General features: G+C 36.5%; 22 protein-coding genes across 54 annotated transcripts in view; 8 read left to right on the top strand and 14 right to left on the bottom strand.

The window, feature by feature from the left end:
• The window catches only part of CAHbeta (carbonic anhydrase beta), a 4326-nt gene extending 3809 nt beyond the window's left edge, over nt 1-517 (bottom strand). Inside the window, exon 1 of the mRNA XM_046620467.2 lies at nt 222-517. Coding sequence (XP_046476423.1) covers nt 222-314 — 93 coding nt within the window. The 5' untranslated portion in view covers nt 315-517. The remainder of the gene's footprint in view (nt 1-221) is intronic.
• A 311-nt stretch (nt 518-828) lies between these two features.
• Nucleotides 829-4920, bottom strand: RagA-B (Ras-related GTP binding A/B). Its single transcript, XM_046620466.2, has 6 exons — nt 4501-4920; nt 4254-4353; nt 2852-3236; nt 2572-2787; nt 2368-2483; nt 829-1910 (listed from the first exon to the last, which is right to left on the bottom strand). Exons 1-6 carry the CDS (start codon nt 4510-4512, stop codon nt 1819-1821), a joined length of 921 nt encoding a protein of 306 aa, XP_046476422.1. The 5' UTR covers nt 4513-4920; the 3' UTR covers nt 829-1818.
• A 1962-nt stretch (nt 4921-6882) lies between these two features.
• On the top strand, nt 6883-17951 carry LOC124216212 (MFS-type transporter SLC18B1). The gene is made up of 8 exons (XM_046620463.2): nt 6883-7097; nt 8302-8397; nt 9827-10117; nt 12525-12645; nt 14325-14548; nt 14623-14798; nt 15123-15291; nt 16719-17951. Exons 1-8 carry the CDS (start codon nt 6987-6989, stop codon nt 17022-17024), a joined length of 1494 nt encoding a protein of 497 aa, XP_046476419.1. The 5' UTR covers nt 6883-6986; the 3' UTR covers nt 17025-17951.
• A 5866-nt stretch (nt 17952-23817) lies between these two features.
• On the top strand, nt 23818-69537 carry LOC124216682 (uncharacterized). 4 transcript variants are annotated; one of them, XM_046621494.2, is made up of 11 exons: nt 23818-24060; nt 55353-55847; nt 57058-57220; nt 58268-58405; nt 58750-58874; nt 59059-65958; nt 66140-66554; nt 66645-67064; nt 67228-67429; nt 67525-67719; nt 67974-69537. In XM_046621494.2, the coding sequence occupies exons 2-11, from the start codon at nt 55445-55447 to the stop codon at nt 68145-68147; spliced, it is 9135 nt and encodes a 3044-aa protein (XP_046477450.1). In that variant the 5' UTR covers nt 23818-24060; nt 55353-55444; the 3' UTR covers nt 68148-69537. The 4 variants fall into 4 exon arrangements, with proteins under 4 accessions (XP_046477450.1, XP_046477447.1, XP_046477451.1 ...); XM_046621491.2 differs by having other exon boundaries at nt 58265-58405; XM_046621492.2 differs by lacking the exon at nt 23818-24060 and adding an exon at nt 45066-45463 and having other exon boundaries at nt 58265-58405.
• Nucleotides 69538-69649: 112 nt separating this feature from the next.
• LOC124216687 (dynactin subunit 3) lies at nt 69650-71272 on the bottom strand. The gene is made up of 2 exons (XM_046621510.2): nt 71071-71272; nt 69650-70584 (listed from the first exon to the last, which is right to left on the bottom strand). Exon 2 carries the CDS (start codon nt 70581-70583, stop codon nt 70017-70019), a length of 567 nt encoding a protein of 188 aa, XP_046477466.1. The 5' UTR covers nt 70584; nt 71071-71272; the 3' UTR covers nt 69650-70016.
• A 453-nt stretch (nt 71273-71725) lies between these two features.
• Nucleotides 71726-122745, top strand: Hs6st (heparan sulfate 6-O-sulfotransferase). Of its 8 annotated transcripts, none has more exons than XR_011176870.1 (12): nt 71726-72603; nt 75121-75524; nt 75948-76127; nt 84684-84782; nt 95291-95418; nt 105690-105924; nt 106915-107180; nt 119873-120136; nt 120420-120521; nt 120761-120884; nt 121113-121209; nt 121647-122745. XR_011176870.1 is itself a non-coding variant. In XM_046621505.2 (6 exons), exons 1-5 carry the CDS (start codon nt 72204-72206, stop codon nt 95414-95416), a joined length of 1209 nt encoding a protein of 402 aa, XP_046477461.1. In that variant the 5' UTR covers nt 71726-72203; the 3' UTR covers nt 95417-95418; nt 95682-96497. The 8 variants fall into 8 exon arrangements, 3 of the variants coding, with proteins under 3 accessions (XP_046477461.1, XP_046477462.1, XP_046477456.1); XR_011176869.1 differs by having other exon boundaries at nt 106915-107312; nt 119896-120136; XR_006882663.2 differs by lacking the exon at nt 105690-105924 and having other exon boundaries at nt 71727-72603; nt 106915-107312.
• LOC124216686 (SPRY domain-containing protein 7) lies at nt 81385-84722 on the bottom strand. Of its 2 annotated transcripts, XR_006882672.2 has the most exons (5): nt 84406-84722; nt 83487-83764; nt 83281-83383; nt 82932-83147; nt 81385-81826 (listed from the first exon to the last, which is right to left on the bottom strand). XR_006882672.2 is itself a non-coding variant. In XM_046621509.2 (4 exons), the coding sequence occupies exons 1-4, from the start codon at nt 84506-84508 to the stop codon at nt 83050-83052; spliced, it is 582 nt and encodes a 193-aa protein (XP_046477465.1). In that variant the 5' UTR covers nt 84509-84721; the 3' UTR covers nt 81385-83049. The 2 variants fall into 2 exon arrangements, 1 of the variants encoding a protein (XP_046477465.1); XM_046621509.2 differs by having other exon boundaries at nt 81385-83147; nt 84406-84721.
• RpL35A (ribosomal protein L35A) lies at nt 85535-87757 on the bottom strand. 2 transcript variants are annotated; one of them, XM_046621513.2, is made up of 4 exons: nt 87666-87757; nt 86827-87080; nt 85951-86109; nt 85535-85610 (listed from the first exon to the last, which is right to left on the bottom strand). In XM_046621513.2, the coding sequence occupies exons 2-4, from the start codon at nt 87076-87078 to the stop codon at nt 85587-85589; spliced, it is 435 nt and encodes a 144-aa protein (XP_046477469.1). In that variant the 5' UTR covers nt 87079-87080; nt 87666-87757; the 3' UTR covers nt 85535-85586. The 2 variants fall into 2 exon arrangements, with proteins under 2 accessions (XP_046477469.1, XP_046477468.1); XM_046621512.2 differs by having other exon boundaries at nt 87593-87679.
• LOC124216684 (Type III alcohol dehydrogenase) lies at nt 88454-93665 on the bottom strand. Its single transcript, XM_046621499.2, has 5 exons — nt 93396-93665; nt 91474-91585; nt 90017-90910; nt 88946-89227; nt 88454-88646 (listed from the first exon to the last, which is right to left on the bottom strand). Exons 1-5 carry the CDS (start codon nt 93446-93448, stop codon nt 88563-88565), a joined length of 1425 nt encoding a protein of 474 aa, XP_046477455.1. The 5' UTR covers nt 93449-93665; the 3' UTR covers nt 88454-88562.
• Gp150 (glycoprotein 150) lies at nt 96289-113056 on the bottom strand. Of its 3 annotated transcripts, XM_046621498.2 has the most exons (9): nt 112906-113056; nt 100127-100496; nt 100009-100045; nt 99705-99921; nt 99017-99606; nt 98584-98917; nt 98134-98499; nt 97670-98039; nt 96289-97473 (listed from the first exon to the last, which is right to left on the bottom strand). In XM_046621498.2, the coding sequence occupies exons 2-9, from the start codon at nt 100481-100483 to the stop codon at nt 97081-97083; spliced, it is 2664 nt and encodes an 887-aa protein (XP_046477454.1). In that variant the 5' UTR covers nt 100484-100496; nt 112906-113056; the 3' UTR covers nt 96289-97080. The 3 variants fall into 3 exon arrangements, with proteins under 3 accessions (XP_046477454.1, XP_046477452.1, XP_046477453.1); XM_046621496.2 differs by having other exon boundaries at nt 99705-100045; XM_046621497.2 differs by having other exon boundaries at nt 99714-100045.
• A 5500-nt stretch (nt 122746-128245) lies between the features above and the next one.
• On the bottom strand, nt 128246-142812 carry LOC124216327 (proton-coupled zinc antiporter SLC30A2). Of its 2 annotated transcripts, none has more exons than XM_046620720.2 (10): nt 142578-142812; nt 134639-134832; nt 134399-134509; nt 134173-134321; nt 133752-133903; nt 132776-132977; nt 132382-132622; nt 130107-132242; nt 129782-129878; nt 128246-129344 (listed from the first exon to the last, which is right to left on the bottom strand). In XM_046620720.2, the coding sequence occupies exons 1-8, from the start codon at nt 142607-142609 to the stop codon at nt 132097-132099; spliced, it is 1227 nt and encodes a 408-aa protein (XP_046476676.1). In that variant the 5' UTR covers nt 142610-142812; the 3' UTR covers nt 128246-129344; nt 129782-129878; nt 130107-132096. The 2 variants fall into 2 exon arrangements, with proteins under 2 accessions (XP_046476676.1, XP_046476677.1); XM_046620721.2 differs by lacking the exon at nt 142578-142812 and adding an exon at nt 137885-138465.
• Nucleotides 142813-144312: 1500 nt separating this feature from the next.
• Nucleotides 144313-156338, bottom strand: Uggt (UDP-glucose-glycoprotein glucosyltransferase). 2 transcript variants are annotated; one of them, XM_046620717.2, is made up of 25 exons: nt 156050-156338; nt 155206-155425; nt 154550-154785; nt 154063-154245; nt 153821-153993; nt 152979-153174; nt 152668-152881; nt 152325-152545; nt 152026-152247; nt 151589-151947; nt 150943-151186; nt 150661-150855; nt 150263-150524; nt 150038-150146; nt 149733-149918; nt 149427-149633; nt 148220-148612; nt 147768-147945; nt 147423-147605; nt 147235-147338; nt 146971-147142; nt 146686-146802; nt 146335-146476; nt 145542-145614; nt 144313-144402 (listed from the first exon to the last, which is right to left on the bottom strand). In XM_046620717.2, the coding sequence occupies exons 2-24, from the start codon at nt 155423-155425 to the stop codon at nt 145577-145579; spliced, it is 4554 nt and encodes a 1517-aa protein (XP_046476673.1). In that variant the 5' UTR covers nt 156050-156338; the 3' UTR covers nt 144313-144402; nt 145542-145576. The 2 variants fall into 2 exon arrangements, with proteins under 2 accessions (XP_046476673.1, XP_046476672.1); XM_046620716.2 differs by having other exon boundaries at nt 144313-145614.
• Nucleotides 156339-156811: 473 nt separating this feature from the next.
• Cand1 (Cullin-associated and neddylation-dissociated 1) lies at nt 156812-167731 on the top strand. The gene is made up of 17 exons (XM_046619520.2): nt 156812-157155; nt 158330-158499; nt 158787-159000; nt 159108-159400; nt 159511-159673; nt 160303-160576; nt 161385-161891; nt 162050-162333; nt 162743-162874; nt 162993-163161; nt 163226-163523; nt 163907-164105; nt 164204-164461; nt 164520-164708; nt 165782-166025; nt 166585-166731; nt 167404-167731. The coding sequence occupies exons 1-17, from the start codon at nt 157114-157116 to the stop codon at nt 167535-167537; spliced, it is 3717 nt and encodes a 1238-aa protein (XP_046475476.1). The 5' UTR covers nt 156812-157113; the 3' UTR covers nt 167538-167731.
• wap (DDB1 and CUL4 associated factor wap) lies at nt 163857-210779 on the bottom strand. The gene is made up of 4 exons (XM_046619521.2): nt 209926-210779; nt 208531-209083; nt 207418-207652; nt 163857-164691 (listed from the first exon to the last, which is right to left on the bottom strand). Exons 1-3 carry the CDS (start codon nt 210176-210178, stop codon nt 207418-207420), a joined length of 1041 nt encoding a protein of 346 aa, XP_046475477.1. The 5' UTR covers nt 210179-210779; the 3' UTR covers nt 163857-164691.
• LOC124215795 (transmembrane protein 205) lies at nt 185342-201825 on the top strand. The gene is made up of 4 exons (XM_046619523.2): nt 185342-185919; nt 197997-198190; nt 198382-198545; nt 198653-201825. Exons 1-4 carry the CDS (start codon nt 185606-185608, stop codon nt 198938-198940), a joined length of 960 nt encoding a protein of 319 aa, XP_046475479.1. The 5' UTR covers nt 185342-185605; the 3' UTR covers nt 198941-201825.
• A 1178-nt stretch (nt 210780-211957) lies between the features above and the next one.
• On the top strand, nt 211958-216451 carry bys (Bystin). Its single transcript, XM_046622456.1, has 3 exons — nt 211958-212222; nt 213725-214650; nt 215031-216451. The coding sequence occupies exons 1-3, from the start codon at nt 212079-212081 to the stop codon at nt 215260-215262; spliced, it is 1302 nt and encodes a 433-aa protein (XP_046478412.1). The 5' UTR covers nt 211958-212078; the 3' UTR covers nt 215263-216451.
• LOC124217141 (ribonuclease H2 subunit B) lies at nt 215631-220828 on the bottom strand. Of its 4 annotated transcripts, none has more exons than XM_046622463.1 (6): nt 220565-220828; nt 219836-220074; nt 219425-219710; nt 219065-219285; nt 218818-218900; nt 215631-217469 (listed from the first exon to the last, which is right to left on the bottom strand). In XM_046622463.1, exons 1-6 carry the CDS (start codon nt 220650-220652, stop codon nt 217454-217456), a joined length of 933 nt encoding a protein of 310 aa, XP_046478419.1. In that variant the 5' UTR covers nt 220653-220828; the 3' UTR covers nt 215631-217453. The 4 variants fall into 4 exon arrangements, with proteins under 4 accessions (XP_046478419.1, XP_046478421.1, XP_046478420.1 ...); XM_046622465.2 differs by having other exon boundaries at nt 218818-218867; XM_046622464.1 differs by lacking the exon at nt 218818-218900 and having other exon boundaries at nt 220565-220826.
• Nucleotides 220829-221550: 722 nt separating this feature from the next.
• On the top strand, nt 221551-225841 carry LOC124217139 (replication factor C subunit 4). Its single transcript, XM_046622457.2, has 6 exons — nt 221551-221846; nt 222696-222971; nt 223801-224194; nt 224709-224822; nt 225469-225552; nt 225659-225841. Exons 1-6 carry the CDS (start codon nt 221734-221736, stop codon nt 225749-225751), a joined length of 1074 nt encoding a protein of 357 aa, XP_046478413.1. The 5' UTR covers nt 221551-221733; the 3' UTR covers nt 225752-225841.
• A 1742-nt stretch (nt 225842-227583) lies between these two features.
• kto (kohtalo) lies at nt 227584-245256 on the bottom strand. Of its 9 annotated transcripts, none has more exons than XR_011176988.1 (13): nt 244225-245255; nt 242881-243539; nt 241403-242183; nt 240972-241294; nt 240364-240895; nt 239662-240258; nt 237857-239532; nt 237165-237545; nt 235043-235502; nt 233701-233969; nt 232986-233150; nt 228979-229358; nt 227584-227992 (listed from the first exon to the last, which is right to left on the bottom strand). XR_011176988.1 is itself a non-coding variant. In XM_069135597.1 (13 exons), the coding sequence occupies exons 1-12, from the start codon at nt 244766-244768 to the stop codon at nt 229188-229190; spliced, it is 6558 nt and encodes a 2185-aa protein (XP_068991698.1). In that variant the 5' UTR covers nt 244769-245255; the 3' UTR covers nt 227584-229088; nt 229187. The 9 variants fall into 9 exon arrangements, 6 of the variants coding, with proteins under 6 accessions (XP_068991698.1, XP_046478409.1, XP_068991700.1 ...); XR_006882782.2 differs by having other exon boundaries at nt 227584-227852; XM_069135597.1 differs by having other exon boundaries at nt 227584-229088; nt 229187-229358.
• A 137-nt stretch (nt 245257-245393) lies between these two features.
• Nucleotides 245394-250421, top strand: rho-7 (rhomboid family intramembrane serine protease rho-7). Of its 3 annotated transcripts, none has more exons than XM_046622461.2 (8): nt 245394-245877; nt 245947-246133; nt 247606-247707; nt 247922-248087; nt 249213-249433; nt 249522-249623; nt 249768-249865; nt 249930-250421. In XM_046622461.2, exons 1-8 carry the CDS (start codon nt 245846-245848, stop codon nt 250027-250029), a joined length of 1008 nt encoding a protein of 335 aa, XP_046478417.1. In that variant the 5' UTR covers nt 245394-245845; the 3' UTR covers nt 250030-250421. The 3 variants fall into 3 exon arrangements, with proteins under 3 accessions (XP_046478417.1, XP_046478418.1, XP_046478416.1); XM_046622462.2 differs by having other exon boundaries at nt 245398-245692; XM_046622460.2 differs by having other exon boundaries at nt 245398-245848.
• A 423-nt stretch (nt 250422-250844) lies between these two features.
• On the bottom strand, nt 250845-255195 carry LOC124217142 (S-formylglutathione hydrolase). Its single transcript, XM_046622467.2, has 5 exons — nt 254923-255195; nt 254317-254387; nt 252692-253069; nt 251360-251585; nt 250845-251092 (listed from the first exon to the last, which is right to left on the bottom strand). Exons 2-5 carry the CDS (start codon nt 254385-254387, stop codon nt 250910-250912), a joined length of 858 nt encoding a protein of 285 aa, XP_046478423.1. The 5' UTR covers nt 254923-255195; the 3' UTR covers nt 250845-250909.
• Nucleotides 255196-262943: 7748 nt separating this feature from the next.
• On the bottom strand, nt 262944-282125 carry Smox (Smad on X). 4 transcript variants are annotated; one of them, XM_069135602.1, is made up of 6 exons: nt 281363-282124; nt 278378-278586; nt 277911-278113; nt 276334-276557; nt 275818-276131; nt 262944-264290 (listed from the first exon to the last, which is right to left on the bottom strand). In XM_069135602.1, the coding sequence occupies exons 1-6, from the start codon at nt 281563-281565 to the stop codon at nt 264265-264267; spliced, it is 1179 nt and encodes a 392-aa protein (XP_068991703.1). In that variant the 5' UTR covers nt 281566-282124; the 3' UTR covers nt 262944-264264. The 4 variants fall into 4 exon arrangements, with proteins under 4 accessions (XP_068991703.1, XP_068991701.1, XP_046478411.1 ...); XM_069135600.1 differs by lacking the exon at nt 262944-264290 and adding an exon at nt 265473-272673 and having other exon boundaries at nt 281363-282117; XM_046622455.2 differs by lacking the exon at nt 262944-264290 and adding an exon at nt 273700-273948.
• Between the last annotated feature and the right edge of the window lie 6233 nt (nt 282126-288358).

Below are 288358 nucleotides of genomic sequence, written 5' to 3'. Positions count from 1 at the left end.
GGTCAACGATTTAGTTTTAAATGTAATTATGGAGTAGCAATTAAATTCGAGAATCGTGATTTCTGTCTCATTGTCAGTGACGAGTCTTCTTATTATAGATGAGTAAATAATGGTAAATAATCCGTCGGAATAGGTCGGGAGAAATGTGAGATGGTCGAAATCGTGTAAGCCAAGTCTACTTTCACTATGACTGGGCGAATAATCAACTTCTTTCAACTTACTTCGGGATGGTCCTTAACCTGCTTGAATTGCTTTACCATTCCCTCTCTGTGACATTTTCTGTACTTCATCACACCTTTCAGTATCCTGTCCATTTATGATACGTATTCACGCGCCACACGATGTCGCTCGATTTTGTTGACTTCGCGTAAAGTAGAAATTCTAAAGATTTCACGCACCACCGCAGTTGAGTAAAAAAAATTGAGTGTACTTTGAATAGACCTCGACCACATGAGCTACGACTTTATGTTGAAATTGTAAGAATGCAAAAACTTATCAGCCACTCATACAGACTTTGTACAACGATGTCTACATCTTTAGCGGGAAATTCAAAATCAACGTAGTAAATATTCATCCACATTGCATTGACTGGTATTACGTTTACGTAGTTATCGCAAAAGATACGCGATAGCAAACTAGAATTACATATCTGCCTTTGCTATATACATGCTCGAATGTAAAAGGGATACGTGTTGAAAAAAAGTATACTTTTAGCAAACTGCGAACTTCATCTGGTCCTTCATTGGTCATGAATCTGATTTGGTAGCGATAAATCCCAAAAACTTGGATAACTGCAAATCAGTGCTTTCAAAAAAGTTCACGAAATGATCCTTAGTGTTTTATTTAATAAATGTTATTTCCTTATTTTTTCTTTTAAATTCACGAGTAGTAGCACACATTTATCAAACTCATTTTATAAACTTAATACCATGGTATGATGACAATAATAATAAGAATAATAATGATAGCAAATTGAGATAAAAATAATAATTGTAGTAATAATATTATACAGAATATTTATAAGATAATGATGTATAATACAAATATAGTCTATTATACAATTGATCTACGCGAAATCATCAGTTATCAAGCCAGATGTTACATGAATCTATGGAGCTGAGTTTTTTTTCGAAACATCTTGCGAACAATGATGAGAACGCATGCACAAATTTACCCTAAGAATAGAATAATAGAGAACGAGTGCTAGAAACCATAGAATAGGACATGGAAAGCTGTGTATACTCTTAACGGCTTCTTCCAAGATTACCGATTGATGAAAAGAACGAGTTTACTTGTTTTTAAATTGAGAAATTACATGAGCTAACGCATCTGAATATGCATTTAGAATTTCTGCAATATTGAACTGTTTTAATTATGATTTTAGCACTCTTTCCCTCGATATAATCAAGTTCAGTGTAGTAGTATTAATAGTAGTAGTAACATATGGGCAGCACATGTACGTATATATACGTGTTTGCATCTTACAGCATATCATTTATAATCGATTGGGGGACAGTGATTAATACTTCCTTCTTCATCATTCGCACAACAAAACGTATCATTACAGAGAGAATGGGTATCTTTTCAGAACACGAATGGCTTCATAGTGAGCTTAAATTAAGAGAAACAGAGTGGATATAAAAAGAAACTGAGAATATTGACTCTACATCTCATGCTCACATTAGCCATGGCATGAATCGGAGATAAGTTACAATTTTCATGCTAATAGTGGTCACTGCTCATTTTAATTATCGAATTATCTCAACAGTGGTGAATTGACTGGACCCGGGTGATGCTGCGCCTGGGTCGAGGTAACTTCTATCTGCTCAATGCTGAACTCTGACTGGCACGCTCCAATTTTTCAAAGTGCTTTCGTGCATTCCGAATATTTATAAGTGTTGCTGCTGACGCTGAAAATTAAAAAATCAAACTTTGAACTTCGGTATTAATTGTGTAAGTAGTAGTTAGTGTTATTTTTGTCAAGAAGCCAAAAGCGGAAGAAGCACTTATCATGATCATTTACGGTTTTAAAAACGTATTCAAGATGCGGACCATGTTGGTGACAATCATATTTTAAGTGTGCAACAAGTATGGAACTACGAAAATTATACATCTTTCAATTGCCTTCTGTTCGTCGATTGACGATAAAAACCGTAGATTACAATAATATCAAAAATTAAAATCGATCTCTTTATATGACTTCAAAAGTCCCTGAATTTTTGCGCCAAATTATAATCACTCGTGTACAATAGATATGGGACTACAGAGATAAGTAATAATGGTTTTGATATTTTGCACCGTGTCCGTTAAACTCGTGTTAATTGGATAAAGATAAATCCTTCATTAAATCGCAGTCTGTGAACTTACGTATGGCTGGGTCGGACATGATAACCATGACGTATGTATTTGACGTAAAGATATCAATGAAGGCTGCAAAATTTGTATTTCTCACTTCCATGCTTTGAAATTGTGCCGCCAATTTGCTGAAAAACACAGAATATAAGTAAATATTAATACGGATATTTTACTCAAGTCACAAAGTAGAAGTTTTTTAAATGTCTGAAAAATTACCTGCAGCTAAGTTTGAACTGCTTGATTATGTTCGAGACTTTTTCAAATCTGTGAACATCTCTGTGCACTCGTCTTTGACAATGACTGATTACTAAAAACGTTGCACGTTCAAAAAGTAGAACTTCATCCGCATCTATGATATTCGCAAATTGGTTTAGGCTTAGTTCTAGCTCTTTAACATTTGGGATCAACATATAAACAATTGATGACCATGCTCTGTAAAAGTAGAAAAATGTATACATATTAATATCTGCCAAAAATGTGATACGTTTTGTGTTACCTGTATAGTGTTTCGTCCCATATGCTAGTTCTGAAACACGTGCATTCCAATGGCAAGCTTAATCTCTTCAGATCTTCTTCACGCTCTCTGAATATCAAATCTCTTTTGTCTTCCTGAACCAAATCCATTTTGTGGACCAAGCAGAATATCTTGGCATCAGGACTATTCTGCAGAATGGCTTCCAGGCAGCTTTGATAATAGTGCATGTCTTTATCTAACTCTCGAGACTCGACGTCAAACACATAGATCAATACTTCAACATTTCTAAAAATGTTATCCCTTTGGGAAGCAAAATAGTTTTCCATAAATGCTTCTTGACCACCGCAATCCCATAAATTCAACACCAAGTTGCCGAGAAATCTAACATGGCTGTGCTCCACGTCAACTGTTGAAGAAAAACGGTAAACATACAATAAATAAATATGTACAAAACTTAAGTCAATCTTACAATCATCTTATTTTAAATTCTTTGAGCACATTCTATTGGTGTTTGAGATGTATCAGACCTTCGCAAGTTGGCAAATCCAGGTTTGTCATACAGTAATGAAACTCCAAAATAAAATGGTAAGGCATTCATTCTCACAGAGAGCATAAATTGGGTGCTCTCGTGAGGAGAAAACTACAGAACATCTTTTGAAAAGATGAACACGGAAAGTTAGTTACAAAATAGAAAAAGGTTTCTTTAAAGGAATGACAAGCATGTCATGGTTTACAGTACAATAAACTCAAAATATTCCATGAGTTTTTGGGACTGAAGACTTGATCTTTCAGTAACATTATTGGAATAGTAATTTCCTTTGGTGAATAGGCTAGAAAAAGGCGACTATTTTCAACAAAAGTGATTGCATGTACTTTTATATGAACTAATTAAAATTATAAACAATCAAGTTTTATCAACAAAGAAACATATAAGTAATTCGCTTTAATAAATCGTTATCGGCTGTTCTCAAAACAAAATCAAAGAATATTGACAAGTGGAAAAGTACAAAAGACGGACATTGATGAAAAGCGGAGACATTCCCAAAAGCTAAGAAAAGCTCAAACATATTTCTCCAATTTTTTAAATTGATTATTAGCGTAAGTTTCTAGGATATTTCAGACATTCAAAATCCCAGGATTCTGTGACTGACATATCTCTTGTCACCAATTCATAAGCTAATAACCAAATACGAGGGGATTGACGAATGTCACGTGAGTAATAATTAAACGAAGTATCACACTATCAGAGAATTATTTCTGGTTGATAGCTTTTAACGCATATATGTCCTTGTCCCATTGCCCCTTCTCCATCTTTTCCCTCTCCCTAATTAAACTGAGTCCAAAGGTCAAGCTCAATCAATCTTGTTGGAACAAAGATGAACAGAGTTGAAACCGAATGTATTGTAGGGCGCAAAATCCTTACTGGTTGCTCCAAGACGCCTTGTATCCCGAGCGATGTAGTTGGCAAATATGATGCTGCGCATACTGGTCTTGCCAGAGCCACTTTTGCCCATTAATAGAACCTGCGAAGGAGCGAAGAATTGTGTTATTGAAGATGAAAACAGGCGATAACTGCGAGGGTAAATCGTCACGCAGAGAGCATCGCAGATGCTGCCGAATTGTGATAAATGAGCTGCGTATTCAAGTACATTCTGGTATCGTTGACGAACCTTTTTCTTCATCGTGGAAATTTTGATGTTCGTCAGGAACGTGTGTCAGGTGGAAAAACTTGCTCCGAGTTAAGCAAAATGAGAAGGCCCAATTCGCGAAAAGTGAAAACACCCACTGAGCACCGTCAATCTCTTGTCAAAGTACTGCTAAGTGTGGTGCTGCTGTCTGCTATCAAATAGTGGCTGTGATTAATACTTGTTGATAGACCTCTGGGGCGGCTGGTGCAGCAAATGTGCCGTTTATCAAGCGCTGGAAACGAGTCTCGCTCGCCGTACGGAACAGGATTGAATCTTGTTGCTGCTCATTTCTTCATGAATTTTCAATTTACACAATAAATGTCACCAGTCTTTATTCTTACGACAATCGTGCGTAACCACATTCTACCCTGCCATTCAGCAAGTACTGTTAAACGTCTCAGAATTTGCCCTAGCCATCTACAAAATATAGGTAGTACTCGCTTCGCGCAACGTCGTGCGACAGAATTCTCTGAACCATCGGTGGGAACAAAGCTCATTGGATCAACTCCGACTTTAGGTAAGGTTCCGTCATCGTGGAATGGGAGAATGAGCGGAAATCTGTTCCGTCGGCAAATTATCGAGTGAGCCAAGCAGCGGTTGTTAGGAATGTGTTCGTAGTAAGTAAGGCGTTGATCAGTAACGACTTAGAATCTAGGGTTTTCTTACAAAATATTCATTGCATGAAAAGATTTCCAATATCTTGACGATAAAAATGTCAAAGAAATCAAATGTATCTGCGAAAAGTTAAATTATTTCTGGCTATTTTTATATCTGGTCACGCGAATTGATCGCTTATTCGACGACTGTGATGCAGGATGAATACTGAAAAACATTGATTTGATGTATAAAATACTTCCGAAATCCTGTTGAAATATTGCTAAGCTTTATGAAATAATCTGCAAATTATTGGTCATGCAGTACGGATAAAAGTTTAATATTTTCTAACCAGTGATTGAAAGCAACATGAAGTATTCCTTTTTTTAGAGCAGTGTTTGCTCTTCAAATCATTATACATGTAGAATTTAGTTGAGCAATCTGAAAAAAGTAATGTTGAGTCAATGCGAATTTCTTTACGTTCTAAAATATAAGGCTAGATACATTGATTCAAAAATGAATCGATAATATACTAATTCATGTAGTTTCAGCATGAAGTGTGATCATCAAGTATAGCCCATTTTGATGATTTGTAATAATGAAATTTCTCAGTCATCACGTATATACAATACCTATGTAGTGCGGCTAATAGTAATATCGCCTAGATGAAAAAAGGAAATTGAGTAAACACAAAAAACAAATAGCGATATCTACAGAGAGGTCAAAATACAATTTGTAACACTACGTGATAGCATAATAAATAATCCAGTCAATATTAAACAATTCGATAGTGAAAAGACTTCATTGAATTGCATTTGGACCGAGCAATTCCAACCGACTATTACGTTATCCCACTTCCCAGACTTGTCGCTTTTTCTCATTTGTGAATCTTAAATCCAGCCATCAAGTGGCGGACCGAAACGTCAAGACGCCCGATATCAATGTCAAAAGACTTTGCCTGATGGCAAAAGATATACTATATAAAGAGTCCCATATGTTTTTTATATATAAGTTATTTTTTGACAAATATTTATTTCTGCACCAATTCGATGTACCAAAACTGAAGTCCTACTGCTGTCAGGAAATATTTCATATACCTCAATATTCGCGTGATATATTTTCACAAAAACATTCTCGTCACTACAGCGCCATATTGCTCACCCATGCCTCACAAGACAGACTCCGATATATTTAATTAGCAGACGAGATATGCCGGTTTGTCGACGCTGCTTCTTTTCCTGTACCTCTCAAGCCTTGGGACCATCCATAAATTAAGCAGGGACAGATTGTTGGATACCCCCCTCCATGAAAGTCCTTACGTAATTAACGGACGGCTCCCTATTCACGGTGTTACTTTGGTAAACTCGGATGACCCAAGGATAGAAAAGCTACCATAAGTCTGATGCAAAGATTTTGCGTGGTAGATTATAAAATTTCGCACTTCTTCCGACCGCGGGAATCTGCGTAAATTAGAATGGAAGCGGCGATCCCGAATCTCCGGAGTATAAGCTATACAGTATCCTCATGATGTTCGATCGATAAAAAACGAACTGCGACAATATTAAACGCTGTTTATAGATCGTCGGCCCCGGTCGGCGCACACTGACCGCGTGTTGTAAGGCAATGTTGTGATAATGAATCAGAGTCGCACTGAGACATATCTTGCGACTTTTGACCCAAGCCGTTACAATTAGACGCACGATGTTTTCACATACACGGAGATCTGTCGGTATACGTTTATATTTACTAGATTTACTACCCCTATCGGCGGTCGCGGACGTAGTCGGCATTCAGTGCTTAGCGTGCCACGTGCCCAGGACCAAGATCGTACAGCTCGAGACCACGGTGTTCCTGGCTTTGAGAAATTGCTCGCGATGGTCGGACAATTCACAAGGAGACAATGGCTGACCCTTATCGTCATAAGCATTGCCGATTTTGCAAACGCGATCTGCGTTTCTCTCCAAGCACCCTTTTACCCCCAGGAGGTGAGTTAACGAAATTGACGATCTGCCTGAAAATCGAATTTTCTTACTCTCATGGCATACGGGTATAACTGTTTTCAAGCGCTTTAGTAAGATTTTTTTCGAACTCTGATTTTTTTATCTCCGAATTTCATGATCTTTGACTAGAACTTAATTGGTGCTATAGTGCTATCTTAATTATTATCATTCATTATCACAAACGAAGACCGTAGATTTAGGTACGAAATGAAAATTAGTTTTCAAGCTGTAAACAGAAAGTCTATTACGCGTGACTAGTCGTTTTGAATATGGTCACTCGTAATCTATTTTCTTGTAACTGTTGTGACAATTTGATGTTGGTACAATAGTAATTATAATTGGGGCTCCATTTATGTGACACAATGTAGTAGATCCAGATAAACAGATTTAATGTCTCTCATTCTCTTGTAATTCCAGCAATATTTAAACCATTATTGTCACGATAACTGTTATACTAGAATTATATAGCAATTGTAACGTAAACTACATTTTCATCAGTGGCCACAAAAAATCGTGTTTATTGTCAATCAGAAATTACCATTATTTCGATCAAATCGATCAAATATCTCACACGCTCGATACTTTAAAAAACAGAAACAAAAATTCAACCTTGAATCTTTGGCGTTTGATTTTCACCAGAATAAATGCTTAGATCAATCGAGAACTCGGTGCATGTGAAGGAAGTTGGAAAGTATGTAATAATCTTTTATCGTGTAGGAAAGTTCCAGGGGTATGTAATAAAAACTACGTAACTGCGCGATAAAAATTTAATTTATTCACCATGTATCGTATGGTTTTGAATAGAGTGGCCACTTTTTGTTCGTGTAGGAAAAATGTGTAACTATCGTACACAGCCCATTTCCTCGCATCATTAACACCGGAATATGGGGTATCATTTGTCACGAAAATAATTCTTGATCCAGCGATGAGTTCATTCCGTTCAAATTTATCAGAAATTTATATCCTACGAAGCTGCTTAATAACGATATAATATTTACGATTACGTGACAAACTAATTGCGTCTCACATTCGATGTTCCGTTCTTTTTATTCTCGCGTTTGTAAATACTAATTTTTTATATCAGTTTAATCGTATTAAATTGCGATAAGCAATTAACGTACACACTTTAATGACATTTTAATACGTGGTTCAATGTTATATCACCTCATGAAATTGTTTTATTTTGCAGGCAGAGAAAAAAGGTGCCTCAGCTTCGGAGTACGGACTTGTTTTCGGAATATTTGAATTGGTCGTATTTTTCATCAGTCCAGTATACGGTCAACACGTGAGTAATATTCTTTCATTAATGATTTATTGAAACTACCTAACTAATTATCCGCTTGAATTCATCTCACACTTGTTATTTCAATCTCCAATTCGACGAATTCCATTAGAAATGTATGTGTACGTATTATAACACTACCATCTATCTTATCGTCAATAATTTAATAACGTATGCTATCAATACACAGTTTATGATTAGATGCTTGCTATTTTTGGGGAATCGTTATAAAATTGAAATGATAGCTTGTAATTAAATTTCGACGACAAAAAACGATTGTGAATATTCAGAAGCTGGAACATTTGCGGATCTGAATGTACAGTAGAGCCTCTAGTACGGGTGAAATTTTGGCAATCATTTCAGGATGATTAAGTTATATTTGCTCTGAGAAGGAAAAAGGCACTTTCCGCACTATCGTTTTTTTTTTTTTTTTCTCGAAACAATTAGAATCTGCGTGTGGGATAAGCTGAGGCAGGATATTTAATTAATCACAAAATTTTTCGTTCCTTTGGACCCGTGCCGTGACTAAGTAAAGATACGCGCATGAAGTATTTCTAAAGTCCACAGCACCAGCAATATTTGAACCCGGATCAAGATCTGTCTCATTTACTTATTTAAACTATTTATTGTTGTATTCAATATGTCTATACGTGAAATCTACGTTCAGCATAATGTCCGCTCAATCGTCGCTGCGCAGTAAAATTCTCCTTGACAATTAACCTTTGACAGTTGATCTCAACTTCCGCTTGAAATCAGTTGCAGGATACGTATATTATAGGCGTCAGTCAGTCACGAGTCACCGATCTATCAAAGAAACCGCGACAGCTGTATCATTTTTCATTTGATATTCTAATCCCACCCTGGTTGTATAGTCTTTAGGTTTTGTGCACACTGGGTTAAAGTGCGATAACCGACGCGAGTTTACAACAGATCCTGAAGCAATGCTCGAGGTTGGAAAAAATTGAACTACACGTATATTATTACACAAATATTTTCATCGTCTTCAACAACAATAGTCAGTGGGCAATCTTTGAAACTGTGATTCGAATACTTATAGAAATACGAAAACCAACAATAAAGAAATTCCATTTTTCATGGAGAAATAAAGAAATCTCTCATGAGAGTTAAAAAACTTGTAAATATTGCATTGAAATATGAAAAAAAAAGAATCAAGATTATGCTGAAAATAGCGTCGGTATTACAGAGTTTTGAGACATAACGCAGATTCTGCGTGAGTTTCTAGTTGTGTTCAGCTATACGTACTAACGATGATTTCTTGCGAATCCCGAGTTGTGCTTGATCACGTTTCAATTAAGAGAACTAGTCGAAGCGTCGTGATTAACTGGCGTTATCAAAAAATTCCCGTCACGCATCGGGGTTTTGGAAAGCTGATACCGAATAAGCAAAGTATATATTATTCTTTGCTTCGCAGTTAAATCGAATAGGTCCAAAGCTGCTTTTCAACGGTGGAATATTGACCACTGGGACCTGCGCTATATTCTTCGGTCTCCTGGACAGAGTCGCGGGTCACTATCCATTCATAATTCTCTCCTTCGTGATTCGGATAGTAGAAGCCTTGGGCAACGCGGCATTTCTGACGGCTAGCTTCGCCATAATTGCCAAGGAATTTCCCGACAACGTCGCCACAACATTCGCCAGTCTTGAGACCTTCTTTGGCTTGGGCCTTATCGTGGGACCCACCGTTGGCGGAGCCTTGTATCAGGTAAATCGAATGAGTGCTTAAATCAAGGGTAAAATCTGCCAACAATTGAGCATTGATTTTCCCCTCACTGCGTTTCGGAATCAGATTCTTCTGACTTTCGAAAATACGCGGACTTCGGCGGCGCCTGTAAGCAGCCAACCCGTGTTACTTTAGTGCGATGCGTTACTCGGCTGATCTTCACGCGCTAACGAAATTTGAACGGTTAAACAAGAAGTAAAGACCCGGATGAAAGACAGCGAGAGAGTTGAACTCGTTCTCAAGGTTATCGTATGTTTTTCTTTTTCATGCCATCTTCTACCACGCAGTACCGTTTTCAGAATTTTTTCTGCTTGCCTGCACACGTTCGAACACGAATAGTATATTGTGTCACAAGTGCGGAAAGTGGGTAATTGCCAAAGAATATGGAGTTGGAAAAACTAATTTTCGTACAATGCATCGCTATTCTGTAAGCAACTTTTTTTTGCATCCATGTTTCGTTGCGCTATTGTATATTATACATGTATATATGCATACAGAATAATAATATATACATGTGTAAGTATTTTAAGTGCGTGGGTACGATTACGAGAAATTAATTGATTATTAAAATACAGTCTCCTCTCATCGCGAGATTCGCACTCTGTTTTCAAAACATTATTTTGCAATAAGTTTAATCACGGCGGATTTCAAAACAGTTTTTCATCATCGAATAGACGATTCGTTGTGAATTTAAGTGAAGTAAAACTTCAGAGAATTTTAAATGCTTGATTCACTTAATTTAGAACAACTTATTTATTTCAGACTGAAAGATAATCTTTATTCTTGTTTAATCCAGAAGATTCCAATTATAATCAGATAAACGGTTCAAATTGATTATAATTATATTCTTTTCTTGCCTAGCTTATGCAGAATAACCTATGGAGTAATTGCAACTCGATTATTGTAATTAACTGCGCTGTTTATAACAATTATACCTTATCAATCTTATACACTATCGCGGTAAAAAGCGTAGACTCATATTCCAATCTGTGAATACGGATACAAAATACTTACGCATAGAATGTACAGTTGAGCTCATTAAGAATCTCGTGACTGGAGACAATAAAGGGTGTCATGATAGTCGAGAGGCAATAAGGCTGCGTGTATTTTAACTAACTGTATATTTTCCCTAATTACTAGGTTTTCGAAAACTGAATCTTAGAACGAAAACCCACAGCATGAGCGTTATTTACCACACTTAGAAAGGCTTGTAATCTCGAGTATCGAGAGAAAGAAACGATATGCACCTCACTTGATTTGCATAAACCAGAAATCTTTATGCGACAAATCTAATCCCACCGATGCATAACACGTTTTTTTATTTATTTATTATTTGAATCAATCGAAGTGATCCGGGTCGCTGGAAGTGAAGGTGAATTTTTATTAACTCCGAGGTAGCTTATACCTAATACCAACTATCGCCGGAGTGACTGTATTTTTGCACTGCCTACGTCACGTTTCATTTTTGTGTACCTCCCGTCATGCCGCGGAGATTAGCGAACGTGACACAAAGGTATAAAATCTCCACGATCTTTCGTTATCTAGAAGCGATCACTGCACTATGAGATTTTTTTAGAAAGTATATACCTAAGTACTTATACACATAATTGCCGGGTTACTTCCGGTACTTTATGTTATTGTTGTTGGCATCCAATAAATGAATAATAGTCACCGCTCGTGATGCCAAGTATAGATAGATACACTTGCTTGTATTCACAGTATTCGACAAGGCCAATTTCTACGTTCAGCCTCACGAAATGTTTCCTCGGAATGAAAGTTACTTGTATCGCTTGTGCATTCCACTTTCAAACTGTCATTCCTTTCTCAAATTCTTTGATTTTTCACATGGTCTGAGGCTGCAATCGATACCCGTACGGTTACCAGGATTTCACCTTCACTTTTGCGGTGTGAAACAATTTTAGTCGAGTGAACAAGACCAAACGCATTGTGTCTTTATTGTAAACAAAATAAAAAAAAGTAAATAAATATTATTTATTGCGTCAATTCTAAAGGAATTAATTGTAAGATAATTTCGGCAGACGGATTCAATCTCGCGTAGTCATTATTTTCTGGAAAATAATACTGAAACTGTATTATCCGCTTCAGACAAAATGTCTATACATGTCGAAAACACTGGAGTAAAAAATATGCTACGCAAAGATTCGATTCTTTCGTATTCTTCACTAATTACGAAAAATACCGTGTACCGTTTCCTGGTCACTAAAAGATATATTCAACAGGCAATTATCTTAGGAAAAAATCCTGTTTTTCATACGTTCATATAGTAGAAATTTTTCAAATAATTGGTTTCTATTTTCTCATTCCCTTTGAAAACGATATTTGCACAAATTTCTATTGGTGAGATGTTAGTGAAAATATGTTTCCGTAGATCGGAGGTTACACAACGCCGTTCGCTGTTCTGGGCTCGGCGCTTTTCCTGGCCGCAGTGATGACATCATTTGTGCTGCCAACTCACGAGCAAAACGCAGAGGATACCCAGCTGGTCGGAGGTAGAGGATTGTTCAAAATTACCGCGTCCACTTGTCATTGGGCATTATCTTCGTAATTTCTGAAAGAGTTGTGAGTCAACTTGACGTTAGGTTATTACAATCATCGAATTACCGCATAACAACGTCATCTGCCTAGAATGGATAGGCTCGCAGTGGCGTACATAATGTAGGTAGAAACAAAGTAAACGCAGTTATTCGCGTTGTGTGAGTACAAATGTCATTACTCTCGGTTTCTTCGCCTGGCTGAACCGAAACAATCGGTAATTACGATTACCTTGCGTTAGAAAAGGTCACGTGTTTCACCGGAAATACGTTACCTTGAATTGTCATTTGGTATCCTGATCTGTCAGCCTGTTTTTTGGCGGAGTCAACGACACTTTTCGGATCCAGCTGCGTTTGGAATTATCGAAAAATCGAGGAGCGGTTGGAACCGGGAGATGAGTTGGAAGTATCGCAGTTTTGCAGTAGAGGAGAACTCCGTGACATGTTGGAATTTGAGAAACTAATGAATGCTTACTATTATGAAGAGAGTGTTTCACCAATCTCGGAATACGCGACAATGATAGATTTAGTGTACTTTTCGGCTTGCAGCATCAGAATTTTTAATAGTACTACAACGTTCAGATATTTGCGCTGAATCAAGAATCGTAAATGTTATTGGTATTTCAAAAATTTAGCCGGTTGAAGCTTCACCAAATATGCAATTTTGAGATCACATTTTATCTAAATCGGTTGAGTTACTCTGCAATAATTTAAAATCTGGAATTTGTTTCGTTTATATGGGTCACAAGACTTGGATAATTTTTTCGAAACTAAACCTTGCATGATCGGAATTAACTCGTACGATACCTCATTCATCGATCGCGTTCAAAAACAGGATCTCATATGAGCAAAAAAAAAAAACCTCTTCATCCAATTCGATACTTAAGTTCCAAGATCAATGAGCCAAACCGTCTTTATCGAAATTTTGAAAAATCGTCTGCAAGGTTATTCGTGCTCGTGATGGTAAACACGAATAAAAAATATCCTGAAGCTAAAATATCAACAATTTAAGAAAAAGTTTTACAATTAGAACATTCAAAATGGTTAACCTAAGTGTTTTTGATCCGAACCTTAAATTTTAGTCTCATTTTGATCGCTATAGAAATTTCCAGAGATCGCATGAAAAAAAATCTTACAAATAGTTGCTTACAGAATGGATAAAAATAACTTTGTGTAAGTACAGCACAAGAGATATTTGTCAACAGTTGCATTTATGCGTTATAATTATAGATAATGATATAAGATTTCTCAGATGGTTTTCCAGCAATTTGTGGAGATCTGGCCACTGAGCAAAATTTGTGATGAAGATCAACACAGAGTATAATAACTTTAAACGTACTAAATATAAAGCTTTTACGACATTGTTGGTATTTTAGCTTGTGATTATGAAAGGATTCACTCAGATTTATTTCTACCACATAGCAGTGATATTAAATCATTCATATTCACCTCCGCCGGCACTCGTAACATTGCTGGAGATTCAATAAACGGTTCTTTTTCTCTTCCTAACTTACGATTAAACCGATACGGTCCTTCACATTCGTCTCGAAAACTGAATTTGTTGCTCCACAGAGTACTTTTGAATCATCGCTACGCTAGCACCGCTGAAAAAACCGAATTGTCATAAAATCTTGCAGGTTTCCTGAGAGTCCTAAAAATTCCGGGTGTAATGGTCGCCTCAGCATCGATTATCGCGACCAGCATGAGTATCGGGTTTCTACAGGCGACCTTGGAGCCCCACTTGCGCCAGTTCAACCTCAGCCCGGTAGTCCTGGGTCTGATGTTCGTCATCAATGGTGGCTTTTACGCCATGACGGCGCCAGCCTGGGGATGGATATGCGACAAGTACTCGAAGCCACAGGTCGGTTTGCCTCGCCGCGCTGAACCTCGGTAAGCCAACCAAAGAAACGGTTCCATCAAGGCGTTTCTTTTCAGATCCCGACTATAGCCGGCTGCGTCCTGGTCATGGTGGGATTCGGGCTTGTGGGTCCAGCGCCATTTATCCCTTGCGAGACGCTGATCTGGCTGACTGTGCTGGGCCTGGTAATTCACGGTTTCGGAATGGCCGCGCAGCTGGTAGCCAGCTTCACCCACGCCTTGACAGAGGCGATGTAAGTTGATCTCGAAGCGCAAATGGATCTGCGGCTTGTCCGTAGAAACATGGCGTCTTGCATGGTGGTAACTGCGGTAACCCGACCCGCCACGCCGCGCGGTGCTTCCCAAAGTCCAAACCCCGAGCCGAAGAACTATCGAGTAGCCGGAACTACTTAACGGCGAAAGGAGGACTCTGAGTTATTCGACATTAATTCACAGGGCGATGCTATGCGACAACTCTGAGTGGGAGTAAACGTGCGAGCTCGGCGGGATAACATTCGATCTGTAAACATGATCCCACCAGCTCCAATTTAGTATTGATTTCAATTGCGTTATTGCAGAGCCCATGGCTTCTCTAACAACCTGGAGACCTACGGTCTGATAAGCGGACTGTGGACGAGTACTTTCGCTTTGGGAGCTTTCATCGGGCCCAGTATTGCCGGCATTCTACTGGACACCATCGGCTTCAGGAATGCATCGATGTTCATAGTCATACTCCATCTTCTTGTGGTAAGTTTCATCGCCATTAATAAAATTCTCGAGTTGTTTGTATTGGTGAAAATTTGGTGAAAGACTTTGGTGAAAATTCGACTATGGTAATCGTATAATTCCATGCACATCCTAAGAACCAATTGATTCTTGATTCGGGCCGGACACTTTGGTAAGTATAGAATGAACATGATCATTGCATCCACATTAAATCGACCTAATGTGCAAGTGTACCCTTTACACGGTGGTAATGCGAACTTGATCTGACCAATGTACAATTAGGTACCGTATTCACAGCCTTTTCCTATTGTAACAGCTAGCACTTCAAGTTACGTTTCGAAAAGATTTAGGGTATGCGTGAATCGTATCTACAGTTTACGATACCTGGGTACATTACCCAGTATGTTTTTTCAATTGAAACCGTTAAGATACTCATTTACAGGATAAGATTCATCACGTACTAGGTAAGTTCGTTTGATCGCCCAATTATACACGTCGGGCTATGAGAAGATGAAAATATTTCGTATTGAAGTAGTATGTAACAATAATGAACAATTCAAAGGTCACAATTTTGATAATTCGATTATCTTGCTTGATATTTTTGTTTTCACATTTTTTACTGTAAAGTCGCCAACAACAAATGCTGATTATTTGAAAAAAAAAGTATTCTTGGAATGAAATGTGCAAAGAAAAAGTATGAAATACCTACCATAACAATAACTAGTTATTGGAAGACGCACAAGTCTTTTACCCAGATTTAACAACTTTATATATTACGCACATTTATACCCCTCCCCCCCGTGGAATTTAGTTGATATTCGAAATTTATTGCTGCTAAGGTGGTTAGTGTTATAGTACTAACTATCAATTAAAGCGATACTTTTGTTGTTTCATTGTCAACTAATGATAATTCCAGACCTTCACGGAAGGAGTAAAAATATTGAAAGTCCTTTCGATTTGGAGAAAATTGTGTATAATGGTACTTTTTTGCTTCCGCGGATTGGTATTTACCGTAGAGGCTTAACTTGAGATATGCAACCTCGACTTTTATTTGACCCAGATTGATGAGCAACATCCTGCATGTTTCGGGGCACCTGTTCTTGTGAATCTTTCACACTTTGACCCGGATTTTCTGTTATAAAATGTATTTACTGAGTCAATTCATGGCGCGCTATGACCAGCATATTCAAAAGAGTGATTGAAACGAGAAATAAACCTCCTCGAATATTGTTGTGTAATCATTACAAAGTCAACTAACAGATGCCCTTACAGAAATGGGATTCCCCAGTATTTCGTTAATAACAGATAACGTTACGTTGACCTCACATGGTGTTACATTTACATTGGATAATGTCGTATTGACATCGGATAGCGTAATCGGAAATTCTTCTCACGGTGCATCCTTACTCATCCTTTTAATATCTCGAAATGTTCTATCCACGGTTTAGGCGATCGTCGCCAGCATTTCGTTGAGCTGTTGCACGGGTGGTCCTAAGCCTTACACGGAGATAGGTTCGAGGGATGACATAAGGGAGCCTCTATCGTACAGCGGAAGGCACGACAGTTCGAGTTTGCCGCTCGGCGGCCGAGCCCAGGGTGTTCCGATAGACAGACCGAGTGGGATGAACTCTCTGATCGCGTGCAACAGTTATTCGAACAAGGCCAACGCCTGGTCCCGAGCTTCGGGCAGTGGAAGGTGTTCGTACAGTTACGGTTCGGTCGAGCGCAAACGATACTTGGAGAGCACGACGTGATATTCGCGGGGCAGAAAACGAGGAGTAGTTCAGTCAATTGTCGTCACATCTGGAAACCGAACCCGGACGAATAGGTACGATCAACCTTGCCGATGTTCTTCGACACTGTCCTTGATGGTCATCCACAACCGGTTCGACCGTAATAAAACCCTCAACGATTTTCCATAAGTCGATGCTTCTTTTTATCCGTGTAACAGAATCCAGTATTTCTCTCGAAATGCATACGTACCTATACATTTACCTATGTATAATTGTACATACAGGGGAAATAGTTGACGTACGACAATTTCCACTATCTATCCGCACTCGTGTCTCGGCTGAATGCGTTATATTATACTAATAATTAGCTAGTTAATATATTGTTAGGCCACGCTCCGTAATTCATTATAATTGTTATTTTAGATTATTGTAATTATTGTTGTTATGTTTAAATGGAAGAATTTATCAATTTTTATCGTTGTTTTGCGGAGTACGTGTCATATGGCAGTACATACTGCGATGACGTTTACGTACCCTGGTTTTAGTAATCTTGTTGAAATCCTCTGACAATCAAGCTGATCAAACCTGAAATATGTTTTAACCAACTGCGTCGTACGTTGGATGCATGTATAGTAAAATTTTAGTGTAAAAATATATTCACGTTGTTCAGAGAACGGGACTCCCCGTTTGTTTTAACCAAATGCATAATAAGTTGAATGCACGTATACTGAAATTCTGTTTTAAAAATAAATTCACGTTGTTCAGAGAACGAGACCGTACGTTTCTCAAAATCTTGGCTATTTCAAGAGGCCGTTGTTTCGTTATTTATTCCCTTACCGAGCCGCACACACTCTTGTGAATATTTGCGACAGAAGGTTTTGAGAACATCAATGAGTCACAGGTTGTATGTCTTGAAATAAAAATGATAATTTATGATAATTAAGACAAGGAAGGAGTTCTTATAACGTGAAACATTCGAAGCTTTCTTTATTCTAAAATATCATGTCCAAAATATGCACAGATATTTCCTCTGTACCTACCCTCATTTGTGATAATTATAGAACGCAGTGTTTATTATGCTCAAACTTAGGTTGGTAAGTATTTACAACTATTTTCCTTTGTCCTTATTCAAATCTAAACAGGTAATTGACAATAAGATGAGGCTGGTCAGGTAATTTTTATACCAGCTGCGAATCGAATCGCCAAATGAAAATATAAGATCGTAGAATTGTTATTGATTTTTGGCTCTTGTATAAAAAATATAGTTACACTGTTTTACATTAAACTTCCGGTGTAAGAAATTTTTAGTGATTCAACTTTAGTCAACCGGTAGACGGTTTGCAAAAATCCTACGGTCAAGATCGAGGTCAGCATATGCTTATATGACTCCAGTTTTCAATTTTTGGAGACATAAATCACAATTCGCGTGTTTCGGCGACTATTATACCGTAAATTTCAAAAGCAACTGTTTTGTCTCCTTCCTTTGTTAATCACTTTGACAATGGTTCGAGGATTAAATTTTCTCGAGTGCTGCAACATTAACAACGAAAATGAATGAAAAAACTTACAATTATAATTAAAGATCGTACGTGACAACGATAAAACAACTAGCGCAAACTTATTATTGCTACCACGCTATAGCTATTAAAATAATTAATCAAGACACTTGTGCCTTGTATTTTTTTCTCGTCTCGCAATCAGTTACGATACCTATGTCATTCATGTAATACCAATCTGGTTGATTACTATTATAATTTTTGCACTATATTATTGTACTGTGGATATCTTTGTTTTTGAAAAGTAACCCTGAACTGGAAAAGACCTGAGTGAATAGATCTCTTTTCACGCTGGATGTACGTTAAACATCTTACGTATAGGTCTAGGTTAATCAACGTCAAAGTCCCTCAGGCGTCGAGGAAAAATATCGTGACTCAGAGATAAAACGTCTATAAGGTAAATTGGTTCATATCGCGAGCAAGTATAACATTCAACACCGTAAATTTCATACATATATCCAACAATAATGGCTGTCAATGATATGCCTAGATTTTATTGTAATTTAAATTTCTTAACACATACATACCCGGGCACATGAAAACAAAATTCGAAACTCACTGGTGATGAGAGAAATTGACGACAACAGAGTCAGGACGGCTAGGTGGTCTAGTGGAGTAAGTCTCCGGTAAAGCATCTCTAGTCGCCAGGTTCGATTCCTGGCTCCGTCGTTAATTTTTCGAAATCAGCAAATTTTCGAATTTTACATTCTTTCATTTTATTGTACCCGTTGTAGCTGCTTGCAATCTCGTCATTGAAGTTAATTATTATCAATCACCTACATAATATATCTTTTATACTATACTACGGGATTTATTCCAAGTTATGTTCGATGAAATTTTTACATGGCATGGTAAGGCGGACGAAATCCATGCTGCAATTTAAAGTACACCAATTATCGGCAAAGATCATGCGTATTTTTACTGATATTTTAATCCCGCATTGCATATTATGAGTATAGTTATAGGTATCATAACAATTCTGTTGCATGCGCATAGCGTTCGTCCAATCCGTACATCCAGAGGCGCCTAAAGCGACGTGGAAGAATTTCAATTAAGGAGCAACTATCTGTAGCCGCTGCATACATACGCATGAAAAATTTATCGACGCGTGGAATTAGTTTTGTGGAATTCATACTTATCGGAACCTCAAGTTCAATTTCAATGCCATTTGATTCATCCGCGTCTGTGTCAACGATGATCTATCCTTCTCGGATCTTCCATAACAACTTGGAAAAACAAGACTGAAATACCTCTGGAATAATCGTTGTGAGCCGGTATCTCGACGTCACGAAAAAATGCACGTCTTTTCCCAGCTCAAACAGCTTTGCACTTCTCATTCAATTCTGTGTTAAAGTAAATATACGCTTGCGGATTTATAGCGTTCAATTTGTCATAATTTCACAGAAGTTATCAATTAGAATGTCATCATTTTCTTTGTTTTTACATATCAATCGTCGTCAATACAATTTATCGTATTATACAATATCGTATTATACAACATCGCGTCGTGCTATTGTTGGAATTGTTCGAAAATATTTCTTAAAATTGTCTGGAGCACAAAGACTCTGCTAATACAAAAACCCGCTCAACTCATATTTGGTTTATTTTTACTTAGAAAAATATTCTCTTTGAGAAACCACATGTCGAAATGTTTGCTTTTTACAAAAGGACCCAAAAACGAAACACGAGTGTGACACGATCGACGAATTTTGTCGAGAAGAAAATTGTTTTCCCTATACCGATCATTTTGACAAACTTAAACGCCTTAGAATTTCTAAAAAATTGTATTCTCACCTGCAAGTAAACTAAAAGAACGCTCCAGCTTTATAATTGATGTAAGGTTTTTTTTTTTATTGCAGTACAAAATACGATTGAATGAAGTGACAGAATGCAATAAAATTGGATAGTGGTTGCAATATTTGTCAAGTTCATATTTGTTTTTTGATGAAAAATGAATGCGGTAAGAGAGTTTCTGCGTATAAAAGAATTGAAAACTTATTCCACCAGACTACCACATATAAGGTTTCGGTATTTGTGAAAATTCGATTGAGAGTATTATTGCAAATTCAATACCATTTGTAATTTTGCACCGGAATGATCTGAGCTGTAGATTGAAACCTCGCGTCTATTTCCGAGAAATCGTGGGTACATAGGTAGATCGATAAAATTGGCAACGCAAATCAAGGAGCTTGCGCATTGCAGCTGGTATTAACGATCGTGAATGCACTATACTGGACTGGCAGTACGCAATGCTGGAATTTAGAGAATTCACTTTCAAAGGAAACTAGTCTGATGTCGATTTTCACTTTCGATCGCGTCGCTTATAAAACCGCCTCGCCTCATTCACAATATCACAATTGGCATTCTGTTGCATCCCACATTTGTCCAAGCAGCTGAATTTTGATTTCATTGTCAGTATGTGTTAATAAGCTTCAGGTGAGTTACATAAGATGGAATCTGAACACCAGATCATCCCCAAGAAACTTGCCACCATAAAACCGTTGTTATGAACGCAGACCCTTGAATCATGTAGAACGTGATTATTAATTTTATCGGTATAATATTTTGGCCTGAATAGCCTGGTCATATTCCGATCGTATTCTGATCGAGATTTCAGTGATAATTTACTAAGTTATTAGAATGTACTCGGTTGTAATAAACACGTCAACGCCCAGGATATCACCTGTAGGGACAATACTTGAATCGTCGTCTCTATTCCTGCCTGAACTTTTGAATCGACGACTAAACTTCTGTTATGAAAATATAATCGACGCCTGCGCCATGTACGGCAAGGCGATGCATCCGTTTCCACGAACGTTGTCCGGCAGCACGCCGTGACCAGACTTGCTCAAATAGCATCTGACTAACCGATGCGACGGTCTGCACGCACCGGCCGTCTATTTATTCGCCTGGGAGATTCTTCGGCCGATAGTTACCAGAGTTTACAGCGACGCTCGGTTTCCGCCAAACGTCCGCCCACTTCGGCCCTTACGACACCAATCGTCGGGGGCACCATGTGCGGCGCATGCGCAGACCTCGGATTAGACGAGATGGCGTAACACTGACGCATCGCGATGCGCAGGTGTCCGTGTTTCGCCTCGGCCATTCTTCTACGCGCGGGACGATCACTGATGTGCGTCCGAACATCCGGAAGCTTATCCATTCACCTGTGTTACACACATGCTTCCCCGCTAAACAGGCACATCGTGCCTATGGCGAATCGCCTTGGCTAGCACACACGTAATATAGGTATTGGGTACGTATATTTATATTGTGTTGCGGGTTCTTTATTTCCACGGATGTGTAACTTCCATCTAACATTTCAGCCCGCTGTGCCGAAGCGTATATTTTTATAACGCGCTACAGTATTTCAATACATTCACCTGATCTTCATGCACATTTTAAATCTCTTGCGCCGTTCGCCTCACGTGACTCATGAGGCTGTTAATTGTACAGTTAGGTACATGCGCTGTATCGGTACTACGAATGGTTTCTACTGGCTACAGTTTACAGTCTTCGACCCGGGGTATCTGACCCCTGACAGGGTGGAAAATTTCCTTTTTCATAATTCATGGGGTGGGCGTGAAATAGGGATAGACTGACAGTGAACTGAACAAAAAGAGTGGAACAGCTTCGAAAATGTTCGATATCAATGCAGAGAAGGTTGGGCATCGCTGTAACGTCAAACTAAATCGATCAAGATTTTGACTGTAATGTCATTCCAGCGAAATAGAGCGTCTGGAATAACTTAACATACATGATTTTGTTTATCAGAGAATTTTATTATCATATGTCGATACGTGCGAACCCTACTTTCGATCAAAAAATTACAATACTTGCAGTAATCTATTAACGGATGTCAAAGAAAAGAAACAAAACAGAAAAGATTAAGTTTTTACGAACATTTGTAACTTGCAATTCGTTGTGCCTGAGAAAGGATCGCAATATTAAAGCGTTAAGTATCTTGTAATTTTATCAAACGTATAATCAACATGTAAAATATCCTATTAGACAAATGAGCAGAAGCAATCACTAGAAGTGTGCAGTCACGACATGTCAAACTGTCAAGGACTCGATCTTTGAATTCGCACACACATTTTCTTATTTCCTTGTCACGTCCGCTTCCTTTGCCAAAACCTTGTATCCCAGTTTCACTTACAACTCGTATGTATTCTGACCATTTAATCACGGAGACTAACTCACTCAAGATAGTCTCCTCACCAATTGTTTATCGCAATTCATGCATATGCATTATTTGCCTTCGGCCGAGGCACAGAGCGTAATAAATCCATCTCTAATTCTCTCTTTGTCTGGACCCAAGTAGGTAAAACGTAATCCGTACAACGCGCTACTTAATTCCGTATAATTATGATCATCATTATCATCGACGCGATGATGTCAACGCAGCAGAGTGTAGAGTCTCGAGACGAAATGAACGGGTGAATTCGACGGTTCATCAACGGCTTACGCTCTTCGTCTTCTTTCGTTAAACGGTACTCGCGGACATTAGAGCTTCCAATTATTTTTTCCGCATACAATCCGTATCATCTATCAGGAGTCTTCTGTCAAACTCGCCATTCAACGCCAGCAAACTGGCAATCGAAGCTACGTTTTAAACATCCGCGTATAGAAAGGAATACGAAACAGGTCGAGTAGCGAGTTTAACAGAAAACTCCCCGTAAAATCTGTGCGACGCGATGATCGAAGCGATGATCATCTTTGGCCCAAAGAATGAATATTATCTGACCGCGTTTAACCGCCGGCTCTAAAGTGTGACAGGGCTTTGTGGGTCAGCACGTCCTTTCAAAATTCTGCACCGTCTGTTGCGATGATCGTCGATTCCTTGCGCGACGTTCGCCTAGCTGGAAGTAGCAATACTAGCAATATCAACAATAACAACAGCAGGAAGAAGAAGAATGGGAATTGTGAATGAAATAGTCGAGGGTGATGCGACCGGACTAATCGGGGCTCAAGACGCATGGTTCAACTGCGGATTTCATGCATGTGGAATAATTTCCGGCGAGGCGACGGGTGCCACCTGAGAGTCTCGACACGGCAACGCCACAGGTGAACGGAACAGGTCGGAGAACCTGACTCGTCACGGGGGTTGGGATAGGAATAAACTCCCACCTCGTCTCGCGGCGCAACTCCGGGCGAGCTGTAGGCACAATTCACCCGTTTTGCGCAGGCGCGTATCGTGCGCCGCCGACGAATCTCCGGGCGAAGCGAAACGCGGCCCCTTACCAAGGCCCAAAGCCGAAGTCCCAAAGTCCGCTTTCCATCGGAAAGGCTGATCGACGCTCGACGAGCCGCGCTCAGGACGATTTCAGTTCACCCGAGACACCGGAAGGTCCCTTTGCTCGTCTCTCGAGTCACGTTTTACTCTTGTGGATACGTTCGAATAGGATTTTTACTAACCGATTCATCCGCTCGACCACGGACCCAAGTTTTATTGTGATATACAGTGTGATACAGTGTCATGGGGATCTAGGGATTTTAAGGTGAGTTTTTACCCTGTGAAATATCATACGCAACACGATCGATCATTCGCTCGGCTAATTCTAGTCCCTGGCAATGGTTGGAATCATTGTGATGCAGAAATTAGTCGTGTATAATTCATACAAGGCATTGTGCGAGGCGGATGATGAATGAATGATTTTTGAATCGCCTTGCAAGTCGGAAGGGCAGACGGTTAGGATCGGTTTAAAATCGGTGAACGAAGCGTGACGATGAAAGGCCCACGATCGCGACTTGACTCGACTCTTGACTCTTGAGAGAAACCGAGCTGAAAGCTCGCAGGATGCTTACGATACGTGGATATGTTACATTATCCTTTGAGGAATCTCGAGTGTCCTCGAGTGCCTCAAGTCCTTTCCGTACCGAGAATCAAGGAACCTGATTCGAGGCTTCTCACGCGTTACGTTATAATTCAAGATTCCTTGTTCTCGTTAGATTTTATCCTCAAGTATGATGTACAAACATCCAACGGCCATGAAAGAGAACTCGCGAAGTCGGGGATAATTTTTATATCACGAGTATCTTTAGTTTTTTAATCCGATTTTTCGTGATTGCGCATCGATAGAACGCATTTTCAACATTTACGACAAAAATCATATATTCTAATCTAAATCAGAGCCATTATTGAATCGCCCGTGAAGCATATTGTATTACAAAACTATGCATATATACAGTATACGACGTATATATCCGCACACTCACCGTTGGCTAAAATGTTAAAAATCATACGAACCGGTTTGTCGTATGAAAAAACACAAACTGGCCTCTGCTCCTCATTCCCTCAGACGAAAGATTCGGAGCAAAGCGACAATGCTTACAGCACTTTTAAATATTAATTATATCATCGGTCACAGGATCTCTGAGACATCTGAAAGTCGGTACAAATATACAACGCCCAACCTGGTCCTCCATACTTTTTTTTCCCTCTACTTTACGCAATCTGAAGAAAATTGAATCTCAATATAATAATATCGACGCTGAGCGGGAATATTTAGTAGCTTTGGTATAAACTCGGAGCATGAGGTAGCAGGAAAAGGTTAACCGGCAGTAACTGTGAATTTTCTGCTGTATTGTGTTTTCAGACAAATCAAGTTTTCGGTAAATTCTACAGAAGTTAATCTGAAAAAAGTAGTCCCTTATATTATTTTTCTGATCCTAGATGACTCTACGCCAGGAATTTTTATACCGAAAAAATATTTGACCATTTTTTTACTTCCGTTCATTGTACGTAAAACATATTGAACCCTGACAATTTTACATCGAAGGATACGGTCGCTGTTCTGTTTAAATAAAACTCGGCTTCACAAGTGTCTGTTTATAAATTAGTTTCTTCATTGCTTTCGTCAATTTGGGTTTCCCAAATTCCACATCCTAATTCACAGACAGTGACTTAACGAGAATAAATTGAATAACGAGCTGCCCGAAACGATACGCATATACACTGCGATCGGTAATCGATCCACAACCGATCCTATCGAAACCGATCCGATCGAAACCGATCCGTGTACCTACACCGCCATTCATGCAGGACTATAATATTCCATTGGCAATCAGCGTTGACGGTAAGACACACTCTGGGTGCAAACTGAGAGCCGTGAACGGGTCGTCGCTGCAAGTTTGAAAAAGAACCAACCAACCAATTTTCCATGTGTTTTGCACATGTGTCACTGCGCACACACGTACCTAATTCATATGAGGGTTCTTTCGCTGGCTCGAGGACTGCAAAAAAATGTGTGCCCGAGTCTCGACACTCGGGCGTCTCTGCGCGGTGAGAAGAATTTCGTTTCTTAAAGTTTGACTATAAAAAATGGGTATCGGTACGGTAGCGGTTTAAATATTGTGGGACTTACCAGAGAATGAAGTACAAGTAACTATTTAATCTGATTATGGTTGCCAATGCCACATTTTCTGGTCACTGCAGCGTTCAATCTGTTTCCCTAGTCATTTATATATTTATTCATTGTCAGCCAAACAAGGTCTTAACGTCTAATTTATTGTTGCAACAGCATCAACTTCTCGAAATATGTTGTAAGAAAGTATAATTGGAGCGATATATTATAGAGAGTGATCGAATAGAATGGTAATGCGTATCGGATATTCTAGTTATAGTTAAAAACCTAATTTTAATTTTCTACCCAGAACCATATTATTCGGTTATGGTATAAAAATGAAAACAGTCACAGAGCGCATACTGTTAAAAATTTCCGACTGGAACTTCCTACGCTTTATTAGAAGTTTTATTCGGATACGAAACGATGAATTCACAATTAATTTACTGTTTATTCAATTTAAAAATACAACAAATTTAATAAATTCGAAGTAAATTGAAAAATTTTCACAGCTTTAAGACAAATACATAGTAACATACTTCGCTGCACCGAATTTGTAAACTTGCAGCCTGATTCCGGAAACTGCCAACTCTTTTGTTAAATAAATATCTAGTAAATTCCCCAATAATTTTCAACAGTGCATGCGGTACAACCACAACCAAAAATCTCTCTCCGGCAGAATATGCCTATTTCCACACGTCTTGTCGCGTCCGTGTATTCCCACGTGAAATGTAATCCGACCCACGCAAGCTGCGTCTGACTGACTCCGAGGGCCCCATGGGCACGGGGCCCGAAGTTGGAGGCGACTGCCGTCCGCCAGGATCTCTTCGTCCCGGCCTCTGGGCCCCTCGGGTTCCGTCGATGATGCCGCGAGGATCGTTAAACTCGCGCTAGACTCCACGAAGTGCGGCAGAACAATGCTCCACCGGCAGTGACGTCATCGTCCGCAGCATATTCTCGCTCCGTGCACTGCCGATGTCTGTACTGCTGCACCGCTGCAAGTCGTGGGCGCAGTGTGAGCTCGTCGTTGGGTTGGGTTAGGGTTATAATGCCATCGCTGTGTACAGGGTGGCTCAGAGTATCAATTTCCTCTGGAGATCACGCACGGATTTACAAAATTCAGCGGCGAGGATTCAAATTTTAACGACCGAAGAAAGGAACTCGATTACCGTCGTCTCGTTGATTAGATTTTCGCGAAATTATGCAATGGACGGTTAATTGCCTGATGAATTATGTTTTCGTGTATGGGATAGTTTGAATTTATGCCAATCATTAGGAATGAAATGGGATCGATGGGATGTCTGAGCTTGATTATTCGAAATCGCTGTTAAACGTGAATGAGAAAAATACAGGTTCAGGTTAGTCTGTAATCGTTTCTGAAAATAATTAGCTGAAAATCGAAAAGCTAAAAAGTTCAATCTTTATGAACCTCATTTCGATCTATAGATTAACAACAATCGATCTAGTTGTTATATTTGACGTATTTGAGAATCGAGAGAATTTCTCATCAGAACGACTATCTTCCTTCATTCGAAATAGGAATCGTACAAATCATACAGCAAGTTCAAAGCCTGCCAAAAAATGTTTAGAATATCTTTAAATTTGACCTGCCAAATTTCCTCTTACGATAATACGACAAACCGTTTTATTTATGAAAAAGTTGAAGACCCTAATAACTAAACTAAACTGAATCAAAAAATTCGGCTCAAAATTCGTGGACTTTAAAAGTTTCCACCACAATCGAGTGGATTTTTTAAAATCATTTTATTCGTTGATATTTCCATAACTAAATTCAATAAATCACAACGAGTCACACATGGTCCGAACCTTGAATAACAAGTATCTGATTTTTCTCCGTTGTGATGTGACAAGTTCAGTGTGCCGGGAATAAATAGCGACTCGATGGAACCTGTATTCTCCTCCGAGAAGCTGGACCACCCTGTACAAATCCGGATACTTGTACGTGTGTTTATCTACCCGCCTCCGCTATAACGTACAGAACCGTATACTCAGAGCGTGGTGGAACGGAGGCAGCGTTAGTTTGCGACCAGAGACTGAGAAGCCGAAGGTTGGCTTCGTGTTCCAAAGGAGGAAACGATCCTTAAGCCCGTTGCGCAACGAGAGGTGAACAATAGAATCATGAGAGACGTTCGACAAAACTGCACAATGTTTATAACACGAACGCTTACAGCAAAAGAAGGAATAAAGAGTTTTGTATAATTTCCTGCAGCCATTTTGAAATGACCGAGTAAGCAAGCGTTTGCGCGTCTCCAAGGATGTTCGATACGAAATTGTGCGAAGTGGTCAGCTGCGAAAGGCAAATATTTATCTGTTTGCCACTTGACCGATACATTCCGAGTTTTCTTGGCCGAAGCGGCTCTCCGATTCTTCCCGATACGTTTAAGAAATCGGTCAATATCGGAAGCATCGGACTTTCAGACAGGCTGCTTGGTGCATTTACATTTCCGCCCGAAGCTCTCTGCTCGAGTTCATTGCCTCGGATCTTGCTGACTGAGCTCAAACTCTATGTTTTTAACGTGTAGAAGCGCGTTCCCGAGCGGTATGAATGATTTTTGTGAAACTAATTCACGAGTCATCGCCAAACGGCGAGCAAACTTCTTTCAACGCGTAGATTTCTCTTCGATATTCATTTTGAGGACGGGCACAATTACGTCGCGTTGTTTCGTTCGTTTTTTTCAAATATTCGTTTGCATTCGTTACAGACATCGGTGTAAAAAATTGTCGCAGAATGATTTTATACTATCGCGTATCTGAATCGACGAATCTTCGCAATGGTTCGAGTATTTTGTACCGAGAAACTTTATACCTTACGGTATATACCTAAAGACAGGTACATAATGGCAGTAAATTCCATGCCTCTAGTCTGAGATTTTTTTTTTTTACCCTGATCGAGTTTGATTCAGGTGGTTTATAATCTAAAGACTTCTATTACAAACCGGTGTGGATACCGATTGAAAGTTAACTTGTTTCAGGAAAGTTGCCTGCAATTCTCGTGTATAATGCTCTGATCTCGTTAGAAAGTCCAAATATAAATTGCTCGCTGATTTGTCGCAGTGTTTAACGAAATCCCTTGTTATAGATGGGAAAAGTATGCTATACGTTACATTTTTAACGTACGGAAAATCAGATTATTGTCATAAAAAAAATAAATAAAACTTGATCTTCTCATTTTTTAAATTCAAAAAGCAACTTTTCCCGATTCATTTCTACGCATGCAGATCGACTTTCTAAACGTCAGCAACTCTTACGATTCCTCGCATCACATTATACCCGCGTAACATGATTTATTATGCAACAGGTGCAGTAATTAACATGCTGCACATTTTCAACCAAATAGCGTGGCATTTTTGTAAGTGAAATGTCGTCGACAAATTGCAAGCGTCAGCGAAAGAGACCCGCAACACGATTTTCATACGCGTAAGAATCAAATGAAACTCGAATGCAGGTTGCGCGGTTATTCGGTGTATTTTACATCGGAGAAATTAGTTTAGTGTAACGAGCGGTAGTTCAGGCAGGCGTTAAACTGCGGTTCGAGCCATAAAACCTAGTGCCGTGGCGTTAATTTATGCGAATTGGTCTAAAACCCAATTTTTTTTTCCCGAAAAGGAATCTAAACGGGCATTTATACCCTTTTTGTAAAGTTATATACACACGTATTAATCACCGCATACGACGTAAGTAATATCCTTGTCTCTTTTCTATAGTAATGAATAGTCGAATCGTCTTTTTATCCTTTGCTTGACCCTGTAATATCATAATACAACGGTGCGAGCCAGAATTAGGAGACCTAGTAAAGCCGCGGGTCTTCAACAAACAACGAGTAGTCTCACGACTGCGATTACAATCCATGATTGTTAAAGTGGTACAGGTATAATTGGGCATAGACGGTGTAGTTAACGATTCATTAAAATCAAAGACGCCGCGCGTCTAGTGAACCGAACGAATTTTTGTGGTTTTCACCGCTGCTGTCGCCGCAATAAGGTAGACGGAATAAGCGTTAATAACAGTCTTTTTACGAGCACCGCAAAAATATCCGGGTGGCTACTTTTGTCGCGCATGCATCTTGTGATCGAACATTTGGTAATTAATACGCAAATCGTACACCGATAGTCGTTGTAAAGTAATGAACAACCGTACTCTACGATTTGCTTGAAGATTTTGAGAGAAGAGAAACGGAATTTCTAAACGATCATTAGTCACCCGAACACGGTGATTTAGGCAGCTTATGTGTGCATTAATAATTTGTACATTTACCGGTCATAAAAACTCTCCCACTTATCGCGTCGCGTTCTACATTTAATTATCAAATTAGTTGTAATTTATACACACCTATGTAATCTGAATACGTAACGCGGGAGTATAACTGATTTTTATGAAACTGTCGAAGGTGGGAAGCGTTTAGACAAAAGTACGTAAGTCTTATTACGATGCGAAGAATAACGGACGCTTAGATTGATTTTTCATCTGCGAACTCGACTTGACAATTTGAATTTATTTAAGCAGTGCAATTTCAGGTCGATCTCGTTATTTCGCAGCTTTAAAATTACCTGAAATGCAGTAAACCTTAATAGAGGATCAAAAAACTCATATTTTGCAAATTTAGTGCACTGAGAAAAATTTCATTTGTTATAGTAACTAGAAAAATTCAGTAAAACAGGTATCGTTAAGAAAATTATTTGAATACTAATTGAATTACGAAAAACCAGGTACACTTAACCATTTTGCGCTATTTTCGATCCTTTTTTGGTAATTGCAACGCAAAATCAGTTTCTGAGGTTTACTCTACTTTTTTAGTTAAACCAGGCTTTAAAATCAATTTATTGTTGCGCAAGCATTAAATTTTCGCAACCGTTACAAGAAAATATAGCAACAGTGATCGTAATGAGAAAGAATAGCAACGGATGCTAGACTTTCCGGTAACAGCTAGAAAACTAATTTTCATTTTCTACCTAGAACTATATTTTCCGATTGTGGTAAAAAATGAAAATAGTTAAGGAGGAAATGAGCGGTAACCGGAAATAAGAATTTCTCTGAGTGTACCTTGAAAGTTAAAAAAAATTCTGAATCTGCATAACGGTGATTTTTATTTCAACGTGATTCATACTCATTGTAAAGCTGATTGCGAGTCGCAGTAATTACCGAAAATTTGAAATTCTTTAGCGCGATTCGCGGGCAATATTGTCCGCCTTTTAACGACACTGAGATGAAAAGATGGCGGTTCGAGTACCCGATTCATACGGGGACGAGCGACGATCGAGTTGCCTCATCCCGTCTTTCAGCTTTCCTTTAAGTTTCTACGGCTCCGATACCTACTGACTGCATTTTAAAGAGGTCGCCGAATATAAAACTCCATGCAGCTCGTCTCTTCTTCGTTCTTTTTTTTCTTTCGACTGGGCGGGCGGGCGTTTCGAACAGGTTCGGCTTCTTCGCGCCCTGAGCGATTGCCTTCGTCCAAAAGAGCCTGCGCAGCCAGCAATTCTATCGACTCGCTCGACTCGCGGGATGGAGAGTATTAAAATTGTTCCGAGAAAAAGGACCTACCTACCAAATACCAAGGAGATATAATAATCGGATCTCGTTTACCCGGGAACCTATAATCGCAATAATCATAATAATCGGTGCTCGAACCGCCTCCGGTTTAATTTTCTCAATGGGGGAAAAACGTTGACCTTGAGATTACTTCAGTCATAATCATATCGCCACTTGGTTTTCTCAGACTGCAGACTTCGATCAACCGCATTTTCCAATTGATCGATTAATCGGTTAATCGAAGAAAAAAGAAACAGAAAATCGATAAGGCCGTTGAATTGACTGATCGAAACACCGATTGATTGGTAGAATAATTAAACCATGAGTCTGCGAATTATATATTAATCGCCCAGCCCTTGTTCAGTCTTCAATTTTCAAAATATATGTATGCCGTTCTTGTATTTCCGTCGAGCAAAAGTCCTCTCACGTCACAAGGTCCGGAAAGATTTTCCTGCTGTGCAGAGAAACGGGTTTCCTTATAATACTGGTCGTAAATTTTCACCTCATTCCTTCTGTGACTAGGTATATTTTTATATTTTTACAAAAATTTTCCACGAAACAACAAGTGCACGGTCGTTTTCATATTGTATAAATATTTGGTTCGGGGAAAAAAAAAAAAAAAAAAAAAAATTCGAAGAAAAAACGAAATTATCATTCAGATTTCCGTAGCGATTCGTCAAACCCGATAAGGTTAAAAATAATTTGTCATACTTATCGCGTATGCGCGGCGCGTGTACGTCACATTTATGCAATGAACAAATACATTTAAGTACATAGCGTTGAATGTAACGGTGTGCCCGATTCAAAACGAGCGATTGCTTTTAACTCAAGTAGCGCGAATTCCAGTGCCATTCGACCGTATAACCCATGCATCGAACGACTCGACTCGACTACAGTAATCACACGACTCTCACGCAAGCTGCGCACATCTTAATACGACTTGGCTCATCGGCCGTTTCCAGACACCCGCAATATACGTGGACCGATGACGTCCCATATTTACGCCTCGTACGAATTTGAGGTCCACATTTTTTTGTGAAAGTTGAATAAATTTCGTCTCTCGTTACTGCACTCGCCGTTCACAGTTTCTCGCCACTTTGCAAATCGCCCTCATACGCTGCAAGTTTCCGAATCGTTGTACCTACTCTTTATCGCATTAATTCTTGTATATTTTTTATAAACATTTTATGAAAACTGTTAACGACATCAAATTTCTGTGGCACGTTGAGAATTTGTTGAAAAATCAGCTTTGTTGGCGATGACGCAATTAACTCACAAACAAAATCAGAAAAATTTAAAGAGTACCAGAATTCAATTAACAGAGTTTTCTATCTTCGTTCATACGTATGTATAATACGTAGACCTTGGCTTTCTCCTCGTTATTCTGAAAAGTGCACGCTTGCTTATAAATATTTGTCAAATTCTGGTTCGATGAAAGTGATTGGTGCATAAAGTTTTCACAATTGCACATATCTCGACTGACGAAATCGTTGTTACCTTACTTAGCATATATATACCCATAAATCGATTGTTTGTACCATTGGCAAATCTTACTGGAATACCGATGTTATCAATGTGCCGTAGAAGAGTTAAATGGAAAATTTGGGCCATTGGGGTGCCCAAGGCGTGCAGAGAAATTCGTGGAAATAAATATGGTTTGAAAAATAACAGGCGTGTATTAAACCGAAGCAGAAAATACCGGCAGGATTTGTGGTACCTTAAAACGGATAGTGGACAGTTAGATGTTTATGACGTCACCGTTAAGACACGAGGCCGATGTACGGGAATCGACGCGGCGTGCTCGCCATTTTGCTTTTATTACACACCCGGTTTCGGTGCGCGTTTCTTTGCAACAAAAAATTAACCGCCAATCAATTTTCCAACCAACGAAGCGTGCATTAGCTCCGATCATTCGGCATACGCCGCCTACCGATGTAAAGGATCTTTTTTTCTTCCCGGTATATACGTGCTTCGATACACGCTGATGTACGTACGTAGATCGTGCGGTGTATTAATAGCCTCGCGATCTGTGACGTCTAGACTTATTTACCGCGAATAACGTTAGACGAGTCAACTTTGTCATGACTGATCGAGCCTTTTCGACCGCCTTGGAGCTTAGATTACACGAGGCTTGGCCTTGATCCCATTCCTCACACTCGACTTGTGCGTTATGTAGGATAATTATTTTCACATCGATCTACACGCACAATCGCGAGATCGTTAGAGAAAAATCCGGGCACGGCCAATTGGACGGCATGTCTGATCTGAATAAAAGGTCGATGAAAGGCGAAGACCGGGCGAGTATAACGTAAGCGAGTGGTCCACGAGCGTATGTATATAATAATCGGTTTAAGAAGCGATTTCTCCTGCACAGCACGTCGAGGAATTACCGTTTCGACAACGATAATAAATAATAACTGTTTTCGGGCTCGGAATGTTTCACGAAAATTGACACGAATTCGCAAAACTTGCGTAGGTAGGTACACGGTCATGTTGTAAGACGAGTTTTTTCGGGAAATGAAATGACATTTACTCGGCAGTCGTATCGTATTCCTGAAAAAGGAAGCCGATTTTTTTTATAGCGTCCAACGATCGCTATCGGCACTTGCTTTTTGAAACGCCGAAAGAATGATAGCCTGAACGATTGCACGCGATGCAATCTGACTTGATCGAAACGAAGTTAGACGAAACGATGTTGAGATTTAAAGAAGCGGTTCTTTGCGCCGAACGAGCCATCGTGTAATTTATATGAGTGTCACTCAATGCCGACCGCCGGTGGCTGCATGGACGTTCCTTGACTCGATATAATCCTGCGAGATTAATGGAGGCGAGGTTACAAAGGCGGATTCGGTCCTCGAGGAACGGTGTAAATAAATTCCAGGGTTAAAGGCTTTGCTCTACCGCGTGAATTTGGATCCCCTTTAAGGATGGATCCACCGGACCGTTTGAATCAAGCGTTAGGGAAATAGAAAAAACTTTTTCAAAAATCCCAATTAACTTTTATGCACTCCGGAGATGACTGTAAAATTTTTTCTATCGGGAACTTCACGGTAAACAAAATAAGTCTAAAAACTTCAGATTCAGATCAAACACGCCAGTGTTCAAGCATTTGTAATTTCCTGATTACCAAAACCTTTTCTCAAATTGTTGATATTTTAGCTTGTCTTATTCGATAATTTGTTGAAATAATTCATTTTTCTCACATATAGTAAGATTGAATTGTTCTAATCTCGTTCACTATCATTCGCGTTAACAACATCTCTAGAGATTTTTCAAACGGTGGTTTCTCTTTTCCTAACTTTTGATCCAGACGGTCCCGCCGATTCATTCATTCACATAATCGTTTCCCCGGAGCCCGTTGCTGCAGGAATGACGCACCCTATTTTCACCGTATGCCCCAAACCAATGAATACTCGTATTGACTGATAAATGTGCACGTTGTTTTGCAGAGATTCGTTCAGTCTGTGAAATCCTGACACGTATCATCCTGAAACACGCTTTACGAGGAATTTCGAAAAAAAAAAAACACTTGCCTCGTTGACTAGGAGACATGTGCACCGGACGCTTCTACACATTTATTTTTTATCGCGTATCGCTGTACGCGTTCATTGTCTACGTGTAAATTATACGAGTGTAAACCCGCATGTTTGATATACGTGCCTCACGATTTCACGACCGGTTCCTCGAGTTTAGACAATTTTCAATACTGTTAAACAACGCCGTTGACACGGGTCCTGAGGCAAGATGACGCATTCTGAGGGAATAATTTTAACGCGTACACTCGATCGGAGTGATGGTACCATTATAATGCTGAATTGAAAAAGCGGCGTTCTAATTCGGTAGTGTAAAATACGTAGCGTTCCGCTTCGCCTGCTGTTGGATTCAATTTAAACATCGTTTAATGGAAATTGACAACTAATAAGACCGGGAAAAGTCTTATAATTCTTCCTCAACTGTCGTCTTTTACACCCGAAAGAAACTTATTCAACGACAACTCGAATCAATCAACGACGTTGAACTCAGCGTGATAAGCTGTTTGGACATTGTCCATTTATGTAATACGGAACTTGGACGATGTGTCAAATCAGCACCGGAAATCGCGCACATACTATAATCAATTCCATTAAATCTGGTATTATATAACAGAAGTGGAAGTGTCAATTTATTCGCAAATAGTATTATAGCCGAAGCGAACGAGCGTGTATCGACTGCCATTCTGCTTCGTAGGTATTGCATTGATTGCCTTCGACCGCAGTCAACGATATACGTATAAAATTATATTTCCAACGTAGCTCATGGCTTCACGTTTTTATCATCGATCGACGTTTCACTTGCATTAACCTCGAGGATTGTGCGAGAAGAGTTTGCACGAGTGTATGAAAAACCAGCTGAACACGTACAGTTTTATAAAGTTATTCTGCACAGTACATTCAGAATTTATTCAAAATTTGTATTGCGAAAGAGAGAGAGAAACAGAATCTTGCGGATGAAAGCCAGACTGGATCTTTAAAAATCAGAGTACCCGCACTGCTATTAACAGACTTTAAAATCAACTCGTCGTATATTCTTAAACAAGTGTCGCCAACTTTTTGAGAATAATAATCTCGACACCTTGGCATAAAAACGTAACTCATTTAAGCTATGCGGTATGGAGCGTTAAACCACATGTAAATTAAATCGCGTTCTTTATGCCTACGTGTTACAGTTCAACCGAACAGGTAGAATTGTCAATTTATCCTTTTGCTCGGAGTATGAGTAATAAACCGCAGCGTTTACGCAGAGATCGGAACGGCGGACTTTATACTTGTAAAGCGATCAAGCGATACTTTCACTTACTGCCAACGTCCGATCAGATCGTGTTGACCATTGCGGCTTATCGAGAGTCCAGATGGCCGCCACCGATCGGCGCATGCATGCGGCAAAATAAAAGGCTTCGCAAGCTCGTTCAAACACGCTGCATGTGCCAGACTGCGAGGCTGAGATCGGATCAGGGATCGTCGCGATCGAGAAGCCGCAAGAATTTGCCAATTTTTTACTGCGGTCGTAACGAGCGTAACGTCAGGGATGAACCTACGTTACAATTCTCAGCAATGTAAATAATTTTTCCAACGTATCCGGAACCCATTTCCCGAACGGATCGGTGATGGTTCCTTGAAGAATACCTCACTGGAACGACAGAAGTAATTACATCCCATCGGCGGGAACGAAGCGTTGCCGAAACGTCCTCGATTGCATAATTCGTTCAACATTGACTGCAACAAAAACAACAACAATTACCTCTCGGTGTCTGAATTGCGAACCATCTTGATCACAGCCAGCTGTTGCTAATCTGTAAAAAAAGCCCAGGAACTTGAGAGTATAATAAACGATTCGACTGTTCGCCACTATTCGTCGAACCGGTTCTACACCTGCAATTCGAGCAGAATGAAACAGGTACGTACGTCTGCATTCGCGCTGATTGTGAGTGGGCGCGATGCATACGGTGCATGTGATACAAAATGTGAAACTGCACGAGGAACGGAAAGTTTTCACCTGTAGGCGATAGTTGGATGCACCATGCTTGGACACTGCAATACCACTAGTGGCCACCTTCAAAAAACGCAGTATTCATGAACGTGACATCTAACTTCTTGTATAACTCGGTTAATCGTGACTTATACAACCCGTCTCCGAGTAACTTTTTGCCACAAGTTTTTAGCACTTGGTAAACGGATCATTGTTAGTAATTTAGTACGATCTTTGGTGTCGTTTGTGGTCATAACATCGTACAACACGATAAGAATGTGGCGACGACGGATGAGAAACGTTTTTCGAATCTACTCTGTTTTTCGTTTCAATGACACCGTAGACAGAGCCTGGTCGTCAAGTGGTTACAGAAGGAATTGTCCCCGCAGGACATGTAAAAGGACCCCCCAAGTCCCGGGCCCGTTTACCATTCCACACGCCATATACCGAGAAATAAGAAACGGAAAGCAGAAAGCAGGTACGCCATGCCTTCTCAGTAAGTCCTGGCACGAAGCCATATGGTTACTATCGCCAGGACGTGAGGCGGTAGGCTGGGCCCCATGAAAGTAAAGGTGCAGGCGGCGAGCAGGCCCGTTGCGTACGAACAACACTCGGTGAATAGACGTGTAGGCGGCGTCTGCACATGTCGTTCATGGACGGATGCCAGCTATTTCCTGAATCTCCGATCTGTCATAAAGCAGAACGCGAACTCGTCCCAGGCCAGCGAACATCCCGAGTCTCACGGCAAACGATCCGTTTTACGACTGCGGTGTATATCAGGTTTATACGTACGATTTCGCATCCTGAAAGGAGAGCAGTTTGAAATGCAAAGTTGCCCACTTCAGGATCGGCCGTTTCCCTTTTTGCATCTACTTTTCGTATCGAAACTCAGGAGACGTGCAGTTTCGTCGACCTTTTAAACATTGGCACAGGCTTTAACGGGACTTGCCGTATCTAATCAGCTTATGGCCAGGCCGAAGGGGTAATTGGACTCGGGTGTTCCGTTTTAGATACACTTTTGTGCCACGTCAGGCGCCAACACTTAACGCTTTAAAAGTGCATTTTATGATTTTAACCTGTTCGTGCTGCGGCCTTACTTGTGAACTGAACAAGCGGACTTTATTGAGTGAACCGTTCAATTCTGTTACGTAACTTGGAGATCAATGGTTTTATAGACTTGACCGTCTGGAACGGTTCATTGATCGGGAGAGTTGTTCAAAGAATATTATTTGTACTAAGAATTAGTTCGCGAATCGAGATTTTTGTTGTAATCACATACTTTTTGTGTGCAATCTCTTAAAGGTCGGTGAGACATGAATTTCGCTATGAATTGGGAAAGTTTGTTTCAAAAATATCTTCAACTCATACAAATTAAAAACATCTCAAAAATTTATCGAGGGTATTTTTTAATTTTTGTCATCTAAGACTGAAAGTTGCGAAAGTTCTTTAATCAACCAGCACCGTTCTTTAAAAACAGAAAACCGTTCGATACTTTATGATAAATTTCGTTACACCTTGGAGGAGTGATCTGATTTAAAGTTGGAAAACTTGACTTGCGACATTTTTCGTTTTAATTCCTTCTTTAATTATTCCTTGAATTTCAATCTAATTGTCAGTCTTATACTGAAATTAGCGATGCTTCAAAGCGGTGAAAATAAGTCTCAGAATGTTGTTTTGTAAAAATTGTACGAAAATGTCTTCACTCATCAAATGACGCGTCGGTATCAATTATTTTTTTTTTTTTTTTATCTTCGTTTCTTTCAAGTACCCGAGAATTGTCGCTTCACGAATGACGAAGAAGGTCTTTGGTCTGGACATGAATTTTGTAACCCCTGTAATCAGAAGCTCATCAGCTTAATAATGTTTATTATTATCATTAAAATAATTAATGTTGACCCGCATTAAGAATTTCGAGTAATTACTCGCCCACGCAATCTTACCGCCTGCTTAACACCCGAGTTACGTCGTCGCTTAATTAATCATACACATTTCCATCAGGCGCTCACAATTTTCAGCAAGGTCACACCGTCGCAACACACGATCGTCATCGTCATCGTCGTCGTCGTCGTCACCGTCACACGATTGCAATTCCGCAACTGTGCGAATCGAACACATTTGCAGGCTGCTCCGCAGCGTGAAGGACGCCATTAAAAATCACCCAACGACCGAAGGCGCATCGCCATTCATCTCCTCAACCACTCATGGAGAGTTCCGGTGTTTCCATATCCCGATGCCCGTTTGCAAATTCGTACGTGACGCGCCGATTCCTGGAGGCCTCGACGACTTCCGCTTATCCTCACCTGCTGCAATCAACGAAACCGAAATCGGCACTCTCTTACCTGACTTCCTACCTTCTCGCCCCTGTGAAACATCCTTAGATCAACACGTTAACGTTTGCCTGTAAACGTGCCGCTCGCACAGCACCGGGTACGATTCTAGCTCGGCAACTAATCCGGACAGCTTCATTGCGGCAAGGTCGTTCTATGGTAACCACTTTCCTTTCGTTTTGCGCTGCTTCGGTAGCTTCGTGCCTCCGCGTCTCGGTAGCTTGCTCCAACTCTTGCTGCACTGGCATGCCATTCCACCGGACTCGTTGGTACGAATTAGTTCTGGCAAACGGAGGGAATGTTTGTTCGGTATCGTTGCAATCGGTGCTTTCTTTTGTAGGGAGCATCGATCGACCGTTCTTGAAAGCATCGCTGAAATCAAATTCATTCCTAAACGAACTCGAAATCATGTGAACTCACATGACTGAGCATTTGGTATCATTCGGTGTCAAACAACTTTCTAAATGAACTCGTATTCACGTAGACCCACGTCACTGAACACTTGGAATCATTTGGCGTATGTGGGCGATCGCTTCTGAAACTTCATGTGTCGAAGTAGATAGTCTGTTTCCACGGTAAATAAACCTCGTTTGTAGAAAAGAAGCCGCAGGCCACGTCGAGTGAATATTTCTTGCCAAATACATCAAGAAAACTGAAATGTTCTCATCGATAACCATTGAAGTTAACTGCAGCTATCGGTAAACGAAACTGTCTTTCTCGAAGCCTGAAGTTTCTGACGTTGTGGCCTTTTCGCTTTGGTCGCAGAAAGTGTAATTAACACCTCCACCAAATCTATACTTCGTCATAGTCCCCTCGAATAGTTCCAAGTCTTTGACTTGGCCGGGTCTAGCCGTCGGTTAGCTTACCCAAAACTGCGCAAGAACATTATCATCGTCGGTTTACGTCAGGCTAACTCAACGAGACTTAGGAGAGGCTGACGAAACGCCGGGATGAATACTAACCATAAGCCATGTGCATCATCCTCAGCCTCATCGTCTTCGTAGCTCATCAAGAAGGGGCGTTCGAGTCCTGTTGTAGCCTCCGGTGCGTGTTGCACGAGGCATTAGTGTGGAACGGAAACGAAGGTGCATCTAGGTGCACTATGCTGCTGCATACTCGGAATCTTGGCGAAGTAACGGAGAGGAATGCAACCCAATGAAGGAGACCGAGAAGTCGCCATCGGCCGATTAACTCGCCCCGACAAAAAGGTGAAAGGATCGAGATCCACTTTTTGCTGGAATTATTTAGTCCGGCACCATCGGTGGTTATGGCGAAGCTTATAATTATTCCGCCAAGTCGACACACCGCAAGTGCTGAACTGACGTAAAGCTGCGGTATAAAGAGTTTCGGATAATATACCTGTGCGGATGCAGGAAATGCAGTACCGTTTGAAAATATATGTAGGTACATATCTCGTGCGAAAACTGGACTTGCCATATTATTCAGGGTTACGTGATCTCTGGATCTCAAGTGTTCAGAAACTGGCCACGGATGAAAAACACGTGGAACTCACTCGCACTACGCGCAGTATTTTTAATTCGACAAAATTTTTTGTCTTCCTTAATGACGGCATACGCGTGATTTATTCGATCTCTTCTTTTATTTCTGTCAGTTTTGAGACACGCACAAGAAAGTCGAGCAAAAATTTTTACCGCGACACGTGCTGTCTGCAATCGAGATCGAATAAAAATCTCCGCACGATTAAAATATATGTCCTGCCCACCTGCCCACCTGCGCTTCAAATACACACTCACGGTTTTTGGATTGGGGAAAGCGATTCATAATTCGTTGATCTACATACGTCTATAATATTATACTCAAGTTGACGTAATAATTAAAGTTCGGATCAGTTCTCTGTGGCGGCGGTGAAGCCGTTTTATAAAAAATTTGTTTCGCAATTCATCGATCCGTTTGATTGATTAATGTCGGTTGTACAGTTGTGTTCGGAATACATTAGAGATCGCGCGGTGAGCTAATAATGATTCAAGACGCGGGACGAGGTCCTTTTACAATGCGAAACGCAGCCCGAGCGGTTAATGTTAGGAATCAAAATTCGTCGGGACACGGAGGTCACAAAATTCTTCGCAAATTACGTATATCGTGTTTGGTTCCTTTTTATATTCTACGTCTTTCGCCGTTTCAAGGCCGTCGTCGTTTATAAATCTTCTCCGGTCGTCAGTTTTTAACCGATTCCGATCGGGGAGACAGAAAAGCAGTCGCGTTAAGTGTAAATATTGTAATTTGCAGCCAGTCATTATTGCAGTGGCGCAATATTAATTATTTAAATAAATAATAATATCTCACTTTAACTACCAACTTACACGTCGGCGCATCAGCCAGTCAACCAGGAATTGCGCCAATTCAGAAAACGAGTCCTTGAAGACAGGTTCACTTAGTGATAAGGATCGCTTCAAAAACGCATTAACACAGACTACCCTGCATTACGAAACTGTATGCAACTAAGTACTCTTCAGACTGACTCGTTACGTAGGTTAATACAAAGTAAAGAAATAATAGCCCGTAATAATTGTTTAATTACAGTTATTTCAAGTCCGAAAGATGCAATTAGTAAAATAAGGAAGAAAAAAACTCATTGGCATGAGTCTGTTGTGCACGGTAAAATATCCGGACGATATTAGCTAGTCGTTATTGACAAAATTCGTGTCCTCAAATATCTTTCTAGAAATTACGAAAAGTGTTACATTTTCACCCGCGATAACTTTGGACTTTTTCATATACATGCGAAACGATGAGGCTTAAGTCAGGACTTAACGAAGCAATTAAAAAAGAACAAGAATCGCGAATCGGATACCTGGACACGACATTAAAATGATTCGAAGGAGGTAAAAATTTATGAAGTTAGATGTCACATCATTCATTGCAATCCGTAAAAACAAAATCGAAAAAAGGTAATGAGGTTTATACATATTCGTAAGACAAATTTTATAATGATACGGTCTTTATTTTTTTACCTAAAATCAATGTTTTACAGCTACAGAATTGTCTAAAATTCAGTAACCCGTGCATATCCATGTATTAAAGCAAACGTATTCGTATTATGGAAACTAATAACTCTTTCAAAGTAATTCTCAAATTAAAAAACAATGGTTTCTTGTTGCAATTACGTTTCGTTACGTTAACGCGTTGTACCTACTAATTTGAACCTCGTGCGAAACGAAAGTGTGTTTTTGTTCAGACTAAGCGGGGACTCTTTCTTCCGTCAGATTCTTCGTACACTACTTTATACCCACCGCCGCTAGACTCAATTTCAGTATTACCGAGTATCTAGATTCGATGGCTCATCAAATTCTCGGACATTTCCCCACTTTTACGTCGAAAATATTGATTTTTTACAGAATATATTTCAACTGTCTATCCTTACCAAAGAAATTCACTATTTTCATGCAAATTGGTAAAATTATGCGTAATGTCTTCATTGCAACTTGAAATAGTCAACCTTACTTGAATTTAATCTAATTTTTCTCAATCTGAGTTACTCAACATTTCAATAAACATTCGTCATTCTTACTTGAAGACAATAGGCAATGATAGGTACATGTAGGTAGGGAAGGGTGGAGCATGACGGGGACATTAAGCTTGGAACATAAATAAAACACATTATTTTTACAATTTTAGTATTATATTAATAAGATATGTGCAGCTCTTTGGCAATCAGTCTTACAATTGACGTTCAAGTTTAATCAATTTTTATCATAAAAATTAAAAAATCGAAACTAGTAGGGCCTGTGGGGCAAGACGGGAAACGCTAGTGGGGATAGTTTCTCATCATCCTAAAACAAGAGGTATTCGATTTTAGTACCTACAGTGAGATACAGACAAATGGGTAAAAATGCACGGTACCTCTGTATTTGGCCTACGAATATGGCATGGTTCAAGATGGGTTACAGTTCATAGCATTGTCCCGTCTTGCCCCGGTAGCTAATTTATAACGAAAACAAAAATTGTGACAGAAATATAAGCGCTAATTGAAAAATTCTCTTCTCACCTGCCGATGCACTAATTTCTGCTGACATTAACACCTGTATTCGAATTATTAGGTTCAAATATTATATCAGTGTCACATAAACTATTTAGAGGGAACATTATAAGGAAAACGATAAATTCGTTGAAAGACACCAAACGTCGCTTACTCCTACGTCATACGTGCCCCCACCCCCGTCTTACCCACGTCCGCCCCTTCGAGGATGAAACAAATCATACCCAAACAACTAGTTCAATTCGAGAATGTAACACGCATTGAACAGAGTGAATTACTCTGAGTTTTCGGTTATTGGCAAGATTTGAAATTTTTCGTGAAATTCACAAAGGCTGGGAATTCAATTTATACACATAGACTTTTTCACACCAATATGTTTCCTACAAATTTAATTTATAATATTTGCCTTCGAGGTATAACGAAACAAAATCGTAAAAATTCCAAGGAACTATCCAGGAATTCACCGACATAAGCTCCCTGATTTATCCAGACTGCATGGTAAGATTTCTTAAAACTATCCGGTTCCCCAAAAATTCTCTGACGCTACACATCCTGAGTCCGTTAACGAGTATATTCTGCATAGAGCAAAATCCACAGGATTATTGACACAGGCGGCGCAGGCAGCGTCAGTTTGCGTCTCTAAACTCAAGAGAATCGCCGCGGTAGCCGGATGAGGAATGTCGCCGGCTCGTGTCTGTATGCATGGAATAAAAGAGTGTGTGGGCAAACGAGGCTTGCGCGACGCGTAGGTGTTGGCCGTAATGCGATTTGCCCGCATGTGCGGCGCCGTGCGCACGCGCAGAGCCCGCGGCTGTTGGTCCAGCGCGCTGCGCACGAACCTAATCCGCAAGCGTTTGCTCGCCTGCGCGCACCTCGAGCGAACCCGGCGACAGTCGAGACTTCGCAAGTACGCGCGCAGGGCTTTATGTAAGCCTGGGCTAACCCCGGGGGCTGTGGCACGAGCTGCTACTGCAGTCCGACTGGCTGTCCCACTTTCTAATCAAACCGATCCGGCGTGATGTGGAACCCGAGTCTCGGCTGCCCCTGTATTCGATGGTATCCTCGATGGGTGGAGGCCGAAAAGTCGAATGAACGGGCAAGACGACGAATGTTCAGAAATCCCGTAACTCGATCCTTGTTATTTTAAAATACGGTCAAAAGTAGAAAAATGCGAGAATCAAGATACCTAGAGAATTGACGGAAAATATATGATATAGCACCGTCGTCAAAATTTGTTCCAACATTTATTCTACAGGTATTTAAAGAATTTATGTTTTAACTAATTTCATCGTACATATTTACCTGAAATTGTACATAAACTGGTGTTTTTTTTTTCTTTTTTTTTTGAGCCCGTGTCAAAAAAAAAAAAGTTAATTCTGTTCTTCTAGACAGACGTAATGTAACTATATACATAATATGCGATAAGGTAGTAAAAGAACGGGACTGTGAAAAAATTCTAAAAGGTAAAATAGTGCGATTTTGTATCTGATATCCTGATAAAATGATTAATTTTATACCGAACTTTGACACATGGAAATATTACGGCAGCTGTAATAACACATCTTCTCTTGCGAATAATTTTAACGCTGTGAAGCGTGAATCAATGGTCAAAGCGTCATATTACACAGGTCTGCAACGAAATCTGGCAAAAAAAAAAAAAATTATACATATAAAAGTTTTAATGTGCCGAATCTATATCTGTTTCCATTTTTTGCTGTCACGTATATATATTACATGACATGATTGTTATTTTTTTTATACTAGCTTTTTACGGTGCAAGCTCAAAATATAAAATCCAAGCAACAAATCCTAAGCCACCCAGCGGCCATTATGTACTTTTTGACCATCACCTACGAATATCGCCAGATCCCTGTCGGTTAATTTTGATATGTACGACGCAGCTCCGAATGCGCCGTACATTTTGATCAGCGAAAGATGATCCTGCGGTTCCGCAAGGACGAAATGTCCAAGGACGTTTCTGCAGCTTTCAACTGCGAATGTACGCTCGGAATCGCTCGGAGACGGTTGTTCGAGCTCTTCGAAAACACATCGCATCGCGGCCGACCGCTAATTGAACATTGGGAAAAACAAATGTACGGTGAAAGGCTGCAGCCGACATTCTCCAGATGCGGTGTATAACGTTCGCGCCAACCAGAGCCGGTATTTATTTAGGAACCAGGTTAGTCCTGTTTTTTTATTACCTTGCGAAATTACGACGAGCAGAAATAAGAAGGCTTTTAGACTGATGCGCACATGAAATCGGACTCTAATTACAACTTATGCTCATAATTTGCGACTACATTTAGAGTACATTTAGTTTGACATAGATAGTCATCACCAAAGTCTTCTTAGTTGAAATGTTTTTGTTCCATCAGATACGAAATTTTGACAAAAAGTCTTTTAACGATGCCAGTTTTTTCTTTATCTTTGAAACAGATGTTGTTTTAGAAAGTATCCCGCTCGAATATATCATCAATGCTTATATGTTTCCAACTTAATTGATTTTCCAATCATAAATACGAGAATATTGAAAGCAAAATTAGCTCCGCATATCAATAGAAGTTAGGTTATATTAGGCTGTAAAACAGTAGATAATAGTGTGGTAATAAAGAAATGATTTTTCAAATATTGCTAATGAAAAACTCATCATTATAAATCAACACTGTTCCAAGCATCGATATTTCGATGATGGACGTATGTCGAAAGATGAAATGAAAAAATAATTTAAAACTTTGTTCGATATTCATCACTGTTGAGAATTGTCTCGTTCATTCGAATATGAAGCCGCAGTTGTAAAGACGGTATTTTTTAAACTATTTTGCATACATTAAAAAATTATGAGATACAGTTTTCAGTTCATCGACCCGGCCGTAACACCGATAAAGAAAATCATCAAATCGTCAGTTAATTATACCGATTGGAAAAGTTTATATCGTCACGATTGGCTGCTTTGCTTAATCGCACGTATCTGTATTTGAATAAAGTCACGATTCCAGCAATATTGAAATAACAATTTCGAGAGTGTTCGACGTGATGCGAAGATGTATTAATTAGACGTACAAAACTCGGCTGAACATTGAACGTTTCAAAACGCAAGCGAATCGCACGACAAGACTACGTCAAGTATGCTCTCTCTCTCTCTCTCTTTCTCTCTCTCTCTTAGATTTAAGTTTATTTTAAGTTTAAAATTTGTATTTCTATGCTATTGGGCTGTTAATTTATACTTCTGGGTTTGCTACCCTAGTATAATCAAATTTGTTCTATTCTATCCTATTCTCTCTCTCTCTCTCTCTCTCTCTCTCTCTCGATGATATCATAATGAAGAAAAATAAGGAAAAGAAAAAAATGCAATACAAAGAAGAAGAAGAACAAGTGATGCAGAGATTTCCTCTGCGAGTACCCAATGAATTAAATTTATTATGACGCATGGGATAAAACGATATAAAATGCGTAATGGCCGAGACGCGGATGCTCTTCTCCGGTGCTGAGCACGTGCCATTCATTCTATCCCGAATGACACTACATACAATATTAATGAAGAACGAACAACGCCGGTCGCAAGAAAAACCGCACGCGGTGAATTACCCGTTTTAAGTTTGTAATGGTTCAGTTAATTATCGTCGTCGGCTTCAACAGACGCGCTTGGCATAATAACCGGATTATTTGTATTTCCCTTAACCCGTCGTGTTACATACCTATATATGTATGTACTGCTCCAAGATCTGCACAATTCTCGGCTACACGCTCGTTAGCGGAAAATACATTAATAATAGCTCTACACTCTGCAGATGGATGTGTCCCATTATTATACACGTTGTAGGTATTCTAAGCGCCGTTTGTAGATAAATTGGACGATAAAAACAAAAATTTGGTCAATCTGTCAGCTTGAAAATCATTTATTTGATCAATTTTGTCAAATAGCGAAGTTTTATTTTTCGCAATTATGGCTACTGTACAGTCCTGAATTATTTTCATGGTGACAATTTGATGTTGTCGTAACAATAAATTCACGTCAAGGACTTATTTAACTGAACAAACGTAGTAAACTAAAGAAACAGATCTAATTTTGCAATAACCATAAAGTAAATCGTTGTTGTAAACAGTGCAAATTTGAATATAATTTTTTAACAACCATACAGCAAATTAAATTTCCCTCAGTGTGTAAATACAATCATATATTCTCGGCCCAATCGAAGCTTTTCAAGCGAGTATCAAAACTTCCAAGCCAAGCTGACGATAGTGGGCGGTAAAATATTATATATAAATGTACGGAAGATGTGTAATAAAATACTTATACTTAGCTACATGCATATTCGAGAAACGGTGACACGCCCTGCAGCAATTCTGCGGTGTCTCCTGGAGAAAGGGAGCCATGCCTGTATAAATCTACGATATAAATAGTATGCGGGCATAAGAATACCTGTATCCAGCTATAATAGACAAGGACATAGATCGTTTTTACGCGAATCATTTCCTTCGATAATAGGAATTCGCTTTTTTAACCCGAGGTGACGCATAAGTCGAGAGTGTTACAGCTGTAGGCGCACCCTGTTCTTGAATGTTTCACGATTACATATGTATGTATATTTTGCGCGCGTGTGTGTGTGTGTACAAGCACGCGACATACCCTTGGGTATGTAACCCGCATGCACGCCTATGTGCCTTATACCGCATTGTTCGAATGATTAAAAGAGGCGATTTTTATTAATAATTCATCTCGCGTTAGATAACCTCGTATATACCTTGCACCCAAAGGTGCCCATATTATACCACGGCTGAAATTGAACGCTCATCGCGTCTTTTTTCCCCATTATATGATGCATATCTCATACCCATGATCACACCTCGTCCGAGACACGTATATCGTGTGGCTGTAGCATGCATATATGCATCGGGGGGATATCAACGACTGGTCAGGATAGGTATTCCTCCTCGGTGACACGTATTTTATTTATTTTCCCCACTCGCTACGCGGTGATTTCAACGTCCGCATAAGCGGCATTCTTCTCTTCTCGCTTATCGGACCGCATATGCCACATTCTCCGGTGAATTATAATACCTACATAACGTATTTAAATACGAGTATACGTAGAAACTGGCGTCTGTGGGTGTCTGGCAATACCTGCATACTTGCGCTTGACGTGCATGACTGCACAACTATTTTGTTTACAGAGCCGAAAGAAACCGGTCACGGAAATCTTTAAAATGTCACAACTCCCCTTCCAGCGTGTTATTGCAGCGATCGGACCGTTTTATATTTCGATATAGGAAGTCGAAGGTGACCAATCGACCGCTGGTTGTTGAAATATTTCTATACAAATTGTACATGCATGGCGATACACAGACATGTGCGTACATATTTATATGTATGCGTAGTGAAAAGTTGATCAGCCATGGCGCCTGGCGGCCACGTCCTCGCACCGAATTTCATTGTTATTGTTCCAAGTTACAGGACCGAAAGGAAAAGGGAATTAAAATAGTTGCACGATATGTCCGTGTTATTTTTTTCACAAAAATTCTTGTCGAACCAGAAGAATCGTAGTTAAAATACATGTATAATTATTCATCATAATTATATCGTTTTTTTATTTTTCCGTGTAGGCACGTGTAAATTATACTGCAAACGTATTTATTAATATGTACCTGTTAGAGATATTTAGTTAAAATTACAATTCAATTTGGATGTACGGTAATTACAATATTTTCTTCCATTGTTGCGACTCCGATTTGAATTAATTTGACAGAATTTGGAGTAAGCTTTTTTTCAATACCTTTTCTTCTTTCCAATGTGATTCCGTAAGAAATTGGAACCAGAGCAATATTTTCAATTCACACAGAAAATTTTTCTCGCCACATCTTTCTACGACAAAGACGACAATTCAAAGAATGCGTTAACAGAAAAAAAAGAAACATAATATTTCAACTCTAAAAAAATAATGACCGGAATGAAAGTGATTGAAAAAATGTTCTCCCGTTTTCAAATACATGCGAACCACAGTGCACGATTTGAAAATTCGAATCTTACTGCCCATTCGCATCGTGCAAAATTTCAATCACGTTCAATATCGACATCTGCACTCAAGTTACACCGTGCAGCAGATATAGAAGTGTGCGATCACCAATACCCGTGAACACAATCCGTGGAGGTAGGTAATATTGTCTCGCGCGGAATGTCTAGAAAGTAACTTAGGTAATCCGGTCGAGTAAGCAACACCGAGCAACCGGTGTAAGGACGGCTTCTTGTACAAAATATAGGTATAACACCTATACTATGCATTCTTAAAACCGTGAAGATGCTCCCCCACATTTGCCGGCGTCATAGGTCATTCAAGTATATAATAGGCAATATACACAGAGAAATACGGCTACGCAATAACAGCGCGTTGTAAGTCAAGCCCGTGTGTCGGTTATAATCGCGTTGTTCGTGCATTATCTTCTCATCCACGCGATGTATCTCACAACCAGCGGGAGAAGTAATCCTCGTCACTGTAGGTATTTAATTCGGCCATGATGCATGCCGCCGTGCCGGCTATTATTCCATAACCGGGTGTGCGTTATGCAATCACGTAACACGTGTATTATGCAGGTTAGAAAATATGTGTAACAATGACTTGTAACCTGCGGTTATTGGAAATTCTTTGTTGTGTGTAAATGCTATGAAATCTTTTTCAGGCGAACCGCGCGATGAATTAAACGCAATTTTTATCATTTTCACACAATTTCAAGTTTGGAATAGGCATGGATTTTTACACGGATAAGAAAGTGTCGGTTTTCCCAATTCTTAACAGATATATTTCATTTTTATTGCCAGATATTAGTATCGGACGAATTTTATCTGTACTTATAAGCAGACCTCGACACCTTCGATTTCTTTACCGTGAGGGATTTTTATAAACCACATTGTGAAGTATCACCCCTGATTTTTTCGACATTAGGCGAGTTCCCGTTCCGCATTTTTCAGCAGATAAACTTTGCCAATTCTTGAAATTATAGAATTTTCATTCGATCATATTTCGGGACTGAAAAGTCGTATTAACAAAAACCACGTAATCATCGGATTTCTATTGAAGCCATCTTTTCAGATGAAAAGTATTGAATCACCCTTTCATCGTCAAAAACTGTTTGGAAAAAAAAAAATCGATGTTACGGCAGCCTGGACGTTTTTAATTGAAGAAAATTTTCATTTTACAATACTCGTTGAAGAGAGCAAAAAATTTCACGCTCTTACGCATTATGGTATAATCGTTAATGATTTAGATGTTGTAAACATTGTCAAAGACTAAGAACGTAATTATTTTTTGCTGAAAATTTTAGAAGATGAATGCTTTGTCCTTTTTCTTTGCATATTTTACAATTAGTACAAAACAGTTTTTTGGCTGGCAAGTAAATTCGATTTCGATTCGTCATAAATGGGGCTATACAACGAAGAGAATGAAAATTCACGGAATCATGTAATGATGTGCATGCATGCACCATTTTCTTTCAACTTGAAGGTAAAACATGAAAATAGTCAAGAACTGTATGCAACACACCAAAGCAGTAACCTGTATAATTCAAAATTTCTTTTGCTGCAGAATTCTATTGAAGGATTTGAAAATTTTGAAAATCAACACAATCAATCTCCGTCGATATGTGTAACGGATGTAAAGCAAAGAAAACTGCCCACCAAATCGTGCGTCATCTCATATCCATTATCCTACCTTATCACACCGATATAAATATAATTTGTATAATCTGCGGGGTGACAAAAATATCGGAAAATTCGATAATTTCTCAAGTCGGCGCGTTATTTTTAGAATAAAGTATCAGGGTACGTAAGGGTACCGATGAAAGTGTAAAGGCGGCGATTTTTGCGTACATCACACGCTCACACGTCTCTGTATACGTAGCGTATTACACTCGGACGCTTGATATACTTATATTACCGATAAGTTAGGCACACAACGTTATATAACTGACGGAGTACCGGATAACAGCCACTACACGTTCTCTCAGCGTATATATTAGATCTCAAGGACGGAGAACCGATTTTAAAAGCACTCGATTTGGCGATTTTTACCCGTCATTCAGGTTTTCTATAGTGCATGCAGCCGACCATTATAAAACACATTCCTAGCAATTAATCTGCGATGTGTGTGTTACCGATTCACCCGCATAATCTTCACGTTAACATATGCGTAAAATATAAGTTTTTTAGTCGTTTTCCAATTCGTTATTTATATTATCATTATTTGATATGAATTGAAAACACTGATCCGTTTCAAAATTGAATGTAACGTAACACGCCTGATTTGTCATTTATCACAGACTGGTCAGATCCTGGAATGAGAAATATGTTAAATCCAAAAACCAAAAATATGCTGCCTCGCTAGAAAAATTTCGGACTTTAATTATATTGTTAACTGTGCTATGCGACGGTAAAACAAAATTAAACAAAATTTTAATGTTCGTTAATGTTATTTTCATATTTGGTTCCGCAAGAGACACTGCAGAGCATCTATCTTATCACTTTTAAAATTTTTTATGCCTGGTAAATTTTCTTTCCTTATCTTCCGATCAATTAGGAAATATATAATCTCTATGCACTCAGACATAAAAAAAAATATTGACAAATTAAAAGTTACGAATTTAGTAAAGCGGAAGACAGAAATTGACTTGCAGTACCCGAAAAACAAACTGCTCAATTAACACGCTCGTTTTTACAGTATCGAAGCGTAATGTATGACGTATTCGAATTCAAACTTATACATGGATGTAATTACTGACATATTTATACAATTGGTATCTGCAATGTGTATTATTATAGTATATTATTATTATAATAAGTATATCTTTGGCGAATATTTGTGGGTTTTAGATAATTTTTCCAAGTTCTGGTAAACACGCTGACTGGCATTGATTTTCAAGAATATCTGTAATTCAAACTCGTTTGCGTAACGAAATATTCGTAACTTAAAAGGTCCACCTACTCCAACGCTGTAATATTCCGCTAATTGAAAAACAGGCATACATGATTCCTCGTCCAAAAAAAAAAAAACAACTCATCGGTAAAATCTCCACAAACAAAATCGTCATCAAAATTTTTAAATTAAACATCTCTGGTGATCATTTTCACTAAAAATCTTATATCCAAGCCGACGTTACATTTTGAAAGTTTTAATCACAGCGTTCAGTGAATTTATCTAAAAAAAAAATGTCTCCGGGGATGCGTGAAATCACGCTTACGATTAGTTTCTTTCTTTTTTTGTTACTCGGTATACGCACGCAGATTGGTTTTGGGAAAACCAAATATGATTTTGCGCACTATCTATTCCTACAGCATATTCGAAATTCTTCAAAACTGTCAGGCATAGATCTTGATCTTCGCTTTTTTCTTAACGATATCAAATAAAAAATAGAATATAAAAATCAGAATATTTTCTGCACACTGATTGGAACGTAGAAGTCCGCAAGCATAAAACAATAATCATAGATAAATGACGCAAAACTCTTAAGGATAAAAGCGATTTATTGTGATGTCGTCGATGGTAAATTTAACATAGCTTTTTTTCAAAAAAAAAAAAGCTGACGCGAGTGCTGAAAAATTGAATATTTATCGATACCAATGTGATGAAAAAAAAGTGGCCGAGCAGAATCGTAGAAACTACTTTTTCCTAACGAGTATCACCGTGAAATTAAATTCAGCCGAATCTATTCAATTCTTAACCATGATTTTAAGGTGATTTGAAATGACGAGTCGATATCTGGGTTCGTGTTTATGATTTTTTCTAGCATTTCTTTGTTTTTGAATTTTTATAAAAATTTTCGTAGCTTACGAATGTAGGAACTTAATGAATTCCTGAATGTTAACAACTATCTCATGGTATTTCTACATAAATATAAGACGCACAGTCAAAGTCTTTCTGAAGTACGTTCGTTTACAAATCCAGAACTACTGAAACGATTTTGATTTTTTTTTTTTACACCTGTAAATAGCTACAACGTTTGGCCAGATTTTATGCTACATTTCGTTAAAAACAGATCATTAGTGTCGGGGATATAAAGATATTTGCAAGCTAATTCGGATCAGGATCAACACTTATGCGAACGCTGACTAAACTCTTACAGATAAGAAGGTGAGTTGTGTGAGGAGTTAAGTTCGGTGAGATACTATGAATGTTCATTCAAATAATTCTCAACCGTATGCAAGATTGTTTAATCCAAACAGAATTTTCATTTCATTTCATTAAATTTAAATGCCGGCGAAACCGTGACGGGCTTCCAGTATAAACAATAATCCAAAGATAATTGATTCTTGACTCATCGAAGCACGTCAAACTATTTACACGCGTATAACATGAACCGGATACGTAATTGTCCGGACTCAAACAATTCCCGCGAGAGAGGCAACGACTCCAAGTATGCAATATACGCGATACACGGGCAACGAAGCGAAGCGTTGCTCCTCGCTGCATGAATTTCTCATTCCTCTCGACACTCGGTCCGGGTATAAGTATAACCGAGTATAACAGCATCGCAAACTCTCGGTGATTTCGCCGCACGCCACAGGATCGTTTTATCAAGATCGATGCAGCGGCACGTTACACCCTGACCTTTGCCAAGCTGGGACGCGGAGGAATTGTCCGAGAGTAAAAAATGCCTGGATGAGAGGTCGAAGAATCGCATGCCCGAAGGTGGTAGATGATCCTATTTATCGCAGGGACGTTTTTCTGCCGCATGGAAATCGCGAAACTTGGGGCTGTGGCGTAAACAGCGGTTCCGATGATCCGGGGTTAGAAAATCGGGGCCTAAATTACGCTCGGTAATAATACGAACCCAGTCTCGAGTCGAGACCAACAGGGGCCAGCCAGAACCCCGGTGAATCAGTCCTTTGTGGTCGTCGTCTCAGGGTCAGCCGGTTTTAGTACCGCTTGAGCTTGCCGCGGCGTTTCGAGACTCGCGCCGCGCCGAGTTGCTCGCGTGAATTCGTTTTTTCACCCTTTTTTCATCTTTTTTTACTTCTACCTCTCGTCCGTTTTGCTGTTCTGAAGCCCCGGTTTATCGCCTCCGAGGTACGACCTGAGGGGGGAAAAAATTGCCAGGAAGAAGTAATATTCAGTGGACAAAATACCCGTCTGTAATCGGTGTGTGATATTATGACGATACGGTGATGCTGGATCGGCAATTCTCACCGATCCGATGATTGTAGAACGGAATATCTCACAATCCTGTCATTGACTTTTGAATACGCAATTTATCCACTTTAGTACAGATATAGTACTGCATAAATTATTATACGGTGTTTTATACTTTTGTTGACATTTACATCTGCATGCTAGGGAGGATACGAATATCTTCATACTTCGAGTCACAGAATTACTGATCTGTAAATGTTTGAGGTATACGATTTAACTGCAATCGACTCTGACATTTTTGCTTGTTCCATAAATATTTCACCTTACAATATGATTATTTATGAATTTCGTAACTATGTGCTAATTGCTCATCTAAGATCTATTCATTTTTTTTTTTTTAGGGAATATTTTGTTACAGTTTTATTGACGCGCGTTCGGTTCTGTTTTTACTGTTTTCGTTCTTCCTATTCTCTCTCTGCATTCTCTGTCTTTGAACGATCTCAATACTGGCTTTAAAATTGAATAAATTATTTTATAAGTATTAAATTTAAAAATTGTTGAGAAAAAATACAGATTCACTGATGTTGTAATTGTTGTCGGCAGAAAATACCATCTCTCAGGCACAATAGAAAGACCGGTCGATGAAAATGCAGATATTAACTTCTTGGAACTCATTTTACATTATGAAGTCAAAGGCTAGGTATACATAAATGATGAAATTATTATACCATTTTTTCATTAAGTGATTGGGTTTTCCTGAATATCCAAATTGATCGTTGGCGTGATTTTTGTGTATGTGAAACGACGCGTCGCAGTCGTATCGGTAGAGAGTATCGTTATTAAGACATTCTTTTTAAATTGAATAGTTATTAAAAAAGTTGGTTCCTGCTTCGCTGCAAAGGATTTCCAATTGCACCCTGGATCTAAACCCACGCTTCCAACATTCTGTTTCAGAAAAGACCGCATGACAGAGGAAAAAGGGGAAAGATCTCACCGGTCTGGACTCTGGACTTAGGTATAAAAAGGAAGGGCGAAATCCGTGAAAAATGTCAGACGGAGGAACGGACAACCCGGCGTTTTCGAACGACGAAGGCCATCACGGCTCCGACAACTCGAACTCGACGCTGGAGAACAGCCACACGGAGAGCTTGCAGAACAGTCAGATAACCGTGGAGAGCGATTACAGGACGCCGATCGACGAAGCGTCTTCAGCAGCAACGAGTCAGAAGGTCGATAACGGCCACCGACAGTCCTTCGTGTCGCAGCACTACGTTGAACCGGTAAGAACGAGTCCGGAACCACAGTACAAGACTGAGACAAGGATAGAATTGCCCGCCGATAATCAAGAGAAACTGCCGAGCGCCACAAAGTCCAACGGTGTTCATGGAAACGGGAACAACAATGACGCCAGTTTCCTCAACACGAGTGCTGCCAGCATACAGAGCAATGGTATGTTTTCGATTGGTCATTCGGGTATTGAGGGTGATTTCATATGAAGGTGTAATCACTCGTTGAAATTGCAAGCCACTTTGGAAAGTAGTCACTTTGAAATAGCTTGAAATAGCTTGAAATCAGTTGAAGTCGCACAACGTCGCCTGGAGTCGCGTGAAATCACTTGAAATCACATGTGATCATTTAAAATCTCTTGAATTCGTTCACAGTCATACGTGTATTCACTTTTTAAAATCGCAAACCACTTTGGAAAGCGGTAACTTTAAAGTTACTTGAAATCATTTGAAATCGATTAAAATCGCATGAAATTATATGTCATCACTCAATCTATGTATAGTTGATCCGGATAGTTGCGCGAGTTTGGAAACCGAGGAATGTGACTTTAGACTTCATGTCAGCAAACCTTGATCTTTTCGCCAAAAGTTATCTTTCACAGATTGACAAATATTCATAGCCCACTCGTAAGCGTTCGATTTCATTATTGGAAGGCCGTTTGACCTTGCAGGCCATTATTATAATGAATGTAAGAATCTGTTCAAACAATGTGACGCTAACTCTTTTTCTACGACTCTTGTCTTCCTTTTCTTTGGATAGAATATAAAACCAACGATTCACATATGACGGTTACATTTTGTCTCTTACACTTGAGAACATCGGTTGACATTTAAATGTGACCGCGGTTGAGGAATTTTTGCTCCGAGGTGTTCAACGTACTCAACGGTCGTAAAAGTTTAGGCCCACAAGGTAATTTAATTCGGAGATATTCTTAGTCATGCCATGTTTGCGTACATGGATGTCTATCATTGCCACTGCTGAATCGCTTCATCTTAGAGTTTCTGCTGAAATTTGCGATATATGTATAAAACCGCCAGTAACGTAATCGTTGTGACTAATTTTTTAAAAATACTATGTCACATAGATTGTACATTCGCAATGTCCTTGACAGACTTTCATCGCACTTTAATTGTATAGTTGATCTGCGCATTACACTTATACGTCACGCCAATCGATCAAAGTAGAGTATATATATGAGTAGCTAATAATGGAATGGAAGGAAAAAAATTAACAAAGAATTTTAACAAAGTGTTTCTTTTAATGTTGTATGAGGGTCAGTTGTAGCAACTGCAAAAACGATACAGAATTCATTTTTTTACATGCTTTGAGATCGTAATTGGAAAATTAACTCAATCTCTGGTGATATTTTTAGATGGAAAGAAGGAACAGGTCGAAGCCGTTAACTTAGAATTGGTGTCTATGAGGCCTTACAACGGTGCAAATGCACAAAGTAAAGGCCAGGAAGCCTGCGAGGTACCCGCAGACCCTTACGAGGAATACTTCGTGCCCGTAAACGAGCACAGAAAGTACATCAGGTAACATTAATTTTTAATTTCCACACTTAACTATGTACATCGATACGCGTCTTCACCTAATTTTGCTACAGGTTTTGGATTGTTAATCCTTCGTAGAAAAAGTTTGCACAAGGAAAATAGAAATTTAAAGGTTGAAACCTACGTTAATGAAACTAAATTTCGTAAAAACAATTATGTTCGTAAGAAATAAATAGAAATACCAAGTTCTTTTATTAATCCTTATTTTAAAACACATTAGCGTCTATCTATTGCCAATGTATTGAACAAGCATAACTTTCTTTAATCGTAAAAAATTGTACACTGATCATAATCAAGATATGTATTTTTTGTTCAGGTTCTCATTCGTTCGTAAAACCATTGTATATAATAATGTTATGCACTTAGAAATAGACATATGCTTTCTTAAAATTAGCGCTACACAAAATCTGTCGCAGAAATTTAGATCAAACAAGACTTCGCTAACGCCAGTTTCGTTACTTCACTCGTAGTTTAGACTGATTTTATTTCGTCAAAACTATTTGCACAGGCGAAAGTAGATCGTCTGAGTTCTCTCTGTAGTTGTTCTGTGACTCGAAAATACGTAACTTGACTTGAAAGATCAAAGCTTACGTATACATGCCTGATCGCTATTCTAATTGTGTAACACACGATCGGCTTTTTTCAATATAATAAAAATGCACATTCCATCCTCCTTCAACTGTCAACAGATTCGTTTCGAAAAGCAACCAACTATATAAAAAATAAATATAGTTCTGACCAGCATATAAGCAGTTTGCCAGAATTAAATACTGCGCGAGCTCCACGACAACATCGTACATCATAAAAATCGAATTTAATAGGTTAAAAACGGTCTATGGTTTCCATTAATATAAAATCTATCCTCTTCTCGTCCCATTAGGAAATGACTCGCCGTCATGCTTGCTCGACGATATTACAATTATCTATTGCAGAATATGGCGTACATTAGAGCGTTTATAGAGTTGTGATAGATAGCTAGCTTAGAGCTGAAACTAGTTAGAACGAATTTTTTGGTTCTGAACATAGCAGAAGTCCTGATGCTGAAGTTGAAACGACTGTGGCTGGGGTTCGTTTCGATTTGGGCCCAGGACTGGGGCGCGAAGGACTTAGCCTGAGAGACCCGACTGCTGGACTGGTCGACTATTCCCACTGGCGGAATGCCCTCAGGTACTCAGGGGTTTCACGGAGTTGGAGGATGGAAATCGCGTGGGCACGTCAAGACACTAACAGCTTGGGGAGCAAAACATGTTATGGGGATTCAGACATCGCACTAAAGATTTACTTATATTATACCCATGTCTAGGTTTTAGATTATAGAGACTCCTTAGTTTATAGAAAACATATAATTTTACTACATAGGTGCTTCTTATAACTTCGTGGCTGGTCGCAGATGATTATGATGGTACGATTGCTGCTGTACAAAATGCTTCCCATACAGATAGAAAACAAAAAAAAAACATTGCTCCCTTATCGATTGCCAAACGTTCACTTCTAACTTTTTTATGTTGCAGAGGAGAAAAATTGTACGTCACTAAGGACAAAAGGTCTCGAAGTTCGTACTGGAGACGAATAGTTTGCTGGGGATGCGGTCTTTTGGTTCTGGCCATTGCTATTATTATTGCCATATTGGCCGCAAGTACGTATAACATTCGAACTAATGATCATTACTGAAATTGTCAAGCGTTGAAAGTATTTAATTGTACACGCAAATGTATTCTGCGTGCGTGACTTTTTGCGAAAGTCAAAGTATTTCGGAAGTTTGTTCATTGACAGCTCGATCATGTTCGCACAGTAAATAAATTCAGCTTATTCATTTTCAGCTGGTGTAATTCTTACGCAAGAGGAGACGCAGCCTTTGGAAAGTGACGGACACACAAGTTCACGCCAATTTGGCGACATCAAAACATCCGGCAGTCAAGAATATATGAGAAACCCGCCCGCTAGTCCCCCTCCTGAAGCCTCAACTCTACCACTGTGGCAAACAACCGACGAAACTTTATATGAAACGGTTCCAAAGGCCTTCGACGGATTATTGACATTGGACAATTTCAACTGGACGGAAGGCATGGACAATCCAAAATCGAGGGTTTACAGAGACGTTTCGCAAGAGATTGAAGAAAATTTGAAAGAAAAGTTGCACTTGGTGGCGAACTTGTCCGTTGTCAAAGTCTACAACATCAGCAGGAATGGAGAAGTCAAATTCAGGATCAGTTACCCTCCGGTACCAGCGCCCGAGCAGATGAGGAACGAAGTTGAAAAGACGTTGCAGGAGACTGGCAGTATGGTCGGTAAATACCATTTGTCGAAGTTGGACATCAATCGTCTGATCGACGATTGTAAACACGGTGAAATGAATTGCAGTGATAGTTGCCGGTACGATTATTCCGAGGGTGTGTTCGTTTGCTCTTGTTTGAACGGGAAAGTGCTGGAAGCGGACGGGACGAGTTGCCGCGACGAGAACGATCTGAGTAACGTCGACATGAATGAAGACATTTCTCACGTTCACGGCACCGAAGGATACGCGCAAGACGGCGTTCAAGGAAGAAGCCGAGGACACGAGACAACCTTCAGTCCCATACACCAGGAATTAGACAACTCGCAAGCCGTACCCGTAGAGATGGACGAACCCCATATTACTTCCGAGATGCCTACGATGCACGAACACCATCATGAAACGATGTATGAACCTGATACGGTATCCAAGCCTGAGCCCACCGGCGAACCGAAGTCAGAGCCTGAACCTACTCTGGAGTCCGAACCGAAGGTCGAACCAATTATTACACCCAAATCAGAACCTGAACCGACTTCTGAACCCAAAGCAGAACCTGAGCCAACCTCCGAACCCAAAGCAGAACCTGTGCCGTCTGTTGAACCCGAACCTGTATTCCAACCCAAGGCAGAACCTGAACCTTCCGTCGAACCCGAACCATCATCCGAACCCAACGCAGAGCCTGAACCTTCGGTCGAACCGGAACCGTCATCCGAACCCAATGCAGAGCCTGTACCATCCGTTGAACCAGTGCCAGTATCTGAACCCAAAGTAGAAACTGAATCATCTGTTCAATTGGAACCAACATCCGAACCTTCTGTCGAACGCGAATCAATGTTCGAACCAAAAGTTGAACTTGAACCTTCTGTTGAACCGGAACCAACGTCCGAACCAAAGGCAGAACCTGAGCCTTCTGTTGAATCGGAGCCAAAATTCGAACCAAAAGCAGAGCCTGAACCCACTGTTGAGCCTGAACCAGCAACTGAGCCTAAATCCGAACCCCAAGCGAAGTCTGAACCTGCGCCTGAACCAAAAGTGACGGTTGCTGAACATGAGCCTGATACAACGACAGCTGCGAATTCAACAACAAAACTCGTCGAACCAGTGGAGCCAGTATCCGAACCGCAACCATCTGTTGAACCAGAACCTGAGAACACACTAATGGCTGAACCGAAAGTTGAACCGGTCGCGAATGATGAAATTCAAACCGAGTCCACTTTGGTGACACATTCCAGACCTGAGTCTGATTCACCAAGTGTTTCTTCGGATCATTACAATACTGTCCTGCATACAAATGTAGAATCTGAAGAAGGTACACCATCGTCTACTGAATATTCGCAGGTTTCTGGAGACTCTGCGGGAGCGAAAAGTCAGTCTACCATTGACGGGAATTCCAACGCTGATGAAAAATGGAACACACTTGCACCCACATCTATGCCAGAAGCTGAGAAGGAGTTTGAGGGACAAACGGAACATAATCTTACATCAGGAAAAACTCTTCAGGCCGAAGAAAATTCTGAATCGATGAAAAGTGATAATCAAACAGAGCCGATATTACCGTTTTCGAATATCACACCAATTCATGAATCGCAACCTAGCCAAAATGAGCCTGAACATAATATCGTACCGTCCGTTGATTCTATTTATCATCTTGAAGGCCGCCAAGGCATGAACAATGAAACTTCTGTTATGGTGCCACAGAATCCAGCACAATTCGAAAACGTCACTGCTTCCGGAGCAGATGTCGAACACAACTTGCGGTCCGAGAATAACCCTGAAGTTACTCAGGCTGAATCCTCTACTGCACCAGTGAATGATCTCGCATTGCAAGATGATCTGGTACAACATTTCGTACTTCCATCCGAATCGCAAAGTGAAGCAGCTCCGGTTACAGAGTCGAGAGAAAATTCGACCGTTTCACATGCACCTGCGACTCAAACTGTACAGTCAGGCGAATCCGAGAATAAAACGGAGACCGTCGAAAAATTCGAACAGCCTCAAGGAGTATCAGGAGCAACGATTGGAGAATCTAGGAGTAAGGCTATTCCTGATTATGACTCGTTTTTGGACTCAGTGATTCAACCTACAAGTACACCAACGCCTATTCGAGAGAGCATTCCAGTGATTGAACTAGCGGAAGAACCGGAATCAGAATCAGACTCCGCGCCATTCTTTACAGCTACAATCAAACCGTCAGCTTCCGTAGAGCCTGAAAGAGTAAATACGTCGGAGAAAATGCCTGAAACAATGGTTGAAGCGAAATCTGGCTTTGCCAGTGAAGATTCAAATTCAAAATCTAATTCCAGCATGGTCGAACCATCTTTGACGACAATGAATGATACTGGAAGTAACGGAATTGACGGCATCCCGAGTACATCGAGTAATGAGCAAACACTACCGGAAACAACAGAATACAACGTTATAGAAAACATGCCGAAAACTGTATATCAAATACTGCCAAAGCTCTTAAGTGAAAATGTCGAACCGTTAATAGAGGCTAATAAAAATGTAACGTCATCTGACGACCAGCACATCATGGTCATCGCTAACACAGAGTCTTCTACTGAACACTCCGCGCATAGTATAATTCCGGAGTTATCGCCCGAGCAAATTGCAAGCGTTCACTCAACGGAAAACTCAATTCACAATGATTCTAAGCTTGATGATGTAGCAAAAATTAACGAATATCATCCAACCGAAAACATTGATCACACTGAAACGCTACAAAACAGTCCGAAGCAACCATCTCTCCTACCGGAGAATTCCATGGTCACTGAACATCCATCATATCCGGTAGTTTTTGCTGAGAATTCCGTTGAACATTCTGCAGACAAAGGTGAGTTCTCTGATGAGAAGCACGTCGAAAACATGTCACCATACTTACCAGACATCCAACACGAGAAAGAGATATCTAAAAAGGCTCCAAGATTGGATAAAGATGAACAAGATGAACCGAACCCGTTCGATGCTCACATACCAGACGTCATTGCGCATCATTCTGAGGAAAGCGGTAACAAATCCAAATTGCAGAGTGATTCGAGTAACATCTACTTTAACGGTGCCTTAAATGAAGTTCGTGAACACCTGAATGATACTGACTTTGAACTATCTGTTCCTACTGAAATTAACAATGAAACACAAATGCACCAAGAAGGTTACTCTGTAGAAGATGTAAGAAATCAAGAACCAGTAATTATATCGGGTGTTGCTGTTGAAAATGCGGAAAGTTCAACGCAAGTTCATTTGGAAAATAATCCCGATGACACATCTTCGGAAGATTCAAATAATCTTCAGAATACAGACAACACCGAGGAAGTATCACTGCAAGATCTTAGTAACAGGAATGGTCACAATCAGTCGGTAAGCGTAATTGATAATGGCTTGAACGAACATCATCTACATGTGACTAATGAATCGTCGGTCGAAGATAAAGCTGGGCAGGCCTCGAAGGATGAAGTTCACACCGATGCTGAACGTGGAAATGAACCTGCTGTAAATTCTTCTATCCACTCGGAGGGAACAAACGATTCGGAAGAGATTTTGAGCGTTATACCGTTAGAGGATGACGATGAAACATCCGACAACCGTCAAGCTGTACCAGACAGTGAAAACGAAAGCTCGTCGCCGCAAAATAGCGAAAAGAAAATTATAGAAGGTACCACTGAAACTGCAAACATTTCAACATCTAGTAAGGAAATAAGTAATACATCGTCAGACACACAGAAACCCGCACATTCGGAGAAAGTTGTAGTTGATTATACCGAGAGAATTTTTGAAGATCACTATAACGATATTGTGGACGAAAATGAATCGAATCTAGCTAAACATTTCGGAGAAGAAAATAAGGGGCAAAACATAAACGATGTAGTCGATAGAAGTAATACTAGCGCATCGTCAAATGCTCAAAACACGACGGTGGTACCGGTTCAAAGTGATGTAGATATAGTAAAGAATAATCAAACTTTAACCGAACAATCTACGGAACACAACGAAATTTCACACTCTTCTTATACCGACTTAAACGAACGAACACCGGTACAAAATACTCGAGAACAAGTCTCAACCATTCCTAACAATACCAATGTTGAAGCTGATGCAAATACTCTTACCGATCACACAGAAATAACTACTGTTGAATCGATCTCTGATACTCAAACGACGATATTACCGGAAATAATTAACGGGCATTCTAACGAGGCTAAGCTTACTACCGAAATCCCCATTCTTCCGTTGGAATTAGAACGAATGATTCCTGTAACCGAAACTGTTCTTCAGAATGACGAGACAACAACCACTGAAAAGCACCATGACCAGCAAACCAACGACACAAACACCGTGTCAGCTGTTTTAGGCGAAGGTGAAAAGAGTGCTACAGTCCTACCACCGCCAATGTTTATCCACGGATCCAGTTTAGAAGGCAATGCTACTACCCAAGTACCCATTATGCCTGATGAGTTACAGACAACCGAAAATGAGATTTTTACCACTTCAGCTCCCGCAAAAATACTACAGAGTGAAGAGAAGCTGATGGATCATAGTATTAACTATGAACGTGGTCAACATGAGCACTTGATCAACAACAATAGCCAAGTGAACCAAGAAGAAATGGGCAACGATCATTTACGAAATATTCAAAATACATCCATTCCCGTTCTACATCTCACCACCGAATCACAGACACTTCCTTCTGTTCAAGATGGAATGGTGCTAATTAATGTTGAAAATACTAATGCTACTGAAAACGGCAATCTCTATCCGCAAGAGCGCACTGAAACCGTTGAGGATTCAACGCAAAAATTAAAACCACACAACGAGACAGAAATTCCACAACCTGATCTCACAGGAATTGAAAATGTAAAATCAACCAACTCGGAATACAAGACAACCATTTTGAAAAAGCTCACGCCTTCAATTCCGGAAGAGACAGAAATGCAGCAGGACAAAGAGACGAAGGTTACAACACAAAGTCCGATGATAACAACGGACGATATCAGACCCGTGTCAGAAGCAGTGGTAGATGATGTAATGCCGTATAAATTTGATTACAAGCAACTTTTCACCCCGACTGGAAAACCTAAATTTGTTGAAGAAGATGAACTGTCCGAAGACGAATTACGAGTAATTCCGTTAGAGAAGCAAGATGTTAAGAAAAAGGCAGTTGAAAAGAAGACACTCGATAAGTACAAGTACAAGAAGGAAAAGGAGTTGAGCTTTCAAAATATAGGAAACCTGGCTACTGCAGTTGCCGAAGATCGCGAAACACCTACAACAACAATGCTTTCTGTTGAAATTCCTCCAGCAATTATCACAGAAATAATGATTAATGAACCGTCTGTTCAGCAAGAAGAAAATTCGACCAGACAGACGTTGGTTAATACCTCGGGTTCTCCTAGAACAATCGTAGACAATATTGAGCCTAATATACCAACGATATCAGAAGCGGTAGTTCATGAGATGACTTTAGGAAATAATAAGAGTGAAACTTTACTTCCTCGCACTGACTCTGAGATTCATGTTATGGACAACGAAAATAACACTCACGTAGAATCATTGAGTGATATCATCTCGCCTGAGGCTAAGGACATCTCCAAGAATTTCGCAAACATTCCTGCTGAAGAAACAATTCAAAACAGCTCAACGAGTTCCAATATTCCATCTATCGAAACAAAGATTGGAACTGACAGTGAAAATAGGCCAGAAATAGAGTCAAACCAGAATGCAAGTGATACAGTTGTGCTAATACAAAATAATCCAAGCAGTACAACTACTCGCAGTGTCATCGATCAATATATTACGAAAATAAATGACGCTGTACCCGAGGCAGTACAAATTGAAGAAAATCTTAAGCAACATAATAGTACAGACACCTTGCCAGTAGCAGAAACAACGGTAGCTGCACCTAATCCAACATCCGATGTTCAAAATAATGACAATACTTCAAAGATCGAAACAACTGATAACGTTTCGAGTAATCACGAGACTTTTTTAGCTCAAAGCACTAGTTCCTCCGAGGCAAGCATTGATTCTGTTACCAAAGGAGAAAACACTTATGAAGTAACTGAAAAACTCACGACAACGACAGGATCAATTGAAATTCCTGTTTCAATCATCGAAAGCGTTAAGCTGTCCACAGGTGGTCCCATTGAACTGCCGAACCCTCTTTTCTCAAAGTGCGCTGCTGGACAATTTCAATGCGTCAATGGCACATCTAAGGATAGTGCTTACTGCGTTAGCTTAGCCGCGAAATGCGATTCGGAAAATGATTGCTCAGACGGATCCGACGAATTCAATTGCGAAAAAGAAGGTTGTCCAGGAAATTTCCAATGCTCAAGTGGCCAGTGTCTTAAGCGAAACCTCGTTTGCAATGGAATTGAAGACTGCGATGACGGTAGTGACGAGAAAAGCTGCCAGGAATGGAAATGCCAGTTCGACGAATTCCAATGTCCTAACGGTGAGTCAGTATGTTGCAAACCCTGCATCCTTTAACAACATCTCTTCTTCGTCATTATTTTTTTTTTTTTTCAAAACACTATTTATTTTACGTTTTCGAGTACCAGTGCTATCAGTTTTGGATGAAAAAATTGTGGGTTATACCGTTCTTTGTTATATTCAATTCGATGCTCGCATTTCAGGAAGGTGTATCCCGATTTTGTGGCAATGCAATGGTCGTCCAGACTGTGAAGATCATCGTGACGAGTACTCCTGCGCAGAGAGCTGTGGAAACGACGAGTATCTATGCCCGACTGAAAAATGGTGCATTCCACTAACGTGGCACTGCAATGGAATACCAGAATGCGCCCACGGAGAGGATGAAAAACTGTGCGATTGTGCTTTGGATCAATTCAAGTGTCAGACTGGAGGCTGCGTCCCGGTGAACCTGGTTTGCGACGGTGTTGAACACTGTCCGGATCATTCGGACGAGTGGGATTGTTTGACGGCGAATTTGACCGTGGGTCTAAGCGCTGTGGAAATCCAAAAGGAAGAAGACGACCGCGAGAATCACGGAGACAGTGACCTCATCGGGCGAGCAACCATACTGAAGATAAAGTAATTCGTGCGATTTATCTACCATCACAAAACTGTGCAACGTAGTCTGACGATAAGAGGAATTTTAATCATCTAACGCATATTTTCCAGGCAACCAAATGGTGAACGTCGCGTCGTGTGCGCTGACAATTGGACTACCGAGCTCAGTGACGCTTTCTGTAGAACACAGGGATACTTCTCATCCGAAGCCACAGACATGATAGCATCGGACGAAGGTCTGAAGCTACTGAAACTGAAGTCTACGGCTGATCTGAAGGCACCGTTCGTCACGAATTTCGAACAGACCGACATCTGCGAAACGGGAAAGATCGTTCAGATCTCTTGCGAGGAATTCTCATGCGGTTCGCATTATCCAGAAGGACCAACTGCGAGATTGGCCGGCGGTACGCCCGCTGGTGAGGGACAATGGTCAAGTGTGGCTCTGTTGAAGGAACGAAAACACGGTATTGCTTGCACTGCTAGTGTTCTCAGTCCTATGTACGCACTGGCGAGCTACTCCTGTGTTCACAAGTGAGTCTAACTACACGCTATACTTTGTTACATATGTATATTAGAAAGATATGTAATGACAATTTTGGATACTAGCACTTGCAACACTTCCAATTATAGGTATCGATTACGAGTTTGAACCACTTTTGGATGATCTATAAAAATGATACAATGTTCTTTCCAGATACAGACAGAGCAATGGCTGGCAGTTGTTCACAGGTAGTGATATGCTCATTCCGCATGCAGTTAAAAGTATCGTGCCATATCCACAAGTGAAGTATAATCAATTTTTGTACAATAACGACATGACCTTGGTTGAGCTCGAAGAGCCTTTGGTCTTTTCTCGTAACGTCAGCGCCGTTTGTCTTCCGCAACATCCGATTCAGGTAAATCGCAATATCACGTTTCTATGCATAGCAAATTGAATATGTCATCGGTATCTTCGAATCCTTATAACTTTTGTGTCTTGTTATGCTTCCAGCCAAGACAATTGTGCGTTACGGCGGGCTGGGGCTTCCCGATGAACGGTGAAGTCAACCTGCAACAGTACTTGAAATTCTTACCCGTGCCTACCTACGACTCTGAAGAATGTAACGCGACGAGTCATTACGCCGGTTTCATCACCAAGGATAATATTTGTGCTGGGTTTACCGACACGGACAAGGGACCTTGTTACGTAAGTATCGTAAGGTTGCATCATAGTGAAAATCAATTTCAGAATCTTAATATTTAGCAGCAAATTTCTCTAACGTTCTGTAAAAATCCCTGACGGAATGTTGAAACTGCTTTCACCGAGAATCTATCAAAAAAATTGTTCGACCTGTACCTTCCATTATTTAATTTGTCAAGTTTTCTTGGAAACGTATAGACTTTGTTATGAAAATCGAAAAATTAGTAGACAAATTATGAACGTGTTAACTTAATCTTCAGAACGACGAAGGTGCACCATTGATGTGCGCAAGCGAAACTGGCAGATGGGAACTTCAGGGATTGTTGAGCCATCACAGTCGGTGTTCGCGAGGTCATCCAGCTATTTACTCGAGCCTTGCCCCTGCGGTGTCCTGGTTGCATCATTCGGTACCAGCCCTGCAAACTCGACCATAGACCAAGATATTGCTCTTTTTACGCATATATATAAATGTGTACGTAGAACTCAATGCGGTGATATTTGGGTGACAAAAATTATTGTCATAAGACAGATAATTATATGGATAGCTGCCCATATTATATGAGACACGGTGCGTAGAAGTCCCTTGATGATGCATTTAAATGCGTGCTGAATGAATAGTTGCCGATGGTATTCGGCAAAAGATTATATACGTATACGTGTTTAAAATGACGAAGGTACTCTTCCGCATAATCAGTCTAGTACTCTAAATATTTTATTTTTATTTTTACTTTTATTTTTTCGTGGAATATACATATATGTGTGTGTGTATTCTATTATACATGCGACGATCAGGAGGACTATTAAAACGCGTCAATGAATATTATCTCTGTGAAGAAATGCTTCGATGAGTACTGAGAACTGGAAACTTGGTAGATTATAAACGGAATCGGGCGAACAGTATATCTGCATAGACTAAGGAACCACATTGTACATATTGTATAAAGAAACTGTTTGATACGGTAAATGATTTATTTTGTTTAATTTTTTTTTTTTTTTTTTAACATACTTTAGGTGATAGGGTCCCTTAACTGTTTATTACGTAAGACAGAGATTGATTATTCACGAAAATGAAAGGACCGAATAATAATTGATACGGTGCTTCATCAAATTCTCAATGATAAAATCGGAATTTTGATGAAGTAATTGGGCGTATTAACCAGTCAAAGATTGTAGTGCTATATACAAAATTTGTAAGTTTGAAAATCAAGTAAAATATCGTTATTATTTTTCGGCATGGATGTAACCGACGTATGATGATTGAACTTATAATTGTTTCATTTAAGAGACCCTTAACCACCTCTAATACGAACCGTATGTAACGATAAATTTGTGTCAGAAATTCTGTTGCAGAATTCCTGGAACGAATGTCGGCAGTAGTTAGAACTGAAGTATATCTATATTATATATATAATCTATATATATAGATAGAATAAATGTACATAATATATAATTATATTTTAAATTACATTGTTACATGGAATATTAACAGTATATAAAAGTAAACAAAAAAAAAAAGGAAAAGAAAGAAACATGTTTATATATGCGCATAGTCAGTGATGAGTGCCTAAATATTTTTATATCGTAAGCGAAGAAAATCAGTAAATGTAATTATAACAATCCATACAGTTCGAGATTTTTTTTCTATAATATTTGAAACCAGTTTTATACGAATATCGAGTTCTTGAAAAATGAAAGTTCCTGTAATTCATTCAGTGACTCGTTAAAACTTTAATATTAATTCGGTAACAACTTGATATAACGCTAATTAGTGAATATATAAGGAGACCACCAAGATAAGAGGGTACGTACATAAAATGTAGCGCTCACATCATTGCAAAAATGTGTGTTTTCGAGAAGGCTTTTCATTCTTGGGAACCAGACATTAGGTAAAAACTGTACATAAAGTATTTACAAGTGATAAAGTGATGAAAAAATACGTTGATAATCTCTTGTTCTGTATTTACGTGTTGGTCGTGTGTACAATTTATTACAGTAGCTTACAATTTCAATTGCTGCTTATTTAATAGTGCAATAAGAATCTGGCCATTCATTAATCATTACTCTTTCATCCAAGACATAATTGAGAGCCGTATTAAAATTTAAAAAAAAATCGTATGACATTTTGGATGGTTAATGAATAAAATTAGACTCAAAAATCGTAAAATGGATCAACAGTATTGAGGAACGGTAGTACGCAAATAAATGTTGCTTAAATCAGTAATAATTGATCTGAATTAAGTTACTTTCAGCTTCGTAAGCTGGGGCTGCATAAAAAACTTTTTGAGGTAAAACAAGAAATAAATCTAATCCAGTTGCTTGACCGGTATCGCCGCATTTTCAGCAGCTGTTACCGTAGCATCTAAAATGATAAGTGATCTAGAAATATTATTTATAACAGAATTATATTTAGCGATAACATCACAAATTTCACTTGTAAGTTCTTCCGATTCATCGTGCAGTTTTGTGTATGCCAGTGTCAAGTTATTCAACTTGTGCGTTGCCTCGGGCACGCTGCGAAACCGCTCTGATTCCAATACCGGTAGAAGTTCCTCCAGTTTGGTTAACAGATGAGCATTGCCCCTCAGTTCAGGTTCCAAGGTAAGTATAAGTTCCGCTCTTGCTTCCATTTGAAGATCCGAATTCTCAAAATTAGGATCTAAGTAAGAATCTAACTCCCCAATTCGTTTCACGACTGCATTTGCTTTTTCTCGCCCAGAATACGACGATGAGATCAAAGTATAAGCATGAAGAAGACTGTCGACGACCGAATTTTCTGTCGGTGGATCATCGATCTGTGGCTTATTTCCATGACTAAAAACTTGATTCTCCAATTCTGCAACTCTCTCCTCCAGTAGTTCTATGTTGGACATTCTGCAACCAGCGGAACAGCAAATACGATAGCAAAATTAAATACCTTAAAGGTAAATGTGAATATATATAAAAATTTTTATACACTAATACTCTTGACTTTGAATTTTGAAACACATTTACTTAGTTACCATAAAAATGTGGCGACACAAGGCAGTGTGCTCTTATAGTATCAGTCTAACGACTAGAATAATATTCTCATGATTGAAAAGTGACAACATAAAAATCACAAATGATAGAAACGTTCAATAGTATAACTTGAACAAGGACTTTATTTGAAATCGCTGAATAGAACCACGTGTGTGCACCGCCAACGACTTTGATGGGATAATTTATATACTATGCAAAATAAATTTGAACGAGATCGTAACGAGATCCATAACCTAGTGATATAATCAGTGATAAATAACAAACTCTAGAACGGTGGCACGATCAATTTTTACTAAATTGAGGTTATGTCGACCGTTACACGATTTGATTTCTACTCACGTTGGACGTTCTCTACGGAAATTGACTACTTTGAGTTTTGAAATAACAGCCTAACAACGCTCGGCGAACCGTAAAATCAGTATGAGAAACGTTTCACACTCTGAACGTGAACGATAGCCAATTTTGCGCCAACTTGACACCTGTCATTCGCCCTTCTGACAGATCATGCGAAACTGAGATCAAAGATGGCGAGCAAGAGACTAGCGCTCAAGAAGTAACTTCCTGTCCTCCCCCTGCACCTATCGTCTTACTTGCTATAGCACACTGAAATATAATAATACTGGCCCGCATGGTGAAAAAGAAAGGATTTTCTTTTATGGAGCGGCAGAATGCTTTTGTAACGCTTCTTAGGGATGTTGTTGGCCAGAATTAGCTAGGTTATTTTTCCATCGTAGATAAAATCGCGGTCTGTCAATATAGCAAAACCTCGACTGCACATATTCCGCGAGAAATTCGAATAACCCACCGGGCGAAGATAAATATAATACAAGCGCAACGTTCGGCGTATTCTATTTTTGAATCGTATAATGTTATTCCCAGATCAGCGAAGAACGTAGGAAAATTCTTGAGCATGAATATACGCGTATATAAATCGCGTGAAAAGTCTGCAACCCGGCAAAGTTTTTCTCGCGCGTTACGGTAGCTCTTGAACACATAAACATCGTTGCGAATACACGCGTCTTCTCATCAGGGTGCAGAATGTGTTTGTATAAAGTTCGGTGCCGCATATAAACATGCATATCAGTACAGTGGTTTGAACAACGAAATCGATATCTCGAGCCCTGATAAGTCCCGTAAGTTATCGGATAATAGGGGGGGGTTTGTTTCCAATATCCGTCCAACCACGAGGCTGGCGAATGTGACGGGGAATTGCGGGGATTCGCATCGCGTCGCAATGGTTAAATAATTGTAAACAGTCCTTGCCTTATCCACAGAGCGCTCGCAGCTCGGTGGGGGCGACGAGGAGCGCGAAGCGGACTAGCAGAGTAAGGAATCAAATAGTGGAGGGGGAAACGCCGTCATGGCTGACATGTGTGGATTGTGTGGCCCGCAGGCGACGAAGTGAACAGGCGCGAGTGTTCCAGGTCCGTCCGCGTTGAAAACGCGCGTTTGTTAAGTGAATATGGAGAAAAATGGGCCGGGGATTGAACGTGGAAGTCGCTAGCGACCGACCGGCTGCCAGCCAGGGAGACAGATGGGCGAAATCTAACAGGATGGAGCCCAGGGTGTGGAGAACTCGGCTCCGCGGCGTCGCGGGCATCTGCCTGGTCTTGGCATTGACGGGTATCGTGTATTTGGGATACTTCTGCCCAGACCACGTTTGTGCCCTGACCAACCGTGACCTCAAGGAGTCCACGCGTCTCTCTGAGGGTTTCACATCCGGGGTTGTCGACAGGAACTTCCAGGGTCACCCTTCCTTCAGACTTCAGAGCATACAGGGCAGTCTCGCCTACGAGGATGTCATCAACAACACCTTTCAATTCGACATCAATGCCCACGATGTTATGGTCTTTTTACACATACAGAAAACTGGTGAGAAACATTTTGCATTTATACCCACTCGTTACTCAATCGTCAATTGTTTCTCGATCCCGCTGGCTTGTGTCAATTGGTTTCGACGTGAAAACAAATCTGCCAACAAAAACACTCCATCCCATCTTTTTCGTTTGAAAATTCAATTTGAATCACGGATAAAATTCACCTTTTAACTATCGTCAGATTCGATTTGCTCAAAAGTTAACTCTGTCAAGGTCAATAAATTCATTGTTTACTCAAGTAGAGAATGCTCTCAATGTTGCGTTATTTTAATAACGTTACCAACTTCAACCTCGTAAAAATTCATTTCATTCCTTGTCAAGATTTCATTCAGTTGCATCTCAAAAGTGGCTCTAATGGGGAGAAATGTTTTTGTAAACATTAAAAATCAATTTTCTGGAAAAATGTGACATTACATTAAGATTACCAAACCAGCTTCGCCTTTGGCATCAACAAAATCTTTGTAAGAAACTCGGTCCAGATAACATTTTCGTATATAACAGTAATCAGTTTATTTTGGAAAAACTGACATCTCAGTGATTCACTGCTGTAAGGGTAATGTTTTTCAAGTAGAATTTTGTTATGACAATACAGAAAATGTAATTAATAATAGAATGATGACTAGTGTGTATCACATTTTCCTTTATTCTTTAATACTATACATTGACCACGTGATTCACAATTGTTTTTATCTAATGCTTTATTATTGAAGTATATAAATAATCACATCCGCAGAGCACAGTAATACGTGACGCAAGTTGTTTATAGTGAGATATATTCATACCCAGCTTTGCACTTTGGATTTGCAACAGTTGACTAGTGGCCTGTGGCTACTACTGGGTCGTGCTCAGAAATAGCAATTGCTTATTTTCCTGTTAGCCGATTTGTTGCGTCATTCAATTTGATAATTTACCACTTGGCTATTTGAGATTTGAAAAATTATAGCCAACTTTTGAGAAATTGTTATCAATAAATTGACTGACGTTTTGCAGCATCTCTTCGAGAAAATAAAGCAATACCCAACTTGTTACGTAACTCCCACTGTGATCCTCAGTAAGATGCAAAAGAAAGAAAGAGAGAAACATACAGACAGAGAGAGAGAGAGAGAGATTACGTAATCAGCTACACGTGCAAAAATTTCCGTCTTTATTTCCCTTTCCACTTTCTCTAAATTTAAATGGCAAGTCTTCAACGTCAAAGAGTTTACCTTGAGACTTATTTATGTTATAGAACCTCATGGAATAAGAAATCTCACAAAAATACAAGAATAGAAATTCAGGTGTGGTTTTACAATTATTCTGGTAAAGTTTGACCTTGTTCCAATCAAAAAACTAATGATTTCAATTTGCACATATAAAGCGAATTTACAGCCTGAAGGATCTCAAAAAAGTGGGAAACTTAAAAGATTGTATATATATACTCTTTAAATCCTTCAACACAAAACAGATCCTGACACGTTTTACCACATTATCATTGTAGCAAAATTTTCAGAAGCTTTGCAAGTGGTTTTAATATTATCCAGAAATCGGTATTTAAATATGCATCTTTGCATGAAAGATAGGTGAAGCAAAATTTATGAAGAGACAGATTCCTATCTTCCTTACTTGACTAATCGTTATTTATTCTAGTATCGAATCACTAAACCTACGCTAAGACAAATTCAAGAAACGTGCTAATACTGATGCAAGTTCACCATATAATTGAGCATAAAACTGGTAACATTCGACTGATATAACCTAGGAAAAAATTTGATGACAAAGAACCAATCTATCTGTTATCAGCAAATAGTAAACCAATTTTGTATAAATTCAAAAAATCAGAAAATTACTGAATATTTTTCATATTTGCAACACTGATTTAAGAAGGAGGGAACTTCACAACTTTAATGTAACTATTCATTTTGAGGAAAAGTAATTATTTTACAACTGTAGGATCATCTCAAATTCAGTATTCTACTTTCGAAAAGCAAAGTGTATTCAGATTTTGGTAACTAATTGTCTAAAGTCGTTTTAAATTTTCAAAACAATGATTTCAGTTTCAATATTTTGTTACCTTAACGTTACTTCAATCTTCCCAATATTTGGGAAATGGTTGACTCTGAATCCTAGAGTTGTAGTCTTACAAAACGTGATAAACAGGTATTGAATTTCAGTACCGATTCTTTGAACAAGTTCTGCACATTCTCTAGAAAAATTTTTGCAGAATTATGTATCGAGGGTTAAATATAATTTGAAAGTTCAATTCTGTAACTCATACAATGCGATTGAAATACAAATTTCTCATATATCAAAGTTTTGTGATGCTATTTTTGCGTTTGCATATGTTTTCGCATTTAAACAATTTGAAAATAATTATTGATTCATATTTATAAAGTATAATTTAAATTAAATTTAAAATTATATTTCTGAGGTAAACAATATTTTTTACCTAGTTTTTTGCCATAGATTAGTTTAATTGTAAATTTCCTCCAAAAGTCGGCCATTCAAATGAAACCTTTGTATTCGCTGATTGCAGGCGGTACATTATTTGGTAAACACCTGGTGCGCGATTTGGACCTGCAAAGACCGTGCTCGTGTCATAGGAGGCGAAAACGTTGCTCCTGTTTTCGTCCAAACCGGAACGAGAATTGGTTATTTTCCCGGTATTCAACAGGCTGGAAGTGCGGCCTGCATGCTGATTGGACGGAATTGACGAATTGCGTTGATTCAGAATTAAATAAGATAGAACCAGAGGGAGTGAAGAGAAGATATTTTTACATAACAATCATCAGAGATCCGGTAGCGAGATATTTGTCGGAGTTCAGACATGTGCAACGAGGTGCCACGTGGCGAGGAGCAAGACATTGGTGCGGCGGCATTCAGGCTAACATACCTCAATGTTATTCCGAGCCAAATTGGCAAGGAGTTACGTTAGAAGAGGTCAGTCTGATAAAAATAAAACTAACCAATTTTTTTCTGGAATTCCGGAAAGTAACGGGATTCGGAAATTGATTGCATGATTCCAGAAACCTACCGATGTTCGTTATTGGTGCACTTATCTAACTAATTGGCTCATAATTAAGGGGTCTTAATTTTTTTCCAGTAACGATTAGCAGATAAAGGGCTTATCTTTAGCATTTCATAGACTCGCTTTGGAAACTCATTATGCTTCCTCTTATCAATTCATTCCTCTGCTAAGCGTTTGAGCCTGAGGTTCTGTTTTCCTCGTTATACTTGTAATGAGATATGCACTGACATACAGAAAGCGAGCACATTTTAGAGTTTGGATTTCCTCCTCAACTGTTCCACGAATAACAATTTCACATATTCTAATCGATGCATTTTTTTCCTATCTCATTAAAGTTCATGCAGTGTCCTCACAACTTGGCAAGTAATCGTCAGACTCGGATGCTGGCTGACCTATCCATCATAGGATGCTACAACTCGACGCTAAATCGAACTGAGAGAGATCGTCTCATGCTTGAAAGTGCCCAGCGTAATTTATTATCCATGCCGTTCTTCATGCTTACTGAGTACCAAAAGGTGAGTAGACCATTTTATGGTATTTTAATTCTTACATTTCTGAAGTGGTTGTGATTTATTTCGGGTTGTCATATTCCTACAATATCACTTTCCTCTATGACCGTTGAATGTTATCTTTGTTAATTGCTGATAGAGCAAAGCAAGCTTCAGTTGCATGTGGTAACCCAATCACTCGCTTCCTATTCTCCAATTTCTATGCATCGCGAGTTTGACGTATCCCAGCCTTGAAGGTCGCTTGATATCGCACAGATTACTGAATATTCAAAACTCATTAATTATATCTGCAATATACATCTTTCTACAAGTTGAAAGGATGTCCAGTGCTTCGGGAGAATTCTCAAAATATCCTTGTATACGACTGTTCGAAGTAATTCCAGAAATGTCCTGGAAAATTTACTCACCGTTTACACATTTTGTTGATCTTATTTCCATGATCTTAACCTTCCGATTTTCTGCAATCTACTTTGATATTATTCTTCTAATCTATGTTGTTCCATATTCAGGGATGCCACAGTTCTTCAAGTTATCATGTTTCCGCGTTATCAGGATTCATTAGGCGTATAATATCTCTTTGATACCATGTCGCGCGTTTTGTAGAGTACAAATTGTCTCGTGAAAAAACGTGGACAATCATTAAAAAAAAAAGATACTGATAAAATAGAAGTCTTAAATTTTTAAAGCAATCCCTTGTGTAAATGCTTTTACAACTTTTTCTCACTTTTCCGTTTTGATACTCTGTGTAATTATCCATTCCACAAATTGAAGCTACAATTAATAATGAATTAAGAGTGAAGTATAAGCGATTCGTTTTTTTATCGCGAATTTAGTCAGATAAATTCGAAAATTGTAGGATCTAGTTTATTCGGCAATCATATTTCGGTTACTTTTGCGGTTCGTTTATTTCGCGTGAAATACTGCTTTTGGTAGCTACCAAGTACTGAAATACATCGTTGAGCTGACATGAAATTACAACTGTTTCAACAACAGTTGTCTATGAAATTCATTGACGAATATCTTGAAATTGTGTCTTCTCCAAATAGAGACATGTCTGAAATTCTCTTTCATTAATTCATGCCAACAGTTTTATTCTAGTGATAATTTATGCACTAATGGTTTTAAAAATATCTTACCGTTTCCTAGAATTCAGGCCATGAAAACATCTTGTACTTGTGTCGGTGAAAAGGAGCAAAGATGATCGATTGTTTATGTTTGACCACTAAGAACAAATCTGATCAATAACCGAGTTTCAATCGGACCGAAATTTGAGCTTATACTGTTGTGTTAAACGGTTTCCCGAGTGAAATCATTAAAATATTATGAAACTGAAATCGGTTTTATTATCTTCTGGCATCTATTTAGAATTTCGGTAATTTCTGTTCACTTTCATAGTCCCTTAACTTTAGTAAATAGCGGCATAACAGCTTGAGTAATTATTACAAGAGACACATTATCTTGCAAACTACCCACGGTGCCAGACTTCAAATTGATGTTTATCTATTCTTGTCCCTGTTCAAGAATAATGGCCGTAATATAAATATTTATGAGAAACCTTCTGACGCCATGTGTGTCCCATTCCTGCCTTATTCCTCTTATCCAGCCTACCATTCAATTGTTTATTTGGCTTTTTGGTCCACGTTTTCACCCGTTTCTCTTCAACCCGGTAAAACTTATGGTCTTTGTATACTTGGATACTTCAATATCAATGTGCACTTGACTTCTAATTCCCACTTGATCTTAGCGAAATAAATTCTAATTCTGAAGTGACAAGTGTATGATAGTGAATTACCAAGAGCACACTCGAAGAACAAGTAACAGATACACTTCCTCGGCGCAATTTAATAATACAGAAGCAATAAAGATTTCGTATTTGTGTTTTAATTGTACGTATAATACACGCATGCACGCGCGCACACACACACACAACCACGATAGATGTGAATCCATTTTGTAAAATGGAATGCAGAGACGGTTTCCGTTTAACTCGTAATGAATTTTGCAAATATTCGATATTGGCTTTTATCGTTCTTTAGGTTGGCCAGTATTCATTTGAGGAAACATTTGGCATGCGATTTGCAGTAGCGTTTAAACAACACAACGCAACACTAAGTGCGGCGACAAGGGCGACGCTAAGTAAAGAACAGCTTGATGCTGTGGAACGGCTTAACGGGCTGGACCTGAAGCTGTATAAATTTGCAGAGACTCATATGTTCCAACGTTTCGCAATGATTAGGGAACGTGATCCACATTTCGTTGAAAGGTTTCAACATTTGGGCGAGTTGTTGTCGCGACCAAGTGTTACAGAGTTCAACTGGGATTCTGTTATTGAAGATACAACAGATAACGACTAGTATTAATGTAAATAAGATAACATTTCAATATGTTTCCCTATCATTGTCTGAGCAATTTATGCTGTTCGGTTGATTATCCAGTGATTACGAAATAGTGCACTTAATTACACTAAATGAAGAGTGCTAATTAATCTGAAGAGTAACTGGCGAAATTATGAGCGCAGAATTGGTTTACTGACAGGAATATCTGTGATTTTACCAGGTGCACACATTTCTTTTGTTTTCTAAATTTTACCTCTACCGTATTAGAGAGTTCTTTATAAAGCTTATCTTTATAATCAAGACTCAAAGGAATGTGCATTGAGTGCCACTGATAAAGCTACCAACACTCTGCTTTTTTTTTTTTTAAAGCTTTCGTTACAGCTTATGTTCGACAATACTGTGTTCATAAACCATATAATATTCTTTTATGCAGCTATTTTGAACTTGACATAATTAACTAGTGTCAAATGATTATAAAAACACTTTATGCGGTGTAAATTTCACGACTGTTTAATTTGTTCCGCATTGACGAGCCTTAACGGGTGGGAAGTTAGTATATTTAAATAAGGCCGGTATACACTTGCAAGTAAAAATACGAGTTGTTTTTCATTTGGTCAATTAGTAAGTACAATGAAGCATTCGAAAATCGTAAAAATACACGATACAAATAATAAGAAAAGGTTCTACCGAAATTTCGTGCAATTTTCTTTACCTTCGAACAAACTGTAAAAGCAATTATTTGATGTCCTTAAAATTAGGTTTTCGTCAAATCTTTATCTGAGGCTTGGAATATGAAAGAGAAAAGAACATTTCAAATATTAGATTTTCACAATCAGCTTATTTAGTTATATGCAAGGATCGGAGATTCGATGCCGGTAGGAAGTCATTTGTACAGTTTTATGGAGATCTCAAATTAGTATGCAACCCACAGTGACTAACAGGAAGGTTGAAACATAAAAACTTGAGCCTGACTAGATTTCAGGATCATTGTATTCAATGTGATCATCATATCCTTTTTTTTCTTTTTGTTTCTTTCTTCAACATGTTAAATAGAAATCATATATAGAGATGACATTTTATTTTGTAAATATATATTAAGATTGTATATTTTTAAATAAATAAGTTGCATTACTGTTTCGAACAAGGCAGTATTAGGTTTAATAGAGAGGGTCTTGAGCGCTCAGGCTATCTATGATAAGTTTTTCATGCTTTATCGCATTTTCAGAAATGTTCACTAGTTTTATTTTCTATCTTTTATTACTTTTTCTATGGTACGATTTAATACCGAAAACTTGCACACGCGTTTCTCCATATCAAATTCAGCACAGTTACGAAAGTATAAATTTTCTACCACAGAGTAGAAAGCACAAGTGAAATTCATATATAATATGTATTTAAGTTTTATTATTCCAAAGAGATTGTACATATTGATATCTTCATATGTGAGTGTTCTAAAATGCGATAACACGATGTAAGATTTATGCACATATGTATTTAGGTTCAACATTTTTCTGTGTAGATTATTATTTGCTGATAAATTCTTCACAATACGGACTACTATTATTAAAATATCAGTCACCGTTCATCCGAGATAATTGGATGTAGATTAAACTTTGAAAAGGAATGCAAAAATCAGTTTAAAGCGAATGTCCACAGATTGGAGGTAATACTATATATAGCGTTACGTCGGAATTCGCGTATCGTTCATATCATTACGCTTTCATTTTAGGTAAGGGTAAGCCGAAATAGTGATAAATGTAACTAAAAACTGAGTAATTAATTTGTATCATGCGTACGCATTTTGTCTTGTGTTGTATATAAGAATTAACGACCTGTGAATTGTCAGTATCCTTAAAATATGTAGATAAAAACGGTTGATTATTATAGTTTCGAGGATTGTTTCATTTCAATCAATTTTATAATAATTCGCATGTATAGGCTAGTACATTACGTAAAAATGTTGAACTTTCAAACAGTATTTAATTTCAAGATATTTTCCGCTCGTATCTATTGAATTTGAATGCAAATCAAAAATGAAAGTGAGTTGTCTAGAATAGTAGTAACGAACGTTGTAAGTGCAATAAGACTCGCTGGGTTACCACAATAATAGTTATCTCATATGCCAACCAGTCATGAAACATATAATATGTAATATAATTAATAAGATAATGTCCTAAGGAAATTGTTTCTCAAAAATACTTTAGGCTTTTACTATTATGCGTTATTTAAAGAACAAACAAAAATATATATATATATATATATATATATATATATATATATATATATATATACATATACATATATATATATATATATATTTTCTATAATAGAAAAGTTGTTATTAAAGTCAAGTACTTTTATGTTGCAGCTATATTCTAATTAAATATGTTAGCCAAGTCTTTATTTTATTTCAATTTATACGTAATAAGTTGAGTTTTTTTTTTATTTACCTTATGTACGTGTGATATTAAACTTGTCTTCGTATGTCTTCCAAATAACGTTTCAATTTATACCTATAACTTGGCTATACCTATTACGAAACTTTATCAGAGTAATACCATAATACGAAGTTTAATAACTACTTTTCTAACAAAAATCCGAAAGTAAAGTAAACAGAAATACGAAGGTATGGTAGACATTTTTAGTTTAAATAATTTCATATGGAAATTGTATAGCGCACCATAAATAACAATAAGCAAATGTAATATTAAGGACCAAAGATACACACTTACGTCTTTGCAAGCTTTATCAAAGGAAAAGCTTTCTCAAAGCTTGCAACACCAGCAATAATAAGAGACGGAGTTTTTATACCTATATCATCACAAAGTAAATTTTGCATACGATTTGGGTTAAGAAGGGAAAGGAAAATCACCAGAAGAACAATAGGAAAAGAAAATAGGTATCGTAAAGAGTTTTTTCATATGTCAGATGTGTCGTTTTAATCGGCTAGAATCAAGGGTCTTGTACAGAATATATACAGCTTGTGATCAAAATTTATTTTACACTAATTCAAGTGGAATATTTTCCAAGTAAAATTTTTTTCAATTATGTACTGTTTCGTTACATTCGCTACACTGAATATCATTTTCAACTTAGCTATCAGCAAAGGCAAAACATTGATTTGCTCTTTTACAAGTATTTTTAGTAATTTTTAAAACAAAATGTTCGGAGCCTCGACATCTGGGTAATAATTAAACAGTGTCAGTATTGACTGGACACGAAAGTGAAGTTGTAAATTGTAAAAACACCATCCGTAACTGCACAGCGTCGTTCAATGATATCTATTCAAAATCGTGCCATATCATTCTGTGTTTTGTATGTACGTTGCATAATACCTGTAGCTTGCGAAAAAGCATTTGGGTAGTCGAGCTAGAAGTATATCACAAAAAAAAAATCGGTTTGTACCAGTGTTTAAATAAGCAAATATCAGTTGTCCTGTAATAATTGAAGCTTTCAATTATAATCGTTACAACTTTGTGATGAATTGAAAAAAATTTTTTTACATATTTTGTAAATGAGGCAAATTTCTAAAACAATTCTTAAAACTGCATAACATTTATGAAACACATGAAAAAGAATATCAAAATCAAAATATTTTTTTCTAAATGTTTTACTTCTTATTGTGAATACAAAGAAAATAATAATAATTAATTAAATAACAAATGAAATGCATCATTAACATAAGCTAGATACTTGAATGAAATAATTATCTGAATATAATTTGAATAATTCTATTTTGTTCAACTCTAGGTTTATGATACGATAAAAAGTGTTCCTAGTGCATTTGTCGACGTAACGCTTCGAACATTATCATCATTATCGAGCATTGTAGAACGTAATAACGACGCATAATTATCTATATCATAAATCAGATCATCACTACAAGAGATTTAGTCAACGAATAAACCATGACGTTCGTCTAATGGAGCGAATAACAGGCCTAATGCCTTTCGTACCTTGTTTCAGCCAGTGTACATATTATACCATTAGTCATTAAGGATTCGAAGAAATATATAATAATAAGGATTGAACGATACTATATAATTATATATAAACAAAACTAGGCTCATAAATGATCTAATCAATTATTAATTATGTAAACCTTCTAATAAAACCTGAAAATTCTGTTAACCATTTTTATAGCATTTACGGGGCTCGGACTAAATTTTCCATAATCCGTTTTACTGAGATTTATAATTAAACGGGCATCGTTTATTCCGTGACATCATCTCATCAGGTTTTTTTCTTGTTTTTATGTACAATACAAAAAACAAACATTATCATATTTGCTATCTCAAAAACTGCAGCTTCCAGATCAAAGATGGATTTCAATAAACTCTTCCTTCTTTTAACGATTATTGAAAGTAAATATTTAATCACTGTATTCAGATATAATTTTAACTCATATTATTATGCTAATTGTTTATTATATTACATCGATAAATGCAGTATCATTAAAATATTTCACACTCACAGCCGTTGTGTGTCAACTTTGATCAGAAAATACTGTGTGAGCGTAGTTGGGTTAGTTTCTCTTCTTATTATTGAAATGCTTTCTGTGTGTTTTTTTAATAGCCCGCTGAATACATATGCTAGAGCAATGATTGCTCCAGCATTATTTTTTCAAACCCATTTGGTGGCGGGTATATGAAATCATCCAATATTATATCTAAAATAGCTCCGTCGTCGACTGAAAAGGAAAATTTTCAATAATCATTACAGTTCACAATAGAAAATCTAGAATAAGAAATTGCGATTTTAGATTATCCATGTCCTCAAATCATTCAAATATTAACATAAGAGACCCAAACTTGATTTCGTACCATAGAGGATGGGATATGTGGTTACTTTTATTCCTGTAATAGGAACATCCAGGAGCTTTCCATTCAAATAGAAGTTCAATTCTATATGATCATAGGAAATGCCCTGTAAATAAAATATGAACAATTATTAACATTTCGAATTTGAAGTTACCGTGGTAACTAATACTAATTTCATACAACAACGGTAGGTGAAACATATAACTAACAATTATGTCGCCCTCCTGAGCGATGTTCTGGACCTTGTGCAATTCCTCTGAATTATGACGTATTATGCCATCTGAATTCAAGGCCCAACTTTCCTGATCACTTCCCCCTACGGTAGTATTCAGTTCCGTAGAACGCGTTGCTAAACCAACCGCCCAAACTCCGCCTTGCTGGATTTTCACCTCGAAGTAACTTTTGCTCTGTGCCAAAGGTGCATTCGTCAGAGCTGCGCCTCGCCCACATACTCTCAGACCATTCTTTACAATCACAACCTCGTGACCTGTAAAGTATAGATATAATTTCTTGATACAATTAATTAGAGAGGCATGTAGAACAAATTTTTTTGTGTAATTTTCCAACATTTGCTGGAAATTTAGTTGTGCTTCTAGATATTTTATTAGATTGAGGTCTTGCAAAGAAATTAATATCATCTTTATCACCCTTCAAGTCTTCTGATTCTAACATAAAATTAAATACTCTAGAAATTGAATCAAATTGAGCATTTCTAAAATTCCAGCATTGCAGTTTCAAATGCATTCGTTTTGAAGGAAAATTAATGTTTGCCAATTTGTAAATTTCAGATTATTCTGTTAAAATCAGTTCATTTCAAGTTACTTATACAACTTGAAGTAATGCATTACTTTCAACATTTCCTATTACATTCTAATATTATACAAAACTCTCGTATGGAATCAAAGTATGAATTACAAAATTTTCTCCGTCAACATGTTTTCTCTGAGATATATCAAAATTTTAAACGAACTTATATTATAGAAAAATATTGATGCCATTGTGAAATCTTGAGGTTAGGGTTATCGTAAGATACAGTTAATTGTTATGAGAACGAAGGACAGTCGAGGTGAATTTGTCGGCAGAATTTGAAAGAGATAATCAATTGAGAAGAAAGGAAAAGCAAATTACCCATATGAGAAGTGTCTAGGGTGATAGGGTTCGGTTCCCTTTTTGGCATTTGCGTTGTCGACAGGCCGAGGCCGTCGAAGCAGTTTCTCAAGCAGCAAAACATCGTCTCATTCGGTTACAGTTACCCTATCTAAACTTCAAAATTCATTATCTCACCGCGCCACACTTTCGTCAACAAATGGCAATCAAAACGAAAATAGCTCACACCACGCACAAACTGTTCGTAATTGTCCGGCAACACACAATTTTACATGTATCTTTTGATTTAACTGTCACGGAGCAGACGGCATCTCGGCCGTATTACAATGATGACAGATCGTAAAATTGGACGCGCCGCCGCTTCGCTTTATGGAGGTACATGGATAGGAGTACAAAAGGTATAGGTGCTCATACATTCATACATGCGTACATGCATAAGTACGTACAAAGAGCGTACGTACATACTAGAGGACTGCTACTGAAAAACGAAAGATATAAAAGTTTTTCTTTCTCTGTCTAATGACGTATTTGGTTTAATTCGGTTACTGCGCATGCGCTAGTAGAGCGAGTAAGACGGTGGTCCTACTTATATTTCAGTGAGTTGCACACACGGCGTTGACTGAGAATCACTCGGAGCCTATTTTCATTTCTACGGGCAAGTCGCTTTCACAGAACCGCCTAAGCCATACTTAGATTCTTTTTCGCTAGAGGCGCTGATCGTCACCGAAACTGACAATGACTGAACGCTTGCGTTGGATTTGAAAACGGATTTCTGGTGTGTGCGTATCGATTCATTTCTCCGTAAGGCACCGTTGACTGGTGTTAAATAAATACTTGTTACGGTAATAACCACAAATTCTTTACGGATTCGCGGCAACGTGTAAACAATTAAAATCATTCATCTGTTCAAACAATTGCTAGGTTATCGGCTTGACGAAATATTATTTCTAATGTTGTTTTTATACTCATCCCAAATACTCATCCCAATTTCAATAATGATCTGTTAATCAGTTTTTTACAATATTTGAGAAAGACGAATCTAACGTTCGATAACATCATCATAAGAGATAGTAGAAATCAATTTCCCAGAATGACTTTTTGTGCTATGCTTACATGCATTAGAATTTGTTGGAAGGATGTAAAATTCACATTTTGGTACCAAAATGGATTTTATTTAATTGTTTATATTGTACAGAAGATTTTTACACTCGACTCGGGTACAGCATCTGAAAAGAAATTAAAGAGCTCAATTTACAGGTATGTCAATGAAGAAAAGCTTATTGATTTATGAATATTAAGTTTCGGCTCACATATGTTTTATATAAAACAATAATTTTATAGATTAAAAACACAAGACACATTATTAAGATGTGCAGAATTGCTTGTTTGTAAATTGCATTTGAAAATGAGCCTCATATTTTTTAGAAAAATCGGCCACAAATTGTCAGCATTTTTTCAACTATTGCCAAGTAATCTATTTTGATTATTGGTATTTAAATGTTGTCGACGGATCGAAAATTCAATTCATTGTTGGAACTTTTGCGATATTACAGTACATGTACGTACAATCCTAATGCGGTGTCCCATAGCCTTGGCAGGTAAATTCCTCTTGAACTTGGCGCGAACAGATCCGCTAGTTCCATGGGGACGGGTAACCTTTCCCCAAATAGCACGCACCTTAGACTTCTTAGTAGTTTTACCGGGAACAGGGGTCTTGTTCTTGGCCTGAAAACAATCGTGATTCGTGATAAGTTAAATTTATCTACTACTATTGTGTCAAATTAAATAATGTGACTGTGCCGGAAGAATATATACGGTGGTGTAAAAAAGTAATTCATTGTGAAATGAAGCTCATTTGGAAGATGTACTTGGGGATCTTAGAAGGAGGTAAGAGTAATTTTACAAGCTACATAAAGTGTTTTTCTTTTGTAATTGCCGTGCCGATTAGAATCAAAATGTCTTAAAGATTTTATTGCAACAAATCAAGTTTTTGGAGTAATATTGTTAAACCAGATTGAACTCAAGTTTCTAATTTGAAGTTATGCTAGAGTTGAATTACTTATGCATCACAAGATACATTGTGTATCATTAATGTGTCGAACCGGAATAGATAATTAGCACAATACAAAAAGTTCGATCAATTATTTCAATTAAGTTTTTCCAATGCAAAATATGGATCTGAATTTAAAGAATTGGAACTTTTCAGCAGATCTTGAAACAGCGTAGTGATGATATCACTTTCTCTTAGTGTTTTCATAATTGAATTTACTTTTAGTATAAGACACGGTTTGATTAAAACTGATCATATTATCAACATTATGGGGTATAAAGCTTCAAGCATATAAATTCGTTTTGTTCACAAATGTACATAAGGTGCTGGTTTCATACTCCAAATACGCAAAATTCCTAAAGAATAAAGTAACAATCAACGAGTCAATTTACCTTGTATACATAGACGCAGCGTTTACCAATGTAAAAGTCTGAATCAGGCTTGACACGAGCGCCTTCGATTCTCAGTAGAGCCGTGTGTTCATGTTGGTTACGGAGTCCACGCCTGTAGCCAGTGAAGATAGCTTTAGCATAGAGACGTCCATGCCTCTTAAAAGGTCGCTTTTTAAGAGGGACTGGTTCAGCAGCCTTCTCTTTTGGCTTTTTTGCCACTTTGGGCTTTGCTTTTGCTGCTGCGTCTGCCATATCTGTAAAAATGTAACAATGTTATCCACTAAAAGCAGGACTACGACTTTGTACTCGGACTTATTCCCTACACAATTAATATTGTATGAAAGACTTTCAACAGCTGTATTTTGCCAAGTGATCAGATATGGTCAACCTCGAATTATCGAAGCAGAGTCGACGTGAAGTTGTATTATATCTCTTAAAACCGAGGATCTAACAAGTGCAAAGTGAAAATTTTGAGGTTAGGCGACCAGCCTCGGTTTCTAAATACGTGTAAGTACAAGTTTTAGGTTTGTCGCAATGAATTTTCTCGAAAAGTGAACTTAGTCGAATACAAAAGACCATGTCACTCTCAGTTATCGACGGTATTTATTGTTAAAATCAGCAACATGCTTTTGTTGTCAACTGTGGCGTTTGATCATACAAGACAGCCCGGAAATATCCGTTTCAATCCACCCGAAATACGTGAAATCTAAACCCGCTTATAATCGAAAGAAATCACGAAGGGGTTTATTCACGAATCTTCACTTACATTTAAACTATTTTACAGTTAGTTAAGATTATTTTTAACGTTAAATACGGGAATCAGAAGGTGCGGAACGTACCGGATGTGTAACGCGGATAAAAAGAAACAGGAAGTCAGATCCCTCTGGTGGAGAACTCTTGCAATGTATCCAGCTACGTGAAACCACTCTCTTTCTTACCGACAGTTCAGAAATATTTTTCACGCGGCTATTCGAACTAGTGACGCGAATACGGTGCTGGATTTGATTGCGATTCTATTTCCGACTTATTCTCAACTTGACAAACTTTCGCTTATCATGCTATTCAATTACACCAGACGTGAAAAATATCTTATCATTATCACAACAATGAAACCATGTAAGGCTTGGTTAAAAGCGAATGAATCAGAGAAGTTGTAGAGCGCTGTGATAGGGCGCGTTAAATATAGTGTTATAAACATAGATTGGAGGTGAAAAAAGAATTATTGAGAAATATTTGAAGAATAATGAGAAATATTTTATCAAATGTAATTTTTCCAATTTTCTTGATTTTATCTTTAACGTTTAGTCAAACTGATTCTTCGAAAATTTATTAGTCAGACTTTATTGTAAATTTATAGGATGAGTTATAATTATTGTTGAATTTTCATGGTTCAGCATTTAGCTTATCCACTAGTTTTTTTAACATTCATTTTCATTTTACATTTTTCTGAACACAATCCTAAGGCTCGTTTCAACATACATTTGAAATGATTTAGACAAATTTCACAGAGGGTTTATCCTTGACAGTTACTAAATTTTTTAAAAACGACAGTAACGAAGTATAATCCATCTTTCATGATGACATGCGACAAAATCAATTGATGAGAACATAAATTCAGTAATCGATGTTTGAAAATATAAAATATTTTATTTATTCACAAAACATAACAGTCAAATGATTCCATTTTAACAATTTATACATCGTATTATTTACAAGTATCAGCGAAGAATTTGTGATTAATATATCTTGAACGAATTTTCGAATAGTTGAGCCAAGTCTTCTTCTGATTGTTCACGTGGTGCCAATTTCGTGATGCGATGCTACAACGAAAAAAATCAGCCGTGTTATACTCATTGTTTCGCTGCTACATTGCATTATCGTAAAATACTAAACCCGTTTTATAACTTCTAGGTATTGTACCTGGGAGTGGACATATATATTACCTCAGAGATAAAAGTAATTCATGCAAATTGTTCAATAAAGTTTCTTTCAGGTATAACATCGAAATTATTCAAAAGTGAATTTCACTGTTTACAATTTTCACGTCTTTTGTTTAAAAATGTGTTTCGCAAAAATTCTAGCCAGTAATGGATTTATATAATTTTTTTGCAATGATTACCTGGGGTAGTGTGCCTTGCACCATTCTCGGTATATCGTCTTTGAGAAAACCGAGTTCTTCGAGTCCGTTTTCGACTTTCATGACTCGCATATACTCTCGCACCGTGTCTGCGAGTATTTGCCCAGCATCCTCCTTCTTCGCGTTTGTCACGTCAGTTCCCAAGAGTTGCGCGGCCTCCAAGTGCCTGTCTGGACAAGATTGTCCGGTGAACGCGAATACTGCTGGGGCCGAAATTACGACAGAAAGACCGTGCGGGATGATCGGATGATCTTTGGTGTATCCCTGTGAATAATATAATAAATTAATAAGAACGTTTGTGCACCTTGGCAACTAATTTTCCTCGATTTGAATCAATGATTTGAAGAAGAAAGAAACATAATTGTTAGTTTTTCAAATGAAACCAACAATTAACTTGAAACGCTGTGACAATCTAATCATTTTAACGTGAGAAGATTATTATCTCTTTAATTAAAGCATTCAATAAGTATAATAATTAGTTGGTAATCTGTACAATTGAAAATAAGGTCGGTAATTCATTGTATTAAAATCCTCATTCATACCTCTGATACTGTTCAAGAGTTTTGAAAATTGGGTTGTTATTTTAGATAGAGAAAAGAATGGTAAGATAATTGAATGACTTGAAATTTTTACTGCGATTAGAGAATGTTGCGGATAGGAAACGAAAGCGTAGTACTTGTATCAAAATTAGTGTTTCGATAAAATTATAAAAGATGAATATGATAATACGGAAACTTTTGGAAGGCATATGATGGAAACTTTTGCAAAAGCCTTTCGCAGTTTAGCGCGAAATTATTTTCACAATGAGTGGAATGGGAACAACATATTCTTTGTTAGAACAAAAAATTCGTTAGAGCGAAGCCCTTTGCTATAATTCGACATATATAATATAATATCGACAATATTTGCCATCGACAAAAATACGTTACGTGAGACTTGGTAGAAATTTTTTTTTCACCTGCACCTTGATTCGTATAACCGACCACTAAAATTGACCAAAATCATCAACCGCTATAAAACTTTGACCAAAAATGCAAATGTCGGTCGGCTTACCTCTGGCTGAAATTTTCGAACATTGCCACTGATGGCGTATGACAATCCATGGCAAAGGTGAACCCCGGCATTGCCGAACCCTACGCCAGCCATGGTACTAGCCAAGTGCATACTGCTCCGGGCTTCGACGTCATCCGGGTTGTAAACGGCCCTTTTGAAGAACTTCTGCATGACCTGAAGGGCGTAGCGAGCCCAGACGTCACTGACGGGATTCTGGCCCTGATAAGCGGGCCTGAGAATGGGATTCGTGGGGCAGGGCGTTCGTTCGGTGTAATGGATCGCGGTGAAGGACTCGAGAGCGTGGCAGAGCACATCGAATCCGGAGTAGGCGCAGACCCGTTCGGGCAAGGTCAGGGTGTGCAGGGGGTCGATCATCCCCATGGTCGGCCTTATGGCCCTGTTCGCAATTCCCGTCTTGGCCTTGAGCGGTCTGTAATCAAAGATGGAGACGCCGGTGGTCTCGGACCCGGTGCCGGATGTCGTCGGTACTGCAATCAGGGGCTTCAGGGTAACCCGAACCGGGTTCCCCTTGCCGATCGGCGCGTTCACGTAGTCCAGAAACTCGGCCTCTGGGTCCGAGGCGTAGAGATTGGCGGCCTTGCACGTATCGATCACCGATCCACCACCGACCGCGATGTACGCGTCGTACTTCCCCGCCTTAGCGAACTTCGTCGCGTCCTGGATACTCTCCTCGGTTGGTTCCACTCTGACCTTGTCATAGAGGTCAAAACTTACACCGTGTTTCGCCAGACTGTCCAGCGCAGCTTTTACTGGCGACAGGCTGATCAAGTTCGAGTCCGTCATCAGGCACACCCGCTTTGCACCTAGGTTTTGCATGTCCATTCCGAGCTCTCGCGTCACTCCGAGACCGTATCTTATCGTCGAGCAGGCCATCTGTAAGCATGTTCAAATTTTCTCAAGATTCTAGTATTGCTATCTGGAGATCATAGCGTGACCAAAAGTGACATAGGATGTGAAAATTTCACGACTAAGGTAAAATGGAAAGTCAATTTCTTGAAATGGTGTATAACAGGTGAAAATGTGAAACGATCTTCCTGAAGAGTATCATGCATGCAAATCCAAGAGAACATCTGAAGCCTGACCAGTTTAAAACAAACAACGAAATGATCGATATTGATACTTGCTACTTATGTAGCGGTAGATCGATCTTCTGGAGCAACCAATTGAGAATCTAGATTGACACGAGATACAAAATTGCTTTCATAAATTTTCTTGATCGTATTGCGTCGAGTAATAATAATCTTCAAGGTATATCCATTAAAATCTTAACTAGTTAGTGTTTCTGTTTTTCCCTGTCTTATTGATTATTAGTGCACTATGTATTATCGGTGCGATAGCCTGATCGACGTATTACGCGGCACTATTCTATATGCGTGGACTCTCGAGTTTGCAGCACCAATCGGTGATTGGTTGCTATTGGGGATCTGCATACGCACCTCAAATGCGTATTCCTTCGAAGGAGCAGTAGTGGAAGTCGTGCTCTGGAGACTTCCAAGGTTGTGTTGTACTCCATATCCTCCTGGGTTTGCGTGAGCGGGGCACTTGCATCTGTGCGAAACATTTGACAATTATCAGAACTATGATCAAATACTCTAATGGGAATCAGTGTTTTTCTCAGCACACATCCTTTAAACTCTATACGTACATAAAGTATATGATATATGCATGACCATTCAAAGTTGGTTAATACATATGTATTATCCGATGACTCGCGCACTTGCGTAACTCATGTACATTTCACATTACATCATTACAGTCAGTAACCAGCCGTATCTGTTTATTATACGGCAGTAACTCGCCTTATGCGCTACTCAGCTAATTATGGAACTTTATTCTCACGATTGGTAACACCAGCTGTTGAACTACATAATCGTTAGGTGGATAGTAATCTCAGCCCTGTAATATATTGGAAATTCGTTTGATGATTACTATTTTCGAAACAGGTAATCGCAGTTGCAAAGGCAATCGTAGTCCCGAATTTTGCAGCATGCAGAATGCATATTGGACTCGGTAGGAATGGATGTAGGTATTGAGAATTACTGGGACAATGCCATCTTATTCCTAAACAAGTAGGGGGTCATTACCAAAATACCCTTGGAAGATGTTAGCATTACTCAAACTGAAGCGTTACCAAAATTTTCAGACGTTCCAACCGATACGTAATTCTGCCATCGTCGAATTCTAATTTATAAACGATATCTCTGAGTACTACATAGTACAATCATACGTAATTTTTTTACTCTTTACCTTATCAGGCATTCATATTTATCAGAGCATATCAAGCCAATTCATCAACAATTCCGTATACTTGGAACTCCGTGTGCAATACTGATTGGTGATCTGGTATGGCTAGTATCGAAGTATTATAAGCGTGACGCACATGCCTGTGTACGTTCAATAACAATCATGACCTGAAATAGGCCCGTTCTGGCATTTGAATATGATATGTACCGCGGCTCAAGTGTTGGTCAAGCCACCGCAACAACGATGAAGTGCTGATGACACAAACAGAAATAGGCTTCAATTCTAAAGGTTCAATGTTTGGATCGCTCAGATTTTGTTCCAGTATTCCAAACATGTTATCTAGGAAGAAAAAATTTTGTCTAATACCGCATGGCTTTCGTATAGTTTCAGATACTATTGCGTAGCAGTTTTGTTGTTGGATAATCTCTTCGTTGTTATTTATCCTCGCGAAGAAATGATGTGAATTTAGAAAACGAAAAGAGACAATCTGTTAAAACCTTCTTTGTGCAAAAAGCTTAATTACAAAGGAAAGAAATTCGCTTGGACTACGTGATTGGTGGTCACTCATGGGTGAAAGAAATGTGTAATATTGAAAAAAAAAATTTAATCACGTTCGGAAATTGTTCAATTAATCGGTTCGTGAGAGAAATGATCCAAGATGCCATGGTTATGGTCACACAGGTCTATTCTTCAAAGCATGTAGGCTTAAAGCAGTATTAAAGTTCCTATTCGAATCAATCAGAGTGCATTATTTGACTACAATCGAGTGTGAACTAAAATAACCAATGATGTGAATAAAGTCCGGTCTGTTTCAATTTTGTCAAACTAAGTATAATCCCAAGCTTGGTCCATAACAAATATTCGACGCCGCGACTCATTGTCAGTGTGAAGTGGGGGATGAACATGGAAGGAGTTAAGAAATAGCACGATGCGCAGCCGTTGGTACCGGGCAGTTTACACCGTGAGCCTTTACTGTATCTCGAATACGTTTGACATGTATGCGTGGCGTACAAGATGCGATTGACCATTGGACAAGTGGTACAAGATAAAATGACCACCGTCAACTTGTCAGAGGTTCGAGACTTCTCAGGTACGATTTTATACGATCACTTACGATTGAGAAGAGATGACTTGCAATAGATCCACGACGCGCCTTCTTCGCAGCATTTTATCCGTATTTAAACTAGCAAGTCTAATAGCTCGTAAGTACCTCGATCAGGTCGGATGTAACTTCCGTGAAAACCGGAAATGGGCAGGAGGCGACACCGGGTAAACGTACTGCGGGTACTTGGAAACGAGGGCAAGATCTAACCGACTCCAACTTCGAGGTTACTAAACCAGTTGGCTAAAGAAACTTTTGTCACCGAGCCTAGTATGAACTGGAGGGAGCACCGCGGCAATGGCGCCATGCGGATAGAGGTTTGTCCTTGAAAGAGCGAGAGAGATAATGGCCATTGGTATTTTTGTCACTCTCTAACGGGGTCGCGACGTACGTGATAAGCGGTGTTTGTGTTGGTATCAACGCAGAAAGAGGTACCTAACATCTAACTCTCTCATTCTCTACGCTGATAGGGCACTCCCACTCTGCCAATACACCAGATGCCACTGTCTATCGGTGCAGCCGGTTGTTTCGCCAGATTTGCCATCTCCGCGAGTTCGCCATGTTACACGACGATGGGAGCGACGAGCACCTGTGGGGCCTGGTAAAACCAGTTTCATGATTGTACAATGCGAGATACATGCAACTGTTTTTCGTTAAGGGACAAAAAAAAACAGGTATAATTATTCCATCGCGCCCAGGTTCTGGGTCTCACATCTGTAGCCCTATCATTACCGCATCGCCAACTCGTATAATGCCATCTCATATACTTATTTTTAATCTCTTGAGACGATAGCACGCGGAATCTTGTTTACGGCAATAGCTTCTACGGTACGGCGCTGATGTTGAGATAACGTATCCGAAAAATTCTCTTATACCATGTTTTGGCATGATGACGTACTGATCGTATCTTACATGTGTTCGCGCTACGCGTTCTTCTTGGCATTTATGAATTTTTTTCACCGTTTATCAAGAGGGAATTACGAAATTTTCATTCTACCGGATAACAGTATAATAAGTTGCACAGAGTTTATAAATGTATACATTATAATCGTAACTATCTATAAAAGTCGTTAGTTTTTTTTCGTCTTTTTATTCAATCGTCGCAGCTGACGTTGAATGCAATCAAAGAATACCGCTGACTTGTGATATATGCTGCAACGTCGCAGAGATCAGACAGTGTTAGGAAAGAGTTACAACTACTTTGCCTTTGCGGGTAATTGTTTACTGAATTTATACCCTAGAGTCAGCACAGTCGTACTAGGATTTTCGAAACACATGTGCATGACTGACTGACATGCAGGTGCAATCTTGAGTAGGTTCTATCAAACTTGGTTTCAAAATCGTTTCCACAAATTCTCCGAAACTTATGCAAGATTACACGTGACGTATACCTAATGGAGACACCTTTAAAATCTATGTTGACTGCACTTCGAAAAGCGATTCCGTGTATTTTCCGTTATCGTTATAGAGACTGTTATATTTTTCTGAGCGTTACAGCTGGCTTCATGTTTTCTTGACGTCGTGTTATTGTAGGTGTGTAGAATGTTGATCTAAAATTAATTAAAGAACACATTTTCGTTAGTCCTTGAGTTTGCTAGGTTCTTTCGATGTGTGACTTGTTTGCACCTTATCTGATAATTTTAATTCAATTTGAGGTAAACTATCATCAATTTTGTCGAGGACGTATGTATTTGTGTTACTTGTCATTCTCGAGCAAAAGTGGTTTGCCGTTGTAATTCTAAATTCCATATCATATTTAAGTTTGTTAAACAAAAATTATAATTATATTTGGACAAGTGTTACGTGTAGAGTAGGTGCGTTGCACATTTGTTTTGTCTTATATTTTTGTAATATACAAAAGTGAATCATGATAAAAGTAAATAACTAATCCAAAAATGACATTGCAGCTCAAATTTCATGCCTCTCTGGAAACTGCCCTACTTTTGAAGGAACGTCTTATCGCACCCATCTGTATGGAGAGTGAATCGATGAAACCGTCATACGAATCCGTCACACGAGTTCAATGCAATTAGAGGTATGAAAATTTTTTATTATTTCACTCAACCATTAGCATCCATCGATGTATTCCACTTGACATAAATTAAATATAATAATATAAAAACGGCCAAGAAGTTCGGTCTACCTTGCGTCCCGCGACGGCCACACACGTTTTTTATATTATAACAGCAGTTAACATTATTTCCAATTTTTTTTTTCACGTCCCAATTAGCATGACATATTTAGTCAGTTGCATTGAAATATTACTGGAAAAATTAATACAATATTTTACTTATGCAGCCATATATCGGGTATCGAAATATTTGTTTTAACAACACTGAACAACAAGAAATAACAAGAAGGGGGTAAATAAATATTTGGCAAGAATATTTCTTCCATTGAGTCTTTGAGGATAGACTTTCCAATTATAATTTTTTAGGGAAGCACTAAATTGGCAGGGTAATTAAAATCATCACTGATGCTTCACTAAATTAATACTTTATTAATATATTATGTAATATTTACAGCAAGTAGAAAGTATGTATATTGTATAATCTACTAAATATTAAGGGTATCAATTCTTAGTCCTTATTAATACATATTATAGTAAACAAAATAATTAATGAAATATGCATAATTCATAATAATTGCATGGTCTCTAGTAAAATAGAATTACTACGTTCAGACAGCTCCATACTGTTACTACTTTCAACACTACCACCATTTCAGGTTAAATTCATGTATGCCGTCGGAATTCATTCTAGATCGTTAGTGTTATCTTTTTAGTGTTTGCATGTAGCTGGCTATATTGACTACGCGAGAATTCATAACAGAATTAGTCGAAACGGGTATATTTCGAAAATTAGCATTTGACAATTGGTAAATATGGATAATAATAAAGACGACGTAACATTTTACGAATTTATTCATATATCCATCTATCGCATAGTAAATTTAAATACCTTTACCTTGTTCTGTAAAATTAGTACTCGATGTGGCGAAATTAGTCGAAATAATTCGGGAATAAGTGTTCGAAAAATTTCATTGCTTAAAACTCGTTGGCTCTAGCTAGTCTTTGTTCGTCATCACGCGTTATTAACACTGGAACTACAGAAACTCGTCTTCAAAAAATAACTAATAATAAAAAAATTACATATCATATTGGCATAAACATATTCTATTATTACATATTTTTAAAGACCAGTCAGTCTGACTGGTGTAGCAGTTCTAGTGGTCACAAGGATCCAAAGCAAATAGTCATAAATTTATTTATCATCAATAAGTTGCCATTACCGCGCACGTGCGTTGTGCGTGTGTATTTGTGGAAGTTATTTTTGTTATTTATTTTTTTTTGCCTTGTTATACATAAAAAAATAATGAAGAGAGATCGAAACGGTAAATTTTTTGGTGCAGTCCAATTCAAAAAAGTATCACTTTCATAATTGCTTCTCTTGTTGTCTTCTCATTTTCTCTCTGGTGAGCAGCCGAGAAGCTGACATTGTTCCAGCTGTACGCAAGTTTCAAAATCAATAGTTAGGACGTCACTTTATAAGTCGTTGCTGTAAATCTCAAAAAGGGTATTTTTGTTCGAGCATATTACTGCCCTGTGAAAAGTGGCCTTCGTGTTGTCCGGAGCCGTTTGCTCTTGAAACCTCAGCTAGCTCAAGGTGTTGGATAGTGAAAACGTCCTTGGGATTGTCTAGACGCTCTCGGGGACAATCTTGTCGTAATGGAAGGTGCTGCTCGAGTAGAAGCTTCCCCGCTTCGGCATATGCGGGGTCGGAATCTCCTCTTGAAGTGGCTTGTAGACCAGACCACAGTTCTTGTTGTCGATCAGTCCGGGGCGCAGAATCATCGGGGCCCGAATCACGGGACCACGACCTCTGCGCTTCGAAAGACACATGGCGAGGTTCGCCACCAAAAGCACGACTGCGAGAGTCACCAGGATGACGGTAAGCACGGGCCACACGACTCCCGCGTACCAAGGCTGATAGTGCTCACCGACTGCGCCATATTCCTCATATTCCGATTCCTGGGATAACCAGGCATCCTCCAGCTGCTCGTCCTTCTGTGCGCGACCTTGATCGAACGCCTGAAAAAAATGGTTTTGTAACTACAGGAACTGTTTTTGCTTACGGGTGATGGACGCTTGTACAAGGTAAAAGAACGCGAATAATATCCATTCACTCTCTCTTTCTTTTCTGTTACACGTTCCAAATGACATTTTTTCATCTGCGCACTGATGCGAAAATTGGTGAAGCACCTCAATGTAGAAAGTGGAAACTGACCTGGCCAGCTAATTCATCTAGGTCATCGATTGGTGGCTTGAAATCATTAACGTTATTCGGCGTGTTTGGTCTACGCGGGAGAGGTCTCAGAGGAGGTCCACCCTCCATGCTGTCGCAGACCACCTTCGCTATGTCTTTCCACTCGCCCAGATCGCTGGCATCGGTGTAGTCGTCGAGAGCGTAATTGCTTACGTAGCGCAGGGTGTCACTGGGATCGACACCGTGGTCAATCAGCCATTGAATAGCGGCATTGAACTCCTGGTCACAAGCGAGAGGATTGTTGGAGATATCGAGGCCGGAGAGATGAGGGGTCGCCTGCAAGTCACCGACGCTGATTTGCTCGATTCGGTTGCCACGAGCCAACAGGTACCTGTTGCGAAACAAGATTATCAGTCGGCGTGACGAGTATCCAAATACGGAATACGGTTCAAGGAAATCCGACAAGGCCTACCGAATTAACTCACCTCAGGTGTGGAAGCGGCACGACATTTTCGCTCCAGATTCTGTCCAAACCGCACCTGCTAACGTCTAATCGTTCCAAGTTTGGAATGAGCAGGAATGGCGCAACTTGAAGAGTGATCAGTGGGTTTCCAGCGAGGTTCAATTTCGTCAGAGACCTTGCTCCTTGGAACGTGTCGACTTCCAGAGCGTTGAACAGGTTGTCAGAAAGGTCCAAGTCTTTTAGTGCTGACATGCTTCTGAGGAGCCCTCTCGGCAAACGGCTTAGTCGGTTTCTTGCTAGATTGAGGTGACGCAACGCAATCATAGGGTCAAAGGTTCCTGGCTCCAGGTCCAAAAGTCCACAGTCAGCACACTCGAATTTTTCGAGGCTGTAATACCGAATAAAAATATTATTGTCAATTGTTTGACACGCGATAAACAGACAAGAAACATGGGTATGTGAAAAAGTATACCTGAAGGTGCCCGCCTGTGATTTGAATACCGGTAAAGTTTCCAAACCGGGATTGTCATTCATGATAAGAGATTCGAGGCGAATATTGGTCCTCAAATGATGTTCCGTCAGTGTATTCAGTTTGTTGTCGCTGATATCAAGGCGTCTCAGATTAACCAAGTCCGCAAACGCATGTTGGTGAATCCTCTTGAGACCGTTCGACCTGATGTAGAGTTCTTCGAGTTCGGTAAGGGCGCTAAGGTCGGACTTGCCGATAGTTTTGATCCTGTTTTTGGACGCGTCGAGTATGCTTATTGTTGAAGTCTTGATGCTCGCCAGACTCGTGAAATTGTTTCCTGAATTAAAATTCATTATGAAAATTTACGTATCAAGTCGAAAAGGCTAAAGTGTCAAGCAGTGAGAAGAAGAAAAAGAGTAACAGCATGAACACTAACCGGCAATTCTCAGTACTTCAAGATATTCGTTGTCGTCGAACACATCGGACGGAAAACCGCTGAGTTGGTTGTGGGAGAGGTCAATTTCATCCAATTCAATCAGAGGGGTGAAAATCGCTCGTTCAACAGCCCTGAGCCTATTCGCTCTGAGGCTAAGATAGACCAGTTGCGGCATCCTTACAAAAGTAGTCGGCAAGATACGGGGGAGATAATTGTTGGAGAAATCGAATTCAGTTACGCTGGGCGCGTCCAAGAAGTACTTGGCGAAGGGATTGTCTTTTCCCTGAGTGTACTGCAGGGGATTCCCGGATATAGTCAAAAGATTGAGCTGTGTGTTGTTCTCGAAAGCGTCGGGAGGTATGTCCATTAATCCGTTTCCAGTCAGGTTAACGGAGAACAAGTCCACGAGGCCGTCAAATGCGCTCCTGTGAAATTCGGCAATGGTGGTATTGACAACCGAGAAAGCCGACAACTGTTGCAGATCCTTTTCGCGCAGGTCGTGTGGGCCCAGTTTAAGCTCCGGTCCATTTTCGATTTTAAGAAGAGCAACGTCCATACCGAAAGACTGTTCTTTGTTGAACTTGGTACATCTGTAATATCAAAGTAACAACGACGGGTCAGTGATTGTTCGGAGAAAGGTACGTGTAATGTATAAAAATCATTCTTCCTCCTTCGAGGATAGGTTTACCTAACTGACTTTACGGTCATGTGTCCAGTAGAGCACGAACAATCCGTGGGGCAGTCTTGGTCGAACAGAATCTCTTCGTCTTCGTCAAGCTCATCGTCAAGAGCGTCCTCATCCTCAAGGTCCCACTCCATGTCGTCGGCCATCAGAATATCCTCTGTCTCGTTGTACTTCAAGTCCTCATCCTCCATCAGCTCCTTCACGGCATTCTTCTCGGGATCTGGCTTACCGACAGGTTCCGATGGAATGACAACGTTTGATTCCTCGTCTACAAGCTCGGGTAATACTGGTATCTTATCACTCTTACCGTTAACTTTCAATGTTTCGATATTTTCCTCCTGGACCTGTGAACGTCACAAATAACAGTCGTCATCACTTAATCATATAACTACGAGAAACAGGCGCCTCAAAAATTTCTCACTGACCTTGTCGACAAGCGTTTCCTCGTCCAACGAACGGATCTCCTGCAGGAGCATCTCCTGTGGGTTTAGCAGACTCTCAACGCGCCATGGTGCGCCCTTCTTCATCATGGATAGTGCGGGTAGAGACGCTGACGAAGGTGGTGAGCTACCATTATTCGGGGGTGGGGGCGGTGGAGGTGGATTTCCCGTTGGCGGTGGAGGTGGACTTCCGGTCGGTGGTGGAGGTGGCCTTCCGGTCGGTGGTGGAGGTGGAGTTCCGGTGGGTGGTGGAGGCGGACTTCCAGTCGGTACCAAAGTTGGCATGACTCCGGCGGTGATCGTGAAGATCACCACCAGCAGCAAAGCTGCTCCTTGCTTCATCTTTACGCAGGATCTGAACATAAGTTTTTTTCAAGTTATAGACGTTTGCTGGTTGAATATTCGGTAAATCAAATTATACGTCAATTGTCTTTTCTTATAAAGTCATTTTCACGCACATTCTTCGAGAGCACTGACTAGGAAAGTATATCCAAGATGTACCTCGCCGATTTTCATTATTCTGTGATGTGTTGTAGTACGTCAAAAAGCGTCAGACATGCATACTCTTGCGTGTACTAATTCGACTGTTTCAGAAGTAAAACCACCCTCTAAAGTTTGACACCAAAATTCCATTTTTTAGGGTTTCTTGATAACGACGTCAATTTTTTTTAATCAACCAAATGGATATCAGTCACTATCAACAGACGTAGAAAGTTCTGGCATTCCTTATTTCTCGAGGGTGAAGTTTAGGTTTTCAGTTCATAGATATTGCTAAATAGCTTTAAAGTTATCTCGAATCATCTGGTCGAACAATATTTCAAGACTTTGCAGTCAGTAACGAGGAGAAGCATTCGCACGACAATTTGGAGCACGATTTTGTTTCGATTCAGTATATTGACACGAATTTCATTTGCGATCCAGTTGATAACTTGATAAAATAAAAAACTTAACAACATTTCGCACGTAATTCCTTCAAGCGAAGCGCAGTTTTGTTATAACTAATTGTGATACAAAATGACTAGTATATGCCGATATTGCGAATATTTTTTTAATCTTCGTACAATAGCTGTGTGTCAATTACTTATGCAAACATTCGTTCATGGCGGTGTACTTATTTTATTTGGTTGTTCGCGAAACGTTATCTCTCCAATTCACGTGAGTTTTATAATTCCAACTGCTGAGAACGAGATATACCTAGGAATTAGAAGTTTCCTCATGGTCATGTGGCTATAATAGTTCGACAGACGTTGCAGGGAACTCGGCAGAACGCGTGACACGTTCCTGTATAATGTTCCTGGCAAAGCAGCCAGACCGTTGCAAATCTTTTATTCAAATACAAGCGTGGGACGTATGTTTCCTCGTATTATATTTGCCCTAACCATTTTAGTCTGATTAGTCTCCTCGCGACTGAAATGACTGCCTGAAATGATTATCCTTGTAATATTTTTCACGGAACCTTATTGCGGCTCTTAAAACATTAATTTCTCACCCTCCAGGCTATAATTGTGACTCACATATCAGCTGTATCTAAACAAACACACAAGTCTATTGTAAACATTTTCTGTCGTTATCGTGATCTACAGATCGATTGCTCAATATCTTGAAAATTCTAATCGGTTTGATCAGTCTGCAGTATACCTATGCATGTAATATGTATTTACGTCTCATCGCAAAGAGAAAGAGTTTGATGATATTAAGGAGCGAGTGCCGACTAGTGTTGATGAAATAAACTCATCCGAATACATCGACGATTTATTGAATATTTTCACTTTATATATCCACGTTAGCGTTAAAGCGAAATTCCAATCGGTATTTTTCTTTTCTATGTTTGCAGTTACTAACGATTCGAAATTCCTCGATCAGCATAATAACGCGCATAATATCCTGCTTGCGAAATACATATTCTAGTCTGCAAAGATAATTCACGTGGGTTAATCATCACACACTCCACATTCGCATAACCGGTTGAGTCTATTGCCTGTGGAATAGCTTAAAATTCACCGGTACTATCCGACCAGTGAATAGTAAAACGAAGCATCAAACGATGCTTGCAGGTGCTCGTTGTAAAATTCAATCTATGCGTATAGTGCGACATATATTTGAGGCATTCCACCTCAAATCAACATATATCTGACCCTCGCCATCGGCGATGTTATTCATTTTTAAGTATGGCGTAGAGTGTACACAAAATAAAAATTTTCACTGAGTTTAAAAAATTTTTTAAACCACGGATATAGAAAGATCTAAAACTCAGTGATAGATGATTTTTTATTTTTGTACACTTCGATGGTGAGGGTCACGCGTAGGTCAGTTTGGTGTGGATGTCTCATTTATAAGTTGATTTTACTTCACCTAAGATGGCGGTTAATACATACATATGACTCGCCAATAGCGCGATAATACGCAATTCTATAAACGTTCAATTTGACGTAGCAACTGCGCATCGATATGTGTGACCTGAGTCAGTGGAACACATATTCACGCAATTATCAAGCATTCGTTTTATCAGCCAGATGACTAGGCCTTGGGATATCGGTATCAAGATTACCAATTTATCACTTACACGACTTGTACCGTTTCAAACTTTGCCCGCGTGTCCGTTTAAAACGAATATTATTAATTTATAATACAGATTTTCGTGTGCAAACGAGTCATTGTATCTTGGCACGGATTTCAACTTCCTCGAACTTCGGACCCTGATTCGATGATTCGACATCTCCTCCCCTGGGCAGAGGTTATTTGATACTCGAGTCTTCGTGCCTTCTCCTAAGAGCCACGGAACGCTCATCTTCATCACGTATTATATACATAACTTGTCAATCACTTAAACCAGGAAAGCTAACAAAGTGCCATATTGCGCGAGATGAATTCTCTGCATCGAGGTCATTTTTTTTTTTCCTCACAGCTAGTGTTCAAGGTGATCAACGACATGTGCGGTGTCATTATAACAGGAACACAACGAATTCGAACCATTCATTCATCCGTTCATCGGAATAAACTTGCGTAAACAGGTTCTAAAAGAAACAGCGTCACGTTCGTGTTATCTTAAAAATCGCCGAGTACAATTTCGAAGTCGGAAATCGTCTCGCCCCGCAATTTTAATACCTAGTACGGATATATGAATGATGCAAGCACGCTCTTGCCACGAAGATGATGACGGCTACGGATTCGCGGTACCTGATGTTTCCTCCTTATCTCCTACGCAGGTCTCACGTGAGTGGCAAGATTTGTGTTTCTTTCCACAGCAGCTCTAGGTATGTACCTATATAAGCTGCGGAGATCAGCGATTCGATTCAAGGATGTATAAACACCCGCGGCAATCGCGTCGTTGACGAGAAAAGAAAGCCGAAGGAGAAAAAAAAAATGAGTCAGTCGCATTCTCGGTTCTCTATCATTATAATCACCAAGCGAATGACTGTAACAATTATCTTTTTATTCGATAAGTAAAAGTATCAGAGGGTATTTCATCCGCTGTTCTTAACGGGTATTAATATATTATACCGACGACAAATAAACCCTGCAGCGACCGTAAAAAGAGTTTCGGTTAAACCAATGAAATATATATGTATATTTGTTACAAATCATACTTCCATCGAGCCGAATAAAAGTATCGACTGAAAATTCACATCAATCAAATTGAAATCAAGTCGACTAAATGTGAAGTTGTAGGTGCTTGGGTTTTCTCGTTCTCTTGAATTGCAACACATTTTGTTTACTTCGCCAATATCACATCACAGTTCAAAGCAATCCGTCCGTAGATTTGGAAAATTTAGACTATTCTGTTTCTCGCTGTATAAAGAGGAAATGAATTACGAGTGTAATTGGTGTAATGTATAGAATTATAGAGTGGAACGCGAAGTTGCGTAAGAGATTCGTATGTGGGTGCATGTGTCTCGGTATCGTTAGCAACAATAGGTATTTTTTTCGTAGCAGGTTGCACATTATTTAGCGGATCCTGCTTCGCGGTTATCCGACACCTTTGCTTTGCGCAATGTGCAGGTGTGACAACGCTCCGTACTGTTTTCACATCTGCAACGATGCATGTTTTTATTAATTCCAGTGCAAGGTAACGGCCATAGAGTTTGATACCCATTACTGGTCACAAAGGTCTCTAATAAGTCACCAGTCATTTCTGAATATCTAATAAGCAGTCTCGAATAGCAAACTTGAATTTCTAGAAATTCTTCGAGACGGCTAATTTTTCACCCTAGTTTGTTTTTGCGATTACGTTTGTGGAAATAATTGTGATTGTTTTTTTTTTTTTTTTTTTTTTGGAATATTGGTGCATGATATATATTCCAAGGATTTTTACCATATCGATGAGTACGCTTAATTTTCTAAAGAACTCGATTTTCTACTCGAATAATACCAGCTCAATTACACATACATGCGAGTGACTCTTGCCTTTATAAGATTGAAAAATCATGTTTTCCAGAATATTATCATGTAATATGCGACATTAATTTTCAGTGTAATTTCAGAGTAATTACGGTCACAATGTATCAACGTTGATACCAATCTTCAAGTCGTTCTGTTATCTCGTAGAGTGTAATCTACTACAAGAAAATTGACTTAATATGATTCAATTTGAAGGAAATAAGAAGTCGAGTAATCAATTTTAAATCTTCAGAATTATTATACACAGACAACAAGGTGTATGAAGTGTAACAGTAACAAAGCAACACTTGAAGTCGATAAAAAAGTTGATTCAAAAATCTCGGATTCTAATTGAATTTGTTGTCAAATAATCAAGCCCCGAAAAAAAGGTGGAAATTGTAACGGAACGGAAGTGACGTCGAGCATGAAGCCATCCTTTTATATTTTTGGAATTTGTGTTTTCGTGAATTCTTACACAGAGTTCAAAGAGTTCGCACTGCGTGGCAAGACACAAACGATCATTATTCATTCGAATCCTCTGAGAAGATAAAATATACACGTTATACCGCAAACTTTATACTTTTCACAGACTGTGTACGTTAAAGTGCATTTGTAGGTTCTGCAGGGTAGAAAATTCTTTGAAGATAATCGTTTCGGCGAAACGATCACCGACACCGCAAAAACCGCTGCGGATTGTATATCGAAGGTTGAAAAGTTGAAAGTTTGCTTGGCTGTACAAAAAGAAAGAAATTTTAACATCGACGAAACGAAAAACTTGAACCCTTCGTTGGAAGAATATCTTAAACCGCAATCTCCGGACATACGTAAATTCCATTTCTTGTGATAAGATTTTGAGTTAACGTATACCAAGGCGTTTTATGGCAAAATAAATCGACTTGGGAAATCTTTTTTTGTTGGAAAACAATTTTAAAGTCAATATTTCACAGCCTGATTTAGCGAATTTGCGAATACGAACCTGTGCGAGGCTCCGACAGCTGTGTCACGAGATTAGAAGCGCGACACGGCGACGCTGCAGTGACGTAATTATCAGGTTCCAGTGAGCCAGCGACGCGTACTTATCGCGAAACTCAATTCCGGCGAACGTATTTTTGCACGAGTTGCGAGCACTCGACATCTCAATGCCCGCACGTTACAGTTAAAGGTTTCTTAGAATTTAGTGGAAAACGCAGGGTTTGGACGAAGAGGCCGCTTCTACGACCGTGGTAAGGGATGCCAGGTAACTTCGTTTCTGGGGAAACGCGCCAGGTGGATCGGGCAGCCCTTTGTCCAGGGAATTGTACCGCAAATGCACACCGTTTCAGGTAAAGTTACCTGCACCAGCACCATTCTAGGCAGGTGGTCCCGATGCAAACGCGGTCCGAAGAAGGAGCGGGACTTACGCTTCGGTAAATCTTACAGAAATTATTCGTATCGTCGCCATAGTCCAGTCAATATAGGCAAAAAATCGAGCTAACTTTGCATTAATTCCGTTTTCGTTTTTTCTTGGTTCAATCGTTGGGGGGTTCACTGGGAGTACTCCAACCAAACCTATATTGACTCGACTACCAAGAATTTTCACCAACAACCAGACATACACGCGCAATCCTCGTCGATGTTTTACACCGGCAAGGAAAATTCCTGCCCGAAGTATATACGACCGATTTTCTTCGTTCCGTGTTATGTCGTAGTTAAACGTTAAAAAATATTCCATCTTATTTCGTTTACCCTCAAATTTCACATCATCTGAAACGAACAAGTTGCTTGTCGAATGATGCGAATCAAGGATAAAAAGTCACTGTATTCGATACTGTAAAGTATTGAGTAAATTTTTCACCGAATGTAGTTATTCAGCCTTGAAGTTGCTTACAGTTTATTTTTTCTCCAATATTTTTACGCTTCTTATTTTATTTTTTAATTTATTTATTTTTTTCCTCTATCGTTTACGATCAGTTTCAAACCAGACATTTTTTCGAATGCAAACAAGTGTACACATATGACTATGCAAGTTGAGAAGTGGGAGCGACGAACGAGGACGAGGTCGTACAGATTTCTATACACGGAAACGGATATAGAAACAGCTGCAGGTCGCGATTCTGATGCCGATCACAGTTTATTTTAACCGGAAGAAATTCTTTCACTCCATTTCAGATCACGTGGTGTATTAATTTAACTAATAACTAGTGAAGACATTTAGATATTTAGTCAAGTTAGATTTCTGAAGTGGTATCTGTGAAAGATGTCAAAAATTTGACAGAACTGAAGCTTTTTAGAAAAAGCGCTGAAACAAAGAGTTCGGAATACATTCAGAGTGTGCATTCGGATCGTTGATTTTTCTGTCATAAACACATTTTCATAGTAAAATGTATTTTCAACAGTTTCTTTGTAAACATTTTCAGAATGCGCCATGGAAATGATTCAGCTGGAGGGATTGGATGGGGATTGGAAATGCCTGCAACGAGGCGATGATCCCACAGTGGTTTTGTCGGGTCGGCTCAGATTGAACCCTACCAACAACCATGAATCCGAAGATCGTAAAGCCCGACAACGGAATGCGATACTATCGCGTCAAGATCCGCCCGAGAAACGAGCCGCGTTCCGTATGCCGCACGTCATGTCAGTCTCAACGCACTAAACGCTTCGATTTCGTTCCAACATCAACGACGTAAGCACTCATCTTCGCTCCTGGATTAATGAAGGATCCCGTCAACTGATGCCAGGATTTTGGCTTAATGGCCGATGGATGACGCCGGATTTAAAATCGTCGCTTACGGATTATGCCGACGATTTTAAGCAGGTTAGTTGGTCCAGCATCGATACCTTTTATCACTTCTGTTGCGAAACAATCGTACATCGAGTATTTATCAAGTTGTCACATTCGTGAACTGGGAAGTTCTATCTTAATATAAAAAATGGAAAATAAATGCAATTTTGAACAAAAGTTCAGGTGTAATCGAAACGAAGCAACTGTTACACGGGAGGATGATCGATTTTTCACAAATCAGTTTTACAAGGTAAATCTTTTATAGAATATGTTCTACAGACTCCTAACTACAGAAATTTTTGTACGGAATAGTTTTCTAGTTTCATATATCCAACACAACACACATTCAGCACACACATAAATTATACGAAAGTAATTTAAATTAAATTAAATTAAATTGAATCGAAACGTACGAAATTGACGGTTAAATGTATGATTTTCAACGATTTGATGATTACTCTGAATGTGTCTTGTGTAAACACAATCTGTAAAAAATATTTTGTAGAAAAACATTCTGTAGGAAAATCCTCCCGTAGCATAATTCATGCAGAATTATTATTTCTGATGTGAATCTCGAATTCCTTTCTGTAGAAACGATTCCTGTAGAATCAAACCGCAATCTAATAATTTGATAAATACTCAATGCACGGCTATCTCGTGATAAAATTGATAAAGTGTATCGATTTTTCGGTAGTCAACCTCCGTCATTCATGGGTTAATTTTTGAAACTGCTCATATGTACCCTGGCAATTTTTTTTCCTTTCATATTCGCAGCAACAAGAATAATGTCATTAATTTTTAAATAGATTTATTCATCTTTTCTAACGAGCACGTTCTCAAAAAGGGACCGAAGGCGAAATGATAACAGCTCCTAAGGTCGAAGATATTATTTTTTAGCCATCATACAGTTACTCCTAATTCAGATTATAATTCGACCGTGGTGTTAACGTTATTTCATGCATAATAGTTATTTAAATAAAACCAAACGGCATATTTTGAGTCCGTGGAAAAAGAAATATATTGTGTTTCGCTGCAGGTTGATTATATACAAAACATTGAAGAGAAAATAAATGAATAGCAATAATTATTAGCTTTAAATATTAAATACGAAAACAAAGCCGCAAGTGGAAAGATTATTTACTTTTCAACGCTGTAATAGCGTTGAATAATTGATTGATATCGTTGCGAACTCCGATATTCGATAAACATCGAGTTTGATAACCTGAATGCGAGGTGAATTAACTTATTGTGCCTGTGACGAAAAGAAATCAACCGTGCAATAAAAAATAATTAATATACAACATCGAGGGCGGAGATGCGATAAATTTGACGAGTCTTTGAACCTCTTCATTGCGTGCACATATATTTAGGTATATATAATATTTCATCGATAAGTTTAATGATTCCTAGTGTTGCACAGCATGGTCACTGACCAGGCATCGTAATCATTATTTCCTAGCATTAATTGCTGTCCGTTCATCGTTAATCCGTTTCACACCGCAGCCGATACGTATTCAATTCTTCCTTTCTTAAACACACGCGCAAACAGGTCTTAAGCGAAAAATTTCAGGGTTACTCGTAATAAAATCAGCGCAGAAATTTTGGCGTTCTACAAAGAGTTCAGAATTTCCTTCGAGATAATTCGTAAAAGTATGGTTACGCGTTTGAAAGATAAATTCCGCTACACTCGGTGAATCGGCATTTTATTACTTTTTAAACTACAAGTTCAGAAATTTTACAAAAATTATCAATTTCCAATTTTCAGATTTTCCGGGCAAATTTTGAGCGGAAAATTTGAGCTTAAGTATCAGCATTTACTATAATGGGTGAAGTCATTGACACCGAATCAGTGATTTGACGATTTCGAATTATGATATTCCTCGGTCATGCTTCCGGCGTCTTTTGGCCTCGATCTGTGACCTCGATATGTGAGCATTTGAAAAGGCACGCGGTAACGGGTGCTCACTTTATACCTATGACAAGTTTTATGCGTGTATACGGTAGAACGATGTACAGAAGTTATTGGTTATGCAGATAACAATAAAGACGTGGTGAGCAAAGAACATGAACGCACGCGGAAACTTCCACTATATAAGTGCACAAGGAAGTGGATGAAGTACATGGTATGAATTAATTTATTACATATATTTAATACATATATTGAAACCGAATTAGCTGACGCGTCTACAGTAATTTCTGCAGTAACAGGAATCACGCAGTTGCTGAATTGGCGAATTATTCATCGAAATCGCGAAGTCACGCGGAACTTTTTCGTTTTCCTACCTCTATGTATTCTATCTACTTTTTTCTCTTACACTTGAGCATGTGTTGAAATCGCAGCGTTATAAAAGTCATTGGCCAACAATTGCGCGATTTATATTAGTTTCGCGCTTAATGATGCACAAAAATACATATTCTATATATGAGCAAGTAATTTTTGTAAATAGGAAGATAAAATAATTTATCCGCAAAAGCGTTAGGCCTTATCTGAATGTGGTTTCTTTTATCATCACTCTGAATTGCGGTTTTCGACATTTTTCAGAACGATTTTCAATTATCCTTTTCATCTCCGTTTGTACAGTATATCAGCGTAATCTTCTTGCAGTGAATTTTCGATTTAGAACTTCTTTGATTATAATGATTCATCGACGCTGTATGCGCTATAAAATAAAGTCCCGTAAGTTACAAGTAAAAAAGTTGGTTGTAAGTTTATTTGCAAGAACAAAGATGTTTTTCAGAAATAAATAAAAAAAACATCTACCTATGAGAGATCCGCAGCGACGGTATTTATTTATCTACAGATAACGAGTCGCGCGCATGTTCTTATCACTGAAAAAAGAACCCTTATCAAACTTGTGTATCTCTAACAAAAGCACATATTTGTTTAGTCTATGTAGGTAGGACCGCGGTGTTTAAGTCTGGAACATTCTCCATATATTGGTTGGTATATTGTACGGTTAATACAACACGTATTCGTGGACCTAAAACGAACGTATCATGTGCATAGAATATATATAACGCACATATTCATACATAGATATTTATATATACCCGTCTCGCGATCGGTTGCAGCATCGTCTTATATTCAATCAAATTAGCAAATATTTTGCGCTGAAGGTAGACTCGATATGTAAATTCGACTTTAATTAACGCTCCCACGATACGTAGAAAGTACAAGTGCTTATATACGTAGCGTAAACGGGTTTACAACCAGGTTGCAGAAACGCGTGCATCACGGTCCTATTACGTTCCTCATTGGTGGAATGAATTCATTCAAAATTAGCAATAATAAAAAAAAAAAAAATCAAAAGATTAAACGATCGAAAAGAGGGAGTAGCGTATACATATATTAACATCTTGTCGCTGCTGCTATAGAATATTTTGTATGTTTTCATGGTACAAAAATCACAACAATTCGCAAGAGAGCTCGGACATAAGATGCAAAAAATTATGCGATTTTCTTGACGATTTCAGGACTTACTTATATGTATAGAAGAAGAAGGAAAGAGAGGCTTCTCTCTCTACCTTCAGTTTTTGGATATCGATAAAGTGACGCGCGATTAACTATACATACAAGCACCGATTGGCGCCATCGTGCCATAATTAAGATTTGAAGGTCTTCACGCATGCGCGTCGCGTCGAAAATTTGCGACGCCCCGAAAACCTGACGCACGTACAATACGAAATACGGGATGCGACGCTAGCTGCGAGATGATAAAGAAGAAAATAAGACAAATTAAAACATTAAATAAAAAATAAAACAAATTTCGTTAGATTCGTTATCAAATTTGGTGAATCGGAAAGCATGTCACGTTTCGTAGGTATGTACGTATGTACGTACATGCCATGAATATAACGACAGCGATTCGGTACGCATATAGCAGAGCCTAGTTTATAAAAGTGTGTGCCCACAATGTGCGTACGTCACTGATAAACTTGCCGAGACTGACTCATTCTCAGACTGTACGTATATAGCTATGTTTTTTGTTCCACTCTTTGTCCATTTATTGTCAATTCTTATCGAACGTTATAGATTGAATTTTAAACATGGAATGTGGGAGTGTGGATATTGTGAGTATAACGAGACGTATCGTATGACCGGGATCGAGTCGATATGTCCTCGCGATTCTGCCAACTCGGTAAAAAAAAGAGCGAAAAAGAAGCAAATTATTGTTATTGAATTACTCCGCGTAAAGTACAATAGTAAAAATAATATCTCACTGTCTAATAAACGATAAATCGATACCGTACAGCGGATGAAAGACTCGCGCTAAAACTGCAACTTGCTTTTTTTTTCATATATAAAATTTATGCGAAATAAACACGCACGTACGCAATGTAATATGTCCTCAGTTAACTACACCTCGCGATGCTTTCGGACGATTCTTTACAGGTGCGACTAAGTGTTGGCTTATCTAATTTTTTTCGCGAATTAATTTTTTACTTAATTTTTATCGCGAATTAATTTTTTACTTAATTTTTATCGCGAATTAATTTTTTACTTAATTTTTATCGCGTGTTTTCGGACTTCTTAACGGATTTTCTGCTCGAATCGAGGACAGTACAGGAATTCGATCACTGAAATGATATCCGGTGTAATTAACGTTACACTTTCTGATGAAACAGAATCTAGGACGGTATTTGCTTATACTTGACTCGGCAACGTTCTGCAGTTGCAGGAGAATGAATTCAGACAAACACGAGTCAAGTGGTAAAGGACAAATACTAAAAACCTCCCGTGCATCGTTCTAGGATAAATCACAGCCTTGAGTTTCACAGCGTTGAAAGACCTTGTCCAAAACTTCACCAGATCAAAGCAGCGTGACACGTGTGTTACAGGCATTATAATAACGCTGTGCAAAGTTTTTCAACATTTGCGAATGTTATAAAAAGTCGAGGTTTCGCCTTCATTTCTAGCTTGCAGGTTGAGGGTTTGAAAAAAAAGTAATCCTCACGTATCGCCACGTATAATACCGTTCACGAAGCGACGATATCTGCGCTCGAACGCGTGGTTGAAAATATGTGAAGTATGGTTGTGTTTATTCAAGTGGCACAGGCGCGCCGCGTACAAACGACTTTAAAAATAGTTGGAGATAAATGCGCGTTGCTCGGAGGAAATAAAAAAAGAAAAATAATAACAATGAAAATGAAGATGACCATACAATGAGCGAGGTATTACATCAGAGGACACACGTATAACAGCCCGACGAGTTACGAATGCGGTTTGCGGATCGCACGAACACTAGCGGTTATTAGTTATGGGACGAATTCTTTCGTGAGGATACAAGTGTGGATTCCCTCTAGCGAAATCGCGAGCTGTCGTTTCGTCAACGACGCCGGTCTCATCGAGAATAGATTTGAGAGCGTTATATATACGCATGAGAAAAAACTAGAATCATCCTTGAGTCTGAAGATAGTCGACGATCTACAATACCGCTCGATCACTGCAGGTACCGCGGCGACGCGTAGCGGCCATTGAGCTGGATCCTACGCCTCGGCACGAGCCGTAAGATCGTGAAAGAAAGGCGATAAAGCACCGAGGACCAATTCCGATCCCGCAGGGATCTATATCGAAATTCGCGCACCGATCACCGTTAAACTCTTTTAATTGTAACAACTGACTCACCCGACAAATCTAATGAAGGTTCCCGCTCGGAGGTTCGGACCTAATTAAAATCCACTTGGTTTAAAAACTTGGCTCGGCGCAGCACGGTAACTCTCTTCTCGATGGACGTCCACAAAGTACAGTGCGATCTCGGAAATTTAGATCCACCGAGTGGCGGCCAACGCGTTTCGAATACGAGAAGTGGGGTCGCATCGCGGAACCTCAAGAGTCCCCTCGATACCGAAAGTGGGGGAGAAACCGGCGCCATTTTGCGCATCTCGACGAGCTTCGCGGCGCAGGTAATTCAGCTTTTGACGCAGGTAACAGGTTTCGGACAATCGGCCAGGTCGCAACTGCGAGGCCACCTATACAAACGAGACGCCAACCAGTTCGTACCGCCTGCTGCACCTGCGCCTCCTACTTCAGGGGAGTTGTACGATCGGTAAACCGCGCAGCTCGATGCGCTCTGGTGCTTGAAATAGACCGCGAATATGCCACGACGGCCAGACGTCGGATGGTTTTCGAAGAGGCGCCGTTCGTTGGAGGAGGTGATAAATTTCACGGGTGGAAATCGGATTGTCGATTGGCGGAACTTGGATTATTTAAATATGTTCTTTGAACCGGCAGGGTGAATGAAATCATTGCGAATTATTTGGAATCGCGATTCACGCCATGCTGTTGAAGAAGTCATGCGGCTGCAAACGTTGGAAATCATGGATACAGCTGTGAGGCTTGCGGTGAAGGCTTTTCTGTTGACTTCTATTTTATCACGTGGTTTCGTTGATTCACAGGATACCCTGTGGTTTTCAATCACTTGTAATCATTTTTAACGTCCCATCAGGTGGTTTTCAGTGATTCTATCCGATGTGAATAGAAATCAGCAAAAATTACCTAGAACGCTAGGTAATCATTGGCGATCAGAGGTATTAAGCTGGAAATTAATAGAAACCCTATGTAAAGTAGAAATCAATAAAAATCAGCATTAACGAATCGGAATCATTCATTTGATGTCCATGCGAATGGCCCCTCCGTTGTTGACGGATTTATGGTAGTTTTTTTTTTACCGATGTCGACTGTCAAAAAAATTTCTCATCTTCGTATGTGTGGAAGTTGAAGCATCCAGTTTTGCGCGTTATACAAAACTTCAGTCAGTTGACGGTTGTACAAGAGATGAAACGAATGGATTGGAATGATTGACACACAGCCTTATGGTAAAATCACTTCAGAAGTTTTGATTGAATAACTTTCGTACGTAAATATTTAGCCCGAAAGAAGACGCCCAATATAGGTAACTACACAATTATGATGATTCTAAACAATGTGGAAAAACCTTGGTTTGATGGACATGTTAAAAAGACATTTAATGCTAAAGACTTCGAAAGTTGAGATTATGTCGTGTTACAATACAGAATCATTTTTGTGAAAATCAGAGGAGCTGCTCCGTCATTCCAAACAGTCCAATGACCTTTAAATTAGTTTGCCTACCACATGTACTATTTCTTGGTCGCGTTGATAAAATTGTGTACGCATAAACATGGAGGGATGCAAATGAACCCGCACAGAGTACTGATCGTGAGGTGAAGAGCCACCGGTAACAAACTGTAGTGAAAAGCAGGCTTTCTCAGTCAATTCAAATGTCGCCGATTTTTTGAAAACCCTGGATGTTTTATTCGGAGATCGATTTGGATCGCATTGTCAAAGTTCAGATAATAACCAATGGAATATGTATCTTTCATTTCGTTAAAGTTTGTATGCAAATTTTCATCTGCGTTGAGATTTTGATTTGTTGCATTAAATATAATATGGAAATGAAAAATATGATCACGATGTCAGCAATAATTTATTCTCTAATTTCAGATGCGAAATTAGCCCATTGGGTGGTAGGTACTTATACCACGACACGATCTGAATAATATTTCATATTATTTGCATGGCTTAATACCGTGTAAGTTATTATATGTATATTATGTATAATACCGGTTAATACGAGTTTTGAATCTGAGTTCTAAACGTCAAATTCTGGTTTCTCCCACGCAACTAATAAAGAAAAACAGTTTCATTAGATAAAGTTTGTTTTTTACTTCGACCTGCTGGTTATAATATCTATGAAAAAATTCAAGCTTTACGTATCATCGTAAAAAAGACAAAAGCAAACTTTATCAGTAACAAATGAAGATTTTGGTTATTATTCGATGTATAAAATCAAAATTTATTCATTTAATTAATTTTTTTTTTTAATGATCTGTATAATCAATTATGTTGTATAGTATTGTTACACTATTATTTTCACTGCTTAAAAGAATAATTATCGTTTCCCACATGTCAGAATTACTGAAAAATGGAGAGTTAATTTCGCGGTGGAGTTTCTCGTCTCTGTAAGCCTCGAACAAGGACGTCAACTTCACTCTAGTATAAATCTGCGAACTACAACCAGCAAGATAAACAACAGTTTTCTGACTTGACGGTAATGCGATAAAATTCTTGTCTTCACTGTAAACTTAGATATTTCTTGGTATTATTATACGTATAATAAATTTTTTTAATATGTAGGCAGATGCTGTATATCGTGCGCCAATTTTGGAAAATTCTGTTGGATTGTGAATGAGGATTGCTGATACCTTGTTTAAGGCAAATGAAATATATATATATAAAATTTTTTATGCTGTGCGGTTGCGCGAATGAAACTGTTATAATATGTTATTAATTGGGGTGGTAATTTTATTCGTTTATTCCGCAGCAATATTTAATTTGCAACAATAATAACGTTAAAAATGTGTGCAACAATAAATGAATATCGATTCGTGAATCGTTTGCTATTAATGACGATTTTATTCCTTTACTAACGACGTAACATTAAATTGACTTTGAGCCAGATAATTCGCTGTTATATTATAATGCAATGTGATGGAGTATTTGAAGTGTATTCGTTGACAAGATCCTGCATATTTTACTGTGATCGCGCAACTCGTTTAAAAGTTGATCAGAAATTAATGCGGTCATTTCGTTAAAAAATCGAAATAATCACCATCTTATACTATCAGTAAACATTCAATTCTTATTTTTAATTATCAAATGCGATATTATTCGGCAATAAACCCTTTCACTTTGTGCTATCGAGAATCCAGCTAACGATAGTCGCCACCTAGCGAGAAGTAACTGAAACAATCTTTTACAGCATGTGAACATATTCATGCGTCAATTGAGTGTAAATTTTAATTTCTGTCGTGGACGAAGCGATGCCAATAATTAAGTTATCGCCTAACGTTTCACACGGCGCAATATTGCCACACGTGCAAGTCGAATATTTATTTACCCAACTGTGTTTACAGGCTGCAGGCACACTCTGCCGCAAATCTCGATCTGTATCTGGGTTAAATGTGCACAGCTCTTCTCATGACGAACAGGTCGTATTATGATACGAAAACTGAGTGATATGGTGTTCTTAATGAGACGTAAGTTCGGTGCAAAACACAAGTTTAATCATTATCAACGAAACTAATTGAGAAAAATTATTTGTAATTTCAGCACAGTTTTTTATACCGAAACGGTAATGTTTAGATCAAGTTATACTTGCCGTTGTAAATTATTCAGTTGCGACAATTGTGACACTGGGACAAAAGCAAGAAAGATATTTTCTTTTCTGTTTTTTTTTTTTCTTTAACCTATTTACGAGCACATTATTTACAGGAACATTTTATTGCGGTGAAAACTGATTGCTGACTTGATTTGCGGGTCGCAATCTTAGTGGTGTGGTTCTTTCTGATAAGTTTCAATACAAACTTCAGACTGTTGTTCTTTTGCGCGACACTGGTAATACGTTGAATCAAGAATTGTCGGCCAAGGTTTTATCACGTGGGGTTTTATTTGCATGAAAATGGAGAATGCGGTTGAATGATTCCTCGGTATTTTTAGAACAAAAATAAACAGTTGACAACGCGTGAATAGCTCAAACACACGTCGAGAAAACAGTTACTTGCAATTTTTTAATCATATTGTGTTTCGGTCATCTGTGCCTCAATCTTCGTTTCTGCGCATGTACGTTCGAAGATTTCTTTTTGAGAACCGGAAATTTTTTAGTATTTCATCAGATGGGCTGCGACTTGTACCGTATTCTGAAAATCTATTAAAATGGCCTCGGTTGGAAAGCATTATTCACAGAATTGTACACAGCACAGTTAATACAAAGTTGCGTAACGACAGCGCTATTTGATTTCTAGAAAATATATTTTCTCTGTAATACCAAACCGAAGTGATGTGAAAGTTGGCGGATGTTGGGTTTAACCAGAATCCTCTAGACGTGGAATTTGATTAAGGGGGGATTTACTTCTTCTAAACTGAAAATAATGCCTTTTCGGATCATTTTTGCTGACGAAACTATCCGGTCGATTAAATTCGAGCTTTGCACATATATTTGTTATGTATTCAGGTAATTACAAATTTTTTTTCAATCCTTTTCTTGCTGATGGACGCTTGCTACCCATTCTCGACCATGTCGTTGCTCCGTCGCTGGTTCGCATGTTTTCTTCAGTCCAAGCGATCTGAAACAAAGAAATCGTCTTGCCGCAAAAAAATTACTGAAAAAAGTCTGTAATTACCTGAATAACGTCCAAACATTCTTCACATATGCGTAATAGATATCCCAATGGCAAAAAAAAGGCTGATGACTCTGGATTTTTTAGTCAGAAGTTTGCCAATTTTCAATAATAATAGAACAAGTTTTTCGATACCTGATATCGACGTCGCCTTGGAAAAGATATCGATTGCTCATGGTTTCGAGTCGCCGCGAGCAGCGGGTCAAAAGTTAGAGCCTGAAAACGCAAAATTTCCAACGTATTTCCCCAGCCGTTGCTCCAATATAGTTTTAGATGCATTTTATGGTTTCCTTGGCGTTTGATTAGTCTAGAAAGGTTCATTGGAATCGATTCCAATAAAAATAATTTCTTGTTAAAAAATCGTAGAAAAAAGAAAGTTTTTTATTGCATTATTTCAGCTGAAATTAAGTGCGCAGGGTTCCGGGTTAGTGGGAGCAGCTAATCAAAAGTTGAACAAAACATGATACTTACACTAGGGTTTTGAAGAGATGGGGGAAAAATGGCAAGCTCAGAGGTTTAATGTACCCGTTTTATTTTATTCAATGTGTTCTGATTTCGGTACAATTGTTTAGGTGTCAGTGTATAGTATTTGAACATGTGGCCAAATATTACAATAGTCAAGTTCACAAAATAATGTCAACAAATCATCTTTAAAATGTCTAAAACTATGAATCTGATGGTTAATTGAAATAACACAGAAAATGCAGACAACCGGTCTTCAAAATGGGAATACAATACTATGAAAAGTCATCAGCACAATCAATGAAACACACAAATAAGCTTAACTGACATCACACATATCATGTCGAGTAAGACGATCATCTCCTCACCTTCATCTCTAATCCCGTGTTAGCACATCTTCTGTTTTATCCAGGATCACCATGCCTAAGATGGTGAAACAAAAAACAAACTTATCTCATTTAATATACGTAAACATATACAACAATAAATAATTATGGATTATTAATCGTAAAACATCAGTAGACTACAAGAAAACTTAAATGAACGAATCAATTAGCTCAGACTTGTATAGAATAATCGACCTAATTATGCACGTACCCAGCAAAGGGAAGAGTGACGGATACCAAGAAATACGAATAGCTAATTATTGTTCGAAAAACTGTATAAAATTGAGGGAATATTATTACCGTAAAAGCGCGGCCACTCGGGGTAACATATTGTCAGTCACTGTAACGTAGTGATTGCTCGTTGGTAAGCACATAGTACATTGTACTATTGTTATTGACCGTTCCTGCAAAACGCACTGATTTCTGGATCTACATAATGGTCGTAACATTCGACGATCACAACGTCGGTACTGACGATACTCTGTCTTGTCACGTTTTCCTAGAGTCGAAACTTTGCGTCGTACTGGCTGACAATGAGTTACAGCCTGCAAAGCAGCAATATTAATATTAATAGTTATTACAACAACTTTTCATTTGCTCTATCGATCTTGAATTTTCGTAGGCATAGAATAGAAGCGCTGTTTTAGCTAGTCGCAAGTGAAGTATCTACGTTGGGTAGAGAAGCAGAATTTTTATCGAAAAGTGTTCGTATGGAAAAAAATTCAGAGTAACTGTAATACATCACGGATGCGTTAATTTTGATCAAGATGAAATGGATGCTCCGTATATGTGACAGTATTTAACGCAGTGTCCTGATTTAAAGACATAAAAAGGTGACGGTTGGCGATTTTTTTTGATAGGGACACAAAGAACGAAGCTTCTTAAAACTTCGAGTTTATTCAAACACACATTTCAAAAGTACGAGCGAAAATTGTTTGAGTCTGGAATCGGCCGGAAGGATAAAGTGTGTATTTCTTGTCCGAAATGTGAAAACTAGTCATCATACATCATATCATCATACATACATAGTATTAAAGTTCGAAACCAGATAAAATTCCAGATAAAATTGATGCTCCGTATATGCGACAGTATTTAACGCGGTGTCCTGATTTAAAGGCCTAAATAGGTGATTGTCGGCGATTTTTTTTCTGATAGAGAGAGAAAGAACGAAGCTTCTTACAACTTCAAGTGTATTTTAACGCACATTTGAAAGGTAGAAGCAAAAAATTTTATCATCCAACTGTCGCCGAACGGCAGCGTTATTAGCTGACCCGTTAACTGAAGAATCTATCCTAAGTCAGCGGCTGACCTTCGAAGGGCCTAGCGGCTTAAGTCTGGAATCGGCAGCAAGGATAAAGTGCGTATTTCTTGTCTGAAATGTAGAAACTAAAATCGTTATAGATCATATCATCATACATTATATCATCATACATCATACATCATACATCATACACATGGTATAAAAGTTCGAAACCAAAGTTGGGATGTTCAGATGTTCAGAAAATGACGTCGCCTAAATTTTTTTTTCTCTTGACGTCATTGATCAAGAATCAGCTAGTCGAATTCCTCAGTCTGGAAACAACCGCGCAGCAGAGAGGACGTATGAAAATCGCGCTCCGCAGCTTTCGAGTACCATGTTCTTTACTTCCTGGATCCTGCGCTCCAGATGCGCTACCTGGTGAAACTCCACTTCAGGAATGAGCGCTCCATAGTTTCCGCGCTTCAGGTCCGCTACCTGGTGAAACTCGACTCTCGGAGGACAAGGAAGACAAGGAGAACAAGGTGGACGAAGAGAACGAGGATTTCTGCACGGTGAGTATAACATTTTTCTACTATTCAATGGCAATTGTGATTTTATTCTATCCAAAATTTTCGAACTTGTTATGTTTACAATAAATTATTTCAATTCATATTTCGCCCAAGTCGTAATTCAGTAGCTATCATCGTGCTAGTAAAATTTTTATAATTTTTTCTAATTTTCTCATAATCTTTTTGGTAAAATCTGTCCATAAAAAAATGATATTATTCGTTACACAATATTTTTGATGTGTTATAATACTGAAAATATTTATTACTATTCCATGTATAACCCGAGGTCGTTATCGGTGGGTGTTGGAGGTGGTCTGAGGTGAACAAGAAGGAGGACGAGGAAGACGTGGAGAACAAGGTGGGGGAGGAGTACGAGGATTTGTGCTCGGTGAGTGAAACATTTTTATAATATCTGATGGCAATTGTAATTATATTTCATCTAAAATATTTCAAACTTGTCATGTACACAATGAATTATTTCAATTTATTTTTCCCGCAGCACATATTCAGTAGCTTTGAATGCGCTAATAAAATTTATTATATAATTGATGAGTTCATTAATTACATTAATCCTTACACAATATTTTTGATGTGTTCATATACTGAAAATATTTATTACTATTGAAGGTACAACCCAAGGTGGTTATCGGTGGTCGTCGGTGGTCGTTGGAGGTGGTCGGAGGTGGACGAGGAGGAGGAAGAGGAAGACGAGGAGAACAAGGTGGACGAGGAAGACGAGGATTTGTGCTCGGTGAGTAAAACATTTTTATAATATTTGATGGCAATTGTAATTATATTTCATCTAAAATATTTCAAACTTTTCATGTTTACAATAAATTATTTCAATTCATTTTTTGTGCAAGCACATATTTAGTAGCTCATGAAATTTATTACGTATTAATAGATTATTTAATTGTATTAATCCTTACATAATACTTTTGATGTGTTCTTGTACTGAAAATATTTATTACTATTCCAGTTATAACCCGAGGTGGTTAGCAGTGGTCGTCGGGGGTGGTTGGCGGTGGTTGGAGGTGGTCGAGCTGGACGAGGTGGAGGACGAGGATTCGTGCTCGGTGAGTTTAACATTTTTACAATATTTGATGAAGTAGAATCAGCATCAGGAGTAGGATCAGGGGAAGATGTAGAAATAGGAGTAGAAGTAGGAGTAGTGGTAGGAATAGGACTCGGAGTAGGAATATGAGTAGAAGTAGGAATAGTAGGAGTTGGAGTGGGATTAGGAGTAGGAGTAGTCGGAGTAGGAATAGGAGTAGGAGTAGGAGCAGAAGTAGGTAGGGCGGGGTGGGTCGTGTGAGGGGAGCGGAGGGGTGGGAAGGGGATATTATCATATCAAGTTATCAGTAATAAGCAATTGCGGGTAAAATATTAGCTTACTTTTGTAAGTATTTATGAATATAGCCTCTATGAATATTCATTGTTGATATATAAGGTCTGGCAACGTACCTACTTTCTGTAAGAGATGTTGAAGATTTTTAACATAATTATGTTTCAGTTCTGTGCCCCACCTAGTGATCCACTAGTACATATCCTCCGACGTGACATCGCTGTGCTACGTATAAAGAAGAAAAGATTGATTAAGATGCAAATTGCTCCTCTCTTCTTGCCATTGTGCTTTCAGCCATTGTTGTGCCGTGTGTTTAAAATTTAGGACAGTATATAATATAGAATAACAGGTACAGCTACGAATAAAACACTACAATAAATCTCATAGAAATGAGCTCTCATTGAGATTTCTCTGTATTTATAACTCGACGCGAGAAGGCAAAAATCAATGTAATGCCATCTGTAAGGTAATTTGAGTCGTGTTTGCACAACGAGAACTCGTTGGGCATTTTGCGGTGAAATTTGAAAAATTGTTGTACAAGAAATTAAATAACTGTAAAAATGGAGAAATAATATTATCTCTAATAGTGAATGTAGCTAATACAGCTTTAACCGTATATTGATTATCTTAATGATCTATTGTGACAAGATCGGAATTAGATAAGCTCTCTAAATACTCTTTTCTAGACTATTAATTTATATCATGTATATGTAAATGTATATTTCTTCAGTTTATACAATCACTGCACTAGGATTACCCTTGCCACGTTTTATGGTGCGTTTGTGTAATTTGTATATTATTAACCTTACGTTTTACTCTATTTGCGACTAGTTGTGAGTGTTTCTAATTTCTTGGCAATTATTTATGTACATGTATGTGTATATATGTATATGTATACTTATGCATGTGTATATACATATGTACACATATTTAAAACTAGATTTTTACAATAAACACAGAGGTTTTAATATATTCACATACGGATTTCTGTGTATAGGTATGCTTGAACTAAAATATCCTTATCTCTAATACGGAGTTCTTCGTAATTCGCATTTGTTCTTGTAACCCAATGTCCTACATACGATGGCAAAAATCGAGATCCAACTTAACTGAGTCTCAAAGCTCTGTTGACATAAAAGCAGCTATTTGATAGAAATTATAATTTATAGTTTACACAGCCCATTGCATGATATTTCATTACAAATACATATGTTTCAATGTATTTAGGAATAATTTATCAAATATACGATAAAATTGATGCACCGGATCATCGTCGACTTTAACTTTTGAAATGTCCTACCATTTTCGAACACCTCCTACCTCCCCCTGCCACCTCCGACCATCAATGGCCATTTTCGACCACCCCCTATCACCTTCTGCCAGCGCCGACCACCTCCTAACATTTCCGAACACCTCCAACCATCCTATTTAGCTATATTACCAGATTAGCTATGATATGAAAAGAGAAGAATTATTCATTTCGAAATGGGATTCTATTCGACGCGCGCTCAATGTATTCCATAACATTAGTATTCATAATTATTCCAACAACTTTTCATTTGCTCTCTCGATCTTGAATTTTCATAGGCATAGAATCGAAACGTTGTTTTAGCTGGTCGCAAGTGAAGTATCTGCGTTGGGTAGAGGAGCAGAATTGTTTTTCGAAAAGTATTCGGATGGAAAAAAATTCAGAGTAACTGTAATACATCACGGATACGCTAATTTTGAACGAGATGAAATGGATGCTTCGTATATGAGACGGTATTTAACGCTGCGTAGTGGTTTAAAGACCTAGAAAGGTGATAGGGAGAGAAAGAACGACGCTTCTCAACACTTCGAGTGTATTTTAACACACATTTGAAAGATACGAGCGAAATTTTTCATCATCCAACTGTCGCAGAACGGCAGCGTTATTAGCCGACCCGTTCACTGAAGAATATATCTTCAGTCAACGGCTGACCATCGAAGGGCCTGGCCGCTTGAGTCTGGAATCGGCAGGAGAGATGAAGTGCGTATTTCTTGTCTGAAATGTGAAAGCTAAAATCATTATACATCATATCGTATCATCATACCTCATACATCATACATCATACATCGTACATCGTACATCATACATCATCATACATAGTATCAAAGTTCGAAACCATAGTTTGGATGTCGGACGTTCAGAAAGTGACGTCACCAATTCAAAATCAGCTAGCCGAATTCCTCAGTCTGGAAACAACCGCGCAGTAGAGCGGACGGATGAGAGGCGCGCTCCGCAAATTTCGAGTACCGGGTTCTCAACCTCCCGGATCCCGCGCTTCAGTTCGCTACGTATTTCGAGTCCCGGGTTCTCAACCTCCCGGATCTCGCGCTTCGGGTCCGCTACGCGGTGAAACTCGACTTCCAGGAAAAGCGCTCCGTGGTTCCTGGTTCATGTTTACAATAAATTATTTCAATTCGTTTTTCGCGCAAGCCCAAATTCGGTGGCTGTCAGTCCGCTAATAAAATTTCTCGACTTCCAGGATAAGCGCTCCGTGGTTCCTGGTTCATGTTTACAATAAATTATTTCAATTCGTTTTTCGCGCAAGCCCAAATTCGGTGGCTGTCAGTCCGCTAATAAAATTTCTCGACTTCCAGGATAAGCGCTCCGTGGTTCCTGGTTCATGTTTACAATAAATTATTTCAATTCGTTTTTCGCGCAACCCCAAATTCGGTAGCTGTCAGTGCGCTAATAAAATTTCTATAACTTTACAATCTTCTCATAATCTTTTTGGTAAAATATGTCGATAAAAAAATTATATCAAACCTTACACATTATTTTTGATTTGTTCTCACGCTGAAAATATTTATTAGTATTCGAGGTATAACTCGAGGTGGTTGGCGGTTTTCGTTGGAGGTAGTTAGGGGTGGTTGCGGGTAATCTTGGTGATTCAGGACGAGGAGGACGAGGATTTGTGCTGGGTGAGTGAAACACTTTTATAATATTTGATGGCAATTGTAATTATATTTCATCTGAAATATTACAAACTTGTCACGTTTACAATAAATTATTTCAATTCATTTTTCGTGCAAGCACATATTCAGTAGCTATGAATAATCTTATACAATTTATTATATTATTAATTAATTAATTAATATTCTTACAATATTTGATGGCAATTGTAATCATATTTCATCTGAAATATTACAAACTTGTCACGTTTACAACAAGTTATTTCAATTCATTTTTCGTGCAAGCACATATTCAGTAGCTATGAATAATCTTATACAATTTATTATATTATTAATTAATTAATTAATATTCTTACAATATTTGATGGCAATTGTAATCATATTTCATCTGAAATATTACAAACTTGTCACGTTTACAACAAGTTATTTCAATTCATTTTTCGTGCAAGCACATATTCAGTAGCTATGAATAATCTTATACAATTTATTATATTATTAATTAATTAATTAATATTCTTATAATATTTAATGGCAATTGTAATTATATTTCATCTGAAATATTACAAACTTGTCACGTTTACAATAAATTATTTCAATTCATTTTTCGTGCAAGCACATATTCAGTAGCTATGAATAATCTTGTACAATTTATTATATTATTAATTAATTGATTAATTACATTGATCCTTACACAATATTTTTGATGTGTTCCTATACTAAAAATATTCATTACTATTCCAGGTATAACCCGAGGTGGTCGGAGGTGGACGAGGAGGAGGACAAGCTGGACGAGGAGGAGGACCAGGTGGACGAGGAGGAGGACGAGGTGGACGAGGAGGAGGCGGGGTGGGTCGTGGGAGAGGACCTCTCCTCTCCTCAGAGGAGGGGAGGGGGAGGGGCAGGGAAGGGGGAGAGGTGGGCGGGGAGGGGGAAGGGACGGGAAGGGAAGGGAAGGGGAGGGCTGCGGGGAGGGGGAGGGGGAGGGGGCGGGGAGGGGGAGGGAGGGAGGGAGGGAGGGAGGGGGGGAGGGAGGGAGAGGGAGGGAGGGAGGGGCGGGCGGGCGGGCGGGCGTGTGGGGGGTGTGTTTTGCTCTAATCACTCTAACAGGCTCGCGCCGACATCCGTCCCCCTCCCGCCCTCCCTCCCTCCCTCCCTCCCGCCCTCCCTCCCTCCCTCCCTCTCCCACCCTTCCTCCCACCCTCCCTCCCCCTCCCCGCCCCCTCCCCCTCCCCCTCCCCCTCCCCGCCGCCCTCCCCTTCCCTTCCCTTCCCGTCCCTTCCCCCTCCCCGCCCACCTCTCCCCCTTCCCTGCCCCTCCCCCTCCCCTCCTCTGAGGAGAGGAGAGGTCCTCTCCCACGACCCACCCCGCCTCCTCCTCGTCCACCTCGTCCTCCTCCTCGTCCACCTGGTCCTCCTCCTCGTCCAGCTTGTCCTCCTCCTCGTCCACCTCCGACCACCTCGGGTTATACCTGGAATAGTAATGAATATTTTTAGTATAGGAACACATCAAAAATATTGTGTAAGGATCAATGTAATTAATCAATTAATTAATAATATAATAAATTGTACAAGATTATTCATAGCTACTGAATATGTGCTTGCACGAAAAATGAATTGAAATAATTTATTGTAAACGTGACAAGTTTGTAATATTTCAGATGAAATATAATTACAATTGCCATTAAATATTATAAGAATATTAATTAATTAATTAATAATATAATAAATTGTATAAGATTATTCATAGCTACTGAATATGTGCTTGCACGAAAAATGAATTGAAATAACTTGTTGTAAACGTGACAAGTTTGTAATATTTCAGATGAAATATGATTACAATTGCCATCAAATATTGTAAGAATATTAATTAATTAATTAATAATATAATAAATTGTATAAGATTATTCATAGCTACTGAATATGTGCTTGCACGAAAAATGAATTGAAATAATTTATTGTAAACGTGACAAGTTTGTAATATTTCAGATGAAATATAATTACAATTGCCATCAAATATTATAAAAGTGTTTCACTCACCCAGCACAAATCCTCGTCCTCCTCGTCCTGAATCACCAAGATTACCCGCAACCACCCCTAACTACCTCCAACGAAAACCGCCAACCACCTCGAGTTATACCTCGAATACTAATAAATATTTTCAGCGTGAGAACAAATCAAAAATAATGTGTAAGGTTTGATATAATTTTTTTATCGACATATTTTACCAAAAAGATTATGAGAAGATTGTAAAGTTATAGAAATTTTATTAGCGCACTGACAGCTACCGAATTTGGGGTTGCGCGAAAAACGAATTGAAATAATTTATTGTAAACATGAACCAGGAACCACGGAGCGCTTATCCTGGAAGTCGAGAAATTTTATTAGCGGACTGACAGCCACCGAATTCGGGCTTGCGCGAAAAACGAATTGAAATAATTTATTGTAAACATGAACCAGGAACCACGGAGCGCTTATCCTGGAAGTCGAGAAATTTTATTAGCGGACTGACAGCTACCGAATTTGGGGTTGCGCGAAAAACGAATTGAAATAATTTATTGTAAACATGAACCAGGAACCACGGAGCGCTTATCCTGGAAGTCGAGAAATTTTATTAGCGGACTGACAGCCACCGAATTTGGGCTTGCGCGAAAAACGAATTGAAATAATTTATTGTAAACATGAACCAGGAACCACGGAGCGCTTTTCCTGGAAGTCGAGTTTCACCGCGTAGCGGACCCGAAGCGCGAGATCCGGGAGGTTGAGAACCCGGGACTCGAAATACGTAGCGAACTGAAGCGCGGGATCCGGGAGGTTGAGAACCCGGTACTCGAAATTTGCGGAGCGCGCCTCTCATCCGTCCGCTCTACTGCGCGGTTGTTTCCAGACTGAGGAATTCGGCTAGCTGATTTTGAATTGGTGACGTCACTTTCTGAACGTCCGACATCCAAACTATGGTTTCGAACTTTGATACTATGTATGATGATGTATGATGTACGATGTACGATGTATGATGTATGATGTATGAGGTATGATGATACGATATGATGTATAATGATTTTAGCTTTCACATTTCAGACAAGAAATACGCACTTCATCTCTCCTGCCGATTCCAGACTCAAGCGGCCAGGCCCTTCGATGGTCAGCCGTTGACTGAAGATATATTCTTCAGTGAACGGGTCGGCTAATAACGCTGCCGTTCTGCGACAGTTGGATGATGAAAAATTTCGCTCGTATCTTTCAAATGTGTGTTAAAATACACTCGAAGTGTTGAGAAGCGTCGTTCTTTCTCTCCCTATCACCTTTCTAGGTCTTTAAACCACTACGCAGCGTTAAATACCGTCTCATATACGAAGCATCCATTTCATCTCGTTCAAAATTAGCGTATCCGTGATGTATTACAGTTACTCTGAATTTTTTTCCATCCGAATACTTTTCGAAAAACAATTCTGCTCCTCTACCCAACGCAGATACTTCACTTGCGACCAGCTAAAACAACGTTTCGATTCTATGCCTATGAAAATTCAAGATCGAGAGAGCAAATGAAAAGTTGTTGGAATAATTATGAATACTAATGTTATGGAATACATTGAGCGCGCGTCGAATAGAATCCCATTTCGAAATGAATAATTCTTCTCTTTTCATATCATAGCTAATCTGGTAATATAGCTAAATAGGATGGTTGGAGGTGTTCGGAAATGTTAGGAGGTGGTCGGCGCTGGCAGAAGGTGATAGGGGGTGGTCGAAAATGGCCATTGATGGTCGGAGGTGGCAGGGGGAGGTAGGAGGTGTTCGAAAATGGTAGGACATTTCAAAAGTTAAAGTCGACGATGATCCGGTGCATCAATTTTATCGTATATTTGATAAATTATTCCTAAATACATTGAAACATATGTATTTGTAATGAAATATCATGCAATGGGCTGTGTAAACTATAAATTATAATTTCTATCAAATAGCTGCTTTTATGTCAACAGAGCTTTGAGACTCAGTTAAGTTGGATCTCGATTTTTGCCATCGTATGTAGGACATTGGGTTACAAGAACAAATGCGAATTACGAAGAACTCCGTATTAGAGATAAGGATATTTTAGTTCAAGCATACCTATACACAGAAATCCGTATGTGAATATATTAAAACCTCTGTGTTTATTGTAAAAATCTAGTTTTAAATATGTGTACATATGTATATACACATGCATAAGTATACATATACATATATACACATACATGTACATAAATAATTGCCAAGAAATTAGAAACACTCACAACTAGTCGCAAATAGAGTAAAACGTAAGGTTAATAATATACAAATTACACAAACGCACCATAAAACGTGGCAAGGGTAATCCTAGTGCAGTGATTGTATAAACTGAAGAAATATACATTTACATATACATGATATAAATTAATAGTCTAGAAAAGAGTATTTAGAGAGCTTATCTAATTCCGATCTTGTCACAATAGATCATTAAGATAATCAATATACGGTTAAAGCTGTATTAGCTACATTCACTATTAGAGATAATATTATTTCTCCATTTTTACAGTTATTTAATTTCTTGTACAACAATTTTTCAAATTTCACCGCAAAATGCCCAACGAGTTCTCGTTGTGCAAACACGACTCAAATTACCTTACAGATGGCATTACATTGATTTTTGCCTTCTCGCGTCGAGTTATAAATACAGAGAAATCTCAATGAGAGCTCATTTCTATGAGATTTATTGTAGTGTTTTATTCGTAGCTGTACCTGTTATTCTATATTATATACTGTCCTAAATTTTAAACACACGGCACAACAATGGCTGAAAGCACAATGGCAAGAAGAGAGGAGCAATTTGCATCTTAATCAATCTTTTCTTCTTTATACGTAGCACAGCGATGTCACGTCGGAGGATATGTACTAGTGGATCACTAGGTGGGGCACAGAACTGAAACATAATTATGTTAAAAATCTTCAACATCTCTTACAGAAAGTAGGTACGTTGCCAGACCTTATATATCAACAATGAATATTCATAGAGGCTATATTCATAAATACTTACAAAAGTAAGCTAATATTTTACCCGCAATTGCTTATTACTGATAACTTGATATGATAATATCCCCTTCCCACCCCTCCGCTCCCCTCACACGACCCACCCCGCCCTACCTACTTCTGCTCCTACTCCTACTCCTATTCCTACTCCGACTACTCCTACTCCTAATCCCACTCCAACTCCTACTATTCCTACTTCTACTCATATTCCTACTCCGAGTCCTATTCCTACCACTACTCCTACTTCTACTCCTATTTCTACATCTTCCCCTGATCCTACTCCTGATGCTGATTCTACTTCATCAAATATTGTAAAAATGTTAAACTCACCGAGCACGAATCCTCGTCCTCCACCTCGTCCAGCTCGACCACCTCCAACCACCGCCAACCACCCCCGACGACCACTGCTAACCACCTCGGGTTATAACTGGAATAGTAATAAATATTTTCAGTACAAGAACACATCAAAAGTATTATGTAAGGATTAATACAATTAAATAATCTATTAATACGTAATAAATTTCATGAGCTACTAAATATGTGCTTGCACAAAAAATGAATTGAAATAATTTATTGTAAACATGAAAAGTTTGAAATATTTTAGATGAAATATAATTACAATTGCCATCAAATATTATAAAAGTGTTTTATTCACCGTGCAGAAGTCCTTGTCCTCCTCGTCCACCTTGTTCTCCTTGTCCTGCTCCTCCTCGTCTACCTCGATCAGCCGCAACCACCCCTATCCACCTCCGACCACCTCCAAACACCTCCAACGACCACCGCTAACCACCTCGGGTTGTACTTCGAATACTAATAAATGAGCGCTTGTCCCGGAAGTCAAGTTTCACCAGGTAGCGAACCTGGAGCACAGAAACTACGGATCGCTTGTCCTCGAAATAAAGTTTCACCAGGTAGAGCACCTTGAATGCAGAAACTACGGAGCGCTTATTCTGGAAGTCGAGTTTCACCAGGTAGCGGACCTGGAGCATAAAAACTACGGAGCACTTGTCCTGGAAATCAATTTTCACCAGGTAGCGGACCTGGAGCGCAGGATCCAGGAGGTAGAGAACCCGGTACTCAAAATTTGCGGAGCGCGATTCTCATACGTCCGCTCTACTGCACGGTCGTTTCCGGACTGAGAAATTCGGCTAACTGATTTTATTCTATACAGATCAAGAGAGAAAATATTTTTGGTGCCGTCACTTTCTGAACATCCAAAATTTGGTTTCGAACTTTAATACTATGTATGTATGATGATATGATGTATGATGTATGATGTATGATGACTAGTTTTCACATTTCAGACAAGAAATACACACTTTATCCTTCCGGCCGATTCCAGACTCAAACAATTTTCGCTCGTACTTTTCAAATGTGTGTTTGAATAAACTCGAAGTTTTAAGAAGCTTCGTTCTTTGTGTCCCTATCAAAAAAAATCGCCAACCGTCACCTTTTTATGTCTTTAAATCAGGACACTGCGTTAAATACTGTCTCATATACGGAGCATTCATTTCATCTTGATCAAAATTAACGCATCCGTGATGTATTACAGTTACTCTGCATTTTGTTCCATACGAACACTTTTCGATAAAAATTCTGCTTTTCTACCCAACGTAGATACTTCACTTGCGACTAGCTAAAACAGCGCTTCGATTCTATGCCTACGAAAATTCAAGATCGATAGAGCAAATGAAAAGTTGTTGGAATAATTATGAATATTAATGTTATGGAATACGTCGAGAGCGTGTCGAATAGAATCCCATTTCGAAATCAACAATTCTTCTATTTTCATATTATAGACGTATCATTGTAGATAATTTAGTTTGTCTCCTGGAAAATTATCAAATTCATAGTATGCATCACGTATTAATCGTAAATGAATCATATATATTAATAACGCACATGGACCGCATATACATATATACTTTTTGGTCTCTGCATCATTATTACATCTGATACAGACATCGAAACTCCACTACTGAACGAACATACAATAAGATGTCGAATCAATGTCAGGAAATTTTTCAAATGATCACTATCGCTGAGTGTCTAAGCAGAAGCCTGTTCGCTCGTAGCAACATACACGACTATCGGGCATGGCAGTTACGGATCGTGATTATTAATATTATAATACAATGTTTTGAGAATAATTAAATTTTCGTTGTATTTTCAAATTAGTTTGCAGCATTCATTCAATCAAGATATCTCTCGCTCTAAGTCACGTCCGGTGAATCCAGAATTGTAAGGAAGCAATAATTCATGAATACACATTCAACATACATTTCATCTGCCAGTCTTAGCATTTGAATTTAAAGTTGACATGAATAAATTTACTTTCTATGCCTCTCTTCGTGCAGTTTGTATTTTCGCTGCATTTTCAGAACGTGATGCAAATTGCTTTCAGTATACAGTGTGCTATGATCATCTACTGAAGGATATTATCTTATTTCAATCTATGCTATGATTGAGAACGTTACCAGACCTTATAACTAATAATATATATAAATCATCTAAAAAAAAAAAAAAAAATTGTCATCCATCTAAATGTGTAATACTACCTATGGTAGAGTTTATTTTTACAATGATTTAAAATGATCTTTACTCTAATGAAAATTGGTGAACATATAATACACATTCATCATGCATTATATTGGTGGTGACTTGCACTGATGGCAGTTTTCCATTTTTTGGTTAAACTCTTCAATTTGCAACGTCATTTCGAAGAAGTTGTAGCTTTCGTGAATGTTTCTAGTTGCTGTTCGAAGGATTTGTTGCGGCGATATACCAGGCTCTAAAATGAGATAATTCACCATCATTTACTTTTACCAAGTTTTTTTTTACCTTGTAATTCGTAAGGATACATAGCCATTCATGTTTATCCAAGTGAAATTTTTCATAACACAATACAATTGATACAAGGAGGAACTTACTTATTGCAAGGTGAGCAGAAAGAGCAGTTTTATCCAAGGAAAGAGCCCATATGCGTAAATTGTGGACTCTGATGACACCTTCGATTTCCATGAAAGTACTTTCGACCTGAGAATAGTCAACACCAGCTGGAATTCCTTCCATCAGTACGTTTATTGTATCCTTCATTATTGCCATCGTAGTAGCCAAAACAAGAGCCGAGAAGAAGAATGTGCAGATGGGATCTACGATGCTCCATTGTGGCTGAAATATCATTTTTTCTGACTGAACGTGACGAACTGAACCAGATCTTTATAATCATCTAAAATCTAATTATACTAAGTCGAAGTATTTTCAAATAAGAAACATTATAGCCATTATCCATAAGGGATACTTTGAGTAATTGTCAAGCTTTACCTTGAAGTAGATAACAATGGCAGCTATAAAAACGCCAAGACTCTGAATAAAATCACCAATAACGTGAATAAGGGCTGCTCGAACGTTGATATTCACGTCGTGACTATGGCCATGTGCGTCGCCGTTATCACCGTGCGCGTGATTATCCTTTCCACTTGTGCCACCATGAGCATGGCCATGTTGGTGTAGAGTCAATCCCATGCTACAAAATAACAATTATACCCACCAAAAATAAGAGTGATTACTGTCATTTTGATATCTGCAGTTTGTATAGTGCATACAAATATTGAGTATAGGCGGATTTTACTCGAAGCTGCAGCAAAAGAGGGACACGTCAGGTTGTTTGATAAAATACACTTTGTAATATGCAGAATTTATTCTAGAAACAGTGAAAACCACTGTGTGCACAGTAAAATCTACTACATTTATAGTAAAAAATACATTTGACATGGGTATTTTTTACTAGAAAACTTTGATGCGTCTTTCTTTTCCTGCAGTTCCGAGTAAAATCTACTCTTTTTCTTCTCTCCATGTAAGCGATCGGTCCATACAAGCAAATATTATTTTGGCATCCTCATTAATTGCTATTTCATACGGCAGCATTCAAATTTTCAAAAATGTTTTATCGATATTATAACACTCGACACAACCGCACATTATAGTTTCAGCATATTACTGACACGTATCAACAGAGTGCTAAACGAAACATCATATCCCTCCAACGTTTAAGGAAACGGAAAAATTGAACGTCAAATTTTACATAAATTATAACATCTATTGTGCTAGCAACATTTTTCAGTACAATCTGCAGTAATTTTTGATTGTATAAGAATGCTTTTCCCAAGCTGCTGACACTATTATCAATTACTCGAATTTCTAAAACCTCACACTTTTCGATCATTAGTGAAATTTCACGTGCTGCACGGGATCCACTTTATTTGATACTGCTATTGTTATTATGATTGTCAACACTTACATGAGATTTACCCCAACGCCTATGGCAGACGTGATGAGCATGACTGTTGAATCAATTTCAAAATCTTTGTTAATTATTCTTTGCACGGCCAAGTATATTAATACAGCAGTCACAACCCAAATCAGAAGGACAGATGTCAGCGCTCCAATGACCTAAGAGTTTAGATCGATTAATAATAGGAACATTAATAACCGTCATATTTACTCATGATGGCTGGTTAGTGTATCATTAGATGGTGGCTTGACCAGTGAATAATCGTGTACCGAGACCGAAATTAAAATCACTATAAATATAAGTAGACATGTTCGTTGTGCATCAGGTCATTCACTGTCGCCCAATTCACTGCTGTTACACTTCCTCTACATGTAGTTCGGTTTTACGAATCATCGATTAGTCATGAAAATATGAGCGTGAATATTACCTCCGCTCGGTACCATCCAAAGGGCATTTTCCTGGTTGCTGGCCTGCTGGCGACCCATATCGAAAATAGAGATATCATAAAAGACGCAAAATCTGTAAGCAGATGAGCAGCGTCTGTTGCGATGGCGAGACTGCTTGACAATACACCACCTGTAAGACAATTCTCAATAAATCTACAGTTAAAGGAGAAAAATTTCACTATTACGTTCAAGTTATTGAAACCTTACCTATAATCTCAGCAATCATGAAGAGAACGCAGAGAATACTCGCAATGATCAATTTCCTCCTTGCTTTTTTATCTATTTTGTCCTCTCTATCCCGATGACAATGATCTTCAACTGAAACAATTATAATCTTATACATTCATGGCAGCTTAAAGTATGGTACGGCTCTTAATTCGGAATGATGTTCTGAAGAATATATTCAAGCAAAAGGCAAAAATTATTCTTCTGTAATTTGAAACTCACACAAGGATGGGCTACGTTGATAAGACGGGATCGTCACCGTTTCGGAAGCAGAGCCTTTCACAATTGTGCAACATCCGGATAACTTTCCATGGACACAAAATATCACCTTCTTCCCCGAACCATCCGGCCCATCGGAGTCGTTGTTGTTTGGTGGTAAATTCGTTCCATAACCAAATCCAGCGTTTTCATTATTTCTGCCGGAGAAAAAGCGATCACATGTAAAAGAATATTATGCTCAATATTTTAGATACATGCAGCCGTGTTTTCCGACCTGTGTTTTATGTTTTTTTTTTTAGTTTAGTTTAGGTTTTAGTGAACAATTACGAAGGATCTTAAACGTCTTTATTATCTTTACACGAATCTGTTCGGAAAGTTAATTTCACATCATCCACAAAGAGAATTTTTTCTTAGTCTTCCCTGATCTTATAACTTCCCTTATTATGGTCATTAGCTTGAACGTAAATAATTCATGTTAAGCATTCCATGTCAAATTATCGAGATTTCAATCTCACTATTTTTAATTTGGTGGAAAATTTCTCTACTGATAGTAGCATCTTCAAAAGCATCCCTAGTTCAAAGACAAAAATTTTCATGTGAATGTCTTCGAGATACGAAACCCTTTTATGTACTTCGTCCTGTTTGGTTTCACGTCGAAGTACTGAAGTATTAAAATTCCGAATAGTCAAAACTCTGGACGGTACCATACGTTTGCCATGAAACATTGGCCGAGTAAAATGTTTTTTGAGAATTTTTAATAAAGACGCGTATGGGTTGGAATTCGAAATTATCATAGTTCTGACTGACCGTTACATCGAATGACATTTGTTCGAATTATAGAAACTCGGAACAGTCAAAAATTCGAATGATCAAAACTCCAAATGATCAAAATTCCGAACGGTTCAAATAATGTTTAGATAACAGCTTTATGTATATTATGCATAAAGAAGTAATATATGTCATAGATATAATAGGTAAATCATCGCCACTGCTGCCACAGAAAAAGGCGGGGCGTTTTTAAAAAGTTTTTAAACGTTAAATATTAACACGTAATCGCGAACCTTTATTTTCTCGTAGTCAATTATCATTTGTATGTTGGTTTCTCTCAAGATTCGAAAAATCAATGGAACTGTTTATTGAAAATCATTCTCAAGATATAATGATCAAAATTGAAATCATTGTGTGGAACAGAATTTTTCATCAACTTCCACTACACGTACTCCTCAATATTCGTATCACTTTTCAATGCATTCTGATATGAATGAGTTTTAGTTATAATTAGGAAAAATGTGCCTATATATATATATATATATATATATATATATATATATATACATGTATAAAATTACAGCAATTCATACGGATACATTCAATGGGGTTTGAAGGAATTTCATGAATTTTGCGAGATTTTGATACGGTTTGAAGAATGTTTACAGAAATTTCTGTAGAAATTTTTTCGCTACGCTATACTGTATCTTTATCAGACACGAAAAGTTCTAAACAATGTGATGGAGTAAAAACACACTAAAAACGGAATTGTATCGTGCTGATTTCTATCCTAAAATATCTGATCAAAATCTCTCGTTGGTACATACTATCAAACTTTTAATTTAAGTACCTAAGACGTAATATATTATACATTATGTTGATACGTAAAATATTATACAAACAAGGCACGATTTAACGTATGTAATACCTAAGTTGTAAAATCTGTATTTCTATCACTTATGGTTACTTCTTGCATTTTCCAATTCACGTTTTACAACTATTGAGCGCGGAGGAGATACGAATAACTACTTAAATTTCATCCGAAACCCAAGAGGGGCGGAAAAATAATCTCTAATAAATATATGTATGGTGCGTTCCACGTCAATTCGACTACGACCTGACCCTTACCCTCTTAGATTTGGTCCGCTATTTTTTATATCGTTGTTCCAACTGCAAAAATCACTCCAGCTTTTTCAGATTTCTCCTACCCCCCGGCACCCCCTCGAGCTCATTAAACGAATATATTTTGACAATGATTGCGATATTTTTGAATATTATGAAAAAAATTATACATATTCTGTGACCGAAACCAAGAGTATTCTAAGTAGAATTGAAGCGGACAGGCAAAACGGTATTTCTTTTAACAATATTTGAAGTAATTAATAATTTTTTTCATGCATTTTCATTTTATTTATTTTTTTTTTGAATTTTCAGGGTTCAATATAGTATCTTCCCTAACACAACAACAATCTGTGAATTTCGATTGAATTGAGAAACAAAAATTATAATTCAAAATCATTTTTTTAGTTCTTATTATATGATACTTTAAAATTTTTTGAAAAATTGATTTTACATAGTATATAACTGTATACATAGACTTATAACATATACATGTACAGTAGTTTCGATAAGGATACTAAAGTTTACGTACATTGGTGATAAAAAGCAGTAACTGCCCAACGCCTCTATGCAATAATAATTTTAACGTGGCGCTTATTGTAAATTGATTATGATGAAGCCAAAACTTCATTTTGTTAAAATAGCAAGAGCCAGAATAAAAAATACAGGTACCTTTTCTTGCAGTGATATGTTAAGCGTCACGTCTCCGTCTCGCTTCATAATTTTTTATATTGAACGCGAGCGAATATTGTTTTGAAACGATTTATGTGGTAAACGAAAGTGGTCAAGAAAACGGGTCTCATTATACAATCTCAGACTGTGGAAAAGCGTGGGTATTCTTTGTACGCGTTTTTGTAATGAATCGATTGAAGTTTTCAAAATTAATTAAACTTTATCACATCGCGAAACTATTTTTTAACTGTATTCATTTGATGGCATACCAATTTTTACAAAATGGTAACACAAATAAAATCACTGGTAAGTTTTCGCCGTCTTATCGACACATCTCAATCAGCTGTAAACTTTATTCTTTACCCAAAAGTGCAGTAGCTTTCAATTGTTTCTTGAAAACGCGTAAAAAAAACATTCTCAGCAAGTGTACAAAATATCGTCCAATTAACTATACGTGCAATTCAATTCGAAAGTAAATATCTGCGCTTTCGTTATACACGTCCCGATGCCAACATTCCACACTGAATAATTACAACTCCCAATCCTAACTAATCCACATACCGATGTACTTGTGACAGATGTGCAATACCGTGGATGATTATCATATAAGCTATATAAATTTTCGAACAATGTAACGAATATTTGGTGTACATGAAATAAATCGTAGGAAAAAGAACGACTGCAACTCACAGCTTGATGGTCTCTTCGTTAATCATGACTATGACTGGGATTGAATATTTTTTCACTGCTACCGAGACACTAAATTGTAGATAATGATCTATTTGTTGAGATCTATCGGTGACCGTACACACACGTCACTGGTTAAATAAACAAAGTACGGACATCCCTTTTCCCATTCCTTGAGCAGTACTTGGGCAACGTTGAACAAACGCGTTGCTCCTTCTAGCCAGATAACTTGACTCTTCTCAAGATATCGTGCGCGTTTACTGTGTGCCCCTGTAACTCCCTGGTGTTATCACTCCCAAGTTGGAGAGTTTAATCGTAATCCACGTGTATATTTTTATATAAGGTAATACGGCAGCCGAATCCGATTGAATAAACTAAATTCCCTCAACTCTATTCGGATTTTATTCCAGTACTTATCCCGTCCAATATTATTGCGTAATAAGTTTTTCAAAAGTCTCGTATATTCGAATGCCACTGTACTACACCGATTGAGTCATCATTTCTTCTCTGAATCGACACTTACAGATATGATTTTCCGTAAAATCATCAGTATTATTTTCATGTTTCACTTATCAACTCAACTGCGTTGTTCAAGACAATAATATGGCACTGAGATTACTGTAATCAGCGATACAACATAACATGCTGAAGTAATGCGAGGTCATTATACTACACAGAAATCGATATCAATAATTTTTAGCAAGATATCAAAACTGAATATTTATATGCGAAAGAAATGTAGAATGTTGATCCCGAAATTAATAATTTAATCCGTATTAGATCACAAAACGTCAGTTATGTCATTTCGTTCATCCAGAATCTAAATATTTTCTAAAAATACGAATTTGCAGTTCTAAGCACGTTGGATTATTGAGAACTGCTTGTAAGGAACATTAGATTGTTAAGAAATTACGTCCGTTGTTTATCTGTAATTTCCTTACGCTTGCGAATCATTATTGAAGGTCGATAACGATTTTTGATATGGTTAACATGTGATTGCCTATAAATAATCGCAGTTCGCTGATAAGTTAAATCCGAATAGTACGTGGAAGTTGAATTGGCATAGAACTGGATATTGATTGTAAGGTTTCTGTAATACAATAAATATGGAAACTTTTTTGCCAAGTTTCTCCAATTGATTTCACACAGGAAGAAATCGATTAGGTAAAAATTGCTTTGACGACACAATAATCGTCTATCGCTGTCACTTATCTGCGGCGGTTTCGCCAATTAACCACTTTCTGAAATACGATGTCGTTAATAATCGCCTGCGGCAATACCGGAACGGTAGGAACAAACAATCCAGTAACGCCATTTGAAGACGTGTAAAATTCAGTGTCTTGGTCAATTACACTGAGTAAAAAAAGCGTCCTATTAAATTACAAAACCTTGCAATACATCATCGATTTTATAGTCAAGAAGCGAGACAGCCTCGACCTTCACAATTGCAATCTATTAATTCATTGTTATCCAGGGTCACTATAACAATAACTACATATAAATGAAGAATTTAGATACTTAAACCCATCTACCTATGATTCGAAAATTTCAGATTACGTATGGCTTGTATATTTGGATAAACCGCACCTTCGTTACAAAAAAATGACGTTAAAGCAAAAGCAGATTCACGTTTAAATTTTAACATTAGATTCTCTACTAATTATTAAAGCGAATCAATTACGTGTTTTAACACCGAGTTTTGATTTAGTTGCCCCGCAAATGATCGCCCTAAAATACACAAATCTCTAACATCAACTTCTTATTATTGAAACTAATCAGCGACTTTTTTTTTTTGAAACTCTTGATATCATATTCTTTGAAGACGAAAAACTTTCTTAATTATGTTGAATTGTGTTGTAAGCACACATAAATGTTGTTCGGCAGTTTAGTGTTATATCATAATGTGCACGTACGCACACATATTATTATTATTATTATATCATTACCTGCACAACTTATTGACCCGATTTAATTTGTGTTAAATATGTAACTTAAATCAAGTCGACTTCAGTATGCACAGGTGTATGTACAGCTGTACGTTTGGACCTAAGTCGATCACTTTATGACATAAGCACACAAAGAGCTATACATATATGATGTACACATTGTATCGATGTAGTTGCGTTAAAAGATTTACATAATTACAACAGTGTCTCTGTGGCTGATCAGTATTCTTACTGTCTACGGAAGACTAATTACTATACACTGTTAAAAATGTTCGTAAATATGCCAAGAAATTCGATTAGAGTTTGTTAAAATTAAAAATATACTGTGGCAAGTGAAACCAACGTAAACCTCTATTAATTTTACTCTGCAATTTCGAATATCCCATAAGTATAGATTCGAAAATCACGCATGTCGACTTAAAATTCCGTCGTAGGCTGATGACGAATTTCCTAAAACTGAATTCTGATATGTTGAATGTACTGGATTTGAAAAGTTTGGTAACAGTTTTTAGATATTATGGAATTTTCTTCTGAATCTACTCTTGTGCAGGTATAAATTTGATACGAAATCCCTAAGAGTTACAGATTTGTGTAATGCCTAAAAAATTACTATGTAAATTTTGGAATTAGTAATCAGATTTTAAATTTACGACAATTGCACCGTTAATTTACTGACACGTTCTGAAAATTGATTGGATTTCGCTAGTAACTGGGTTTGTAAATTCATTTAAAATTCTATTGTGAGAAGGAATTTTGCAAATATTTATTGAGTGTATTATTTGTCATACCTGTGTGGACCGTCCATTATATTAAGAATGAAATGAAGTCATAATATTGCATAAGACAGTTTGACGTAGTAGGTAATGCGTATGACTAGTAATCCGATCATTGCGAGCGAATAGGATTTACCCGAGCAGGAACAAAAAATAATGCTAAGATTCTTCTATTCGATTTAAAATGAGTTTTCATCGAGTACAGTTACTGAGAAGTTATTAAAACGAAGTCTCTGCTCACAAGAAGGCAATGAAATCAATTATCGAACCGTTTTTTATCGACTTTTTTCACTTCACATTTTTAGTATACATTTGCCATAAAGTTACTAAAGTCGTATGGTAAATTTAACAAACTGTAGTTAAAAATTCGTGTATTGAATTTTCAAATTATAAATCGAATAATAATTTACAAGTTTACGATATTTATCGCACTAATGTTTAGTAATTTTACTAAATTGTGCTATTAATTACTAATGACACAATTACTAATAATAAAATTACTCATTATATGTAGAGTAAATTCACAATACCGAACCCGAATAATGCTTTCTATACATTTTTAGTACATTTCCAACAGAAGTTTTCAACAGTTTAGATGTCTTGCGTCACGTCCAAGGGCAAATATAAAGGCAATCTTTGCAATTTTCACGGCACCAGGTGAATTCATTGAACCGTCCCGGTACTTTATTACTTGATATCTCACCGTCACACACTGAGAAAAATTTCATTTGTTATAGTAACTAGAAAAATTCAGTAAAACAGGTATCGTTAAAAGAACTGTTTGAATATTGTTGGAATTACGAAAAACAAGGTACACGTAACCATTTTGCGCTATTGTGGATCCTTTTTTGGTAATTGCAACGCAAAATCAGTTTATTCGGTTTACTCTACTTTTATAGTTACTTAAATAAGGCTTTAACATTAATTTATTGTTGCACAAGCATTAAATTTTCGCAACAGTTACAAGAAAATCGAATAATAATATTTACTATACAGTCCTTGGCTATTTTCGTTTTTAACGAAACCAAAAAATATGGCTGGTACAAAATAAAAATAAGATTTGTAGCTGTAACCAGAAAATATGTGCTACCATTTCTGTTTATTATGGTCACTCGTACTACATATTACGGTGGTTTAATATTTATATAAATTGATATCAAGGTCTTATTCGAATGAAAAAATGTAGCAAACTTAACAAAGCAGATTTAATCGTTGTAATAACCACAAAATGTACAACAGACGACTATAATCACACTGAATAGTTAATTGTATTAGATTTTATTGAGATTCGAATAATATTTAAAGCGTTGTTCTAACGATACCTATTTTATTACTTTTTTAGTCATTAAAACAAATGAAATTTCTCTCAGTCTGATCCGATGAAACGAATCGAATGTTCTGCCCATAAAATATCAATGCGATTGATCAACGACGTTTTCGCAACAGCAGTCCCTTGTAATCGGAACGATGATTCAACTTGGATTGAGGTGTGATTTATTCTGTGCGATACAGAATTAAACTAGTAGGATATTAGCATCGAGGGTAGACGTCTTAATTGATTTATACGTACACAGTCACGTCCGTCAAACCTTATCTCATGGTCATACACACGAAGACACACGTGGAAAGTAAAAATGAGACGTAAAAAAAATAGCCACACACCGCGTTTGGTTTAAAAATAATTCAAATCAGTATTTTGTTCGAATTGATATCCTCACCGCGGCCGAACGAGAATGCGTTGACGTACAACAATGGTAAGCATAATCCCAACAACACAGAATTGAAGTATAGAAAACTCCTAAAAGACGCCTTATTTTGCAGATCTCGTACTATTGTCTTGAAATTTTCCACGACATATTTCCTTCAGCGTGCAAATTATGTTTTAAGATAGGCGAAACTATTACAATAATTTCTTTCGAAAGTTACGTTCTATTTCACTATCGCCTTATCAGATTACACAGTTAAATGTTTATTTACTTGCTGTATTCGGTATTCGTGGTTCCTTCCATTTCTGAACAGTCACTACTAGGAAATCCTCCCAGAGTTTCATGGGCCAGTCAATATTGGATGATAATAATTGTCGACCGTTTAGCATGAATTTGAGAAGATCGTGAATTCACTTCTGGCAGACGTATGTACAGGCTGACCAAGCAATCTTGCTTTATACTTACGAACACCGTCTGATTCTGACGGCCCAGGAAGTCATTCGATTGTGTTTATAGTCTAGCCCGATGTTTACAAAAATGCGGAAAGATACACGCTTCAAGTACCACTACAAAACCATTGGAAATACTGAATTCCATGACCTACATTATTTCACTCCGTTACACAGCATTTTGTAGTGTACATATCGCGAGATATGAGATTCCACCTTACATTTTGCAGCGATCAGTAGGCAATACAGCATCAAGCTATTATAGATTATCTTTCCAACTGTCAATACAGAATCATTCGAATTACAATGAGGTGCATTTTGCATGCATGCCCACGTAAGACTCATCCTAGAAGCTCATAAAGATACGAAAGAATTAAATCCGAGGACTATATGCTAAAACTGTAGTTGCTTTCATTCATCAACTAGGAAATAAAAACCGGAATTCATACATAGATACTCGATAAATGTATTATAACGATGTAGATTTTCTGTTTAACTGTAAACGAGGAACGGAAACATACGTTCAATGTGTAAGTTTAATTGATGTTATATTCCAACGTAAATACAATCTATTTACGGTATAAAGTATACACGTATAAACTTTATAACTTATATCGGCACCAATTTCGGGGATTCTACACTACCAGAGTTCTCCGTCACACGTGGGAGGTAATCTATGTGTGTGTATTTTTAGACAGTTCCTAGAAACGTTGATCATCCTGCCATTTTCAAGAATTTATCAATAATTCCTTGAAAACAATGACAAATTACAAAGGCAGCTGTATCCCTTTTCCGGGTTCTGTATAACCCAGATAGTCAATTACCTGTGTCCGCGCAAAAAAGTCTACGTCACTCATAGCTGCAATTTTTGCTGCCTCTTAGCCGAATACCTATTTCCTCAGAATAATTTATAGGCAGCAAATCTGCAACAGTAATTTTTGTGTTATTACTTTATAGTATATAGCAAGGCTCGCTTGCGTTTATCTGTTGATAACGTTTGCTCAGGATTTTGTCTGATCTAATTTTAATAACAATTGGAGACATATCTTATTCCAATACTGCTAGCAATACCTTGCAAGCATTGCTGTTATTTTGTTGTCAAGATTGCGGGCAAGTTGTTATCTGAGTACCTACACAATTGACCCTTAAATATAGTTCGAAATGGGGGGGGGTCGTTAAATTAACCCTTCGATGCGAAACTGAGTGTTTCATACCCCGACCTTTTTCCTCCCCCGTGCGATACTTTTGACTCTATCCTTCAAACAACTAATTAGGTCTAATTACGGTCAAGGTTCAGCCATACTTCAAGGCTTTAACCGCGAATCCCCCCTACTTTTCATGCAAATAACGAAAAAAATAAATATACCTCTGTGCAGTCAAAGCTGAAATTGGCATTGTTATTTTTTTTATATCTAATGAGCATGACCCTGAACCTCAGTATCATTTGTAAAGTTGGTGTGATAAATAGAGAAAAAATTGTCTGTATAAAAGTTTCCGTACTACGTACTACCGTTTAAGTAATCGGAAATTATCAAAGTTAATATATCAAATTAATAATTAAATTACAAACGACACGTTTAATGAGAAAGTAATTGTTTACAAAGTATCTGCAGTGTTTACGCAGTGTATCTGGCGGTCAGGGGAAATCTGAAAACAAAAGCGTCTCTGATTACTAGAATTCCAGGTTTTTTTTCAGTTTTTCACAATTATTCACTTTCATTGTTCGATTATGATATAATAAAAATATTTCATCCTGCACGATGTTTTATTTATCACACGAGCCTTATGCGAACTTAATTTATTTTTCCACGTTAAATTCCACTTGCTCAATCAATTTTCCTCACAAGGAACTGAAATCTATCTCTCAAAAACAGAGAAATTGTGTGATTCAACCTCGATAGCCTGATACGGGCTACACGGCAAAACGTGTAACATAACATAATATGTTATGTTTCATAGTTGGTAGAAGAAAATAACAATCGCAGGAACGTAATAATTTAATTTTATAATGCTAAACTGGAAACGAATATTTCTGTGTGAGAACTTGACTGTATATAGAATCATCGTTATGTTTACTGCAAAGATTCATTTCGCATTGCTGTGATTAGGAAATTTCATTCAATAAAGTTATTGTTATTGTTAGTGTAGTGTTATTTTCTGTTGCAAATTTTAATTAATATGACTCTTGTTTTCCATAATCATAACAATATGAAATTACCGCTGAATTTTTTACCATATACATAAAATCCATATGGGTTCTTATAGTATTAAAATTGACCCCATTAAATTGTCACGAAACTGTTTTTAGATTCATATGCTAAAATAGAAATTAAACTTTCATGAGTTAAGATGAGTTCAATTATAAGATGTTAACCCTCGTAAAATGTACAAGTACAATTTTTATGTAAAGTTTAGGTATATTATCTTATTATATCATATTAATTGATGGCTATGTATGAATTCAGGTAGCTATATATAATTTTAACAGACATTTATTCGAATTTTCAGTCCTTGTATTTACAAATAGGAAAAACGAAAATTCAATTGTTACTTACAAATGATACAAATTTACCAGAACGTTGTTACATACATTTGCCAATGTCATACATTCCCGTTCACGTTCAATGTACAATTAAATGTTTTAATAAAATTTGAATGTTCTACATTAATAGTGTTCTTGTCGAGATATTTTTCTATTTTCAACGCTTGTAAAATGGCTTGCTATTATGAAAGTGACATGAAAACTGCAATAAATGAACTTTAATGATAAAATACACCTCACACACCTTACAGTAAAAATGCAATATTCACAATTCCAGGTTTACAACTCTTCATGTGCTGGAGAATCATCCATCATTTCTGAAAAACAAAATTGAGTATATTGATGACAAATGAAAACAGCACGAAGGGTCCCACTGCATATTTCATTTGTGTCATATTCATTTAACAAGGATCGATACCATTTTTTTCAAAAGTCAAGGCTGCATAACGAAATAAACAAAACAACGTTTCATTTTCGGACTCTATTCAAAGTGAATTATGCGTTAATAAAATACCATGAAATCTGCAGCAAACGACTTAGGAAATTTTATAAAATTCTTTGAAATCTCTCAAACCCCATAAAGTCTTTTTAAATAGTTGCTATCTCGTGAAATTTATTGGAACTCTAAAATTCTGAAAAATCCTTTGAATCCCGTGAAATCCGTTAAAATCGTTTGAAAATCTACGACATATTATAAATTCTGACGAAATCACTAGAAATCTCTGCACTCTTTCCTGCATAAAATTTAAAAATTATTTGACATTCTATAAAATCTTTTGTAAAACAAATCTTCTAAAATATGATAAAATCTTATATAATCCTTGAAATCCAAAAAAAAGAAATCTGAAATCTGTTGAAATCCTGCAACCCTGAAATCTCGTGTTTGTGGTTAACCCCGCAGTTTCGTTAATAATTAGTTTTTTACTGAATGATGGAGTCATATCATGGCAATAATGAATAATAATAACAAGTAAATGCAACAGGAGGATATAGTATTATTTTTATAAATCTTTATAATATTGTAAACTTTTACGCACCACCTTCCTCTCTTTCCGTCTGTCGATTCGCGTTTTCTATTTCCTGTTGTAGCCTCTTTATTTCTTCATCGTATCCAACCCATTCCGGTAAGATGCGCATAGCAGCTTGGAGCTTAGCTTCTTTTGTCATTGGGTTATTGCACTGTTATGGAAAGTATATGTTACGTTAGATAGTGATTTCCCATGCAGTATCAGAACCAGGCTTATGAATACTGCATATAGGGACTTATTATTGGACTATTATGTGATCACTATGAAATAATTTGCAATGCATATTACTGATACTACACTTTTCAATGTACTGTGGTTCTTTCGAGGGGTTGTACCATCACCGTGCATCAAAGTACTTACCAAGTCAATAGTTTTGGCATATTGCTTGGAATCATCATCGCACCACGTTTCACACCAAAGCCATTCCTGAGGCAAAGTCTTTATAGCTACTTGGTGTATCATATTATTTGGAAGGTCCTGGAGAATAACAATTCAGTTGGATTTACTGTGAATATTATATGCTATGGTATGAAAATTGACATCTTTGTAATGTGTACTGTTAAAAATATATTTGTAATACATGAGAATTTGATTATTTTCTGCTGATATCTCAAACTTGTTATATGTTATTCAACTTTTATTTACCTGGTCGAGATTTGAGAGGCTGTTAGGGTCTTGACTAAGAGCCTGATATTGACCTCTGAGTCTATCACCAGCAGCTATGCGCCTAAATCGTTTCAAGTCTACGACATATAAAGCACTGATGTGATAACGTCTTCCTTGTAGATGATTTCGCCAGTAACCTTGCTGCCAAAATCTGAGGAAAACAAATGTAAGATTCGAGTTTAGGAAAAATTGAATTTGAAATTTGATATTTCCATTCATTTCTCTCCCTTGTCACATCTTTACCTGAACCCATCCATTTCCCTTCTGCTTTCACAAAATGGCGTGTATGCATACGGTGCCCCACCAAGATCTAAATTGGCTAGTTCCTTCAAATCAGCTCTGACAACCTGTATGCGAAAAAAATCGAGTAATTCATTTATTCTTCGATGACACACTTGGCACTGAATTAAGTACAGTTACTGAATTTTTACCTGGTCTGCATCAACGAAAATGATTTTCTTCACATCTAACGGGAACAACACATCTAAAAAGAGAATTTTGTATCCCCATATGGTTCTTTGCTTTTCAGTCTGTTGGTGGAGCCAACGGGGCCATTTATATTGTACCAATTCGTATTCGAAGCCATATTTATTGGCCATATGTGGCAAGAAATCCTATAAAACATAAATTTGGACTTCACATATTAGATGGTCAATTAACAACATGCACGACAATTTTCTTTCAAACTAGAAAAAAACAACAGGAGGGAATTCCATCGTTAACTTAAAAATGCTGCTGGTAAGTTGTTAACTAATTTGTACGTTACTTTTGCTCACCTTCAAAGTAGGAGAAAGATAATTTTTCAAGAACCAAAACTTGACAGGTGTTTTAGTATGCTTGATTACACTGAGCATCATAATTTTAATAAATCTCTCATACAGATGTCCGGAAGCTAGAGAAAATATATTCAATTTTTCATCTTTATCTTCGCTTTCTTCAGCCGCAGTGAATGTCCTGTAAATTATCAGTTGAAGTAATATGAAACAGCAGTAAAATGTAGTTGTAATATACTAAGAATGAGTGATAGTGTAGACTGTAAATTGATTCTTCGCATGTTTTGCGATGACGTGCTTACTCAGTTCTCGAATTACTGAATAGTCTATCAATGCTTGTGCAAGATGTAAGTGAAATAACGCTAGAATTTGATAACATTCACGTAGATCTCACAAATCAGCTGTTTCGGAGGAAGATTTAATGATAGGAATTGAACACGTATTGATTTGTTTACCTAGATATTGAGTTCCATAGACCAGAGCTTGATTCATCTTCTGATAAAAGATCTACATTTGCTTTATCTGGTTTCTTGGAAACTTTCAGCTTCAAGACATGACTGCGCAATGAACTTATAACAACCTTCACATTGTTTTCACTCTGAATAACATCTTGACCATCAACGCTCGTGATGTCGTATATCTCAGCAGACCTTCCTTGCCTTAGTCGTAAAAGCCACTCACCAGGATTAGCTTTTAGCTGAAAATATCCCAGATTAGCCATAACAATGGTGTCAACTATTACGGGCTCATTTTCAGTGCCCAAAGTTATCTGTAATCCTCTGGGTGGATTCCCCATTACAGCTTCGAAACAGTGCCCTTCAAGAAGAAGGTGCTCCAACTCGAATTCACTGTCAAAAGATGAAGAGAATTCATAAGTAAAAATGATCAAACATAAAAATACCATTTAAAATAGGAAAAGATAGACGACTAAAAAACTGGGTGAATTTCAGAAATCAATAACTCAACAACCAATCATTCAATTCAATTGGGGTTTGTATCAAGCAAAATTATGTAAATTGAGCATCACTCACATTTTTCTAAATAGAATCATTATTTCTGGTGATAACATACATCATTTCACTTGGTACCATGTTTTGCAATGTGGTCTCTCAAAAATAGCTTGACCAATCTACTTTAATTTTGGTGATAGAATTCTTGAACAGTTCATCCGCTTTAATACGGTTCCATTTTTTTCAACTATCATATTTTCTTTTGTTAAATAATTATAAAAGGATTTTGAAGGTTTGAAAAAAATCGGTGTTCAACTTCAACTGGTTGGTACCTCTGGCCTGTGGCTATGTGTGTAACACGGTCTCCATTTAGGCGAATGAGAAAAAAATGTTAATATTTCGGATCGTGGCAAGGGAATAAACTGTTCAAAAATGTCGTCTGCAAATATGAAGTAAATCGATTAAGCTGTTATTTAAATATCCTGAATACCACAAGATATGTTATCAAGTAAAGTAGTTGACAATATTGTTGAAAACAATACCTCCTATAGTTGATTACAATCATATAGACAAAAAAATGTGAAGGCAGCTGGATTTACTTTTTCACGCATCTAATTGTATACCTATACTCCGTTGATAGTGATATAGTAGGAAAAATCTGTACTGCATCACTCCTGTACATGCATACGAAATTAGTACGATAAATATTTACCTTTGCACACCCATCGCTACATTATCTAATTTAATGTTGTCCAAGTCATATACGCTGCGCACAACTTCAACCAGCCAATTTTCTGGTGCATGGATATGCTGAGTAAGTAACGAAGAAGTTGGTAATTTATTAAACCTAGCAATTGCACCAGCGATCTGACCTTCTGGTGTAAATTGTAATTCCGGTTCCAGTACAAATCGGTAGAAACTGAAATAATCGTAAAATTAACATTGAAACGTGTTCAAAAAAGGAAAAATATATTTACTGTGGTTTACACAGATCTGATGGGCACTAAACTAAATATACCTTTTCAATGGCATATCACTGTTTTTGTCCAAACAGTTTAGGAATACTTTTACATGGCAGTTTAGGGTCTGTTGCAGAGTGCTTATAATCGGTCCAAGTTTTTGTGCCCCCCGAGAAACTGGGTCAACAATTGCAGTAAGATCGAATGCTACGCTGTCAGGATCTCCTGCAGGTATTTTGATGGCGCTGGAAATATATGATAACTCGATCAAAAACAATAATTATCATCAAGTCACAGCTGGGCATAGTATAAAAAACATGTGAATTTCAATATGAAGCTTGTCCTTTAGAAATTGCAAAATTACCTGTGTTCGTCACTGTGAAACGGCACATCAACTCGACTCCTCGTCTGTGGTCTTGGTACCAACAGTGCTACGATTTTTACAATCATATCATCTGTGATATCAATTTTCTCTGAGAACAAAGGTCGTACAATTTTTTTATGAGCATTTTTATAAACCTTAAAAATAATTTGATGCTTTTTTATGCATTAAAACAAAGATACCCATTTTTATTACATATCATCTTACCATATTCGTCATCGTCGTCCAAAGAATCTGCTTTCATTACATGTTTAAACAGTTTATTACCATAGGTATTTTGACTGAACCTTTCCAACAGACCAAAGTCTTCACTGGTAAATTCCTCATTTTCATCGAATGGTCCAATTATACGGCCATTACATATGATTGCTCTCATTCCACTTTCCAAATGTAGTGCATTTCTTACATAGTGCTTGTGCACCTCAAGTGTCATTGTTTGTTCATCAAGTTTCTTTTTCACATCTTCATTCTAATAACAGTATTTCTATTATAGAACAACACCCTTGGACATTTTATTCTTATGGGTATGTTAATAGTACGTAAGATTTGTATTTTATAATATTGTAAGTAAGAGTGAAATAGAATTATGGATTGAACGAGCTCACCTCAATTTCATATTTGCCATTAGTGATAAGAGAAATTGCATCATCCTGTGTAACTTGAAGAATGAATCTCATGGCTTCTTCACTTGATAATGCATTTAATGCGGCAAGCACAACTTTGTTTATGTCAATTTCAGGTCTACTATTATTTTCAATGCCATTTACAATAATACTGATCCTTACATCTGCATTCGATTTCTACAAAAATAAAATGATGATGATGATGATGCTGTGAGGAATGATAATCGTAGATACTTCATTTATTTGAAGCTTTTCATTACCTACCACATATTCAAATGCTTCTCGTAATAATTGTCTATCTATAGATAAGTTCAAATCAACTATGATCCAGAAAGTAAATAAGTGGTGTACAGCGCTGCGTCTAGATATATATACGTATTTCATCCGTTCCATGAGCCAGTTGGAAGTATCTTGTGAACTCCACTTTGAGATTTCGTTAGTTTCAGGCATGCTTCCAATCAAGTCAAGCCAATTATGCTTTTCTACTTTCAGAACACGCTCATTCAACCTGTGCAGAAAAATGTTAATTATGTCAAAGCTGTCACAAACTCAAGGTGTGAATAGATTTCCTGTTTCATCAAATACATTATAAAAGTGACTGAGATTTCGAATTAAGTAACAAAATGTTACATAATTAATATTAAACAAATATAAGAATATGTATAATATATATATGTGCCGATCCACCAACTTTTGACTAGATTTTTAGGGTCAAATTTGAATAGATTAAATGGTGTACACTCAAAGTGGGATCGAAGAATTTCCATATCTCAGTATATACTATAACATATCCAAATTGCAGCAAGATCAAAAAATTACTCAACAAAACTGACCAAAACTTAGTGCACATCCAGTACATGCATATAAATGTTAGATGATTAATACTAAAATAAAAATTTAGTAACTTCACCTGGGCATAACATTAGGTTGATTCATGATATAATCAATGACATCGTCGCCTTCGGTGAGCTCACCCCGGTATACAGCTTTTTGAAACGCAGGTGTCTGCGTCATTATGGTGGAAAGAACTGCTTCTTCAAATAATTCTGAGCTAAGCTGGTTAGATGGTAAAGGTATTCCATTCAGTAAGGCTTGAGGGAATTTATGGAATCCAGTACGTTTTACAAAGTCATTAGCTAAATGACGTCCGACATCATACTCTGATTCTTCCCCAAGGATATAATTTACATCAGCAGATGAATCTCTAGCCAGAATAGCTTTTCTTATTTCACCCACATCTGTATCGTCTTCATCGATAAAGTGTCTCAGCTATAACATAAAGACTTTTATCAAAAACACAGCTAATGACGACTCTCTATATAAATTAGGTAAATAAGAGAAACTTGCATCTGAAAGAAAACGCATTGCCTCTTTGTGTCCGAGTGATTCAGCAAAGTAGTGGTATGCATTATTGACTGCAACACTGGCATCCGTTTGACCTGTTACAGAAGTGTTATAATTGGTGATAAAAACGAAGCCAACACGAAGCGGAGCGGAATGTGTGTATAGTGACTCAGCCAAGGAGATTAGTGGTACTGCATCTTTGCTCAGAGGGTCAATGATTATGACCTAAAAGTCGAAATAAAACCACAGTTTGATGAAAATGTCTATAGCGTGTTTGTTATCTATAATCTGACATTACTAACCAAGTTATAAAGATTCCTTCTTATGTTTCTGAGCATGCCAGGAAAAGTTGGTCGTAAAAGCTCAGTTAGTGATGGTGACCATCGTTTGTATCGTGAATCGTTCTCAATATCATTAACCCATATGATTGCTGAATCTCTGATATCTATAGCAAAATCTTGGCTATCTCCGTTCCCTGACAAATCTAAAGCCAGTAGCTTATTCATTTTCTTATTTGCAAACCCTGTAACACAATTGCACCTTGAATAAAATTTGCAAAATGAAAATTGGTTTTCCTTAATGAACTGAACTAGTTTTATATTGACGATAAATCTATGATCTAAAACAGAAGAAATTTAGAATTACCAATTTTATGGAGTAATTCCATTACCCGCAATTCTGCACGTAACGACTCCAAGAGAGTCAAAATGTCGATTGCTTCCAAGTCGAAGAACAGTCCATTAAGAAATAAAGCTGTATCCGTGGGTTGAATATTCAAGTTTGCAGAGAATATCTCTTGGTTCAGTTTCATTTCTTTCTTCATTTCAGAATTCACTTTTGTTCTGATCAAAGATTTAGCCTACATAGTTGATATAAATGTGATAAGTTATTATTATAATTATTAACATTATAATCATTACATAGATGAGCCAATACAAACTAAAGATCATGTTGACCTGCATAGGAAAATTCTGAGCGATATCAGTAAGTGCATCAATTGCTTCACTTGCAGGTGATTTCATAATTCTTTCAGCAGCTTGATGACTTAAGTCTTGAAATTGCCATACTTTTAATGCTCCAATCTCATGGCTATTCTCTAGTAAATGCGTCTGTAACTTATCCAGTTCGGCCTGCTTGTCTGGGTATAAATTCCTGCATAAAACGCATCATATTCAACAAATTACTCTGGGTCATTGTGTGACGAATTTTCAATTTTTCGCAGCCAAAAATATTGTCCTGATTGTGTATAAATATTCGATTCGTTGTTCATACACAGTGGACAGCAGCTGGTTTTTACTGGAGTATTATTTCAAGAAATTATTTACATGTATCGAAATCTAAACATGGTGCATGTAACAAATCATGGGCTGATTTCATTTCACAAATCAATTACCGGAGCTGGTAAGGACCAATGATTTAAATCACGTTGGGATTGATTACATTATTTTCTGGATAATGTATTCATGAATGTCTTCAAACATTTTCATTTTTCAACAATTACATTTTTTCGTTGACTAGCTAATTTTATTCTGAGCAGTCGTCGAAAATTTCGTAAACATATCATAATATATCATTATAACTGCTTCACAAATTAGCAGAAATTGTGAGCACTTGAAAAATTTGCCAACGAAAAAGTTCATAAAAAATAGAAGACTGGTGAAATATCACTACAGGACTTGGAACATGTTTTTGATAAAAATCTGAAAACGCGAATCCCTTTAAATTATCAACTGAATGGGATATTTATTTGCCAAATGATTTAAATTTTTGATTGTTTTGAAATGGAGTCAGCTCATACTTTAAAATCCCAAAATTAAGCCCATCAATTTCTTCAATTCCATCACTTGTTGAGTCGGCCTCTTTGTCTGAATTGTCTTTAATGTCAGAGTCATCAGTAGCCTTGTATTCTGTAGATTTCATTTGAAGTTCAACCCCATATCCTGATAAACGCAACTTCTTTTCTGATCGATTCTAAAATTAATAATGTTCAATAAATAAATTTGGCAGAAAGTAAGATAGCCTTAATTTAATTTTCCTTACGTTTACATAGTGGCGCAAAACATAATCAATTTTCTTTTGTTCAGCCAAAGACTTCAATGTACTATGGAATTCGCTGAATTCCGCTGTTCCCATTTGACCATAAAGAATCACAGTCTTATCAGATTGCTCGCCACCAGGATAATGATGATCCACACTATAAGTGTCTATTTCTACTTCTGCTTGCTGCAAAGCACGAATGTTGAACAGTTTAGTGACAAATAAATTCCAATGAATATATCAGGCAATATAAGAAGAAAACCAACCAAAGAGGAATTCAAACTACAATATCTTACAAGAGTGTGATATCAGGTTTTCAAACATATCTCAATCTGAAAATACACTTTTGATTATAAAGAAATGTTAAGTTCACTGGGCTGCTATGAGATGATTAAATATATATAAATCATGTACGTATCACAATTTTTCAAGACTTTGTGGTGAAAATTGCACTATTTCTTCTTCCTGTATATCTATTAAATATGTCTACCTTGTTCACTAGATCTTCCAAATCTTTTAACGAACAAGTAAGCTTTCCACCAATGTCCATTGCAACGCTGCAGCCCAGATGCGAAATGTTTCTATTCTCTGCCATTTGATTGAACATTTCAACTCGCGATGAATATGTTCTCAGGGAGAGTCCTAGCTTAAGCACAGCTATTTCAGCTGGAGTTAAGAACTTTTTCGTAGCTGTGATAGCGACATTGTATGCATCTCTTTCCATGGCTATAAATATAATGCGATGAAGAGATTTGAATTGTAAATTTGATCATTTTTGCAGCAACAGATTTAACATGCAGGTTGCTTCCAGTTTGAGGGATATTCATGATATTACAGTTCCTTCTCAAGAAAATGACAAGAAAGATGGAGGCTACACGATGATGGGTGTATATAAAAAGTTAATCAGATAATTAAATAATTTGTAAACGTAAAGAAATTCAGGGTGTTTTTTGCAGGAAGTCAAGTTACGGATGTTAATCAGTTTGCTCATGGCTGAGTAGTTGTCTTTAATTACAGAGAACATGTAATTTTTCAATTTTACTATTTACAACCATTACGTCATGTTGTTCTATAATATAGAAATGTTAGAATTATATTTGATAATAAATTTAACATGTAGTTGAAATTACATTTAAATCAACTTACCATTTGGTGGCAGCAAATATGAACTGCTCGATATTTCATCGACAAATCCCCAGAAGTAGTCATGACTTTCATCACTGAGATACTCAGCTACCTCTAGTATCAGAGGCGTCTCTTTCCACTTGGCATCGATTAACGTTGTTACATATTTATTGACTTGTTTATCCGCAGTAATTTGGTTTAAGCATAATACGAATGAGTACCAAAGTATAAAAACCCACATCTGTAAAGATAAAACCTCAGCATTATAAATTATTCAACTAAATACCTAAAATCTGTCTGGCACGATTGCTACAAAATCACAGGAATATTAATTTCATGAAAATTACATGGAAAAGATAATAAGCGAGCTTCTCACAAACGTTATTTCTTTATTTAAGCAATTTCAGTTGCATTGACTGCAGAGACCCGATATATCGCAAATTAAAAGCAATTTAATTAAAAATGCTTAATAGCACATTATTCTGAACCAAAAATTAACATAGAGTTAATTTTATGGGAGATGTATAAGTATTACTCATCACACCTTGCAATATGTAGTCATGACACATTTTCGAATAAATTTGGTCATAGATTAGGTATAAAGAAAGTGCCTGATATAATTAAGCTTATCAAAATTTAAGGAAGCAATAACTTCCGTTTCTTCTTTGGAACATGATAGAGCCATACATCCTCATATTTCTGGATTTTATTATTTATATAAATCACGTTTAAATGAAATAATTGAGAAGTAACTAAGAAAATTTAGCCTGGGAAAATAAAAATACTTTCAAATACTGGCGAAACTTTCAATTTTACATCAAATTGCTAATATGCCAAGATAAGTCTGTTAGAACAAATACGGTACCTTTGAAAATAAGTTTAGTTTTTACGTTATACGTTATGAAGAATTTCTTAATGACAACAGCCAATCCATGCAGCGCACGTGCCACCGGGTACTAGTTACTACTACACAATCGTAACTTTGAACAAAACTAGCCTCATACTAGCCTCGTCAACTAAACCACAATTATAACCTGCACGACCACCTTGCGAATTTTCAACTATTTTTCACTACATAACTGGCATGCTGGCACTTTGGTACAAAAGGCAACAGCTTCACCGGTTTTTGACGGCGGAGTAGGGACAGACCACGACTGAAGCAGAAAAGGAACTGAGAGAGCCTACGCTCGGGTTCTTCTTGTTCCCGATCTAGTAGCGCCCTCTGACACGTAATAAATTTTTGTAACTAATTTTCGTGGCGCGTGGTCGGTAAGCCGGCGGTACATGGGCGGTGCGCATGCATAGAGATCTGTGGATGCAACGCAATGAGCGAACAATACTTTGCGGTTCAGCCATGGAAAGGCTAGAAAATTAGAGAAATTGCATTCAATGCAGACTTTTCCTATGATTTAGGGTGCATTCGTAATGTCTATTTGGTCCGGCGGACCACCGACTAGAGTGTTCGTAAACTTCACTCTGCGGCGGGCAGCTTACAAACCCTGACTGTTGCGTCAGCTACATTCGGATTCACAGTCAAAATTAAGTCTGTGGTCAAACCCTTTGTTGCCTCATAAAAAAAATCACTTCCGAGCTGGCCGTCTATTTACTACAACGTTCTGCCTGATGAGCTTTAGAACACGTATTCAGTATTAACATTTCCTACGTCCGTGGTATTAACCGTCACGTTTCGGCACTTCACAGTACTTCGTACAGAGGGTGGAAATGTTGCTTACCGTGGTATCTCAATAGAAATATTTTTTATGGTGATTTTTGACTCACCACGGAAAGTTAAGAGTAATATAAATCTTGTGTCTTGACGGCACGGTTTAACACACGAGTTGACTATTTCAATACTTGCATTTCATTATCGGTACCGTGCCGCGATATAAACAATAATTCGGCCGGCTGTGGACATTTTTACCCATTACCATGGCTAGCGTTTCGTATCAAATAGCAAATTTGCTGGAAAAGGTGATACATGAATATACTTCTACAAATAATAAACTACTTTTGTTACAATTTATGCAATAATTCGCCAGTAACCAAATCAACTTGTCATGCAATGGAGATAAAACTCTCGTTACTTAACCTATTAATTCATTTGCTATAGTCATTGGAATTTATTATTTCCAGGCTATCAGAGCAATTCGTGAAATCAGTTGCGTCTTTTATCATTAATAAATTATTACATTACGTAGATAATATACATCAAACTTCCTGTTTAAACATGTTATTCTAATTCTCTGTACGTCAAGTTTTCCAAAACAAAGAGGACCAATACCTTATGAGTCAATAATTTTGAAAAATATCGTTATAATACTCAATCGTTTCAGAATTAAATTTCAACTATTTCTTTAATGAATAAATATCATCATTGGATAAGAAGCAACGAACTCTCTCAATCCACTTAAGGTTATTGGTCGACTTTCACACTTCATTTTTAAGCTGACTTCGAATAGTTGTTATTAATACAGGAAGATTCACAAATAACCACTGGTTGTATGGTTGAAGGTATTTTATCTTCATTTTAGGCTCTGAAATCGAACAAATGGTCACTTGCGAACCTTGCCGTAAGAATAGCTGCTACTTGAACTTAATTCGAACATCAAGTACACACACTGAATTGTAAAAACAGGGGATTTGTCTGAAACTCGATATTTTACTTGGGCTATTACAGTTTATACCAGCATACTATCTTTATTAAACCTCAATCATCGATCATTATAGGCTAAAGATTCTAGTCATACTCTTAAAACATTAGTCTGGGAAAGCTGTGGTGGAAAATGTTCTTTATGAAAACAGTAAACTTTAACCAGTTAAAATATTGTGTAATCCATAATGAATTTTACAATTTATTTCTTTGACTCTATTAGTGCACAAGACAAGATATGTATATAACTCAAATTAATTGTCTGTTCACTGTTGAAAATCCGAATGACTTTCTTACATTATCCATTTAGGGGTCTCATACCTGATAAGGCATTTTACATAATTAAATTTATTTATCTAGAATTGTTTTGATTCTTTATACTATACACGAGTGACATTGTAATATGTCAAGTCATGGGTCGTTTCGATATCGGGTCAATTGATATTGATGCTTCCTATTGTGAAATATATAAGTCTATATTAATTTTTGTTTTAGATGACATCCAGCGACAAGGATTTTAGATTTATGGCAACGAACGATCTAATGACTGAATTACAAAAAGATAGTATAAAACTTGATGATGAATCAGAACGAAAAGTTGTCAAAATGCTTCTCAGATTGTTGGAGGATAAAAATGGAGAAGTGCAAAATCTTGCCGTTAAATGGTATGTCTTTGATAATATCAGTCATGGAGTGAATAAAAATCCATTCCACTCAATCGATCTCAATTCACATAAAATTATTATAATTCACAACCAACTAATAAGATAACGAAACAACCGAAATTGATATTTTAATTACAATAGTTTAATTCCGACACAATTTGATAGAAATTTGGCATGAAGACGTTTAAATGAGAAAATAAAGCGATACTGAAATTAAATCAAGTCAAAACTGTAGATTGTAATAATAATAGAAATCTTGTAGAAATTTACATTTTCTTTACTTTCAGTTTGGGTCCTTTGGTCAACAAAGTGAAGGAATATCAAGTGGAGACAATTGTCGACGCTCTCTGTGCCAATATGTTATCTGATAAAGAACAACTCAGGGATATATCGAGTATAGGTTTAAAAACCGTTATTTCGGAGCTGCCGTTAGGATCAAATGCACTCGCAGCTAATGTTTGCAAGAGGATCACAGGTCGCCTTAGTAATGCTATTGAAAAGGTAAATAGTAGTGAAAATATTATTGGATTAGTGATTCGACTAATCCAAGTACAGAAATATTGTCTCTTTGAAATATGTTCCGCTTAATACTCCAAACTTTATTTTAGCAAGAAGATGTACCTGTACAACTCGAGGCTCTTGACATCCTTGCAGACTTGTTATCTCGATTCGGAGCTCTCCTGCTAACTTTTCATCCGACAATTTTAGCAGCTCTGTTACCACAGCTGTCTTCTCCACGACAGGCTGTAAGAAAGCGTACTATTGTAGCTCTCAGTCACCTCGTCACATCGAGCAACAATCATTTGTATAACAAACTTTTGGACCATCTTTTGGATGGACTCACATCTCAAAAAGTTAAGAATGTTATTCGAACTTACATACAATGCATTGCCTCGATCTGGTTAGTACATTTTCACTATTCTAAAGTATACATTTTTTTTACTGTGCCTTTCGGTAAAGATTTAATGTATAACGCAATTTCCATGTTTCAACGTATTCGCATTGTTACAGCCGTCAAGCAGGCCACAGATTTGGAGAACAAATCGAAAGAGTGATGCCATTCATTGTACAGTACAGTAACGAGGATGACGATGAACTAAGAGAGTACTGTCTCCAAGCATTCGAATCTTTTGTATATCGCTGTCCAAATGAGATTACTCCACACATAAACAAGGTATTATAGGTCTTTTTTATATTTGATATCACCAATGACCATCGATATATGTGCACAGAGAATATTTTGTTGAAGTAACTGACCCTGTGTTCAAGAATTTTTGAATCTCATGATCTATCGTAGTTCAAATACGATAGGCGAAATAATCAAATACAATTCATTTTTTGTCAATTATCTTTATCCATGAGCCGATAAACGAGGAAATAGTCATGGAACTTCATTGGATGAAATATTCAGAAAATTCTGGCATCCACAGGGCATTAACACTATTCCTTACTCATTTACTGTCGAATTTTTCATGCTTAAACAGCTTTTGATGAATTTAACGACTAGTAGCAGGAAAGAATTAAGATGAATACGATTTCAAAATGGCAATGGCAATGAAAGAAGTGTAACTTTCGTTTTATATATACCAAATATCCTGATATAAATATTTTACTGAACGGGATAGGGAAAAATAATCCTTTTTATTGTGAAAAGGAAGAGATATTCATTTTAGTTTCAGCTAATTTTCCATCACTTTCAATATGCCATAAAACATTCATTGTCATGTCTATAAACACTGTAATTAATCAAATGACTGCAAAGTGGTTAACTCAGATTTGTTAAAACTTGAAAACCAATTTCAGATCATCGAGATTTGTTTGTCTTATATAACATACGATCCAAATTATAATTATGATGATGATCTGAGTGAACAATCGGATGGAGATTGGGTAGTTATGGAAACTGAGGAGGATGGTGAAGAAGACGGAGAAGATGAGTACTCAGATGATGATGATATGAGCTGGAAAGTACGCAGAGCGGCAGCAAAGTGTCTTGAGGCTGTTGTATCGACCAGGCGTGAATTGCTCCCTGAATTATACAAAGTTGTTTCCCCAGCACTTATCACCAGATTCAAGGGTGCGTTAACTTTGTTCATAATACGTCTTAACTGAATATATTTCGCTTCTGCTTTGCACCTTTTCTCACCCATCAAACGTCAAAGTGTCTAGAGTCGGGAAATGTCCAGGAATTTAAGACAATCTGGTAAAATGATAGAAATGTCAGGGTTTTAATGGCTTAGTTAGCAGAATTTTACTGATTTTTTTCATTGATACAGCTCCAAAGCAAATATTCTAGCCATCATGTACTACATCTGTATAAAGCAAAGACGTACAAAGAAGTACGTATGTTATAATTAGAACTTGCGCTTGTGTTAATTTGATGAAAAATGTAAAATTTTTTCAATAATCAAGTACTAAAACTAGTTCACACTCTTTAATGCTACGTATGCTTTTATTTCATGAAAATAAATATATACCATGAATTATCTTCATGTAAAAATGTCAAATGTTCGTTGAAATATAAAGTCTTGACTATTTCAAGTTAATACAAAAATATTATGCGTATAATTCAATGAATTTATGTGAGAAAAGTAAGTTCCCTTGGTAAGGATAGTTAAAATGAGCTCTAGGATAAAATCAATATTTTTTCCTGGAAAATCAGGAAATTTCAGGGAATGTAATGTGGCATTGACACTGAACATTCTGTTAATGCACATCACTCTCACAAGGGTTTGCCATATTAACTAATTTTCAGTCAACATAATGTTCCGGAGTAACGCAATTGCTGTTTAATCAAGCAAATGTATCATGTTAATATTATACTTGATTCCGAATAATTCAGTGCTGCATCCAATGTGAAGGTAAAGTTCAGATCTGTATTTCAGAGCGAGAAGAAAATGTCAAGTCTGACATCTTTCATGCATACATTGCATTATTGAAGCAAACAAAGCCAACCACGGGTTTAGCACTTGATCCTGATTCTATGGAAGAGGAAGAAGGGCCGCTTTCACTGCTTCAACAGCAGGTGCCACTGATAGTTAAAGCGGTTCACCGACAGATGAAAGAGAAAAGCATTAAAACTCGACAAGATTGTTTTTCCTTACTCAAAGAACTTGTACTGGTCTTGCCTGGCGCTCTGACGAATCATATCCCTGCACTTATTCCTGGTATACAATACTCTCTTGGCGATAAAAATTCTTCGTCAAACATGAAAATTGACACTTTAGCATTTATTCATACTCTGCTGGTAACTCACCACGCTGAAGTTTTTCATACTCACATGGCAGTTTTGGCACCACCTATAATAGCAGCTGTAAGCGACTCTTTCTACAAAATTACAGCTGAAGCTTTGCTGGTATTGCAGCAATTGGTGCAGGTCATCAGGCCCCATGGTAAGTCTTGAATCTCAATTACGGGTTTTACTACCAAAGATAATCACTTTACAGCATGTGATTTTGTTCGTATTTGACTAGAAAAGCAAGTAAAAACATCTTTAATTCATTTTGTCTTATTATGAGTTCTACTCAATTGTCTTGTTTCCGTTTTAAAGGTAAGCCATGCAATCCTGAGTTTGCAGCAATTTCTCATGAGTTATATCTCTCTACACTGATTCGACTTAAAACATCAGATATAGACCAAGAAGTGAAAGAGCGCGCCATAGCATGTATGGGGCAAATTGTAGCACACCTCGGCGATTTTCTTCATCATGAATTGCCTGTGTGCTTGCCCATTTTTCTCGATAGACTGCGCAATGAGATTACACGTCTTACAACAGTCAAAGCACTAACTTGTGTTGCTGCATCACCACTGAGAGTAGACCTGAAACCCATTATTGTAAGTTTTTTGTCTCTTTTAAATAGTTTTATCACTCCATTTTGTAGTTCCATTCAATTGACTTCTGTGAAAGATCAATAATACATAGTTTGAGCAAAACTTGAATCACTCAATTTAAATTTATGTGTAAAAAAATGTAGTAAATTTGTTGAGGCGAAAATGTAAGTTAATTCTATCTCAGATGTAATTTGTGATGGTAATTTCAATGAAGATATTGTACTAGTTATTACACTATACAAAAAATTGCTGAACTATATGAGTAAATGGGTGAAAAAGTGGGTACATTTTTGGAATCGAGTTGTGTACTTTCAAATAATACATTTCCGAAACTACCTCAATAATTTTACTAGCCTTCTACTCCAATAGATATACCCCCTTTTAAAGTTCAGTTTACTTATTGGTGTAATAGGAGGAAGCAATCCCAATTCTTGGTTCATTTTTGAGGAAAAACCAGCGAGCGCTAAAGTTGTGCTCCTTATCTCTTCTGGATACCTTAGTACGTAATTATAGCGCCGCCATGCATACGGACCTCCTGGACAAGGCAAGTCGAAATCTCCAATTAATTGCTATAGTTGAACTTGTCTTTCATTGTCATTTTAAGTAAGGTTGGAAATAGCAATCAAATATTGCAACAACTAATTTTCACTATCTCTCACCAGGTTACAGCTGAATTGCCTCCCTTGCTAAACGAAGCTGATCTGCACATAGCGCAATTGACACTTACTCTCCTGACTTCCATTGCTAAGCTGCATCCTGTTGCTCTGACAAGGGTGTCAGATAATATACTTCCAGAAATACTTGGATTGGTTAAATCTCCGCTTCTCCAAGGTAAAATTGGTTTGACGTGTCTCACAGGGCATCACTTATAAATAAATATTATGGATCAATACAGGTGCGGCGTTAAATTCCTTGTTGGAATTCTTCCAAGCTCTGGTTCAGGCACGTATCCCGGGTTTAGGCTACAGAGAACTTTTGTCAATGCTCATAGCGCTGGTTAGCCAACCTCAGACTTCAGTGCTGCACAAGCAAGCATATCATTCTCTGGCAAAGTGTGCCGCAGCCCTGACCATCACATGGCATCAGGAGGCTCAAGGAGTTGTTGAACAATTTTTAAAAGATGTTCAAAATCCACACAGTGACTCACAACACATCTTTGCATTGCTGGTCATTGGAGAAATAGGCAGACATGTGTATGTTTAAATTAATTCAGAGTTTACCCAAAGTAGATGTGAAGTGCTTTGACTAACTCACATTCAATGCTCTACTCCCTCAATTCGTGTGGTATAAAAGAATAATTTTAAAGATCAAAATCACATCCTATTTTCAAGTTTATATTAAGATCAAACAAAGTCCTTTAATTTTTTGATTTTTTTTTCCAACACTCATATTTCAGTCACGTTTAAAATGTGTTAGACTTGCATTCAATGAACGGTCCTGGAAGAAACACCACTTCTTCTAGATTCATTGACAGCACACTTAAGTATCTGAAAAGGCATTAGTGAAAACAGATTTTCTGGTTACAATAAGGTCAAACTATCAATAACGTGGGCATTGTTGAATAATACTTTTATAGAGACCTGAGCAGAATCAATTCGCTCAAGCACGTAATACTGAATTCATTCTCATCGCATTCTGAAGAAGTCAAATCAGCTGCTAGTTACACATTAGGCAACATAGCTATCGGGAATCTTCCAGAATATCTTCCGTTTATCCTCCAAGAGATTGAGGCGCAACCCAAGCGTCAGTATCTCCTGTTGCACTCCTTGAAAGAGGTACATAGCTTAAATCCATATTTAAAAATTCATCATCGTTTATTTCATATTATAATATAACGATACTTAAACTAATTTCTTTTCCTGCATAATTACAGATCATCACAAGTCAGTCTGCGAGCCCGTCTGGTGTATCTCACCTCCAAAATTTTGTGCCATCGATCTGGTTGCTGCTCTATAGGCATTGCGAGTGTACAGAGGAAGGAACTCGCAATGTGGTAGCCGAATGTCTTGGAAAACTCACTCTTATTGACCCTGCCACTTTGTTACCGAGATTACAGGAATCTTTGAAATCGTTATCAGCTTTAATGCGTACTACGACAGTCACTGCTGTTAAATTTACCATTTCGGATCAGGTACGTATTAGGACTATAAATACGGTATTACGCTACTATAATTTTTGTTATCCAACAGCCTCAGCAGATCGACCCGATGCTGAAGCAATGCATGGGACATTTCTTGGTTGCGTTGGAAGATCCAGACTTGAATGTTCGAAGAGTAGCTCTCGTAGCTTTCAATTCTGCAGCTCACAACAAGCCTAGTCTGATTCGTGATCTTCTTGAAATGGTACTGCCCCAGCTTTATGCTGAAACAAAAATCAAAGTAAGGACAGATGTTGTATTTCGAAACAGTATTAAATTACTTTTATTTTTTTAAATATTCATAACAAGATAAGGCAAACTAGTTTCAGTTTAACAAATTTGTTACAAGCAGAGAAAATTTTAAGTATTTGATTGAAAAACTGGCATGCAATATTATATACGATAGAAATTCGCGTACAGAATAGCATTATTCAAGTCGTGGTTGATTAATGATTTTATGTCATGCTCCAACATATGCAGTGAAAGAGCACAGAAGTTGCCACGAATTGAGGTCAAATTTCGCTTATGGATTTTGGATACAAATGAATTGACATATATTTCAGCTTCGCTTATCCTATTTTTGCGATTTTTGAGATATTTATCGTCAAAGTTGCACATGGACCTCTAGTATATTTCAACGAAAATCGCGCGAAGAATATTTCACGACATTCTATGTCAAATCAACCGATCAGTTTGTTAAAAATTGGACTTCAATGAATCATCTATTTTTCAGAACACTGTAACTTAAAATCTGGATATCCTTTCAAAAAAGTTTGCGGCTTTTTATGAAATCTTTGACATCCATTTTTTTTTAACTTTCTTCATTTCATTGAAATGAGGTATTTACCGAAAATCTACGTAAGCTTTCTGTAGCGCAGAAGTGCTTAATTCCATTCAGTTCAAAATACATGGTGAAATATTATTTTAGACAAAAGTCCAAATTTCATGCGTCTTGTAAATAACAAAACAATAAGTTGACTGAGACTCTTATTGTCAATTTTCGTTCATATTCACATCCTATAATATTTAACTTGAAACTAGAAAAACCAACCAACGTATATTTTGGTGAACAGACCTAAACATGGTATACACATGTGCAAAAATCTCTCAGCAGGTTTAATTTTACATGGAATAATATTTTGTCTGAGGCTACTCGTAGCTGTTCGTTTTTCAATATATTTGTTATTCTAAGATGCTTCAATTCTTGATCAGGAACTCGATTGTATCAGTTAGGCATATCCTTTTTGATCTATGATCATTAATCCAATATTTAGAGATATTAACTATCCAATAATGCTTTTCTATTCAATTCAGAAAGAGTTGATAAGACAAGTTGAGATGGGGCCTTTCAAGCACACTGTAGATGACGGCTTAGATTTGCGGAAGGCAGCATTTGAATGCATGTACACACTGCTCGATTCGTGTCTAGATCGACTTGACGTCTTTGAATTCTTGAATCACGTTGAAAATGGTCTGAGAGATCACTATGACATCAAGATGCTGACGTATCTCATGACTGCACGGCTCGCTCAGCTGTGCCCCACTGCTGTCTTACAGAGTAAGTAACAAATTTTGTCTAACTCTTGCTCGGAAAGTTTGATTTTTAAATCCTGCGAAGCGTGCATAAAATACCGCAATTTGGACAATGCGGTTGAACAACGTTTACGCGTGCGCACAGTTGAACAGTTCACACAATTCAATTTTACACTTTGTATCATTAAGTGTAAATTACCTAATCACAAACTTATGCGCTGTCAGTGTCACCTTCGTTGCTTCTGAAATGAAACTTTCCTTCACAGGTATTGAGGAAAGTAGCATGTGTCACACTTGCGGCTGAGTAATATTTTACTAATGTAATTATAGCATTCGCATTGTCCTGCATTCACACTAGTACTCGTGTGGCTCATGCTGCAAATTTCACACTCATCGGAAATCACCTACTTTTCGTACTTGTGGCACAACATACTATTTCGCAGTCACTGTGTAGTTAAAATTTGTGGGCAGGTCTAAAAATTATACATTGACGATACGAGGGCAAAATTCTAATTATTTTGCAATTTTGATATCTTTTTGATCCAACTAAAAAAAGCTAACCTTTTTATTCTTTACCATTACAGGGCTAGAAAGATTAGTTGAACCCTTGAAAAGTACCTGCACGATGAAGGTGAAAGCTAACTCTGTGAAGCAGGAGTACGAAAAACAGGACGAATTGAAGCGATCTGCATTGAGAGCAGTTGCTGCGCTGTACACAATACCCGATGCTGGTAAGTAGTTATTTTGACTGTAGAAGTTGAAGATGAGTATCCCTGGGTTTTGATGATGGATAAAATTGTGAGTGACCAATATTTATTTATAAAGATGATATTAATAACAATGAAAACACGTATACACGGGGAAATTTATTCTGAGACGGTTAACTTTGTCGTCAGGTCAGTTATGTTGGCAATGCCGAATCAGCGCGCAGCACTACCACCGGCCGGTTGCGAAACAGGCTCAATCTTTGTAAAGATAATGTAAAATACTTGAATTTTTTATTGTTGGGTTCTGTTATATTGGTTATATTTACGAAGATTGAGCCTGTTTCGCAGCCGTTCGCCATTTCAGAAGCCATTTTCCCGTGTGTACGCACGATATAAACTTCATTTTTCTTAGTACTTCTACCATTTTGTGTTTTACCAATAAACTGTTCAACTAAATTTCTTGACACATTGTAAAGTTTCCTATAGAATGATTGAATAATATTAGTAATGGAGATGCATAAAAAAAATTTTTCCACATTCAGGACTTTCCTGAAACATTCAACTTCAAAAAGTTCTTTTAAATTTACCCAATGAAAATTTAGGATCACAAAGATTTAATGCAATTATATGTACTGCCACAAAAGTTTTGGACGTAACCATCACAGGGATAATATATTTCATATTTCACGATTTCAGAAAAGAATCCCTCTCTGAGCGAATTTGTGGCTCAGATAAAGGCAAATGCAGAACTGCAACCACTATTTGAGGTGATACAAAAGGACTGTACAGGAAGTACCATGAGCGAAACTAATATTATGGATCAAAGCTAAAGATTAATGATTTAATTTTTGTAACTTATAGACACCGTCGGTTAAGTACTTGTGGTAATATTATTCATAGTTTATTTCTACATGCTATATTTTCAATTATTTCAAATTTAACATAGTTTTTGAAGAAATGTGATTTCCTGTAGTGCGTTGTGTATAAACTTAAAAATAAATTTACCCTACGGTAAGCATTTTCTCATTAAAACGATTCGTGTTCTTCACCCGTGTATCCTCTGATATCCAAATCAAGTCAAGATTTCTATCTAAGTCAGCCTAATTTTTTAAATGTGCTGCGGTTTTACGTGATACTAGACAAAAGCAGATATGAAATTTACCTCATATGATAAGTTGATTTCAGGCTTCTATATTTAGGACTGTCTCTACCGGAAAAATACGATACCCGTTATATCGGTATGTATCATCTAATACTTCGTCTGTAATTAATAGAAAAATAAATAGCAATCCATAAGAATTGATTTCAATGTGCGCTATGGTGTATATAATTAAATTACGCGTCAGTATGATCATGGCCATGGAGTTGAAATTTCAAAAACACATCAATAATTCAGAATTTTTAAATAAATATACACTGCACGTATACTCATATGGGATGCAGATGAGATTCAGAGGTCAGTTTGCTACCATTCAGTGCTTTTCGATACTCATAGAGCTCAATTTCACCGTTGACTGAATAGAGTATTATGTTTAAAATTCGACAACTTAGAATCATTAAATTTGTTATTTTGCTATTTTTTTTTTCATTCAACCTGCTTACCAAGGAGAGTTTACGATTTTTTCAAGTTTTCACTTTAATTCGTTAGCGAATTACGAATTCTTAAAACGTACCGATTGAACTTTTGAAATCAATATTAACACAACTCTGGAAAAAAAAGATATTGATAAAAGTGAATACACATTTCTTTTTCTGAATCCCATACTTTCGAAAAAAGACTATACATGTATCTCCAATTGTTTTATCAAATTGGACAGATATTTCCGGTTTTACACAATAAAATAAAAAATAAAATCTGTCATAAATGCCCCGTTTTATTTTCTTTTAGATACTATCCGTCAAACAACGAGCTATATCTGAATTCTCAACCGAGTATCATTATGGAGCGGCTATTCGTTATACTTTGAACGTTTATTTTGATTCGATTTTCGTCAACTTTTTGTAAAAAATGAGCTTGCTTCTTACCAGACAAAACATTTGATTCTTGCGATTTCAGGTCGACTGAAATATACTTTGTAGAACAGTAATAGATATTAAAAATATGACGAATAGTCCTCGCGTAATAATACTCGGATCAAAACACATGGAACAGCCAACTCTTTGACGCATATTTTCTGCAAGAAATAAAAACATTGTGCAGCGTGCTATGGTAATGAAATAAGTATCCGAATATTAAAGTCGCTTGTTAACTCGTGTAATTGCAGCGCTCGCCTTGGCTCATATTGCATTTACATTAGTCTCGTGCTGTCAACTTCGCACTGGAATTTGTGTGAACGCAGCACTCGCCTTTTCAGCTTACGTCGCAAACTTCATATTTCTCGTAAATCGCTCACTTTCCGCAATTGTAACACAATATACTATTCAGCACTTTGTCTGTACCCTCGCGTTTTTAATTGCAAAAATACGCTGCATTGAAGGGAAATAGCGGATCAATTAGGGATATCGTCATAATGTAAAAACTAAATTAACTTGATCCTGATACTTTTAAAAATTTCTGTTCGGTTGTAATTCTTTCGTTTATATACTAGCCTTTTCTCAAAAATCACCGGTCATAACTTCAAGAAGAAATCTGAACGTGTCAACCGCCCCCTCACTTAATCACATTCGATTTACCTGTACAAACAGCAAGAAAACACACAATTAAACAGCTACTTTGAAGTAGGTGTTTTTGAAAATCGGTTTGTTTTCAATCTTCGGAAAGCCGGTAGTGTTGAGAATGTTCTGTGTAAATCTTACATTGAAATTCAAATAATTGCGGAAGTTATGAGGGATTTACCGAACTGCGGCTGTTCTCTCTCCTTCTAAATTTCTAATTATGGCTTCAACTCGGTGCACAGACCACGCTGTCTAGCTCTATGAGTCTATGGCTGGTAATACCATGCGTCTCTGTCAACGCGCGCCGGAGAACACCTGATTAAAGGCAATTCAATATCAACCGTAAAAAAATGATCCACATCTATTTGTACGATGGAAATAACGCGTGAAAACTATACCGAGGTCTGTAACAAGCAACCGATTGGAGCGGTATAGTTTTTTCATTTAGGCTCTCAAGAGATAAAAAAATTTGTTTAGTTTACGACAGCTGAAAATTTATATTTACGCGGGGAATGAATACATCTACAAACATGTATTATTAGACGTGTATTTTCCCTGCAAACCATGGTTTAACGTACTTGATGCCAATTGAATTAGCGGAATCGTATTAATCAAGATGTCAATACGTAAATCGAAGGAAAAAACCGCAATATTTTTAGATCTGTTTCTATTTTGGACTCCCCGTTATGTTTCATGACTATGCGGGCGAGTACTATTCCGATCTGAAAACCCGCAAGAGTGATGACCCAATAAATGGCGATCATCTCGACGTTCCTTCTGAAATATCAAGGTCAAAAGGAGTAACGTGTCATGCATGATTTCGTTTTATTAGCTTCGCACGTTTCTGCACGTAGGCACTGGCAATTCAATTTAAACGCTATTTAATTGTAACTAATGGGGCACTGATAAGTTCAACGATTGGTGTCACCAGCCAATGTAACACTAATTGACAGGCAGGATCTGTAAATCGGCAGGGCAATCGTTCCTTCGTAATAACTTACACTCCATTTATCTGTAGACGCAGAACCGTGACATACTTAAAAAAATACTTGTAAAAGTAAAGTCTGGTCCAGATTTTTGTTTATGCAGCGTTATCGCAATACAAAAATTTTATAAAATCATACACGCATATTTTATATTCGTCAGAATTACGGCGACTTGCTAACCAGATTGGTTGCATATCGATACGATGCAACCATGCTCGTTTTTTTTTTTTTTGCATTACGTAAAATATAAGTCCGCACAAGTTACGAGAATCCTTTAGTCAGTCTTATTGATAGTCGATCGAGTAAAATAGCAGTTATTTTGACTATTATCAAAGCCTACGCAGCACTGATGCCAAATTGCAATGTCGAACAAACGTATTCGAAAACTTTTTGTTTCCATGCGAAGATAACACCAAGAAATGAGTTTTTGTGTATGTATGAATTATCGCTAATTACACGAATACGTTTTCTGGCATCATTCTTTCATGAAGCAGACGAAGGTTTTATGATTAGAACGTTCGAAATAATTAAATTTTAGTGTTTTTAATCCGATTCCAATGTTTCTAATCTTATTTTGTCCACTATAGATATCTCCAGCGATCGCCTGAAAAAGATTTTACAAATTGTTTTATCCAGAGTAATTAAAAATAAAATTATGCAAAGACGATGGAACAAATATTCGTCAACAATTAAATTTGAGAGTTACGAAGATACTACGATGTGTGATTTCTTGGTTGTTTTTCAGACAGTTTGTCAGGATTTGGCCAGCGATTAAAATGAGCATAAAAATATTCGACTCTGATCGAAAGGAGCAGAGTTTAATCATTTTCAATTAACATTAATTGACTATAAAATATTTTCTCAGATTGTTGATATTCATTTAGCTTGTATTATTCGCGTTTGCTGTGAATGGTTCTTTCTCTTTTCCTAACTTTTTATTCAGACGGTCCGGCCGATTCCTCCTTAACCAGGTCAGGAACTGCTACAGCGACGTTAGCATATCACATGCAAACGTCATTTTTGACTCATTATCATGAAACCGTCAATTACAACAATGTCAATTTACGCTCTTCACGGTCCACAGCGATATTCGCGCGTTGTTTACTTATCAATTTAACCTCATCCTGTTTAAATGCAAAACAAAGACAGACCAACGAAGCCTACAAAAATTGACCACAATTTACGTAAATCGATCACAATCGACTCAAATGTTAGTCATATGAAACTATCAATTCTCGTAAAGCAGGAATAAGAATAAAAGTTCTTCAACAGGATCTTTTGCTGAAAAGCATTCGCATTTATGTGATCGGCCTACATTTGGTTCTGATAAACGACATGAAAAATTAATAAGTAATGCCAGTAATGATTATTAACAACAGCTGATAAGTCGTTGATACTTTGTCGTCTAACTTTTATCGTTATTATAGGTATAAAGTATTCATACGATTAACTATGGTAATTCGTTTAATGAAACCCCGCAGTGCTCGTGTCAATTGCCGTACTTGTATCAAGTACATTATATTATATATATAATATATGCATAATACGTATATTTCATAACGTATTGCAATATGTTTGAAACAATTATTGATTAAACATTATCAAACTGTAAATAATAATCTCACCGCAGCAATAACGAATACGTGCGAAACTTTGTTTGACATAACTTAGCTTTGACGCATTACGTACATGCATTACGTATGAATACTTACATCAGCATAGGCATACGTGCACTACAAGCGCCGCTAATAAAATTTCGTTATCTTGTGCAATTGCTATTTGCATGTGCGCATGTATGTAGATAATGTTAGGCTGCACAGACGTATCTATTATATCACTCCTACACCTTAATGAGTATTTTATATTACGATAGTTTTAAGTACCATATGCTTCGGCTTCCTTAGAGTAACTGGCACGCGGAATGGATGAGTAGATAAAGATGGGATACATTTCACATGCAGATATTTTTCACGAAAATATGTGATAAATGTATTAACGGATGCATGATAAAGCGTCCTCCGTTTACAAACAGTGCGGTAAAACAACGTTCGCGGCTTGGGCATGCGCACTGCCGAAATGCTTCATTTTACACACTAGGGCTTACTTTGGTGCGTGCACGCTTTCGAATAACTCAATTTTCCACACTGTATCATTGAGCGTAAGTTACCTGAGCCCGATTGTACGCGTTGTCGGTGAAACCTTCGCTGCTTCGCAAATAAAACTTTCCTCTACGGCTGTTGGAATAATTCCTCTGTGATACGTATGCGAATGGGCTATATCTGACTCGTGTGATTACTGCGTTCGCCTCGGCTCATACTTTGTTTACACTATACTATCGTGCGATTGCAACACTCGCATTTGCGGCTCACGCCGTAAACTTCACACTCATCGGAAATCACTCACTTTCCGCACTCGTATCACAATTTACCATTTATTTTTCATGTCTCTCCATGTGAAATCAATTTTATACAATATTTTTTTCTCCAATTTATATCCTCCAATGGATACTTGCTCTAAATTAAAGCTATTTGATTAATCGTAGATTTTGGTGATTCAAAGAGTCGAAAAATGGATTGAATGAAATGGCTGCTTTATCGATTAATCGAGTAAAACAGTCATTGATATATAGGTTTGGAAAAATGGTTAATTGAAAGGTTGTATTGCTCTATGGATTGGGAAAACAAGTAATCGAGGTCTACAGTTAATCGCACAATCCTCTTGTATGTAAACGTAACAAAGGCATTTTTCTAACAATCTAATTTAAATATCTGACACAATTCGCAGAGAATGCTTGATTTTTATGTGTACCTTGAAATGCACAGTTGATAGAATTTGGCATGAATTAATTTAACGTAAGGTCTTCGTAGGGGAATAATTATTCAAGAAAATAATATTTTCCCCGTACATACGATACCCTCCCCGTTATATTCTTGGTAGAAACAGGTCTTTTTACAAATTTTCAGCGCGTACGCCGTTGCAGCGACCAAGTAATGGATATAGGGTATGTAGCTGACTGACACCGAGGCTATAACTCGTCTCGGAGCTCTTATAACCCGCGTACAGTCCGCTCGCAATTATGTGACTCTTCGTCACGTAGGCCGCTGTGCATTTCGCAAAAACGATGAAACCAACCGAGGCATTTGCAGTTTTCTAAAATTGTGCGGCCGTTATTTTGCGATGAAATCCTCCTTTTTGCCACATCGTTAATCGGTAGTCTGTTGTTTCGCACTTCTCACAGGCTAATTACAGATGCGTAAAATGTATCGCACTGTTGGATAACTTGGGTTGCCAGATTTCGCCAATCTCCAGATCAAATGGTGTTAACGCTGGGTTACTATGGTCAAGATCTGTTCAGCAACCAGTAACAAGATAATAGGTTACATAAATCAGTATTGGGTACTGCAAACTTACAATTTGTAATTATAATTATTCATTTCAATTACAAATTGTATGTTTTTTCGATACTAATATGCGAATACGTCGTGCATAGAAAAGGTGCCAAACCTTACCAGCAGATACCGTGTCTATCTCTATGATTGAATTTTTTTTATCAACACCTATCGACTATAAGCCGTTTTCGAGTTGGTGCCGTGTAAAAACTGTGGTTTTGCAATTGTAAACTGAAGTAGAACAGTGCCGGTGGTGCACAGTTGGCTTGTTGCTAACACTAACACTAGATAAAGTACTGAAAATATCAAGGTTGACGAATTTTGTAAGAATAAAATCCGCATTATGGTTTTGAGGGTCACTGATTTCAAATTGAGCGTTCGAATTATGAAATTCAAAACGGCTGATTGAATATGGTGACTTACATCTATCAAATTTAACCGGCTTTAATTCAAAAACGATTAATCATTGGATAGGTGTGTAAATTTTTGATTATACCTAGAATTCGGTAAGATTTGGTACGTTTTTTATGGTTTACCCTGTGAGTATAATATTACAGATTACAAATATAACTTGTATTTTATCGGCGCCTCTACTACAAATTATATTTGTGATATATAATGAACTAATTACAATTTTGTTTATCACCGGTATACGTATATTCTGGCCATCGCGACTAGGGCTAACAATAAGCCCTCTCAATCCGTTTGTCGGAGTTGTTGAGCATGATCTGCACAATTTCAAATTTAGTACAAACATCTGCAAAATATCGGCGTTTAAAGCACACAGTTTTATTTTGGTTTGCAGTTTAAAAATACGTTTCCACGGGTGTTTTATAAATCAATGCGAGCATGTGGTTGCGTACCAACCAGCTGTCTTTGTGATCGTCGAAATATTTCCTCGAGTAATCACTTTTTCACGTCTAAATCGACCATTGTAATTGAAATAAAATTTCAGAGCAGGAAATTATACTTATAAATTTTATAGAAAATACCGTGATTGGTTGTTATGAATTTAAATACTGGACAAATGAAAATACAGAGTCCTCTCAAGACGTATTAGCAAATCAGCTTGTGAAGATAAGATTTCGTCAAGGGATGAAAACGAGGCACCGAGGTAAAATTATTTAAATATCTTAGGTAAATATTAACATTTTAAGAACGACTAATTTTTCAGAGCTCAACAACTCTTTGTTGGAATTGTTCTCTATGCAAATAAATTTTTCATCGCCTCAACCGAATTTCAATTTCGGATTCATCATGCTTATTCATAATTGCGCCATCGGATTCAGTCGCTCTGGCAAAATAATCGCACCTTTTTCTCAGAATCAGTGTACCTATACGTATAAAATATATGTCAATAAAATCTCTATAAAATACGTCCTAAATTCCCATGCATTGTTCACGATGATACGTTTAATCTTTTTAACTCCAACAACTTTCTCTAAAATTCCGTTTAAAAAAAGTTTCACATGTTTGTAAATTGCCGTACCTCTTGAAAAACACATGCACGATGATTTACTGCATTTTGTTCAACGCAATTGTTAGCACTAGAATTTCAACAATTAATCTGTTAGTGGCGACTGGTTTCTTGCACAACGTCACAACGGCGGTACAAAACCAAAGAGTGTGGAATTTCAGAGCATGGAGGTCGTTTACACGTGTTCCTACCTGACGTGGACTGAAGGATTCTCCTTCCGTATGAAGCGAGGCGGCAGTTCTCCGATATGATTGAAAAAAAAATTCTTCACTAAAGAATCTATCCTGGGGCCTTATACTGAAATTTCGTCACTTGTGTTATACATTAAAATAACGATGTAACACTGAAAAAAATTTCATTTGTTATAATAACTGGAAAAATTCAGTAAAACAAGTATCGTTAAATAAAACTGTTTGAATATTGTTGGAATTACGAAAAACAAGGTACACGTAACCATTTTGCGCTAATGTCGATCCTTTTTTGGTAATTGCAACGCAAAATCAGTTCGTGAGGTTTACTCTACTTTTTTAGTCAAATAAAGCTTTAACTTCAATTTATTATTGCGCAAGCATTATATTTTCGCAACAGTTATAAGAAAATCTAGTAACAGTGATCGTAATGAGAAAGAATAGTAACGGATACTAGACTTTCCGGTAACAGCTAGAAAACTAATTTTCATTTTCTACCTAGAACTATATTTTTCGATTACGGTAAAAAATAAAAATAGTTAAGGACTGAGCGGTAACCGGAACTAAAAATTCCTTTCAGTGAAGTGATTGAACTTGATGTTTTCAAGACACGTAGTATACTGATAAATGCTTAGGGCACCTTTTTTGCACATATAGCATACCCTCGAAATTAATTTTTACCTGTTTCATAGACAAAAACTAAATAATCATTATTTGGAGTGTATTGAAATCTAGTTTTGCTAATATAAATGAACTTTTTCAGGCAATCCTTTTGAAATATTTCATAGTTGCCCTTTGGTACTTTTCACCTTGTGAATGTTTTGTCACACCATTTTTCAACAATCCCTTTATCCTACGGACGATTTTTTATCGGTACATGTAGAATAGACTGATAAATCAGTTTATCACGCGTTTCTTTATTTACCCGTTTCGTTTTACGATTATCGAGATTATGTAACCAGAAAATGGGTGTACAAATATTACCTAACCCAACAATATTGAACTTTATTACTTGTACCGTTGTTTCACTGTGATAATAAACGATAAGCTATCACAATAAAACCCCTGCATTGACTTAAAGCTCCTGTGCTGGAATAAAGATTTTCTCTCCAGGCAACACGCCATTTATAATGAGAAGAAATAATGAAACTTAGCAGTTTGAGCGTCCCTATTGAAAATTCCAGCGTTTGCAGAACTCATGCAGACGTCCGAAAGACGCGTGTATGTCCCCATAAAATAATTCTGAATCTGCATCTGAGCTTCTACGTCCGCAACTATATGCTCAACGATGTGCTAATTTGGGAGCGCATATGCCGTCATTTCGACGTACTCTATGACGTATCCTGTGACGTATTTTAAGGATTTCTCCTCTAAGTCACATACGTTATTTATAGACGAGCATCGCGATTGAATTCCGCACGTTGTATTATAGGATTCAAAATCCGAAAATCGAATTTTATTAAAATATTCTTACACAAACTTAGCGTGAAAGTAAGATTTTTTAAATGTTTTAAATCGGATTTCTTATTTTCATGCTGATGTGTTGCATTTCATATGTAGTTCGGAATTTGTATCTGAAAGTTCCGTTTTGAACATTTTTATTCAGTTCAGTTTTGGCAATCAAAAATTAGGCGTGTAAGTAGATTCATTCTTTGAGATAGCAAAAAAAAAAAAAAAAAACCGCGAACCAGAATATCATCGACACCCAAGTTTGATGATTTTGTAATGATTCATAAGAGGAAAGAATATGTACGTAATTTTTGTGCACTGAGAAATTTAAAAAATCAACCTTCATAAATTAACCTGAGCGTTTTTCTTTTTTGTCGATCGATAATGCATTAGTTTTTTTTTTCTTTGATTTGTTTTATTTCCCTATTAAAATGGAATGTAAGCCCACTTTTCGTTTTCAGGCCTTCTTGAAGGACCTCCAATAGGTTGCATTTTGTTATTTTGATTGTTTATAAGGTTTTTGCGTGATATTGCGTAATGTAATATATTGTTACAAAGGGTGAAATCACCCGTCTTGCCCCCTTTTAATGATCTAGTAGTCATCATAGATAAAAGAAGTTTATAAACCTCTTGTGTCTTTAAAAAGAATAAGGTTGCTGCGTCAACCAACATCACTGTAAAAGCAATCTTGTTTCAGACTTTGAACTAGAAACACGTTCTCTGCTATTAAAGCTTTTTCACAAAATTTTATTTGCGCCTTTAATTTGTCTCATTACATAAGCTCACGTATCATTATTAATTTTTGCAACGTCATAGAACGTTACAATATATATAATTGACCGCGTTTCAACTATATATTGTCTCGCTATTCGTAGATTTACATAATATCAGATATAAAACTAGTTTGAATTGCCAAGCTGTGATTCGATCGGTTCTCTCATGATGAAGAGTGCAACGGTGTTTGATCACGCTGGGGAGAAGTCTTGATCACCCCTTACAAAATATCCTTCATTATTTAACAATTGACACGTACCGACGGCTAATGGGACGTTGGTACTTGGACTTTTATCTCTTATTCGATTGGTACCACAGCCCGACAAATGAGTATTGAAAGAAATAACGAGTCATTGAGTATAAATTTCAATTTAATATCGCCACGAATACTCGACCGTTTTTTTTTTTTTTATACATGATATACCTTTCATATATCTTGCAGAGTGGGGAAAAAATACGGCGCTCTGTGCACAGTCAATTCCCCAATATCTACCGCAAGCAGTTACGTTCAGATGCCTATTGAATTTATAACGTGAAAGAGATCGCGTGCAAGACCCGTTTAAAAAAAGAGCCACACGATTTTCGCGCACATTATACATTTACATATTTAATGCGCCATCTTTATTCGTGTACACGCAGCGCATGTATGTTAAAGACTTTATTTCATTTTTCATTTCTCTTTTCCCAGAAAAAATCGCGAGCCATATATTCTGTAGTATTTGACTGTTTCATACTTGGTAAATATTTTTTTTCTCCTGCGGAATACGGTCTGAATATTTTGCCGAAGCTTGAGTGAGAAGGGGCTTTATTCCATATTTTGGAACGATCAAAATTGATGCTTAATCCTTGTACCAGGAACATAAATACCACCCTATTTTAAAATAGTCTAATAGGTATATTGGTCACGAAAGTATGACGTTTTTCACTGGAATAATTATTTTTTTCCAACACCTGCTCGGAAATTTTGATCTTCAAAGTAAGGAACCTCTAGATCGTGCGTAAAGTGCCCCATTTCTAAACAGTGTGGTAAAACGACGTCGGCACATGTTCGCAACTGGAAATTGAAATGCCCGGCATTACACGCCAGGGTTCGTTGCTTCTCAAAGCAAACTTTCCTTCACAGGTGTTGGAAAAAATAGCCTGTGTCACAAGAGAGAATGGGCAATATCTGACTCGTGCGATTACAACGCCCAGCTTTGCAGTTCACGCTGCAAACTTCACACTCACTGAAATTAATCACTCACATTCCGCAGTTCTAACTCAATGTACTGTTTTGCTTACTCTCGAAACGCTTTCATTGTCTAATGTTTCTGGACTTCATTCGGACTTCATTCGGAAAACGCTTTCTATAATCGATTCCTGGTTCTAGCCAGGTATGATACAACTTTCATTAGACTTTATAATGGAAGTGTGTGTGTGTACACACGTTTCGCCAGTTATTATACGAACCCACCTGTATGAGAAGAGACGTATTCGTAGCAAAAATCTCTTGACGTCAATGCGGTTTGCGGTTTACTTCAATGTCTATCTGAAACAATCAGCTTTTTCGGTCTCGTAAATTTGTGCCTCATTGGGAAAAATTAAATCTTATTTTGTTGCCTCATTTTTTTGCGGTGAAACAAAAAATCAATTTATCAGGAAACATCATTCCAAGAGATACTGCATACCTTATATACTTAGCGGGCACGTTCCTTTCTATAGTTTACTTTTCTTCTTTGAATATTGCAAGTTCTCGAAGAATTATAGAAATAATAATATGATTATGCTAATACGACGATAATTGCCTCTCATCAGAAAACAGTTAATAATAATGTCAATTAATTCAAACTGAATAGTTTTTCCTTTCTTATCGCACAGCCTCGGGAATTTTCAATGACGATTATTAAATGTACAAAAATTTATTTTCAACTACTACATGAATAAAGACTCGTAATTGTTTACGTACGTGCAATAAATACTACTCTGCAAGACTTTTCTTTGCTTAAGTCTTTGTCTCAGCCGCAAGTTTGCTACCAGAAAAGGAAATGGATCAAAGCAAATCCGAATAACTCAAGTTAAGATATCAAAAATTTGAGAAAAGGTTTTAGAATTTAGAAGGTTTAAAATTATTAATCTCTGGTGCTTTTAATTTGATTTTAATTATTTCGGGCTCATTTTCTTCGCTCATCTGATCTTCGCAAATCTTAATGTCCGAAAAACTTTTAAAAAATCTAGCATTACAGTATAGTTATAATGGGCAAATTTTATTCTTCACGAACGTAATACGTTGCACCATACTTATATAACACGATGTCTGTTCACTATTGACTGCCAAATTTTTTATCAGGCGATCTCTGAAAATTTCTATGACGAAGAAAATCAGCCTAAATGAATTGGAATGAAAAAAAAACAAAGTTTCATTATTTTGAACGTTTCAGTTACGAAATGCTTTCTCAAATTGTTGGTTTCTTAAGTTCTGTTATTAGAATTTGTTCAGATTCATTTCTATTAAAAAGTCCGGATACTGTTTTATTAACGAATGTTCGCTATCGTTAACGCAAATAACACTGCTATAGTTTTTTCAAAATTTCATTTTTCTTTTCCTGTATATAGACTGATTCCGACGGTGGGGCCCTTTCACCTATAAAAGTCATGCAGCCGTGCTGCAGTTTTCGTTTCGAAATACGACGTAGCTATTATACAATTGATGGAACCCATACGGACGAGTAGTTAATGTGACTGCTCTCAACGGCAGCTCGACAGATATTTCCTGACCGGAATAGTCACACGTTTTCTAATACGCAGTTTTTCGGGTCTGTCCTAGTTTACTAATAGAATAGTACGATAGATGAAAAAAAGGACTCGCTAAATGAACTTAAATCAGCCTCCACACTCAAATATGGAGAGGCTGATGTCTTCAAAGCGATTTCACAGGTTTTGTGATAAGTTTATAACGATCGCGACGTCTTCTTACGGATCTCTCAAAAATTTTAGAACTGACAACGGACCCTAAGCGTCTCAAATTTTCAAAATAAGAACCCGGAAGCATCGGTGTTCCAAATTGAATATAATGAGTGACTTTGACATCGCATAGATCACCTCTTTTATCAGTGTGACATGATTTCGTCTAATTAAAGAGACGCACGTGTCATTCCAAAATTGAATAGAGTATTCATTTATACTTATTTACGAAGGGGCAATCGGTAGGGAATAGAACTAAACAGTCTACAACTGTAGTTTCGATACGTTCTGCGAATTGAATCATTAAGTATTTTTGATTTTAAAAGGTTGCTTTTGGAATTCGAAGTTTTCCCCATTTAAATAAATTGGGGAAGGTCTCGTTTGAGTGGTAATTCAAATGAGACGAGAATCACATCACAGGCAAGAACACTGGTATCAATTTTACAGAAATAATACGAATAAGAGTTGAAACTACGGCAAATCATTCAGCGTTTGGAATCATGTTTTTTTTTTTTTTATACATAGTGTTCAATAGTCATTCAAATTTCTTGCGCTGACCCAGCTAGACTGGTTTCGTTAATAGGGTTACTTTAATTCTATCTTATCTCCGCATACGTGTGTCCTACATAAGACTTTTTCGAATCACATCTTCAAGAGGAACGTCATGACCGTCATCTGTCGAGTGAAATTAATGGGACTTTAATATGAATACAATCTTTTCACCGAGTCTTATCGTAGTTATCCAAGATTGCACATCGAGCCCACAGTACCTACCTACTTAGGAAATCGGTATGATCCTCGGAAATGATTCTCTAATAAAAAATAAGTCAAACCGCACCCCCAATATTTCAATGATCGTGTTGGAGTCGCACATACCTCCTCGTTTCTGGAAATCCCCGCAAGAATGACATCGAAATGCAGGCTAATGCCAGGAGGACCCAGTATGGGAATTTAGAAACGTCATCGTTTAGTTATTTCCACCCATGAAGCCTGACCTTCTGCACGTACACCCGTGCAGCTGCAGACGAGATACGGGACCATACACGCACAGTTCTCACGTCCGAGTGTGCGTCACACCGTCAAGTATGTGCACATGGGGAAGCATATTCCTGCGTAAAAAAGACTTCTCTATAAATATATTCGAGGCACAAAAAGTTATTGACGTCTGAGTTAAATGGAAACTCCTCTGCAGGAACTTTCTAGTTCTGCTCAATCATCTCATGAGTCAGGAGCAATAGACAGATCTGGTAATATATGTACACGGCATATTTGATGAACTCGGCACTCTGATACGCCTTCTGACCAAAGAAAAATTCACTAAAATGAATCTGTATTTTACTTAGTCTGTGTTCAATCGGATGAAATTAGATGAACAAATGTGAGTTGAGTATTTAAAAAAAAATTGAAGAATTAAAAAATCAAATATCTATAAATGCACAAAATTTCTGACGGCTATCAACGAATCATTATTTAAACTTAAACTTGGAGCACAACCTGCTATCGAGTCTGGTTCAAAAAATACAAACAATAGCTGTAACTGAATAATATAAATCCTTGAAAACTCTTAAAAAAAAAAAATAAATAAAAAATACTATTTTCCGTACATTCCACGCTAACTGTATGATGCTCTCCTTTTCAGTCTTCCAATTATTTGTAAGAGACGGAACCGCTTTGAGTCTGTACGCTTGTATAAAAGGCGTGGAAAAAAAGTCCCGAGAGAAAAGTGCGTTAATCGACAAACTGATATCGCTGGATTTACCGTCATTTTTTGCTCTAACAATATGATACTGACAATGGGTCATAGGAGGTGGTGTCGCGACATCGCTACATGGCGTTTCGTGGCGGTTTACAAGTAATGAACAAGGTTTACGACCGCGCTAAATTCATCCCTTCCACTCGAAGGTTCTCCGTAGTTCTTCACCGCTTTTGGTACGTATATAGCAATGTTCTGGCCGGTGTTTATCAACTTTTTTAGTTTCACGCGAGATCTGCGGTAAAACACCCGCGGTTTTAAGCCTTACATTCGTTCTTAGTAACAAGCATGACGTCCGGCCCACAAACCATTCGCTAAAAAGCAACGTTTATACAACTGTTGTAACGTGATTATATACACGAATCAAATGTATGTACAAGATACTTTGTATATGCACGGAGCCTGTATTCACAGCATGCAGCTGCAATATTTACCTTGAATCGGGCGAGCCGGTGATTGTAATTCTTTACGGAAATATCGGATGGGATTTCCGAATACTCAAATTTTTCACACCATATGTAACTTCTGATTAGTAACCGAGGTGGAAACGTACGTGCTACTGCATACATCTCGCTCTTATTCACAGCAGCTGAATTCGCGCGTTCATCAACCGATGATTGTTTATTTAATTCTACATATAGGGCACTCCGTACCAATTTAACACTTGATATATTAGAACTGTCTGCTTGTAAGATACAGAAAGACTGAATTCTCACATCACAGTTTTGCTTTAAAGAAAAATCATTGAACGTAATTAGATCGGAGTAGTCACTTGTCCATTTGTTTTTAACAAACTCTTTATTCACAATCGGAATATCATCCTGGGTCAGCTGAATTTTTCTCAAGGGGTATTCAGTATTCAGTATTTCTGTAGCTATTGATACGTAGATTGAGTGATTTTTTTTTTTTCAGATTCAAATTTGCATCAGTTTATACACTGCGTATCGCATGTGTCGCGAGAATGGCTCCAGTGTCGCCATATTTTGATATTTGTTGATAATCGTCTTTTTTTATTATAGGAACTTAAATATATGCCTAATAGCTTCCTTAAATATTACCATCTTATTACCTTTTCTTCCATTCAAAAAGAAATGATCAAAGAAGCACTTTTATTTTGCTTTTACCGCTGTGTTATCCCTCAACATCACCTCTGCCGATGGTGTTACTGACTTACTCGTATTTCATTGAATTCCTTGATACAAGTTTGAATGCCAGGTTTTTCATCGAAACTTTTATCTCACACAGATTTTGTTACATCTGTTTTTGAATTTCGACAAATTTGATGATACACATGCATACATATTTATATCTGGCTATGTAACTTCCAGACGTCAAAGACTCGAATTGTTCATGTTTAAGCGTACTCGAAATGTGGAACATTTTTATAACAACGAAATTAAATCTGGATATTGAGAATAAAAATTATTTTGCGCGTACGGTATTTGTCATTTTCGAGAAAAATGCGACAAATTCATATAACATAAAAATAACCGAAATGGTCGGTCGAATGATATCCATCTTTTTTTAATACTGCATTTTCGAATTTGTAATTAATTTATAAATTTCAAAACTTCTAAATTTTCTGAATCATTTTTGTAGTAATTTTATCAAAAGGGCACGATGTATAGCGAGTAATTTACATCCATAATTTTCCGAGTAGGAAATGTATCGTCGATTAGCGATGAAAACCGCCAGATTTGAAAAATTTACTTTACAAAAACCACTTAAGCTACGAAGTTGACAAAAAAATTTAGCATTCATTTTCTAACAAATAATGTAATTAAAAATCAGAATAAAATTATTGTAATCGGTGGGTTGTATACAGAATGCTCCAAATATCTTAGAACGTAGGATGTTTAGCTCGGATCTCAGATGTAGCTCCACGGCAATTGAAAGCTTACCTGAAATAATCAAACCACGTTTTGGGCGCGACGCGATGAGATAATCCCACGTAAATCCTGCAGCACGTGATTGTGCGCACCAGACGTGTGACCGGTCTAAAGATATCCGTGGCACATGTGAGACACGTTCTCTCAACTCAAGCCCCAGATCATTGAATGTGCGGAAAATTTACGATTGAATTTTGATTTTCATTCAGAGTATATAAAGAAACATACATACATGCATAGGTGACGTCATTTCGGTTCGGAGACAAAATTATGATCTTTAACCCCTCAAGTACAGAAAGCCGATAAATTGATAGGTATCCAAAGGGTTACAAGAGTTCAAGGAGTTAGAAGGATAACATATATAAGCCATAGGTCGAGTATTTGGAGAACTTGAGGCCAGGAAACAATGAAACAATATACAGTAATGCGTTCATTGATCACAGAGAATAGTTTATATAGTGTAACGAGGAGATAAACTGGATCTTTTCGGGCCAAGCGCAATTTTGTGAACGAGTCGTAGGTGAGCCGAAGACGAATCTTGCAAATACGCGAGACAAAAAGACATTTGCGTCCTTGTTGCACGCGATTATTTACGTAACAAGCGTATGTTATCCGTTGTTTCGCGGAGCACGAAATTGAGGTTAGGGTCGCGCAATGTCAGACTTGTCCGCGACAGCGCATGCATGCGATACCGAAAAGACCACATTTAACTCCTAGGACTTAAAAGTCTTTGCTGTACTACGCGCATGCGCATTCGCAGGCTCACTCTATCGTCATATAAACGGATACTTTGCGTACTGAAAACACGAAAAGAAACAAACGTAAAACATGCCCGCGTTATATAAATACGTTTATTTCGAACGGGATGAAGGAAGATCTTGAGATGTGTGATCAGGGTTGTATCGTATATAATTTTTTATCTCCTCGATTTTTCTACGATCCGCGGAATGCTCCACTCTGTTCTTTTTCAATAAAAATATTCTGCATTCGTACATTGTAGATATACAAGCAGTTCTTCTCGATCATAATCGGTCGGCTAGTACCAGCGGCCAGGTAAACGTGGGGATGAGTTGGGATGGTGGGGGAAGACTTGCAGTTGTAAGTATAAAACAACGGATAGGCCGTGAAGCCGAGCAATTCCCAGCTGCCGCTGTCGGTAGGTAAATCAGACATTTATGTCGACGAAATTGTCAAAATTTATCAAGAATCGTGAGACGTGAGTGTTTTCTCGTGTGTATTGTATATTCGAAATTTGGTGATTATATTTGGTTAACGTGCTTGCATAAATCTTCGATCATAAATCACAAATCGATTTTCATCGAAGATCTTGTAATAAAATAAAAAATACGAGTAAATTCACCATTCGATTCGCCGGCTGTAATAAACGATCAAATCAAAATGTGCATGAGAAAATTATTCGAGGATGAAGAAGTTGGCGGCGTACTTCTAAAGACTAACAATAAGTCAAATCAACCCGAACATCAGGATCTCAACGAAGACAAGCTGACAAAGGCAAAAAATCGATACATCAAACAGCACGAAGAAATGCTACTTCGCGAGGCTGAGATTGCTCGACAAAATGAAAAATCTGAGGAAATTATTGTCCCAGTTATTCACACAGACGCACTCGCAAAATGCACTTTCTACTACAGCGTATTGATCAATCTTATCTCCAAGTCGTATTCAGCGTGGAAACACTCTCCAGCTTACAAGTGAGTTCGTTATTTTTTTTTTTTGTTTTTCTTCTTTCTTTTAAGAATAATACTCGAATACTTTAGTTTTGATGATTTCGTGTCAGATGGTTAAGAATAAGTTGAAAATTTCGTCTGTAACTTCACCGTTTGTATCATATAGGTAGTTACGGATGTGGTTTCATTATTAGATAAAATCGTCACGAGACTAGCGGCCGTGAATTTTTACTTTTACATGCGTATATCCGTGCTAAAAAGATTTGTACATGGTCGTACGTACGTGTATCGATTTTGACATACGGATCAAGCGGTTGAGAAAAAACTCTTGATAATTAATACATGATCCGCTCTTATTGCTACAGTATGTTAGGCTTGAATGATGCGACGGATTGACGAACCCACGCAACCGTATCTCGTTGTTTGCAGCCACGTTCACAGCGGTGCAGCAGCTGCAATCACGTGTCATTTTTATTTACGTTAATCCGAAGTAATATCGCTCGCCGTAAACTCTTTGTAAAACATGTTAAGCGCAACAACGCGTCTCCAAATTCTTGTACAAACTATACGAAGACATAACGAAATTACAATTCCAGTGTCCTGTACACTATTTATAGGATAACAGATCATGCTGAAAGACAAGCACTTCAATTTGTCAATCGGTGCTGTAAAGGGATGAACAAAATTTACGATAACTAATGCAGATTACGGTCACAATGCCATACTGCGAAATTTATGACGGCACCATGGTGAAATGAATAATACGCGCAGAATTCGAGTGCACAGAGATTATCGAGCTATTCAACGATAATCGTCGATAATAGATATCCTGCCTTATCTGAGATCAGTGTTCACGTTAATCCATATTATACAGTTTTAATATTCCCACTATACATTTTTTTTACCAGAGAATTTTACAGTGATTTTACAGAGAATTATATACACGTCGATAACGTATCAACGCAAATCTCGATTTCTTCACTGATTTTTTTCCATACGTATGCTATGCACATCTGATTTAGATATAAGTTACAATTAGGTTTCGATTTTATCATTGCTATTTACACGTTACGTTTCCCCTAGGTAAAATAACGTGAAGTTAGGTGCACTAAAAATCGCAATGGTTCATAAATTCGAGCCTTTTTTGTACCCAACCATAATACAGGGTCATCTAACGTATAGGTTTCGCCGAAATCGATTAGACAGACACCTAAGAAGTCCTGCGGTTCTTCTGTAGTACAGATCAAAATAATACCGTCCGATTTGAACTCATATTTGGTACTATGATTAGACGTTTTTTTTTTTTTTTTTTTTTGCAGAGTATCGTTCGTACCGCGAGGTCCTTGTTAAATGTTATAACAAATTACGCCTCCGTCAATTCGTTCACATATGTAGTTATCGTCAGTGAGTTTAACCAGATTAGATAAGTATAAGGAGCCAACTCGATACTGATCGCTGACTCTTTAAGGTGCCAGCGATTGCAATCTACGTGTTCTTAATCTTGTGATCTGCAATATCTGGCAAGCCATAAGTACTTGGCGGAAATATAAATGCCATGGTTTGCTCAAGATACGAAATAAGTTTAGCAACATTTGAATAAGTTTGCAAATATGCTGTAGCTAAATTTATATGCTGGTATCCACAAAACTGTGACATGAATATTACGGTCGGCGTTTACACGAAAAGAAACTAAACTGATTTCGGGCATTGGTGACACGTCGTATCGCTGATTGATTATTTCCGTGTTGCGATATAGCGACCACTTATAAATTATATAACGTTATTTAGTTGTTGAATTCGTAAATATTGTTTTTGAAACTAAGCTGACTAGTGATAAAAGCGTAAATGTTTAACATACGTACGTGTAGTAGGATGGTCCTTAGGGGCTCGAGAAAATATTTTTTATGTCACCAACCAAGTAAATAACTGGAAGACTCTACAAAAGTGAAACTTGGGGTACCTATCTCAATTATAAATAGCGCCCGTGAGAAAGTTTTGTTTCTTTTTCGAAAAAAAACTGTATTCTGGTAAATATACCGTCAATAGGGGAAAATTTTAAGCACTCCTGATGCGATATTATCCTGATATTTAGTTTCACACTACGCCTGAGTGATATTTATTGAAGCTAAATGCGGCTGAAAGTGAATTCTGAATTCACAAGTGTGACTAGCGGTTATTCAACCTTTCAATTCGGTCGTCGTATTCTTCGTTATTACGTAATTTTGCCGACTGGCCCGCTATAATCTTTTTCATTGAAGAGATTCGAGACTGAGGAATCGCGTAGAGTCACTGTTCGCGTTAAAAGTGTGCAAATTTCTTGGAAACCTTCGCGTCCGATTCCGCCTCATTGCTTCGAGTGTTATACCGTGGGAGTTGACTCACAGATAATTCGCAATCTCAACATTACAATGTACTATAGGAGCTAGAATCAACAAAAAATAACCTTGCTAAAATGATTACGCACTTCGTTGTTGGAGATTAAATTAATTTCGCAAAGTTTGCTGAAGATCAAATATCTACAAATGCACAAAATTTATGACGGCTAGCAACGAATCATTATTTAAACTTAAACTTGGACTACAACCTGCTGTCGAGTCTGGTTCAAAAAATACAAACAATAGCTGTAACTGAATAATATAAATCCTTGAAAACTCTTAAAAAAAAAATTAATAAATAAAAAATACTATTTTCCGTACATTCCACGCTAACTATGAGATGCTCTCCTTTTCAGTCTTCCAATTAATTGTAAGAGACGGACTGCTTTGAGTCTGTACGCTTGTATAAAAGGCTTGGAGAAAAAGTCCCGAGAGAAAAGTGCGTTAACTAAATTAAAGACAAAATGTATGGTTATACGCAAGAATTGCTCGCGTACTGATCGTCTGTTTGATGAAGTTCATCATTATGTATAAAAATATGTTTACATATTCGACTTAATAATCATCAGACACGCGTGACGTTGGAAATGAATGGTTGCGAACAGACGGTGGAGATCATTTTATGTAAACAGGTGTAATACGTACTTTAATGCAAGTCTGCGAGCAGGTTTATATCACGAATACGACGGTTAGTATTATCGGCGACCCGTTACAATCCTGTGCAGTGTCATATGTACTGGAAACTGTATTTATAGTACTGTAATAGTCAAGTACAACGAACTATTGATGATGATACATATGAGGCATTCTGTCTCATCTCTACTAAGTTCGAAATCTCATATTTTTTTTTTCCAAATTTTTTTGTAAGTGTAGTAGGACTTCGAAAACACCCACATCAATTTCTTTACATCTTTCTGAAAAATTCTATATGAGCAATGACTGTCGAAAGTCGTGAAAAATGCCCAAATTGTAAAATCTGAAATTTTTCAAATTGAAACAACGAAAATGCCACATTTTATGTATTTTCATAATTTTGCCCCAAGATCCATGAAGGCAAAGGAACTCCTTCTAGGTGTTTGAACATCTGGAACATTCTTTGTGTCACCAAAGCGTGGGAAGTGATATTTTTTTCGCAAATCTTTTTTCGTCGAAAAAATCTAAATTTCAAATTCCCCCCGAAAAGTGAAGTAACTATTTTGTCGATTTTTTAGGACACTGAAAATTCCATAAATATTTCCTAAAGAATGTAAAACATTGGAACTTAACTGTTTAATTTAATTAGAATACGTAATAAAATGAAGCCTTTAATCTGTAACCCGGTTTTGCAGGCGAATAAAAATTGTACAGTTTAGACAATGTATTTTGACATTTCAGAGCTCCATAACTTGTTTTAAATTAAAGGTACCATTGCATTTACAAGTCGTGTGATTTGGAAGCGTAGTTTAGCCGTCATCGTGACAATTAAAACAGCAAACAAAAATATTTCGTCACTACAAACAAATCACCTAAAAAAAATTGATAAATTTCACTGTACATAAATAGATTTACGTTACATGTATTGTATAATTTTACACAGTTGCGTGACAGATATGAATTGATGAATTGATCAGAGGTGAAGCGGTACAAAGTCTGTAGTCGATTTTAGCGAATCTCACAATTGGAATTGATTGCTCGAATCTTACAACGTAATTGTTCTTAAAGCTGCAGCCTTGCGTGTGGAAAAATACGTTATAGATTGGAAATGAACTGGCGCTGCTTCTCCAGCTCGTGTCTAATAAAGCAAAGATAATCTGATAAATTTATATCGGAGTTGAAATCTTCTACTATAAGCTATAAAACTCAAAGCAAATACAGACTGTGTCAAAAAATGAAAGTTGAAAGGCTTCATTCTAAAACGTACAAAACTTGTCGTCCACACTAATTGAAGATGTTTCGTAATATTCTCTTTTTAACGAAATATTGAACAGTATTTTCGCTTCATCTAGTCACACGCACGTGACGGTGAACCACATAGTCAAAGATTTGACGTCTTGCCAAGACTTGAATCCTGGCAGTGAGGTGATACTCCAATTTACATCAGTTTTTTTATTTTTATTTATTTTTTTTATTTACTTCACATCGCAAAACGTAAATCCATCAAGAATCTATTCACAGTCCTAATGTGTAGAACTTACGTAAGTCGTTGTCCTTCGGTATCGAAAAATTAAAGAGATTAATCTTCGAATTGTCCAAAAGTAGATTTATTTTCAAACTTTAGCCAAATTTTCAACTCTTTTTAATTCATGGAAAATCAAACACCTTTTGAACAGATTCTAATTAACGCACAGTTTAGGTATATCATATAATATAAAAGAATATTTTTAAAAACTTGGCTAAAGTGTCGAGAGATTTAAAATTGACGATACTTCGAACAAAAACCATAGACAAACGATGAGACGATGACGTAAGACGAAATTTATAAAGTGGAAACATATATCAGTATCCCGGTTTTTCTAACTTCCCGCTTTCTCTGTTTACTCAGAGAAAAAGGGAGAGTTGTTACAATCATCCCGAAAATGAAAACTTGTGTTTTCACTTACAGATCTCAGCGCTTTTAGGCCTAAAGAATAACGTCCGATAATTTTTCGATTGACGTCTTTTTGTGCGCGATCAGTATTCTATCCGTCGACAGCTGGAGACTGAAAGAGGAATTTTATTGGTATAATGGTAATTAATCGATAAGGTTCTTCCTTACTTAAAACTTATCAGATTTCTAATGGAAGTTTTCGTCAGCGCCTCGATCGGTAAAAGAGTCATTGGCCCGCCGGATCATAAAGTTGGGTGTATTGATAAGTAAAGAATATGTTTTCGACGACGGGCGGCGGGGCTTATATTTGACAATGAAGCAAACGTGAATTATACGGGCGAAAAATGTCTCGAGTGACGGCGAGACGGGAACGTGCGATCCTGCACGTTGGCCATCGATGATAAGTGACTAGACGTAAGCAATCGTGGGTTAGGTTCGATACAGGCACCTACACCAATTCCTACAAAGCCACGCACACAAAGATCCGTCTCTCTGCCCCTAGAATCAAGCGCAAACGAACCGGTTGCGCGGCTTCACAATATGCAGCAGAAAAGACGTCCCACATACTTAACCCTCATATTAAACCGAATCATTCGTAGCCCTTGGGATTGCTTTCGGCGTTCCAACTCGCCATGGGACTCGTTAAGATAACACGTGTATTCCCAGACGACCGACACGAACTTTAGCCACAATTTCAGCCTGCTGTCGTAAATTTCGGCCAATTGATCTTTTTGCATCGTGATTTGCTCGTTGCACGTACAACGGTGCTTTATGCAGTTCGCAGTCGTATCCTACGTATAAATACCGCGACTATCGAATTGAGCCGTGACCTCGTGTTTCGCCTTTTTTCGTTCACTGACATTCGCTTGCCACGTCATCTGACTGATCACTGATCTCGGTACCCGGTATACGATCGCATTAGAAATGGAGTAAAAACAGCACGACTCACGATCGGTGTTACATATCCTTCTTGCCATATCCGTGCCAGTGGTTTCACGTCTACCGGGTTCCTTAAATTCGGTAGACACAGTCTGATGGGGGTAAAGACAAGGCAGAACCTGTACCGTAAGTTACTTTAAAAGTAACTTATTTCTATCGCGTATTTCACCTTACGCTGACGCAATGCCGCAAAATGAAATCTCAACAGTTTGTACAATATGTTCTCCCCCTTAATATTTGCAAAAATGAGCTGCGAAATGATCAGCTGATCGCGCACTTTCGACTCTTTCGACTTCATCCACATTTTAGCACCCGCCATCCCCTTTTCTTTTTGCAATACTTGTCCACCCGTACAATTGATCTTTGAGCGGAGGGGGTAAATATTTGGGAATCGATAAGTATTTATCGATTACTTGGCACAAAAATTACTCCTTTGGCAAAAACGGGTGGGGTTAAATCAACATGGCCGTTATCAGACAGTCAGCTTGTAGTTTAAATTCAGCTCATGATTAAATATCATTGTTTCGCCTCTGTACCGAGTTTCGAAACTCGCTAAATATCAAATATCACTTAACGCAAAACAAGATGATAGTTGGAGCAGATGAAGTGTAATTTCGCCTTAAATTGGTTTTTATTAACCGTGTATTCAGTCCAAGAGAATCACCTGCACGTGTTTAAATGTGTTGGGAAAAACGGGTATGGTTGGCTCTTACGAGTCCCCCGATAGAACTACCGTTGTTGAAAGTATACCTGCAAAGGGTCAGTTTTTATACCTCGAACTCCACTTCACTGGGTCATGACTTTTTTCGATCGGCCCTGTCACGTGATCTGTAAAGAGTCCATTTTAAAAATGGGAATTGAACATTTAGTTTGAATTCCTGTCACCAAACAGTGCATCGCTTCGCGAGCACCGTGATTTTGTAAATTTGGAATATATTGTACGCCAAACGATGGACAAAGTGTCGATATTCTGTACATTCCTGCACGTCTATCAACGACATTTCAGATCGATCCGCGGGAACGGATACCGTAGGGTCAATCGCCCCCTGAAAACAGCGGAGCATTTCAATTACGCAACTGACCTATTTGTGGTGACTAATTTAGAAAATGTGCGTACGTGACTGATTCGCTGCACTCGTGTACGGCGATTCTGTACAACTATAGTTGCAGTCTCTGCGTATAACAGCTGTTGGCTTATCCAAGTATAATCTATACACGTGTAGCCGTCCGAGTTCAAGACCATTCGCTGTATCTATAACTGATCGCGAGGTCATATGACACGTAAAGGTGCGAGCGATTATTTCACGTCTTCACACTTACGTGCGAACTACGTAAGCATGCTCTACCAAGTTCAAGCCTGGAACGAGTCAATGAGCTTTGAGTATTATTTGCATGCACGCAAATTCGTTGGAAAAAAAAATTTCTCTTCATCTACCAGGTAACGACGCAGTGAATCACCGCTGTATCAGCCTTAATGTGACACCACCATCATCCGTTAGTTCGTTTGGTTAATTTCAAAGGAATTACCTACTACGTGCACATCACGCTCTTTACGGTATAATCCTATGTATGGTGCATTCTCCGTCGGCTCATAATTGCCTACCACGTACGTTTTTTTTTTTTTTTCGTCGACTCCGTGGAATTTTTTGAAGCTTTACGAATTATTATAAGACGGGTTGAATATTCTTTTTGTCGATACTTGTCAAATGTTTCAATCCAACTGTTTGGGAAACGCTCGATTCTTTTCGAGTAAACGTACGTTGTAGAATATTCGTTTCAGAAGAAATGTATCGGTAATATGTAAAGGTATCAATTAATTTCTGTGAAGTTCCAACGAATTTCTTGTCTTACGTATACTACACGTCACGTGCATGTATATTAATCTATACTGCGTTGATATTTTAAACGTATAAATATGAAGTAGGAAACAAATGTTTCATCCGTTATAAGTAGCAATTTTTTTCTCTGTAAATAGGAACAGTGTAGATGTAAATAGTTTGGATAGCAATTTACGATAGCTGATATGTATACGTATTTTTCGATTTAAAATTAAACGCTGAGTAACAAATATAGTAACGATCCGGTTAAATATTGATTCTCTAGGTGTCAATGAAATATCTAATTGATCCACCCTAACAGAAGGATACGTGATGGTATTTTTTTTCGGTATACATGTAGACTCAAAATTAAATGAATCAACCTTTAATCTAATGACAAATACCAATGATCAAAGAGGTAATTTTAAAATAAGGTTTCGCAGAAATGCAATGATTCTTCGGTATTATCAGCTATCATAATTGATCACACCTTTCCGATTTCGGTCTCTCAGTTTACGACACTACCAAAATCGCCGCGACGGTTCATCATATCTTTCGGTGAACGATATCGAATATCACGGAATATGTGTAACAACATCGTATCAGTGAATCACAATGACGCGACTTAAAATTCGCATGCAAGATGCGATAGAAACGACATGTATTCAATTCTCTGCTATTTGCTGTCCGAAGTAAACAACGATATTATCTGAATCATTGAATAACAAAATGATAGGGTAACCAACCAAATCAACGACTGCCGTCGGCTGAGTAAAAGGCCAAGTTAAATTATGTCAAGTAGGTATTTCCAGTTCCAATCGTACGTATTATTTATACTGGATAGTTCTCTATCCCGTGACGTATATTACCCAAGATATGGGTCACTCGACAATAACGTCGAAAAGGTTTCGTCACATCAGTGCCACGATTGATTTAAAGTTTCTCATTTTATTGTGACACCACCATGGTTGATGAAATAACTTTCTATTCGATTTGCAAGGTATGCTACTCTGTTCTGATTATAATGAGATGTGTATACGTTCTTAGAGGTCTACATGCATTCAACAAAAAGCGTCTCGCCTCGAATTTACTACTCGAGAATTCCACGAAGGAACAACCGTAAAATTAACGAGTTCGTGCAAACGTCCGATTCTGAAACTTCTTTTGGCTTTACGGACCACCCAAGTGAACATCAGCTATACATATAGTATACTCTGTATGGGTATACCGATTTATAGGCAGAAATATGCGCCATGACGTAGAGAAGCAATTTACGCGTGAAGAAACTATGCCTACATTCATATGCATCAATCCCGCATTATTCATAACCATTTGATAACACATTTCCATCCATAGTGTAACTGAAACATGTTTTCGATACTAGTGCGCAAAGGTGGCAATGCCCGCACAAACGTGAAGGCGCAGTCTCAAAATCAGTTTGTGAGGTTCATTCTACTTTCTTAGTTAAACAAGGCTTTTAACGTCAATTTATTGTTGCACAAGCAATCAATTTTCGCAACAGTTAGAAGAAAATGTAGTAACGGTGATCGTAATGAGGAAGAATAGTAACGGATACTAGACTTTCCGGTAACAGCTAGAAAACTAATTTTCATTTTCTATCCCGAACTATATTTTTCGATTGTGGTAAAAAATGAAAATAGTTAAGGACGGAGCGGTAACCGGAACTAAAAATTTCACTCAGTGAGTAAATGCACAATCCGGTTTAGGTCTATCAACTGCAGTTTACAATATCATTTCTCTACACATTTTGTAACAAGTAAGATAACTGATAAAATTTGAAAGCTGGTTATGTGTGATAAAAAAAAAAAAAAAAAAAACAACGAGTCAATCTATATTTAATCATTTAAAGGCACATATGATACTATTTTAAAAATCAGGCAAATATTAAACTCGGAAAGCACTTCCGTGGTAGATGACGCGATCAATTATAATTACAAAGTACATTACGTAATGTAAATCTGATTTGAATTCAAGTATTCTAGAAGGTAATCTTATAATTTTCTTCGTGTTACCCGGATACGTCAACTGCGTATGACAGAGTTCGTCGAACGGTGCGAGTTATTTTTAACAATATAGTATACATAGATATATAACCCATGCCCATTATCGGAAGAGAGTAATTGATAAGTTATACAAAATGTCACGGATATGAAAGCATAGATATAGGTAAGATAGAAAGACTATTTCCTAACTTCGAGATCATTGCTTTTAAATATACGATACGAATGGCCTTTTATTCACCTGGGCTAAATAACTATCGGTTCTAAATACGCTTGACCGAGACTATTCATCATTTGGTTTGCTAAAGACTGTATACCATAAAAGAAAGAATGTTTAATCAGACCGAAAATAAAGGTTCCCGTCCGTGACAGTAACCGCATATACACTGAAAATCCCAATTCTCCGACTACAACTGTTACGGAAATAATAGAATCCGTTTGACGGACAGTACGAAAGACCGATATTTCGCTAAAAATTTAAATACTTAATATAAAGATACGTCGAATTACCCAAAGCCGATGCGTCATTTCTTTTCAGTTAAGTGCTGAAAAGTAAAAAATACGCACCTATGTATACCACTACAATATGGGTCGAATGTTTGCTTTGAAAATAGAAAATTATACGATAATTTTCATTAGTTAACGGTGACAACTATTAGTTGAAAAGCAAGAATGACTAAATAAAATAGTATAACGTTCGTAACTGGTAACGGCGCAGTTAATTATTGTCAGCTGTGCCAAAATATCCAAGGTGTGCCACAAACAACGAGAATATGTGACAAGTTGAAGTTGACAAATTATGAAAAAGATCTACATTGAACTATCTTCGCACATAGTCTGTTTATAACGTACATTATGTTATAATATTAGATCACATAAAGCACGGGACTAAATCTGTACATAATAAATGCGGCTTACTATTATACTGTAATATACAACCTAGTAGCAGTCACGTTTTCAAATCTTGAATCGGTGCGCTTCATCACTTGATTATATTTTCTTTTTATTTTAATTCTCACGTTCATTTCACCGCGTATTGTTTATATCATTACGGAAAATAAAATCAGTACTCTGAAACGGCACTGTTTGATGGAATTGATTCAATAATTATAATAAAAACTATATTGGCCATCAAATCCTAGAACCACTTGGGTGAATTATACGATGTTGCAGATTAATGTTACGCCTTGGTTGCGACATGTTTTAACTAATCAAGTTATCATTGCAAGTGACAAGACGGAAACAATGCATCCTCACGTAAAAGAATGATCATATCTTTGATCGTATCTATCTTCTTGTCGACTAAAATTCAATAAGTTACTCGTGTGCCAAAAAATTATAATACGGTTTACGATGTTACATTATTATCTGCCGACTTTGATGGAAGTAATATGTTTGATTATCGGCCTCGTCTTGTGATAAATAATGGTCACCCATGTTTGCTTTCGAAGGAAGGGAAATCTGTAGGTACATCGTAATCAAATAAAATGAAACTGAATAATCGTAGCCTTATATGTATAAAATTTTTCTACTTTCGATTTTTCTACGATATTGTGAGAATAACCAACTTTCAGCCGCTAGCAAACGTAATTTTTTCTACTCATTGTGATTTCCCAGAATTTTTTAGACCATAATTCATCCTTCGGTTCGTAATGTAAATTCCGATTTCCTGAGGCGCGATCATTGATCTTAAATAAATTCCGTAGTCAGTCTCTATCGACCGAAATGTAGTCTGTTGGAATTGCGGGAAATACTACGAAACGATGATAAAGATGAAATAAATTGAATCGGTGACTCGCGAGGAATAAGTTTTAGCTGGCACCTGAAATTTTCTGAAATCCAAACTTAATTACTTTTGGTGCATCGTGAAGTCTGGGCATATATCATTTAATTTACTGGTAATGATTAAGTGTAAGCCAGTAATTGTGACGCAACTTTAACGCGATCCATAGTCGAAAATAGTAGGTGCCTAAAAATGTTTTTACTTCAGACGACGATAACGTTAGAAAATATATTCGTGTAATTCAATTATTCACTGCAGGAATAGATCCTCTGGCGTTCTTATCGCATCAAACAAAAACATCTTTCGACACTTATTCGCATTCGGCATTTCATGTAGAATCTCACTATCTGCAGTAGCATTTTCACGTCAGCGATGCTTAGGCTGTGATAAGTGACATTTTACTCTTAAATATATACGATAACGCTTTTATAATTGTACACCTAATTATCCGAACATGGTTTACGATTAATACGAATATAGTAGCACTGTCCTTCTGGTAGTATGTAATTCAATACAATGTGTCCGTGCGCCAGCAATTAAGATTAAGTAATTCAGGTCTGAGAAAGCTATGAATAAACAAGTTTCTCTCTTATTTTGCAGAATACTTTTCTACACGACGCAGCCAGCTCACGTAATAATGATTGCTGCCGTTCTTTGCGTGACTTCGGCTATGGTACCATCCACGGAACGTACCAACATAGCCGGTCAGCCACATTCCCGCACAGCTTCCTTTATTTATCTTACTTCTTTCGTAATCCACTTTGGCGCACAGATATGGATGACTTTCGTATCAGGTAATAAAATTTTATGATAAATTTATGTGTAGATACTTTTCTTTACGTACTTGCGGAAAAAGCGACGAGTCCATTTGTGTGGGTACACTGTTAAATGTTCGGGACCCAATTCCGGGTAAATTGAACTTTTCAATTATACCGAATAAATAACACATCCATTTGTTCTAATTACTTCGTACTCATTGCTACAGGCTTGACGTTATACTTCGCACTGCCAAGACATTCGTTTGGAGAAGTTCAGCGCGTCTTGTTCCCGCGGTACTTCAGCCTAAACGCTTGCCTCAGCCTAATAACGCTCCTGATATTCGTGAAACATCATCCTATGAATACCTGGGACACAGAAATAGCAATTCAGGTATTTATTTTTCGATAAACATAATGCTTTGCTATTGCCACAGACGTGTTGTACGTACATACATATGTAAAGGTTGGTAACGAACAACTTTTCGTGGTCCGTTGCAGGTCTTTGGAATGTCGGGTGCATTCTTCTTGGAGCTGTTGATACGTTTGTACCTTACTCCACCGCTGTTACGCCTGATCATACAAAAGAATGCGTTGGAGCGTGCAGCAGGAGTGGGCACTGAAATTGGCCGCCACAATCCAGGACCACTGAAGCACTGCCCTCACTATTTGATTATTCATCGTGCTTTTCGTCGCGTTCACGTAACCATTGCCATGGGGAACATGGTTACTATGGCGTGCACGGTATTACATCTTCATTATATATCTAGCAAATTATGCGTTTTGTAAATTAGATACGAAACCATGTAGAGAAGGAAGGTATAATTCAGTAGAATTTGTCAGGCGTGTCGCTCACTAGTATAGTGTAAACTATCTCACATATCACGTCTGTATTGACAGCTAGGAGTGATGGTCACAACTCTATCCCATGTATTGGATGTAGATACGATGTACATACGCAAGTATGACAGCATTAAGACTGACAGTAAAAAAGCTCATTTAATCATTTCGGTAGAGTCAAGATTGAGGCTTTGATCTCAATATGTAAGTGAATTAGTTTGGATGAAAACGACGAATAATAATTTCGTTTAATTATTTCACTTTTGATTCGTATTTGCGTTAGCAGTCATCGATATAGTACATTGTATAGGTAAAATTTAATTAGAAAAACATAAGAAAAATTTCTGCAACACTCCATACAGTTATGACCGTGGATTTGAATTGCAGTACATCCAATTGTTGTGTAAAGTCTAGGTTTATTCTATCGTTATAGAATACGTCATTAGACACACATACACGTAATTCTTGTCATCTTTATTTTGCTCCGTAAATCAGCGACTCGTTATTCGTTTATGATTTCGATCTCTGAGGGGGTACTTTTGGGAACTAAAGTCTTATTTGAGCAAACGTAACACATCGTGCATTAAGCATTGCAGTGGGAACAAATTTTATCCAAACTGGATTACTTGCATACTTGACCAGCTTTCGCTACGATCACATCAGTCTGACAGCTTTAATTATACTGTGGACAGGTTGTGTGAATTCGAAAATTTGCCGTATTGTAATGAATTCCCAGTAGGTCGTTTGAATATCTTACTGCGGGTCAAGAATAAAACCCGAAATTAGACTTACTGAGAAAGTGATCAAGAAAGGGAAAAAATTAAAAATATGTGCAACTCCGATTCATGTCATAAGCAATAAGCATAGTTTGGATGAATTGAATTTAATCGCATTTATCTCGCCTGTTTGTTGAACAATATATGATGAGTTATTGACCTACGGTACCAAAATAAAGATGGCGTCATGTTCATAGACACAGTTAAACGAAGATGAAAAGGATGCAATTCGGCGGAATGAATAATCATACACGTAATTATTATGCCTGAGCTCATTAATTGGCAGTTAAAGACAGCGAAGAATGTGTGAAATGTTTAACATACCATCCGTCTTTAGGATACTCTAATTTTCCAAAGGAGGTGTCTCATACCGAAGCATACAGGGGCATATTCATCTTTCTCAGTTACAACGCTCGTTCATGAAAACTAACCCATTGAGATCATGCAACTACAGTCAGTCTTTACTAATCGAGGAACAATGTCATTTATTTTTACTATTATCAGAGCCTACGCACCACTGACGCGAAACTGCCACATATAGCGCAATTTCACGTGCAACGGGAAACAAAAATATCCAATAAATTTTTTCTCCGTTACATGATAATAACGCCAAAAAATGCATTTCTGCAATTAGTGGTTATTCAATAAAAGGAATATAACTCCTGGCATTATTTTTACATGATACAAATTTTTTTCGGTACTTATGTTCGGCTTTACACCTAGAATTGTACTAACAACGATGCATAGGCTCTGGTAAATTAATAACTGACATCATTTATATTTCACCCTGTAACAGCAAAGACTGATTACAGCATAGTTGTAACGTATAGAACTGTAAAGAGGGGGCGTGATTGTTGTTTGGAAAAGTATATTAGTTTATTTAAATATCGAAATATGTCGCACTAAGGCCAAGATAAGACGCCCTCTTCACAGTCCAATAATCTCAGAATCTTAGATTATTCCTACATAGGGGCAGACGCAACGTGCTTTTGAAAACATGTCGTACCTGTGAGAAATCCGAAAAATAAGCCAGCAAATTTAAATTGACGTGACTGTAACGCAGCACACCGTTTCACGTAATTTTCATTTTTCAAGTCACTATTAATCGAATTTTCGACACTTGATGGATCAAGGTGTTGCTTCTTCTACAATAAGGGGTAATCCATCCCGGAATCCCGGATACACTAAAGTCTATACCAAAGGTTATCAAACATTACGATATACTTGCCAATACCTGACTGATATGTGTGTTTGCGTTTTCATGAATGCGGCGTTATCCGCGAAGTACAATGCAGTATAGACTGGTTAGATTTTTGCAATTCGTGCAATTTGCTGCTAGCAGTTCGGTAAAATAACCGCATTTCCGCCTACAATAAATTCATACCGTTAATAGTTAACGGAACGATTGTTAACTCGAATCTGTACTTCACGTGTACGCGTTTAAACCTTACACAACTGCATGTACGTATCTAAATACCATACTACGATTGAAATGTCACGAGCTTGATACAATCTCATATGATGTTTCAAGATAAAGAATCATATGTGTACAATAATGTCATAAGTTATTTTATCGAATTTAAATATTATACAAAAACTACTCTGCATCAGAGTAAGTGGTATTTACTGAACTAATGATACCTACTCAAAGTTTGTAGACCTTCAAAGTGAATGAAATTATTCTATGTAATAATTACCACTGCTACCATTTCTATAATTATTTACTACAAATAGGACGAATGTGACGTCACGATTTTTTCAAAACCAAAAAGTTCGAAAATCAGCCTATTTCAGAGATTTACTCAGTATGCCTTGTGAGTGACTAGATTAATAATTAATGTTCACGTTGTGCTGATTATATATAACAAATTTATGGAGGAAGAAATCGTTAGGTGTTGCGACGTCACCCTATGCCTAAACTATCCTATCAGACTGACATCTTTAATTTATAATCATGTAGCAATAATTTCATTGATGTAAATATGACACTTTTATTTTCATAAAATAGATTAAATCATGGGCGACTTCACTTGAAAATATAATCACTGCTTTTTCTAATGTGTTGTAAATTTTATTCCTGTCCCTTTCCCTTTCACTATATTCAATTCATTTGAATATATATGGATAATATACGTTACACAGAAATTACGTAAAATGCTTCAGGCCCAATGTGGGAGTAAATAACGTAATTATGTTTAAGAGTGTATTGAATTGTTATTGTCGAATATGGGTATAAGAACTTACATATCTTTATAAGAATAAAAAAAACTAATCGTAAGGTATCCAGTTGTTGTTCAAACTAAAATTTTACCTCAAATTCTTTGCTTCTACTCATTACGCGTTTGCAGTTCAGTAAAAAAAGAAAATCAAAATTATAACTTTGAAACTTCTCCAAAAATTTGCCTCGTAAAAAGGAACTTCGCTACAAATATCATGCATTTTGAACAGGAATTTCATTTGAATTTGCTCATTTAAATCAAAATTTATATATTTCGAATGATATGAATTTGAAATAAAAAAAATGTAGTCATTCAAACCTCGGAGAACAACACAATATAACTTTGATACATTGATATTGGCAATGTACATTAAGGAGTAACAGCACTCTAGGATTTTGAAAATATTTTAGGGCCTGAAAACAATATCCAGTAGGTGGTATAGTGAAAAACTTTTTTTTAAAGGTTCAATTCTCGATTTTGCCACAGTGCCTCCGAACGCGCGCTGAGTGCTCGTAAAACTTTTAAAAGTATTTTTCTCGAAAACACCGGATCTCCATGATCGACATTGATGATTTTAACATATCATATCTTCTATCCAAATTTTTAGCATAAAATTATAAACATTCAAACAGTTGTGATTTTTGGAAACAAAAATTTCTGTTAACTTCTTATAATTGAAAAATATTCTTCCATGTTTGATATACATTTCAGAATTTGCCTACAGATTTGGACAGTTTGTCTCTTAACTAGGGCTAATCGAAAATTGCGTAAGCTCACGGTGATCAAGTATCACAATCATTCGAAAAAGAAAGCGTGTTCTCCTAGGGTGACCGTTTTTTGTGTTGAGACTTCAACAATGGGTAGGTTTTATTTACCAATTGACCGATCATAGTTCTCAGTTCTTCAGTTTTCGAAAGACGGCAAATAAAACACACCCCTTATATGTTAAGAATGATATTGCACGATTATTGGTATACAAAACTTTATTAAATACATATAATTTTCTGAATTCATCAATTGAAAACAACAATGTCTAGGATATAAGGATTGAATGATATGGCAGTCATTAAATCCCAGTATAAATGACAGATACTTAAAACGAGTGTCATCTTGCTCTTGGTAACTTTTATCATTGAAATTTATTATCAAATTAAACTACTGGTGTTTTCAATTAAATCAATTCGGTATCTATGTAATAGTGCTTATAATGATTATCTCATCACTTCTATCATCTATTTATAAATAAAATGGTTTGACCTAGAGATTATGCTCTAATATGAAGATACAAGTATAGAAAATTAACAACTAAAGTTCACTTTTAACGAAATATAAACCGACGTATCACAGGTATAACAGAAGATGCTGTCTCGAATTACGATTAGGAAAATGCTGTTCCAAAATATATTTGAAAAAGATGCTACCGCAAGAGTAAATTGATTCTTTCCGCAAATAAAGTCGGCAGCACTACAGTGCGGTCAATATCAATTAAAAAAACTTGCATATACGGTAAAACTTTGCCTTGATTCGAATCTACGATAATTCATATTTTTGTTAAGTTTTCAGGTGTCTTAGGTCCAAGCTGAAATTACTTTATGTTCTTACAATCGTGAAAACATTAGATAGTCTTAAATAAAGGTGATCCGAAGCATTTTTTGGATCCACTTGGACAACACAAACGGCATATGCATTAAAGACCAAGTATATCCTTAAATTTGTTTTTTTTTTAACACCTGCGTGGGAAGTTCTACTTCCCCTACACTTCGAAAACCGTTAGGTAATGTTGAAAATTGTTGGGTAACGTTCATTACGATACAATTTTCTGTTAGGTACCGTTCATTACCCAACAGTTCGCGAAATGTTGGGGAATCGGCCACCTCGCGTTTACAGGTGTTATAAAAAATATAATACGATACGCGTGCACGTGTGTCACGCTCGTCTCGCTCGGCAGACAAACTACACTCGTGCAAAAATGACATACTTCGCGCACTCGTATCGTAACGTGCATTCTGCGCTACCTCCGTCAACCACTCGACTAATTTGTAGTTTTTGACAGGAACTAGCACGAAAAATAGTATTTGATTCGTCTGAGGTTCTTAACACTCGTCAGGAAATCTCGATTTTATGCGCACCCACCACGAAAATAACAGTTTGATGATGAGTATTTTTAATGCATGAGCATCGTTAGTTACCCAAATTTGTATTCTCAAAACGGAAAAAAAATAATGTCAACATTTTGGTGTAAATACTAGTGATAATCATTGTTATCAATTTAAACGAGATCAAGTTAATTTTACGATTAGAACTTTGAACTAAGATGTTCTGATACATCTTGAAGAATATCTTCGACTTTTTTCATGATTTTCATTTCTTCTAAAGAACACCGGAATTTGCATTAGGAAAATCTCTAATTTTCTGAGAAAAAGCGTCATTTTATTCCATGCGGATAGTTTTAAACCCTGAAAAATTAACTTATTGAATAACAAACCACGCGTCTCTAGATTCCGGAAAACGAAAGCTTACATTTATTTCGTCCCTTCAAGATTTGCATTTCTTTCAGTAAAAATACTTTTTCTATTTTTTTTTTTTTTTTTCTTTTCAAGAGTTACCTATAGTTTCAAAAGACAATTGATCTAAGGTCAAACTGGTATACGTAGAAATAAAGAATAATTTCTTTGTCAAAAGCCAGTTGAGTTATGGCGCAAATATTTTGTAGATCATCATCCCATACCTCATAGAATAAGGTATGAGATCAGCAGACAAATCAAATTTCACAAGATTTTTAATTAACATTCAGTTCGCTGTGATAGCATCGTTTCAAACATATTTTGACGTAGCGTCTTTGCCAGTCACAATTTGAGATAGCGTCTTTTGCATTCATAATTTGATATAGCGTCTGTTTCAGTCAAAATTTAAGACGTCCTTTCCAATCCCATTCTAAGATAGCATCGCTTCTACGCGAAATTGAAGATACTATCTTTTCCAGTAGCATTCTGAGACAGCATTTGTTCCGAATATATTTTGAGATAGCATGTAATGCCTCTGATACGTTAAAACGACCCTGAATATATGCAATAACGCACTCTGCTGAGTCCATAGATCTGATGTACATCTATAATTGTCTCGTGACAATTTTAGTTTCAAATTCAAAGCAAAGAAAATATATCTCACTTGCATATGCATAATTTGGAATGAACAATAAATAAGAAATTAATTCAATCGTTTAAAATTATTCTGTAGATCATCAGCTATTGTATTTAACTTAAATCTTACTCATAGGTATACGAATTCATAGGTATACAATAGAGGACAGCCAACTTTGTATAGGGGTCACACTTGCATTGGAAACATTTTACGAACCTGGGGTAAAAATTCCTATTTGTCTGTAACTTACTTAAAGTTCATCCAATTTTGGATCGCTACTGCTTTTCCTTCATAAGAATAACTTGTGAATAACATATAGAATAACTAAAATTTCAATGACAAGTTAGAAGAATATTTTCTAGGTAACGGTACGAAACTTCATACACTTTCATATCTCGATCCACGCTAAGAGTGATGGAAATTAGAAACGAAAATTACTCGACTTACTACACTACCAAGCACACTGCCTCATCAGGATGATAAATATTCTGAACATTCCATAGTTTCAGCTCTTAAAAGTTATGTGTTGATTTTCGACCGTCGATACCGTTGAACTATTATATATTCAAATGTCTTTTTTGAGTCCCTTTTGATGTTCTCTGACAATCGTTCTTTCTGATGTAATTATTTAAAAATAACAGTACGGTAAACTATAAAAATTTTGTAACAGAATATTTTATATTTCGTATGAGACATAAAATTTAATCATACCGAAAACTGACGCTAATAAAATCAGAAGGATTTTCGATTTTTATGTAATAAATAATTCGATTATTGATTAACTGCTGCTAATTGCCTGCACGAAAAAAAATTAGAAACCAGTTTACCAAACTATTGTACCTGGATTACAGGTGATAAAATATTAAATAAACCCCATAAATTACCATAAGATGAAACAGCCTCAAACTCAAATCTACTTTCAAAAGCGCTCAATTGAAATCCATATCAACTATACTATACTGTTGCTGTGCAGGGATTCATATCTGTTAATTATTAAATATAGCATGTACAAATTATATAGTCAATTCAACGTTGATAATTCGTTAAGAATTCGTTAAACAGCTAGAAAGCCGAAAATTTGGTCGTACACTTCATGCACAAAAGAAGCAACGAATTTAAACAGAATATTTTTTGCAATAAAATTTGAATAAAACTCTAGACCATTATACCCACTGAAACAAACAAAATAGAATTAATCATGCTATAACGAATTTTTGAAAGCTACATCGGCGAAAGATACTTACGTACAAAAAGATAATTTGATTGATATAAAAGTATCACAAGACTGTAATAATGAATATCCCAAATTAGCATCATATTATTTTGCATTTATTATGACGATTAGGTTGAGATATAAAAAGAAAGGATACTGTTACAGGTGGTCTGTGATACAGAGTGTGGATTACCAAATTGTAGGATTTTTCCAGATATTCCAAGTCGATGTTCAGTAAAATTTCAAGTCATTTTTAATGCATAAAAATCTGTCTTCACAATAAGTTTGAAAGAAAGGCTCGTAAAAGTTTCATTAGGAATAATTTTCGTGCAGGAAACGTTTATCTGGTGTTCCAAGCGTTTATAACCCTATCACTCAATACAGCTAAATAAAATAATATACACACAGAAACCGGACTTGTTGATTTTATCAGATATGACGAATGAGGAGGGATTTCATTCGGCTTTAATAAATGCAGTATATATAAAAAAAAATATTGCAAATGATCTGTTCTTTTTTGCGAACCCACTTATAAAATGGATAACCATTATTAAAAACAATATAGAGAAATGGAAACAACATTGAAATGTTTTCATTGTAATGAACTTTTGGTTTCAACTATGTTCTTCAAATTAACACAGATTTTTGTGCAATATTATGCAATGAATAGGAGGCCTTTATGTAGGTTTTTCCTTTATAAATTAAAGGAAGTGTTGTCCCTGACTGATGCAGACATTCTTTTTATTTTATCAATAAACTATGGTTTTCGGATAATTTGATCTGATCTACATTCTCCATACTGTAGCCACTCTGTGTCTGATCATAGATTATTATTAGCTGTACGAATTTTTCGGTAAAGAAATCTACATAAAAAAACGGAAGGAGTTTGAAATATGAGTTCTAGAATATTGACTACATGTTCTCCATTGTTTAAGGTGCCTTGAAAGATATGGATAATTATTTCTTTTTTCTTAAATAAAAGTTACGTGTTCGAGATTTTATTTCCGTATAATTCCATGTTTATTTGTATGTGCAACCTCAATTTTATTTTAAAACAAATAACGTAGCAGATATTACCTAGACTCGTAGGATTTCAGCAGACTTATTGTAACAGATTGCAATCCAATCCGGTTGTGTTGCACCCCATTGGATCTGATTAACTTCACCTTCTGCAGCTGTGTACGCAAGAATTGGATCTTCTATGGCTCTTGGCATCTGCTGAATGTCCCAAATTAGTGCTTGGTGATCATCACCAGCCGTACAGATATGACAACTTGAATGCGGCGCCCAAGCTATTCCATTTACGCTCGCTCTGTTATAATAAACAAATCGAAAATATAATTATTATCTATAGATTATCTATGTACATATATAGTAGATATCATGATCCATAACTTTGGAGTGAAATTGTTTATTCTATACGTGATTCTAATATGGATACTTTCAATAATGTTGTACTTTCGAAAACTTGGTGATCAGGAAATACTTTTTGATCAAATTTATTGTCATTCGGATAATATACCCAATAAAAATAGGAAAAATGATCGCGAGTGAACTGTTGACATTAATATAACAACATAATATATTCAACATGACTATTTGATTTATCAAGTTGGTATCGTTCAATATGTAATTTTTTAAGATTGCTCTGTTGTCCATTTTGACCAATAAATAGCAGATTGATTCAACTATTGGATGAAAAAAAATATATTTTCAAGAAAATGTAAGAAACAGTTTTCCAAACAAAACAAGTCAGCGTGAACGTTACAAATTGAACGAATCTATTGAAATTGTCACCGTTTGAAGTATCTTGAAATAAAAAAAAAACGGTGTTGAAGTTTCTGTTCGTAATTTCAGGCTCTATTTCTTTTTGCATTTCTAGGAAAATGACTGTATTTGTAAATATAATTTTCTTAAACTTGACTAACTTATCTTAAATGGTCTTAGATTGAATGTGAGCAAGAGTACCTACAACTTCTTTGATGGGACTGTGCTATAAAATTCACGCTATATGTAATATTGATAGTGGAGCATTGCGGCTTATTTTCCTTGGAACAATGTTTCTTCCAAGAAATAATTTCCCAAAACGAGAAAACTTTTAAAACAATTTGAAGCTACATTTGAAAAATGACATCATTGAAAATTCGATAGTGTGATGAAGGCAAGTAAGAACTATTGTGTCATATGTACCTGTGGTTATTTAGCCTAGCGACTGGTGTGCAAGGGACTCGAACATCCAAAATAATTACTTCGCACGCATCCATGGCAACGGTGGCTAAATAATTTGGATCTTGTTTGTTCCAGGCAAGGCGCAACAGTGGCGTATGCTGAGGATCTTCATATATAATTGTAGAATGTTCCAAGTGGCGCAAATCAAACATTCTCACAGACCCGTCAGCTCCTACCGATGCAAACATATCTCTTCCTCCGCCTGCTCGACTGAATGCAATATCATAGACCTCCTTGTCATGAGCAATCAATTGTGTTTTAACGTGACCAGCGACCACACTAATTCTCCCAACTACCTGCCCAGTTTCTAAGCCCCATATTGTGCAAGTTGTATCAATACTTGATGTTCCAACTAAATTTGGATCCACTTCATTCCAGTCGAATGATGTGAGGGGTGCACAAAAATCCGAATTTTTGTTATTATTCAGTACACACTCCAGTCGTGTTTCTGCGTCTATTGCACGCCAAACCCGCAGGTAATCCCCAGATGTGGCCAGCAAATCAGGAAACAGAGCTGCAACAAAATGTGTGTTATATTTAATATACCTATGAAGTTATTGATTTATACGATTGAAATCGGCCACAGGTTTTATCAACTTATTGTGCATGAAATCATTCAAGATTCATTGCAAAGAAACGATTCTTGATGAGGCAGCAAATTTAACAGGTGTGGTTAGTTACAGTAATCGATGCCACAATTTATTGTCTATTTAACATAAGGCTGAGCTTTGAGGTTAAAGTTTATAGCAGTGATGTAAATGGTTCCCGTAACATACAAATTCATAAACAATGGAACATATAAATGTGAGTTTAATACAAATTGTAGACTAGATCTAACTGTGAAAGTCTTAGATTTACAAAGCTGCACTCATGCTTGCAATTGTTTATTGATATAAGTATTTAAGATTAGTTATGGTACTATTAACGATATTTATTAATTTCGCCGAAGATAGCACACTACAGATTGACTCAAACTTGCATACAAAAAACTATCTCATTCAAAAACATGGTTTCGACCAAGCAGAAAATACCAAAAGAACTTAATGCCTCTGAGCATTGACATAAGAGGTTAATAAACTGTTGGCGATAATTCAAACCAAAAAAAAAAGCGAATTCAAATAAAACAAGTTTTGTATCGAACTCTGACTGTGATAATGACATGCTGTTTTCAACATAATGATCACATGTAATCAATAATTCTTGAAAAAATTCTAGAAGATTACATCAATGAAAAACAAAAGATGACCAGTTTGTTCAGCTTTAAACTGAGTTATTTACTTTCAACAGTATTATACAATAAAGTGAGCTCGTTGTTTTACTTTTTGAGGATACAGTTGGTATAAGTGAGCTACGTACACTTGGCGTCAGGTATCCACATTATTTTGGTCGTTGGATAGGGATGATCGAAGGTACTTTTGGCAGTAAACTCGGAAGTTTCCTCATCGAGCGAAACAATCTGTACTTTGTTGTTATATTCTTCAACGAAGCTGCCTAATGCTAGACGAAATCTTTTGTCGGGGCGCACCGACCAGTTCATACTGTAAAGTGGCCACGGTGCTTCATATTTGTAAATTTCTTTTCGCTTTGGTGGAACACTATGTAGAGCCATTTTTTACCAACAATTGTTGAACTATTCAGTTCAAGTATTTACAGCATTAAAGCAATTTCTGCTTATTGTTTTTCTTCTCACAGAATAGCCAAGACCGAAATTCGGATCTTAGAATGCTACCATTCTATGTACCGGAGAGGATTTAAATTTGCGACTGTGTTACTCAACTTTCAATCATTGTTGACATTTTATACACAAGAGTAATACAAGATTGAAATCTTCGAAATCACTAAACTATGTGACGATAAAATGTGAATGTTCGTTCATTTAAAACTCGTCCTTATGCACATTTGTTCGGAATTTTTTGTAAACACAATGGCAATCATAAAGTAAACACAATCGTATAGATCATCGACTGTAGCAGTTCACTAAGTCACAAATAACGTTCCGACTGTTCAGCTCCAGAAGTACAAATACTTAGACACTGACCCCTTCGATATCCCTAGTAGTTTTTTTACGACCCACCAACACGGGTCGGATTTTCATGGGCAGCAAAATGCTTCTACAGTATTTGCTGTCGAAATTTTCACTTTATTGTAAGTATGCGAATAAAGCAAGGAAGCGCTACTTAAACTCGGAGCAAACCTTTATCCGTGAGCGCTGAAACCGGACTACCGTCACCTCCCACTCAGGCACGCTACTCGCTCGCTTTGCGCTTCTGGTTCTGCGCATGCGCGCTACTCGCTTACTTCCCCCACTCTCCCCCGTCTGGCACGCGTGGTGCGGAGACTACCCCACAGTACAAAAATAATGGCGCGCAGCGTCTAAATAACGTTCACTATACTGCACATATGCATGGCGACAGAATTTCTACGCTCACCATGTCATATAATTTTGAAAAGGTCGTTTATATTAGATCGCCATATCAATCGCTAACATACCAGCTGAAGGTGATTTCGTTTACTACTAGGGTAAGATCTATGGCATATATGAAAACTAGCTTTACTAAGATGATTTATTGACTAAGGTAAGTGTACCAATTATCGACACGTCTAGACCCAATGATTCATCCATTTATTCTTCTAAATTATAAATTGAAGGCACACATTGCAAATTTCTCGATGACTAAAACCAATTCCTAGAAGGTTAGACACTACAAATTTATTTTTAATAATTTTATAACTGAGGATTAAGCATATGCAACCAAAAAAGGTAAATAATTGGGCCAGGGTCAATAACTGGGAAGGCTGGCAGGTTTTGTGCAAAAATTAAATCTATCACAAATATTATTAGTTAAGAATTACCATTTTCAATTGTGAGCCCGACTTTTCAAGCGACAGGTAAGCGAAAGCAGGATCCACGTTTATCATTGTAAATTACGAAGTATCTGTTAATCAGCATAAATTTAATCAAGTCCACACGTAAATGATGTGGGCAAACGTATAAAAGAAAAGGAAAAATTAATAAAAGTAAAATATATAGTTAGCCACATCGGATATCGCTCTAGCGCGCTACCCGGTGCGCCACGGACTGCGTTGTCGGATGGTGACCGTTTAGTGTATATAACACGCTCGTAGTATTTCGAAATTGATTTTCTCAAAAACTATAGACTTTGAAATCGAACGTCTTTGGGGAATTGTTATTCAAGTCCTCACCGCTCAGTATCATAAGTATGAAAAATATGAAAAATGTCATTAGTGTAGCGTTCCCTTGTTAGAGCATATATACTAAGAGGGTGGTTACAGAGATGATAGCCGACATATACCTCTCTCTGTCACTCCTCCGCTACACTTTCTGTACACGCGAAGCTATCTCCAGTAGTACATGCTCTAAGGTGACTCCTCGCCCCTAAGAACATATGCTTCAGTGTTGGTTATGTATGTGATTCTAGCCACTATTCCACGTGCTGTGATTACTTCTCGATTCATCATTGACAATAAATTAAAATAATCATTGTGAAATGGGTAAAGCGAAGAAAATAAAGGTTTCGAAGCGAGATCGTCAGGATGTTAAAATTGGCTTAGCAGAACTGATAAACAGCGAAAAAGTGGTTAAGCCGAAGAACAGGACAAAAATTAGGCATCGACAAGATGAAGATGAAGAAGTATGTGTAATTCATCACAAATAAAAGTGGTTTTTTCATAATATCAGTCTCTGAAATTGAGTCGAACAAAAATTATCCCAGTTTTTCATGAGGTCGAAGTTCGTCACGTTAATTTAATGACGCAATTTTACAAAACATTTCCGGACTTTAGAATTTATATCTCAAATTATGTAAACCGTAATGAAGCAAAACATTCTCAATTTTTGAAACATCAACTCTTAGGTAATCCTATGGTTGCTAGTTAATAATTAGTTGCTCAATGTTCCATTTAGTCAATGTCACCAATGTCAAATTATTATATTTTTGTTACTGTTTAATAATTTTACACCAATTACAGATCATGAATATATTCTCCGCATTGTCTAAGCAGCTTTGCAATAATATCTTAGAATGCATGTTCTGTTATTGTTTGCTACATTTGAAAGGATCCTATAAAATTGCTAAATACTGTAGAATCTCAATTATCTGAACCTTAGGTCTTCAAACTCTCAATTATCCGAACATTGACTCAAAAAAACATTGTTAGCACAAAATATACATTGTTGTTCTCTGCCGTTTGATGAGAACCTCGCATGTTTGAACATACTTGAGCAGATTTTTCGTTTTTCGGCGCTATTCCACTTGTAATATTACTTCTACCGATAAAATAAGCGTTCGGTGTTTGAAAGAGATTTAATATAAACTGTTTATAGATTCAAATTTGTGTTGTATATGTTATCATATCTTGAGATGAAAATTGCATTCCAGTTATTCGAACTTTTGATTAACTGAACTAGGCTCGGTCCCAATTAGTTCGGATAAAAGATGTTTTACTGCAATGGCTTAGCCTTTATAAACACATCGTAACATAAACATTACGATCCTCAGCCTCATAAAAAATTTTGTTGAAAATATCTAACGTTTTCTTGACATTTTCATTCAATATATCTCCCATTGAAGAATTATCTTTAAGCTCTACAGCATAATTTTTGTTATAATTTTAGACATTTTGTTTGATTAATTTTCAACCTTGCGTGCACATCTTGATAGATGCTAGTGCAATAAAAACATAACAGTATGAAAAATAAAAACTTGCTGTGTGGCTTTAAAAAGTATCACCTCAATAATCTATACAAAAACCCTGCAAATTGTGGTTTCTTAAGATTCAACAAAATATTAACATTTCATTCTACTTAATATGCCAGCAATGTGTTTTAAAATGGACCCCTCCAATCCATGTGGTTTTAGCCTGTGCCAACCCATTTACAAGTTTTTGCCAGCATGATCTGTCTGTTACACTAGGCCTGGCTCGATTAAAAATTGTACCTGTGTCCGCATAGGTGGTGACCACGTTGCTTGGAAGTGTCTGTTTCAAGAGGCATTCATGATGTTTGTGGCAATTGCATGAGATAAAATCATTCAATTTTCAAAATATTTACTTCGGGCGATTTTTATGCGTATCTGTTTTAACCACGATTTTCACCTGACAATGAGTGGTTATTAAAGTAAAATGAATATTTCAGTTTGTCGACTCTGGTCTTTCACAAAAGATTTTATCACAAGCCAGGCGTCAACAAATGGAAATGGAGGAGGAGGAGGGTGAAATGGAAAGACCTTCGAAGTCTCCAAAAAAACCTGTTACTAAACTTGGCAATGATGATAGCGAGGGGGAAGCAGAATCGAGTGAAGATGAAACAGGAAATCACTTTTACGACAACATAGAAATTAATGAAGAGGATGAACAGGCTTTGGAAATGTTTATGAACAGAGATAAAGCGCCGATGCGAACTCTAGCTGATATCATAATGGACAAGTTGACTGAGAAAAAGACTGAAATTCATACACAATTCTCTGATGCTGGTTCCATTCAGATGCAGGAACTTGATCCAAGGGTTCGACAAATGTATGAAGGAGTTAGGGATGTGCTGGCTAAATACCGCAGTGGAAAATTACCAAAAGCTTTCAAAATTGTGCCAAATTTGAAGAATTGGGAGCAGATATTGTACATTACAGATCCTCCTAAATGGTCTGCTGCTGCCATGTATCAGGCAACTAGAATTTTTGCATCCAATTTGAAAGAGAAAATGGCACAAAGATTTTTCAACCTTGTTTTATTACCTCGTGTCAGGGATGACCTTGCCGAATATAAAAGGCTGAATTTCCACCTATATCAAGCATTGAGAAAAGCTTTATTCAAGCCTGGTGGTTTTATGAAGGGCATACTATTACCACTTTTAGAATCTGGTTCTTGTACACTGAGGGAAGCTACCATAATTGGTTCGGTGATTGCCAAAAATTCTATTCCAATTTTACATTCGTCTGCAGCAATTTTAAAAATTGCAGAAATGGATTACACGGGTGCCAATAGCGTTTTTTTGAGAATATTTTTGGACAAAAAATATGCCCTTCCATATCGCGTCGTGGATGCTGTTGTATTTCATTTTCTGAGGTTTGTAATTTAGTATTTATAATTAGTTCTTCTTGTTACAAGAATATACCATTATTTTTCGGATTTGACAATTCAGTGAAATAGATATAGAGAATAATAATCAATTCTAATTTCTGTGTTTTTGGTTGAAATGAAAACTTGTAGAATATCACTTTTGGTTTGTAACTGCATCAGTCAGTCTGGAAAGTAAATTGATTCTCTATGTGTAATGAACATGCGATAACTAATTCTTATTAGTTATTTTGATCAGTCAAAATTACACTTTTAATGGTGTGGCTCCCGATCACGATTCTCGGACACTAATGATATGTAACACATCCAATGTAAAGGTAACAGTAATCAATCGATTAACAATGTAAATGTTACTTATAAAATTTCAGATTTAGCACAGACTCAAGAGACTTGCCTGTTCTGTGGCATCAAGCACTTTTAACTTTTGTTCAGCGTTACAAAAGTGATGTCAGTTCGGAACAGAGGGATGCTCTGCTGGAATTATTGAAGAAACAATCACATCACTCGATTACTGGTGAAGTACGGAGAGAACTGCAACATGCCAAATGCAGGGATATTGAAGCTACAGAGCCGAAGAGTGAACCTATGTCGATTACATGAGAGGCTATTCTCGGAATTGGCTCAAGATGAGATGATATTAAAGTAATTACGCCTGTAATTCATTGTTTGTAACGTGTAAATATTTAATAAAATGTCTAACATAAAATAAAAACCGTGTATCTTGATCAAGAATGTGTCGATTAATTTAAATAAATATTTAATAAAATATCTAACATGAAATAAAAACCGTGTATGTTGATCAAGAATGTATCGATTAATTTGAGTCAAGTCACTGAAGTTTCTTTATGTGTTTTTTAGTCAGATTACAAGATATTCAGTCATAATTTCAACCATATTTTATATGTTTGACGTGTTCTTCTTGAAAGTAAATGAGCTTTTCATGGACAGAGATAGGGATACAGCATAGCTGTTTCTGAATGTATATTATTATATTACATCTACAATATTGACATAATATTTCATCGTACAGCCAGGACAAAAACAAATACTTATCACTTATCCTCATACACTCTTTTCGACTCATACATACTTCTAATTCGAAACTTTTCATAGAGCTATCACAATCGACACCTCCAACTAATCATCAATAATATTCATCACTAATTAAGTACGACAAATATAAAATTGTAGTTTTCATTAAAATGACAAAACGGGAAAGTCGATTCGACGCAATATATAAAATAAAGTACAAAATATTCGTATACTGTTCAAACTAAACACATGGGATAATTTATGTGACTCCACATATACAGATATCAAATATGCTGTACCTCAGTGTCAGCGGTTTTCTGTTTCAAATTACAGTAACCATCAGATATCGTTTACATAATTTAAAAACAATCATATATTTACATTAATATCCTTCATGCATCAGGTGGAACTCAAACACATGTCATTGTTAATAGGATGCAAATCCACAGTAAATGACAATTAGCATTGAAGGTAGCTGTTTTCAAGTATTTGAGAAAATAAAAATGAAGTGCATGACTCTAGATACGAATTCACAAATAGAAATCATAAAAATATGCAATAAATACTGGATATAACACAGTTCAGATATCCAGATGAATGACTTCAATTTAAAGTAGCAAAAGTCGATTCTTGATTTGGATTTCCTGCGTGTAACATAGCTGCGAGTTTTTCAATAGAACTGCATGATAATCGTAAAATATGCTATATTCTAGATTATTATAACATTTCAATATTACCCTAATATGACTTTTGCAACTTTGGCTTTGAAAAATTACAATTAGTGAGGAAGAAATTTTCTGACAATTTTAAATATTGGTTACGAAAAAAATTATTGCTTTTTCGGACAGTCTTTTAAAATAAAGGATATTATAGGAAGCAAAAAGGAGCTAACCAACCAATAATGAAAAGGCTATAATATTACAAAATATATGAGACAAAAAAACACTCGCTTTTTTTCTTTTTCTATTTTAAGTATTACACAAGTTTCAATTGTAGGATTCGTTTGTTAGCTCCTTATTGCGTAAAATGCGTAATACTAGAATTTTATATCTAACGTATTCTAAGTTAAACATTGCAACAGTACAGGATAAATGTCTTCAAAAAACGTCGAGTGTTTACTTTTCACTTGATGTATTAATCTTCGCAGATCAACACCCTAAGTCTTGAATCTTTTATTTTTAATTAATTCGAAATTCATCCCAAATGTTGAATACTTTTGTATCAGGAAAAGAAAATCGAAGGAATCAAACTCTATGTAAGAGTAATAATAAAATATAATTCGATAATCGTGAAATGTGTTAATATAAAATAAATCTTACTTACGCATTTAATGGAATAAATGACTAATTTTCGTTGAAATCTTTTGAGCAACAGTTAACTGACGCAGATTTTGAATTACGTTTGACAGGTGAGATCAAATTATATATTATGAATCCATTGTGATGATTGATTACCATTCTAGATTAACAATTGCGGGGTTTTCTGGGCTATTTTTCCAACAATGTAAGTAGATAATTGAACATTGCTTAACCTTCAAGTTTCCTTCAGATATTTTTACCAATTCAAATCTAAAGTTTAACACCAATAGGAACGCAGAGACTTCTCAGAATATTTTGAAGATCTCTTATAAATTTGGAAAACCAACTGGCGATTGATTGATTCGTTGACTTGGTCACCGCTCATTTCTTCTTAAAAAAACTCGAAATATTCTTTGAACCAGCTGCTGCCTTCTGTCTGGACATCTCTTTCTTCGAAATGGTCAGAGGTTTTTGGGGCTACAATATTTGAAAAGATATTTTTAAAATAATCTGACACTTAGCTCTGGTAACTGATACATTTTAATTCACTGTCACTGTGAGCTCATTTCATGTAAATTTATAGCGAAACTATATTTCCTAACCAAAATTAATATAAGACTACCCGATCGAGTCATTTGTTTGATTCCTACTTCACAAGTGCTAAGGCCTACGTTTGTTTTAGGAATTCATCAAGCATTTGACCAGTAAGTGTTCATAATTTATTATCCATTGAGCTTACTAATGTGGAAGTATAATATTTCAATTGGCAATGCATTTCAATGAAGGAAAAGTTGACTTTAAATTGCTGGTATAAAATGTATATTTTTTGTTATAACGAGTATATGTATATTCAGAGTACAGGGAAAACAGGAAAAACATTTGCTATGATTATCAAAATAAAGACAGTTATGAAATAATTTTATATGGTTTAGGATTGGAATATTCCTGCTCTTCATTCAAGGTTCATTACGAAAATGTAATTTTTTACTGTCATACAAGATGTATATCTTTGACAAATACTGAAAGTTATTGAAATCTGTTTTATTATGAACATCGATTGTTGAGTGAGATAATGCCCTCCCCTGAAGAAACAAGTCGCCTCAGTGAAACATAATGAAGACAAGATTTGACGAGTTATGAGATCTCAGATGCAAGTTTTCCAACAAGCCAGCTAACGAGAACAAAACTAGTTTTCATACTGTTTCAACAAATTGGTTAGAATTTCCTGAATTAAAGCAACCTTTCCAATGCATAAATAGATATTGTTAACTCTGTTTAGAGTCTAAGAAATCAATAAATAAATTTCGTTAATGATACAAACGACTGCTTGATGATCATGTCATGATACTTTTTACACAGCTAGTGTATCCGAAGATATTTGCCACCTGATCCCCAGCCCTACAATCTAAGTTCGCTCACTTATGTCTTTAAGTTACAAAATAAATTTTGCATGAGAGGTTACAAAAACTAAATGTTGTCAGGGTTTGTAATCAGTTCTTTATACTTCAGAATAATTGTCAAACAAGGAATGATTTTCACTTATAAAAGTCACTTTTTCTGGGTTTATTGAAAACTTATTTTATATTCAATCTGGGACAGCAATGTTCATCATGCTTGTCACATCATAAACTATGAACCGATATATCATTAGAAAGCCGTACGAAATTAGGTCTTTGCATGGAAAAAAGAAAATACATTTTTTAGATGAATATAAAGCAGAGAAATGTAAAACAATATGGTGGAATTTTTTGTTTTTTGTCAAAAAAGATGATTGCGGATGTTACAAGCAATTGAGTTTCACTGATTCTGTAATATATAAATTTACCTTAGCACGGGTGACGTCACATCGTTGTAGTTTTGAATTGGTTGTATTGGCTTCAATTTTCGTTTAATGGAAAAAAGGTTTCTCTGTTTTAAATGCATATAAAATTTTTATATGCAAAGAACAAAGTGTCTAGAAAGCTTGCACAATGAATTTTTCACCTAATTCTGTGAGATCTATTAAAAAGTTGTCATATGAAAACAAATCCCCGAGATTTTCAAATTTTCTATAATTTAGCATACGTACATACCTTTTCAGGTTTTGTTAAGTCTAGTGCTCCATTTCTTGGGATAGACTCTGACTCTGGTGTGTCTTTTTTAGCTTTCTTATCGTCGCTACTTTCCTTTGGACTGTTTGACTTTCGTTTTTTATTTTCTGGATCATCGGGCAGACTTAAGTGTTGGGCTAGTTTTTTAGACAAGTCTTCAGCAAGGTATTCCGAAACGATGCCATGTGCATACTTAAGATATTCTGAAAGAAATTGAGACTGTTATTATTGATTAAGTTAGTAAAATCAAACATTTATATATCACGGGATATAAATGTGTTATTGCATGTCGAGTCCATAATTTGATCAATAGAAAATGAGAATTCCTATCCAGATTCTCACCAACTTCTGTGCCAGATTCGTGTTTGTTGCTTTTAACATAGGTAGCACTAACAGCTCCTTGGGATACGTGTACACCTTTCTGCCTAAGTATTTCTGCGACTCGCCCAACTTTTTTTTGAAGCCAGACCATTGCTTTGTCTTCGTTAAACTTGAAAGCTTGCAGTTCCTCGTCCCCCTTACGATCTGCGATCAAAGATAGTTTTAGATTTTGACATCGTGCAAGGCGGGATGTTCCTGGGTAATCTTCATCACGAAGAATTTGGTCAAGAGGCATTACTTGTTGTGACTGAAATGAAATATAAATTGTACATCAATTTGTGATGTGAAGTTTCATCGTAAGGTTCCACCTATTCCTATTAATCACATAGTTTAGTCTTGAATTATGAAATAATGATTGGCATGAACACTTACCTTCCTTAGATATGGTAAAACCAAGAATATTGGATCAATTGGCGTCGACAAATGCATCTTTCCATCTGACTTGACATTGTCGTCTATGAACCATGATCTTTTATTCTCGTCAAAGGTTAAAACTTCTTGAACGGTGGTATCACCTGGGCTGAATACAAACATAGCCGGTTGGTTGGAGGCTGGGTGTCTGAGTTTAACTACATCCGGAGAACTACCGTCGGTATTCTCTAAGCCATCACCTGAAAAAACAAATCAATGAAATAGAGTGACACAACAAAATGAATTGGGAAAATGTAAAATTTTCATTCATACAATTTTTTAGTAGGTACCGAATTCATACAATGCCCCAGTTTTCTAGCCGAATTATGAACTTTCAATTGCATTTCAAAACATAACAAACTAGACGACAGGGCATTTACATTTGAAAAAATAAGTAATCTCAGATTTTTCCTGGAGGGAATTTGTGTAAGTTCAGTAAATTGATGCTGGTCAAACAATTGTGGAAGGACAGTAGCAGTCTTTTGTAATTACATAAAGAATAACAACCAGCATCGTTCTTTGATCGATGATAGTATTGATCCAGGTATAAAAAGAAATAGCATAGGACTAAAAATTCATGAGAATAATGGTGTTGGGAAAAGAAACGGGTGAAAAAATTGATTGCAGCTAATTTTTAGCCTACAGTTGGCCAGTTGTTTGATTTATTTATTCTCTTTTTTTTTTATTTACCTTTCATAAGGAACACCCAAGTGTTGGCTGCCGGGTGCGTATTGGACGTTTTGACGCATTTTTTCGGCGAGGCTTTGACACGCGGCATGTTACTCAACGTTGTCAATTGACAAAATTGATAATTAATGCTGATTTTTATTTAATGTAATGGGGGAGACATACAGGAATAAAGTTCAGAAGTCGGCCATTTTTAACAACTACCCAGTACCCGGCCGTCGGCCTGTCCGCAGGTTCGGCAATACCATTTTCACTGCTAAGTGCAGCCAAGGTATAAAACATAACATAACATACAAAATATCTCCTATAACTCGACGGAACACCACATGCAATGCCCTCTAGTAACGAAAATATGAAAATGCGAGAGGCCATCCAGTGCTGGATTGATTGAATCTCATGACTCAGTCGTCCTATCATATTTGCTTAATTTAGTTATGTATTGCATTTTGTTTGTTGGAAAATTAAACTCTCTAGTATTTGCCTTACCGGAAACGGGGGCGGGGGGGGGGGGGGGCACGTCGCGCAAATGTAAATTTCTCACCGCAAAAGAACGGCTAAAGTTTTCGTGTTTCGCTTACCAATTTTGAGGACTTTTTTGGAACTTGAGCGAAAAATTTTTTGGCCTACGTGATTCTTTATTAAAAATTGTAAAAAATGAGACCGTATAGGACCCTTAACGATATGTTGTACCAGAAAGATGGAATTTACAAGATTGGGACATTTTTTTACCCCCGTTAACGAGGTACATAAAAAAAAATTATCTTACCCCTCTAGGGTTAATAGCCAAATTTGACAACAATATATAAAATTGAGGAAAATTATTAATGAAAAATTGTAACATTAATGTCAGCAGTTTTGTGTGTATGCAAATAAAAATTGATCGATTTTCACTATTTCTCTTCGCACGACCTGTTGTATAGGGACTCAAGCACGACTTTCTACTTGTGCTGATCGCCGCATCTTGGCGTCTCTATTTGTAATATCCCTTTGATATCCCTTTGCTTATGGCAGTTTTTAGTTATTCCTGTAGTCTATGCTCACGAGTATCATGAATATAGGAAAACGTATCTTGCGCATGTCGTGAATTTTTTTACTGACGTATGAACGCGCGAAGTTAATACATTGGCCGGTTTTCTATAAGTCAACGTTCAAGCGATATAATTTTGAACACAATGCATGGTTTTTTGAAAAGAGGTAAACTCGGCCCCGGTGACAGAAAGCCTACTTCAAGTTCGAGTTCGAAGGATAAGCGTAAAGGACCTTCACCACCATGGGTTGAAAAATAGTATGTCTAAAGTAATATTATTTATTCGTGGTAATGAGTATTTGTCGAGTACGAAAAAAATATTTTGAAAGGAGTTCTTTCACGACGTGATATCTGTGTTATTATTGAATGAGTTGCACTTGAACTTTTCAACTTCGTATGCAAAAAATTTCAGGATTGGTTACTGAACAAATATACTAGAAAAACGTCTGAAATCCCAATCTTCAGCACGTAGTTTCGTGAGGAGACTTGCTTCTGAAGCAGTTTGGTTAGATAATTATAATACATAGATATTTCAAACTTCTCTTGAATATAAGTCCTCTGCGGTACATATTATGCTGATTCTTGATTATGTTAAAACATTGGATCATAGAAAGTTTTGAATTTCTTCAATCTTGCAAACCAAAATTGAGGTTAATTATGTAGTTTCATAATAATTTGCAAGGAAAATTGAAAGAGCTACATCATATTTACTTGAATTTTTCATCGAACCAGCTTGATTGAAATCTGGCTTCTGCACTGATGTTGAGTACCTTTTATCTTTATCTATTAAATCTTTTCATTTTTTTTTTTGAGAGTGTCAAATGGTGAAATTATGTGTAGTGTTCAAAAGCCAATATGATAAGGGTTAGACGTTCATTCAGTTGGCATGAAATGCTTAATTTAGACATTGCGCCATAATAAATTACCCACTAAAAGAGACCTGACTGTAAGAACCTCTGTAAATACTTTAGCTGTATACTTAGATTATCAAATTTGACTGCCACAATTGGTTGAAATAATTGTTTCTAAATATGCCGCGGTTCAAAGTGTAGACCAATGTCACAATTCCATTATGACACGTTAAGCACATTTTTCTCAATTCCACAGTAGACCCAAAACTGTAGAGGATGTTGTTGAACAAGGCGAAGTAGTCAAGGTCTTACAACAATGTCTAGTTGGTGGCGATTTCCCCAATCTGTTGTTTTATGGCCCACCAGGGACGGGAAAGACCAGCACAATATTAGCTGCTGCAAGACAATTATTTGGGGACATGTACAAAGATAGGATATTAGAATTAAATGCCTCTGATGAACGTGGCATCCAAGTAATCAGAGACAAAGTTAAAACTTTCGCACAGTTGACAGCCAGTGGCACAAGACCCGAGTAAGTGAAAAAACTAATTCTATGTCATCTACCTTTGAATTTGAAATCCATATTATTATTTGAACCATTTTAGCATACATTACACAATCCTTATAAAAATAAGTATTATAAACCAATTTAACAGAAGTTCAATACGTTCGGCCATGAATTGTAGCCCCTGGTCTCAACTTCATGTACGTTTCTGAGATTAATGAACTACCAGACTGATTATTTGTGTCTGCTGACTAGATTAGAATTTTCTACATCTCCAATTTTACATATTTGATATAGTGTAATATATATTGTAATATAGGGTAAATTTGACATTATTGGAGATGAGTGTAGCACATACCTAGATCTTTCTTTCATATAATCAACAATTTACACTGCAAAGTACTAGCAATTAGCAAACATAGAGACTGTGAATAGTTACAAATATCTATTGCCAATGATGATTTAGTAAAAGGTTTGAGAAATATTTTGAAATAGCATTTGTTAAATTTAGTGGAAAGATATCCCCAGTTGAGCTCAGGAGTTGTTATAAAATTCTTAACAGCCCTTATTAACAACGGGACATAAAATTTGCTTGAGAGGATATTTGGAAGTTTTAAGTATTGACTTTTTATCTTTATAAAGCATACATCTATCGAAATATGCAATGCATTTTCCTTAGATTTATTTTTTGAATATCATTCCCAAGAAATGTAATGTTATTTCAGTATTTCGTATGACAACTATTCTATTCTGAGGCAATTAATTAATAAAATTTTAGTAAGTATTCTTTTGGCAAACGAAAATCCAACAAAAAAGCATTGTAATAACTCATCTCTAATTTCTTTTTACATTGCAGTGGTAAACCATGCCCTCCATATAAGATAATAATTCTTGATGAAGCAGATAGCATGACTAATGCTGCACAAGCAGCGTTACGACGCACTATGGAACGTGAATCTCGCAGCACACGATTTTGCCTAATATGTAACTACGTCTCTCGGATCATAGAGCCGTTAACATCTCGGTGCACGAAATTCAGATTTAAGCCATTGGGTCAAGAGAAAATCATTGAGCGCCTAGAACTAATTTGCAATATGGAAAATTTGAAAGCAGATAAAGCTGTATTGATGAAGGTAGTCGATGCTTCTGGTGGAGATATGAGACGAGCTATAACATGCTTACAATCTGTATCAAGACTAAAGGGCAAAGGTGCTGAATTTGCAATAGATGATGTACTGGAAGTTACCGGGGTTAGCATCGTTATCTTATGTGAAATTTTTTTATTTGACTGTAAGAGTTGTACGATTCATCAATTAATTGTGGGTTTTGATTAATTATTTCTCCAATCAATTTATTAATCCTTTTTTCGACCAATCAGTACGATCAATTATTCGTTTATAGATTGATTGACAGATCGGCACTTTCAATTAATTGCTATTTCATTTAATCGGTCAATTACACAGCTCTAGTCCGTAATGATAGTATTAATATTGAAAAACTGTCAGTCCTTATACTGTCCTTTAACAGTTCTGGTGTAATCATAACCTGAGTATTCAAAGGAGCTGACTTTGAAATAATGAGTCCAAAATATTGTTATGTTATGCACTGTTTTTGCGATTGTACCTATTCTAATTTTCTAAATTGCAAAATGAAATCAGATGTCGTATGAAGGTGAAGGACAGGGTTATAAGAAAACACTAATCCTTCAAGCCATTGAAAACGCATCATCCTATATGTGTAATGAGCTGTTTTAATTACTTCTAGGTGATTCCCGATAAATGGTTGGATGAAATGATTGAAATGTGCCAGTCAAAGGATTACAACAAAGTGGAAATGTTCATCGACAATTACATGATGGAAGCTTATGCAGTATCACAGGTGAGTGTAGAACATGGTAATTTTTTTATTTTTATCCTACTCAAGTATGATTGCAAAGATGGAAGCTTCTTGATTTAAAAAAATTGAATCCAATGTGATTATCTAATTTATCGTAAGAAACCTCCAATAACCTTAATAAATACACTTTTGCATGGTCTCAAAGTCATTACTACCAGTATGGATGGTACAGAGTATTCCAGTCGTCAATATTTTTATGGTATAGAATTTCTTGGAACATAGAGAAATTGCTTCAAAACTTTTTTATTTAGAATAATTCAGAAATAGATAAACTTACCGATGATTTTAGTAATTGATAAAAAGAAAGATTAAAAACTTCTCTTGTTGGGAATATGCATAAAAGCAGAGTATAGATTTTTGATAACTGTAAATATCAGTCAATAATTTTCTCTAGATGTACCAGTACTATCCAGTACTATCCAGTATCACGAGTATTATTGAATCATTTACAATAACAATAATAATCGTAGTGACATCCCTTTGTAGTTTAAGTCTCAGTTTTTAAGGTATTCAATTTTTACATTGCATTGGAAGCACGACAGTTTCCGTTTATAAATATTACTAATTAAATTTATTAGTTCTATGCTAAATATCCATACGATTTTTATTTACTTTACATACGTTGCAGGTTATTGAACAATTGAATGACAAAATTGTTTATTCCACCGAACTCTCTGACAAACAGAAGGCGATAATTGGAGAAAAACTTGCGGTCTGTACCATTTTTATTTTGCATATGAGTAATAAAATAAAGAAGTTTATGGGTCATTTATGGAGTAAACTAATAAGAATTTAATTACTGAATTTTCTATCTATAGGAATGCAGTTATCGATTGTTGGAAGGCGGAAGCGAATATATGCAGTTAATTGATCTTTGCTGCGGTATCATGAAAGCCTATGAAGTTGATTAAAGTGATCTAAAATTTCGATGCGAATGCTGAATTAATTTTAATTATGTATCTATATATTTTTTGTAATAAAGAAATATGTACGTCGATAAATTAGTTACTCAAATTTTCCAATAGGAGACTTCTAATATTAATGCAGTACTACTACACAGCACAGTTGTGATACAATAAAATGAACGTGCAAGCTGAACATCCGGAAGGTCAAGATAGTTGAGGAAATGGGATGGGAAATGAAAAGAAAAAAAGGATACTGGAAGTAGGATGGTAAAGCTGAGGTTTTGAAACATAGCCGAGTTAAACAGAAACAGGGTACATTTTTGGAAAGCAATAGAAAATTGGGATGTAATAGGATGCTAGAAACAGGTACGGCAAAGATTGATTTGTCCGAAACGTGATCCATGTAGGCCGGAAATTACAATCTGCTACACGCAGATTACTTATAATAATTAGTTCATTATTCCTATCCTAATCTGTCATGCAAGTTTCTAATAACAGTATTTTATATGTTTCAATGTATATTGTGATAAACATCCTATTCTACTGTACTGCAATGTGTGATGAATATATGATTGAGCTTGAAATAATTAGAATACAAAATGGCAGTGTTTAGCTATGGTATATGACTGTGAAAGTATCAAGTCTGCTGTAGAAATGGAAGTAGTGTTGAATATTTAATCTCACATCTTTCATCTTGTCTCCTATCTTTCATATCTTTTTGGGCTTACACATATTTTAAATGTACTTAGTCAGCTATGTGTGACTCCCTATTTCACCTAATTTGCAGTTTTCAAAAACTGTCACTCAGTACTTAAGACTCACTCTTCAAGAAGACTTCTCTTAAAACAAACTCCAAATCTTTTATCAAGTTCCAATTGTAAATAACAATCAATTCAACTTTTTTAAGTAGACTACATTTTGTCAAACATTATGAATCAATCAGCATCCTGCCAACATTTTCATCAAATCAAGATCATCTCAAATTATAACAACCTTTTAGGTGTAAACACAATTTAAACAGGAAAGAACCTAAATAAAATCAATAATCTGTAACGAATATAAGACTGAAAGCGTTGTTCGAATGAAGGTATAGTAGTGGGATTAATCTGAGAATGTAGTACTCTGACAACTATGAAAACGTGAACTCTAAGTCGTTTGAACACTGGTGACAATTGACTTCAGTGACGACCTGATGTGGATATAGCGCTGTGTTCATTGACGTGATGCTAGGTTAAATATTTACAATTGCCCTTCGCACCTCTATAATTAGCATATTTTTTGTATGGGTAAATAATGTTTCCGAAGTGAGTGACGTATTGTTACGGACTTTATAGTTCTGCCACAAAAATTGAAAAAACGAATATCATATCAATATTATTATTGAGGAATCGTGAACCCTTATGAAACAACTTCCCTACTATGAAATAGACATAATTCTGAGTAGATTCGTATAACATAAGCTAAGGTATCAACAATTTGAGAAAAGATTATATAATTAAAACGTTGAAAACGCTTAAACACTCTTGTTTTTGATACGCATTAAACTTTGGGACCAAAAGTGACATGAATAGAAAATTCCACTTACAGGGAATTTTTAATTCGATGAGATGCGAGTGAGAATATCAAGGTTCTCATACGTTTTGTAATAAATTTCAAGGGGTATAAGATAATAAGCGAGAAATTTCAGGATATTTCTGAATAATTTAATAACTTACGTAAAGAAAGGCAAGGAGAACACAGAATTCCTACATCTACATATGCATACTCATATTATATAATTTCTGTGATTCATTCAATTTTTATTTTCATAATTAGAAGTAGATGAAGACATGGTGTGGTTTGTTTACAAATATTCATTTAATTTAAATTTACATAGCTAGTATATACACATACAATGAGTTGGAAAATGTGGAACACAAAGATCTAAATGTTCATGATTATCCTGAAGAAATTTCAACTTGAAATATAGGTTCAGGTAGCAGTCAATTTTCTGATGAAATATCGTCAGTTTACACACAGGAATTGGTTCATCATTTCATTAAAACACTGCTGAGACTCAAGTGTCATCCACAGTCTCTGTAGACCACAATGCGACTGATAGCGATAACTGAAATTAAGTACAATCAATTCACTAACACTTACATACGTCCACATTAACTTTAATCTATTTTTTTGCTTGTCAATATTTAATGTCGGATATGAGACAAGCTTCAGGTGCACCTATATTAGCTTCACTGAAATTCAACTCTGCAAAAAACATAATAAATAATTTTTATACATCTCAGCATAGTCAATAATTAAATAAAGAATATTTCGTAAGTATTAACTCTGACAGATACTAATTTACTGTGTTATACGAGAAGAAAAATGAAATTATTCTTACTTGATTTCAGAAAAAGTAAAATCCTACGTTCATGAGCCTATTTTGTTAGCACATCACCCACATAGCAAAATGCACGAATTTACGTTGATATTCCATTATTAAACAAAGTGTCACATAAAGCTGACGATATTATATTTAAAATAAATTTATTGTGTATTTGCAATATATTTAATTCCTTGTACCCAGGGCCGTTAATTCAATTGTGTGGGTATTAAGGATGCAGATATTCATAATATTTTGGTTGAAAATAGTTTGTAATGTCAATATATATACAAAATTTGGCAAGAATTCACAGATTTCATAAACCAATTAGAATACATTAGGCAATCCTTTTTTCCTTTATTCGACATTTCACAGTTGACTGTTGATTACTGTGGATAAGGGTGGGTGATATAGAACGTAATTTTACTCACTATGTGTCACTATCTAAAGCTAAAAGTACAAAACTGCACTATCACCGGGATATATGTACTAGGGTTGCATCATTTTGTACCAGTAAAAAAATCTCCTTATTACATATCACAATTTAGTCATATTACACCTCTGTTAAAAATGTATAAATAGTTGTTTTATGTATATGCCAAGAAATTCACTTTCACTCTGTCTTCAACTACACATTATCAATACTTATGTATTGTTCTCTATCAGGGGCATTATGGCCATCGTGATAATGTTTTTAAAACATAAAATCTTTGGAAATTGACGTTACATCATTTTCAAACCAGCATAAAATGCCAGGTGACTTTTTAAGTGTAAGTAGTATCAACAATAAACTTTCCTGCGGAAAGTGAAAATAGCATAACTAATTTCGATTTATCGATTTTTTATAATTCATCTCAAGCAAAAGAACCTCTTATCTGGATTTCCTCATGTAACTCATCTGTTGAATTGTAACTCATCTGTTGAATTGTAACTCTGCGTACAATAATAGCTTGTTGTTTGGATGTGGATTTTCAAAAACTGTAATCCCCGCGAATGAAAAATGTATATAATTTTTCGAGATATAGGGCGATAATGTCTGTCCGATTTTTTCAAATATTGAGTCATATTTTAGTCACCTTAATACGGCGGAGGTTGATGTTGATAAGGATGTTGGGGTGGTTGATTTGAATGTCGTTGAAGGTGAGCTACCAATTGAGGTGTCGGCTGTTGTCCACCACCTCCACCTTGCTGTTGTTGTTGTTGTTGCATGGCTAGCATATGCCGCATGCGTTGCTGATTTATGGCCTGCTGTTGGTCAGTTTTCAACGTCAGTTTTAAAGAAATATTATACGAAGACTCTTTCTCCAAAAACAAAGATGTCTCTAATTTTCATGTAATTGATTGGAATAAATATATTCTTATTTTTCCAATTTATTAATAGTAAAACAAAGTAAAATTTCAAAGACTACTCAGTGCAGGTAACTAAATTTCAATCAAAATCTTATTTGAAAAATAATTGAATCAATTGAGGGTCTGAAGAGAGAATAATATAACTGATGGATCTACATCTGAAATTCATTTTTGTATAAATTCGTAATATACAAATAGTTCTCAGTGCTATGTCGCAGTGCTCTGGTAAATAGCTTCTGCGACAAACGATTCCGATCAATGACGATTGCAGGAGCTAGGTGCATGTAGTCTTGAAATAATGTGTGAATATTAAATTAAAACTGAAAACTATGCGGCTTTTTCAGTTACTTTTTGCGTAATATTGCAGATATTCTCTTAATTCTGCATGTTTCTAGTCGTTGGGGAGGTAAGACTTTTATGAGAACAGATTTTCCTTGCTATTTACAAGTACAATATTAGGGTCTGTACACCCATACGTCTACCAGCACTGGTTTACAAACCACTTCTTAGTGTAATTTGGATCTCAGGATTGTGTGAAAAAAAGCTCAGATTCCATGCTTGTAGATGTACACAACTAACATAAAAAAGTAATCATGAAACAATAACTGCGGTGAAATCGTATTAAAGTTTCATCGAAAGTCAAAATATTCGACTCACAATCAAACACGATTTTTAAGCGTATTAAAATGTTTTCGAAAAATTCCGGATTTTCTCACTTATACGTTGTAATCACTTCGTATCTGCTGGGTGTCTCATAATTATGATGTTGTCGAATTATTCGAAGCATACCCCCAAATCAATTTCAAATAATTCAAAAATAACTGCCTAATTTTTTCAGATTTTTATCTCAATTCTTACCCGTGCCGACAACAGGGTGGATATCCCCATTTAAAATACACAATTTTATTATACGCAATTACAAATATATCATTTTTTGAATATTATCACTTTTATAACAAACTATATACTGAGAACATGCCTGAAATATGTGTATTTTAAACGAGGAAATCCATCCTGTTGTCGGCATGGATTACAATACAGATAAAATCTGAGAAAATTAGGCAAATGTTTTTAAATATTTGAAATTGATTTTAGAGGGTGTGCTTGAAAAAATTTGTCAACACTCTAAATATGGGACACCTTACTATCTGCCTCTGAAAAACGTCTAAATAGGATATTACTCTGGTAATAGTGTTTGGAAAAATATCTACTATTTAAACAATTTCCCAAAGATAGATAAAATTAATGAAAATACCACATCGTTACAATAGCTCAACAAATGGGTGAAGCATTGACAAATCGGACTTTTTCATATTACCATGTTTCAGAATGCGTACAAGCGCAAAAAAAAATTCAATCAAATATTCATAGTCGATATCGAGCAGGCTAAAGAGATGGGGCTCATTGTCAGATAGCTAAATGGTACTGTCAATGCTGCTAGAAATATTTGAGATTTAATTTTACCAATAAATATTTCTAAAGTCATAGTGAATCCGAGTACCCACTTCTAACTGCCGATCCCTTCCACAGCGTGTTGGCCTTGAATCTGCCCTTGTGTGATCCCATTTGAAGTATTGCTTATTCAGATTTTTTTATTTCAATAGGGTGAGCTATGACTATATTAGGTCCGACTTAGCTGGTGCAAATTAGACACATATTCTTGAATGCAGTGGATCAATCAATGGCTCATGTTATAAAATCATTTTTGAGTTTCTGGTAATACGCCAATAACCAGGTTTCAATTGTCTTATTATCCCCAATGGCTTAGTGCAAATTCGAAAAGTGCTATAAAAGAGAAGAAGTAGATACATAAACTATATAATAGAGAACATGGTTTCAACGGTTATTATTCAGAAATGAAAATACTTCGGGTAGGACTCAAAACAATGGTAAAAAAAGATTGCGTAGTCTAATATTGAGTGTCTTCGCATTGGCATCGTGGGACTTTGCTGGCAGTCAGAGGTATGATCACGATGTCCCTGGTTCTATGTACTTGGATAAACGCGCGATTGGGCCAAGATATGGCAAACTTGCTCATGGCTTATTTTTATATCGTTGATGATGATGCAGTCTCAACATCTAGCAATTCTTACCTTAAATCTGATTTATGTTTCGCAAATTTCTCATTGAGTTGAGCTGATGTAAATGGTAATCTTAAGATAATCATAACATATTCTCCTCCAGGACAAGATGGGTTGCATCTCCTATTTGCAAACACATGTGGCTCACTGATTACACAACCATTACAACTAATTTTTGGTAATTCAATCAAAGGATAGAACCTTTCCGAATTTATAAAAATTCAGTTTCCGGATGCTTTTTTATATGGCTGGTGACATAAGAAAAGTTGAAAATTAGAGATCTATTACCAAGCTTAATGTTCTTACAACAAATCTTTTGTGCAAATGTCGAGTGCACTTTGGCCACCATCCTCAGGCAATTTATTATCCTGAACAGGACAGCTTTATTTGTAATAGATTTTCTGTAACTAATTCAATAGTTTATAGTTGACGATTTTTATTCACAAAACCGACACAGAACACGTCATTCAAATTAATATCGAACGTTTGCAATACTTCAACATACAGGGTGAGTCAATTGAAACGCTGAGAATGGGAGGAGCTTGGTTGATGAATTAGCCGTATCCCTCAGCCAATCTGTAGTGAGTCAATTGAAACTCCAAGAATAGGAGGAGCTCAGTTGTGTTGATCAAAGTAAGGTTCGAAGTTTACATGTAGCCGAAGCCGTGTGACAGTCTATGCAAAGCCGACTGGACAATAAAGAAGGGGAGCAGTTTGAACACTGTTTACTTTAATACAATGTACCAGCCATTATTACAAATAGAACTCTTATTGTCATATCGTAACTTTATTTCTTATTACCACTGAATACCTGTATGTAGACCTCGAACCTTATTTTGATATGATCGCAACTAGGCTCCTCCCATTCTCGGTGTTTCAATTGACTCACCCTATATAGATGTGTCTAATTTTTGAAAAGCTTTCATCTTTTGAAAATGTATTTTTAAATCAATAATTAAAAAATCAACTTTTTTGCGGTTATATTTCCCTTGTTTTGTTGCTATCAACGTCTATTGAAAGAAAAACTTATACCCTAGCCATGTTGACGATAGAGTCATTAATTTTTAAACTGCTAGAAACTTTCGATTGTAAATGATTTAATAAATGCATTATTATTTAGACAATTCATTGGGAGGATAATTCAATTTTCCAAAGACGATCGACATGCAGAATTAACAAAATATCCGAGAGACAACTGATCCAGCTCACGTGCTATATCCCGTTATATATCACACAACAAATGTTTATCAAATGCACGAGTAGTTTAAGACCAACGTTAGATTAAAATTATTAATGCATTACGCTAAGTTTCAGCATACATTGTATTGTTCTGAATATAAGGCGAACTTCTTGTAGTCCACTTACATTAAGGGTTGACTTGTATTTGGAACAATGCAACAATTAGAAGTAAAATCAAAAAGTTCTTGGAGTGCATGAACTTTACCTGTTGGAATTGTTGATTTTGTTGCTGTAACCCAACACCACCTGCTCCAACACCAGCAACTCCAACTGAACCAGGCTTGCCACTAGCTTGTCTATATGGGGGAGCTGGTTGATTTTGAACTCCCCCACCCATTGGCCCCATAGTGTTCATTGTGACGTTTGGTGCCTTTAAAATACGTTGAATGCAACAAAATACTAGTAGCTCTAAATATGTATGATATGTATGATATTGAATATTTGGGTGAAACTTCTAATTCGGGGTGTCTAGCGACTGAACTGTATATAAGTTTCTTGCTAATTCTAGTTTTTTCAAAGTCCAATTGAAGACCTGAATGCAACTGTAACTTAAGCAGGCTTAACTCCTTTTCCTATCATTTTCCTATAACTTTCTCAAACTTGTATATTTCTCCTGAGTGTTAGACATCCGATAATTCTCAGCTATAAGTTACGTGTTTCTGTTTGTTTATATGAAAGTTCATACGTATATGTATGGATGTTACAAGGACTTGGGCTTCGAAATTGGTCGTCATGGACCGGACACAGTAGGTGCCGTATCATGAATAACAAGAATAAATTGACGAAAATATAGTAAATGTAGTATCATCTCTCCTTGCCCATTCATTTTGTTTCTTATAAAATCTACTGGATATATTTACATGAAATATTTACGTGAAATACACTGTAATATAGTACACATTCATTTTGATTCTTCATACCTGATGATAAGGCGGCCGGGCAGTACCTGGCTGCATTCTTTGCTGTGGCATATATTCTTGTCCTCTTTGAGCACCAATCATTTGCTGTGGATTCTGGAACATCATATTCTGCTGCTGATTCATCATGCCTTGTTGTTGCTGCTGTTGTTGTTGTTGCTGTTGTTGCTGCTGTTGCTGCTGCTGCTGCTGCGGCTGCTGTAACATTTGCTGCTGTTGCTGCTGTGGCAACATTTGTTGCCCTCCGTAACCTGCATAGTTTTGATTCATTCCTGAAAGTGACCATCGATCTTATAAATATCAATCGATTAATGATTCTAAATAACTCTTGATGCTTTAGCTTTACACAAGGCCAACGATTCGCACTAAACAGTGTTCTACAAGATAATCAGTATGATTATCATGATGAAGATAAGATTATTCATACACAAATTCATCTAGGTCAGATTATGATCGATTTTATCCAGATAATTAAAATGATAAGAATAAGAAGGGAAGAGTCTTAATACACTGAGAAAGAAGTATTGTTCATTTGTCAAAATATTCCTATGTAGGTACTGAAAAGTATATTGTTGCTGTGATTAATTTTTTTGTTGAGGTAACAAAAGATTTAGCGGGATGAACCAGACAGCCTAAATTTGATGAAATAATGAAAGATATGTTTTTTCAAAATCACATCAGAGTCTTGACTTCGAATGGTGTCACCTATGTTTCAGGAAGCAGTTTATTTCATCTTTATATCTTAAAAAAATATGAAGGTGAGCAGTTGATTTATCACCATTGGTCCCAAAAATTAAGGGGTCACCCTTTTTTACTTTAGAAGACTAGCAATTTGAAAGTTGGATAACTCTGCGAAAAATTCATGTGAAAAACTGATTAAACTAGGTCTAAATTCGGCCATGCAACTTCACCTGGTACACCTTGAGTAACTCTAATACTATAGGTAACATTACAATCCTGCGTTTCTGTTTAAAATTGAATGTGTTGGAACACCTTAGAACCAATTTGAAGGGTTTTGAACAGAAGAATCTCTAATCTTTAAAATGTTAGTATGGACTACGCAGGTCATTATTATTAGGCAAGCTATTTCAAGCTTCAAAATACTTTTTAACGGATTTTTGAATGAGTGTTTTGCACCTTTAAAATTCTTGGTTTTTGCAAACAAATAATGGGTGCCCCCTTCATTTTTGTGATCAGTGTAGATGAAGATGAAAGATGAACTTCACACGCATTGACTCTATAAGACGAACAAATTTACTCAAAATGATTATTATAAATGAAATTATCTAGATAACGTATAATACTGCTAATACCGTACAATGTGAAAAAGTTCAATATAAATTACCTTGTTGCATCCCAGCATATATTCCTTGCTGCTGCTGTTGTGGTGGGAACATAGTTTGCTGGGGATTTAATCCTGGGCCAGCATGCTGTGTTCGCAATTGTTGTCTAATGAACTGTGGTCTCTGCATACCCTGGTATGCAGCTGGTCCAGGTCCTGGGGGTGCACCAGGCTGTTGTTGTCCTCCCATAAACTGATTGGATGGTACGCGAAGGCGTAGCATATTGGATAGTGCCTGTTTCGACTGGTTATTCATGCCAGGACGTTCGTATCGATGACCGCTGACTTGAGCAGGTGGAATTTGCTGTCCGTAACCATACTGCTGCTGTGGTGTTGGTCCTTGTTGATTTGGGTACCATTGCTGTTGCGGTTGTTGCGGTTGCCCGGGGAACATTGCTTGTTGTTGTACCACCTGCGGTTGTTGACCATACGGTATCTGTTGCATTTGCGGTGGACCTTGTTGCTGGAATAAAAAAATATTATGCATAAATAATTTGTTTATATACACAATGCATAAAAGTTACTAGCAAATGCTTTTCTTTGATAAATTGAGAAACTATTAATCATACAAGATCCTTTCTTTGTATATTTAAAGCAAGGATTAATAACAAACATTCAGTGTTTTGATGGAGCATTAGTATCTTTTGAATTAACACACTTTTTCCAACAGCTAAAAGATGGTTCAGAAAGTACCCTTTTACAACTTAACGCCTGCTTATTTCTTGTACCCCCCATTTTGGTATTTAAACGATACATTATTGGTATGAATTGTGGATCAAAATCTATGTAGTATCAAGTGTTCAACATTCCTTTCCTATCTCATTAAATGAAAATTTCATTTCGTTGTATGACAGTCAGGGTTGGTTGAAGGGCACAGTTTCGAATTTGAGAAATGTAAAAATAATTGACATAAAAACCAACGGGCATAAGAGGCTTATCAAGGAAATAATATATATATCTAAAGACAATACAGTCAACAAAAGAACTGACAGACAAAAACTGAGTCAACTCTATTCGGACATCATCTAAATTGTTGTGTAAACAATGAGGTCAGTACACAAACAAATATGTAAACAGGTACTTGACTATCACATACTGTTGTTAAAATTGACCACTAAGAGAACAATTCGATTAGTATAGTAAGGTTGGTATTCACTTCCTTCTCGAACACCATGCAATTAGCAAGCGTTAAGGAATGTCGATTTATGCAAGTGTTAGATAATTTAATCTTCCATAGCAGTTTAAACAATTAGATAAAATATTAAACGTTGGCATTTATGTACATTAAGAAATTTAAAAACACTATAAATCATTTAGATGCAATAGAGATGAATAATTACCTAGCTGTGCTATATTCTTAATGTGACAGTTAGTGAACAAGTGTAAGTCATATAACAGTGTCTTATTATTTATATTAAAGAAACGTGATGTTGGTAGGTGAAGCCTGCCGAAACGTCATACAGAAAATAAAATTGATTGCTTAATGTGCATCATTCCAACCCTGACCGACATCCAACAAAATCAAATATTCATAATATCTACACGGTCAAGAACTTCAACTCATCTACCTCATTAAAGGAGAAAATGAATGGACTGTAAGAGTTACTCCAAACTAGGAATATGAATAATAAACTTCAAAATACGGAACAAAAATATCTTATCAAATATAAGAATTGACTGCAGAAGTAAATTCATTGGCTGATATAAAAATGAGCAAATTAATCTATTTGTACTAAGGAAAATAATTATCTATTTTACTGCGGGACCCACTGTATGGCCAACTATCTGGTTTTGCATTACATACCTTCATTCTAATTATAGCCACATAAAACTTCATTGTCAACCTTGATTTGTACTGTTCATCATTTTGTTGTGAATAGTAAGATCATGTCTCATGTGAAATGTGTAAGATTGTGATAAATTCGATCCTATTCGAAATGATAGTGTCAAAAGTATGCATGCAGTTCGTTGATAACTTGAAAAAACACAACGGTTACCAGAAAAAAGTTGAAGCAACAGTTTACTTCCTGGTACAAAGTCAGCATATCTGCGTCCGTTCTGTTAAGCAATTTACCCGTGAATAACACAGGTTTTTCGGAAATACATTATGAAAGTCACAATTTACCTGCAGTTGCTGAGGTATTGGTGCCGTTGGAGTAGCTGCGCCTTTGTTTTTTCTAGGTTTTCTAGGTTTCATAGCCTTTCCTTTGCCTGTTCTGCCAGGGGATTCAACACTCATTGGTGTATCAGCTTTTCCAGGTTCTGATTCCTTTTTATCTGGTTCTAAATCTTCGGGAGGTAGTGGCGGTGGGTCTAAATAATGACTTGCAGGTTTTATTGCACTATGAGTATGATAACGTAGCAACTTTTGAGCTCCTTGATAAGTCAGTGGTTTTCTTTCCATTTTCACAGCTCGAAACCAGGCCCAAGATAGTGGTGCTGGATTTTTATGCCCTTCTAATAACTCCCAAGCAGATACTTTTTGTGAGTCACATACTTGTAAACCCTATTAATAAAAGAAATTTATGACCAGTATGAGAAATAAACAGAAAAATTACATTACTGATTAAATGTCAGACTGATATCGTATCAAGAGTAAGAATGTGTAATATATATGTAAAGACATTCTCTAGCCGTTCCAAAAAATTTTGTTATAATTCAGATTGATTTTTCTGTTCTTCACCATGATCGAGGGAAATTTTTTCCCCATTTTGGTACATATTTTACAATTAAACTTGTATTAACAAACCAGACACAATGTGTGTAAAATTCTATAAATCAATTATGTGGCGTAACACATATTCTTCAATGAGTTACCTGTTTTTTATCAATGCTGTCAAATCCAGCTATCTTGTTGCCCTTTGTATCCGTCAAGCAGCCGACAGGTTCGCATGTGATAACTTCCATTGTCACTTTGGGCAAAGGTAACAACTGTCTTACAAATTGTATGCTCTGTGAATTTCTATCACCCAATTCCTTCTTAAGTTTTTTCATCAGATTCTGATAATGCTTTTTGTTTTCATCTTTCTCAGACTGCGAATCCGAAACAAGCGTGGAATGTATTAGAGTTGCTAACATATCTATTACCGTTGTAAATAGTTCTGAATTATTGTTCAAGTCTATGACACCATAACTAATCAATTGTACAAACAAGATCGCCCAGTCAGTTGTTACGGTGGTATTTCTTTGAATTGTGTCAAAAACTCCACCCACCAAACTGAACCTCAGTTGAAGAGCATCCTGTAACACTTCCCTGGTTTTTGGATCTTCCAAACCAATATTTTTTTCTTCCTTGCTCATATTCAAAAATTGTGTCAACTGTGAGTGCAGAGATGTTAACAACCCTTCCCTTTGATCATCTTGTCCTTTTAAACAGGTTAATACTAGAGATAAAAATGGCTGATGATTGAACAGAGACGGTGATTTCGATCTGCCTTTTTCTCTGCTTGCTTTAGACCAATTACCAGATTCCAAGACTTGTCCAGCTACTTTTAAAACACGACCTTGTACAGCACTAGGCAGCTTCGATACCAAAGGTGCTACCAACCATATAGAACCTGACTTCTTGTCCGGTTTACCGGAGGTAGTGTTCAGTTGGAACACGTCAATTGCTGCTTTAGCCACAGTATCTAACCATTGCGTTAAATCACTCGAACCTGCTGGATATTGTTTGTACATAAGCTGCAAGTCAAGCCAAGACATTCGTAGACTCCATTGTTCGAGGTTTTCCAGTATATTTGTGATGTGCGTTTTCTGGTCTAAAAATGTGTCTATAAGCGTGTCAGGATAACATATCATGTGCAATAATCTTTGAGCTTGACGAGGAGTTAACATGTTGTCCAAAAGCATGTCGGGATGACACAGTTCTTCGGGATTTTGTAGACACCTTTCCAGCACCCATTCTTGGCTGCATATCTGGCGCAATACATGCTGAGCAAAAGCTGACAAACCTTTAACATTTTCTGTCTCCATGTTAACATTGCTTGATGATAATCCAAGGTCGAGACCCAAGTCATCGCCTCCGCCTAAAATGTCACTGGTGCCCAATATGTGACTAATAGACTCTCTCTCACTAGCACCCACGCTGCCTGGACCAGCTTTATTAGAGTGAGCCATTGGAATGTCTGGTTTTTTAGGCGGCAGTTTACCTGCTGTAGCATCACCAACAACCAGAATCGCTTTTAAAACTGCTAATACAGGTCCGACTCTGATATTATTGTGGGCAGCTGCTAGCAGGTGTCTGTCACAGCTAAGTTTTATACTGTAACGTCTCAAATTCCCACTGGGCAGCGGATGCGGACTGGTGCTAACTGAATATAAAGCCGGTTGGGGGCACTCGACTGTTTTGAATAGTTGTAGAAGTAAGTGGCAAGTTAACAGAGCACCTGCTTCAGCTTCCATATCCGCATCACCGCGGCCTTCATTACAAGCCTTTACAAGAGACGGCAATGCTATGTGCACTACAAAATCTTCCAAGGAGAAGCAGTGTCTGGCTGCAACACAATCACACAAATTATAGTGCATATAGTGATAGAGATTTACAACACGACCGTAATCTTTGAATCAGCCCGATTATTACTCGAAATCTTTCAATTGTTTAAAAATAGTATAAGAATATTTACCAATCAAAATCGATGTAAACACGGCCAAAGAATTACGAACATTCAAATTTTGAACATCAACTTGATTTAAAACATCGATATAAAATGATGAACTGTTGGATGAACAACATAATGCCATTAAGACACCCAACCACTCGGCACTCAGAGCATTACAGCAGGCTGTAAGCTCTGCGCAAATTATCGCAACGTCATTTAATTTATCATTATCTGTCTCACTGCTCACAGCAACAATAATTGCATTGCATACAAAGCTATAACGATTCGCCGGAGTTTCGTTCAGCTGTCTGGCCCATTGAGGCTCAATTTTTCCACTACGTCTTGGACTACTAAAGACATCAATCATGAATTGAGAATTGTAAACGTGGTTCGATGGAGTTGGTTGTAATGCGCTGTACAAAGCTGTTCGAATTTTAGGGTATGCATTACTGAAAGCTTCCACACCGTGGGGTTTTGTCTTCAATAATGAACAACTTGAGTACAAATCGTACAGATGTGCCAAAACGCAACGTTCAGCAGAGCTACAGTCACTTGGATTCGAAACATGCTTGACAACTTTGCAGAGGAGATCAAACACTGCTGTTGTTTGTTCTGGAGCAACTGCAAGTTGAATAAATTTGGATGATTAAAAATACGTAATTATGGAGAAGGGGTTTACAACAGAATATATATATTATCATGGTCAAAGTTTGAAAAATAACTTACGTAATAAACAACAATGATATCGCCTTAGCACTCCGACAACATATAAACTCAAGCTCGTGGTGTAACTTCTGACGAGCTGACTATTTCTGACTGTCAATTGTGCTTCAATCTCTGGCAGTTCTTTCAATATCTGAATACAAACATCAATAAGTCCGTATATGTTCAGCGCAAGTTCCATTAGGTCAAATAAGAATGCGACATGTTCCTGAACAGGTAAGTAAGATGATCCGGCTAATGCAAATGTGTTTAGCATTTCAATGACTTGTGTAGCACATTGCCACGTGACGACGTGTTGGTCAAAATAACTCAAGTTTTGAAACTTTTGAGTAACAGCTTCAAAATTGAATTCACTCCGTGAGTGTTTTTTTACTTTGCCACCTTCTGCAACATCGATGCTAAATTTTTTTCCAAATAATTTGCAAATTTCTTTTGTCATTTTTCTAACGACATGTCTTGCTTCGTCTCGTACTCGTCCTACACCATATAACAGAACGTGGCGTTGATTGCAGTCATGTTGACTGCAGGTTTCATCCTGAAACAATAAAAAGTTTCAGAAATTTTCCAATATCCTTCTGTTCAAATCTATAAGTACGAAATCATACCAATACCTGTGGCAATGGAAAATGTGTAGTATAAAGTAAATGTCTACATGGATTTGGACTTTTAGAATCTAGCCCATCATGTGCGTTATGGCCACCCAAGGCATCTTCCTTTGGACTGTCTGGAGCATCCATGCTATTCTGTTGATCTTCTTTAATATGTTGTAGCAACTTATCTAAATCATCATCAATTTTACTATCATCATAATCCATTGTTCTTCCGTGATCCGGCACTTCCAATTTAGCTGGTTTCAAATCAATTCCAGGAAATAAGCTGTCTTCGTCTATTGGTTCACGATTGTTCGGTGTACTTGGTTTACTAGCAGCTGGTCCTGTAATATTAATAGACCTTGCTTCAGTAGAACTTAGTAATAATGTTTGCCAATCGTAGAATACCTTCAACTTTGATACTCTAATGTTTTAATGTAACGAACAATTACCTTGGATCAGATCCCCTCGAGATATCAAAGTACACATATATGCGTCATGCGAAAAGACGTCGTGACGAATAAGCTCGGAAAATAAGTGAACCAAATTGGTGAACTGTGCTTTGGATTGGGAAGAACTATGGTCTAAAATCGGAGCATCGGTATCTAGAAATTTCATGAGTAGCGGTTGAAAAATTGGCAACCCTGGTGGTGAAGCATTACTACAAACACTGTCTTTGTCATCATTATCATTAGTTTCTCCAGTAGCTTCACTCTGACGTTTTTCCAACAACTTAGCCACAGCCATTGCTCTATGCTCGCCCCATCGTTCCGAACTTACCGCCCATTCACATAAAATTTCTATAATAGCGGCATCTTGCTGCGGAGAATATTCAACTTTCGTGTCTCTCTCATTTGTATTTTCCTTAGGTGTAGCAGTGAATATTTTAGCATACAGTGTATCCAGAGAGTTTAAGGCATCCATTCTGTCAAAACTATGACGATCTAAAGCATCCAGAGCAGCTAAAACCTTAGTCGTTGTCATACCGGCACTACTCTGCTGCCATTTGTCACACGACCATCGGCCTTCAGCAGCTAATGATCGTCTGCGAATACTTTCTTGAGCAACCTTGATCTGTTTCATCGTCGGATTTATCGAACTGGCAGGGGGGCACGGTAAAGCTGATGGAGGACTAGGCAGATGATCTAATGGAGACCCATTTAAAACTGATGGTGCTTTACCTTCTCCGACACTATTCCAAACTAAGGCGGTCGGACACTCGATTGTAATTACCTAAGGATTTATAGGTAATTAGAGAAATTAGAAGATTGGTCTACTGATTGTACAGACTAAGAATAGATTATCTTAGTCAAAGCTGATGAGGCACAAGCAATATTGAACAGGATACGAAATAAAAAACCTCATTGAGTCATAAATTTGTTGAAGATCAATTTAACTAGATTGGAAAAGCTTCCATTCTACTCACTTTCCTTAAATACAAACCACTTGGGTATATGTTCAAAGGTTTCTTCTGGATAAGCATTTTAAAAGTATCTCTTGTAATAATATTCTAGTTGGCCAATTTATAAAATCACATGTAAGAGTTTATATGAAAAAGTGCACTCCTATTTCGAGGTGGGTTAGTTCTTGATGAAAATAATAAAATACTAAAATAATGATTTTGCAAGTTCTACCTTTAGCAAATGTGATAAGTAATAACGAAGCATAAACATAGTTTATAAAAGTTAATTTCTAATGAGGGAAGAACGACTGATTATCTTTTATGAAGAACGATCGTTAGATGCGTTTAAATGCGTGTTTCTAAAATAAATTTGTCGTTCTCAAGTTAGTTTCTGCACCAAAGACAGTGTTCTTCAAAAACCTTTGTGTAGAGTAGTTGTATGTGTTTATATTATTCGTCAATTAAAATGACTTGTGTCTAATTTGGTGACGACCAAATAAAACTTACCCTACATAATTAAAAAGGTACCTGAATTATAGCCGATAATCCCAAGATTATGTCTCTGTGATGTGGACAGTTAATATAGTCGTTGAAAGTCACGGTAAATGGATTAACCGGCATTGGAGCAATGGGATTCTCTTTTATATTACTCACTTCTGATTTTACAGAGGCAGTGACCATAGGACTTTGAGGATTATTGCTGTTTTCTACATTGCTGCACATCTGTGCGATTTTACGACAGCATAAGTATGCCAATTTTCTAGCTAACAACTCCGACTGAACAAACTCTTCTAGATATTGCAAAGCCAATGGTAATAAGAGCTTCAAAATCCCATCATCCAACGGAGCAGATCTCATTTTATCGAGAAGTTCTAAGATCCATTGTAACAGTTCTTGCCTATCGAGCAATCCTTCCTCAAACATGTATTTGGCTAATTGAATACAGTAATGCCACTGTTTAAGTGCTAATTTATGATCTTCGTTCATAGCTGGACCCACAGTTGTCCCAGGATTTGGGTTTGGTGTAGTTGGTTGATTATTCACAGTATTATTGGTGCTGTTATTATTCAGAGTACTACCATTGGTACTGTTGCTCATGCCATTAGAGATATTGTGATTCATGTGATAATACTCTTGTAATTTGGTCAGCTGATCTTTTAGAAATTTTATTAAGGTACCAGTCCATTCTAAAAGAAAAATAAAGGATCAATTGTATTTATTGCCCCATAAATATTTATTTTCACTCTACTTAAATTTATAGATTATTTGAAATAAGAAAATTCATACCAACCCGATTCATAAGTTCATTGATGAGAATTCAACAAAATAATTAGTATGTATTTTGTATCATAACAAGGAAGCTAAGTTCTGATGAATGTGAAGTCAGTCAAGTTAAAGTAACGAAACATTAAATAGGAAATCACTATTCTACAACTGTAGAATGACTTTGAAAGAGTTGAGTTAATAAAATATGAGTCTAATTTGGTTCATTATGCTTTACTGATTATAATTTCAGACAAACCTCTAGTTGTGGAAAAACGAATTTTTCTAAAAATGCATTACTACATTAAAATTACTTTTTAGTACCCTTTAATATTTCAAATGGAATTCTAACAGTCTTTTATGACGTATGATATAGCATTTCGTCAAATTTTTAAAACAACCTGTGAATATTGAAGATCAATAATGACAAACTAAAAAACAATGTGTGATTTCTATTTTCTATTCTGTACCCATTTTGTGAGTATAATAATTTTGGATCAAGTGTTCGAGATATCTGTCTGACTCATATAATGAAAATTACAAATCTGATAGATTGTAACAACACATATCGTTTTATTATTTATTGTACTTTTCTGTTTTGAATCTTACCAGTTGTTGGATCAGGTAATTGTCTTTTCTTAATTTTTGCTTCAGAAACAGCAACGGTATAAGCAGAACTTAATTTAATAAACCAAGCGGCTCTCAGCATCGGTACTTGATATTCACATAACATCATAAAAATTTCTTCTTTCTTGTTAAAATTAGGGGCTTTCTTGGCCAAGGCCAGCAAAGGCTTACAGCCAGACAGATCTTTGAACCAAGCTTCAATCCCATTTTTAGTTCTGGCAGTTACAGGCCAAAAATTATCCTTAGGATTAATCTGCTGTCTCTTTCTTCCCGTATCAGGCATCGTGGCAAATTCTTCTTTCTTAGCAAGTATACCGTTGAAATATGCACCAACTTTTGCAGCAGTGACATTACATTGCTTGGCTGATCCAAATTCATCGGATAATTGAGGCATTGTAGCAAAACCATGTTTAACGTTCACTAGTGTAAGCTCATCCTCCTTTTGCTTAGGCTCTTGTGGATATACGTCGGGAGGGCCTAATCTTGGCCTTTTTAAAGGCCGTTTTTCATACAATATGCTCATCATGGTAAGTAAAAACCGGGATCAAAGACAACAGGAACCCATGTACAGTTCACAAATTTAAAGTGGAATTAAACGAGACTATAACCTTCAAAATAATATAAAAAAAAAAATTATGTCGAAGCTGGCGATCAGACAATTAGTTAAACACACATAAAGTTCACAAAACTTTAATAAAACGACACAGGATGAATGAATATATACAGCATTTTGAACGAGAGATCAATGCAATATATAACCTTTAAAAGTTGACAACGTAGAAAAAACAAAAAAAAAAATTAATTTTCATTGCTTACAGAAAAATAGATCGTGTATAGTAGCAGAATACTGTTTTTTAATATATACATGGTTAAAACCATATTTTAAACTCTGTAGGCGATTAAAATTTCACCGAACTTGTCATCCTTGGGGCAAGTTGCCCACAACGCCATCTTGGCATTTTCTACGGTTACACAGCTTTAAATGACTACGACCTGAGATAAGCCGCCTACACACTAAAGAATTCCCTAGGTGTGAGACGGAGTATCATTGATAATCTGGTAGAGCAAGAGTGACGCAAAACTTCTGTCAGTGCTGCCAGAAAATAACTGTTAATAACGGAACCTTACAGCACCTTACAGCATATAAACATGTGTATATATGCACTAAGAATTACGGACGCAGTCGTTGTCAAATTCAGAGTGTCAAATATACGGTTATGTGCAATGGTGAAACCGTTGTAACGTTGGAAAGCACGCGTGGTACGGTGAAGTTTGCATTAAGCCTGAATTTTCACGGGCGGCGAAGTGCTGCCACAGCATTTTGCTGCAGAGTTCTTGACCAATAGAACCGCCAATAAAGCAGGAAAGCACTGTCTGTTGTGCGCTGAGTGCGAATCTTCTATTTTATCGTCATTCCTATTGGCAAAGAATTGTGGAAATTCACACTAAAGTATGCATAACCGGGCTTCCGTATGAAATTGACAATGTAGTTAAAGATAGTAAAAATTGATATAAGAGTACACAAAGTGAACGAAAGAATAACTATTTCCTATACAATTATGGCCACGCAGGCGTTGCTCAATTTTGGAAACATGTCGGGCAAATGGTAAACACTAATACAAAACGGCATCGTTGGTAAATTTTGGTTATGTGACGTCATGCGTCTGAAGCCGATACAATATTTTGATTCCTCTCTTTAATCAGGCTACTATCTGGTGTGCAGTATCACAAACCAAAAGCCATGTCGCAAACCACCCTGCACCATGTGAGGTATTTTCGAAGAGTAACCGATGCTTCCAAACAAACCAAATCGCCGTTTACTAGTGAACTTACCAAACCAGGTCCTATTCACCTCACAAGACTATGGAAGCCACTTGGTTTTTCTATTATGGTAATTCTCTCTTTATTCACAATAATTATCGCAATTTTTGGATAGTTTAACTTCTCGCTCAAAGTCGAAAAGAATGATTCATAAAAAGAACATATATGACATGATCCGTAACTCTGATCAATCTTCACGAGTAACCCTGCAAAACTGTTCCGTGCCAACAATATTAGCCACAAATTTGTTAGTGGAACTGCAAAATTTCGCTAGTGTTACAAATTTTGAGCACTGTTGGACAGTTGTACAGCTGATGGTGATCGAATCTTCATTAACGCAAGTTCTGCTAGCAGTAAAGTGATGTTAGTTTTTATATCATGTAAATCCATAGGCTGAGCCTCTTTCATTATTAGTTCTTCTTTATTAGCAAGCATATACTTCAGAGTGTAAACAGATACAGAGTATCTATCGCTAAAGAATTTCTGGAAAACCAAGGAAGATTTGGAAATTTCACACAGTTTGAAACTATTAGCGGAATGTCAGGAAATTCGACCACGGTTCCTAGAATTTTACCAATTTCTTCCTTTAATACTGCTCCAAGGCGAATATTCTACTCAATGCACACTACATCTGTAGAAAACAAATGTGCAGTACAAAAAAGTACATAAATGAAACTTGAGTTTTTGTTAATTTAATGAGAAATGTTAAATTTTGCTGATAATTATAATTGAACACTAAAATTAATTCACATTACTGAATGCACATTTCTGAATTCAAATAATTGTTAGGTACGATTTTCTTTCATGCAAATCCATATACCATGACGTATTTCTTTCGAGTTGAAATGCTGAACAATTATTGAAATATCAAATAATTGAAACTGAGCCAAATTAAATTGAATATGAAAAAGATTGACTATTTTCATTTATAATTAAAATATAGGTATAAAGCAATGAATTTGAATAAGAAAAGCAAGTTCGTTCAATAAGAGTAGTTCAGATGTGTCTTAAAAAAAATCAATGTTTTTTTATGGGAAAACTAGAAAATGTATGGGAAATTAATACGCCATTCACGCTGGATACCCTGAAACTCCTCCTAAACCACTAATACATTTCTCTGAAAATTTCGTCACGGAAAGTATAGCATTCAATACGATCAAGTCATTTTTGTTACTATCGTTAAACTAAAAACTGGAGAATTACTTTCAAAATGTCATTTTCAATACGTGATCTTGCGTTTAACTATCGCGTAGTATTTATTACCAAGATGTCTGACAGCCAGATATTCATACCAAAGCTGGTATTTCATGCACAAATTCATTGAAAAAGGAGCTATGGACTTGATATGACTACAACATACTGAATGTTGTCCAAGAATTTGGAAAAGTTAAACATTTTTAACTAGCCACACGTGAAAAAAATTATATATTTCAACAAAACATGTGCAACTAGATTTGCTATAATATGCATAATCTTACAGTTGAAATAGCTTTGCTGAGTTTTGAAATTTACAGTCAATTTCTTTTCATTATTCTTTTACAGTTCAGTAGCGCATCAATAGTTGGATCAGCAATTTGGGAATATGAAAATATTAGGGCGCGCACCCAGAGGTTGGTCCATCGATTCGAGTTTACTCGAGTAAGAGTATGTAAAGTTGTTCATTTTCCAAATACAATAATGAAATTATTAGGAGCTCTGTTTTTCAAAGAACACATATTTGTCATGTTTAAATGCATGGCGAGAGATCACATACAACTTACACGTCCAAAAATAACGGAAGTGTGCTCCTTGGAAAAACAGAGTGAAGAAGATGAAGTGAACAGGAAAATATAGACCTATTGTTGCTCTCTTTATACAGCGCACTGGATGGAGGGCGACGGTTCACAATTGGTGGAATAGCTTAGACGAAGGAAAAAAGCTATTTGTTCCTATTTGCTTCATAAATGTCTTGGTATTTTGCGCATGGCGTGTACCAGCTCTTCAGGGCACCATGCTACGATATTTTTGCTCCAATCCAAATTCCAGTAAGTTTTTTTCAGGAAAATGTCAAAACTGGGAAAAGTTTTTATACAAGAGGTGTATAATCATGCTGATTTCTTTGCCACGCGATTGTCTCTGAAGAACATGGTCATTAGGTTGAAAAATAATTTTTTTATATTAAATAGCAAACCTTATTACTTTTGAATTTATGCAAAATTTTCATTTGAAAATGCTAGGCTTAATTTGTCAAATGTGACTATTTAAAGTTTGAACAAAATGTCTAGGCTTAAATTTCAAGATCTATAAGAATCCTGCCATTTTTCATATAAAAAAAATGTATTTCTTGATATGGATTTTCTGATGGGAGTTGTAATGATAAGAATTTCACACTAGTCAAGATACCGGATCTGGAAAAAAAGTTCTGTTCGAGAAGCGGGATAAGTTAATAACAATTCACTTGCTTTTTCCTGGTAGGAAAAACACACTGAACGAATGTTCATTCCTCTTATGTAAAAAAAAAAAAAAAAATATGAAACTCATATTTGAATCTCAAGACTTGGAGTAGCCACTTCACTTTTTGATTGCAACAAATTACCTCTCATCGTTCTGACTTTCTGTGCTCCACAGGTTCGCGTTATATTAGTACAAAGTCCTGCAAGTATGTTTCTGAAATATATTTTCAGGGAGATACTTTTAGTATAGATCAATAATAATCAACTACCACAAATATAGCTTACAATTAGACACATAAAGTGCAGCAAAAAAAATAACTATTCGAAAATAATGCCTTCAAATTTTAAATGAATCAGTTCAGTAGTTCTTAAGATAGCGTGGCAGCGCCAAACATATCACTGAACCAAATAGTTGATGTTATCGTCAGAAACAAGACTTCCTATTATTTGATTCTAATGAGAAAAAAAATATATAAATGAATTCCAATCTATGTACTTCTGGATTAAACAAACTTGTTTACCTAAAGAGATTGTAAAAAAGAAATGCTTTGTCAATTAATGTGATGCATGAAATCAAACTCTAAAATTGTTCAATGGTATGCAGATGTCTCAATTGATGAATTAAAAATACATACTGAATCTTCAGAATATTAATATTTGCGATGAACTGACTCAAATCCAATTCCCATTAATAATGTTATTTCTTCTTAACCCAAGGTGCGATGTGTTGGCCAATGGTGTTATCTACATTCTCACACTATACGATCCTGCACTTAGCTGCGAACATGTTTGTTTTGAACAGCTTTAGCTCTCCAGTTGTAGCAGCACTTGGCAAGGAACAGTTTCTAGCTCTATATCTAACCAGTGGTGTGATGTCAAACCTTGTTAGTTACTTTTACAAGACTGTGTTTTCCAGACCAGGCCTTTCTCTTGGAGCTGTGAGTTGTTCTTGATATTTCCATTACTTTATTTCTATAAATATGTGAATTGAGCAGCAGATGATCTAACATATCTGATTCGTTTAAGTCAGGAGCCATAATGGGAATTCTGAGCTTTGCCTGCACACAGTATCCTGACTCACGACTCAGCATTATTTTTCTTCCAATGTATACATTCACGGCTGATTCGGTGTGTACTGAAATTATACTCATTTTGTAAATTAAGTTACCGCAATCGTTGTTAATTAAGAAACTATCCTATTTTTGCAAAGTATGGAGTCTCATCATTGAAATGCAACACTAATTTCACAATAGCTGTCTATATTCTTCACAGGCTATTAAGGCAATGGTCTGCCTTGATACGATAGGGTGCATAATGAAGTGGCAGTTTTTTGATCATGCAGCACATTTGGGAGGTGCAGCATGGGGAATGTGAGTATATCTGTTCTTGATCGGTTTAGTCAATCATATTTGTAAATTTGCATTATTTAAACAGATTCTGGCAAAAATGGGGCAACGCATATATATGGCAGAAGCGTGAACCGATTTTAACTTTTTGGCACGAATTCAGAGGACCACCTCGGTCTCGCTCATGATACGCTCTCCACATAATGAAATTAATTCTATATTACGATTTTGTAAAGTATTTATATGAAGGATGTAAGACGAACAATGTGAAAAAAAACTAGACAATTTATAAGCAAATATTTATAATGAAAGTTATTACTTTGTTATTACTTTTCTGTCCCCTGCTATAGGAAAGTAAACTAAATTCAAATCTGATTCTTTGTTGAAACATCATTATCTGCAACATTTAGAATAATTTTTAGTTAGTAATAATAAGTCATGACTCCAATAGTGAATCTCAACTACATCAATAAGATAGGTATCGAAATCTATGGGTGCTACCAAAAAAAAAAAAAGATGTATCTAAGAATTATGAATGAAGAGACGCATCTCTAAGAGATGAATAGAAACAGCGTAATTTGTCATTTGGGTTTAAATGACATGTAGAGAAATTTTTTTATTTGTTTGGTTGAGATTATCTCTTGGGATTTGCTGAATCTTGAAAATCATATGAATTCTGCTGAGCTATGGAGTTTTATGTGACATTTAATATTATTTTTACAAATCCATCTATAGACATGGGAAAATAGATATTACATTACAGGTTACATATTACATGCCTGTCTGATATATTGGAAAATGATATGGAAAGAGATTTTAGAAAACCTACTTACATTTCAACCAAGAACGTTTTATGAAGTACAAAACATACATAAGTACGTCTCATATAATTAGAGTATGAAAACGTTAAACACGCTGATGTAAAATATATTTTTCATACAATTTCTGTCAGTATTTACGCCATACGGGAACGAGGGTTTCATTGACACTAAAATAAAGCACGTTTCGTATCAGATTTTTATTTGTATAAAATTTTTCTTATTTCGAGTTTCACCTAAGTTAACTCAATCAAGCTTTCAAGTACTTGGCGTGATGTTTGATGTGATCTTCAATAAATGTTGATATGAAGTAGTAACTGTGGTCGTAACCTTCTTGTAGCCTCAGATTAACAGCCACTCCAGATTCCTTAGCTGCAGCCACCAAGTTTTCAGGTAATAATTGCGATTTTGTCAAGAAATTATCGTTTGTACCCTGAAACAACATTTCAATTTTATCTTATTGTTTACATGACTTTTTCAATATTTCAATGTGTTTTCATATGACCAGATTTCTTTTAGTCACATACTTAACTGCTCCAGAAATGTCCTATATTTTACTGGGCGATTTTTAGTTTTGTTTCATTTGTGAAAGGTGCTTGAACTCACTGTGAAATTTTCAATTTTTTCACAATACTACGTTCCATAAACACTGTTTTTTCAAAATTAATATTTAACAATATGACAATGTTGTAGATTTCACCTGGTCAATTAGGATATCCAGTTGAGGTCCATTATATTTTTTAATTAGTTCAGTAGAATCCCAATCTTTCCATTTACTATCTCCTTCCACGCCACCTAAATATCCATTAAAAGCCTTTTTCCCCCATGGGCAATTTATAGGATTGCAAATCGGTGACATTGCAGAGACTGATCTGTATAGGCCTGGGTTTTTCAGAACAGCGATAAATGCTCCATGTCCACCCATACTGGAAAACAATAATACGTGTGTATTATTATGTGCATGTATTTAAAACCATCTTCATTACTTTGTTATTTTAATCACACTTTGATAAATATTACAAAAGCACTTTGAAGTTATGAAAATGGTTTCACAACATATAAGTCATTCCATGTGAAACTAAACCCCCTTGAAATATCACTAATTTCAACTTTTCACACATTCTTCTAACAAAAAAATGAGGCATGTATTTTAATAAAAAAAATTCAACTACATATTTCCGAATTCAGAATATGATCTTCAGTTTTTATATAGGCTTTTTAGTGGTTATATTTCTGAAATTAATGCAGATAGTCTAACAAACACAGCGACATTGGAAGCAACATGAAATACTCTTGTAATTAGTGCAATATAACTATTTTTTATATCCATTTGATTGTAAATCTAATCAGTGAAATTCTTTGACGTTTTCTCTTAATATTGACTGCCAACTTAAGGATTCTAGAAAACTATGATTTTTTTCATTCCAATTCTACATTACATCACCAGTTTTCAACCTGTAATAGATTTAATAGTCCTTTATAAAAAATTAAACAACCTCACGATGTTGCATTAATAGACAGGGCGATTGAATTCTTTAAATAGGATCTATCACAGGTTCATTTTTTACAGTTATTGAATGGATACAACTACTTCTTTTCTCAAATTCTAAAGATGACACGTAATGACAAAACATAATGTTATACAATTCAGTCATTTAGATTCACGACCAAATAGACGAGAAAAATAATTATTTTATCTAAATTTAAAAGGTATTTCATACCTATATCACAGCTTTTCCGTTTTTTGGGTTATTTTCATTACATCTAAAGACAGAACCGCTAAAAGAACATGTGTGTTAAATTTAAAATTTGAGGTGATATTGTGAACTTGAAAATATGGATTCGGAATTTCTTTTATTAAATATACGTCAATTTTATTGCAAGCAGAAGAATCGTTAAAAAAACTGGACACGTTGAAAATATCGATGGATATTCAACCTTTAGTATTCGGTTCAACATGGGCTTATATTCTATCAAATATCACGTCAAGTTTTCTTTTTTTTTTTTTACTCAGCTGTGATTGCAATGTTACCTATGACCTGCTATAGACTTTCGATCAGGGATGGCTGGAAACTTTTCATTTATTAATGCCGGTAATTCCTTTGTAACGTAGGAATACATTCTGTAGTTATTTTTCCATGGTTCGTTTGTTGCATCAACGTAGAATCCAGCACCTGTTCCAAAATCCCAGTCATCATCTTCTCCTGGGATGTTAAGTCCACGGGGACTAGTGTCAGGTGCAACAATTATGACACCGTACTGAGCTGCGTACTTTTGTGCTGCTCCTTTTTGAATAAAATTTGCTTCAGTACACTCTAAACCAGACAGCCAGTAAATAACTGGAACTGGGCCTTGTTCTGTTTGTGGTGGTAGATAGACACCAAACCTCATTTTACATTTTAACTCCACACTGAAAGAAAAATTCATTTTTTGTTAAAAAAAAAGATACACATCTTGGTCCGTTGTATAGAATTTTATTTGTCATGGTTCCTAGAAAATTAAATGCGTATTGTCACAAATAACGGTTGAATATTGATGGAATTACAATAAAATATGATGCAAGTAATTATTTAATGCGATTATGGTTGTCAACTATCGATATCTGGGTGTTGCAAAATGTAATGTGTGTTTTTAGTAAACTACATTTTTCATAAGGCCTTGACATGAATTCATTGTTGCACCAACATCAACTTATGGTGATAGCCACAACAAAATATAATATGATTGACCATAATCGAAAAGAATAGTAACCCATACCAGATTTTCACTTTGCAACTATAAAGCTTTCATTTTTAATTTGTACCTGGAACCAAATTGTTCGGTAGTGGTTCAAAATAAAAATAGTTGAAGACTGCTTGACAACCACAATTATAAATTTCTTTCGGTATCGTTTTCTAAATCCCAACACACTACTAGATGTCATGATTGCAGATTTCTTTTCAACTTTATTGTGGATCAGTATTTATCAGACTACATCATGCGCAATTATCTATGATTTTTAAAGAGGAACCAAACCTTCAAATCTAATGGAAAGAAGAAAGAATTTTTGTTCACATTACCATACTTTAGTAAATAAAAATGGACTTGTAGACAAATGTTTTAATACTTTACAAACAATTAATTGATTGACATCATAATTACTGCAATATAACAGTTGATTTCTTTTGCAATATCCTGTAATTTTATTTTGAACAGCTTTTGCATTACTAAATGAATATTTTAAGGGGAGAAAACGTCACTGGAAGACTAATTTCTAGTGAAGTCTTAGTTGCTTAGGGGAAATACATGATATTATATGTACCTTTTCTTTCTGTAACTGCTCACAAGAAATTATAACATGTCACACAGAGATATATGGCATACCTTTGAATATTACAAAGTAAAGACAAGTGGTGAACATTTTTTGCCAGAATGTAAAAAACAACAAAATCTGTGTATTTATGGATGTCCTATATTCTGTTAAGCATCTAATGGCTTAATTTTACATGGACAAAATTTGTGACAACAATGATTACATTGATATTAACAGATCGAAACCTAAATATATTTTTGGAAACAAGTTACTCAATGATGAGTAATATAAAAGTTTATATACGGAAATCTCCTTTTGTATAAAAAAAAAATATCATTTAGATCTCGGATGATCAAAGTATGTACCTGTCATGGGTGAAGACCTTTTGCCATCCACCAAAACTCTTATTTTGGGATACTAATGTGATCTCAGGCATCTGTAAATGTGGAAAAAGATAATTTGCTTAATAAAAAACTTTTAGACACTAACAATGTTTGAATGAAACACAAATATGGTTATTTTCAGTGGTCAATCGAATTCTGACAAAATACACGTAGAAGGCAGCAAAAAATTATATAATTAAATACTATCTAAAGTCACATCAGTTAATTGACCTATGCTAAACTGATAAACTATAGAATTGCGACATCATTTCCTAATCCAGCCAATTCACCGAAGAACGGATCAACTCCAATAATACGAGAATAAAGGGGTCTTCTAAATTTCGTGGATTTTCGTACGGGGGTAAAAAGAAACTTATACATATTCAGTATCCGAAATAAACAATAGAACCAACTTATATGGTCTGTGGACATTGACGCGGATTTTATAATATTGCAGGCAATTACCCGATATAACCTCTTCGTCAGAAAGCAAAGTGGTATATATAAAATAAAGGCCAAAAATAAAATAAACGCAAATTCAGAGCTACAAAGTTTATTCGCAGTAGCTGTATTATTTTTTAAAATTACCTTGAAACCGGTGTTATCTTCGGTCAGGTATCTTTCAGTTGATTGAATTTTTGGCAAATGAATGCAGTAAGGTACAGAACGCGAACCAAGTTCGGTTACTAAACGGACTGATCGACGGAGAATTGTGGATGTTAGTATTCAACCCGGCAACAACTCAGCCGCGGCTAGTCCACCAATGGCGGGCGTGTTTTTTATCATTGCCTAGAACGTTTCGGCAGATAGCGTCAGAATTACGTAACTGCTATCTAACCATACTGCTACCATGCTTTCGGCTCATGCGTGACTACACTAATATGAATAAGTATATTTATCGGTACAATATGTGTATGTAGTATATGAATATATATTTAAGTATGCATATGTGTATGAGCATTCGGGGAGGAAAATGTATCACGTGTGAATGCCCAATCCGTAGCGAACCACATATTAGATTTCTTCTGGTTGCTCACACCAATTGTAAGTGACATCCCCCCCATCAAAAAATGGAGTGAAAACATTTCTACAGAGTGCCCAGACCTGCTATAAGACCGTAATCTTGACATACGTCACACTGTAATTCGCAAAAAAAATGGTGCGCCAAGTACCTCACAGATGGCAGAACGACCTGCGCTACTGCTGCTTTATCGAGCGATTCAAGGTGCACGTACATTAGTAGTTTGTGTGTGAAACCGGCGTCTGCTTGACGTGCATGTAGATAGTGAATACCGCCTCGAGGACATAACTAATTCTCTTCCGTCGACACATCCCGCGTGAGAAGGTTAGTGGTCTTTCATCCTATTGGAAATTTTACGTAATACGCGGATTTCTGGCGCCTCCCACAGGGTATAGCGTAAAAGAAAAATTGTTAAAATTAGGCGACATTATCTAACCTGCTACTGTATCACTGTAACCTGTACACGCAACTAACGACCGCCAACTAGCTATTGCATGCGAGATATATCTTATGCGCTGTGACCCATTACTCTTAAACAAAATTCTATTCTGTTACGTTGAAGCATTCGAAAACTGTTTTTCCCTATTCTCGATTGGGGACTAGCCAAATGCGTGCACAATAATTTTATATCAACTCAAAACTGTTCCTGGATTGCACTTTCTTGTGAAAATATGCCATTTAAATAGGTATTCATTTTGGGAAAGTGTTACGCTGTATCACCATCAAAAACTCACGGGTTGTCATACGAAAATACCAAGCTTCTTTTTCAGACTCAGGTCAGGGCCACATGTCAATAGTATGTCTCAAATTGGTCCAATATCGTGGTACTTTTTTCCCGATATTTTGGCCGAATGATGGATTAGTACATCGTGATGAAGATTCAATTTTACATAAAAATTTCCACTAAAATATCAACAATATCGTCAAAAGAATTATAAATCTCACCGAATCATGCTTAGAAATAGTTGAGTGAATGAATGGGGTGGAGACAAGTGAGATAAGACTGAAAATAATTTTTTTTTTTAATGAAACCAGAAAAACGTTATAAAGTAGGTACTATTGAAATGATCAACTCTATGAAATCTTGTAGGAAGTTTCTTAGGGCTACAGTCAAGCTAAATCATATGTCAGCTATCAAATAATTGGATTCACAAAGGAGATCTATGAGAAATAGAGTTTTTTTTTAACTTTTCTTTAAATATTGCCAAATTGAAATATTTGGGTTTGAAAGTGGCACGAATTAACTGTTACTAGATGTATTGCAATATCTTAAGATGTGTACAAAATAAACTTGTAAGCCAATTTTTGACAATCATTCACAACTAGAGGATCAGGAAATGAATTGTACCAACTTTTATTGTCATTCAAGGCTGGGACAAGCAAAAAGTATTGTATCATAGTACATAACATTTATTCTATGTAATTCTAGAAGATACTGAATATTCCGGGTGAAATCAGATATGCAAAACCTGAGTTGAAATCAGAGAAAGAATATCTGATGAGGCTAAAGCTAGCCACTAGAGCTGCTGATTTCTCAGACAGTTTTTCTACATATTGTTTTTTATGATCACACTATTTGTATCAGCGTGTAAGTATCAGAATGTTAACACGCCACTCGACTGATTTTTCCATCAAAAACATTTTGTGAATCTATGGCTCGTTTCAGCATCATCATGAATATTACTGATGTAACTGCAATGTTTATTTGAAGAGTATATCGGTCGAAACGTCATTTTCATGTAATGATAAGTTAATTTTGAATGCAGAGATTGATAAGATTGATTTCTCAAATAAACAACATGTCATACTGCTCTTTGAACCTGAAATAGATCGTAATTTATTCTTAACAATCACTGTCCTCTTCATCACGATCTAGTTTGCCAATAAAATACTTATTGTTTATGGTAATTTTTTCCTTTCTCAAGTATCAATTGCGTAACGTCATTGCGAGCACACTGTATAAAACTTGCCTCCAGTTTTCACAAATAATACATTATGAGTGAAATCATCCTTGTTTCTACATTGCATCTTTTTTGATGCTTCAGATTGCTGTTGATCATTAGCAAGCTTTAATTTGTTAGTTTTTTACCACGAAAATCTATTTTGATTATACGTAAATTACGTACGATTCTGAGACTCAAAGGAAACGAAACATAAAATTTTCCTATACGAAATTCAAATATTTTTAGAATAGTTTCAAATTTTCTATTTGCATATAATCTGACGTAAAATCGTAAAAAAAAGGCTGTATTATATCTTGGTAAAAATTATTATATTGCATTTAAGTTTCTATAGCTTATATACTATCTTAATCTATCATTACTATCGTTGTTGTTATTCTTGGTATCATTATTACAAATTTATGTTACAGTATTATGCAATTCTTGAATAGCTGGTACGCCAGATCTCCTATTTGGAGCTGTCAATTTTAAACTGGACAAATTATAATTTCTGGTTATTTGTAGTTTTCTGTACTGTATAAGTATTGTAATACAAGCGAGCCCGCCCACACGAATGCAGACGTCCTCAAGTTCAAATTCAAAGACATTTCCGAGCTACTTTCTAAAGGCCGGCTCCAATCCTGTCTCCCTAAATTTAACTTCTAGATGTGAATCGGGCGCAGTGGGGTAGAGAACAGAACCGCAGGTTGCTAACTATAAAGCACACAATCTTTAGTGTTAACAAAGCCAAGGTAGAGAGAACTGCGGATTGAATGTAGATTCGTAAACGGATTTTGTTTGTTTCGAATAACGCTATAAGATCTGGCTTGAATTAGCATTGCAACTAAAAATAGTGCAACTTGAGTATATAACGCACGTGCACTTTGTCGCAATCATCTACAACCGACTAAAGCTGCGACTACACAGTGTATGTAAATTCATGAGTGCTCGCTGGTCGACTCTGTACAACTCTTCGAAGTAAGAAGATCTTTTAACAATGCATTAACGAAAAACATCACGGCTTGCCATTTCCTAATTTGAATCTCAAGGCGTCTCTGCGATCTGTACATAAGTATGAACTGAATATTGCACTTGAGTAATTATAGACTTGTTCAATCTCATGGCATTGTGCTACGTCAGACCACAGAAACGCTATTTAAACAACGTGTCCAATGACCTTCTTGCACGTAGCTAATAATTCGAAGTTCGATTACGCATCGATAAGTGGTGCAGTTTTACATATTGTTATGAATGTATTATTACCAGGTGTTCGTTGAAAATTTTCAGACGTTTAAATTGAGACATGATCTTTGTACATAATTTTGATTTCGTTACAATCCATCTCGAACAGAGTGTAAGGGAACGTAAATGGACTTTGCCATTTGTATAAAACGCAAATTGTGATCCGTTTATTGCAATGGTGCTGGACTATTTATTACATCGCGTATCGAGCTATCGGAAAAAAGTTGCAGCCCCGAGTATCTACAACCATAACTTATTGTTTGCAGCTAATATGTCCATTGCGAATATAGATAGTTCTGTAGGCGCTAAAAGATTAGAATGTGATTATACTTTGACTTCTTTAAATATCTTGCTTTGTTCATCAACGCATCTTTGGCGTACTGTTATGGATCTTTTTTTCTAGAGCAAATAATATTCTTGAATGATTTTTTTCGCTTACGTGATATAGGAAAAGTATTTTCTTCAGTCGAAAATAACTTCTTCCAATTTCAGTGAATCATTACGTTTTCAGACGACTAGTTTCCGAAAAAAAGGTTGTTAGAAAACTTTCCCCGAGTTATTCGATCTTTTCAGAACTCCCGCGTCAATTTCGGAAACGGTTTAATGAAAAAATCTGAAATTTGCACAACTTTACCCTTAAGTGATGGGGATAAAAATTAACATGTTTCCTTTTTTTGTATTTTTTTTATTTTCCTTATATTGAAAAAATTCGACGCACTTCGATACTGTTCATACGATGTTTGTAAAAAGTTTTGTAGAAATTACTATAAAATTAATAAAATAATGCAATAGGAAACAATTATATCAGAAATGAAGAAACTATCTTATGAAAAAAGAGTATAACTAACGACAAAATATTTTGATCATAGATACTGATAGTAATTTCACTAACTGGAATTGATTTGTAGAGTTGTAAAAAGTAATGTGAAGAATATTGTTTTTACGGTTTGTTTGTATTATTTTATACTATTTATATACTCAATACAACAGAATATTGGAAGAACACATAACAATAGGTTAAAAAAGTCTTGCAATAAATCACGTGAGAATTTAACAGAAATAATCGTAGAGTGCAAGGTTTATCGTATTCTTCCGTTACAAAGCTTTGGAGGCACGTTATTGGACTTTATTGTCTCTAACTTTTACCTTGTAATTCCAACATTTAAAAAAATACAAACTCCTTGACTCTATCGGCAATTTGAAATTAGTTCTTTTATTTTTTCAGTGATATATTTTATTCTGTAATGACGTTTCCGAATTGAATATGCCAAATAATTATACCATCCGCTGGATAAAATTTGGTTAATAGTATGTTTTGCTGGTAATATTTGTAGGAGTGGCATATATAACGAAGCTTATCAGAAAAGGTCATATTGGGTTGGAGGATTTTTCCAGAGACATGATTCTTTTTTTTTAAATGGAATGCACAACCATTCTTACTTATACTCTGAAGATTCTGTTCAATATTGTTACGTCATTTTATAACCTTTTATCACCTGTTTATTAATGAATTGTTGAATTTTGATAGTTAAATGAATAAAATTTCGGGTAAATTTATACACTTAGGAAATTTCGTATTCTCATAAAAGTACACCGCCCTAACATGACTATCCCAGAAAGAATTCTTATCACAGGCGGGGAATTTGAGATTATTCCCGTTCAAATTTGTTCTACAGAGCATAATTTCGAAACAAAATGGGTTTACAAAAAAAAAAAAAAAATTACCATTGGTACGATCTAATTTTAGTTGAACAATATGATTAAATTGTTTAGTAATCTACTAGCTGTGGAAGTTTAAAAAAACTAAATTGCTCCTCGACTATTTCCATTATGAGTACAACAGCACTTTTAATTCGTAAAAGTTGCAGTACCTATATAAGATTATAATGTATGTCACTCGAACATCGTTAATTATATTTCATTTAATTGATTGATTTAGTACGTAATTGATAGGGGCTTTAGTACATAATTGATAAGACGAAAAAGCACGTGCAGGTTATCGAAAATTCGCAGATTATACTTCACTATGGTTCTGAAATAATAATATATATGTTTACACTTAAATCTGTCTAAATTAATATTTCTGGCAAAAATACACAACATTTTTCGTTTATTAGGGCATTCCACTCATTGAACTGCTAAAATAATCAGTTTTAACCGGAGTAAAGATCAGCACAACGAATGAAACTATACATCAGAAACTCGATATTTTGGGGCAAAGAAACACCTTCTAGAAGTTTATTCGCGAAATATAATTGGCGAAAGCTCGTATGCAGTAGCACATTTATTACTACGGAAAATAAACATGAAACGATACGTAAAAAATAGAGTGAGTCTGTACGATCACTAGTTAAAGTCGAAACACAAAAATTTTAAAAACAAGTATACACAGTTGAACTCTGAATAATTATAATACAAAAGTATTATCAATCTATCGATAAACTGAATATTTATATCTTATAAAAGGGTGATACTTTTGTTCAGGTAAAACTGAGTGTTCTGTATTTTTACTGTTTCAGGGTGCCGGGTAGCAGCGTGTCATCCGAAATCACGAGATGCATTTAACAAGATCTACATTATATGCTTTTCGGCTATCACTCAACCAGGTAAATTAAATATATGATACGGATTTCGTAAATATAAATTACTTTACGTTAATCATTACAAAGCGTGACACGAATGAAACGGACTTCGATACATTCGTTCGACTTCCTTCATATCAATTGGATCACACTGAATTCATCTAAAATGGACTTTATTCAACGTAAAAGAACTAAAAACTTATTCAATAAAATTTTTTGAAGAACATTTTTTCTTTCTTAACAATGCACTCCGATGGTTTTTCGACACCGTTTACGACCAAGACATTACATAACATTTGGGACCTAATGTGGTAACTTTGGCCGATGGAACGTTCATAAAACATTGGTAATCAACGATTTCACTGATGTGAAAATTTTGTAGTCAGTCTAATTCTACAGGCCGTATACAAGTATCCGTAAAAAGTTTTGTTTTACGCAACAATCATTTCAAGAAATTTATTATATACGTGTTGTATCTGTTAGTATAAGATCAAAAACTGCATTCCCATAATAAGTGGTAGCTCAATTACAGAAATACATTTCTTAGTATCATTATTGCGGAGAACAAAAACTTTTTCTGAATATTTATATTAGCTATTGCATGTAAAATGGCGCTATCTGCAGCTTTTTTGTGTCAGTTATGGGTAAGCGTGAGTAATGGTCAAAATGAAGTGAAATTTTACTCGGTCGGTAAAAACTGGCTATACCATCCCCTTAAGTTTACGTGTATTTACGAGAATCCAACCCGTTATTTCGTAAAGCATGGGTTCGGTTTGAATTTTTTTTTTATATATATATAATAATATGGTCGTTCTGGTATAAGGAAGTGCGCTCTGGTCAGCTCTGACCAAAAAATCGTCGTATGAATCAATAATTGAAAAACATCCTAAACATAATCTCAAAATCCACGTCGCACTTGAAAAATTTGTACGACTTTTATTTACTCCTAGCTGATTAGAGCGCACTGACAGTACATTGATCATTTTACGAAAAAATTTCAAATTGATTTATAGTTTTTAGAAAGCTTATTCCAGTCTCGTAAATACTTTATCCGTTACGTGACACCATTGCAAAATATATGTACGTTTTGCTGTATTGCAATATACCGAAATTTAGATAATCTATATCAAGTTGAAAAATAATAAGTTTTCCTAAGAATACATCAATACATTGACGTGATACGGACTTCAATTTCGTGGATTATAGTACCTATGCAACAAGGGCGTAAAGCGAACTTTTTCGCACGAGTATCGCTCCGATTCCAAGAGTGCAAAAAGTTCACACCCGAATGAGCATAGAATATTTTTCGACCCTTCTGAGTCAAATTTGTGTGTATAGTGCCGATTTCTGAGTGAAAGTGAACTTTTACGCGCATGTGTGTAAAGTGATAGCTTTTCACTTCACACAAATCGTGTGCCAAGAAATCGACACTTAGCATCCTAACTCTACGCACACAAGCCTGAAAAGACCATTTTACCCTGTAAACTTTTGTGATCTTTAACGCCGAAAAATTCCAGACATATACTGCCCTACTCAATTTCTCACCACTGCAAGTCTACACCTAAGACAGATAGATTAATTGTGATTATTTCCTTTTTTCATATTTTTCAGAGTGCTAGCACATCAACGTACAGCAGTGGTGGCGTTGATCGTAAAACCGTGAGATCTGCACTTCTGTTGGCTACTGCAGGCTTGTCCCTTAGCACATTTTCCCTTAAGCAAATGTTGTCATCACCAGCTCATCATCGCCGCTTCCGTAGGATCAATTAAATACAAATGAAAAAAAGAAACCTCATCAGCCAAGAAAAATTTTTAAAATATGAATAAAGATTAAAACGAAAGATATCGCCCAAGGAATAAGCTAGAAGAAAAGTATGTAAGAATTGTTGAAATCATTGATTTGAGATCCGCTGCTGTCAGAACTTTAGTTTCTATTCTATGAAGTGTACAACGGGTGAATAAAATAGAAGAACGTACATGAGACTGTAGCAAAGTGGAGTACCTGTTTTTTTTTTGTTTTTTTTTTTTGAATTTTTTCAACATTTCTGAGTGATATGAGGTCCAGCAAATTTTTTCACTTGCATTGTTGGACCAAAAAAAGTTTGTTCTCGAATTGAGAACTGTCAGATATTATTGCTACAACCTACCACCAAATTGATTATGAAATGAATTAATTGGTACTCGGATGTAGTCATTTAATTGGCAAGAGAAAAACGAACAACATGCATGAGCTGCGAGAAAGAAATCGTTTTAGTTATATTGAATTTAGTACTTGGTTTAGACTGCACTTAATATAGTCATAATACTAGAGTACTTGTACGGTTACAAGTCAAATTTGAACTTGCAACAACAATCAGGTGAATCTTAACTAACATTTATACTACAAAGATACCTACGATCTATAGGAAACAATGTAAAATTATTTAAGTAAGAAAGTGCATAAGATATAAATTCAAACTAGATGTATATTATACTTGTTTGAGAATCAGCAGAGCGTACATCAATGTATACTGTAGGTATGTATATCAGCTGTCTTATATAAACGAGATGAAAAAAAACCTCACTGTTCAAGTTTATAAATCTGATACAGCAATAAACACCATGAATAATTCGCCTGTTTTACTTCGATTTCAAAACCTTTTAAAGCAGAAACCTTTCACAAAAAGTGCTACCTGTATAATTTGTAGAGTATTATTGTAGCATAAATATTTGCAAACTTGTAATCTATTCTGTGTGTATGTCCTTATGCGAATAAATAAATTTCAATTGAATCTAATTACCCGAAAATCAGTTCAATTTAATCGTTCTACAATTCTTTTGAATGTGTATCAACGGATTTACAATCAGGTTCGATCAATTTATGATTCAGCGCGTTGAACACTAGTTGTTAATTGGTAGCACCCTTTTGCGTGTACAATTGTAATCTCGTACTCGGAATTGTGCCCGAATACGGCTGATTTTACCGGACTCTAATTTACGAAGTCATTGTATTATTACAAATATTCGTATTACGGTACCTCATTTGAAAAGAGTCTCGCGTTGACAGCGTAGTTCCATGAAGCCAACGAACCCACAAACGCTCAAAGAGTGAAGAGAAAATTTACAAAACGCATACACGAAGTGCATGGATGTAGGTGAGCAGAAGTTAGGGCGTGGGAGCAGAACCTCCACCTGAAAAATTAACTTCTTGAAATAAAATTGAATATAAAAAATCCATGATAGTACAATAAGAAAAATTATCTGGCATTTATTCTGCGTTAGCAACATCAATAATTCAAATGGTAACCAATTGGTCTTTACTTTTTTCACTGTAACGAAAAAATTTTCTAACTTGTTCGGATTTTTTGTGTACGGGTGAGAATGACGGATCTTAACAGACTTGGTGGGTGACAATCTTCTATGGTAGCCAAAGGTTATATCGAAGGTTCTATTTACCACCAAAAGAAGAACGCTTTACTCGAACAGTAAACCTACCCGCGGAAATAATCGACTTTTATTCCTGTGTTAGATATAGGACTTTATTCCCGACTTAACTCTGGCCACATTATTGAATTAAAAGTGTTTTCCTTTTATGCGTAACTGTGATCTATCAGTCTGAAAACTGTAATATTATTGAAAGTTTATATTAATACCGAGAGATGTAGTTCAAAGTGGTAAAGAAAAAGGAATAATCGGAAAAACGGGAAAGTTTATTTGTGGGAAATATTTCCCGTAAATGCGGGAGAAAAGGGCTACTATTTTTTCCCCCAGATCAGGAATAATATGCCAATTTCGTCGCGTTTTTCGGGTAAAAAAAGTGAACATTATGGTTGAGTCGGGAATAAAAATGATTATTTTACATTTCTTTTTATTAATACTATTCCGTCTAATTTTAAATTGTAAACGAGTATTGGAAGATGTAGTCAACTACCAAAGTACTCGTTACGAATTTATGGGGATGGAATTGGATTTACAATAGCTTAGAGCAATATGAGCAATACTGCTCACTTACAATAAGTCAAATTTTGATGTACTGCGAGAAAAGTTTCAACTGTGGTGCGCATGCTAGTTAGCGATTTCCTGAGATTCAAGACTATTTGTTCACCAATGTAAGTGATAGAAGTTGGGAAATTACCTATAATTATTAATTATGGATATTTTCATAAATATGTAGAATATCTTATGTATTAGAGAATGAATATTTGAAAAGCTGGTCTATTGAAAGAATGACTGCAAAAGGTGCAAACCATATTTTCACTTACGACTTACGACTTACGAAATTTTTTAATTTTTGGTCATAACAATGAACTATACATATTTTAATACGACAAAGGAATAATAAGAATAATAAAATACGACACAACGAAACATATATAAGTATGTATGATTTATTTATACATAGGATTAATCAGAAGTCATAGAATAATTATTTTAATTCTATTGACAGACAATTCTTTTCAAAACTATAGTTCAAATTTAATGATTATAAATTCAATAAAATTTGTACAAGAAAAACTCTAACATGATCTTTTAAATGATGTAAATAAATTCTCAAATTTCATTCTTCTAATGTGACAAACGTTACTTACTCCAAAAATATTACATCAAAATATTGGCCGATTTCGTTCATATTAAATAAAGTTCGGTCGTATACTTGGTAAATAATCATCTATACAATTTTAAATTATATTTATATTTCAATAGAATATAACCCCTGTGGTATACCATCAATCTATTCTGGATATGAACTGCTGCTACATCAAAAAACGATTTTTTCCTTCTTTTTTTCTTTCTTCTTTTTTTGATGCTAATAAATTCAAATTTTTCACTTATTATAAATTCGTACAATTATGCTAAACACAAAATATAAGAGTATGGACCCTGACACAGATAGTCCCTTGTAGCATTTTAAATAATCTGATTTAATTAAAAATATAAACGATCTGTACCCTAATTTTAAATATAGGTATGTAGTCAAACAGTGTTTCTTAACTTCATTTCAGTCCCAGAATTAATAAAATGCACAATACTCTTTATAATTATTAAAATGGTATAATCAGAAATCTTCCCTTAAGATGAAGTGAGATTAACTTTTTTGCACTCTTCATCATTTCAATCTATCTGACGATGACGTGATTTTTATCAGAGTAAGATTTTTGAATCAACTCTGCATATACTTTCGGAATAAGTTGAATAATAGTCAGATAGTTGATAATGCAAGCAATGATAATTACAGGAAGTTCAACTGTTAATGTCAGTGTCTAATTTTTTTGAGGATTGCACAAATTAATGTTCTTGGTCTAAAACTACAATTAGTTCCTACTAGCGAATGTGGTAGAATACAGCAGTTACCGGTTTCTTATTTCATTAAACGTTTGTTTTCACGAATTCAAATCACTTTCGTATTGCCATTCATTCCAATTTGTACAAGATTTAATTAAATTACTACTCACCATTTCTTTTTGTCTGACAAAATTTCATGCTTTGCATGGATAAAGAATTTTTATTATTAGTACTATAAGATAACAATTAATATTATAGGATATATTACAAATTTATAATTATCAACTAATTTTATACATCTATTTTACCTCTAGATTATTTATTTCAATCAATGATTAAAATAGTCTATACCCAGACCGTAATTTGGTACTTCGAATTTTTGAAATATATGAATACAAAGAACTGTAATCAATAAATAGTGAAATTTATGCTTATTTTCAAGAGTACCAACAGTTTTTAAAAATTATTTTTAAATACATAATTTTGTCATTCAATTCTGGGATATGGAAAATTGTTCAAAATATATTCTTGCAAAATATTTTACAAATGTTTTTTAGTATAAGAGATACCACGCCAAAATAGCACATAATACTTTAACACATTTGAAGATTTTCATCCGCTCTAGAGTAAGTCCAACAAAAATTCTCGCATCATAAAATAGGTAATTGTTAAGTATTACGTACACCTAAGCACATGCTCAGTCACTGGTATCTCAAAAAGTACCACGAACCAGGTAAATACTACAATTGTTTTACAATTTACTTCATCACAGCCCATTGCCAGACATTTGACGGACCCGTCAATACTCTAATATTTGATAACCCACAAGTTAAGAAACACTGCATTACACATACGTATACAATATCGTTAATTTGGAATCAAATTCAATATAATTGATAAAGCGCTGTGTTGTCCCTCTATGAAAGTAAATTGATTGTAACATAATGTCTAGTCGCAACGGGGTCACCCTGTACGTAGCATGATTTTCATTGTTTTGTTATAAGGGTGGTTCACTATAACTTACCCCACTTTCATTCTGCAATCAGTTGTTGCTTTATTCGATAAAACTAATCAATCATTTTTAGCAGGCCTTCCTATATGTTACATGATATTTCAGCTAATACATCGAATCAAGATTTTTTTCCCTACATAACGCAAAAAACATAACTTTGGAAACCTCAATATTCGTTTCACGCTACTTCCAACGGTTCAGCAAGCTCAGTACATGGTATTTGATCTTTTCTTCAATATTATATTGTATTATAAGTATGTATAATATAAGACATTTCGTTTATAGAATGTATACTCTTATCATACTTATTAATAATTAATATGACATTAGATACGTTAAGACACCATAATACGTAACGATATTTTTTCTACCTTTGGAAAGGTAGCTTGGTTGATTTTACATTCATTGTATACCAGGTGTATAGTATACGATATAGTATTAGAAATTTTTATGCAAGACATTCAGTCAACGTACTACGTTTAACGTGAGTTAAACATCCATATTTCTTACAGTAGTAGGTTCGTTTGCTGTCGGTTTTGAATCTTATCTTTCATTCAAAGTGAGAATAACAGTATAACAGCTGCATATTTTTATTGCTACAACAGTAAGTTCATACTATAGGATTTTCATTCTGTTTTTAATGCGAATGGAAAATGCTGATTGTTCAAATTGTAACTTCCAATCATTGTGAACTTCAAATATTAATACTGAACTACTTTTCGTGTAGGCATGATTCTTACGTAATGCCTAGTTTGAGGAATATTTATAAAAAATAACAGTAATTGTATCGTGTATAATAAACGTACATTACGATGGAACCACGATAATAACGCAACAGATTGACTGAATTGTTGTATCTCCAAACTATTTGTGCCAATACTAGACGAAAATAATGAACTGATCGCTAAATCCCATATTTCAAAAATTTGGTATTATAAATAACACGCATAATTAGAAATAATGACTGGAGATTATTTACGGAAGCTCAAAGATAATAAATTTTGAAAATGTTTCACTTTAATTACCTTTTAAAAAATTCACTTTATGTATAATAGAAGAAAGGTGGTTTGCTGTAGCTAACTTCGCAAGTTTCTGTTCGCATGAAGTTAAGCTATCTATGTGTTGCGTTAATTAATTGTGACTTACAAAAAAAGTAGGGATGAACCAAACCCTAGGTGACCATCTTGTAATACAGCTTCAAAGTTTCGATTTAATAATGAACAAGAAAGAGGCCAATTCATTTTATAACAATTGTTCTGATTAATTCGTGAATAATGGAATTGCATCATCAATCAAGAATTAAGATGACTAATGTTAATAACGTTAACGTGATAAAACATTGGTTCAAAAATAATTGTATTGCAATTTCAGAATGAATTTGAAGAAACTGGATTTCCAAAATATGAGTATGTTTTGCTTTATGATGATTTAGGCAATTGCAATCCTGAGGTTCTAAATAACGAAAATACGCATTCGTGAGATATTTCCCAACACTGGTCACTTTTTAAAATAAACGCGAGGAATAAAAACACGTAAAGCGCTACAGGCATGAAACTCGTCAAGCTAAAATTTTTGCCTATCAAGAGATAATTGTAATACTTGATGGAAAAAGCCTGACTACCGGGAAAACAAAATAAAATTAAAAAAAAGAAATTAATTAGAAAACAAAAGAAAATCACATCAATTCTAACTTGCTTTAACTCACGATCAGACAATGAATGGTTTTTTGACTTTAGATTTTTCGATTATATTTCTGAGTGTGATCTGCAATAGACAGTGTGCTGTAAATTTCCGAACTTCATTACTAAATATATTTCTTCTTTTACCTGTAAATCATTGTTCAAATCACGCCTTTAGCACTTTGGAAGTGCAAACAATGATGTACAAGCTGAACAATATTTATATTTCGCCATAAAATTTCTGAGTTACAGGAAGTTGAAATTAAACTAACACAAACTTCCTGTAACAGAAAAAGTGACTTATTCTTGGGATATCATGAGAATGTGTGGATTCATGATTTTTGTCAAATATAAGAACATACCCGCGATTAGGTTTCCAAGTCGTCCATTCTTGTTTCAAAATCAAAATCGAAAAATACTGTACAAGCAGCCTGGGGTCGTATAAATTCAGATAAAAGGAATTATAGTATGATATACAATCAGAGCCCTCAACTATGACTCACAATCAGCTACAAAATCGGAGTAGACTTGATTGTCAAGTGTGAGGCAACCTTTGGCACTATTAATGAGAACTATGTATATTTCTACTAATAAGCATAAGAAGAAATTACTGAACATTGTGAAGATGCAACGACTAAAAAAGATACCATAGTAAGTTGCATAAAGCTTGTAAACGCAGCTATGGTATGCAGCCAACCAGTGTTGTTTTAGTAATTAAAACCCTGAAGTATAGAAAAGTGAACATTAACACTGTGTAATCTTGTTTAGGAAAAATGAATTGATTAGAAAATAGGTAACTTCAATTGCATGGAATTGTAAAAGATTTCTAAACATTGCAAATATAAAAGTAACAAACTAGATATTTCGAATTTGAATAATAAACCTTAAACCATAGTAGAAAAATATAAACCAATTCATAAATTCTCAACAACATATGAGCACTGATAGAATATACGTGTATTTATCCCCAATTATTAAGGGAGGTTACTACCTTCTTGGGCCGAAAAAAATCCGATTTTTATCAATTTGTAATGCAAAAAATATGAAATATTAAATGTTGATATTTGGTATGTTTACTAAGCGGTCTTTATTGAACATGATAATATTTTTTAAAGTTTGACAAAACATGGTACTGGGAGTGGGAGGAGCCACGTATGTTGCTGCACCTGCGATGATATTCTTCATTTGCGGAAGTGCTCCTCGACGAGACGTTTGTTTTACATGTGCTTGCCAAATTTTATAACAATTGCTCATATAGCGTGTGGAGAAGTACTTCCGCTAGCAAAGAATATTATCACTGGCGCAGAGACATACGTGGGGGGCTCTTCCCACTCCCAATACCAAGTTTTGTCAAACTTTAAAAAATATTATTATGTACAATAAAGACTGCTTAGTTAACATACCAAATATCAACATTCTAGTTATAATATTTTTTGCATAAAATATTGATAAGAAATGGAACATTTTTCGGCCCAACAAACTAGAAACCTCCCTTAACTCATTCAGTTTATATATTGTTAAACACCAAATTGATGAGTAATGTACGAACCAGACCACAGTACACAAGAAAAGATAATTACTTTAAAATGATATAATATTAAGGATAAGTGTAACTTCTTTCACATTCAGCAAAGATTACAGTTATGGAAGTGATGTGGTTCGTCAGCTAATATCAATACAAAATCACCATAGTAGTGGTGTTAAGGAAATATTATGCAAGATTCATATGTGCTGAACGCAACTGTTCATAATGATGTATGCATAGAATCAGGCTCATTTTTATACAGTAATGCAAAAGAGAAGAATGCTTGCAAATTAGCTTGCAAATATGGGATAATGTATGTTTCTCATGACTCATTTCCATTTGATAAAATTCAATTGAGTGAATATGGTTATTCTAAAATAATCATCCTCGACATTAAAGCAAAAGACAACAGTGAAAAAAATGCCTCACTAAATTTTTCCTAATATATTTCTAAATTTCAAACCATGACGAATGATGTCGAAATAATGTACAGTTTATGTAATAAATAATACTCTAGTAAACAGCTTTGAAAATAGTTAAAGTGGAAAGGTTCAATCTGGTATTAAGGTTGAATTGGAGAATAACTTTAAAGCAACGTACAATAAATATTTTTGCTATACGTTAGACTAGTAAGAAGAAACAATTGTGTAAGCAATCTTCCAGTGGACTGTAGTAAATTATCAATTTTCTCGATACTTGAAACTTGTTAATCAATTCTGAAATTGAAAAACGAAATTTCTCAATTAATGATGTAAGTGGGATTGGCAGCCAGTTCATGTGCGTTGTACATAAACATATGTATGTGTGGGTTTCCATCTTATTAAACTTATTATTAATCAAGGAAGATAGCGGATGCTGACTTTTTCGTCAGATTGCTTTCGATTATACTCTGACAAAAAAAAGTAAAAAACGTGGCTGACGATTTTCCGCTTTGGCCCCCTCTATTGTTTTATTAATTACATTAATTTTCCTGATTTTCGTAACACGCGTTTTGTAATTGGTTTCAACATCAGAAATGTTAGTACTCCGTTGATATGAGACGAAAAATGCAGCATAAGATTCAGGCATCCTAAAATAAATGTTAAAAGATTTTCATCTTTCTTTGTGATAGAAAAAATTTATGAAAATGTTATTGCGGTAAGCTCAAATCTTATGACACATTTTTTTCTACGACCATTTTTAAGAAATATTAATGTTCTTGGTATTGGAACTAATTAATGAATGTCTGTTTTAGAAAATATGATGAAAAAAAGGGATATTTGATAAAACCAATAGAGGTGGCGAAAAATGGCCAAACATTAGATCCGAAAGATAATTGGTAAAAAAAATTGACGTCATTGACTTTCACTGATTAGATTAAATAAGATGGAACCCGTTATATGTATTTACAAATACAGCAGCTGGTAATGTATAAAAAATTCAAAGTTCTTGATATTTGTTTTCAAATTTTCCTTAATACAGTCGTCATTTACAAATCAATGATTTCTAAACCATAGGCATTCTGAGAACTAGGTTTGGTATTCAATCTTTGTGACCAAAATGTGTATTCCTGACATGGAGTACCATCGCAATCACATCTTTGCCTGGTCCACTTGCATGCATATTTTTTATCACGTTTCCCATGATTATTCGATACTTCATCATCGCAACTAACGCAGATTTTGAAATGAAATAATTACAATTTTAAATTATACATGAAACGATCAATTGGAAGTTTTCCGTTCGTCCTAGCCCAATAATCTTCCAAAGGCTTAAGCAGAGTAGCGAGACATTCGACCAAGCAAGGTCATCCTGAAGGATTTTTCTTTTAAGACATCGATGAACATGGCAATCTAGGTGAACCCATCTGCGTCAGAACTCTGTCAAGCCATTGGAGTGGTCCATTTAAATGCAATTCTATCCAACATGGCGTTGAAGTAACAGTCTGGCGGCGATATTCGGCTCCCCAACCCTTTACAAAACTCATTCGGATCGTACACATTCGTGTCAGCTGATATACAGCTTCGAAACCTTGAGATACCGACTGCGACAAGAGAGCAGCAAACTCTTGATTGTTGAAAATCTTAAGATTACAACCTAAAACACGAGGAAAGCAATAAAAGTAATTTACTTTGGCTTAATTAGGTTAAATGAAAAAGAACTTTACGCTAATTTCATTGATAGTTTTTGACCAAATATAATAGTTTGTGATAAAATATAATGTACAATATTTATACTCGATAGTTTGTTCCTCAGAATGACCAATATTTATTGTAAAAATGTCTCAGTGAAGTTTTTAAGATTTCATTTTCCATAATTCGTAGAATAATGAGCTCTTATGGTAGGTGAAGTAAGGGTATTTCGAATATTAAGAGTTTCCCCATATAGCCATTGAAGCAGGAACAGGAGAGAAGAGATATGTCTGCATATCTCCCATGAACTATGAAGTTGACGTGGGTAACGTTAACATAAAGGAACATGAAGGGGGTATGTATGAGTATATGGTTAAAAGAGTGGGTGAATTCCAGGGATATTTATCTCAACAACCAACTGTTCAATTTGATTTTTTTTTTTTTTGTTTTAATTCAAACGTATATAGATCTAGATTCATTCACATATTTTTTTTGAACAAAATAAATTAATAAGTTTTTATTGACGATGACGTTAGCCATTTCACTTGGTGCCATGCTTCGCAGAGCCCATGATATTTCAAATTTAGCTTACATTTTCAACTTCAAATTTGTAAACAGTATTCTTGAATAAATTATACTTTTTGTCACAATCTCACTTTATTTTAAATTATCATCCTTTTTTGTCAATTAAATAAAATAAATCCTAACTTTTTGATAAAAAATCGAAATTCAACTTCAAATAGGCATCATTTTATTGGAAAAAAATTTGAATGTGGCAAATAGGATAAACTACCCAAGAATAGTATCTCCAAATTTGAAATAAATCAGTGTACCTGTTCTTAAGATATCATGGGCACTGCAAAACATGTTACTGAGCGAAATGGTTGACGTTACTGTCAATAACATTGCTTCCCATTAACTGATACCAATTTCAAAAAAAATAAAGAAATGAAGTTTGATCTGCGTACTTTTGAGTAAAACAAACGACAATTAAATTGGATTATTAGTTGTTGCAATAAAATTGTCAAAATTCGGCAACTTCTGTAGCCATCTACTCGTAGAGCTATACTCAAGTAAAAAGACATTTCACAACTTTAAAATTAGTTTGTAACGCTTGCAGCAGCCGAATCAGTATACTCTTCTTTATTCAAGTTTTTTTTTACAGTTTACAAAATTTGCAACCATTAAAGTTGCGCAATAGAAATCTTACAAAATATTTCCTTGTGTTAACGTTACAAACCTTTCTTCATCGGAAACAGAAACAAATATATAGTAAACCATGCATGTTGGAGAAGAATATGTAAAAAAAAGATTAAAAACATAAATAGTGTAATGATCGAAAGTCTACTAAATTGCAGTATATAATTGTAAATACAATCTCTTGAATATGAGCCTAGGAAAGTCTAAAATTTATTTGAGAAAAAACACGAATTTGAGGCCAGCTGATAATTCATTTAGAACTGCTCTATGATTTTTTATCACAAACGAGCAATCGCTTACAGAATTATAGCTAAGAATAATCATTGAATTTTCTGATAACGAATGTTGGACTTGGATTAATAAATTTTACACATAAAATAACGAAAGATTTGCATCAGAGTTTTTTTTAAAATGAACACAATTCTTGGCATTGGGATCGAAACTGGGGGGTATTGTAGTAATATGGCGTTAAAAAACGAGGTAACACCTGATCGTTTCTATTCATTTAGACAGATACCAATAAATAGAAAAAATGTTTGCAAGCAACAATAAAAACTCAATAGCTGCACAAAGTTTTTTCTGCCTTGATATTTGTATAATTCAACAGACACAATCATCTGATACACTGCCTTTAGGAGTTTGCACTTATAGCGCCAGTGAGCAGGTCATGATTTCTCTGATCCCATTTTTTTTTTTTATGACTTACAACACCTTAAAATTCCAATCTAATATCGGGCAATGAGGTCATTGAAGCACGGAATTGAAACAATACAATTATTATATTGTGAAATAGTGTGATTTACCAAGTTATGTCACTTGTAAAATTGACTTAGAAAGATTGTGACAAACTTTAAAAAACCTAAAACATCGAGAGCAAAACTTTTCCGTTTTAGAATATGGCTCAAAGATTTTGCATTATAAAGTAAAAATTCGGGATAATTTTGCAGAATAATTGAAAGAGATAAACTGCAAAATTTTAACTGTTGTACTTTGACGTTGAGCAAATAGTTCTACAAAGAATGAAAACATGTTGCTAATATATCCATTTGAGTATATGATCAAAGATGAGCGTGTTGGTATACTTATGTACATTATCATATTCAGCCATTTGAAAATTGATTGACAAATTAGAAAAAGATGATTTTTAAAAATTGGTAAATCGCAAACGAATAAAGAAATGCATATAGAAAATTTTTTACTGTTTCAGGCACACAGGTCAATGGTAAAAGTAAAAGTTGATAAAATCAAAATCAGTTGAGATCAGACGCTCGTCTGTTTGGTGTACAACTCCACATGTGAAGCTCATATTCTTTCAGAATGAGCAAACTGTGTTGAATTTAGGTTGAGTATTCACTTTGGAAAATCAATGGCTGAATAAAGTCAATGATAGCTAATGCGTCAGTAAAAATTTTAATGACTTCTGCACATTCATTTACTTTAAGCAAGGTTTAGCCGAATCCTCTAGAAAGTACTGATTTGTTAGGGAGGTTTATGAGTTAAAAATTATTGCCGTTCTTGGTAATTTGATTACGAGAAGGTCGGATGTTAAGTGTTTATCAAATGAATACATTTGTAAACTGCGGTAATTTTCTTGAGAATGGAAAATAAAGCAAAATTGTCAACAAATGATCAGATAGCGACATTTTATCTCGAATTGCTTCGAAACAGTAGAAAATTTGGTATATTCATTGGATTTCACCGTGCATCGAGTCAGTTTATTCATAAGACAATTCTTTACAAACCCACCATGATAATTTTTTTCATCAAGTTGGTATTGTTATGTATTTAGTTTTTCAGTAAAGTCATTTGAAAATATAAATATAAATGGTTATAACAGTACAGTTTTCAAATATTCGGCTGAGAATAGTAATTACGTATAAATATTGAATAAATAATGAAATCAACTCACCAGGTGGTATTTTGCAAACAGTTGCAGGATGCCATCCATAACGTTGGTTACAGTTAGGGCTTTGCACAAAAATACTAGAATCAGATAGACATTCAGCAAACACTTCGCCACCAATGTAATACAGCCTTACTCCTTTCCCAATATGCCGTCGGGTTTGTTCAACAACTGTGTTTCTGTTTACATTGGATAAAAGGCCAAGGCAAAAGCGTTCTGAATTACTTGGATCCGTGAAACCATCCACTGTAATACTCGGTTGAGAGGCATGAAATGTTTCACCTACTCTTGTATTAAGTTCATAGTAACTTATTGAACACCTTGAAAGAAACATAATATTTCATTATAATATCATATCTGACAACTATTTTTGAACAACTTTGTATTTATAGATAATATATTTTGTTCCATTTGGTTTCTTTTTAAAACTTGCGATCACCTCAAATTGAACATGCTTATTTATTTATTTTTTTCGCGCATCGGTAAAACAGTACATAAAAAATGTTGCACTTTTTTACTTACCAAAATGCAGGCTCACAGTACATCACTGGTTGCGCATCTACCGGACTAGGAGACAAACGTGATAGGGACATATTGTCGTTATGATCCATATTGTCACCATCTTCGCTAATATAACCAGGTGGAGGCGTATCAGCTGGAGGATCCATAGATCCTGGAGCCGGCCGTGGGGACCCTTGGACACTTCCTAAACTACCAACACTCGCAGGACTTGTTGCTTGCATGCTCTAAAATATGTAAGAAATAACAAGTGAGAATAGTGAATACATATCATTATAATTCCTCAAACTCTCATAGCGCAATAAAACGGAAAAGGAATTCGATACGATGAACTATTAAAAAAAAAATACTGGGACAAAACGGAAATGTATTGCTTATATTTAGTCGACATCCTAAACTTGTAACCTATTTCAAGTCTGGGGTACTAAAAAATTATGCAATTCTCCAAAAAAGAGGGACAAAAATAGCATTACACTCAAGAAAAAAAATTCAGACTATTTCTGGGCAGAATTTTTTCTTTTCAGTTAGTTGCTCATGATTTCTTATACGCAATATTTATTGTTCAATTGTATTGCAGAAAAAGAAAATGGTCAGTAAGAATATAAAACTTTTGTCTAATTACTTCGTTTGGATCGAAAAGTCAATACGTTAAGTTTTTTACCTCCCAGTATAAAGTAAGTGTCAGTCATTCGCTCAATAACATGCAAAGATTTAGAAAACGTGTATTTTTTGTTGATAATATTTCAATATTATAATGTGACAGAGAGTGATATTCATCTTCCAACTAGGATAGAGGGTAGGGTAGTAGAAAAAATCATCATATAATGAAGTTTGAAGACTCCATGTAATATTAATGAAAAAATACAATAAAAACGAACAGGATTATCGCAAATATAATGATAAATAAGAATAAAAATAAATAAAATAAAAGAACGACGAAATAAGGAACAAACTGCATGTGGAATAAACATTTAAAAAATTTTTAAAAAAGCATTAGAATAGGCAACAACCCCATATACAGAAGCATACAGATACTCGTAAATGGAGAACAGAAAATAACATCGAATGGGAAATCAAGAAACTATACAAGTAGAACATAGAAATGATGTTTCCGTAAATGTAAATCTTAGGACCAAGATGATACCTGACGGAAATTGTGTTTTCAGAGCCTAATTGTATCGTCTTTTCAATACATAACAAAAACGCGGAAAGGTAAAATCAGATATTGTTGCACACATCACACATCATTAGCATGAATTTAGGGTCTACATCATAGCAGATGAATCACATAATATATTAACTGATTCATTTAAAGATTATTTCTATTTATAGAATCAGCAATCTGAAATAACAACACTGATTGCCTGATATAAACGATCTTGTTACCTTCTTCAGAATGCCCAAAAATCTTGTTTGATTTTTTCCAAATTTTTTTATTTAAAACTAATCGATATATTCAAAGTAACAGCTGTTTCTTTGATGCAGCAAATTTTCTACAAAAACTGCTCAAGAGATTAAAAAGAAAGTTGAGTATTGAAAATATTCTATTTTCATCTATAGATGCAAAAATTTCTCATCACCTGCATTCCTTGATAAGGATTATTCGGTTGCTGCTGTTGCGGAGATTGCGGAATGCCCTGTTGGTTGTGCTGTTGATGGTTTAATGTTGCGTGAAAGCTTGTGTTTTCTGGTACACTAACGCTCAACTCTTCTAGTGAGGTATTATACAAAACTGATTCGTCACCAGAAAGACTATGCCTTGGCACCAAGATTGCTGGCAAAACTGTAACAATTGATAAAGGTTCAGTATCCTGCAATTTTATAAGCAATTAGTAATGTCTTCAGAGCGAATTAAAGTAGCCTGCAGAATATTTTCGACACACTACCACTTCACTCGGTTGTTCTGGTCGTATCGAAATCTAAATTTCATAAATAATTCCACCATCATAATGATTGATTGATCATCAAAAAATATTCTACTCTAATGAATGAGAATACAATTATAATTACAGAATTTTTGCTAGTTTTCAAACGCATTTCATTTTACCTGGAGTTTGTATTCTTTGATAATGATATGGATTCACACAAACTTCGTCTCTTTTTTGAGTAAATGCGTATTCGCAATGTTCAATAGCTCGCAACTCGTGGTGCGACTGTAAATCTGGCCAACGCCACAATCGACAGTAAATTACGTGTGGTAGACCCTTTCCCCGAATGCCCTGGACTCCGTTATCACCAATTCCACCTTGATTGGGTCTGAAATTAAAATATATGCAGACTGGTTATAAAACTTTTGAGCATTTTATGTATGTGAGAACATTTTCAAGGCATTTCTCATTTTACAGCATTCAATTTTATGGGCCAAGTATAATGAGGAAGAATTATACTTTCATTCGTAAGTTTAGTTCTATTGCATTTCATACGGGTTTTCAATGTGCATGACAATTTATTTTTCTGTACAGCAAATGCTGTATTCGTAGTACGTATCACATATCATATATCAAAGATCAATGACTACACTCATATCGATGGAGAATTTCATTAGCTTTTTTGTTGAATACAACTAGGATGGCTGCAATCCATGTGCCCGGTTAAACCGATATTTGGCAACATGACATGACCACCAATGTGAAGCTTATAAAGATTTTCAATAAAACGGCTTGCAAAATTCTGTGTAGTTAGTTAGTTCTAATACTACTAAATATGTGTAGGAAACCTCTACCATGTAAGTTCGATATTTTTTTTCAAAATTAATTCCCAAATAACACCTCAAAATTCAGTGTCTAAATGAGATACCCCCTCAATCCATGATATACTAATAAACCAATAGACATTCATTCATTATAAGATAAATTAGTTACTATTTGTCGAGCAATGACTAATGAGAAGTAGTCAAAAATTGAAAATGAAATAGGTCAACATCCCCATAGGACCATGGGAGTTTTTTCGTTTCAGATATATGTAACTGAAGTTTTAAACGATCAGATATTATCAAAAACTTATATTTTCATGGTTACTGAGTTTCTACAAGAACTCTGAGCTGAACACTAAGCATGAGTTTGCTCAAGATCGATATGCATCAAGTTTACCATTTAGATTGCTTACCAAGTTTCATTTGCCCGATAAGAATTCGGTACCTACATTGGGTTTCCCACAAACTTTTTTTTGTGCTTTTGGAATGTCACACATGAACTGAACATATTTCGTAAAAGTGTAATGCTTGTAGTCAAGGTTAACATCAGAATCGATATAGTACAATATTATGTTACAGAGAATCTGATCGCATAAGTGTACATAATTCATAATGATGGAAATTTGAAATAAATCTGATGTTACTAAGGTATCGTATTCACGATATAAATAATGAGGTAAAAGAAACTGCAAAGTGAAAAGATCCCTTTATCTGGCTTCAAAAGTAATTTATTTTTTAGAATAGCAGTTTCATTTTGGATTGGTTTTTGGCTTCCATCGATAAGATACTCAATATATTGATGATGATGATAGTAAGTATCTCATTTATTCAAAGATCATCAATTAATTGTAAGGTAAAAGGTGGAGGTTTAATCAAATCTTCATGAGTATATTCACCACTTCATGAATAAGATCTCAACGGTCAGACATTTCTTCGCAATGTACAGCAAGGTACTGGAACTAACGGTTACCTTCTCATATACCTGTATCAGATTATTCAAGTCAAGATCTAACAAGCACTTATTATAAAACATCAGATGTGTTCAAGGTTTGATTGTGTTTGTCATCAAACACAAGTCACTTCGTGGCATTCAATTATTGTTCGAATATACCATAAAAAGCTCATTTTGTGTGTTGACTACAATTTGGTAAATATTTCAAGTGATTTAATTTAGAAGTGAAATTTTAACTGAATTGTTAAAGAATCAATTTTTGTATTGGACTTCATGTATTACGTGGCAACATGAGGCAGTACCTGAGGAGTCAGTCATTATATTGGTAAAATGTTATCTGATTTATATCAGATACAAACTTATTCTTCAGATAGACAAAGGATTATCAGCCTGTATTCAAAGTCTCATAATAATAACTATATCTACGAATGTAACATTGTTTACCGTATTTTCACAATTGCAACAGGACAGACAATATCTTCGTAAAAGATTTGCATCATATAATCAGGTACATTCCAAATAGTAGCTATGAATATCAGTAATATCTTAGAGTTAAGTATGAATATATGCAACAGTGTGATTATTAGCAACTTTCGATTAAAACGAATGTGATTGATTCATGTTTATATGTGTTTTTTCAGGTATAAGCGCGTATATTCTCATGAGCCTCAAAATCGGAATGTAATCAGATAATCTATGTACTTTAGATCTATTACATATAAAATTTTAGCAGTATTATTTTGAATAAAAGCACATTTTGTCATAAATGACTTCTATGCATTAGATATTGATTACGGATAAGTATGAGCAGTTCACTTGATAGCAACTTTCTTTTGTTTGTGTTTTCACTCTAGGAATAGAATAAGATTTTGACAGCGATGCAGAATCAGGCTCAACAACTTCGTTGCTTAATAAATTGCAGCAAACTGTGTTACAATCTTAATTCTTGATATTAAACATGTGGATTTGCTTATACGTCATATGTCTGATATGTGTTATATCCTCTTTGGATGATATCTTGAAATTAAGATTAAAGCTATCACCAGTTCCAAAACATTAAAATAATATAAAATGCCAATAAAACCACTATTGAAATGCATATTATTCATGGATATGATACCATTCTATTTTTAGAGATTTAGAGTGTTTTGTCGGCATTTGCGGTGCTGGGAGTTTAACATCGTGTAATTTGAATAATACTGAGCTGAAAATAAAACTAACTCTGTCAATCAATCTAAACGGGTATAGATCTTGTTGCAGTAATTATGTAAAAGTCTCAACGCAGTGTCATCTTAGTTTTCACGTAACAATGAATGATGATAAATATTCTAAACATACTAATGAAAACAAAAATAACAATTATAATAACAAAAACACAACTTGCGCACCTTGGTATAGTAATGCACTTGGTATTACAACTCTGCGTGGTGATCGCTTTTTCAAGTTCGTCGAGCCCCGCGGACTTTTTTAGTTTTTTCACCAAACTCTTCACAGCTTTTTCACTCCATTTGTCTTCACCCTCGCCTTTTTTCCAACCCAATAGCCTCTTTACGATCGGTGGATTGAAACTAGGCAGCATTGAAGTCATCATTTGCAATAGGCGATTCGTTTGCGACCCGCATCAGGCCGACGATACAGTTCACTAATCAAAACACACACTAAGATGGAAATAAACTGATATAGTTCACTCGCTATACACTTCGGAATAATGTTACCCCAAAGTACAGACGACAAGTGCGTCAAATTATAAGAAGATAAATTACACGTTCAACGACAACTTTACGGCAACCGCCATTTTGTCCTTCGTGAACTTAACCGTGGACTATGATTGTCATGATTACCATAGTGGATTATCAAAAGCACTGAAATGTATTCAGAGGCAGAGTTACACTGGAACGTGCACGAAAGTGGTGAAGGCCACTTGAGGGCGATGTCGAGATAGATGGCCGAAATGTTAATACGTTTACGCATGCGCCCTGCACACGTTAATTAATGTGCATAACTTGTACAGACACTTAGGATTGATTCTGAATTTCTAACCCTTGCAATATCCCTGGTAATTTTACGACCCACGGTTCCGAATGAGATCCGAATGCCGACCGCCTTCAGACTGAGCAGCGAGCGGACAAAAGCCTGAAGACTGAAGTGCAATTCCGGAACGCACGCATAATAACTTCAATAACTTGTGCGATTCGTCTAGGGCCGAACAGAAATCAAAAAAGTCTGTGGCAGGTGGCCGGCAGTGCGAACGGTGCTCAACCAACACCGTGCCTCGTAAAATTGCTAGGGATATCGAACGTGTCAGAATCTATCTAAACATGGAGCGAGTGAGCGAAGTGGTCATGTTTGTTAACTGTCACTAGACGCGTTGACTCAAAATACATAAAGACTGCTAGCTAAAGGGCTTTTCGTAATTGAAAATGGCAGACATAAATTCATCGTCACGTATTCTGCGTCCTCCTCTACACGCGCAATTCCGTAACTCATTCCAGTAATCGGTAGCTTGGTAGAGGCTGTACGACATGCCCCACATGGCAAAATTCGTCTATGATTACTATATGGATGAACCTCAGGCAATCATTATTCCAACAGTAATTTTAAAAAATTTCAAGATAATCAAGGTTTTTTTTCAACTTCTACTCATATTACTTGGACTGACTAAACTAGAGAAATCCGAAGGTATTACGATTCCACATACGTTACACATTATCGAAGCATGAGTTTTATTGACGATAAATTGAATTTACGCAATAAAATTGTCATTTGAAAAACTACAATATATTAGCATTTGACCAGTGAAAATAAGTTCACTTAGCTCGTTTCCACACCACCGCAAGCGGTAGAGTACCCGGTACGTTTTTTTTTTTACGTCGTATCCCCAAGTAGGCCTACTCCACGGAGAATAGTAGCAAGATCGATCTTACGTTCTTCAAAAAATTGCAAATGACTTTTTTTCACATATAAATTATGGTAAATTGTTTTTTCCAATAAATTTGTACTGTACAAACGTATATGCGCAAGTTTGTTAGAAATATTTCGAACTGACTATTTATTATCGATTAAAGATGACTGTTTTAATTATGGATGAAAGATGGTTATTTTAATTATGGATGAAGGGTGATGGATTTTATCTTATAACCGAACGGTGATTGTCTTTGGCTGTTCGTGCACGGGTTTCTTTTTTTATAAGGTATGAGATAACCACTAAAATGGAGAACCTGGTGAATTCGCAAAACAATAAACAACTAAACCAAGATGGAACACATGAATCGCTGTAAGACATTGGCATTTACCTGCCCTAATTGTAAGACGATGTAGAAATCTTTGAAGAAATGGAAACAATTCAGAGTAGAATACGCACAACCACCAAAATACAACAAAGATGTAATTCTACAGTGGAATACAAACCGAACATGACCTATGAGCGTCTCAAGAAAAAAAAATTCTTGACACTAAAACGATAGCAAAAAAAGAGTGTAAAAGCATTAAAAAAACTACAGCTGAATAAATTTTACCATATTTTGTGATCATGATGATTCTGAACTACATCGCTAAATCTATGTATCGGTGAAAACAAGATGACTAACCCTCAATCGGACCTGAACCAGACCTAAGCCTAAAAAATGAACCGTTAAATTTTCAGTAGTCAATAAAACTCAGTTACCTGGAACAGATGAAAATATAATTAGTGAAATATGTCGATACAGACAAAAATATACTTAGCTTAGATACGAAAAAAATACAATTAACGAAAAAGAGACAAATGAATTAGCTGAAACAGACAAGATATTTGTTTAACTGAAACAGACAAAAAGTTTGATTAGCTGAGACAGACAAAGCTTTCATTAGCTGAAACAGATAAAAAGCTTGGTTAGCTGAAACAGACGAAGGTCTGGTTAGCACAATCACACAAGTCCATACATCGACCAAAAATGGATCGAGTCTAATATGATATTCACGTTAATATTCGTTGCTTCGATTATTAATTGTATTGATGAATAAAAATCATTTAAAATTTGTGTTGAATCGATATCTTCTTCTGCATTGAGTTATTGAAGTGAATATCTTTTTCGACTGAAAATTCTATAGTTCTCAGTGCATTTGTTAAAAAATTGGTTTTGTTGCCCTGAAACAGAAAATAATACGATCAGTTAAACGAGTGTTTCTGTACGTTTCATATATATTTTATAAATACTTACGTCAAGATTCTCCACTATCACTGAACACTACCGAGATTTCTATACCTGCGCGTTGAGCTCCAGTTGTAAAATAACGCGCTTTCTCTCACGACTGAAAGGTATCAAGTCCACGCGCAAAAGGCGCCGTGGAACTTGAAAACTTTATTATTCGTAAATAATTGACCGAAGAGTTGAAAGATTAACACATCGAAAGTGTGTAACTCTTCTATATACCGTTTGCAAAATCGGCGCGTAAAAACGTGTCCGAGTCCCGTGGTTAATTTACGCGCAAAAGGCTGCGTCCAATTCTCGTGATTAATCTACGCGCAATAAGGCGCGACAGATTAAACTGTCAAAATATTTGTAATATCTGGGACTTGTCATATGCTGTTTGCAAAATCGACGCGTAAAAAAACGTGTCCAATTTCCGTTATTAATTTACGCGCAAAAGGCTGCGTCCGATTCTCGTGATTAATCTAGGCGCAAAAAGGCGCGACAGATTAAACTGTCAAAAAATTTGTATTATGTGGAACTTGTCCCAAAAATTCTGTAGAAGCCCAATCCGCATCTGTATCTTTTTGAATGAGATACATTGCTATGCGGATTGTTGTTCTCAGATTACAAATCAATTTGAAATGAGGAAGGAGGTTGGAGGGCATGCATTATTGTGTGGCGTGACGGTCGGCGGTCCTCTTCGACGCGAAGTCTTCGAGCTCAGCATCTCTCCCCATCTAGCGTACCACGGAACGCGATAGATGGTCCAGAGATGCGTTTTGCCCATTCAGACGATCACAGAGATCAATTGTATGGAATAATCATCGGTAATGACTTAATAATTGAATTGAATAACGAGCCCAACAACTGAAAAAGAATAGAAACGGAATTATTAGCAGAATTATGGATCCCGTTTTTATAGGTTACCGAATTAAGCATGTTTTATTCCAATGAGAAACTGTTCGTTTTAATCTGTTTATTCATTTACATTCGATTTTATCTGTTCTTTCCTATCCCGTCCTATCCGCGACAATGCCACCTCTCACAACCTATTCGTTTCAATTATTCATTTAGAATAGGGGGATTGCAAATTCTAATCCGATTCTGTTCTTTCCATGCGAATCAATTCGTTTCAAAGAATATGAAAGCATACGAATCGGATTCGGATGAAGTGTATTTTTTGAAACGAATGGATTCGGATGGAAAGAACAGAATCGGGAAATTGCAATCCCATATTCTAAATGAATAATTGAAATGAATAGGCTATAAGAGGTGGCATTGTCGCGGATCGGACGGGATAGGAAAGAACAGATAAAATCGAATATAAACGAAGATACAAATTAAAACGCACAGTTTCTCATTGGGATAAAACATGCTTAATTCGGTAACCTAAAGAAACGGGATCCATAATTCTGCTAATAGTTCCGTTTCTATTCTTTTTCAGTTGTTGGAATTGAAAAATGGTTGCAGAGTTACAGGAAATAAGAAATTCAATCTCGTTCTTATTCAAATGCTTAGAAATGGTCAAGAGACTCGAATACGGAGTCTTTTGAGAGCAAGATTTATGTGATCGTTTGACGCTGTGGATTACAAAAGTCAGTAACATCACGGTATATCGCGACCTTCCTAACCTTACCTGTTCCCCAACGGAACCACCCAACGGAAAAGAGAGACTCACACACACATGCATAAACCCCGCGACGGATCCCAAAAACGTCCACCTACCTACCCGGTTACCTATATTCGATCTAAACGATTCGCCATTTTTTCCAACACACATCATTCTTCATCATTCGCGCCGTGGTCGCTGACTTACATTTTCGTTGGTTACCTGTTGGGAGCAAAATGTTTTTATATCATAGTCTGCCTACTCAGAATACAGTATCGCGGTTATGTCCCGTCAACTCTAGTGTTGTATGTATTATTTTAGTAAATGTTGGCAGACTATCGGTACATTAACATTTTGTAAAATAGATTAAAAACATCCTGTAAGCCAATTAGCATTTTTCTAAGCGAGCTAAGCCTGCAGTTGATCAATATTTGTTGACTTTTAAAGGGTTGAAAATGATATATAATAATATAAGATGCAATTTCACTACGTTACGTTATGCCAGACTTTGGAATTTTATCGATTTATCAATATTGTGAATAATTGAATACGTTCAAACCTCAGGTGAACCCATCACTTAAACGACATCATCGGTAAATTCAAACGTAGATTATTACATCATTTGCGAAACACAATTCGATCTCGCGAGTGCCGAGTAAGCGATGGTTACCTGTCGCGATGCTCATTCCACTTTTAGCAACGTGCAAAATTTCTAACTTCGAGTAAGCTACGGTACATTAGATTGCGAAAAAAAATTATTGGACTGCAAGTGAAGCACGTTGTGATCGTGAATGAGTCTATCCATGCAGCTAAGAAATCGAAGATTTGTGTAACAATTGTTACCGCCACGCCACGTGACAGAGGAATCCCAGGGGATAAAAAACCGTAACCCAACACATGCAAACTCACCAACGTTGCCAAGTAATGGAGAAGTTACTCGGATGTCTCCGCTGAACGCTAAAATGAATACAGAAGTAACGGTTAAGCTTAGAAAACTGTTGTATCATACATGCAATAGCGTGATGTTTTTTAAATTCATTGTACAGAAGACTGAGTACCGTCGTTTTTCAATTTACAGATGCATAAAAAATGTTCGGAAAATGTAGATTATCATGTATGGGAAATTTGACCTTGTAGCTTCGTAGCTCCACGGCATAAAAGCGGTCCTCGCACTGCCTGTCTAGATGAATCCACCAAAGACCACACTGAAAAATAAACAAAACAAATTACTTAGTCGCATTGTTTATGCAATAAGTAAAATAGAATAATGAAATGATTGATGATTTGAAGAATATATGACAATTATAAAATCATTTTGTTTGTGTACCTTGTGTAAAAAAAAATGATCGATTCAGCTGTTCCACATCTTCGACATGTTTGGATTTCCTGACGGTGCATTGTCACAATCACCTCGGACTCTACTTTTTGAATAACTTACACCCGCCGCGAATAGAAAAATATGCTTTTTGACGAATTTGATAAAAAAGTTATCACTGTGAATGTAAACTGGATTTTTATTTGTATGCCAGGTACATGAAGAATATTCGAATTCCAACTGGAATCACGGAATGAATTTTATATTCCTATGGAAAGCACTGGAAAACATTTAAATTCCTACTGGAATCACGGAATGATGTTTATATTCCTGTGGAAAGCACTGAAAAATATTTGAATTCCTGCTGGAATCACAAAATGAATTTTATATTCATGTGAAAAGCACTGAAGAATATTTGAATTCTTACTGGAAACACGAAATGAATTTTATGTTCCTGTGAAAGGCACTGAAAAATATTTGAATTCCTGCTGGAATCACTGAACGAATTTTATATTCCTGTGAAAAGCACTGAAAAACATTTAAATTCCTGCTGGAATCACTAAACGAATTTTATATTCCTGTGGAAGGCACTGAAAAACATTTAAATTCCTGCTGGAATCACCGAACGAATTTTATATTCTTGTGGAAGACACTGAATAATATTAAAATTCCTACTGGAATCACGGAATGAATTTTATATTCATGTGGAAGGCACTGATAAATATTCAAATTCCTACTGGAAACACGGAATGAATTTTATATTCCTGTGGAATGCACTGAAAAACACTTGAATTCCTGCTGGAATCACTGAACTGAAAAACATTTGAATTTCTACTGGAATCACGGAATGATGTTTATATTCCTGTGGAAAGCACTGAAAAATATTTGAATTCCTGCTGGAATCACTGAACGAATTTTATATTCCTGTGGAAAGCACTGAAAAACATTTAAATTCCTGCTGGAATCACTAAACGAATTTTATATTCCCGTGGAAGGCACTGAAAAATATTCAAATTTCTACTGGAATCACGGAATGAATTTTATGTTCCTATGGAGAGCACTAAAAAACATTTAAATTATTGCTGGAATCACTGAACGAATTTTATATTTCTGTGAAAAGCACAGAAAAATATTTAAATTCCTGCTGGAATCACTGAACGAATTTTATATTCCTGTGGAAAGCACTGAAAAACATTTAAAATCCGGCTGGAATCACTAAACGAATTTTATATTTCCGTGAAAGGCACTGAGAAATATTTAAATTCCTACTGGAATGACAGAATGAATT

The sequence above is a fragment of the Neodiprion pinetum genome, chromosome 4, assembly GCF_021155775.2.
Source record: "Neodiprion pinetum isolate iyNeoPine1 chromosome 4, iyNeoPine1.2, whole genome shotgun sequence".
Lineage (NCBI taxonomy): Eukaryota > Metazoa > Arthropoda > Insecta > Hymenoptera > Diprionidae > Neodiprion > Neodiprion pinetum.
Note: the sequence above shows the minus strand (reverse complement) of the source record. Positions and strands in the feature narration are given on the sequence as shown.

Bases quoted from the DNA above. Each gene is read 5' to 3' on its own strand.
- RagA-B (XM_046620466.2), bottom strand. The intron at 3,237-4,253 runs GTAAGGATTTTG...TTTCTTCAACAG, and splicing joins AAGGCGTCTTGGAGCAACCA to TTGACGTGGAGCACAGCCAT. The intron at 2,484-2,571 runs GTAATTTTTCAG...TGTGTTTTTCAG, and splicing joins CAGTTCAAACTTAGCTGCAG to CAAATTGGCGGCACAATTTC.
- LOC124216212 (XM_046620463.2), top strand. From the start codon at position 6,987: ATGGTCGGACAATTCACAAGGAGACAATGGCTGACCCTTATCGTCATA. The intron at 7,098-8,301 runs GTGAGTTAACGA...TTTATTTTGCAG, and splicing joins CACCCTTTTACCCCCAGGAG to GCAGAGAAAAAAGGTGCCTC. The intron at 8,398-9,826 runs GTGAGTAATATT...TTTGCTTCGCAG, and splicing joins GTCCAGTATACGGTCAACAC to TTAAATCGAATAGGTCCAAA.
- LOC124216682 (XM_046621491.2), top strand. From the start codon at position 55,445: ATGTCAGACGGAGGAACGGACAACCCGGCGTTTTCGAACGACGAAGGC. The intron at 58,406-58,749 runs GTACTCAGGGGT...TTTATGTTGCAG, and splicing joins CACTGGCGGAATGCCCTCAG to AGGAGAAAAATTGTACGTCA. The intron at 58,875-59,058 runs GTACGTATAACA...ATTCATTTTCAG, and splicing joins TATTGCCATATTGGCCGCAA to CTGGTGTAATTCTTACGCAA.
- LOC124216687 (XM_046621510.2), bottom strand. From the start codon at position 70,583: ATGTCCAACATAGAACTACTGGAGGAGAGAGTTGCAGAATTGGAGAAT.
- Hs6st (XM_046621500.2), top strand. From the start codon at position 72,204: ATGGGCCGGGGATTGAACGTGGAAGTCGCTAGCGACCGACCGGCTGCC. The intron at 75,525-75,947 runs GTCAGTCTGATA...ATCTCATTAAAG, and splicing joins AAGGAGTTACGTTAGAAGAG to TTCATGCAGTGTCCTCACAA. The intron at 76,128-78,157 runs GTGAGTAGACCA...ATCGTTCTTTAG, and splicing joins TGCTTACTGAGTACCAAAAG to GTTGGCCAGTATTCATTTGA.
- LOC124216686 (XM_046621509.2), bottom strand. From the start codon at position 84,508: ATGTTTTGCTGCTTGAGAAACTGCTTCGACGGCCTCGGCCTGTCGACA. The intron at 83,765-84,405 runs GTAATTTGCTTT...TATACTTTACAG, and splicing joins CCTAGACACTTCTCATATGG to GTCACGAGGTTGTGATTGTA. The intron at 83,384-83,486 runs GTTAGTTATATG...TTTTATTTACAG, and splicing joins CTCAGGAGGGCGACATAATT to GGCATTTCCTATGATCATAT.
- RpL35A (XM_046621513.2), bottom strand. From the start codon at position 87,078: ATGGCAGACGCAGCAGCAAAAGCAAAGCCCAAAGTGGCAAAAAAGCCA. The intron at 86,110-86,826 runs GTAAATTGACTC...GATTGTTTTCAG, and splicing joins GCTGCGTCTATGTATACAAG to GCCAAGAACAAGACCCCTGT. The intron at 85,611-85,950 runs GTACGTACATGT...ATTTCTTTTCAG, and splicing joins TGGGACACCGCATTAGGATT to ATGCTGTACCCGAGTCGAGT.
- LOC124216684 (XM_046621499.2), bottom strand. From the start codon at position 93,448: ATGCTGCGAAGAAGGCGCGTCGTGGATCTATTGCAAGTCATCTCTTCT. The intron at 91,586-93,395 runs GTAAGTGATCGT...TGTTTCGCACAG, and splicing joins CAAGTCATCTCTTCTCAATC to ATGCAAGTGCCCCGCTCACG. The intron at 89,228-90,016 runs GTAAGCCGACCG...TATTATTCACAG, and splicing joins TTCGAAAATTTCAGCCAGAG to GGATACACCAAAGATCATCC.
- Gp150 (XM_046621496.2), bottom strand. From the start codon at position 100,483: ATGAAGCAAGGAGCAGCTTTGCTGCTGGTGGTGATCTTCACGATCACC. The intron at 98,918-99,016 runs GTTAGTGTTCAT...ATTTTAATTCAG, and splicing joins TGAAGTACTGAGAATTGCCG to GAAACAATTTCACGAGTCTG. The intron at 98,040-98,133 runs GTGAGTTAATTC...GTTTCGCAACAG, and splicing joins GTGCCGCTTCCACACCTGAG to GTACCTGTTGGCTCGTGGCA.
- LOC124216327 (XM_046620720.2), bottom strand. From the start codon at position 142,609: ATGGAAGGAACCACGAATACCGAATACAGCAA. The intron at 134,833-142,577 runs GTAAATAAACAT...TTTCTCCGGCAG, and splicing joins ACGAATACCGAATACAGCAA to AAATAATGAAAACGCTGGAT. The intron at 132,623-132,775 runs GTAAAGCTTGAC...ATGATATTTCAG, and splicing joins CCATTGTTATCTACTTCAAG to CCACAATGGAGCATCGTAGA.
- Uggt (XM_046620716.2), bottom strand. From the start codon at position 155,425: ATGTGGGTTTTTATACTTTGGTACTCATTCGTATTATGCTTAAACCAA. The intron at 148,613-149,426 runs GTAAATATTTAT...ATCTTTTGACAG, and splicing joins GTAGCGATGGGTGTGCAAAG to TGAATTCGAGTTGGAGCACC. The intron at 147,946-148,219 runs GTAAACAAATCA...GATAATTTACAG, and splicing joins CTATGGAACTCAATATCTAG to GACATTCACTGCGGCTGAAG.
- Cand1 (XM_046619520.2), top strand. From the start codon at position 157,114: ATGGCTAGCGTTTCGTATCAAATAGCAAATTTGCTGGAAAAG. The intron at 158,500-158,786 runs GTATGTCTTTGA...CTTTACTTTCAG, and splicing joins CAAAATCTTGCCGTTAAATG to TTTGGGTCCTTTGGTCAACA. The intron at 166,026-166,584 runs GTAAGTAACAAA...TTACCATTACAG, and splicing joins CCCCACTGCTGTCTTACAGA to GGCTAGAAAGATTAGTTGAA.
- LOC124215795 (XM_046619523.2), top strand. From the start codon at position 185,606: ATGTGCATGAGAAAATTATTCGAGGATGAAGAAGTTGGCGGCGTACTT. The intron at 185,920-197,996 runs GTGAGTTCGTTA...CTTATTTTGCAG, and splicing joins AAACACTCTCCAGCTTACAA to AATACTTTTCTACACGACGC. The intron at 198,191-198,381 runs GTAATAAAATTT...TCATTGCTACAG, and splicing joins ATGGATGACTTTCGTATCAG to GCTTGACGTTATACTTCGCA.
- wap (XM_046619521.2), bottom strand. From the start codon at position 210,178: ATGGCTCTACATAGTGTTCCACCAAAGCGAAAAGAAATTTACAAATAT. The intron at 209,084-209,925 runs GTACGTAGCTCA...ATTTTGTTGCAG, and splicing joins GTGGATACCTGACGCCAAGT to CTCTGTTTCCTGATTTGCTG. The intron at 207,653-208,530 runs GTACATATGACA...TTATTATAACAG, and splicing joins GCTAGGCTAAATAACCACAG to AGCGAGCGTAAATGGAATAG.
- bys (XM_046622456.1), top strand. From the start codon at position 212,079: ATGGGTAAAGCGAAGAAAATAAAGGTTTCGAAGCGAGATCGTCAGGAT. The intron at 212,223-213,724 runs GTATGTGTAATT...TGAATATTTCAG, and splicing joins GACAAGATGAAGATGAAGAA to TTTGTCGACTCTGGTCTTTC. The intron at 214,651-215,030 runs GTTTGTAATTTA...ATAAAATTTCAG, and splicing joins GTTGTATTTCATTTTCTGAG to ATTTAGCACAGACTCAAGAG.
- LOC124217141 (XM_046622463.1), bottom strand. From the start codon at position 220,652: ATGCCGCGTGTCAAAGCCTCGCCGAAAAAATGCGTCAAAACGTCCAAT. The intron at 219,286-219,424 runs GTGAGAATCTGG...AATTTCTTTCAG, and splicing joins CGAATCTGGCACAGAAGTTG to AATATCTTAAGTATGCACAT. The intron at 218,901-219,064 runs GTATGTACGTAT...CATTTAAAACAG, and splicing joins ACTTAACAAAACCTGAAAAG to AGAAACCTTTTTTCCATTAA.
- LOC124217139 (XM_046622457.2), top strand. From the start codon at position 221,734: ATGCATGGTTTTTTGAAAAGAGGTAAACTCGGCCCCGGTGACAGAAAG. The intron at 221,847-222,695 runs GTATGTCTAAAG...TCAATTCCACAG, and splicing joins CCACCATGGGTTGAAAAATA to TAGACCCAAAACTGTAGAGG. The intron at 225,553-225,658 runs GTCTGTACCATT...TTCTATCTATAG, and splicing joins TAATTGGAGAAAAACTTGCG to GAATGCAGTTATCGATTGTT.
- kto (XM_069135597.1), bottom strand. From the start codon at position 244,768: ATGATGAGCATATTGTATGAAAAACGGCCTTTAAAAAGGCCAAGATTA. The intron at 241,295-241,402 runs GTAATTGTTCGT...TTAATATTACAG, and splicing joins TCGAGGGGATCTGATCCAAG to GACCAGCTGCTAGTAAACCA. The intron at 229,359-232,985 runs GTAAAGTTCATG...ACTGACCAACAG, and splicing joins AAAATCAACAATTCCAACAG to CAGGCCATAAATCAGCAACG.
- rho-7 (XM_046622460.2), top strand. From the start codon at position 245,802: ATGGCCACGCAGGCGTTGCTCAATTTTGGAAACATGTCGGGCAAATG. The intron at 245,849-245,946 runs GTAAACACTAAT...CTCTTTAATCAG, and splicing joins GGAAACATGTCGGGCAAATG to GCTACTATCTGGTGTGCAGT. The intron at 249,624-249,767 runs GTGTGTACTGAA...TATTCTTCACAG, and splicing joins ATACATTCACGGCTGATTCG to GCTATTAAGGCAATGGTCTG.
- LOC124217142 (XM_046622467.2), bottom strand. From the start codon at position 254,387: ATGCCTGAGATCACATTAGTATCCCAAAATAAGAGTTTTGGTGGATGG. The intron at 253,070-254,316 runs GTACATACTTTG...TTTTTCTTTCAG, and splicing joins AAGGTCTTCACCCATGACAG to TGTGGAGTTAAAATGTAAAA. The intron at 251,586-252,691 runs GTAACATTGCAA...ATTGTTTTCCAG, and splicing joins AAGTCTATAGCAGGTCATAG to TATGGGTGGACATGGAGCAT.
- Smox (XM_069135600.1), bottom strand. From the start codon at position 281,565: ATGATGACTTCAATGCTGCCTAGTTTCAATCCACCGATCGTAAAGAGG. The intron at 276,558-277,910 runs GTGATGAGAAAT...TACATATTTTAG, and splicing joins ATCCTTATCAAGGAATGCAG to AGCATGCAAGCAACAAGTCC. The intron at 276,132-276,333 runs GTAAGTAAAAAA...GTTTCTTTCAAG, and splicing joins TACTGTGAGCCTGCATTTTG to GTGTTCAATAAGTTACTATG.